The sequence below is a fragment of the Lepidochelys kempii genome, chromosome 9 (assembly GCF_965140265.1).
Source record: "Lepidochelys kempii isolate rLepKem1 chromosome 9, rLepKem1.hap2, whole genome shotgun sequence".
Classification (NCBI taxonomy): domain Eukaryota; kingdom Metazoa; phylum Chordata; order Testudines; family Cheloniidae; genus Lepidochelys; species Lepidochelys kempii.
This window is the reverse complement of record NC_133264.1, coordinates 71336657-71625014: the sequence shown is the minus strand read 5'-3', so window position 1 is coordinate 71625014 and position 288358 is coordinate 71336657.

Below are 288358 nucleotides of genomic sequence, written 5' to 3'. Positions count from 1 at the left end.
GGACAGATCCTGTCTCAATTCTTCATCAAAATCCCCATCTACTTTAATTGGCGTTCAGTTGATTAAAAGCAGAATAAAGTCCTCAGAATCTGACCAATAGTTTTAATTTAATTTTGACATGCACATTTTCTGTTAATATTTTAATTAGAACTGTTCAAGGTTAGTTTGAGCAAAGTTTGTGTTATTGGAAAGAAGAGGATACTCTCAGACTCAAAGTCAATATCCTGTTCAGGGACAAAATTTGCAGTAAAAAAGGATAAAATGTCTGGGGTTCAGTTTATGAAATATTGGCAGTGCAACCTGAAGGCTAGGATTATCAAATGAGCCTAAGGGACTTAACTCCTGTTCAGTGGGATTTAATTTCAATTGGATTTCAATTGGGGGGAGGGGTGGAAATCAATGGCTTGCTGAGTTTCATCTGTAACAATCCAGACAGATAAACGATTCCACAGGTACTTCTTGAATGTATGCGAACAAGGAGTAAACCACAGAACTATTTATAGAGATTTTCAAAGACAGGAGAAAATAAACACTGCTATCTCTGTGCATGCAAATCTCCCATTGGTTTCAGATGGCCAAAGCTCTACCAAAGTAAGGATTGTGGGATTGGAGCCTTAGCATTCTTTTCTCTTTCATACTTCTCCCCCCATAGTCCTAATTGTTTACATGTGAAAAGCTATAAAATAAGTCTGTGTAGGAAATTGTTGTTTCCTTTATAAATGTCTGACAGATCAGAAGGAGGTGCACTGTAATCTAATTTATAAGATCTCTCTCGTAAACATGGAAACTACACCATATTATCCTGTCTTTTTAGCTGTTACTTTATAAAACTCGTCAGTCCTGCGATTGAATGTGGATGGCATAAATTAATTCGTCCTAATGCAAAACAAACACTCATGAAAGTGTTCTGTAAAATTTATATTAGAAAAAAATGTTTAGTTTCAATTACAGATGTGAATTATTGGTATCGTCTAATTAAAAATCTTGTTAATCACTTAAATCGTTTGGATAACTGCACTGGAGATATGGATAAACGAAATCTACATTAACTCGACTTGGCTATCAAATGAATTTAATATGAGAAGAGCTTATTCTGCAGAAATGTGATTTTCATGAGTGACAACTACAAAGTCCTCATGATTCTGCTGATTCTCCCCCTGTAGAACCGATTCCAATTTACTAACTCTCCCTTCTGCTCTGAAAAGACAATAAGTATTGCTGTCAAGGTTCCTCCCCCACTCTGAACTCTAGGGTACAGATGTGGGGACCTGCATGAAAAACCTCCTAAGCTTATCTTTACCAGCTTAGGTCAAAACTTCCCCAAGGTACAAAATATTCCACCCGTTGTCCTTGGACTGGCCGCTACCACCACCAAACTAATACTGGTTACTGGGGAAGAGCTGTTTGGACGCGTCCTTCCCCCCAAAATACTTCCCAAAACCTTGCACCCCACTTCCTGGACAAGGTTTGGTAAAAAGCCTCACCAATTTGCCTAGGTGACTACAGACCCAGACCCTTGGATCTTAAGAACAATGAACAATCCTCCCAACACTTGCACCCCCCCTTTCCTGGGAAATGTTGGATAAAAAGCCTCACCAATTTGCATAGGTGACCACAGACCTAAACCCTTGGATCTGAGAACAATGAAAAAGCATTCAGTTTTCTTACAAGAAGACTTTTAATAAAAATAGAAGTAAATAGAAATAAAGAAATCCCCCCTGTAAAATCAGGATGGTAGATATCTAACAGGGTAATTAGATTCAAAAACATAGAGAACCCCGCTAGGCAAAACCTTAAGTTACAAAAAAGATACACAGACAGAAATAGTTATTCTATTCAGCACAATTCTTTTCTCAGCCATTTAAAGAAATCATAATCTAACACATACCTAGCTAGATTACTTACTAAAAGTTCTAAGACTCCATTCCTGGTCTATCCCCGGTAAAGACCAGCATATAGACAGACACACAGACCCTTTGTTTCTCTCCCTCCTCCCAGCTTTTGAAAGTATCTTGTCTCCTCATTGGTCATTTTGATCAGGTGCCAGCGAGGTTACCTTTAGCTTCTTAACCCTTTACAGGTGAGAGGAGCTTTCCCCTGGCCAGGAGGGATTTCAAAGGGGTTTACCCTTCCCTTTATATTTATGACAATTGCTTTTTCATTAATGACAATTGCTTTTTCACTTCACACCCAAAGGGAGAATTCTAGATCATTTTACAGTCAATTACTAAGCCTCCCAACCTTCCTATGACAAAGGTAATCATCATTAGGCCCATTTTATATGTAACCATTCTGGAAGATATTTCTGACACAAGCAAATAATAAATATTTATTCTGTCAAACTTCAACAATTTTAACAAACTTCTGAAGAATCACCCCCTCACTCAGAGAGACTTGTTGCAAAATGCTCAGTGGTCTTTCCCAGCTCAGAAAGTGGTTACGAACAAAAACGTCAAACTTGAATGTTTAAAATGAGCAAATTCCACATTTAAGCACTTAAATCAGTGGTCCATTCCCTGGAATGCCACACATTCTCAGCTCCCAGTAACTTCTGTGGAAATTGTAAGTGACAGGAACCTCTGAAAATAGGAATACAATTTATGTTTGGAAACTAAATATTGATTTAGTTGCCTAGCTATAGGCAAAGACGTTCGACAATTTTGGCCAGAGAGTTTTGTAATAAAAAAGACCAATTTTAAAATCCAAACTTAAAAACTGTATTATTATTAAAAGACTGAGCTTTGTTACAGTTTGTTGTTAAACATAATTGTGATAAGTGTATTGGTACTTTGTGAGGAATATCGATATCAGTAACTAGCATGACACATCTGTCCTCCGTACACAAGGATGGCAATTTCCCCTAGGGATATGGCCAGGTAGCAGAGGACATGAAGAAAGAGGCCCTTCCTAACATTCACCGAACAGCTTACTCTCAAGGGTTATTAATGCCAGAGATAGTCACCATAATAGTAGCAGTCCACTCTTAATCTTGTGGAGAGCACTCAAAAATAGAAGAGAAAACTAGACTGAGTCTCCTAAGAAGATCTGAAATTGCTAAATGTAAATTTTTTCTGTTCTGTTCCTATAATTTAAGAAGCAAGACATTAATTTAGGTTGTAGTGAAGCATAAGATTAGATGAGATTAAATCTGTATATAGCCTGTTTGTTGTTGTATAATACCTTTTTCTCTAATGCTCTGTTCCAACCAGTAAATATAGATTGTTTTAAGAAGGCTGTTGGTGACTATTGCTGATGACAGGTTCCTGAAGGGAGGGAACACATATACCAAAAACCCAGCTGGACCTGCATGGTGATAAGTGGTTGGTATACATGGGGCAATGTACTTTGGACCTGGACTAAGAGTAGAAGAAAAGCAAGATTCCATCATGAGATGGGTAAGGGCAAGAGGCGTAATATCTGAGAGTGAGAGCTCAGTGACTAGAAAGGGGGCAGAGGTGTAGCTAGCTCTATAATATTGACAATAATCACAATATGCCTTTGTATACACTACATATCAGTCATGTGCACAAAATGCTCACTGTTAAAAGAGGGGTGGGGGGAAAATATCTTAACTACTCTCTTTTACAGATTATAGTCATGGCTAGAGCTGACTGTGATAAAACCACATAGTGAAACAAGAGGGTAAAGACCAATTCCCATTTCCTCTGAAAGTTAATCTGGACTATAACAGATAAGTATAATCAACAAGGCATTTTAGTATATTATGTGACACAAATGCCACTCACCAAAAACTGGTCAGATCTGCAAAATCAACAACTTAATGGCAACCTCTGAAGAGCTCAAATACAAATGGAAGCAGCTTTGGAAACAGATGTGAATGGAATCTCATTAAACATGATTGCCAGGAATGCAAAAAGTAGATTACAATCTACAATAGCGTCTCCACTTGCTAATATAAAAGGTATTTTCACGCAGACATTTATGTTGACCCCAGTAAGTATGACTGCCTCAAATTACACTCAAGGAATTAATCATGTAAAACACTTGTCACACATTTCCAAAAGCCTTTCTTTTGAGAGACCTTACTTTGGGGTTTTTTTAAAAAAGTGCATCCTTGGGAGCAACTTTTGTTTAATTTCTCAATTTATAGTAGTTTAATATAATGACATATTGTACTCTATTCTAACTAATCACTCCTTTGTAAATTCTTAATGTTATAAAAGAACTGTTCACCTCCTCTTACACTGAGCAAGTATGGCTACATTTTTCCATCAGACATTCAGAATTAACAGCTATTGATTTAAAAAGGAGTAACCCACAGGCAGAATAACCCTCAGGCATATGAGTCAAGACTGCATCCACAGTAAGGGAGGAGGTGGGGAAGGGAGACCATGTTTCTAGGTTGATTTCTGTTGGTGTAAGGAACAGTTAAGTCAAATGCATTGAGGCACAATAAAATCTCCCTCAACAAGACCTAGTGCCAGCTAGAAATCAGTCTTTTCACTACTGGTACTTACAGACGGTTTGTTCCTTTTACAGTTGCAAATTGATAAACAAACACTGTGGTTCAGCACTGCAAGATTCTAGATGTCCACTTACATCAGGTGCAACTAATATTCATTTGAGAAGTAAATAAAATGCCCTTTAATCACCAGTTTAGGCCAGGTGAATAGGTTATGTGCTGATAATTTTTCATGTCCAGTCTAAGATGATACTTATCAGAGATCAGCGATTACAAAGGAGGGGGCGGACTGGTAATCCACCTAAATTTCACACACAGCATAATATCTTGAACTGGGTGACATTACAGCAGAATTTCCATTTGTGATGTTTGGTTTCTTGAAGAAAAATTGTAATGGGAATGTATCCCACTGACATGAATGATTCAGGAATCAATACAAAATTTACCATGGTTTAGTCCGTTACTATTCTTTTCAGCAGTCAGATTATGGATACAAACATTCACAATAAGGTGCATTAATTAATGGAACTGCATTATCTCCCATTATAAGTGGTGTGAATGTGTTTCAGATATCTGATCTGTCTTACTGATGTAAAACCAGAGGACTCAACCAACCTCTTTTGGGGGTACGCTGGTGTAACTGAGAATGGTGCAGCTTGTTACAAGACTCATTGCTTGCAGCCATATCACAATGCAGAGGGCCAGGCATTTCCCCCTTGAAATTCCAGCACAGTGGTTTTCAAGCTTTTTTCATTTGTGGACCCCTAAAAAATTTCAGATGGAGGTGTGGACACCTTTGGGAATCTTAGACATAGTCTGTGGGCTGCCAGGGATCTGCAGACCACAGGTTGAAAACCACTATTCTAGCATAATAGTTGCATCTGTTAACAAGAAGAAAGGGTGGGGAGGGGAATAGTCAGAGATCCCAACATATTCCTGATGACACCAACACTTAGGGTCTTGGGCTTCTGAAGAAGATGAAGGAATAAATTCATCCACGAGGAACAGGCTATGTAAATAGCTACTATTCTGGATCCTTCATTCACAGCTTTAAAAAAGCACTTTTGGTTTGGTGTTTTTGTTTCCATGGAGCTCTGGATGGTGTCAGTGATCACAGACTTATTTCTACTTTCCATGTCTACTTTCTCATTAGTGTGCATTGGATCACTAGGATAAGCACAATAATTTTTTTTTCATTTGTAAGGATTTTCCAAGTGTTTTTTTTTTTTTTTTTTTAGCAAGGAGTATGTTAATATTGGCAGAAATGTTTCTGCAACATGAATGAATTCCTTCCTGGATGGCTCAACCAGACGAAGAAGCCAAATCCACAAGTTTCTGATATGTAGATAGCTACATAACGTCAGCCCTATAGATCAGTAATTTCATTTTTTTCTGTATATGGTTACAAAGTAAAAGATAGGACTAACCACAGTTTCATTACAGTACCGTGTTAACATTAAGCTGTCAGTGACTTGTTATTGAAATTGTGACATTATAAATATTGTGGCCCTGGCCAAGGTGGGCTCAGAGCAAGATACAGGAGGAAAAAGGCAGCTTTGGACTCAGCCAAAGCTAGGAATAGGTCTTGTTCAGTCCCACAGGTAAATTAGAGGAGCCTCAGGGCTATTTTAACTTGTGCCCATTTGAAATTTCCTCCAGGGAGCCATTGCAGCAGCCAAGGATAGGCAGAATGTAGTATGCTTCAGCACATTACCTCCCATGCTCTCTACTCCAAGGGGAGGGCAGTTGGTTGTGGAAAAGGGCTTGAATTCACAGCTAATAACTTAGGCTACCTTTGGGGTTTTTTTGCACTGTCATAGTGGCACAAAGCAGCCTTCTCTGGGCCAAGGACGTGGCCCTGGAAGAGTAGATCAAAAGCTAACAAGAAACCATTAGGAAAACAGAAAATATATGTACTCTGAATTAAAAAAATACAGCCTACAGAAGTGGGTTAATTAAGACAAAGTGCATATTACTGTGCAAAATCTCTGTTTATATTTTCTTTATCAATTCCTTTTTCAGAAATATACATGGATATAATGATTTCTTCTTGATTTCTACATATTATAATAAATGTACTTCATGTTTATCTCCATGCAACTGTGCATTATTTTTGATTAACAAACAGAATAGGAAAGAAAACACATTTACTAAGACTATTCATTTATCTTATAAAAATGGCAATATAAAATGAATCAAACCCTCTTTGTAAATTAATCATTTTCTGTTTGGCTCAGAGCAGTATGCCACATTAGAAAAAGATGCTTAATATGCGGATGCTTTAGATAATACAAGTAAATCTCATCAATCCACGATGGAATAATTAAGGAAAATAGGTTAACTTAACCAGAATTAATTTATGATATATTTTCTGACTTTATTTTTGTTTTTTCATACAGTCTCTGGACTGCGTTGTACTTTTCCTAAAATAATTTGGGTCTAATATTCAGACACATTTCTCAAGTGTCCTATTTTCATGTGTTTCATGTAAATATTTCATCAACATGGTTTCTTTCAAACATCTAGTCAAATGGTGGCTGTAGTAAACTCCATACAAAGATCAAAATGGAAAAAAAAGATCAATATAATTATATAACTGGTCCCAGATGCACATATAAATACAGAAATATGGCTTTTTATATCACAATAGCATGGAATGTTCTTATTCCAACAATAGATTTTCTAATGAGTAAGCTTTCTCCAGCTGCCTGCTGTGAAACTCAGAAGCCATTTTCGTAATACATGATAATCTAGTTTGTGCATAACATTTGGAATAGAAAAATGGCAAACACTATCACAAAAATACCTTGCAATGATGAACAATAATAGTTCAAAAAAATCTCCTCCAGGTCCTCCTCTGATATACAAAACATGGATAACATCAAAATAGATATATGTTAGGTTCACACAACTTTATGTGACATGGCTGAGTCCATAAGCAGTGTTTTAACATTGATCTGTGAAACAGAACCTTAAAAATAGCAATTTTGTCAGGGTTCCTGAAAGAGCATTGAAGTATGTGGCTGCCTTTTTCTGACAGCAGTCTTATCTGAACAACTATATACTTCTAAGGAGCTAATTATAATTCCAGAAGAGTAGAGTAAGGCAGGGCAGAAAAGGTAAATTTGTAGTCTAATGAACATGATCTGTTCTTTAGGGCTACATGGCCAAGTCAGAGATATATGCATCATAAGTATGTGCTACTCAAAACAAAGGGTGCATATTGTCTCCACAATTATGTCCTTTTGAACTTTGTGATAAATGAAAGGGGGGAGCTCCCTTTTATGGACACCCAGCCTGCCAGTTACCTATAAAGTCCCTCTTGGTGGCTGTTTGCTTTACCTGTAAAGGGTTAAAGAGTCTCCCAGGTAAAGAAAAGGGAGTGGGCACCTGACCAAAAAAGCCAATGGGAAGGCTAGAGCTTGTTAAAATGGGAATAAAGCTTTCCCTTTGTCTTTGTTATTCTCTCTTGGCTGAAGAAACAGGGGCAGTGGGAATGTTGTGTAAAGTTTGAACCAGGTATGAAAAATTATCTTCCATACCGAGAAAGATTCACTGGGATAGGGAATGTTTAAATATATGCGATCAGGTTTATTTCTTTATTTTGACTTGTGGATTTCTTCTGTGCTAAACTCAGGTATTTTTGTTTTTCTTTTGTAATGTTAAACTGGAGCCATTGGCTCCGGGGAGCCATTTCTTGTGTTTAACCCCTTTTCAGTTGCTTTATAACATCTAGCAATAGCCTGATGTTCCAGATGTGTTTCCTTTCTTTTTTTAAAAATAAAATTGACCTTTTTTAAAAACCTGATTGGTTTTGTGTCTTAAAAGATTTGTGCATATGTTTTTCAATTAGCTGGTGGCAACAGCTGGATTTCCCTTTTGTTTGTTTTCTTCCTTGGCTTCCCCGAGGGAGAGGTGGAAAAGGTGAGGGGCCTCAGGGAAAACTTCCCAAGTGAGTTTTCCCAGGATTTGCAAGAGGCAGTTTTTTTCACTTGGGTGGTGGCAGCGTTTACCAAGCCAAGGTCAGAGAAAAGCTGTAAGTTCAATACAAGCCTGGAGTGGCATATATTAATGTTTAGAATCCTTGTGGACCCCCACCTTCCACACTCAAACTGCCAGAGTGGGGAATCAGCCTTGACTTCAGTGAAACTACTTATATGAGTAACTGCTCACCAGCGTGACTAAGTGTTGTACAATCAGGGGTTCTTTATTTGCAGGACATCAGGATCTACCTAAAGTTAGCCCATGCACTAACAGCACAGATAGAAAAAAAGGGAGAGTATAAAACTGCAAACCTAAAAACCCCATGCTAAGCCAAATAAGTATCACTGTAGATACTGAGTAAGGTCATATTATTACAGAAAGCCTGTATGGCCTATGAAGGCAATCACACCAGTATAAAGTATGATAAACATATGTTATCCCAAATACTGTTATAAAGCACTCAGTCTATATTTTTCAAATATTTCTGTACTTATTAATATTGGAGACCCAATTTCATTAAGTCAAATTGTAATGTTCCCACCTCTGAAGTAGGTCCTTGTCCTGAGGTGGGGGAGAAGAGGCCTGGACATTAAACTTTCTTCTTTATTATGTGGTAGGACAGTTGCAGCAGTGCTTTAAAATTAACCTCATAGTTGAGCTTCAGAGTTCACCATGTGCTTCTGAAGCCCCAAACCATGAAACATAATATCTCTAGTGGGGGTTAGAAACATGGGATTTCTATTGTGGATCCCAGCTCTACTGGGCTCTTCCATCTAGTTGTTGTCAAGAGTAATTAGAGCATAGAAGAGAACCTACTAGGAAAAGGGCATGCGTGCCTGGAGGGAGGAAAACCTGCACATGAAAAACATGTTGTTATCTTAATATATAGTAAAAAGTAGGGAGCTTCAAAAGGCCTGTCTGGGAAGGAGAGAGAGATTTTATCATGTGTTTGGAAAGACTTAACTCTGTCAAGGATTGTGGAAGGGAGGGCTATAAAAATCTAGAGATGCAAATAAACTTTGGATAGTAATCAAAATCCAAGCAAACTGTATCTAAGGGTTTATTGTCAATAATCAGGGCCTCTTATCCCATCCCATCCTGCTAATGGGATACCTTACAAATACAATAGCTGGAATAATTAACTAGCTTTAACAATGTATGCAAATCATAAGGCACATAAGTATACACCTCAGTATTAGTGGCATATTTAGATACATAGTTTGTCTTTGTCAGGATTCCCCTACAAAGACCTCTCTATCCTAGAGCCCAGTTTGTTTTGACCAAATAAGCATTCTGGCTTCCTTTATATAGAGAATGGTGTTCACAAGCCACAACAGTCACAATGACTCACCACAATGACTCATCAATTCCCTGTTAACAGGGGTGGGTCAACAGAAGGCTGCCATGCTGTTCCTTGTGTATGCTACCCAAGCTCCATATGTTAGAAGTCAAACTCTTCACCTGCAACCAGGATTCTCATTAGAGCATCATTTGTGGAGCTGTCATCTTATTGGGGAATTGAGACTGGCTGGGGAAGTTACTTTTCCTTCTGGTAGAATAAACCATCATGGCAGGCATCTTTTCCTGTATCCATAGCACCTGTGGTGCAATCCAAGCAGATATCACAAATCCAGCAGGGTTGAACTGCATCAGTATCTTGCATGGACAGCTCTAAGAAAAACCCAGGTGATTCAGGCAGTATTCCGAGTGATGGAGAAGATAACACTCTTCTCTTCAAGCTAGCACTGAACCAAACCTCCCACATCATTCACAGGGGTGGGAGGTCCTGTGTACCTGTGGTCATTAGTGATTTTTGAATAAATATTATTAAGGCTAAGAGGCCATTAACTAAGTTCTCATCTTCTCTTCTGAACTGTTCTGCAGTGTTGCTGTGTGCTATTAAACATCTGCTGAGTGTTACACTAGTAGAGGAGTAGTTGTATGATACTGAGGGATCATGTGACCACTTGATAGAGTTTGCATGAAAGTTTTAAATGTGTCAAGTGCTTTGGCATCCTTTGGGATGAAGAGTTCTAAAACTATGTAAGACCAATTTGCATATAAAAACATACTACTGTGACAAAGTTCCTCCTCTACCTTGGTGGGTCTTGCACTTATTGGTGGATTTGATCACCTTGGAGCTTCACAGCAGCCCTCAGTTTGGCCGTTTTCATGAACCCACAGTCCAGGTCAACTCCTCCTGTGTCTGAGCAAGAGTTGGGAGGTTTGGGGGGAACCCGGGCCTGCCCTCTACTCCGGGTTCCAGCCCAGGGCCCTGTGGAATGCAACTGTTTAGAGTGCCTCCTGGAACAGCTGTGCAACAGCTACAACTCCCTGGGCTACTTCCCCTTGGCCTCCTCCCAACATCTTCTTTATCCTCACCATAGGACCTTCCTCCTGGTGTCTGATAATTCTTTTACTCCTCAGTCCTCCAACAGTATGCGTTCTCACTCTCAGCTCCTAGCACCTCTTGCTCCCAGCTCCTTACCCACGCACCTCAAACTGAAGTGAGCTCCTTTTTAAACCCCGGTGCTCTGATTAGCCTGCCTTAGTTGATTCTAGCAGCTTCTTGATTGGCTGCAGGTGTTCTAATCAGCCTGTCTGTCTTAATTGTCTCCAGAAGGTTCCTGATTGTTCTGTAATCTTCCCTGTTACCTTACCCAGGGACAAGGGACCTACTTAACCTGGGGCTAATATATCTGCCTTCTATTACTCTCTGGTAGCCATCTGGCCTGACCCTGTCACACTACGATCCTGCAGCCCCCTTGATCCTTCCTTCTCCCTTAGAATCATGGACTCATTCCTTGTATGAACATCAGTTTACGCATTTCATGCACCAACTCCAGCTCTGAGTGACATTGCAACAAGTATCCTCCATTCTGCCATTTTCATTTTCCCTTTTAAACATCTACAGTCATTTTAATTATTCATTACTTTGATCACCATATTTTGGATCCCATCATGAATGAATGTCACCTTTGGAAGGATAAACTGTGAGTGACTGCCATTAGGTGCTCAAAAAGTCCTCATTCTGTCTGAATTTGCACCTGTCACTGGCTGCCAAACCTAATTTACTGCCAGCTTCTTGTCACAATTCTGCTTGATGCCAGATATCAAACAGACCCTTTAGATACTCACAGAACAGCACACTTACTACTTTAAGAGAGCATTCCTCCCTATCCCTGCACCGTCTGGCTTACGCTTGAGTAAGTCTGACATTTGTGTCTTCACATCAAATATAGAAAACTAATTCCCTAACTTGTTTTTAAACAGTTTGCTTGAAAAGCATTCTGTTTTTAAAAGCACTTTTTAAAAATGATCTGCAAACAGCAGAAGTCTAATTTTATCCTAACCTTGAACTCCTCTGCCAGAGTGTTCTATTGGTTTTGAATGTAGATTATTGACTGTGTTACGACAAAAAAAATTGTGCTCCTTTTGCTTTTACATTTAGACACGCCACAACCCCTGAAACATCCCACAAAAACAGTTTAAAAAAACATTTTTCACCAATATCCCTGATAGAAATACTCTAGTCAGTTCCTTTTAGAATAAATCAGTATGGCAGTTATACAAGGGGGTCTCTTTCTTTTCTCATAAAAAGTATTTATAAAATTTATTTTCCCTAATAATATTCCCACACAAATTCTTCCCATATACATCCTGTCCTAATTAGTATTCGAATAATACATCATCAAACTAAAAGCAGCATTGAATTTAGATTATTAAATGGTGTCCCTGGCAAATATCTAACAATGTTACAAGGAGCAACTATATACTGCATAAATATATAGACTCCCATTTACAGCCATAGAAATATGCACATAGAAGCCTGTTACAAAGACTTCAGAATCTATATCAGTTGAAATCCACCCAGCAGTCCCGTCCTCCCCCAAACAGAGGGGGACTGTTGCAGTTCTGCTTCAAAGATGAGGCAGAGCAGCATGCATTGCAGGGGACTCCTTAGCTGTATGTGCATCACAGAGTCAAGTTTCAGGATAATCCACTCTGTGGGAGTTTGCCTGGTGAAGAATGGGCTGTGGGCAGTCTTGAAGTGTGATGTAAGTAGGTCAGAAAACTACATAGCTGTCCTCGGTACAATCCACAAAACAATGGATTCTTCCAAACAGGCTGTGCAATACCACACACCCTAGTTTCTAGATGAGAGGGGATGATTCCCTATTCCCTACCCCTGCATTTATTTGAACTTTATATGGGAATGAGAATTTCACCTACTGTCGCCTTAATTTTTGGACTAATTTACACAGAAGCATACAAATGTCTCAAGTGTGTTTATCACAGCTTGTTGCGTACCATTATCTATTTTGTGCATTTTATCTTGCCTCAAACAGAAAATTAATGCCAGAGATGAGGGTATCTTGATACCTATGGGGGTGGAAATGTCTGAGAACTTAAAGCCAAACTCATCATGGATGAAATTCTACCCTGTGCAGAGGATCTATAAACCATGTCAGACTTGCATGATATAGTCTTGCAAAAACATTTTGTTTTGGTCAACATTTCTTAATTTCTTAATATCTTAATGAATTTTTTAAACATTTTTATTTTTATATTTATATTTAAATGTTATCTTATTTGGGGTTGTTTTTAAAAGTTTGGTGGGTTTTTTGATTCCTCCCATCCTCCCTTTCATGATTTTACTTTTCAGTGCACTGCACTGGAAGAGGGTGTGGAGGGAAAGGGGGGTCGAGAAAGAGAAAGTGAGAGAAAACAGGAAAAAAACCCCTGAAAAGTTAAATTTACAAATTTAAAGGATGCAATTTTCATTTATTTGAATTTCCAATTTCCTTTTAAAAATAATGAAAAGTTTGGGATAAAATTAAAAGTTTTAATTTCTTTTGAAATCTTTTAATGAAAATAGAATTCTGTTTTTCAGCATGTTCTATTGTTAACTTTTTTCAGACCATGACCCTTCCCCTCCAGGTAACTAGGAACACCCCTCTCTTTTAGCAATATAGAAAAGCCTGGTTGTTTGCAAACCCCTGACACCCTGTTGAGAATCCCTGGAGATTTAGCAGCACAGATAGCCAAGAATGCCCCAGATTTATTCCCACTTATGCCACTGATTGGCCTTAATAACAGTTTGCAGCTAACTAATGTTATGTTGTTAGCCTTCACAACACTTCTATGAAGTAGGAAATATCATACTGGTTTTTCAGACAGATAAAATGAGTACCAAGGTCACACCATACTCAGTGTCAGAAACAATAGAATCCCATGACCCTCCTTGCTTGGTGCAAAGTTGGGATTCTCAGTTGCTGCCTGGGGCGGTGATGTGCATGGGAAAGACAATTCTAGTAATAGACACATAGATCAGTAGTCAGACTTCACACCCATGGAGTTAGCATTCAAAGAAGAAACTCAGACAGGAAGTAGGTAAGGGGGAGGAGACAAAGGCCGTACTGCAGCAGCATGTAGCCCGATGTCTCATTGTGCATATACCTTTCCACAAATTACAGTTGTTACTGCATAAACTGTAAGGAATGAGTGGCTGATGAGCTCTTCTCTGGGTCTGTGGCTTCAAACAATGGGATAAGTGTGCTGAGGCATTGCTAGTATACCTTTTAGTCAGTCTAAGACTGAAGTTAATGCCAACCCAATTTCTCCCACCTTCTCTTTATCCCCTTGGCTGGCCTGGATCTGCTAAGCTGAAGCCCTCACATTATGAAAAGCTGGCGTTCAGGGGAAATATTGGCTCTCCTCTGGGCACTGTTGTTCTTTGCTCTTCCAAGCTGCAGGTGACACACTATATTAATAGTACTTACCTAATGTGTTACATTGTCAAAGCACTTACAAACATAACTAATAAATCCTCACAACCCCCATGTCAGGAAGATAATTAAGTTTTTATCCCCAAGGGCTGGGTAAATAAGCAAAATAGTTAACTGTTTGTAGCCATTTCACAGTCTAGATTTTTCTCCAGTCAGGAAAAGGCTTCAGAGCAAGAGTTACTGTTGTTAGAACTCCTTGACTCAGCATCTTGAAGTTATGTAACTACTGGTGTTGTGTTAACTTAAAGGACAAATTCACCCTTGCAGCAATCAAGTGCAGCTCCCATTGAAATGGGGGGGGGGAGGAGTTGTACCCATTTTCCCCAGAGCTGGATTTGGTCTTTTGGGCCCAATTCTTATTTCAGAAATATATGCCCATCTCCTGTTGACTTCAAAACTGTCTACTTTAGGTATTTACATGGCCCCTATGGCTGCAATATTGAGTGCCTCGAAGTCTTTAATGTACTTATCCCTACAATACCTCTGTGAGGTAGGGACATGCTATTAACCCCATTTTGCAGATGGAGAACCAAGACACAGATACTAAGAGCAGATCCTCAGTAAGTATAAACCTTTGAGAATCTGGGCCTGAGTGATTTGCTCAAGGTCGCACAGGAAGCCTGTGGTGGAGCATGGAATTGAACTCAGGTCTCCAACTCACACCCTAACCACTGGACCAGCCTTTCTCTCAAAACTGACTTTACTGGGAGCATGTTAAGGGCTGACCTAGCCACTTAGTCCCTGGTTTAGATATTAAGGGGGTGGTACTGAAAAGCTTGTCAGTTTTACCTTAGTTAAATAGAAACAGTTACCTCTTTCTTCTCTATATTTTCGGTAGGGAATACACTGTGTACTACAAATACTGAGGTTTAATAAACTGCTGAGCTCATTTAGTTATTTATGGTAGCTAGCAAGTTTTAAAGTACGTCCACTCTACAGTGGAAGTTTCAGTTTCTCTCAGCATCTACTTCACTATCTAAAAGTATATTTAGTAGAAATGTTCTTATGAAGAAATAAATACTAGAAAGAATCAGAAAGACAATATGTGAGATAAAATGAGCAACATTTCTTTTTAAAATGTTATTTTTTTTGTATCCCAACTGGTTTATCATAAACCCCCACAGGGGAGCTTGATTTTGGAAACCAAGTTCAATTTAGCCCTAATGGTTTGTAATGCAGCTGGAGCATTAAAATAGCTAACTCATTTCAAAATACAAAAATCAAAATTACAGCACAGAATCATAGAAGTTTAGGGTTGGAAGAGACCTCAGGAGGTCCTCTAGTCCAACCCCCTGCTCAAAGCAGGACCAACCCCAACTAAATCATCCCAGCCAGGACTTTGTCAAGCCGGACCTTAAAAAACATCTAAGGATAGAGATTCCTCCACCTCCCTAGGTAACCCATTCCAGTGCTTCACCACCCTCCTAGTGAAATAGTTTTCCCTAATATCCAACCTAGACCTCCCCTATTGCAACTTGAGACCACTGCTCCCTGTTCGGTCATCTGCCACCACTGAACAGCTTTGCTCCAAATCCCCTTCACTCTTCTCTTCTGCAGACTAAATAAACCCAGTTCCCTCAACCTCTCCTCATAAGTCATGTGTCCCAGCCCTCTGCTGGACTCTCACTCCAATTTGTCCACATCCATTCTGTAATGGGGGCCCCAAAACTGGACACAATACTCCAGATGTGGCCTCACCAGTGCCAAAGAGAGGGGAATAATCACTTTCCTCGATCTGCTGGCAGTGCTCCTAATAATGCAGCCCAATATGCCATTCGCCTTCTTGCCAACAAGGGCACACTGCTGACTCATATCCAGCTTCTTGTCCACTGTAATCCCCAGGTCCTTTTCTGCAGAACTGCCACTTAGCCAGTTGCTCTCCAGCCTGTAGTACTGCCTGTGACTCTTTGGTCCTAAGTGCAGGACTCTGCACTTGTCCTTGTTGAACCTCATCAGATTTCTTTTGGCCCAATCCTCCAATTTATCTAGGTCACTCTGGACCCTATCCATATCTACTTCTCCCCCCAGCTTAGTGTCATCCGCAAATTTGCTGAAGGTGCAATTCATCCCATTATCCAGATAATTAATGAAGAAGTTGAACAAAACTTGTCCTAAGACCAACCCCTGGGACACTCTGCTTGATACCAGCTGCCAACTAGACATTGATCTGTTGATCTCCACCCATTGAGCCCAACGATCTAGCCAGCTTTCTATTCACCTTATAGTCCATTCATCCAATCCATACTTGTTCTTTAACTTGCTGGCAAGAATTCTGTGGGAAACCATATCAAAAGCTTTGCTAAAGTCAAGCTATATCACATCCACCCCTTTCCTCATATCCACAAAGCCAGTTATCTCATCATAGAAGGCAATCGGGTTGGTCAGGCATGACTTGCCCTTGGTGAATCTATGTTGACTGTTCATCTTCCTCTCCTTCTAGTTTTTCAAAATGGATTCCTTGAGGGCCTGCTCCATGATTTTTCCACCAAAGTGAGGCTGACCGGTCTGTAGTTCTCTGGATTCTCCTTCTTCCCTTTTTAAAAGATGGACACTGTATTTTCCTTTTTCCAATAGTCTGAAAACTCATGGTGATTGGGGGAGGTCCCAAAAATAAACATGGAAATAACTTTTTAGTTAAAAATTGTAAATTCATAATTTTCATGTTTGAGGGTTGTTATTTAAAAAATAAATAAGCAAGTGGTTTGGAGGAACTGAACATATAACTGTTTCCAGAGAGAAAAATAATGAAATATACATACAGTATGTATTCCAATGATTTCCCTCAGTTACTTACATAAATTTTGGATCAGCTACCAGAACTGAACTGACACAGCTATATTGACCAGAAATATGAAGCTAATGCTCCATTATAACATTGATATTTCTCCTTAAAGAATTTTTCACTCAAACCTTCCAATGTGATATCTTTCCCATAAAATCAACAAGAGCTTGATTGACAGGAAATCACACTAGGCTTTGAATAGACTTTTACTCTGAAGATGATAACAGAGTTATCACACATCCATGTTTGTGAACAATCACTTTTAAATAATTGAAGTATGTTACTATATAAAAAGAAAAGCAACCGTTACAACTATTATGCTTATCAGTAACCCATTACATAAAAGGCACTGTGAGCAATCCATCCACAGTTACAGGTCCATGGTTTGTTTTTTATGTTTTGATGCAAGGACATTCAGAGCAGTTGTCATTGCCAGGGTAAATGAGATGATGGGCCAGATCCTGGCATCTGGCCAAACTGCATACAGTTTATGTGAGGAGGTGGTTGCAAAGTTAATCTCTGCACAGTCTGGACCCTGGGGCCCTTTTGTGTAGAGCCAATCTTCCAACACTATTTAGAGCAGCCACTGCTGCAAACAGTCCCAAGGAGATAGAACCATAGCCAGGAACGGATGTAGTGTGGAATTGGCTTTGCCTTCAGCAAGGAGGGGTGGGGGCAACAAGAGCCTTTGCTCCCCCAGGCAACTTCCCTTACACTTGGTCACTGCATCATGCCAGGGGATCGGGGCCATAATCCTTTTGACATAATGAGCCAGCTCCTCAACTGGTATAAATCACTGTCATTCCATTTAAATCTGCTACCAGAGGTGGATTTATCATGAAACAAACAGTTTAGTGGAATGGGGCCTCCAATGACAGGGAGGCCCCCAAAATGCAGGACAAATCTCATCTGACAACCTGCCCGAGTCCTGGCCGGCAGCTGCAGCAAGGCTCAGGTAGGCAGGCTGCCCGCATGCCATGGCCGGTGGCCTCATGCCGCCCCCAGAAGTGGCCAGCTGCTGGCAGCCCTGGCGGGGTGAGGCGGCTCCATGTGCTGCCCCCCTATTCCCAAGGGGCACGCAGAGATGTGCCAGCAGAAGTGCAGCAGGGCTAAGGTGGCTCCCTGCCCGTGCTGCCTCCCTCCCTCCACGCTGCTACTGGAAGCAGCTGGCATGTCCCTGTGACCCCTGGGGGGAGGCGTCTCCACACATTGCCCCTGCCCTGAGCGCCGACTCCACAGCTCCCATTGGTGCGCAGAGAGCCCCCTCCCCCCTGGCCTCGGAGCCGCTACAGAGCGGTGTCCTATTTGCTTTGGGAGCCATGCTGCCCAAGGTAAGCGACACCCACTGACCCCTCCCACACCTCAAGCCCCTGCCCAGCCCAGACCCCCTACCCAGCACCCAAACTCCCCCCCTCCCCCCAGAGCCCGACCCCCCACACCTCCTCCTTCACCCCAACCCCCTGCCCCAATCAAGGTACCTCACTTTATTTTCATTTACTTCCTATTACTTATAATACAGGAGGAGGAGGAAGAAAAAAAAGAATTAAAACTGGGCGGGGGCGGGGGGGGGATGTTATTTTTCTTGGCTGGGCCCTGAAAATGAAGCTGCGCACAGGGCCCCACTAACTCTAAATCCTCCACTGGGTGCTACACTGATTTACACTAGTATATCAATTTTTATTTTGTTGTCCATGCATTACTTTCTGCAGCTAGCACCATACAGACCTATCATGTACATCTGTGTTGCATTTTAGAACATACATTAGCTACAGAGAGCTAGCAAAGTCTGCAGACTAGATCTTGTATTGATATTGTTTCCAAGACACTTGAGAGAGCATAGATGAAAAGTAACACATGGTTCTTAGTGTTTGTACTGATGCAGTTGGATTGTCTACGTATAATCATTTACAATTCAACGAAGACATTCCTTTTAAACTGTACAGGCAGTAGTGATGGCAAATTACAGTCTGGCTTCTGAAAATATTTGTTCACCATATTACTAAGCCACCCCCACAATTCTGCTAATACACCTCAGTACTATCTAATAGCATTATTGCTATTTCAATTCTGACCTTCCTGTGAGCAGAACCTCTCAGTTGTGTCTAATAGTGTTATGCTTTTATGATGTAGTTGTCAGTCATGAAAATCATATCCATTTAAGTTTTGAGTCTCATACTAGCCCTAAATAGGGTACAAGTCCAGAGCACCTGAACAAAATTGTAGTAACTCCAAATTGTGCAGTGTTATATAAATCTCTAAGGCTCAGAAAGACCATTTTAATATGTACTCCCAGCGCTTCAAGATCCCGCCTTTCTATAGCACAGTGGTGTGCCTGATGCTTCTACAGGATTGAAAGGAGAGAAGGTTCCTCCCAGGCGGAGATCATTATCTAAAATCTGTAAGATAGCACAATGTACAACACCAGCCAAAGGAGGGAAAGAGGTCCAGCGGCCACTCAAGTGAAAGCTGCTAATTAGCAGATCCAACACATCCATCTCTTGGTCCAGGCAGTGCCAACATACCTGTCAGAATCAGGGCCACCAGATATGCCCCCTGTTACCACGCATTTATGTGGCAGGGGAAGTGTTCAATGACTAGCAGTTATCCTTCCTACCTGCCACACCATGCAGGCCCAAGAAGTGTGTCAATTCAATACATTGATAATGGGAACAGAACAAAATAGAGAACACTGACTAGGAAGTAAACAACTCCCCATACCTCTCTAGTGCCTGGCACCCAAAAATATTTAAAAAGACAGAGTAAAACTGATTAGCTAAGGGCTCAAGCCTCAGAACAACTGGTGGAAGTTCCTGGGTACAATTTTCAAAAGTATGGAAGTAATTTAGCGGTACCTCTACACTGCAATAAAAAACCTGTGCACTAAGTCACGGAGCCTGGGTCAATTGACTCAGGCTAGCAGGGTTGGGCTGCTGGGATATAAAATTGTGAGGGGAGCAGACATTCACACTCTGACTGGAGCCCTGGCTCCAAGATCCTCCCCTCTCACAGGGTCTCAGAGCGTGGGCTCCAGCCCAAGCCTAAACATCTACACTGCAGTTTTATATCCCTGCAGCCTGAGCCATGTGAGCCTGAGTCACCTGAGATGGGCCAACTGCAACAGTGCTCCCCGCACCCCTTTTCCCAGGTCTTTTATTGCAATGTAGACATACCCTACGAGTCTAAGTCACACTGACTTTAAATGACCCTTAGGTTCCTAAGTACTTAAGTCACTTTCAAAAATGGGGCTTAGGCTCCTAAATCATTTAGATACTTCTGAAAATTTTACCTCTTTACTTCCCATTTTGACTTGATCTAAGTGGCTTAGCAATGCAGAAAGTCCACAACAGGCTTACTTGCATTGGAGAAATATATAGGTAAATGGAGGGCTTTATTTTTCACTGTGTGGTATAAAATTAGCCAAAAGATAACATGTATAATTCTTGTATGCTGAAAAATATCCATATGCTGACAAAATCTATAAGTCTTTGTCCGTTTATTAATCTTGTGACCAGATGACATGCTTGGGGTTATTGAGCTTTTTATGCATGGCTTTTGCTAGAGAGGTTTGAGGCCAGGAAACATCTCCTTAGGTATTCCTAACATGAGCTCTAAAGCAAATAACCAGCTGCCTCAATCTAAGAAGTGACCTAATTTAAAGTCCCTCCTGTGATCCATTAATTAATTTATCATGTTGATTTATCCCATCCATTCCCTGCTTTGTCTATTCCCACTACCTCATAAGAAAATTAAAATTTCGTTTAATTATTAAAGACTAAAGAAGACATATGAAGTATTTTAATGTATTAAACAATTTTTCATGACTTTAAAATAGATTACTAGCATTCATGAAAATGACTTTGTAACTGAAATAGTATGCAACTTATGCCTCCAGTGTTCTAGAGATATCCACTCTGCGGGCCTGCTTGCCACCACCCTCATGCTAATTTACACCACTGTCCATGAGATCAAAATCAAGACTTATTTCTGTAACCAAGCCCTGAAAGTGCTAAACTGGTGACAATCTCAATGGGTGCATCTCAGGTTTTAACCAGGGCCCAATGCATGGTGGGACAGAATATTAGGGACATTTATTTCTTGCTGCACAAGGACAATAATACGTGTATTCACAATAATACTTTGAGTAAGCAAGCAACAATGTTTTATAAAGAGATGTTATGCTTTAGAATTCATTGTGGTCTGTTGCTTGTAACTGAACATATACAACATTTATACCAGTAAAGAACAGGTGTTCCAAATTTTATTCATTTAGAGCAAAGGTCTAAGGGGGCTTGAGGGTTCCAAGCACAAGCTGTTATGCTCAGGCTGATGGGGAAAGGACTGTCTGTTTGGGTTTCTTGTGAGGTACCAGAAGGTAGGGGATAATTTTTGAAGATAGCCCTCTGATCCACACGCAATTAATGCTGACTACCTCCAGACAATGAACACTAGCAGGGCCCTACTTACCTTAGCTGGCTGGATAGGCACCTACCTCACCCTCAGAAGGTCTCTCTGCTCTCAGGACTAAATAAAATCCTGTGAGGAAAGAAGAGCAGCTGATGAAACCCTATCTGATGATTTTAAAAAGGAAGGTGATGGAATATACCATTTTTAGAACAAGGAAGATTGGCTCTGGTCCCTTCTCACCTTCTGCAAATAATGTGTTAGGCCAGCCGCCCCTCCTCACAGCTGGTCTATCTTAGAACTAAGCTCTTGTGTAACACAGTTCCTTCCCTAGGGAGAGAGGAGCAGGAGGCCCAGAGCTGAAGCTGGAGGTTTTCCTCTTCCTTCAGTTGCCAATCACCAGCCCTGCTCTACACAGTGTTTCCAATGCTTGTGAATCTTAAGTCTGGTGATATTTAGTGTTTTCCTTAAAGCCACAGCAGCTCCTAGAATCAAGAGATTGCATGACAAATTCAGTTTTTCATTAAATCTCTAGCTCTTCTGGTTTCCGAGAAAAGCTTGAAACCATGGCAAAAGTGCAAGGCTTAGAAACCAGAAGGAAATTTACAAGAATTAAAATATATCAATTTAAAAAAAAGAAAAGATTTTTAAGTCAATTTCATGATTTTGGGAGCATGACATGATTTTGGAATTCATTCAAACTTGATACTCAAAGTGAAGCATTTAGCTTCATGCAAATTTAAACAAATTGAGGCTGCTACATTAACAAAGCCCTAGTTACAATTCCCAGGGTATTTCCTGATTCCCAGAAACTGTGCGTGAGAGTACTTGAGTTGCTCCCAGGACTCCTGTAATTTAAAAATAATATATAGCTATATGGGATTATTACACATTTGAGAATTTTAAAATGTCTGTAATTCAAACACACTGGACAGTATTCTTGATTTCTAGTAGTATATAGTTCATTGGAGATGAATAGGAGACAAAGGAGTTTTAAGGAGCAAGTACAATATCACAAAGCAGTCACCTCCAGCAGGAAGATTGTTCCAGTTCTGAATAAAACTATGCACCTGGGGAATGCTTGAAATCTCTAAAATAAGCTGCACATTTTAGGGGGAAATATGAGACTATTTGAACTTTTAGCTGAAAATAGGTGATAGGAATTGGATCCAAGCCTTAATGCATGGTTTTATCTATCATTCAATCTCAATATCCCACCAGTGTAATATAGTCTAATCTAAAACAGTGATGTTCAGCACTTACAAAGGTTAATTTGAACTGTTTTATGTGGCCCTACGTATAATAGATCATTTTTGCACATTAGCTTAGCTACCCTGTTCAACCTCATCTTTGAAGCTGTCAGATTCAAATTACAAATGTGCTGCACTATCCAACAATAATTTGAATGACTGGCAAACTATTCTAGCTTCCAATTGAAAACAGCGTGGATAGCTGAATACAGCTATGGGATCATTTTGAATAAAGATACTTCGTGAATGAAATCCCAGCCCTATTGAAGTCAATGGCAAAACTTCAGTTGACTTAAAAAAGGCCAGGATTTAATCCTAGGTGGGTATTTGAATACCTGCTACTGCCACTTCTAACTGTGGGTACTTTCAAACTGTTTTCTTTCAACATGAAGTCCCTGTATTAAATGGAAAGCATGATATTAATGAAGCAGGGCTGGGGGAATTTAGAAGGTAGAGCACTAAAATTAGCTAGCAAGAGGTTGTTGTGAAATATGACCTGGGGTGGAGGAAGATCCAGGGTTGGCAGGTTTGTGTGAAGTCCAGCATGACCTCATCACACTCCTTCTGGGTGTTTCCCAATGGAGTACTGGCCTATCTCCCTGCTGAGTGGCTTCATCTTTCATATGGGCCTTGCCTTGTAAGCGTCTCAACCTTCCACTGATGGAAAAAAAGGGAAACATCACTTTCTCTCCTCCTTTCCCCTGCCTCTGTTTCCTTTCTCTATCCTCCTGGTTGCTACCCACTCTCCCTGCTCCCTATTGAGAAAGGGGGTCTAAACTCTTCCCTTGCCTTCTCTGGATGCTGGCGAAACAAAGGTAGCTTTGCACTAATCTTTACTTACCCCGACGCATCTCTCTTGCTGTTCTCAGCCAACAGTGTTTACGGCAGTAGCAAAACCAGCCAGTGGTAGTACCACTGAAATACCTTATTGGATGGCTACAGGCAGCAGCCAAGACTCACAGACGCAGTCCTCTGTTACTGAAAGACTGAGGAAACAAAGAGATGAAGTGGATATGAAGGACAGTCCTCTGTTTTCTCCTCACCAACAGTACACTAAGCAGCAACAAAGGACTGAGGCTGCAGGCTTCTGAGAAGTAGCTCTGGATCTGGTCAGTTTTACTGCTACTTAAAATTAGAGACAGTTATGCAGTGAAACAGACAGGATACTTGCTATTTTCTTTTTGCTATTCTTGCTGGCACTTACCACTGGCCAAGGAAAGTCTGCTCTCATATCTCAGCTTGGCCCTACACACATCACATAATAGGGTGGAACTTGTGGGGGCAAGGACCCAATACAGACTTTATACCAATACTGCCTGATAGTGTATGTGTCTCTGTGTATAATTTATTACAAATATAGACAATCCTTTCTCTGCTGCTTCATCACTCCTTGTCTTTTCTCCACCAGCAAAAATTATCAAAGATTAACATTTCAAATACACATAACTTGAAGTTCACTGGACTTTTGAAATGATTAGCACAAGAGTTCTGGAGTCATAAGGTGGAATCTTGATGACCTAAAAACTGACCTATGAATTTGCACACATTTGTGGTGACTGTTTCTCCAGTTTCACCCAATGCTAATAAATATGAATTGATGTGCTACATCACTCAGTATGTCAAACCTGCCATCCCAACACTTTTCAAAATAAACCCACGAAATGGAAACTGCTGCCAAAGAAGAAATTATGCTAGACAGCAGACCCAGACAACTCATATATATAGAAAATAGATTTATTGATGTTTTAAGTATTGGTTTCAGGTAGTTCTTGATGGTATCTTGAGGATCTCACTGTATTCTACAAGGGATACTATACATTTATACCAATACCTAAAGTGCTGCAGTTCCAAAATCCAAAAATAAGTTATTTTTTAAAAAGGTAATAACTTTTACTGCTTTGGGATATTTTTAATGAGGTTTTGTGTAGCAGTCAATTTTATATGTTCTTTGCTTTTGCCTGTTTCCACATTCCAGTGAGAATGGCAAACTGAATAAAAGGATAAAAAGATAATTTCCCCAACATGGAATTCAAGGATAAGCCCTAATTATGGGAAACCATCTTAAAACTGCAGTGAGGACACCTAAACCCTAACCCATTTCAAAGCATGAGAAGACTGTTGAATATTCAGGTTTCATTTCAACCTTTATTAAAAACAGGATGTTGAGGACTTGCAGGCACTGTCTTGCTATGCACATACAACATTCTTCCATTTTTAGTATATTCTGTGAAAATGTGAACATGGGCCATTTTTAAAGTTGCTAAGAATATTTTATCCAGCTCTGATTTAAATAATGACTTATTGCAACATGTCAGCAGTACTCAAGTTTCCCTTTAAATACATGGTTGCAATTTGAAGTCATTGAGAATTGTACCCATGAATATGAGCGCAAAACTGGACCTTATACTTACACCATCAGCCAGATCTTCAGCTAGTATAAACCCAAGTAGATGCACTGAAGTCAATGGAGTTTTTGTCAGTTTATACTACCAGAGGATCTGGTCCATACATATGTGTGTGTGACTTGAATTGCTTTTCCACCCTTCCCCTTTTTACAGAAAGATTCTCTACCACTTCTTGAATTTCTGCACCTCACTGTATAAAACACCACTGCATTATGGTGGCAACACAAGTACTGTTCCTAATTTTGCACATCCAGCATTACTGACATGGAGGAGTAGGGACAGCTGTATCACTAGCAGAAGTAACTAATAATATGAGTCCTGTAATACCAGTTTTCAGTGTAATACTAGACTCACAGAGGAACACAATACAAGCACAAAAGAAGCAGATACAGTAGCATTCAGTGCTAGTAATGGAAGGGAATCGTAATTCTAGTTACTTGCTTCTTATTCAAATCTTGCCCATTCTACATAATATTGTGACTTTCATTACACTCTGGAGTGTGACAAACTTTTAAGACACAAGAAAGAAGCCCAACTTGGTTTCCCTTTCCCTCTCCCGCAGATTTTTTTTTCTAACTCTGTATACTGTACTGGGATTCCCCTCTGACATAGCTGAAGTTTCAAAGAGACGCTTGGGGGAATGGAAATTGAAACAAAGACTTCACAATTTGGTCTCATCTCAGTCCTTTTGATGCTCCACATGCTACAGTACATAGACAAATGTATTTAGATCATTCTTCAAATTTTGGTCTATTAATTGCTCTAGAAGTTTTTATTCTACTATTGCCTTAACTAAATTGTGATTTTTCCATGCATTTTCCTTCCCAGTAGGAGCACAGATACAATAAAAAAAAACAACAATTTATTAGAAAATGCACAAATATAGGTATTCTTCATCTGCAAGGTCTTTTTTCATCACAAATGTTTGCAATCATACAACTATGCAATAAGCGATAAAAAAGCAGCTTAGATTCAATATGAGTGGCGACAATGTACCAATTTTGGGGTGGGGGAAAAGGGAGATTTTTTTTTTTTACTAAATTGTCTTAAAGCAAAAACACTTAAAACTAAAAACGTTAAAAATATTTCTTCATCGTTTTGCACAGCAATGTGTAATGTAAAGTCATCTGATTAATTAAACAATGCCGTTTCTGTACATGTGAAACTCAGGCAGGACAACAAATATTGAACTGTTTGCCATATATTTATACTCTGAGTATGCAGAGAACTCAAGTCAAATTTGATTATTTATAAAGCTTGCATAACTATACTTTACCAAACACCACAAAGAAAATCAGAGAAGGATTATTCTTCTTCTGTTTAAAATGTGATTAACAGAGCCTTTTAAGGTCCTTATTCTAGGGTTTCAAGACATAAATGCAGTAGAAGTAAGTACATGTTTCTTATCCTATATTTAAAAATTTTCTGTTTACAGAGTGTTATATGTATAGTAACTTTGCAGTAAGAAAACCATATTGTAGTATCTAAAAATCTGACACGATACAGTAAACAAAATGTATCAGTCAAGATATTTGAGCTCTAGACTTCCATCTATAGCTTAAGGGTCACAGAAATGACTAAAACACAGCTGAAATCCACAGCAGCCCTCTAAGCACTTTTTTGCCATATTGTCAGATTTAAAATGGTTCCTTGATTGATGATACAATAGAGCTAGGTTGGGATGGAAAATAGCAGTGGCTGAGTTTAGTTACAACTCTTCATTGTGCTTTATCAGACATTTTCTTGATTCCTGAATTTTATCCCTCTCTTTCAAACCTAGGCATTATGTGTCTGGTGCTTGTCAATATACCATCATTTTAATTTAATTCCTCTTCATCTGAAAATATTCCAAATGTCTTTGTACAGTTTTGATGAAAACATTTAATTATGACAAGTGTTGTGTTTATTTTAATTTTTCTAATTGGCCCTAAGATTGCTGTAGTCACCACTGTTTTCCTGTTGCAAAAATGGTACTTATTCCTTAGAGTCTCTTGTGTCTTCCACACATACTAATCAGTACAATACAATGGCCAGTGAACTGTGCTTCTGTTGCCCTTGAATGTATATTACACAACATGACCCTCTTTGTATTTGAAAACAATAAGACTATATCAATGATGCAGTTTAGGTGTGCTAGGGAACCTAGCAGCCAATGGATTTCTATCAGAGCTGCAAGAAAATGTTCCCTAGGCACTCAGCCTATCTGGAATTCAAACCTCTATACATTCCACTGAAAAAGGCCCATATGATCATTAATTTCTGAGTTAGGTTCACAAAGAGCAAGCCTAAGAAATACCAACAATTGCACTGAGCCGCGAGAGGAATTTAAGTTCCTGTGACGACAAAAGCTAATAAAATATTTTGGCACAAATCAAAACCATAATGCAGCTTTCAAACTCATTATTATTTATTAAGGCTCCTTAGTATGCTTAGAATTGTGCATGGAGGATAAGAGGGTCAGTGCTAAGAAGGGATTTCAATAAAGGAAGCTGTTTATTTTGGTGTGAAATTCACCCTCTTTACAGAAAGACTGCATAAACATAAGTCCTACATAAGTCCAAGTGGAGAGATGTACTTCCAGAATGTATGATGGAAGGGGAGGATGGAAGTTGAAAGGTGGCACAAGTGGGACAGTAGAAGTGGGACAATGATACAGTAGAAGCTGTAAGAAGGATTGCTTGGAAAGAAATACGGAAAGAATGATAGCAAAACAAAGGTGGAGTTGTGCAGTCCTGAAGATGAGGGAAGATATATAACAGTCTGAAAACACAAAAAAACCTTTCTAGAATTTGAAAAAAAGATATACACCCTATGTATAAATCAGACATCATGCAGCATGTTGAACTCCCTTCCCCAGTCCTTGTGAGCAGACCAATAATTATTAATGACAAACATGCCACCATAAGTACCCCTGTTATGTTTATCATGCCATTTCATGAGACCTGTTACCTAAGTATTATGCACACATCAAAAAATTAAACAAAAAAAAGATAATGACAAGGATACTTTGCTGAGGGATCATAAACATAATTGTGCACCCAAAAGCTTCTTAAAAAGAAACATAATTGGTTATTAGAAGTACAAAAATGGAGAAAGATAACAGTCACTCATAATGAAAAATAATGGTAGGTAATAGAGAAAAGCAAAAATCAGAATTTCCATCCTATGTGAAATTCTAATGTTTCAATATTTGAGTTTATCCCTAATAGGAATGAAAAGATGAAATGTCAATCCCCAACCCCGAACTGAAATTTCCAAATAATTTCAATTGGAAAATGTCAGAACATTCCAAATGTTTTGACATTCCCAAATTGAATTGTTGTTAAACTGTATCTAAACATATATGCAGTGCAGTTGTAGTTGCAAGTTCTTCATCAGAAGCAAGCTCCCTACAGATAAGATAACTCAAAGTGGCACCAGACCTTGCTGGAACAACAGATGCAAAACCTCCAGACATATCCCCACTGCTACAATGATCAACGGCCAGGGCTGACAGGTTTGTAGAAATTTTGGTGGTGCCCAGAACCTGCCCCCCCCCAAACACTGCCCCCCACCTGCCTAAGGCTCTGGGAAGGAGTTTGGGTCAGGGGAAGAGGTCTGGGGTGCAGACCCTGGGCTGGGGCAGGGGATTGGGGTGCAGGGTGCAGGATGTTTGGGGGCAGCAGAGGGTGTGTGGGAAGGGGGTTGGGGTGCAGGCTCTGGGACAGAGTTTGGGTGCAGGCTCTGGGCTGGGGCAGGGGGTGGGTGTGCAGGAGGGGGTGAGGGGTGCAGACTCTGGGAGGGAGTTTGGGGGTGGGAGGGGGTGCAGAGGGAGGGGGTGCAGGGGTGAGGATGAGGGGTTTGGGGTGTGGGGTGAGGGCTGTGGGGTGGGGCTGCGGATGAGGGGTTCATGATGGGGGAAGAGGCTCAGGGCTGGGGCAGAGCATTAGGGTGCAGGGGGATGAGGGCTCTGGCTGGGGATGAGGGGTTTGGGAGGGGCTCAGGGCTGGGGCAGAAGGTAGGGGTGCGGGGGGCTGAGGGCTCTGTCTGGGGCTGGGGATGAGGGTTTGAGGTGTTGGAGAGACTCAGGGCTGGGGCAGAGGGTTGAGGTGCAGGGGGGTGAGGGCTCTGGCTGGGGCTGTGGGCTCTGGGGGAGGGCAGAGATGGGGATGAGATTGGGGTGCAGGCAGGCTGCCCTGAGGCTGGGGCCAGAGAGGAGGACTCCCCTCAGCCTTCTCCCTGCTCGCAGCATCAAGCTCTGGGGGAGCCCCCCCCCCCAGCAGCACATTCACGTCTCACCACTGTCACTGCACATGCTCCTAGGGCCCCTCTCAGATCTAGGAAGCCCACTTGCCTCCCCTGCGGTGTGGGCTGCCATCACAAGTGCGCCTCCTCCCCTCCTGCTGCCCCTCACTGTAGCCTCACTGGGAGTGGGGGGATGTGGCTGCCCCTTGCCCAGCATCCCATGTGCTGGTGGAGGGTCCCGCTGGAAAATGAAAGGGTCTGAGGGGGAAGGGCAGGCTCAGGGTCAGCCTGCCCTGGCAGTAGTGAATGGGGGGCACAAGGACCCTGCGGCAGCAGTTCATGCACAGAGCCAGCAGAGCGGAAGCAACATGGAGCTGCAGGGGAGAGGCAGGGATGCTCCAGGTGCGCAAGGGCAGCAAGTGGGGGCCGGGGGACACTCAGGGGAGGTGCAGGGGGGCAGCAGGCAGGGCTGGGGGAGAGACCTGGCCCCAAACATTGGTGGAGCCGGGCCACCAGGACCTGAATATTGCTGGAGCCTGGGCACCACAGGCCCATACAATTCACTGCCCCTGTCAACACCCCCCACAACACACCTTTCAAAATCCAAGGATCTTACACATGCCTATCACAACACGTGGTGTACCTCATCCAGTGCACTAAATGCCCCAGTAACAACTATCTGGGTGAAACAGTCATGATGCTCTCAGCTGAACTCACATAAGAACATGATAAAAGACAAAAACAGCCTATCACCTGTGAGTGAACATTTTTCACAAAGTGATCATTCACAAAGGCCGACCTATAAATCCTCATCTTCAAAGGAAACCTGGGAGCTTAAATTCATCACTCTGTTAGACACTAAAAATCATGGACTGAAGGGACACATTGGATTTATGGCTTATTGCAACAATCTGTAACCTGCTAACCCCCGCTTTTTGTCCTATAACTGCAGAGGTGTTAACAGGCCACTCTACCATGAATGGTCCTTTGGAAAATGTGTTAACTACTTATGCCAAACAATCTGTTCCAACTTGCATTTAGCTGTGATGCTTGGAATACCTTTCCCAGGCCTGAAGAAGAGCTCTGCCTAAGCTTGAAAACTTGTCTCCCTCACAAAAGGAAGTTGGTCAAGTAAAAGATATTACCGCACCCAACCAGTATCTAAATGTTTCATTATGAGTCTATCTGATGTGAAACCGCATCTACTTGTGGTGCTGAAGTGACTTGTGAGAACTGTAGTTTGGGTGCCTCCTGCCTTCATTCTCTCCTGTTGGAGAGGCTTCCTGCCCAGAGTATACCTCCCATGATGCACCCACAGTGATGTGACTCCTATGATTCACCATGTGGCTTGGTCAGAGGGGAGAATGTACTGCATCATGGGAAATACAGTCCAGCAAAGGAGCCCAATCCACAGGGCAGAAGAGATGAACGAGGCACCCAAACGACAACTGCCACGATGTGCTATGACATCATAGGCAAATGCAGTTTAATTTTGCACAGATTCAAAACAAAATGTTTAGGCTGAGTTCAACAAATCAAATTTTGTTTTGATTCAGATCAAACGCACCTGAAACAAGATATTTTGTTTCAGTTTTCCCAACAGGAAATAGAAATAAATGACAAAACAGCACGGCAGATTAGAGTTTGCAGAAACTATATTTTCCATTGAAAAAATCCTGGTCAAATCTATTAGATAATATTTGTGGAAACAAAAAATTAAACTAGCTAATGAGATTCACAAACTGCATGGGCTGGGAAGCTTTGGCCAGCCTTCTGCAACAGTTATCTTCCCAGTCTATCTAGTCTCTTAAAGGGGCGGACTGCTTCAGAGCCACGTGCTAAGGAGATCACACTGTACTTCAAGCTAAGACAGACAGCCACATAATGACTTTCTCACATGCAAATCCCAGAGCAGTCTTAAATGGTTTGGAGGTGACATGCACAGAAAGTTCATCAAACAAAATATTTAAGAAGTATAAAAGAATATCCAAACAAAAGTGCAGCAGCAATGAATTAAACAGCCAGAGTAGCTGAAAGAACAAACAAAACACAATTATCAATATTCCATAGAAAAAATAGGTAGCCCTAATTGCATGCTAGTGGAAAAATCATTGTTATAGAAAAAAATCTGGGAAGTACTATAGCTATATATATACTATACTATACTAACAATAGCAAAAGTAACATACAATAATTACAGAACTATTTGACGGGTTGTCCCTGTTTATTAAAGATATTGAAAGAGAGGTTTTCCAAAAACCTGTAGAGGTTGATTTAGGGATATGCAACACACCTATTTTGAAGGACTTAGGGTACTTGAATAAAAAACACTGTTAGAATAAATAATAGTACAATTCTTTTTGGCAGTGTTTGTCACAATGTGATTCTAGTTGACATATCATATTCTTCCCTATAAAACTAGGTGGGAAAGTAATAAATATAACTTTAAGAACATACCAGCATCTGATAAACTCCATTATCAAGTCTCAGCTATCAGTCCACCCAGAGATTCTTCATGTTCTTCTTAGTTTGCCAACGTCTGCTAATCCATAAATCAAATAGCACTCTCTTCAAGAAGTAAACAAATGTACTGTATTGTCTTCCCCATCCAGTTTTCAGTGTTTAGGGAAAGAACAGAACATTTTTTTCCTCAGGGAAAGAACACAACATAATTTCATCCTAAATTTCCAGCTGCCTTTTCCAAATCCATTTCTTTAAAAGTGGCACATAACCCACTAATGTTCTTTCCCCTTGGCATGATACACCTTTGACATCCCTGGCTGTGTGAGGTATCTATTGTTAGAGTTTGAAAGCTGAACAGGCCATCAACACAATACATATTGGTGTCAAAGTATTGATTTTTGGTTGAGGTACTGCATGCATTTGAAAACTCTAGACTGATACATTCTGGGAAGCTCTATGAAATGGATGCCTGAAGGATATAGGTTTACAGAAACTTTCCAAACTATACAGACCAACAAAACCTGAGACTACAACCATTTTGAGATTCCAGATCCTAGGCTATTCTTAATTAATTTCACTGTTCCTTTCAATCCTTTTTCTTTAAAATCTGCAAAAACAGGGCATCATGTACATTTTTGCTGACAGTTTAGGAAACTTCCTGTCTCTTCTGCTCTCTACAAAGTACTTTCCTGTGTGTTATCTCAGTGATTTTAAGACAAGGCTTTGCACAACCTTACATGATTCAATTCCTTGTCTTAGTTTCTTTCTTCTTGAACTAGGAGGGACATGCAGTTCTGCAAATATATTGTCCTTAGAGCCAAATTCTGAGCTCCTTTTTCAATAGATTCTAAGGCCAAGAAGGACCACTGTGATCATCTAGTCTGATCTCCTGTATAATCACAGGCCATAGAACTTCCCCAAAATAATTCCCAGAGCAGATCTTTTAGAAAAACATCCAAACACAATTTTAAAATCATCAGTGATGAAGAATCCATCGCAACCCTTCATGAACTGTTCCAATAGTTAATTATCCTCACTGTTAAAATGCACCTTATTTCCAGTTTGAATTTGTCTAGCTTCGTCTTCCAGCCATTAGATCATGTTATACCTTTATTTGCTAGACTGAAGAACCCATTATTAAATATTTGTTCCCCATACAGGTACTTAATCAAGTCACCCCTTAATCTTCTCTTTGTTAAAGATAAATAGATTGACCTCCTTCAGTCTGTCACTATAAGGTATGTTTTATAATCCTTTAATCATTCTTGTGGCTCCTCTCTGAACACTCTTCAATGTATCAACATCAATTTTGAATCATGAACACCAAGGCGGGACACAGTATTTCAGCTCCAGTCACACCAGTGCCAAATACAGAAGTAAAGTAACCTTTGTACTTCTACTCAAGATTTCCCTGTTTATGCATCCAAGGGTTGTGTTAGCTCTTTTGGCCACAGTGTCACACTAGGAGCTCATGTTTAGCTAATTATCACTAAGCCTTCCAAAGTCGCTGCTTCCCAGGATAGCGGTCTTCAGCCTACATTCTTTGTTCCTGGATGGATACCTTTACATTTAGTTACATTAAAACAAATAGTGTTTGCTTGTGCACAGCTTAACAAGCAAAATACACTTCACTCTGTGTCTGACTTCTTCATTGCTGACCACTTCCCCAGCTTTTGTGTCCTCCACAGGCTTTCGGAATGATGATTCTATGATTTCTTCCAGGTCACTTATAAAAATATTAAATATAATAAGGCCAACAACTGATCTCTGTGAGACCCCACTAGAAACACACCAATTGATGATGCTTCCCTGTTTACAATTAGTTATCCAACTTTTAATCCATTTAATGTGTGCCATGTTAACTTTATATCATTCTAGTTTTTTAATTAAAATGCCATGTGGTACCAAGTCAAATGCTTTACAGAAGTCAAAGGTAAAAAATGTTGATGTACTCAACGAAAAAATATCAAGTGAGTTTGACAAGATCAATTTTCCATAAACCCATGTTAATTGTCATTAGTTATATTATCTTCCTTTTAATCGAGTCCCATGTCAGCTGTTCCATTACCCTGCCCAAAATCAATGTCAGGCAGAGAGGCCCATAGTTATCTGGGTCAACCTATTTACCCTTTTTAAATATTAGCACATTATTAGCTTTCTTGCAGTCTTCTGGAATTTCCCTGGTGTTCCAAGACTTATTGAAAATCAGTATTAATGGTTCAGCAGGTTCCCCTGCCAGTTCTTTTTAGAGCTCTTGGATGCAAGTTATCTGGACCTGCTGATTAGACAAATGTCTAACTTTAGTAGCTGCTGTTTAACATCTTTCTGAGATACTAGTGGAATGGAAAAAGTGTTATCATATGATATTTCTACATCATCTGTTTTTCTCAAATACAGAACAGAAATATTCATTCAACACAACTGCCTTTTCTGCATTATTATTGGTAATTGTAACATTTTGATTAAGTAATGGACCAATACCTTGTTATGGTTCTTTTTATTTCTAATATACTTTAAAAAATCCTCCTTATTTTCTTTAACTCTACTAGTCATTGATTTCTCCTTGTGTCCCTTTGCGTCCCTTATCAATTTTCTATATTTCCTAGCTTCTGATTAATATTGATTACTATCAACTTCCCCTTTCTCCCATGTATATTATAGCTTCCTTAATTTACCCTCTAAACCAGGCCTTTAAAATAAAAAAAAAAGCCAATATGACCGTCTTCCTTGATTGTGGCTTTTTGGGCATCAGGTGTGGTGTTCTTAAACAATTCCCAATTATAATTTAAATTTTTCAGATTAAATTCTTCCTCCCAGCTGATCTGCCTCAGAATTGTTTTCAGCTTTGTGAAACTGGCCATATTAAAGTACCAAGAACAAGTATCGGTCATCTGGACTTTGTTCTGTTTCTCACAACGTAAATGTTATCAAGTCATTTTCATGGGTATCTAAGCTATCATTAATTTATAGTTCTGTTATGAGTTCCTCTAGATCTGTTAGGACAAGGTCTAATTAAAATAATCTGCCAGGTTGGCTTCAACACTTTTTGAGTTAGGAAATTGTCATCTATAATATTTAGAAATTCCAAGAATGTTTTACCAGTGGCAGCATCAGACCTCCTACATATGTCACACAAATTGAAGCCCCCCCATATCACACAGCTCTTCCCCCTACATATTATAGATAGGTTTGTATGATGTTCCCTAGTGTGTTTTGGTGGTCTATAGCAGTCACCAACTACTACCCCATACTGTGCTTTATCTGTTAGGACATTGATCCATAAGCATTCAAGATCATTTTCATATGAGTTATCCGTGATTCAGAAATGGATATTGCAATTTTTGACAGAATGCTACTCCTCTTCCCCTTTTGCCCACTCAATTTTCCTAAACAGGTTCTCACCATTCATTTTATTCCAGTCATGTAAATTATCCCACCAGGTTTCAGTAATATCAACTGGATCAAAACTATGCTAATAAATGAGCAATTGCAATTCTTGTTTGTTACTCAGGCTGCTAGCATTATTATATTGTCAATTAAAGAATTTCTTTTCTTCATGTACTTTCATCTCTTGATTGATTTTGTTTTCAACACTTTGATTTTGTGTTGCTCATATCTTCCCTGTTTTACCCTCCTCTTTTGTTATTCATTGAGCTCCTTCCTTATATTCTCGCCAGCCTGTCCCCAAGAAGATTGGCCTCCTTCTACTCAAGTGGAGGTGATCCAAATATACCTCCTCTCCCCAGAGAAGGTGGACCAATGTTCCACAAAACCAAAACCTTCCACACTACACCATTTACCTAGCCAGCAGTTCACTTTTAGAACCTTCCTCTTTTTGTCTTCCTTTGGTCGTGGGATAGGAAGGATCATAGAGAAAACTGTTTGGACATTCTTCTTTAGCATATTTCTGAGTTCCCTGAAGTAATCTATTATCTGGAAGATATCCTGCAATTCAGCATGACTAGTGCTGATATGAACCATCAGCAATGGATCATTTCCATCGACTTCAGAAGCCTTAGAGTAATATCTTATGTCTTGGCTCCAGGAAGGCAGCACACCATCCTGTTGTCTGCCTGTCACTTGCAGAATGTTCTTTCGATTCTTCTGAGTATTGAATCTCCAATGATCATCTATCTTCCTTGGGTGAACTCTTTGTGGACAAGCTTGATTTTCTTACATGTTGGTCTAACCTGTCAACCACAGGTGTATTCTGTATATCTCTCCATTCCCTTGGACCAGCTGGATTTTAGAGATATCTTCCACAGTTTCCATGCTGAAAACCTGGTATCAATTGGAAACTTCTAGCTGTGTGGAATTTCACCCTGTCCCCTTCTCACGGGTCGCCACAGCCTGCCCATCCTCATCTGTCTCCAGCTGTGTAGAATGCCATTATGCTCTCTTGCCTCCGTTGGTTATGAATTGTCAGGCCTCCTTCACTCAACCCATATTCAACCCAATTCACACTAACTTCAAGAGCAATCACTAAAATAAGATCAACATTTGACACTAACAGGATCCAAAGAAGGCTCTGTACAGTCCTGCTCAGCAGTGACAGTGTTTTGGTCCCTATGCAATACTTCAAAAGGTGAAAAATCAGGAGTATGTTTGTTACTATTTAAAAAAAAATCACCATCTCCCTATTGTTACCACACAGTGATATTTGAGAACATGTCTCAGATGCTAATGTGTGCTAATTGTGGCTAAATGGTGAATACTGGTTGGGGGTATGGAGGATCCACAAATCTCCAATGCAGATGGGAAAAAAGAAAAAAAAAAAAAAAGCTATTTCTCAACTGCCTTGTTACTTGCCAGTATTCTATCTGTGCTCCTCTGAAAGTCAGCATGTAGGAGGCCTCAACACAGTGGTGGCCCCAAATCATGGTGGGTATAACTCACTCTGCATTAGAACAGTGCTTTGGGCAGAGCCCAGCAGTGTCAGAACCAGGGAGCAGGTGAAAGCAGCTACAGCCACTTCTGTCTCCTGCCTCTTCCCCATGGCAGGGACCAGCAGTGGCAGAGCACACCCTCGGTCAAGGTTTTTTCAAGGATATTTCTCTTCTTACATTTAAAAGCACAGTGCGGTGACTTTGTTTTCTGTGCTGGCTAGAGGATCCATACACTTTCCCTTTAAACAATACACTATGAGCAGCAGAGGAGCCTCAGAATGAGAGGTATAAAGTGTGGAAACAGGAGATGTCAATGCCTCCAGTTGCCTCACCTCAGTGGGAGCTGCCATCTTCTTTCCTAAGCTTCCTGTCTCTCTCCCCCACTGGCACAACAGCAGCTGAATTGCCTCAAAATTGGGAGCATGAATTGTGGGAGCTTTCACAGCCGCTTATTCCCACCCATTCTGTCTGTGGGGCCACTGACGTCGCCTTGTAAATTAATAGGGAGAGGTGGTGGGCATCTAACATGGGGTAAAAAGCTCCACAATAAAAAGCTCCATTTCTACATCTTAAAAAGCTTCCCTGTTTTTAAGAAAAATTGCATTTCATCCAAATGACTACAAAATAAAGGAAGTAACCATAATCAGCAAAGTATTCCCTTGGGCTAATACTGGCTTCCAAATCTGGGAAATGTAGTCAGTAGCCTAAAATAATAGAAGCAGAAAAATCCCAAAACTGGTGATTCTGTGCGGAAGAATGAACGAAAGAAAGAATGAAAGAAAACATGTATACTACTGTATCAGGCAGCCTATGTTTACACACCGGAGCTTCTATTTGTGGCCTTCTCACACAATTATTTGCAATGAGTACTTTAATTGGAAATGCACCCCCACCCCAAATTGACCTCATTTTCAGAGAAGCTGAATATCCACAACTCCAACTCAATTCAAAGAGAATTAAGTGGGCTCAGCACCTTCAGAAATGCAGCCAGCATCGCACTGAAGGATAACAATGATGACTGTTTAAATAGTTTAACTGCATAAACAAGTAAAAATTTCATAAAATAAAAGCATTACTCTACTATAACTGAAATTAAAAAAAATTCTTCACTATCTTGTCACAGAAAAATTCAAAGATCTCTTGATAAGATCAAATTCAGAGTGGAAAAAAGGCATCATTTTTAATAGTGAGGGTAATTTTAGCCACTGGAACAATTAACCAAGGGTCATGGTCAATTTTTAAATGAAGATAACATGTCGTTCTAAAAGATCTGCCCCAGGAATTATTTTGGAGAAGTTCTCAGGCCTGTATTATATAGGAGCTCAGATTAGATGAACACAATGGTCCTTTCTCACCTTAGAATCTATGAATAGATGAGTGTCCACAAACTGAATTATAAATTGTGAATATTTGCAGATATTTGCATCAGAAATGTTAGCATGTTTTATCCCATCAGTGAACAGAAACAATGCCATACATGCTTCTCTGACTTCTCCCAACTAACTAACTTTGTAAGGAATCCCATGGATGTCAATGCTAAAATTCCTGTTGACTTCAATAAGAGCAGAATCAGGCCTGAAACAATTAAAACCAGTCTGATTTATGTAGACTTAAAGCAGGGCGGGCAAACTTTTTGGCCTGAGGACCACATCGGGTATCCAAAATTGTATGGAGGGCCGGTTATAGGAGGCTGCGTCTCCCCAAACAGCCAGGTGTGGCCCAGCCCCTATCCAACCCCCCCTGCTTCTCACCCCCTGACAGTCCCCCCAGGACTCCTGCCCCATCCACCACCCCCTGCTCCTTGCCCCCGGACCTCCCGTCCCTGACTGCCCCCCACCACCCCATCCAACCCCTCCTCTCCTTCCTGACTGCATTCCCGGGACCCCTGCCCCCATTCAACCCCCCTGTTTCCTGCCCTCTAACCACCCCTAACCACAGCCCGGCCCCTGATCACCCCCTCGAACTTCCATGCCCTCTATCCAACCCCCCGTGACCCCTTACCACGTTGCCTGGAGTACCAGTGGCTGGCAGCACTACAGCCGTGCCACCGCGCAGCACAGAGCACTGGGTCAGGCTGGGCTCTGCAGCTGCACTGCCCCAGGAGCTCGCAGCCCTGCTGCCCAGAGCATTGTGCTCAGCGCAGTGAGCTGAGGCTGCGTGGGAAGGGAAACAGCAGGGGAGGGGTCAGGTTGAGCCTCCTGGGCCAGGAGCTATGGGGCCGGGCTGGAGGGTCCTGCGGGCCGGATGTGGCCCGCGGGCTGTAGTTTGCCCACCTCTGACTTAAAGGGATATATTTTCCCGATATTTTCCTTATTTGTTATTCTTCTGAGGTTAAATAATGAAGAATGCGTAGGTAAGTCTTAAAAAAAACAACTTCTAAAGGAAGCTTATATATATATTTCAATAGTTTGTGAAGTTCTACATTATGTAAACTAATTCAGCACAAGAAAAAGACTGGATATAAAATAGCAGGGCACAGATTATCCAACAAGTTCATGGAGTATAATGGAGACAATTTTTTGTATTTCAGAAAGTAGAGAAAGTTACTAGGGAAGAGGTTGTTCTAAATTTGATTTTGACAAATAGAGAAGAACTTGTTGAGAATTTGAAAGTGGAAGGCAACTTGGGTATAATGGATTTCAAGAATGCAGATTTAGGGAATTGGTAGGTAAGCAAGCTGAAGAGGAGAAACAGTTCAAGTGAGCTGGCAGTTTTTCAAAGAGACATTATTAAGGGCACAAGAGCAAACTATCTCACTGTCTAGGAAAGATAGGAAGTATAGCAAGAGACCACTCTGGCTTAACCAGATCTTCAATGATATGAAACTCAAAAGAGTCCTACAAAAAGTGGAAACTAGGTCAAATTACAAAGGATGAATATAAACAAAGAACAGAAGTATGTGGGGAAAAAAATCAGGAAGGCCAAGGCACAAAACAAGATTATACTAGCTAGAGACATAAAGGATAACAAGAAAACATTCTACAAATACATTAGAAGCAAGAAGATGACTGAGGACAGGGTAGGACCATTACTCAATGAAGGGGGGAAAGTAATAACAGAAAATATGGAAATGACAGAAGTGCTAAATGACCTTTTTGTTTCAGTTTTCACCAGAAAGATTAGTAGAGATCGGATGTCTAACATAGTAAATGCAAGTGAAAATGAGGTAGGAGCAGAGGCTACAATGGAGAAAGAACAAGTTAAAAATTACTTAGGGCATGTCTACACTTGAAGTTACAGCACCGCTCAGAGAGCGCCAAAGGAAAACTGCTGTTGTGTGTTCACACTGACAGCTGCCTGTGCAATAGCATGTTCACACTTGCAGCACTTGTGGCGCTATTCGGAGTGGTGCACTCTGGGCAGCTATCCCACAGAGCACCTCTTCCTCTTTCACTGCTAAGACTTGAGGGAAGGCAGAAGGGGTCACAGGGCATCCTGGGTTCTGTCCAAATACCCCGTGATGCATTGCTTTGCATCCCAGCAATCCCTGTGCTTCCGTCCGCATTTGGTGCCATCTTTCAATGGTTTGTGTACTGCACGCCCTGCCCTGCCCTGCCTCTTTCTGGCTGCAGGAACGGATCCCGAGCTGTTAACCAGAATGCTGCTCACACTGACCAACATGTCATGAGTGGCAGTGGAGTTATTCCTTAAACTACAAAGGCAAGAGGAGTGTGATATTGATCTCACCACGCATACTAGCTATGACATAAGAATGCTTGTGGCATTCACAGAGGTGCTGACCACAGTGGAACGCAGCTTTTGGGCTTAGAAAACAAGCACTGAGTGGTGGGATCACATCGTGATGCATGTCTGGGATGACAAGCAGTGACTGAAGAGCTGTTGAATGAAGAAAACCACATTCATGGGACAGTGTGATGAGCTTGCCCTAGCCCTGTGGCGCAAGGACACGAGAAGGAGAACTGCCCTGTCACTGGAGAAGCGCGTGGCAATTTCACTGTGGAAGTTGGTTACTCCAGACTGCTACTGATCAGTCGCTAACCAGTCCGGAGTGGGAAAGTCAACCGTTGGAGTTGTGTTGATGGAAGTGTGCAGGGCCATTAATCATATTCCTGCTCTGAAAGACCATGACTCTGGGAAATGTGTGTGACATTGTGGAAGGCTTTGCACAAATGGGTTTCCCTAACTGTGGAGGGGCGCTAGGTGGCATGCACATTCCAATTCTGGCACCAGACCATCAAGCCACCGAGTACACTAATTGCAAGGGATATTTCTCAATGGTTCTCCAGGCACTTGTGGATCGCCATGGGCGTTTCACAGACATTAATGTAGGCTGATCTGGAAAGGTGAATGACACACGCATCTTTCAGAACACTGGCCTGTTCAAGAAGCTGAAAGCAGGAACTTTCTTCCCTGACCAGAAGATCACTGTAGAGGAACTCAAAATGTCCATTGTGATCCTGGGAGACCCCCCGCCTACCCCTTAATGCCATGGCTCATGAAGCCATACACGGGACAACTTGACAGCAGCAAGGAGCAGTTCAACAAAAGGCTGAGCAAGTGCAGAATGATTGTGGAGTGTGCATTTGGGTGTTTAAAAGCCTGCTGGTGATGCCTGTATGGGAAGCTGGACATGGCCGATGACAATATTCATATGCTTATAACCGCGTGCTGTACGCTCCATAATATTTGGGAAGGGAAGGGTGAAAGCTTCACTCAGGGCTGGACCGCAGCAGTTTAGCACCTGAAGGTTGAGTTTCAACAGCCAAAGACCAGGGCTATTAGAGGGGCACAACATGGGGCCATAAGGATCAGGGATACTTTGAGGCAGCAATTTGAAGCTGAAAGCCACTAATATTTGTTGCTATGCTTGGGATTGCAGTGCTTGTAATGCTAAGAGGTGATTGGTGCACATGATGCAAGAAGGAGCCTTAACATAATTGTATGTTGGTTTGCAGTGCTCTTTTTGTTTTCACTTAATAGAATAAAGATTGATTTCAAACAAACACAATTCTTTTATTGAAAGACAACAACCAGAGGAGAGTCAAACCAAAAAAATAATCAGCAGGGACGGGGGTGGAGGAATGGGAAAATGGAAGGTCTCAAGAGGAGGAGGGGTCCTGGGACAGCTACAGATTTGTGTATGTCCAGGGATCATACCCAACCTTCTCCTTTGTAGTAAGATGCAGCGGTGCTGTACTTCAGCAGAGCCAAACTGCAGAGGGATGGGTGCTGAGTGCAGTGGGTATTGGGAGTCCACACTGCTGGACTGTGAGGAGGGAGGGGTGGAATGCTGCAGGTAGAGAGGAGTGGAGCCAGGAGGTTGATAAGAGTGAGTGTGTGTGTGTGTGTGTTTGGGGGTGGGGGGAGGGCAGCATGGGAAAGAGTTTTGCAGCTGGAGTTTCCTGGAGATCTCTGAGGGAGATTCCATGAAGTGAGGGAGTTTATCAACAGCCTGTTCTGACACTCAAACTAGGCATGAGGTGGGAGACAAACCTGCTTTCTGCAACCCTCCTGCCCCCAACAACTCGCTTCAGCAATTCCCCAAATCAGATCCACTTACCAGAGGCCTCCTCTCCTCTTTGCATGTCACCAAGATCCGAGTGCTGTGACTGGCTAGGCTCCTCTGGGGTAGAAAAGAGCTTCTGACTGCATGCATCATCCTCTGCCTCTGGTTCCCCCACCCCCTCTTCACCCAAGATTGCCTCCTTCTGGCTCGGTCCACTCTCGACTGGCATGCGAGCCAACGAAGTATTCACAGAGGCCTTCACAGTGGCAGTGGGGTCATCACCGAATTTCACATCCAGCTCTTTGTAGAACCAGCAGCTCGTGGGCACAGCACCAGAGCAGCGGTTTGCCTCCCGTGCCTTGTGGTAGGTGTTCCGCAGCTTCTTCACTTTGACCCTGCACTGCAATGTATCCTGGTCATGGCCCCTTTCTATTATGCATCTAGAAATCTGTTCATAGTATCATAATTATAATGGCTGGAGCACAGCTGTGACTGCACTGCCTCCTCTTCCCAAATGCTGATGAGGTCCAGAAGCTTGGCATTGCTCCAAGTAGGGGATCGCCTGGTGCGTGGAGCAGACGTGGCCACATGGAAAGAGGCACTGAGACCACTGCATGCATCACCAAGCAAACAGGAAGGGGACTTTCAAATTTGCAAAGGAATTTACGGGGTGGGGCTGACAGTTGGTCACCTGAGGGCAGGGCAGTAGAGTTCAAACCAATGACCAGAGAGGTAAGAACAGGCATTGTGGGACACCTCCCAGAGGCAAATTGCAGCACTGTAATCACCACCGTGACTACGCTGGCAGCACAACGCTGTAACCCCGGCGCAGAAAGCTCTATGGCTCTCGTTAGGGTGCGTTTTTTAGAGCCCTGCATCTGCACAGTTTCTGCGCTCTAAGTTGCTTGGCAATATGTGCTCCTCGGGAGTTACAGCGCTCAAAGCTACAATGGCAAGCTTGTGCAAGTTTGGGAAGAAACAATCAGTTGCACACATACAAAATGGGAAATGACTGCCTAGGAAGGAGTACTGCAGAAAAGGCCTGGGGGTCACAGTGGATCACAATCTAAATACGAGTCAGTGTAACACTGTTGCAAAAAAAGCAAACATCATTCTGGGAAGTATTACCAGGAGTGTTGTAAGCAAGACACAAGAAGTAATTCTTCCGCTCTACTCCACACTGATTAGGCCTCAGATGAAGTATTGTGTCCAGTTCTCGGAGCTACATTTCAGGAAAGATGTGGACAAAGTGGAGAAAGTCCAGAGAAGAGCAACAAAAATTACTGAAGTTCTAGAAAACATGACCCATGAAGGAAAATTGGAAGGGAAAAAAAGGGTTGTTTTGTCTGGAGCATAGAAGACTGAGGGGGCGGGGGGCATGATAACAATTTTCAAGTACATAAAAGGTTGTTAGAAGGAGGAGGGAGAAAAAAATGTCGTCTTTAACCTCTGAAGATAGGACAAGAAGCAATGGGCTTAAATTGCAGCAAGGGCGGTTTTGGTTGGACATTAGGAAAAACATCCTAACTGTCAGGGTAGTCAAGCACCAGAATAAATTGCCTAGGAAGGCTGTGGAATCTCCATCAAAGCAGGTTAGACAAACACCTTGTCTCGGTAATACTTAGTCCTGCCTTCAGTGCAGGGGACTGGACTAAAAGACCTCTCAAAGTCCCTTTCAATCCTACAGTTCGTGATTCCATATGCTGATGCGAAATAAAGTAAAATAATCTATAAGGACGTATTACTTATTCTTGTTCTACCAGTAGAAGCAGTATTATTTTCCTCACCTCACTTTAGGTTTTTGAATTTGTATAGAATCATAAGCAACTACCTGATTCTACAAATATCTTGAGCACAACAGAGTAACACTAGATTGTGGTGGTTTTTGTTTTTTTGTTTCCTTTTTTCAGGCTACGGAGATCATCAGGTCATAATTTAGGTGACGAAGATCAGAAGTGACTTAGGTGTGGTGGTGGAGGGTGCAAATATAGGCCCAATCCTGCAAACACTTACACTCTTGAGGTCATTGTGACTTGTTTTGTGTAAAAAGTTACCCACATGCATAAGTATATTCAGGACTAGGTCCTTTATTATTATTTTTAATATAGTTCCAAATTATGATCGCCACTTTCTATTGCAATCTGCAGTGTTAATGAGTGTCCTCAACTTCCTTTGATTTTTATTCAAATTGAGGGTGCTCAACACCTTTCAGGATCCGTCTTAAATATATAGGCTTGATGGAATATTGCATGCAGAAATCATACAGACACCCAGTTCATGTATATAGGCTCAGAGGATTGTTTTATTGTACACTCTACATTAGCTCTAACAAATGACAGTAAGAACAATTTGGACCCTAGTTTATAGAAGGACTGCCCTGAACTTTTAAGTGGCGGGGAGGTGGTGTTTGGCTGACTGGCTGAGTGAAGGGAACAGTACTTTATGGCTGGGCGGGGGGGAGATTAAAACTGCTGCAAAAGAGGTCACCGACTCATCCCCTGGGAATGCGGGGTTTCAAAGGGTCAGCCCTGGGCCTGAATCTCCCTTTATACAGGGATTGAAGCTGAAGCAGGACCCACCCTCCCTCCCTTTTAGGTGGTAAAATACCAGGTTTGGTCAACACCTGGTGTGGGCATTATGCTAGCTGCCCCTTTTTTAGGGGGTCTGGGAAGCAATTTTTCCCTTAACAACATATTGGCTTGGGTGCAGCTGGTTTTTTTTTTGTTTTGTTTTGTTTTCCCCACAGTGGGTTCAGGAGGTGCTCTCTTCATGCATGGCATGACGGGTGACAGGCCCTATGTCGCAACTCATTATTTAAGTGTAGGGTGGATGTCCAGTGCAGGTAACTCATAGGAAAGATATACAGTGACTGGATAAATGGCTTGGAAAAGGACTTAAAAATAGGTGTTAATTAAAGGAACGAACAGGGGACAGTTGGGGACTCCTATGATTGGTATGGCAGGGAGCCAAACTCCCCTCCCCCATTCTTATAGCCCACCTTAACCCTCTTACGAGGGAGGATGGATGGTAAGGTCCTGGCAATGGATTTGTTGAAGGGACCTAGAGGGGAAAAGAGGGGGAGCTGGAGCATATGTGTATCATATATATATATGACCTCAGTTGCTCAAGTTTATCATGGACTCTCTATAGAGCTAATGAATTAGACAAAAAATATATAAAATATTTGTTCATGGTAGAAATGGTACATTCTATGTTTAATATTTTTCCAACAAAGCCATCCATTTTGCCCATCAAAAAAAATTCACATTGGTCTGGCTGAAGTTAAATAAAATACAGGATTAAGTATTTAAAAAATGAGTTCCTAAGACTTTAATTTGTATTAATGCTCCCTTTTTAAAAAATTTGACAGAATTCCATTCATAATGAAATGTTCAGAGGTAATTATTTCTTTCTTCTCTGTGAATTATGAGAATTATTTATATACTCAATCTTAATATCATAGCTTCATTGCCTAAAAGAAAAAATCCACAGGATATGAATCATTCAGAGAAAGAATTAAAATCTTTTCTTCTGTTTTAAATAAAAAAAAGATGAAAAGATTTCTAATGACATAAAATCCACATTGCTGCAGGCTCTGCTTGCAAATCAGAGCTATTGCTACGTTACTCAAAGCTACTGGTTAATACTTGTAGTCTCTTGCCTGTAAAGCTATAAACTGCAATGCTGTAATGATTAGTTAATGAAATAGTGGAGTGATAATGAGGCCATAGAAAATGTAAGTTAAATTATTAATTAAAAAAGGTAAAGAAAAAGTAATGAAAGTAGCAAGCTACATGGCCTTTTTTGTCAAAGTATGGTCAAAAGATAAAAACCCAGCAGCAGTTTACCACCTAGCCGTCAGCCTGCGGTCATGTTGTAATGAAACTCCTGACATTACAAATACATTCATTTGACAGTTGTTCTCGCTCATAAAATAATGGGTCATGCACAAAGCTTATTACAAATTGCAGATAAGCTGTAAAAGCCATAAAAATTTCTACTGACATTTATTACCAACAAGTAGCTTGAGGATGTTGATACATATTGATAACAGTCTGCTTTGTGACATTTTGAAAGTTTACTCATAATTCACTTGCACAACATGCAAAAAAAAAAAAAAAATTACCGTGTCTTCCAGTCATTAAGGCATATTGCAACAGGTAACCGCAGTTTTCAAAAACAGGGATTATTTTCTTTTTATCATTTTCTTTCTTATATAAAGAGATTTTTTTTTACCTCTGAAAGATACTATTATTCTGACAAGTAAACAATGCATAAGTGATCATGAGTAAACTGATTAACTGTAGCTATAATTGGAGCTGGCTGTATAAAAATACTTAATTCATAGAGATAAATACTATGAATATAAAGATATTACAGTTCCTTTAAAGCATGAGAGGAAAAATGTGTCTGTAATGCTGATAAAACCCACTTTATCTATGTCAGGGATTCTTAACTAGGCATCACTACCTACAACACCTATCATTTGTATTCAGGCTTCCAAATAAAGACTGTGTTCCAAACAAATTACTGTTTACAGTAAAGACTCACTACCTTCACTGGGAACAGAACATAGTCCTGTGATGATATTCTGTACAGCCTGAGCTCGATCCTAAGCTGGCGACAACCAACCAGCATTCTGTCTTGCCCTTTGTTACCCCAGGCACACCCCGTGGCAGGAGATCTGGGTTCCATTTCCAGCTCTTTCACTAATTTGCTGTGTAACCTTGGGCAAATCATTTCATCTTACTGTGTTTCTGTGCCCCCTCCCCTTTGTGTGCTCTGTTTACTTTGTAAGCTCTTTGGAAAAGGGACTGTTTTTATTATGTGTTTGTACAGCTCTTAGCACACCACGTTTATGGTCAATTAACTATTTCAATAACTATTTTGATAACATTTTAAATAAAAAGAAAATGTAGAAAAAGTATTGAAAAAAATAAAAATATATAACAACGAACAGACAAACCAGCTCCACTTCAAAAACTTTGAAATGAAAACAGCTTTGAAATGTCTCGTTCTTTTGTGAAAATAGGTTTGCAGTTTTTGGATAGTGCTCATGTTTAAGAACCTGAATTTTTTTTTTTTTGAAGTGCTGAGCACTCATCTCCCATTAACTTGAATGAAAGAATCATGGAGAACATAGAGCTCTATGTATTTATTATCATAATGCTGCAACTCACAGTTTTGCATTGCAGTGTTCAGTCTGAAAATTAGAAGAAACCTGTATGTGTGACATTCAGGCCTGTCATCTCAGGGCTAAACGAATTCAGCAGCACAACATGGCAATTTATTTATTATGTGCTAATGGCCTTTAAACAATTATAATCAATGGAATTATACCTGGGAGGAATTTGGGCCTGGAAGTGCAAAAGTTAAATTCTTCTCAGCATAAACAAACTGTGAAATATATTTGGAAATAAATGTTTAAATGGTTGGCAGTACAAACTTAATTTTCAGACACATTTCACATTTTATTCATGCTGGGAAATTATTTTTAATCCTCTAATTTTCAGAGAACTGGACTGAGCAAATGGGTTTATTTTCCTTTAAACAACATGAAATATACTGAATACAGATTTTTTCTGTCACAGATGAAACTGCTATATTTACAATAGGTCTCATTGTACTAATCCATTCATTGGTTTATGGTCTCCAGTTTCTCCAGGAAATGTCACAGATCTACAGGATGTCCTTGAGCATTATATTTTCCATTTGGATCTTTGATTTAGCTGATGAAAGATATATAAAACTACATTTACTCAGACAACTCCCTTAGTGGCTCTACATCCATAAAGTCCTAGAAATAAGTGTAAATAATTCCAGTGAGCATATTGTGTAAATTATGATAGCTTGCCTAAAAAGTCTCCTTTCAGATATTTGTCCCCAAACACCCATTGGTGGTCAAAACATTCCTGATTCTGGAGATCTATCAATACATGGATATGATGTACCACATTTGTTTCAAGTTAGAAGAACACTAATAAAACAAATCTTTGGGGTTACAGCTAGTGTAGTGGAGAGACATCATTCTGTATATCAATAGGCATTAGCTGAGCATATATTCTTAAAACTAGTGGTATTGAGGCCCATTTAATATATTTTCTAGCCGAACTTTTTTCTGCTTGCTTTAAAATAAAAAGAGAAAGACTTAAAAAAATTGAAGCATTTTTATGAGAAAGCGGTTTCTTCAATAATGTTGTTTACAAGCACCATTTTAAAAAGTTCTTCCAGTTAACAACATTTTGTTTCACATCAATTTTTATCAGTCAGATAATGTAAATGAAAAAGAGAACTCTACTGATTGGGATGATTTTTTTTCTGTCACTTATGCAGTTGATTGTATATTAATCATTAGTTAGAACCACTACTGCTCCTTAGTCTGTAGTATACTCGTTTTCAGAAGATTGACTCATTAAAACACTAAATCTGAAAATGATCATCACATGTAGAACCTGACATTAGTTGAATTTTACCCTATGAGGGATGTCTATTTTTAAAACATTTTTCCTGAGTTAAAAATCATCTGAACTAATTTCCCACCTTCCCCCCAAGGATTCATGTTTACTTATACAACTGGAAATATTCAAGACCTGTGGCTATATCACTGATATTTGAGCATAATCCACAGTAAAGTTCCAATTCAGCAAAATATTTAAACATAATAGTAATTCCATTGAAAGCAATGGAACTACTCATGCTTACTGTCACAATCTGGCACAGTCTGTTGTGTGCTGTATCCCATGTGCTCCTAAAACAACGAGATCTCAGCAGAGCTGGGTCACTATTCCTAACTCTGGGTCAATACAGCGCATTCCCAGATGCAGAGTTTGTATCTGCCCCTCTTCCTTAGCATGTGAGGCGCCACAGCCCAGCCACCTTAGACCCCAAAATCAGATCCAAGCTCAATACTATATGTGTTTCCTCAGAGCTCCACCTTGCAGTTGACAGTGAGCGTCCTTATTAACTATTCAGGGACAATGTGGCAGGAAAGTAAGGTGCACAAGCTTAGCAAAGGAATTTCTTAACCACAGTTACATTTACCCTTAAGAAAGCAGGAGAGAGTTACACATCTTTGCCAAAAAACAACAGTCCTGAGATGTAGCTCTCCTTAATCTGATCTCATCCCTTCTGTGAGCTTGAGGCCTGGTCAACATTTCAGGTGCCTCTCCTGCCTTCTCTCTCCAGTCTGGTCTTGTGGCTTCTGGCAGTGGAATGCCACCCCTCTCACAGGGTACCCTTCCTTAAATACCGTCTTGACTCCTGCTGGCCATGTGCCCAGGCTCTCACATAATGCAGCCACTTCCCACTTTATGCCCTAGATAAATCACTTTGGCCATCCTCACTCTACATTTCTCTAACTTTATAGTTGTCCTGCACTCTGAATGTGGTTAAGAACCCTCTCCATATGGGAAACCTGCTCATCCCTGCTTAGCTCATCAGTTTAAAATACAGTGTGGACTTTTAAACACGGGTTTGGAAACAACAGGTTCACATGCTTGAGTCCCAAAGCACCTGGCTTACAATGCAGCGTAGGTGTACTTGAAGAGTTTTCCTCTAAAGGAGCACACAAGTTCCATTATCAATTCCTCCTCAGGAGAGGTCTTATCTTCTCATTCAGCCCTCATTAAGTCCAGAGGCCCCAGAAGCCTCCTCTGAAAGAGCAATTCAAAAGAGAAAAGCCATGTGGATTTTTGGGGAACCTCCCTATAACCAAACAGATAGGGCAAACATTTATCCCAGTCATCTGAGGGCTGATCTACAAAAGTTTTCAGTATCCTTCTTAGTGTCCCACTGAACCTTTTCACCAGTCTCTTGGTTGGAGGGTGATGTGCACAGACTTAGAAGAAACTGGGTCTCTGGTCCACGAGGATCTTGCTGGGGAAACTTGCATTTTGTCAAATATGTTGTGAAAGTGTTCTTAAAATGAACAATATGTGCTGAGTCATCACCCGAGACTAGTATAACATGAAATATATGGCAGAATGTGGGTAAAACAGAGTCGGAGACATACAATTCTCCCCCAAGGAGAAATTTAATTAATGCATTGTTTTTTAATGAGTGTCATCAGCGTGGAAGCATGTCCTCTGGAACAGTAGCCGAAGAATGAAGGAGCATACGAATGTTTACCATATCTGGCATGTAAATAGTTTCTAATGTGAATGCCTGTTCTCACTTTCTGGTGACATTGTACATAAGAAGTGGGCAACATTATCTCCCATAAATATAAACAAACTTGTTTGTCATAGTGATTGGATGAACAAGAAGTAGGACTGAGTGGACTTGTAGGCTCTAAAGTTTTGCGTTGTTTTGTTTTTGAGTGCAGTTATGTAACAAAAAATATGACATTTGTAAGTTGCACTTTAATGATAAAGAGATTGCACTACAGTATTTGTATAAGGTGAATTGAAAAATACTATTTCTTTTGTTTTTTACAGTGCAAATATTTCTAATAAAAATAATATAAATTGAACAGCGTACACTTTGTGCTCTGGGTTGTAATAGAAATCAATATATTTGAAAATGTAGAAAAACATCCAAAATATTTAATAAATTTCAACTGGTATTCTAGAGTTTAACAGTGTGATTAAAACTGTGATGAATCGTGATTCATTTTTTAAATTGCGGTTAATTTTTTTTAGTTAATCATGTGAGTTAACTGCGATTAATCAACAGCTCTAATAAAATTATTTATAGATTTTTCAATGGCATTCATCACCTTAGTATCTGAGCATCTCTCAAATACTAACGATTTATCCTCATAACTCACTGGTGTTTCACAAGTTAATTAAAATAGCCAGAACCCGCAAAATGTAGGAAAATTGGTCCATACATTTCTGCTGTTATTTAATGAATATATGCCAATGCCTTTGTTTATAAATCAAAGTAGCCAAAGATAGCAACGCACAGAGGAAGAATGTATATTTTGTTTTCAAAATGTATTTGTATGCAGAAAAAAAAACTTTGAGTTCCTTAAATGCTGATGCAATGACTAGAGATAGTCAAAAACAGGACTATTTTCAGGAACATTTTAATGAAAAAATTGTCCGTTTTCTAACAAAAAAAATTGGAATTTGAGTTTTTTGAAAACTTGATTTTGAAATGCAGGCAACTTATCTGCTTTCTCTCTTACAGCAGGCTCAGCTAAAGTAAGAGAATACATATCCCATTCTTTGTTAGTTTTAAAGAACTATTGTTTTGTAATTAAGTAAAAGCCCAACAGCGTGGTCTTTTCTTATTTACAGCTAAAATTTCAGATAACAGAAAATTAACTACCATCATAATACATCTCAGATAAGTACACAAACCATTCTGATATTTTTTTTTAAGGAGGGTATTTGAAGGTTACTGCTCGTGCTGGAAACTGAAACCTTCTATTGACAAGCCAAATAGAAACCTATGCAAAATCTCTTGTAATGTCCTGCCAATTGTTTTAATTTGAAGTTTGGAAGGATTAGAGATAGTTCATTCTCTGCTCTAGCATGCTCTTGGGACAACTCTGCACAATATGCAAAAGCCATTTGAAATTGTTTCTGGCAATTGTATAATATTTACTATTGCCACCGAAGATTAACCTGAAACATCCAAATCATTTTATTTAGGAGTTCAGAAGGAACTGAAGATGAAAGGCCAATGTTAATTATTTTGATTACTGAGTTGTCTGTTTCAAAAAGTTAGCTGCCTAAGGTCATTTGAAAAATTTATACCACAGTCTGCCAGAAGACCATAATGGAAAAAAGAAGACAGGACAAGATTACCATTATCTGTAAACAACCACAGTACTGGCAGCCGTACCATTCACACTGTGATCCTGTCAGGAATTGTAAATTAGACAGTTTTGTGTGTGATAAGTACTTGGATGGGAGTCCTCCAAGGAACATATGGATTTTACAGGCAATAGTAATGAGATTAACCACTGACTCGGTATTGAATCAGAGCTCCTTCACTGGTGTACGGGGTGGGGGAATGGGATGCTATGCTGATTGCTTTGACATAAAACTGAGGCTCTAGGCCCCAAATACTTATGACGATTAAGTAACTAAGGGAACATTTCACAAGAGCAGAGATACAAATCCAGGGTGCTGTGCAAAATTTGATTCTGGTAATCGCATACTAACCATCTAAATTCCCTGTATAGATTCAACTGGGAAAATATTCTTTTACTCCTTCCTTAAACTGTGGTGTGTTGCTCCTGGATCCTGTTAAAACAACTGCTACATATCTTCCCAGAGGTAGCTTCACTTCAGTGATTGGTAAACTGAACATAAAATGGAGTTGAAACATCCCTCCTATTTAGCTACTCCCTTAAAGATGCAGGATTGTTCTCTACCATCAATTTTCTAATTCAACCAATTTGAAATGTCTTAACTTTCCCTGTCCGATAGGTCTAACAACCAGGAAGCTATCATGTATATATCTAAGTTGTGGGAAAGGGGCTTGTCTGCATTATACTGTACTTTGGCTATGCCCTCTGGGCTTTGGTTAAATGTCTGCTGAAGCAGAGGAATTGGTGGTGTCAGGCAGAGAATAAAGAAGTTGTCACCAGCTCATTGACAGTCTTCCTCACTGATGCTCCAAGTGAACCTCAACTGCAGCAAAGTCTGCATCAAGAGCTTCTAATAAAGGGCTCATTTCCCAGTAAAGAGCCTGGTCCACAGCCCACTGAAGTCAAAGAAAAGGCTCCTATTAACTTCAAGGAGCTTTGGAACAGACCCTGTCCCACTTAGAGGCATATCAATGTTTTTTTTTTGGCTGAGGTGGAGAAAGGATGCTCCTTTTTCATTTCCCAACACACAATTGCCACATTTTCCTTTTCTCTTTTCTAAATCACACTTTTTTCTTTTAGTTTTTATCTTCCCCTGATGCTCACTTGGGTCCAGTTAATGAGCCCCTGACTTATGCTGGTGGTCAGTTACAGATAAGATGAAGCCAATGGGGTTATTTATGTGAGTAACTACTCACCAATGTGAATAAGAAAATAAAGTCCAGAGGGTGAATTCAAGTATACATTGTCTCTTCTCCATATTCAAGGACTGACTTTGAACTTGGAAAGAAGATGCTTTCTACCATCTCCTCTTGGGTAGGAAGCTCCATCCCATCTGCCTCAGTTATTCATGCCTTCATCACCTCTTGTTTGGACTACAGCAATGAGATATACGTGGGCATCAAGCCTTCAGCACTTTCAAAACTCCAACTAGTTCAGAAAACGGCAGGGAGGTTCCTCAGCAACACAGGCTACCATGAGCATATCAAACCCATCTTCCACTCTCTACACTGACTTCCCATAGGATTTTTTAATCAAGTTCAAAGTCTTCAAAGAGATCCATGACCTAGACCCCAGGATACCTAAAAGACCCCGGATACCTAAAAGACCATGGTTGACAACTATGCTCCTCGGCACACCAGGGAACTCTCAACAATAAGAGTAAAGCTCATCTGTGGAGGACACAAACCTTCTCCTGTGGTGGTCTGAGATTGTGAAATGAATTCCCCCAGCAACAAAGGACCATCACAAATCTCATCACCTTCTGCTCCAAGCACAAGGCACATTTTTTTTACCTTGCCTTCTTTAGCATAAGCACAGAGCAAAAGATATATTTATATTTAAAAAGAGACATCCTACCAAAACCAGACACTTCACTGCCCATGCTTCTCCCTTTGGGGAGAGGATGAGAGCACAAACATGTGACAGGTATGACATTGCTTAATGCATTACTGGAAGGAACTCAGGTAATATGGTGAAAAGTGTGGTATAAAAACCCATGTAGAATAGAATAGAATAAAGGAAAATGGGTCTGGCAGGATCAGCAACTTACAAGCAAAATTGGTGAAAAAAAGTTTAATAATAACAAATAAAAATTAAAAAACCTGTAAAGGGCAGTCAGATTTGTGAGAGCTCTACACAACCTAATCAGAATGGTGACAACAGATTCCATTTTCTTTTCTGTCATGACACAATATGTAATTCTGCTAATGCTTAATTCCAGCTTGCTCTAACTAGAGGATGAGTAGTAGAACATTTTATCCATATGATGTGCAGCAGCACATTCTAGTGATTTTTATAACTTGCATGAAGTATGGATTCTACAAATTGCAGATGGTTTGTATATTGAACTTTTGGGGCCAAAGCTGGAAAAACTCCAAATGAAGTGAATGAGAGCAGCACCCGCATCTACTCATGCCAGAACTAAAGTAGGCCCTTTAACTTTAAACAAAAGGCACTGGGGACTTTACTGTTACAGCATGTTTTTCCTTATCTTCATTCCATGCAGCATATAGAAAAGGTCAAAATAAATTGCTTGGAGGCACATCACTAGCACAAATTGTTCGCCTCCTGTTGCCTTGACATCAAAGTGGTTTCTGAATTAGTCCACTTAACCATTGAACGCAATACCTGACTTTATAAGAAACCACACAATGGGATTATTGTCCCATCAATCAACACTGGATTGGCTCAATTACAACTTTTGCCTCCAAATTGTGCTGGTCTGTAATAATGGACATGAAGAATCATAAACTCTCCAAAGATATGGGCAAATTCAGTTCAAAAAGTTCTGCAGAAGGCTTCATTAGTCTGTTAGCATTCTATACAATGTATATGTTAGAAATTTTGAAACCGTGTCTATGTCTCATACAACTACAGTGACAAAAAAAAGAAACAATTTTTAAAGAGCTATTGCATTCAGTATTTAGAATTAAATTTACTTAGAGAGGACATAGAGCTGAGGAAATTAAAATGGCTGCTTAACACAATCATCACACAATACTCTGATTCCTGGTTGAAAAAGACATGTAGTGATGTGGAAGTAATGTACAATATTAATACCTGCAGCTCTGTAAAACAAAATATGTTGTATAAAAAGATCTCTGTTCATTTCCCTACATAATATCTTCAGGTTGAAAGTGAGGGGGCTTTCATTATTATTCTTTTGGTGATAAATTTGGAAACACAAACTACTGTAAAGAATTACACACTACTGATGAATGAAATGCTGCAGAGATGCTCCATTGCAATCTAATGGGAAAGGGACACACTGAATAGTAAGGACCCACATGATGACAAATATCTTAATTAACTAGATTCTACTATAATGGGGATGCAAATATTGCAGCACTATTACAAACTATTTTGTTTAATAATTGGATTAGAAATACAATTGTCCAGTAAATACACTATATAATATTTTAGAATTCAGGAGTCCAATCCTGCTCCCATTAAACTCCGATTGACTTTAATAGGAGCAGCATTCAGTCCCAGAAGATAAATTCTGATAGTGGATATTGTTTATACAAATAATATGCCTATTAACTACATTTTTTGTGTGTGGGGGGGAACATGGGAACCTACTCTATGCTTCTGCTTCAGCAAAAGAGTGGAACTTAATAACCTGTACCTCCCTTTACCTCCCCTTACCCCCCCAAAAAAAAAAACCACAAAGGTAGAAAGCAAACAACATTAAAGCTGCTGCATTTTAGGATCACATTTCCTTTGGGATTCCAAAATGCTCTTATGAGCCCATCTATTTCACCCAGACACATCCCTCATATCAAAATGCATTTATGCACCATATTAAATAGCTAAATTTCTGCACGCCTGTCCTCATGACTGGGTTTCACATAGCAAATAGGTATGCCCACAATATTTACAGACATATTTCCACAGGCCCAGCGAATAGCCACTAGTATAAAGTATTCCATTTCTACATGCACAGTATATATTAAGGAGAAATATTATCCAACTGTTTAAATTACATCTATGATGAGTGTACTTTGGAATCAAGGGCATGTTATCTTATAAGTTCCTCACAATTGGAAAGCATATGTTCTATGTTTTGCTGTATAATACTATCATATTTTAATAGAAAAGAGGCAGAAGAGTGGGAAAATACACATTATTCAATGATAGCTGCTAAGTTCAGGTCCACTAGGAAAGATCTAGTGTAATCATGAATATTTACTTAACTTGATCAATCACATATGCTAATAAATATTTAAGGGCTTGATCCAAAACCATTGGAGGCAATGGAAAGTTTTCCATTGACTTTGAATTATGCATTATAAGAAAAGGTGAAATAGAGAGGAAGTATAAGGCCTTATATATTTACTTATTTGTATTCTTATGTTCTAGTTGGAGGAGAGCCGTGTTACAGTATAAATACATGAAAAATTTGCATGAGTCTTTTTTTTTTTTTGGTGGGATGGTCATAGAAGTGGTTATGTGAATGCATGGAGGATGGAATTTAGAGTTTTAGCAAACTTTTTTTTAATTGATTTTTAGTCCTAGAAGCAGAATATGCTTGTCATGGAGTCCTGCACACCTGCTTCTTATGGGTCGTTTTTGTCCTTCAGGCACATTGCAGTTAGTGCTCCCTTGGGTTCTTTTACTCAATTACCATGACAAGATTGGTTCAAAACCTGTACCCTCTTTGTGGGGTCTGATTTATTAAGTCTTTCTACACAATATAACTGACATTAGTTGCCACAGTTAACACCTACTTTGGGTCCATATGAGAGTCCTGGTCAGCTTTCTTGCTACTGTTCAGGAGGCCTCCCACCTTCACCCTGGAGCCAGGTTGTACTTTAAACAATCACTCTTCTTTTGTAATAATAGAATATGGAGCTCTTTTCCCTGGAGCTGGGTTGTAACTTTGGCCAGCTGTAGTGTCTTAGCCAGCTTCTCCTTCAGCAGGCCCTTTTCTCCAATTAGTCCTCAGGCTCAGAGGGATCAGCAAGCTGTTTTACCTTGCTAGTGTCTGCCCTCCTGTGAGGGAGGACGCAGCATATAGACTAGTCCCTTCTCCAAGCTCATTACCAATTGGTCAAGTAGAGGGGAACCTTACCCCATCCATTCTACAAGGCTTTTGGGCCTGGCCCTTAAAGAAACGGTAACTGAATTTCTTCCAAACACCACTTATACTGGGATCACCACCTCTCTACCAATCTCTCTTATTTCTTAGGGCTTTATGTACATAAAAAATTCCCAAAATCTTAAAGGGCCATGCCAGATGATGTGGTAAAAGGATGGGCTGACCCCTAGGCACCAATAACGCATCACAATGGCACATTAGGATGGACATAACAACCATAGTTATTGAATACAGGTAACATCCTCTTAGCAATCAGATAATTAGTATTAGTGTTTAATTTAAGTTCTTACCTAATTAAAATATCACAATATTTTCAAAAACATAAGACTATATAAATTTTAACTTTACCATTACTCTTGATCTTGCCCCACTAATATTCTTGTAATAACTTTTATTGTGTGCTCATCATTACAGACTTCAATTATAAACATTCATTTACATAAAGAAAAAGAAAGCAGGATGGGTTGTGAGTTGTTGGGGGGTGGCGTAGGAAGCTAGGAGTTCAAAGAAGAGTATGATCAAAAATATATTCTCTGGATGGTAACAGTTGATTGAAGTATACCTCATCAGTTTTGCTCTTTTTCTGAGATTACAGGAGAGGGTGGGTTGGTTAAATTAAAGGATTATTTTTTAACAGGGCTTTAGCAGAATTGACAACCTAGAAAATCATAGTTCTGGTTTAAGAGTGCTCTGTGCAGCTCAGAGGCATGGGGATACAATAGGGGTGCTCTGCTAGGATCTGTTAAGGCAGGAATCATTGAGATGCAAGGATACTTTGCCATGTTCTTTCTCCCTGGCTATACCACCTGGGCTACAGGGAGGCAGAGTGCATACTAGACATTATAATAGCTCTTTATAACTCCATCAGCTATCTGCTGTGTAGTGATCCTCTCCAGCTGGTTAAGCCACATTCTCCAGTGCAGTCGTGCAAAGCTGCCCAGTTGTTTTTTTCATGCTGATGCTTTCCAGAGTTCTATACCTTAACAGTTTTATAAATAGGATTGCCATATTGGAAAAGAGCAGTGAAGAGAGCAGACAGGGGTCATAGTTCAGTATCCTGTGCTGAGAAAGACCAGGGTCAAGTGCTTTAGAGGAAGGTATAAGAACCCCAAAGTGGATAATTATGGAATAACTTGCCCATAGCAGAAGTTTCTTCCTAATCTTCTCACAGGTTGACTTGTATGTGAGGCAGGAGCATTCACATCCCTTTCTTTTGTATATACATCTATCCTATCTAATGTAAGTGTGAATGTTCTCACTGGGCCTGATCCAAAGCCCAGTGAAGTCAATAGGAGTCTCTCCACTAATTACAGAGGGGTTTGTAGATAAGGTCCATTATCCAGATAAGTGTCTAATTTGTTACGGAATCCTGCTAAGTTCTTGGTCTCAATAATATCTTGTGGCAATGACTTACAAAGATTAATTATGTATTGGTTTTAAATTTGGTACCTTTCTATTTTATTGACTATCCTCTTGTTCTGGGATTGAGAGAAAGGACAAATAGTAGCATCTAATTTACCCTCTAGGAATGATGGCTTATTTTGTATTCCTCTCTACATTAAACAGTCAATACTGTGGGGGAAAGAAATTATTGACAGCAATGTTGTCTGAAACAGTGACTTTCAGAAAAAATTAATTAGTGTTTTCTGGGAAGTGAATTTTAAACTTATAAAAGCAAATATTTGCATTAGAACCCTGTTTCTAAAAAAAACCACCAATGCTCTTCCATTCTGGGAACAGGAACAATATCATGTGACCTATGTGGCCAGTCAAAACTAACAGGCACAGAATTAGTTGAGAAAAATCAAGAATTTAATCAAGAATTACTTGAGAAAATGTTTCTGAGAAGAAGTTTAAATAAGGTATATATTAAAAAATTATGAGCTATTCACAAATGATTTACAAACAGAAAGAGGCTGAATTTTTCCACTAAAATATTTGCTCACTTCTGATTATGACATAAGCAATAGAAATGAACAGAGTAAGAAATAAGGGTCTCTCTCTGAAGGAGTGGGTATGCTGGTCGTTCAGTGTCCATTATCAGTCTAGTTATGTCTGGATTATAATCAGACTGATCTGCTGAAGAACAAAACTATAACATCACTGAGTACTGATACTAGTGCAATATCCTAACCTCTCTTTCTTCTCAAAACTAACATGATCTATGTTTTAGATCAATATTTTATTTTTTAAAATACTAACGGGTATCTGGAGATGTGACTTTTAAAGCTATTAATTAGATTTTTAACTTATGCTTATGCTAATATGAGGAAAAATTACTTCTACACTTGGATGTGGTGTTAATATCTGTGGCCCCTAAGGCCAACATACTGTTCCTAAGTCTAAGATAAATGTAGATATTTATTTACTTACTTTCTTTTGTAATTATTTAATCAGGAGGAATCTCTTTATCCTGACTGAGCAATTTCCTTATAGCTGCTAATTTTATCTTAGTCAGAAAGACACTTCATCACCTTTAAAAGCCATAACTGTCAAAATCATATTTATGGAGGAAAAAGTATTTTCTTTTCATACCGATGGACCTCAGCATTTCATTCCTAAACAGTTATCTAAATAGGTTAATATGCTATGGGTCTGATTCCCCACAGACTTTCATCCTGTGTAATCATTTATACATGTGCAAACTGAGTACAAAATACTACCAAATCCTACTGATGCATTCAGGGCCCTCGGATTTAAGAAAGTTAATGTCATTACCCTTCCATCAGTCATCTGGAATTTGGTCTCCAGCTTAAAATGAAATGACATAGTTCAGGCCTTTGGATAGCCCTTGGAATCATCTTACTGCCCCATTAAAAAAATATAAGGCAACTATCCTCTTTTATCTGCCCATTAGAGTTTATCTGCCTGTCTCTTTTCTGGAATTATAATATGTTCTTGTGAATTGTTTGCTTCATACCATGCAAAGTAAAGCAGCGCTGAGTGTTTCTTGGAGTAGTCCAAACATTCAGAATATTTATAATTCCAGAAAGAGAAAGACACGACGCAAGCCATTATCTATATATTGTTACCTACTTTCAGGCAGATAAATATATTGGAAATGAATTTTATTTTCTTTAAAAAATATTTTTTCTAATGCCCTGCTTCCTCTCTCTCCCTCCCCACTTGTGATAACAGAAGGTCCCTTTACACTTTGTTTCTCTGAAGTAGGCCTACTTTCAATGCCCTTTTCTCCAATGTGTATATAAATGTTCTTCAGCATGAAATGGTAGCAGATGTTCTGGGAAAATGAGGTGTTTACAGTCTTGGTGTAGCCTGTGCCATGACTGGTGGGATGTGTTTCACTGCTTTAATATATGATGTGACCTTGGAGTAGCTTACCGGTGACACTTACTGCAGAAATGCGATGATTCCAATTTTTCCTTGATTCTACTTTACAGTCCTACAGATATTAACTCACTGTCAACCAGAGCTAGACATTGTACCATATAGTTTAATCACAGAGCTGAATTGTATCGTTCTGTTCTAAAAAGGATTTGGGAAGCTGTGAGTTTCTCTTTGCAGAAATCTACTGGATGAATCCATCCACCAGATGAACGAGTTTGACTTTCCACAAAACTGGCTGAAATCCCTGGGGAAAAGAATTTCCAAATCTTAGTTCCTAGGGCCTCTGCCTAGAATGCCTCCACTCCCCAGAACTCCTTTCCTCCTCAGCAACATGGACCTGTAGAGAACTAATTTTAAGTATTATGCTCCATTAAGTGACTGAATAGGACTAACTGTCAATCTGTACTCGGGGTGTATATAAAGAAATAGTTATGATTGGTTCCCTTTCATTCGCTAGTCAGCAATTTTTTTATTTTGCTTTCTTGTATATAACAATATAACAATCTTAAAACATGCAAGTATTATGCTGTGGCAGGTAGTATTTTAGTTAAAGGAATGTTAAAAGGCCATAAACCTATAAGAGGAATTGTGAGTTAATAATGGGCTATATTAGGTTTCTCCTTGGAAGGATAAATAATTAAGATTCTCATTATGTAGTTAAATGATGCAACCCAGAAAGGGCTGGTGAACAATATATTGATGCATATATTATTTAAAGATACCTTATCTTCTTTGCAAGTTCACATATTTGCTTATACACCATTGTCATGACAGCCAGAAAACTCAAACTTATGCTGTACATCGTCCTTTCACTTCAGAGTTTCCAGTAGCAAACACACAGGGGTTTATACCTGGGATAATTGGGTAACCTTTGACCTTAAATCTCACAATCTTTTGAGAAGTGTAGTTGATTAATGGAGTTGCCATTTTATTGCACATATTTTGTTGATTCAATCAAACTGAAGAATATAGCTTTATCAAGAGAGGTCTTGCATTAAAAGGTGGTTATGAGCGCTGGAACACATATGAGAATGGGGCTATTTATGAATTGAGGGGAAGTATGAATTCTTTTAGCTATGGATTATGGATAATAACCATGGAGGCATCTTTTAATGGAGTTCAATTACTGCTAGAACAGACAAGAGCCTGGTTCAGCAGTAGCCCGAAATCGGAAGTATTATTCTTTCTTTGCTCTAAAGAATAACAAATAATTCTTGAAATTTGGTAGTACTAGTTTATTTTATTTATTTATTTATTGCCATTTCCTTTCTCTCTTTTAAAATATGTTCTGTTGCTGCTTAATGAGATACTGGATTATCTCACAGATGCATCTCTAATTCTTGGATCAGCAGCAAATTTGGCCACAGATGAATTTACACCACAGAAACACAACAAAGAAAGAGACATATTAACAAATGACAGCTCTTATGGAGCAATCATGACAGGCATAGACACAGAAGGGAGTACTTGCAGGAATACAAGGAAGTTCTGCTTAAAGACAGAGGAGAGTTGAACCTTTGTGGAACTGTCTTTTTTTCCCCCTCTACACACAACAGTTGGAAGTCATCAGTACTGGACAGATTAAGTAATGCAGTTAATGTATATAGTGTTTTTATTTCACTTTTCCTCTCCTGTAGGCTGCATCCTTGTAAACAGAATTAAACTACAGGACATAGTTTTACTTATTGAATGCATTATAGCTGAGGGTATCTTTTCAGAGGATCTTTTAGACACTTTCTACAGGGAATCTATATCTTATAGTCACAAATCTGTCTGACTCTATGAGCAAGGCAGAGAGTAGTATATATGAAATATAGACCTCAGATATAGTGAAACTCCCACTTATTCTAAAACAAGGGAAGGAGCTAGTACAACAGAAGTGAGGCTATAGATGTCACAGAGATTCAGGCTGAATCAGATGTATGACTATGTAATAGACACAGCATACAGTGATCTGAGAGAAAAATTTATTACATTTGTTTAGGAAAATAACGACTCATTGACATATGGTTAGTAAACATTTATGTAACCAATAGTTATATATGGGATTATGATGGACTAAAGTCAAAGCATATACTTTATGTTAAAGGGCAGTATAGAAACTGTATTCACAATAATTTGTTTGAGATTTCAGAAGTAAATCCTGTGGATTTAGTGAGACCTCAGGCAAGGAAATAAAAAGATAGGAGAAAGAAATTAAATGTACCCTACATTGATAGGCCACTGTCATAGCAATATGGAACAATGGGTGAAGCTAGCTCTGATCTGCTACAGCTGAAGGTCTGTCATCAGATTTGCAGTGATGGTATCAGTAAGCGTCATTGCGTTCTTTGACAGCAAAGTTCAAAGAAAGTGATAGGAAAGAGGGAGGGAAGAGAAAGAAGAAATACATATTTATACATATATATAAAATTGACACAAATAGTACAATGTGTAAATGGTAAAAATCTAAAAAGAAGCACAATTAAGAGAAGCCTAATTTACATTAGAAATTACATATAGAACACAGGAAACAATATGCCTTAGAAGTGCTATAGGCTTCACCTTCATATTGATACAAGAGACTCCTAAATCTTAAATCCTAAAAATTGAGAAACGGTATGTGGCTGATAAGACATATCAAAACTAAACAGATAGAAAATTCACTGCTGCAAGGAACAAAGAATAGATTTGAAAGAAGGGCGGGGGAAGGTGGGCAGGGGAAAGAGCACCTGAAACAGACAGCATCTATTTTTATTCTCTTTAAAATACATTTCTCTTTTATGTCTTTTTTTTAAAGGAGAAACATAATTTTCTCTTTCTCTGTCATTAGGCAAAATAAATAAATAAATAAATAAAAAACCAGAAATAAGTTCATGTCTTGTTTTAGCTTTTTTTCATTTATAATTACCCAAAAAACTAGAGAGGGACTGAGGGCTACAAAGGGTGGAATTGAAATCAGATTACTCACTTTTTTTTAAAAAAGGATAATAGGTTGATAAGAAAGGCAAAAGTTTTTTTTATTATCTGCCCCAATGATCTAATTGCATAATCTTTTAAATTCTTTAATTTTCATTGAAAAGAGAAGAAATTTACATTAATATTTTCTCAATAAATACAAACCACTAGAATATACCAGGAAAAAAGAAAGCTCTTGTAATTCAGACCCATAATTAAAACAGATCTAATTAAACCAACATTTAACGTTATTCAGACACACATGATTCAGAAAACACTTATTCCCTACAGTGCACTCCCACTTACAACAGTGGAAACTTGGCATGGGAAAGGAATGAAGAATATACATTAGAAAACCCAAAGTGCAAATCAAAGAGGAGAAGTTTAACCTTTCTTTTGAAAGCTGTGATTTCCTTGGAATTCTGAGACAAGTCTGTTTCATTTTCCGGGCTGAGGCATCAAATGCTGTTGTGATGTTTTGATAGAATTGCTTTAGTACTATAACATTATTATCCTACCAATGACATACACACAGCAATACACGGAGGGAAGGTGTTGGTCAGGGAACTATCAGATTAAAGATAAATAGAATATTTGAGTCCCTTTCCTAGCTGTGATATCTTTATTAGCTCTATTAATGACCAAAAAATCATAGTGGATGCTTGTGGCTTGAATTTTTGTGGCTAATTAGCAAGTAGTATTGTCATTAAGTAGCAAAATATTTCTGTGCTTAGTGGCAATTTACAGTCTGGCACATCTGTGCAGTGAGCTTCTCCCAAGTCTCAAGATGAAACACAGGAATAGATGGTTTTCTTTAAGGTGACTTTGACTTTTTCCATCTATTTCTGTGATAGAGAATGATGCCCTGAAAATTGTAGGAAACTAAACAGATTTCAGCTCTACAAGGATAACTGAAACAAAATGTTTAGTTCACAGAGTTACACAGACTTTTTTTAAAGACTTAACACACACTTAAATATAATACATAATGTGGCCTTTTTACCTTTTGTATCTGTCAGGAGTAAAGAGAGCTTTTAAGATGCAAAGATCGAGTCAGAATAGTATTTGAATTTATCCAGGGTTAGGGACTGGTCAGATACAGGTTTAGTTCAGTTCATTATACTTAGGCATATGGCACTTATTGTCCCATTTTTAAACTTTCATGAATAAGTCTTTCTTGACTGTTAATAGTAAAACTGTGTCCAATTAATAACAGATTCTTTAATACCATTGGAAGTGGAAAGTCCTAGAGAAACTCTTTTGCTATAATGACATTGATTCTAAAGGAAGGGATATGACTGACAACACTGCTCCCATCTGCTATATCCATCTGTCTGATCTGACACATATGCAGCATGCTGGTTTGGGATCCAATATGGAAATGGGGACACTAGTGGCTAAGTTAATTATGGTCATCTGTCCTATTTTCATATCAAGTGTCAGACTAAGTGATATAAGTTAAGGAGGACAAAGATTAAGAGCCAAATATCAGGCATAAGAAATGCTTACAGCAAAATCCTCTGTTGATGAAATGGCTTTTAGTAAAAATGAGCACTGTCACATTCTTTACACACATTGAGTTAGAGAGCAAAACACACTTTGCACATGGACATTTAAACTATGGAAGGAAAATGTGAAATATAGTAAGTCAAAATCTATATGTAATCCATTCAATTGTTAGAGGAAGAATTTTCATTCTTTAAAACATGGAATATAAGATTTCTTGATATTTTGAAGATAAATGTGTTATCAAAAAATGTTAACAGTAGCTAGCACCAAAAGAGATTCTTATTAGAGGGAAAGGTAGCAATATGCTCAGTAGTAGATCACTGTGAAATCTTTTGTGAACACTTGGCTTAAACAAGCACTGTTTATAAATATTAAGCCCAACCCTGTAAACCCTGACTTGCAAATAGTAATCCCCCACTGAAGTTTTAATGGCCATCAAACTGATCTACAATGTTCTATATCTTCTGTCTTTCTAGATACTTATATGGCCTCCATTACTGTCATATCTGAGAGCCTCCCAATCATTAATGAATGCATCTGTACAGTACATCTGAGATGGAAATGATACTAAATTTAGCTCTGCCTCACATTTCCTATTTGTAACAGGAGGAAAGTGAGTTGCTTAAGGTTGCATAGGATGTCAGTAGCAGAGCCCAGATTTCCTGAGTTGTATGTCACAATTTTAAATCACTGGCCCATTCTTCTGCCCTTTCTTTTCTAGATTAAAAAAATAGATCAGATCATAAATACACACAATGAATTAAATGGTGCAGCATATTTATTGTGTGGCAATTGAAGTCTTCTCTGTTCATGCATACAAAGGGACATATGCTGCCAACTTTACTAGACATAAGGGTGGCAAAAGACAGACCAAAATATTAGCCATTATAAAATATGAGAACAGGCTTCCGTTTAGGTGCTGATGCATACTGTAACACATGTACAGAGATGGGGACATGCATTAATATGTGCCTCACCTATGGATAGAATAATTTTAGCAGTGGTTTTAATTAATAAAACTAAACAAAAAGGTTTTTTAGGCAAAATTCTTTGGGAGCAGAGACAAGACTGGCCATCCCGGTGTTTCTACGCCTTTGCCCAGCTAGAGGAAGCCAGAAGGTAAGAGAGCCACGGCTTTGCTCCTACTGTGATTGCCATTTGCTGCACTCGGAAACTCTGGGGCGACAATGCATGATGTTCTTGCCTCCAGCTAATCGCTGCTGACATTTCCCAGAGACCCATTGGTGAGTCTGACATGGTGTCTATGTCTCCAACTTAGCTTTACTTTGGTTCATAAAAATATGGAAGTGAAAGAGTGGCTAACCCGTAAATCCTTCTTGAGAGCTGCTCCATTAGAGTGCAAACAAAACAAAATCAAATCCAGCCTGTGCACCTTTTACATATCACAAGGAAAATGGACTAAAAGCTCAACACACATTTGTATGTATGATTGTGCTTGTGAAATTGGCTTGAGTTCCCAAATATTTTATCATGGTAGCAGGATATAGAAAGAAAGCTTTTCACGGTACAAAAATTCAGCGTATTTGTTGGTGTCAGGGACTTTGTCCGAATCAATGGCCCTGAAAAGAATGGGAACATTCCAGAGCTACCTGTGAGGTATCAATAGAGTGGGTGATGAAAAGCAAGGATGCTTTCTGTGAAGTTGGCTTACTTGGCTTTACTGTTCACCATGGAGGAAGTTATGATGTCCAACAACATGTTATTTCACTGAGGCATCAGAGAAATGCCAGATGAGCCATCAGAGCAGAAACTGACAGATCTTTGAAGTGAAGCCCTATGGTTCAGGATACCGAGCAGGTGCATTTGTGATGTGCTGTCAGATTGTCTTTTCCATTTACTTATTGTAGATCAAAGCACTGACATGAGGGATGAAAAATTGCTGGCTCTGTAATATCAGCAGGATTCTTTGATCACAGACTACAACTTTTTTTTAATTTATTTCTTCATTATGCCTCAGTGCACTTTTGGGATCTAGAAAGTCTTTATTTGACTGCCCACTGAACTCCCTTCAAATAATATGGCATCCTTCTTCACAACTTGATTGGATTTTCTTTGGATACTACCATTGCTTCAGCGACTGGAAAAAATCAATTCTTTTTTTGTTTCATATGAAGGAAATAAATTCTAACTTTGCAAATACATGGTGTGTGATGAATCCTGTTCTCTCACTGCAGATTTCCAGTGTAGTGCATGGTGAGAAGTCAGACTTTTTAAATATTTTTGCAGTACATCTGTGTATCTTCAGTAGAGATCCAAATGGCAAACGCTCTTTCCACTTCTTACACTTCAACACCACAGATGATTTTTTATTAGAATACATTGACTCAGATTTTCAAAAGTGTATAGCACCCACAATTAATGTCTAAATGGGACCAGACTTCTACTGAAAAGGTGATGCAAGTTGCAGATGTTGAACCCTTCACAAACTTTAGCCCTTATGTCCAAGCAAATGAAGAATTAATAACATGATGCACACAGCACTGGTAATAACTCTTTCTTGCTTCTAACTGAAAATATTGTAAAACCCACTTGAGGTCAGATTTCCTCCTCTTCAGACTGAGGTTAAATTCTGGAGGGTCCTTCCGAAATCTTGTGATAGATACACATTTCTTTAGTGGTGACGACTCATATTTATAATCATTTTTGAAATAAATGAGTAAATATGAACAAAATATGTATGCCATTCCCCACTAAAAGAACTGCAGGGGGGAAAAAATCAGGAATTTTGCTAGAATTCACTTATAGCCCAAAAGGCATGAAATGCTCATATTCCAGTGTTTGTGTAATATGAGCAAACAGTCAATGAGAAAATAGGAGCTAATGTGTAACAGCCTTCTAACAATTTAACCTTTGTTAGATAAGATAGGGAATGATCTGGTATGCCTAATAAAGCTCATCAATGCCTATTGCAGGTGAGATCCACATTCAGAAGTCCTTTATGTAATGTACCAGGGAAACCCCTAACATTTAGGAGGTTTTATTGAATTCCAAATGGTGAGCTTATTCATGGTACAATTATTCAGACAGTTTGGGCCAGATCCTCAGTTAGAGCTTGTTTGACATGAATTTAACCTATCAATTGACACAAGCTATCCTCTAGCTCTGTAATTCTTGATATCAGGCTAGAAATCTTCTGAACTCGGGATCTCTCAGTAAGTTATTGATACTCATTGTTTATAGAGTCTGAAATACCCAGAGAATAAACTTTGTGGCAGTATCTTGTCATCTCCACTTCTGTTGATCAGACCACCCTGAAGTAGGTAGTGCTAGCCAAGGAAAAAGCATCGGAGATTCAGTGCAGGTAGCTTTCATCATTTGAAGGTAGTTGCCCTTCAAGAAAACTGAAGGGGAGGGGAGTGGCAGAAATGCTCCCTACTTTCCCACAGAGGTAATCCCCACTGAGGTATAAGAAGATATGACATTAGTGGGGAAACAATTATGGTGGCTATCTTCTATTTGATGAACTCAAAGAGGGCTGGCAGCTGACAAATCTTCTATTGTTTGTATAACCTGGAGAAGTTTTCATATTTCTGAGGTCTCTTTCCAAATGCCTGGCTAAGAGTTTTTGCCTGGATTTCCTAATATATGGCATAAACAGAGATTCACACTCTGATATTAGATTTAGATTTTGTCACACAGCATCACTTTTCTACACCACATCAGCAAACTTTGGAATGCAACTTTTTTTTCAACTTAAGTCTGTTTAATTTTAATCACTAATAGCAGCTTTCACCCCATCCTCACAACATAAGGCAACAGTGACAGATGTACAATAGAATCAGGGAAGTTTCATTTTGAATGTATTTATTTGAATCAGTTACACAGAATGAATCTGCTGTGATGCTCGATACTGTCCTTGCGCTTGTTTTATTTTCAGTAACAATGCCACATGCTGTGCTAAACATAAGAGTTGCCTGAATAGATGCTTGAAGTGCCTGTTCTCTTTGGTAGCAGCAGCAGAGGAAGGCTATTGGGCAAAATCCATATCCACAGTATGTAAGAATCTCCAGCTAGGGTATTTGTCCTCTGGCTCCTATCTGATATTCAAGTATTCCAGCAGTTCTTTTCATTATAAATGCCTCTGACTCAGTCTAGTAGAGCTACATTAGTTATGTAACAATATCTATGCTGTCCGTGCACTGAAAGGCAACCATCAAATATATCAGTGCAGCCTCTAGACAAGTTCAGAATAGAAAAGCCACAATCAACAGCACAGTCAAGCAGGACAGGGCCAAAAAACAGCAGTATGTGACAAAATTCAAGTGCTGCAAAACAAAATGTTGGTTCTACGGTATAACAGGATCACAATTCAAGATGATTTAGCAGCACAGACTAAGTGTCTAGGTGCAGGACAGAATAAGCATATCTGGCTAGCTAAACAGACTGCTTGGAAGAAGTCTCGGTATTAAAATGTAAACTGCATTTTCCCTTTCCTGCCTAACACTGAATGGGTGAAAATACATAGTTATGTCAACTTTCATTTCAGGGATAAAACAGATTGATGCAGCTGAGTGCTAAAACTTTTACTATCACTGGCTATGTTGGACACGATGTGGATTAAAACAGGACTTCATTCCCCAAGGTTATCAGTTTATTACCTTTCATGAACACCAAACTGACACAATTTTTTTAAATGATGCTTTCAGGCAAATCAAATAAACATTTCAGTCTTGATTTATTTTAAAATATTCTATCCAACAAGGTGTTTTTTTAATCATAGACATGTTTCCTTGAAAAAGAATTAAATCTGATTTTTTTCCTCCCAATCTCATCAAACTAGTTTTCAGTATCCCTGTAATCCCATTTATATCAGGTAACAGCCGATTCTGTCTATTGCTTCAGTACCTTATACTTCTGAGCCTTCTTCCCCGATTTCTGACTCAGGAGACTCATTTCACTAAGAAGCATTCAGACTAAGATGGCTTTGGCAGCTTCAGAACTAAAGAGATGCATGATAATGGTGGTGATCTTCACTGCTGATCAATAAAAGAACAAGCAGATCTTATTAATAACCTGTAGAATGTCCCCGTAAGAGTACTTCAAAAATAGGATCAAACTATATGTGGTTGTCAATGCCAGCACATATTTCACTCTGTCAAACATTTAACTGAGTTCAAGCATGTAGAAAGCATGAAAGTCCTATGTTAGCGATATTCTATTTTTAAAGTGGTTCAAATGTACATAGTGTATAGCAGTATACTAGTATATAGCAGGTTATATAGGTATTTGGCGTATGCCCTGTTAACATTTTTATATGAAGTATCTAAATTGTAATCAGAACTGAAAACAGGAAGCCACTTCAAGGTAATTGTCTTCCTTTCCCTTCTTTTCTCCATGTATGTTCTCTTCTCCATTACTTCTCTTGAACTGACTGTTCTACTATCAATTATTGCTTATTATTTAGTTGTATCATGACAACACCCAAACATCCCCATCAAGATTGGGGTTCTTTTGTGCTACAAACACATCACAAGACCATCTTTGCCCAAGGAGCTAATGTTCACTTGATTCTATGCCCTTTGACTTATTCCACACCTTTCTATTGTCCCCTCCCTCTGTCTTACTCTTCTCATGCTTAAAACAGGCTCAGTTTTTAACAAAAACAAACCCTTTTGTTAATATTATTCGGTGTCTGTACCTCTTCGGTTCTAAGCTCTGATCTTCACTGGAGTTGTAAAATGCTGTTATGGAGGTATTTCTGGCCCATCTCAAAGCAGAAAGTACCAGGAATCTTCTGAGAAAGTTAATTCTAATAATTTACAATTCTCCACGGTTTCAAAGATTGGGACAGTATGTCTGGATCACATGGGGAAAAGAAAAACCTTGACCCCTTTAAGGATTGCATCCCCCACTCTTGTTTCCACCTTTCCTCATAGGCATTCAGCCTCCTTCTGGGCTCCTTGTCTAACTGGTTGGACAGACAGGTGCAAAATAGGCCTAAAACCTTCCTGCTGCCTCAGACACCAATAGAGGCCCAGGTAAAAGTTGCCCTTCTATCCACATTTTGGGATTAGAGTAGAGCCAAGGACTTGGGCTGTGCCATGGACATCATGCCAGTCGCCTTTCCAGGATGGGAAGAGATTTTTTCCTGCACTGACAGATTGGCCTAGGCAGGTTGTTCAGCAGTCCAGAGATCCTATGGGCAGGTAAGTTGGTAAGTTCCCCAAACTCCCTAGCTTGGTGTCTTTCCCAGTTCTATGCACCTTGTAAAAATTTGTAAAAAATTTGTAAAAATCATGTTGTTGCATCTTGGCAGGTGCTCAGTGCAAAGTAAGCAATCAATGGAGTCTGGTTCCCCAACAAACCAGAATTGCAAGACAGTTAGAAAAAGCCATCTCCTAAAGAAGGTGAGGAAAGGGGTCAGGGCTCCTAATGTCTGGTACAGCAAGAAGATAATCCCCTTTCCCTAGTGCCCCCTTTATCCATCATCTCTTGCATTTTCATTGTTGTCTCTGTAGACTTATGCTGAAAGTATGCCTGGAAGCACCAATCTCTGGTGGCTAAGGCAAACAACACAAAACAACCCTTCCCCAAACTCCCTAGCTTGGTGTCTTTCCCAGTTCTGTGCACCTTTGGCACTGAGCCCAACCTTCTCAAACCCATTATATCCTCTCCTTTTCCCCATGTAGTCCTTCTTATGAATGCCTGTGCATTCATAAATTACACGAGTTACACTGTACCCCTGTGTGACATTGACATGAATGGTGACCATATAGATCATTGTGGCAACCAGGGTCCTATGGTTGCACCGGGTCTTGTACAGAGGAGGTCAAGTGGGGTGTCTATGGAAAGGCTATAGTTTTCTGGTTATGATTATGCTGCCTGTATGTGTGTATCATTTTTGTATTTGACATTATGAGTATTGGCTATGTACTTGTATCTCAATGTGTTTGATTTTAAGTAGCCTCACTGAAGCATTTGGTCAGCTTCTTGAGAAAGGACTATTCTCAGTAAATGCCCAGTCAAGAAACACTTAACTGACAATGGACTTTGGGAGATGCCAATCCACATCTGAGCTTTCCTGGGAATGTTCAAACTAACATTTGCAGGCGTTGGCCTGCAAAAAGCTGAATCATTCATGTGACTTGCCCAGGTGGCGACAAACTCCATCTTGTTGCTGTGATTTTGCACAGGAGAACAAAGGGGTTTCTGCCCACAAGAGAAAGAATATAAAAGGGCCTGGAAACCCTCCATTTTGTTTTCAGCTGGCTTAAGAGATGGCCTCTCCACCCCCAAGTGATGCCTGAAAGAAACTAGAACAAAAGACAGTAACTACGGGGGTGTGAGTGATTGCTGGACCGAGACTAGGAAGGAGACCAGTCTGTGAAAAAAGCTTACCAGGACATCTCTAAGGGTGAGATTTACCTGTATGCAGTTTCTTAATGTATAAGGCTTAGACTTGCATGTTTTGTTTCATTTTGCTTGGTAATTTACTTTGTTCTGTCTGTTATTACTTGGAACCACTTAAATCCTACGTTTTATACTTAATAAAATCACTTTTGCTTATTACTGAACCCAGAGTTAGTGACTAATACCTGGCAGACCAAACAGCTGTGCATCTCTCTCTGTCAGTGTTATAGAGGGCGGGTAATTTATGAGTTTACCCCATATAAGCTTTATATAGAGTAAAACAGATTTATTTGGGGTTTGGATCCCGTTGGGTGTCTGGGTGCTGGAGACAGGAGCACTTCTTAAGCTGTTTTCAGTTAAGTTTGCACCTTTGGGGGTGTGGGTCAGACCGTGGGTCAGTGTTGCAGCAGATTAGCATATCTGGCTCAACAAGACAGAGTTCTGGAGGCCCAAATTGGCTGAGAAAATGGGCTCAGAGGTAGTCTTAGCACATCAGGTGACAGTCCCAAGGGGATCTCAAACCTGTCACACCCTGGTTCATTTCAGAGCAGATAGCTCTCATGTGAACAGGCCATAGGACAACCCTGTGACCTGACATGCTAACGTTTAAAGTTCTTGAGAGTCAGCACCCCCTTGCAGTGAAAAGTGAAGGCATCACCACATTACTCAAGAGCTCAGCTGAAGTACAATAAAACAGTACTTATTTACATCACACCTGGGATCAAACATCCAGTTTGTTCAAAATTCTGACCAGATTCTAAAGACTTAAAATGATTTCACATTTTAAACTATAACACAATTTCATGGATAGTTTATAACCCCTTTACAAAACCATTTAATAAGATCAACAGAGACAAAAGGCTAAACCCTCGCCTCATTTATTCCATGCTATTGAAGTTAATACGGTTGCCTAAGCGTACATTTAGCCCCCAGCCTTTACCACAATGACACTAGCAATAGGTGTGGGATGTCAGATTATGATTCATTCAATGTAAGATTTAGAAAATGTAAAAGAGATACCAAACCATGGGAAAATATTTAAATTTCCATTTTAACCCAGATGGCAAACAACATAGAGAATGATAAAAATAAATCTCCTGATGCTCTGGGTAGCAGCACCCTGAGATGACTGCCAGCTGTTCAGCTATCAATATTTCCACTGGTTTCTATTGCAGTTTTATGCTCCTTTGAAATACTCATGGGCCTACTAAACCCATGGACCAAATGCTTTGTATCGCTGAGTAGGTGCTGGGGATCTCTATGGAGATATGTAATATGCCATCTATTTAACAGATACATTCATAAATACATAGTTTACACGCATTTTCCAAGTCTGCAACAGGAGCCGCAGAGTGACAAACAACTTTATAGTCATTTCATTAAGCTCTATGCTCTTTCCAGTTGCTAATCCATTGTGCAATTAACTCCATACGTTAATATGTTTAGCAATGGTTAGCTCATCTGAGCTGATCATTTGAAGGGTTAACAACAGTTTATCAATATGCCTGGGTTTTGTTCCTTCATCTTTAAAGATATTGCACTTTTAATTATTAATGGGATATGGAACCTTTAACCTTAACATTTGCACATTTTGCCTTTATACTTTATTAAAATGTGAAATATTTTATATCACCTGAGTTATCCATAGGTTCAGATTTTTACTATATGAGGTAACAACTGTTTTTGAATAATGTCATATTTTAACATCATCTTTGCTCTCTGTATTCATTTTTCCTCTATATTATTCATAAAGTCTATGGAATTACTTCTGGTAAGGGCTGGTCCTTCAGTCACTTCAGTAATGAGAAGTCTAAGGTCAATGAGTTTTGCATGTATGTGCCAGATATCCAGAGTACAACATAGAACTGTGGGACCACCGTGCCCCCTTACCTCTACTCCCTGTGCTGTCTCTTGCAATGCACCCCAGAAATATACTGTCTAACACTGCTCAAGACTCCTATTGAACAATGCAAGCTCATTAGTTTGCCACTTCATTAAAGGATAGTGGATATGCACCAGCCTTTGTAAGCTGAGGAGGTTCCCCAAGCACTTAAGACAAACTCACTGGTAAGGATAAAACATTAAACTAAGTTTATTAACTACAGAGAGATAGATTTTAAGTGATTATAAATGTTAGGCATAGAGGTCAAAGTTGGTTACATAAAAATAAAAATCACAGTCTAAATTCTAAACTTTAGCATACTAAGCAACTTTTGAATCCAGCAGTTTTTCTCACCCCATTACGAACTGTAAGCAGTTCACATTTCTTAACACACAGGCTGATTTCTTTTTTCAACCTGGGACCAATATCCCCAGTTCAAAATCTCTTCTTCCAAATGTTTGTTTTGCCTTCAGAGTAAGTGGAAGAGGAGAGAGGCCTTGGGCTGACACCACAGACTCCCATTTAATCCCCCAATCCATGTGCATGGAAAGATACTATCTCAAACATGGAGTCATGGATCACATGTTCTATGTCTCCTCCTGAAGCACTGGATTAAGCAATCCCCATTGTCTATATGCTTTGGGAGGTACCCGCTGGGAGAGTGGATTCTCCTTAATGGGCCATCAACACATGGCTGGCTAGTCCTAATATAAATCTGTCTTGCGGGGATCAGTTACTCCTCTGTTGCAATGGAAAGGCGAGTTGTTGGCGTCTCCCAGACTCAAAACACATTTCAGTAACAAACACATAGCAAAACTTCATCATTTCATATATAATGATAACACACATAGTTCAACAAGATAGTAATGTTCAACAGATCATGACTTCTCAAATGATACCTCACAAGGCACACTTTGTACAAAACATATCATAATCATGCTACAGTGGTGAATATGGCTTCGAGACAAAGCTTGATAAGTTTATGGAGATGATATGATGGGATAGCCTAATTCTGGCAATTAATTGATCTTCGACTACTTGTGGTAAATATGCCCAATGGCCTGTCATGGGATGTTAGATGGGGTGGGATCTGAGTTACTACAGAGAATTCTTTCCTGTGTGTCTGGCTAATGAGTCTTGCCCACATGCTCAGAGTTTAGCTGATCACCATATTTGGGGTCGGGAAGGAATTTTCCCCTAGGGCAGATTGGCAGAGGCCCTGGGGGTTTTTCGCCTTCCCCTACAGCATGGGGCATGGGTCACTTGCTGGAGGATTCTCTGCACCTTGAAGTCTTTAAACCATGATTTGAGGACTTCAATAGCTCAGACATAAGTTAGGGGTTTGTTACAGGGTTGGTGGGTGAGATTCCATGGCCTGCGTTGTGCAGGTCAGACTAGATGATCATAATGGTCCCTTCTGACCTTAAAGTCTATGAATCTATGATTCTGTGAGGGCTCTAGGGTGCTATTTTGAGGTACAGAATGTCACAATGTGAAAGGCTGCAGAAGAAAAAATAAACAAATAACATTACTTGAGTGAATACTGATCTACTGTGGGTGAATAACTGGCCTGACTGATTTCAATGAGATAAGGTTTTTATCCAATATATTTTATTAGGCTGGATTATGATCAGCCCTTATACTGACAGTGCAAAGCACACTAAGCTGCCCTGGGAGAAATGCACTTCCTGAGTCAGTCTTTCCAGGTTTTCTCCCCAAGGTTTAGTGCAGCTCTGCAGCATCCCATATGCAGGGTTTGGTGCAAACTGCACATGCTAGTCATTAAAAATGACAATACAAAGTGTTATTTTATCAAACACCATTGTAAGTGAGCAGTAACAAATGTATCACATTCCAATAGCTAAGATGAACTGAGCTACTAGTTGACATAGTAAACACTGCATACCTCTTTCAAAGCACGTTAGGGATCTGAACCTCTGCTCTCACTGAAAGCAGTGGGAGTTTTCCCACTGACTTCAATAGAATCAAGCATAGCCCTGTAATATATTTGCCAATACTATTGGCAAGAAATGGGATATCTTTAGATTTCAGGTGCTAGGTTCTGTCATTTATTCAAAAGTTGCTCTTTGATCATCAAGACTTAGGGAAGCAATTTTCTCCATCTGCAATATAGTCCTTACGGGATGAAGCTAATTGGAGAGGTGATCAAAAGTCACAGCTCCTTTGTATTAGTTATTAAAAAAAGATATATAACTGATGCCAAGGACATTTTATTTAAACAGCCAAAGGCAATTCAGTCATTCATCCAGGTATCCCATTATCCTTTCCGAGGAGGTGGCATCTAATTGAATTGTTTGAGTATATTTTTTTTGGCACCAGTAAATTTGCTTAGTATGATGGGTGCCATTCACTGCACACTAAGAGTAATTTAATTAACTTGGTGTGTTCCCAACTCCTGTTATCGACAGTACTACGGTATAAGAACATGAAAATAATATAATAGTAAATACAGGGCTGCAGTAAACATCAAGGAACAAATTTTGGTCAGAATTGGTCTGCAGGGAGCAGAGAAGAGCTAACCTGCTACTACATCTGACCGTACTAGCAGCTGCCCTCATGGGGGTATATCTGGGCAGAGAAAGCCAGGGCCATGCCCGCATGTGCTGGAAGAGATGTGCTGGGACAAGAGTGTCCAGGTACCCACTGTAGAATCCATCATGCTAGGTAAAAGAGTGGGCTCCAGTGTGGTAAACACAAAAGGGATTCTTTGCTGAGGCTCCAGGGGCACCTGCAGTTCTCCAGCTTATAGACTGATAAATCTCTCTAGAAATTTACCGAGGCATTTCTATATTATGTTGTAATAACTGGGCCTACAAATTTACCATAATTCTAAGCTCAATTGTAAAAAGTAGATAAAAGTTAATAAAATGTCAAAATAACCTACAACAACAACAAATGTTGATGCAAAATGGTATGAAATGCAGACAAAGATTTACTTAATAAAAAAATAGACCTAATGATATAATTCAAGAACTGTGTTATGATCATGCTTGATAAACAAGAGGAAAAGAAAATAAAAAATTGGCATGTCAGATATTAGGCCTAATTGGTGGACAAAATAATAATGTGATGGGCTACTTCACCTATCTCTTAATTTTGGAGTCCTTAAGAAAGATTCTTTGGAGAGAAAAAATGGCTATTGGAGTGACTTTCACCATCATGGTCGCCCAACAGATCATTGTTGTCCTTATCCTGAGAGATGTCCTGTGCGGATCAGGCCAGAGAAAGGTACCCAGAGGACACTGCCCCTCCACCGGTTCCAGCTAAATCCCAAACAGCAGTTGGAATGTGAGATTTCTCTCTCTCTCCCTTATGTCATTTTATTCCCCCAGCTTATTTCTTCTCTTTTCTGTCCCTCTCTTTTTTCCTTTCATTGAGAGGGGAGGGGGTTTCCCAACACTTTGGAGGATAGAGCTAAAATTCAGAAGGGTCTTGATAAACTGGAGAACTGGGCTACAGACAACAAAATGAAATTCCACAAAAAGAAATGTAAAGTGCTATACTTAGGGAAGAAATACCAAATGCACAAAAACAGAATGGGGGAAAACTGGTTTGGCAGCAGCACTGCTGAGAAGGATCTGGTAGTTATGGTGGATCTCAACCTCAACATGTGTTAGCAATGCAATGTTGTTGCAAAAAAAGCAAATGCAATTTTAAGTTGCATTAACAGAGGCATAGCATGCAAGTAACAGATAGTATCTCTGTACTCACCACTGGTTAGGCCTCCCCTGGAGTACCTGGTGTCCAATTTTGGTCACCAGTGTATAGAAAGGATCTAGAGAGGCGAGTGACAAAGATGATCAAAGGGATGGAATGAAGGTCATATGAACAAAGGCTGAAGGAACTGGTTATGTTTAGTTTGGAAAAGAGCAGATTAAGGCGGGAATTGCTAGTGGTCTTCAAATATTTGAAAGGCTGCCATAAAAAAGATGGAGAAAATGTTCTCTCTTGCCACAGAAGGCAGTAAAAGAGGCAATGGATTCAAACTACAGTATAGCAGATTTAGATTAAATCTCAGAAAAAACTCCCTAACTGTAAGAATAGTAGGACAATGGAACAGACTTCCTAGAGAGGTTGTGGAACATAAGAACGGCCATACTGGATCCGACCAATGGTTCATCTAGCCCAGTATCCTGTCGTCTGACAGTGGCTAGTGCCAGGTGTTTCAGAGGGAATGAACTGAACAGGTAATCCTCAAGTGATCCATCACTTGTCATCCACTCCAAGCTTCTGACAAACAGAGGCTAGGGACACTTCAGAGCATGGTTTTGCATCCCTGCCCATCCTGGCTAATAACCATTGATGGACCTATCCTCCAGGAACTTATCTAGTTCTTTTTTTAACCCTGTTATAGTCTTGGCCTTCACAACATCCTCTGGCAAAGAGTTCCACAGGTTGAGACTGTGCATGGTCTGAAGAAATATTTCTTATTGTTTGTTTTAAACCTGCTGCCTATTAAGCTCTTTCACTGGAAGTGTCCAAAAGGAGTCTGGATAATCATCTGTCTTGGATGGATGAGACACAACATATCCTGTGTCTTGGCAGGGAGTTAGACTAGATGACCCTTGTGGTACCTTCTAAACTGTGGTTCTATGATTCTATTATTCTAATAAGAATCTGCATATTTTGCATTACTTCTGTGAGTATGTGACCTGCAAGAGGCAACTAAAAGCAATGTCCTAAATAGCCCGATGATGGTACAAATTTGCCAGGTCTCAGAGTGGTTGATAAGATCATATGCTATGCACCTGTGTTTCTCCAGCAATGAGGATGCAAATGAAAGTTAACACTGAGACAGAAACTGCATTTTCTATTTTTTGCTGGGATTGGGGGGGCGGGGGGGGGGGGGGCGTTTCTTCCCTTTTGCATGTGTGTGTCTTATTTTGTCTTCTAGGAAAAGGGAACAGACTTTAAAAACAATGACAGCTTTAGCCCATCTTAACTAACTTCCCTTTTCCCCCAGAAGGGCAGTTCTTACCATCTTTGATATCATCCAAAAGACTGTCAAACAAGGTATTTTTCCCTTCTAAAAACTCTCTTCGGCTAACAAGAAAGGCAGCAAGGGATGTTGTTAAAATGAAATCCTTATTTAATACTTTACTTTTCAAATTTTAACTGATTTCCTGTATCTTCAATTAAAGGTTAAAAGATTAATTTGTAATGGTGTGTTTGCCCTGGTACTAAGCAGGGTGAGGTCTCTGCATACCAAACCCTGAACCTTGTTTAACTCTGTTTAATGTTGGACAGTGACTGGGTTATGTTAACACCTTTGACTCTGTGGTCCCTTTTGTTCCATCTAAATTAACAGGCCCCCATCACTAAAATATCCAAGTGCCTTGTAAACATGACTAAATTTCTCTCACAGAACCCCTGTGTGGTGGTGAAGTACTATTATTCTTATTTTACATATGAGGAACTGAGCCACAGAGAGACACAGTGACTCACCCAAGGACACACAGGAAGCCTGTGGCAATCAGAAATTGAACCCAGGTGTCCTGAGTCACAGTCCAGAGCAGCAACCAGGTAAGCCCTCTGGCAGGCCCGGCCAGTTTGTTTACCTGCTGCATCCGCAGGTTTGGCTGATTGCAGCTCTCACTGGCCACGGTTTGCCACTCCAGGACAGTGGGAGCTGTAGAAAGCAGTACAGGCCAAGGGATGGGCTGGCCGCTGCTTCCCGCAGCCCCCATTGGCCCAGAATGGCAAACAGAGGCCAGTGGGAGTCGCGATTGGCCAAACCAGAGGACGTGGCAGGTAAACATACCAGCCCAGCCCACCAGGGAGCTTACCCTGGCGGGCCATGTGCCAAAGGTTGCTGATCCCTAGTCCAGAGCCTTAACCAGAAAATTATCCTTCCTTTTCTATGAATTGTTAACTATACTACATCAAGTGCCCTCTCTCCAAAGTTCTGGGGGCAATATGCCTTCTAAAAGGTAACAGGTTATTTGTTTGTCAAAATACTCTGATATATTATTATACAACTATGGAGATGGTTTTATAAAAACACAACAAAACATGCCAGTTATGGGGACAAAGATTACATATCCCTTTTAAAAAACATGTTTTATGATGTGCTCAGCACAACATTCATACCTAATTCAATAATACATTCTTGAGACTAAATGTAAACAGTCGAATAAACAATACTAAATTTAGCAGATATTCAATTTCCTGAGTGTAACAGGTCACCAAACCTTATTTGAAAGGCATTATCAGTAACTCTCAAAAACAAGCTAGACGTTGTATAACTAAATTCAACACAAATAACACAGCTGTGAAGATACAATCAAAGATAAAAACCTGCAGAAATATGTGGATTATTATTGCAAATTTACATTTGTTTTTTCTTTTTACTGAAAGTAAAGGCAGTATTGTTCAGAGATATACAAAATGGCAAAATAATGTATGTTCTATGTGCTACATACTGTCTAGACCTGCTGAGACATTATTGTATTTAGAATTAAATTTAGTACTGAACACCATGGAGAAGGCTCTTGGGCATTTCAAGGAGGCATCTGTTAAAATTCTGCCTCTGAACTAGCTGGTGCAATTTCCCTGCTGCTGATGGAGTCATGACATCTAGACACTGATGAAGATTACAAGGGACTTGAGCAGGCCAAAGAATCTGGTCCTATATGTTAATTATATTTCTATGACTTGGACAAGATGGACAGAGACCCCTACACTCACAGCTTTGGTCTTACTCTTTTCCATCTGTACCCTTCTGCACCTCACTGGCTCACATGCACAGTAGTTGTATGGTATTATTACACAGGGAGAATACTGAAAATGTAAAAATGAGAGTGCAAGCTCTTTGTCTAGGAGACCTGTATTTTGCCTGCCTTTTCAAATATGATGTATCTCACTGTTACTGTAAGCCAGTGAAATGACTCAGCAGGCAAAATACAGTCATCACCAGCAAAGTCAGTCCCTCCAAGTGTTTAATACAAAAATGTAAAGTAACAGTACAATATAATCAGAAAGAGAGCAAAAACTTCTCATATTTGGAGAACTGGCTGTAGTGTCCAATCTTCCCAAAGGCATTATGTCCCTGCTGGTTCCCAGTGGACATATGTCCCAGAGTGGCCCCGCCCATGAAATGCTGTGAAAATGAATGGGGAAGCATATATGAAGTTATCCTGTTCTCCTTTTGCTTCTTGTCACAGTTGCTTAAGTTGCAGTAGCTGACTCTCCTGTGTCGCCTCCCTGTTGTACCTTAGCTTGATTATTTTTCTTAGGACCTTCTCTTTCTTCTTTGTAACCAAAGTATAACTGAGGTTGTTATTGTAATGCTCCTATTTGTCACTTTGATTGATCAGCTTTGCTGAGCTGCATAGAATTAGACTGGTTTTAACTGCACATTTACGATCCCCCTTCTCCAGCCAACTCTTTTGATGTTGGGAAAGAACCAGTAAAACCAACCCTTGTGAATATTAAGTGGTATAAATAACGCAGGCCTGAATTACTGTTTGCTACAAATAATAAGACCATGAGTCATAAATGGAAAAGTATGAAATTAAATAATACAAATTCAGACAAGTGATGTTAAGAAGCACTTTTCCAATTTAGGTAACATGAATATGAGTAATGGCTTATTTACCCACAAACATCCTTTTTTGCAGCCAGGGAAGACAAGCTGTATGAAGGAGTTTGATGATGTAATTGTGGTGCTAGTGGGGAAAATTAAATTAAGTCCCCAAAAGAAAATAGGAAACTATAAAAAGGGAATAATTCTGATTCACTAAATGGTCTTTACACTCTCCCTCATGAATTAGTTGATTGGTTTTTTTTATTAAGTCTTAAAATGACTTGATAGAAACTTGTATAAAGATTGGGGTCTTTTGGGGATGGTGGGGGACTGGAATTCATCTCACTTCATTTTAAGACATTTTCAGATATCCTATTCAATTCAATATGTGACAGAAGGACTGTATTTTATAGATTTCAGATCGTTTTGGGAATACATTGTGAGAAAGATATTCTCTGAGCTGATTACATTGTGTTGGCAGAAGCAGTAGATATCATATTATCTTGTTGTGTGGCATTCATTATTAACATCTCATTAGTGACACCTGGTTGGATTATCTCATCATGCAGCACTCAGTTCTAGACTTTTCACAGATGACATTTTGTTCCCATTATTATTATTGAGGCTGGAACAAGTTTTCCCAGAAAAACTTTACTACATTGATTGATTGAATTACAAAATTAGTGGATCAAGTGAAAATAGCAGATGTAATAGCTTTGATTTTAGGAAAGCATTTGATGCAGTGTCTCATGAAATCTTCCTTTCAAAATTAATCCAAATCAACTTGAATCTAAACCCTGTTGATTGGACTGTAACCTGGCTACTGGAGATGGAAAAACTTTTACTATAAACAAAGGGACCAGACTGGGTGGAGAAACTTCAAGGGCTACAGTGATTCTGTATTAGTCCAGTCTTATTACATATCTTCATTAGTGACCGGGAGGAAATGATAAACACAACATTAATGAAATTTGTGAAGGATACTCATTTGGGAAGAGCATGTAATGCCAACCTAAATAATACAAACAGATCCAGAAAGATCAGAAGTGTGAGAACCAAACAACAAAATGAGATTGAACTAAGAGAAATAGACGCTCATACATCAGTGGGAAAATAATACACATACATACTATGGGTGAGAAACCTGGGAAGCAATAATGCCAAAATAACCTAGGGATGATATTGAACAACAAATGATATAGCAGCAAAACCAGGTTAATGCAATTTTAGCTGCATATGCAGAGGGATCACATCATAGGACTGAAGGTAAAAGTGCTTCTGGAACAGCGAATTTACTGCCAGACTCCCAGATAAAAATGGAGGAAACTAAAAGAAGAACTACAAAATTGGCAAGGCACCTGGAAGAACAGACTTATGAGTTGCTAGGCCCCAACAGGTCACATTGACTTCAGCGGTAATAGGGAACACCTACCACCTCCGATAATATTGTCTGACTAAGGAAAAAGAGGAGACTAAAAATAAAGGAGAATATTATTTAGGATAGTAAAGTACTGTAAAACTTGGAATAGTTGTATAAAGTTAAGAAAAGGCAAACTTTTGCTGAATATAAACAACTTCCTGAAAATGAGACTGATTAACCTATGACATAAGCACTCAAATGAAAAGATGGAAGCTCTATAACTTAGCGCATTTAACACAAGAGTAGACAAAGCACTAGTAAAGGCTCTACATGAAACAAGTCTGCATTAGAAGATTGCATGGACTAGATAACTTGTTGGAAAGGACCTATCACCATGTTCTATGAACCATAAAGCCCTCTAATGCTATAATAATAACAAAGAAGTAATAGGCAAAAATCAACTGATCCTTTAATCAGCTACAGAAAACCCCCCAGAACCAAACAGAAAAGCTCTTGACAGAAACATTAGCATAAATGGAATGTTTGCTTTTTGGATTTTCACCAAAAAGCCCTCATATATATAATGAAGCAAAGCACTGTATGCTGTAGTAAATATTATCTCTGATGAAGTTGTTGCAATCGAGGCCTTTATGATTAAAGTTAGACTTTTGCAACAGCTGACATGGATATAGGTCACTTTTGGCATAGGTTCTTCCATTACTCATCTGCGGGATTTTGTGAGCGTGGCAATGGATTTGCTATAGTAGATGAAGAATAGCAAATGAAAGTCTTGCTAAACTCTATACTCTGAGAGGACCACAAAGAGCATGAATATCAGGCAACACAATGGATTGGACTAGGGTGCTCTCACAATGTGAATTTTAATTCTGCAAGCAATTTTGGGATTTCCCTCCCTACTGTTTTTTTAAACAATATTTTAAAAAAGAATCAAGCAGGTGTATTGGGTTTTGAAGACAGTCTGCAGTATTGCAGTCCCATCCTTGTCACAACACTTTATTGTATCTTGTTATCAAACATTTTGAGTACAAAACAATGCCAGGGACTTTTGATATTTACCATGACCAATTTGTGACTTCTGAATTACATTCTGAATTACATCCGATGAAGTGAGCCGTAGCTCACGAAAGCTCATGCTCAAATAAATTGGTTAGTCTCTAAGGTGCCATAAGTACTCCTTTTCTTTTTGCGAATACAGACTAACACGGCTGTTACTCTGATTCCTGGGGTGTGATTCTGCAACTTTTACTCATGCACATAATCCCCATTGAACTCAAATAGGTCATTTATTATATTTGTTATTTTTACTGCAGTAGTGCCTATGTGACCAGTTAAGTATCAGAGCCTTATTGGGCTTGTCACCATAGAGAGCTCACAATCCAATGTATGCCAAACAAACAAGAGAGAGATAAGGTAACCGTAAAATAAGCAAGCTGTTAAACAGAGGTCTTAACTCATGTCCTTTCTAGCTCTTGTCAACTGGCAGTACTTTATTGACCTTGTTGCAGGCAGTCACCATTATATTCCAATTTTACACCCACCTGTAAAGTCCTCCAACAGACAGAGAAGCTGAACACACACACAACATGAAAGAAAGGAGGAGGAGGAGTACAATGTTAAACTAATCAGAGCTCCAGCAATTTATAGATGGAAGGAAAGAAAAGAAAAGAATCCAAATATATGGTTTTTTTTAAAAGCACCAATATTGCAAATGTCAATTCAAAAGGTATCAAACTTGCAAAATAATGCATCTCTCAAGCAGTCTAGAAGCGAACCTAAAATTAAAAAAAAAATCAGGTGAAAATGTGTGCCTTTGCCTGACAATCAATCATTCTTTCCCATTTGTCTAGGCTTTGCTGCATTCAATATAAATTAATAAGGATACAAAAAATTCAGATCATCAGCACTCTCACAAATATAATGCATTATATCAAGAGTGGCTATCTCCAAATGACAGCAGAGTCAGAACATTATAGAGAGGTGGAGTCATACTGAAAATAAATTAATTTGAAAAGAAATGTCTTTAAATTGAAAGGGGTTGTTTTTAATAAGGAAAGAAGGCAGAAGATGGCTCCTGTTAGATTACTCACTTAAAAAGATTTAGGTGACAGACCATTATCTATAGAAAATATAGGAAAGTAAAGAGCTGAAAAAATCTGTCTGTAGAAAGTAGCCATCATAAACCTAAATTCAATCTCACACAGAACCCAAAACACTTCCTAGGATTCAGAAAGTTTTGGTAAAAGCTCTTCCCCCTGCAAAAATCCATCAGGATGATCCAGAACACTATATTTACTGTAGCAGGATGCAGAAGGGTTTGGTTTGTGTTGTAGACTGTTTTCCTTTCATTTTATCGGGGTATATTGACATATTATCATCGCCTTCACTTTCCATTACTTGCATTTAGCACTAGATACTATTTTATGTTATGAACTGATTTTAATCTCTGTTACCTCAATGTAAATCCAGAGTACGCTGTTGAAGTCAATGATGTTTCACCATGGATTGAGGTTAGAATCTAGCCCAATATGTTCACACACTATGGGATGAATTGTAATTTGTAGATTACAAGGCCAGAAAGGACCATTGTGATCATCTACTCTGACCACCCATAAAATATGGGCCACAGGATATTCCCAAATTAATTCCTGTTTGAACTAGAGTATATCTTTTAGAAAAACATCCAATCATGGATTAAAAATTTCCAGTGATGGAAAATCTACCATAATCCTTGTTAAATTGGTCTAATGGTTAAGTATCCTCACTATAAAAAAAACGCATTTCTAGTCTGCATTTTGGGCAGATTCAAATATCATACTATATAACTGAATTTATTTCCTTAACTTTTTTTTTTACATAAAAAACTCAATAAAAAGCTAATTAAATCAGAACTTTTAAAAAAAATCAGTATAATTTTGTTAGATGCCCTTAAAACCCAAGGTTTATTGATATGAACTTTAATATAATGATGGATCCTATTAGAGATCATATAATCTATGAATAACAATAGGTTCATTAGGGGACAAATTTTGGCCACCCCACTGTGAGTGAATAAGCACAGTGAGCCTTCAACCCCAGCATAGCCCTACAGTGGAGCTTTCTGTAGCAGTATCGACTGAAAAAAGAAAAGGAGGACTTGTGGCACCTCAGAGACTACCAAATTTATTTGAGCATAAGCTTTTGTGAGCTACAGCTCACTTCATTGGATGCATTCAGTGGAAAATACAGTGGGGAGATTTATACACACAGAGAACATGAAACAATGGGTGTTACCATACACACCAGAATGAGAGTGATCTGGTAAGGTGAGCTATTACCAGCAGGAGAGTCGGGGGACGGGGGGGATAGTAGTGATAATCAAGGTGGGCCATTTCCAGCAGTTGACAAGAACGTCTGAGGAACAGCCGGGGGGGGGGGGGAATAAACATGGGGAAATAGTTTTACTTTGTGTAATGACCCATCCACTCCCAGTCTCTATTCAAGCCTAAGTTAATTGTATCCAGTTTGCAAATTAATTCTAATTCAGCAGTCTCTCGTTGGAGTCTCTTTTTGAAGTCTTTTTGTTGAAGAATTGCCACTTTTAGGTCTGTAATTGAGTACCAAAGAGATTGAAGTGTTCTCCGACTGGTTTTTGAATGTTATAATTCTTGACATCTGATTTGTGTCCCTTTATTCTTTTACATAGAGACTGTCCAGTTTGACCAAAATACATGGCAGAGGGGCATTGCTGGCACATGATGGCATATATCACATTGGTAGATGTGCAGGTAAACAAGCCTCTGATAGTGTGGCTGATGTGATTAGGCCCTATGATGGTATCCCGTGAATAGATATGTGGACACAGTTGGCAACGGGCTTTGTTGTAAGGATAGGTTCCTGGGTTAGTGGTTCTGTTGTGTGGCGTGTGGTTGCTGGTGAGTATTTGCTTCAGGTTGGGGGGCTGTCTGTAAGCAAGGACTGGCCTGTCTCCCAAGATCTGTGAGAGTGATGGGTCGTCCTTCAGGATAGGTTGTAGATATATGATGATGCGTTGGAGAGGTTTTGAGTTCCCTAGTACACCCCCGGGGTACCTGTCTGCATTTGATGAGGACACAGTCAGCACTAGTTGTTAAGTGGACTGGAGTAGTTCAACATCTTGAATGCCAGCCTCAGGGTAGACTGTTAAGAAGCTGCACACAAATCCCAATGATTTGTTAGTTCTACACTTAGATTTCACCAATCAAGTATCATATGTGAACTCCTCAAGCACTGTAACAGCCTAACCATGGAGTCACAGACAGTCCCTTTGGGTGCTTCGATCTATCTTGCCACGTGAGCAAGCTTGCCTTTGTGGTAGATTGTCCCTTACACCAAAAAGCACAACATTCAGGTTACATCCAGTTATTTACCCCAGGTCAATTGCACCTTAGATCTTACACTAAAGACAATGATTGTAGCCAATCCTATAATAAACTATTTGAAGATTTACTAACTAGGAACAAGAAATGAGAGTTATTTACAAGGTTAAAGAAGGTAAACAAACACCAAAATGAGTTACAGGCTTAAGTTTTAAAAGTCAATAGAAGCTCTATAATAAGCAAGCGCTCTATGTCCTTTAGGGATAACCCAGGCCAAGTAACTGGGGATCCTTTGCTTAGAAATTTTATCCTCCCAAACTCCAAGCAGCATAGAGATACAGTTTCTTCTTGTTGGGGATCTTTATTCCTGTATCCCCAGTGTTCAAACTGATGAGATGAGTTCATACAGACATACACATTTCCACTTTATGCGGGGAAGGGAGGGATGCGATTAAAATCTTTGTTCTTTGATGTTTCACAATGGCTCATATGGTTTCAATGGGACTTCTTGGTGGGAAGGACCTAACACCTTCCATAGGAAGCCAGCATTTTGCAATAATTAGTGCTTCTTTCCTGTTTGATGACTTACATAATTATAGGCAACTACAAGGCGAACACTTAATATCACCTTATAAAATGGTGTACAGATATTATAAGTGAGGTTAATGCATGCAGCATTCAAACTTTTGTAAAGTTTAAAGACAACACATTCTAATAAACTTAACATCCATTTTATCCATACCACCACACAGGTGAGCCAGACTACTTCAGCCACAGATGCCAGCTTCCAGTTGTCCCGGGGGTGCTCAACCCCTGCTCAGACCCAGGCCCCACCCCCACTCCACCCCTCCCTCCACATCCCCACTCCCACCCCATCTCTTCCCGCCCCTGGCCTTGCCCCCATTCCACCCCATACCTCAATGCCCCACTCCCTCCCTGCCTCTTTCCCCCCTGCTCCACCCCCACCTCTTCCCACCCCCCGAGCACGCCTGTCCACACTTCTCTCACTCCCTCCTACACACCATAGAACAGTTCCGTGGCTTGCAGGAGGTGCTGGGAGGGAGGGAGAGAAGTTGGTCAGCAGCGCCAAGGGTGCTTGGTTACCGGTAGGCACTAAGCTAATTTTTTTCCATGGTTGCTGTTACTGAGCATGCATCCTTCAATGCTGGGGAAGCACTGTGGCTCTCAACCTTTCCAGACTCCTGTATCCCTTTCAGGAGTCTGATTTGTCTTGTGTACCACCAAGTTCACTTAAAAACTACTTGCTTACAAAATCAGACAAAAATGTTACAGTATACAATTGCTGAAAAAATTGCTTACTTTCTCATTTTACCACAATTATAAAATAAATCAATGGGAATATAAATATTGTACTTACATTTCAGTATATAATATATAGAGCAGTAGAAACAAGTCATTGTCCGTATGAAATTTTAGTTTGTACTGACTTTGCTAGTGCTTTTTATGTAGCCTGTTGTTAAACTAGGCAAATATCTAGAGGAGTTGATGTACCCCATGGTATGCGTGTCCCTGGTTGAGAACCACTGCTCTGGCACAATGCCTCCCTCTGCCAAGGTCCAAAGCCATCATTCATATCTAAAAGTCAATGAGTTTTGCATCTGGACCTAAACTTTCATGAGGTTTTGGGATGCTCTGAGATTTAGGGTTCTATTACTCCATCCCTCACTAATTCTGAGAATTACAATATTTCTCTTTCCTGTCCCTTTGCCATGACACCAGCTTTCCCTTCTCCATTTCAATATCTGTTTTACATGCAGTAACTCCTCACTTAACGTCATAGAATATCAAGGTTGGAAGGGACCTCAAGAGGTCATCTAGTCCAACCCCCTGCTCAAAGCAGGACCAATCCCCAATTTTTGCCCCAGATCCCTAAATGGCCTCCTCAAGGATTGAACTCACAACCCTGGGTTTAGCAGGACAATGCTCAAACCACTGAGCTATCCCTCCCCCCAAACGTCATCCCGGTTAATGTTGTTTCATTGTTATGTTGCTGATCAATTAGAAAACATGTTCATTTAAAGTTGCACAACGCTCCCTTATAACATTGTTTGGCAGCCGCTTCCTTTGTCCACTGCTTGCAGGAAGAGTAGCTCGTGGTGGGGGCTTGGAACCAGGGTGGTCCGGGAGCCCCACTATCAGATCCCCTAAGTTCCCCGTGCAGCAGGCACCCAGCAGGCTATCAAATGACAGGCAGTTCAGCTGTCCCTTCCCCCTGCTGTTATGTGCTGCTCCTGCCCTCTGCCTTGGAGCTGTTCCTGGAAGCCTCCTGCTTGCTATGCGGCAGTTGGGGGGAGGAGGGGGAAGAGGAGTGCTGATGTCATGGTTTCCACCTCTCCCCGCTCCTGTACCCCATCTCCATAGAGCTGCGGGAGGGAACAGACACAACAGGGCTCAGGATGGAGAGTGCTTGCTGGCAGCAGCTGCTGTCTCAACTTGCTGATATACTTAAAAAGGCAGTGAACTTAGAGTGGCGTCAGCATACTTAAAGGGGCAATGCACATCTCTCTCTCTCACACACACGCACCCCTCGGCACTTTGCAATGTGGAGGGAGTGGTGCACCCTAGTGGGATAGTGTGGGTTCATCATCACATTCAGTTTCCACAGGGAAAGTTTGTAGCCACTGCCATGCGTCTATTGTGTCTCCTCCCTCCATTTGTGCTGCCTTTTAGAGTGTGAGACTAAATTACCAACATGTTAACCCTTGAGGGCTCAGCCAAGTGTTAGTTCATCATTAAGAGTAAGGTATTCCCTCAGAAATATCCCACCCTCTGACTCCACCACTTCAACCAAGCTTCACAATCATCATTGCTATGTACAGTATTAAATTGTTTAAAACTTCTACTACATAATGTCTTTTGTCTGGCGAAAAAAAATTTCCCTGGAACCTAACCCCCCTATTTACATTAATTCTTATGGGGAAATTGGATTTGCTTAACACTGTTTTGCTTAAAGTAGCATTTTTCAGGACCATAACTACAACGTTAAGTAAGGAGTTATTGTGCTTTTATTTTAAGGGCCTGATTCTGTTCTCATTAAAAAGAATATAAATCAAGAGTACGCCCATTTAAGATAGTGGAGTTACACAGATCTAAAACCAGTATAGGACCAAAATCAGGCCCTTGAATCTTCTCTTTGTAAGTATTGGAATGTTCCATCACCCCTGAGGGAAGGTGGAGAATTCGATCTTACAGAAAAACCCAAATCTGCATATTTTGAGGGGAACCTATTTTCCCTTCCTTATGAAATAAGTACATATATACCTCAGTTTTAGGTGAGCAATTCTACCTCATCCTCACAGATGTGTATAATGTAGGAATATGAATATTTTGAGAGTCAGAAAATGTTTCATGTATGTGTTGGTACAAAGATCTGTACTTATGTATCACTAAGAGGGGTATCCGCAAAAAGAAAAGGAGGACTTGTGGCACCTTAGAGACTAACAAATTTATTTGAGCATAAGCTTTCATGAGCTACAGCTCACTTCATCGGATGCAAGTGTTTACACTCTTTACTCCTTCGTATCACTAAGTGCTAACCATGGAGTACTAACAAAGATGCTGTGAGGTTTAATGAATTAATGTGTATAAAATACTGGGAACCACAGAGGGCAGATGCTATGGAAGCATAAAGCGTCTTTTTATTGTGTTTTCTGTCTGTGTCTGCTTTGCTTCAGGGTGAACTGCTGTTTAATGACATCGGAATTAACAGAGGGGAAAAGGCTTCTTTAGGGTTCTGGCTCTAGCAGATTAAAGAGCAGAGAAAGACAGACAGAGAACAGGGTTCAACAATTTAACACAGAGTATTGCATGAAGCAAGAAGTGGAAAGAGAGAGAATATACAGTACCTGCCCTGTGCTAATAAGACCATGCAGTATATGTTCAGAAAGCCATATAGACACAAGGACCTGAATATGGACTTTTCTGTGTTTCTTTTTGAGGAATCTAAAATCTCTTGATTTCATAGCATATACAATATGGCTGCATTAAAAATGAGTGCTACCATGTACATATTTATAAACATATACACTAACAAGACAAGCTGATAAAACCTGCTGTGATTACAAGATCACAACATACATTCCGAGTCAAGTTCTGCTCCCAAATAACCACATAAAATCCCTAGTGACTTCAGTGGGAATTCCAGATGCATGCAGAATTTCACCATTTGCCTCTGGGGTCCATATGTTTAGAACCCCTGTTATCTTTGGGGTGGTGAGCACATCTTACAGTTGGTATTCAACCTGTCAAACATGTGAGTTAAATCATGACTAGAAACTCCCTTAGAAGGCAGTCATCTTTATTTAGCATGGCATCCTATACAGAGCCATACTGTGGTTTCTGCAGTTTTCATCCAGACTCAGGACAACATTCCACTGTAATTTCAAAGTGCTATTGCTAGTGGTTTTGTACAGGGTGTCCATATAGATCATAACTCACTGAGTTATTTTGCAGCATAGTATGTCCATTGCAACAGAATCCTAGTTACAAATATGTCTTCTTCCATACAAATATGTCTTTGGATTACAAACTGGCAAACCACTGTGGATGGGGGAGGATAAAATTAAAAACACGGTACACCATAATACAAATAACAATATTAACAATAACTCAAGTATCATCTATTGTAGTCAAATCTTCTCCATCTCACCTCAAAAATATAGATTTTTTTTCCCCATAAAACTTTTATAATCTCCCTCTTGGACTCCTGTTCCTACTGGCCATCACTTTAATGATATATAATAGTAACCTGTCTTGAGAGAGATGGATCTCTGATGATGTATAGCAGCATAATAGGTTCTCAGAACACAATGATGACATGTTGCAGCTATACATCATCAGAACAGCAGTCAGCAAGATCAGGAGTTCAGGGGATACACATAACCAGAGTACAACCATAAAGAAAAATGAAATACAAATCCAGGGCCATTTCAGGCAACTCTGCCAATCTGTGGCAGATCCTGGGGCCCTACTAAACGTTTACTGATCATGCTTCAGTGGCACATAGGAAGAAACATGCCCTGTTTAAGGCTGAGTGACAGGTCTCTGGTGATAAGAAGTTAGGCATCCTGGGAAATCAGAATATCTCCCTTAAATCACAGCCCTAATTACATTTCTTCTCCTCCTATTAAAAAGGAAACTTCTATTCACTATCTTCCATCGGAAATATCTGTATGAGTTCTTGACACATTTCCTATACCCTATCCAACTGAAATGGCATAAAAGTTTGGCAGTAAATGTAAAAGGGAAGAGCACTGGGATCTTGGGCCTTGCAAATCTGCTTGGACCAGACATGTACAGAACCCACATTTCCACATTTAATTGAAGGTTCCAAACGTGTGGCTTGAACATTTTTCTGTGTTAAAATTAACCATGTGTGCAAGTGTTTGCAGGTTCAGGGCCAAGATGACATGTGACATACAAAGAGTAGACAGAGAGAGAAATCAAATAGGTAGTTTGTTTCACACACACACAGACACACACTTGAAAATATATTTTATATATATAAGTAAATAGATTGTCAGCTAACCCCATCTGCCCCAGAAAGACAACATCATTAATCCACGTTAAGTGTAAGGCTAACCATGACATACAGAAGTTAAATGGTTTAGTCAGAATCACACAGTTATTCCAGGTTTGAAATGGAAATAAAACGCAGGAAGTTTTCCTCCTATATTTTGCCTTACCTAGTAGAAAGCATTAACATCTTCACAGAGTTTTGTCTTATTCCTGTTGCATGAACATTTCAGAGGAAACCAAAAGGGGAAGATGACTGTTACAATTTGTCTAAACTGAGTTTGCACTGGTTCCTCTAGAATTAAAACTGACATCATTGGGCAAAGCACCTGAGAATGTACGAGTGTGTCTTTTACTGAAAACTGTATGGATTTTTAAAAGTTTTGACCCAATACTGGAAATGAAAGCATCAGCTGGCATTCCCTTTTCTAAAGAGAGACATCAAAGTGTTCATTTATTCAGAACAAAAAGAAAAGGAGTACTTGTGGCACCTTAGAGACTAACCAATTTATTTGAGCATGAGCTTTCGTGAGCTACAGCCCACTTCATCGGATGCATACCGTGGAAACTGCAGCAGACTTTATATACACACAAAGAATATGAAACAATACCTCCTCCCACCCCACTGTCCTGCTGGTAATAGCTTATCTAAAGTGATCATCAGGTTGGGCCATTTCCAGCACAAATCCAGGTTTTCTCACCCTCCACCCCCCCACACAAATTCACTCTCCTGCTGGTGATAGCCCATCCAAAGTGACAACTCTTTACACAATGTGCATGATAATCAAGTTGGGCCATTTCCTGCACAAATCCAGGTTCTCTCACCCCCTCACCCCCCTCCCAAAAACCACACACACAAACTCACTATCCTGCTGGTAATAGCTCATCCAAAGTGACCACTCTCCCTACAATGTGCATGATAATCAAGGTGGGCCATTTCCAGCACAAATCCAGGTTCTCTCACACACCCCCCACCCCCATACACACACAAACTCACTCTCCTGCTGGTAATAGCTCATCCAAACTGACCACTCTTCAAGTTTAAATCCAAGTTAAACCAGAACATCTCTGGAGGGGGGGTAGGAAAAAACAATTATACCTTGCATAATGACTTAGCCACTCCCAGTCTCTATTTAAGCCTAAATTAATAGTATCCAATTTGCAAATGAATTCCAATTCAGCAGTTTCTCGCTGGAGTCTGGATTTGAAGTTTTTTTGTTTTAAGATAGCGACCTTCATGTCTGTGATTGCGTGACCAGAGAGATTGAAGTGTTCTCCGACTGGTTTATGAATGTTATAATTCTTGACATCCGATTTGTGTCCATTTATTCTTTTACGTAGAGACTGTCCAGTTTGACCAATGTACATGGCAGAGGGGCATTGCTGGCACATGATGGCATATATCACATTGGTGGACGTGCAGGTGAACGAGCCTCTGATAGTGTGGCTGATGTGATTAGGCCCTGTGATGGTGTCCCCTGAATAGATATGTGGGCACAATTGGCAACGGGCTTTGTTGCAAGGATAAGTTCCTGGGTTAGTGGTTCTGTTGTGTGGTATGTGGTTGTTGGTGAGTATTTGCTTCAGGTTGCGGGGCTGTCTGTAGGCAAGGACTGGCCTGTCTCCCAAGATTTGTGAAAGTGTTGGGTCATCCTTTAGGATAGGTTGTAGATCCTTAATAATGCGTTGGAGGGGTTTTAGTTGGGGGCTGAAGGTGACGGCTAGTGGCGTTCTGTTATTTTCTTTGTTAGGCCTGTCCTGTAGTAGGTAACTTCTGGGAACTCTTCTGGCTCTATCAATCTGTTTCTTTACTTCTGCAGGTGGGTATTGTAGTTGTAAGAAAGCTTGACAGAGATCTTGTAGGTGTTTGTCTCTGTCTGAGGGGTTGGAGCAAATGCGGTTGTATCGCAGAGCTTGGCTGTAGACGATGGATCGTGTGGTGTGGTCAGGGTGAAAGCTGGAGGCATGCAGGTAGGAATAGCGGTCAGTAGGTTTCTGGTATAGGGTGGTGTTTATGTGACCATTGTTTATTAGCACTGTAGTGTCCAGGAAGTGGAACTCTTCTGTGGACTGGACCAGGCTGAGGTTGGTGGTGGGATGGAAATTGTTGAAATCATGGTGGAATTCCTCAAGGGCTTCTTTTCCATGGGTCCAGATGATGAAGATGTCATCAATATAGCGCAAGTAGAGTAGGGGCTTTAGGGGACGAGAGCTGAGGAAGCGTTGTTCTAAATCAGCCATAAAAATGTTGGCATACTGTGGGGCCATGCGGGTACCCATAGCAGTGCCGCTGATCCGAAGGTATACATTGTCCCCAAATGTGAAATAGTTATGGGTAAGGACAAAGTCACAAAGTTCAGCCGCCAGGTTAGCCATGACATTATCGGGGATAGTGTTCCTGACGGCTTGTAGTCCATCTTTGTGTGGAATGTTGGTGTAGAGGGCTTCTACATCCATAGTGGCCAGGATGGTGTTATCAGGAAGATCACTGATGGATTGAAGTTTCCTCAGGAAGTCAGTGGTGTCTCAAAGGTAGCTGGGAGTGCTGGTAGCATAGGGCCTGAGGAGGGAGTCTACATAGCCAGACAATCCTGCTGTCAGGGTGCTAATGCCTGAGATGATGGGGCGCCCAGGATTTCCAGGTTTATGGATCTTGGGTAGTAGATAGAATATCCCAGGTCGGGGTTCCAGGGGTGTGTCTGTGCGGATTTGATCTTGCACATTGTGTAAGAGTTGTCACTTTGGATGGGCTATCACCAGCAGGAGAGTGAATTTGTGTGGGGGGGGTGGAGGGTGAGAAAACCTGGATTTGTGCTGGAAATGGCCCAACCTGATGATCATTTTAGATAAGCTATTACCAGCAGGACAGTGGGGTGGGAGGAGGTATTGTTTCATATTCTCTGTGTGTATATAAAGTCTGCTGCAGTTTCCACGGTATGCATCCGATGAAGTGGGCTGTAGCTCACGAAAGCTCATGCTCAAATAAATTGGTTAGTCTCTAAGGTGCCACAAGTACTTCTTTTCTTTTTGCGAATACAGACTAACATGGCTATTACTCTGAAACCTGTCATTTATTCAGAACGTTTGTCTACACTAAATGTTCAAAACATCTTCTACAGACAACACCCTTGGACCATCTAAACTTTTTCCTAAACAACTTTTATCATTGTATATGTCATTTAAAGGTTCAATATAGAAGGCCATATATTCCTTTGGGCCTGATCCTTCAGGTGCCTTAGAATCATAGAATATTAGGCTTAGAAGATACCTCAGGAGGTCATCTAGTCCAACCCCCTGCTCAAAGCAGGACCAACACCAACTAAATCATCCCAGCCAAGCCTTTGTCAAGCCAAGCCTTAAAAACCTCTAAGAATAGCAATTCCACCAACTCCCTAGGTAACCCATTCCAGTGCTTCACCACCCTCCTAGTGAAACAGTGTTTCCTAATATCCAACCTAGACCTCCTGCACTGCAACTTGAGACCATTGTTCCTTGTTCTGTCATGTCACCACTGAGAACAGAGGAGCTCCACCCTCTTTGGAACCCCCCTTCAGGTAGTTGAAGGCTACTATCAAATCCCCCCTCACTCTTCTCTTCTGCAGACTAAATAATCCCAGTTCCCTCAGCTGCTCCTTGTAAATCACGTGCCCCAGCTCCCTAATCATTTTCATTGCCCTCTGCTGGACTCTCTCCAATTTGTCCACATCCCTTCTGTAGTGTGGGGACCAAAACTGGACACAATACTCCAGGTGTGGTCTCACCAGTGGCAAATAGAGGGGAATAATCACTCCCTCAATCTGCTGGCAATGCTCCTACTAATACAACCCAATATGCCATAGGCCTTCTTTGGCAACGAGGACACACTGCTGACTCATATCCAGCTTCTCGTCCACTGTAATCCCCAGGTCCTTTTCTGCAGAACTGCTGCTTAGCCAGTCGGTCCCCAGCCTGTAGCAGTGCATGGGATTCTTCCTTCTTAAGTGCAAGACTCTGCACTTGTCCTTTTTGAAGATCATCAGATTTCTTTTGGCCCAATCCTCCAATTTGTCTAGGTCACTCTGGACACTATCCCTACCCGCCAGCATATCTACCTCTCCCCCCAGCTTAGTGTCATCTGCGAACTTGCTGAGGGTGCAATTAATCCCAGCCTTGCTGCATAAATTCCCATTAACTTCAGTATTTGTTGAGGCTACTTAGAAATGCGCAGGATATTACACTCAGACTATTTTTTTCAATATTAAAAAATATTTTCAGACTTGATTTCCAGTACTGTGATTCCCTTAAACTGTTCTCTTTATTGTTAAAACACAAGAGTTGACCTGCAGTTGAAAACAATGGTGTGAGGAATGGCACGTATCTTTGCCTTAGGGTATTTGTCTGTTTTATTTCTGTGGGGTCATTTATAAACATTTGTTTATTTCAGTTTCGTATTTTCCTATGAAAAGCACCTTAAGAAACTGATTATAACATAGGGTATGAGTATTTTGGCAAATATTGCTAAATCCAGGGCAGACAATTCAAATTCAACAAATATAAATATTATATACATGAATATGCGCGCCACAGGTTCACATTGTAAATCTTTGCATAGTGAGTTGTCTAGCATGACCAAATGTTCACTTGTTCATCTTACCCATGTAAGTTAATACAAATGAATTAAGAGACTTTATTGTAGATGCAATTGACTGCCTGAAGTTCTGAGAATGTGTCAGTTATTTGTTTATGATGGCTATTATTTTGATTTAACTTATTTTGTGTGATATCCCTTTGTTCCCTGGACCCTGCCAATGGCTTGATTTTACAATACAACCAGACCAGCAATGATGGACACTTACTGCTTTGTTTATGTCCAGTCCATCCACTGAAGAAAGATGAAAAAAGGAAAAGAAAAACTCAAGAATACCTTTCAATGTCATGACTCTGAGCTTAACATCTTAATATAAATTGTCACCATATTTCAGAGAAACCCATCAACCTCTATTAAATTCAAGTTTGAGTGTAACTTGGTTGTGTAGGGTTTTTTCCACCCTCTGATCCAGCAATAAATGTTTACAACTTCTCTCTCTGTTTTATAGTTTGTTCAAGTGGTTTTTATGAGCAGATTCAACTGGCAACATTTTTTACTTTTGAAATCAATCTGCTGCTTCCTTCTTCCCCACCTCCCTCCAAGTGGAACTTCTTGTGGAGTATGATGCCACACAGATGGAATAAGGGAATATATATGGCTCCTTTACATATGTGGTTTGTCCAGGCTTATGTCCTTTATTGTCCTGTCTGCGTTTGTAGGGTATGAGGAGGGGTGTTTTTCTGTAGGGTGGCTTATTTGGGGGAAGGGGAAGACTTGGTATTTTTTCATTTCTTTGTAATTGAATTTGATATTTTAAATGTTCATTGAGTGGTAAAGCACTTTCAGTCTAAGACTCCTGTCTGATAAAGTACTCTGTCCAGGGAGCCCCTTACTCCTGTGGGAAGTCCCACTGAAGACAATGTGTTACAGACTAACACGGCTGCTACTCTGAAACCTGAAGACAATGGGGTATCCTTGCAGAATCATAGCTCTGGAAGACAAGTGGCATACAAAGGTTCCGAGATGCGAGAAGGCTACGATCAAGTACATAAAATGTGTGTTTGCACATTATATATATATATATATATATATAGCTATACTCTATATAGTATATACTATAGGATGGGTTTCAGAGTAACAGCCGTGTTAGTCTGTATTCGCAAAAAGAAAAGGAGTACTTGTGGCACCTTAGAGACTAACCAATTTATTTGAGCATAAGCTTTCGTGAGCTACAGCTCACTTCATCGGATGCATACCGTGGAAACTGCAGACGACCTTATATATACACAGAGAATATGAAACAATACCTCCACAATTGTACCACATACAATTGCCATGTGCCAGCAATGCCCCTCTGCCATGTACATTGGGCAAACTGGACAGTCTCTACGTAAAAGAATAAATGGACATAAATCAGATGTCAAGAATTATAACATTCATAAATCAGTCGGAGAACACTTCAATCTCTCTGGTCACGCAATCACAGACATGAAGGTCGCTATCTTAAAACAAAAAAACTTCAAATCCAGACTCCAGCGAGAAACTGCTGAATTGGAATTCATTTGCAAATTGGATACTATTAATTTAGGCTTAAATAGAGACTGGGAGTGGCTAAGTCATTATGCAAGGTAGCCTGTTTCCCCTTGTTTTTTCCTACCCCCCCCCCCAGAGATGTTCTGGTTTAACTTGGATTTAAACTTGTAGAGTGGTCAGTTTGGATGAGCTATTACCAGCAGGAGAGTGAGTTTGTGTGTGTATGGGGGTGGGGAGGATGTGAGAAAACCTGGATTTGTGCAGGAAATAGCCCAACTTGTTTGTCATGCACATTGTGTAAAGAGTTGTCACTTTGGATGGGCTATCACCAGCAGGAGAGTGAATTTGTGTGGGGGGGTGGAGGGTGAGAAAACCTGGATTTGTGCTGGAAATGGCCCAACCTGATGATCACTTTAGATAAGCTATTACCAGCAGGACAGTGGGGTGGGAGGAGGTATTGTTTCATATTCTCTGTGTGTATATAAAGTCTGCTGCAGTTTCCACGGTATGCATCCGATGAAGTGAGCTGTAGCTCACGAAAGCTTATGCTCAAATAAATTGGTTAGTCTCTAAGGTGCCACAAGTACTCCTTTTCTTTTTATAGGATGGGTGTATATTATATATCAGGGCCATCAATTAATCACAGTTAACACATGCGATTAGCTCAAAACAAAATTAACCCTTTTTAAAAAAAAAACATATTTTAATTGCACCCTAGGGCACTGTGCTCAGGAGGGCACCACTATGCATCTCCAGGGGGAGGGTACCCCTCCCCCTGCCACCTTTTGTTGCTCCTGCCTCCCTCTGCCATGGAGGTGCCCTTGGCCACGCTGCTCTGGACTAGGAGCCTGCCTCCTGTCTGCTGCACAGAGCGGGGGAGGAGGCATGCTGATGTTGTGGTGTCCCCCCATCCATATATCCAGTCACTGCTGAGATGGGATTAGGGAACAGCGGGAGGCTGTCTGCTGCTGGCTCAGGAGCAGGGCTAGCCTTAGGGGTAGGGCAGGCCGGGCAACTGCCCAGGGCACAGTGCTCAGGGGGGGTTGCCCCTCCTCTACTCATTGCTCTGCTGCCATCTGCAGCCAACGCCACTGCTCCTACATCCCAACCCCTTCTTCTGCCTTGGTGCTGCCCCTGGTCAAGTTGCTCGTGACCAGGAACCTCCTGTGTCATAAACATACAATTAAGGTTAGCCTAGAATTCCTCCTTACCTGTAAGGGGTTAAGAAGCTCAGATAACCGGGTTAGCACCTGACCAACAGGACCAACAGGGGAAAGAAGACAGTTTCAAATCTTGTGGGCAGGGGGCTGTGGGCTTTGGCCTGTAGGGGAATGATAGTTCCTTGACCCACCTGGTGTCCAAGGTAAGTCACTCTGTTTAGGCTAAGAAGTATCAAATAGGCCTAAACAGTTAGTCCTGCCTCCTTTATGTGCTCGAAGACCTTCTGGAGATGCTCCAGATGTTCTGCCCATGAGTCAGAAAATATGGCCACATCATCAAGATAAGCAACTGCAGATTCTCCCAATCCTGCTAGGAGACTATCTACAAGTTTCTAGAATGTGGCGGGTGCATTCCGCAGCCCAAAAGGGAGAACATTAAATTCATACAGCCCTACATGGGTGATGAAGGCTGATCTTTCCTTGGCGGATTCATCTAGCAGTACTTGCCAGTATCCCTTGGTTAAGTCTAAGGTAGAGATGAACTGGGCATGTCCCAGTTGCTCCAATAGCTCATCTGTGCGAGGCATTGGATAGTTGTCTGGGCAAGTCACAGCATTTAGCTTACGGTAGTCCACGCAGATGGTACCACCAGATGGTATTTCCCCATCTGTTTTGGGGACTAGAACCACTGGAGATGCCCAGGCTCTGTTAGAGGGGCAGATTACACCCATCTGTAGCATGTCCTGGATCTCCCGTTCTATAGCAGTTTTGGCATGAGGAGCTACCCGGTAAGATTGGGATCTAATTGGGCGAGCATTACCTGTGTGAATGGAGTGGTATGTCCATTCGGTCCGTCCTGGGGTGGCTGAGAACATCGGTGTGAAGCTGGCTCACAGCTCCTGGATCTGCTGTCGTTGCATACGTCCAAGGGTCATGGAGAGTTTCACCTCTTCCATACCACTGTCACTTTTTCCTTCATAGTAGACACCTTCAGGACACTCAGCCTCATTTCCTCTGTGGGCCGTAAACTGACAAACTTTTAATTCTCTAGAATAAAAGGGCTTTAGAGAATTAACATGGTACACCTTAGGCTTTAGGTGGGGGATGCTATGAGACAGTTAACAGCTCCCAGGGGCTCTTGGGCCGTGAATGGCGCTTCCCACGACGATTCCATCTTATGGGCCTGGAGCGCCTTCAAGACCATAACCTGGTCCCCGAAACTTCTTTGGTGGAGTTTAGCTCTCCAAGATTTTGATTTCGACATGCAACACATCACAGGAGCTTCTAACAAAGTGGCTGATGCACTCTCCCATGAAAGTTTCCCAGAATCAACTGGTTAAAATCATCCTTAAAATGTGGAAAACATAGTTAGTTTTTATGTAATCAGTAGTATATCTAGGGGGGCATGTGTCTTATTAATTCTGTTTCCTCCTAGAACTCCAGGAAGAAGTTACAGCCAGTGTGGAGCAGGCTGTCCAGCACGGTCTATGATTGGGGGGAAGGGGGTGTCATAAACATACATACAGCTAAGGGTAGTCTAGAATTCCTCCTTAGCTGTAAGGGGTTAAGAAGCTCAGATAACCGGTTAGCACCTGACCAACAGGACCAATGGGGAAAGAAGATACTTTCAAATCTTGGGTGGGGGTGGGAGGAAGGGTTTATTTTTTTTTTTTTGTGCTCTTTGTTTGTGTGTGTGTTGTCCCTTGGGACTGAGGAGTCAGACAGAAATCCACCTTCTCCAACCCATCCTAATCCAAGTCTCCAATATTGCAACTAGTATAGGTAAGTCAGGCAAGGCAAATTAGTTTATCTTTTGTTTTGCTTGTGAATTTTCCCTGTGCTAAGTGGGAGGTTTATTCCTATTTTCTGTAACTTCAAGATTTTGCCCAGAGGGGGAATCCTCTGTGTTTTGAATCTGATTACCCTGTAAAGTATTTACCATCCTGATTTTACAGAGGTGATTCTTTTACCTTTCTTTTAAATAAAATCCTTCTTGTTAAGAACCTGACTGATTTTTCCACTGTTCCAAGACCCAGGGGTTTGGGTCTTTGATCATTTTGTAACCAATTGGTTAGGATATTATTCTCAAGCCTGCCCAGGAAAGCGCGTGTAAGGGCTTGGGGGGGATTTCTAGGGGAAGAGGAACTCCAAGTGGACCTTTTCCCTGGTTCTTTGTTAAATCACTTGGTGGTGGCAGTGTTACTTAAACCCAAGGTACAAGGAAGAATTTGTGCTTGGGGAGTTTTTAACCTAAGCTGGTAGAAATAAGCTCAGGGGGTCTTTCATGCAGGTCCCCACGTCTGTACCCTAGAGTTCAGGATGGGGATGGAACCCTGACATCCTGTCTGCTGTGCAAAGAGTGGGAGGTGGGGGCTGATGTCAGGCTGTCCCCATCCCCACACCCTTGTACCCAGTCTCTGCTGAACTGGGGTGCGGGGACAGGGTGCTTGTCTGTGCTGTTGCCTCTGGGTCAAGAGTGGGAATTGCTGGTGGCTGCTGCTGTCTGAACAAGCTTTAAGACTACTGAGTGCTCTACTTAAAGAGACAGCATACTGACATACTCCCCCAACACACCCACAGACTTCCCCCAACGGCAACGGGCTTTGCTGCAAGGATAGGTTCCTGGGTTTGAACATTCAAAAACCAGTCGGAGAACACTTCACTAACCCAGGAACCTATCCTTGCAACAAAGCCCGTTGCCAACTGTGTCCACATATCTATTCAGGGGACATCATCATAGGGCCGAATCACATCAGCCACACTATCAGAGGCTCATTCACCTGCACATCTACCAATGTGATATATGCCATCATGTGCCAGCAATGCCCCTCTGCCATGTACATTGGTCAAGCTGGACAGTATCTACGTAAAAGAATAAATGGACACAAATCAGTCATCAAGAATTATAACATTCAAAACCCAGTCAGAGAACACTTCAGTCTCCCTGGTCACTCGATTACAGACCTAAAAGTGGCAATTCTTCAACAAAAAGACTTCAAAAAACAGACTCCAAGGAGAAACTGATGAACTGGAATTAATTTGCAAACTGGATACCATTAACTTAGGCTTGAATAAAGACTGGGAGTGGATGGGTTATTACACAAAGTAAACCGATTTCCCCATGTTTATTTCCCCTCCTCCCCCACCCCATACTGTTCCTCAGACGTTCTTGTCAACTGCTGGAAATGGCCCACCTTGATTATCACTACAAAAGTTTTCCCCCCTCCCACCCGCTCTCCCGTTTGTAATAGCTCACCTTACCTAATCACTCTCATTACAGTGTGCAAGGTAACACCCATTGTTTCATGTTCTCTGTGTATATAAATCTCCCCACTGTATTTTCCACTGCATGCATCCGATGAAGCGAGCTGGAGCTCACAAAAGCTTATGCTCAAATAAATCTGTTAGTCTCTAAGGTGCCACAAGTACTCCTTTTCTTTTTGCGGATACAGACTAACATGGCTGCTACTCTGAAACTACGATTGTGACTTTTTAATCTTGTGATTAATGTTTTAATCATTTGACAGCCCTAACATACATGTACACACACAACATATATGTATATATTTCACACAGTATCTGAATGGTTGCTGTGCTGATATTTTTAAACGAAGATTTCATTCTCAAAAGTATTTTAAACTTTCCCACAGCCCTTTAAAGTTCAGACTCCATGTCACAGATGTGTATTGTTTCACAGAGATGCAGACAGTCAGACCTTTGTTTCCCATAAAAAAAACATCCACACACACACCCCCTCACCCACCCACCCCTTAGGCCAAAATTGCCCAGCTTTGCACCAGGACCTGTAAATAGTATGAAGGACAATGCTTACAGCAGTTTGGTGTCTGATCGAAATTAGTGGGATTTTTTTAATAGCAAGAGCTATTCCTAGTCACATTTGCCAGATCAGGTCTTTGGATGCCTAAAATTAGACTTTACCTATAATATGGCGATACCAATGCAATAATCTGATTTTGTGCCCATGCTGAGTCCCACTGATTACAATGAAACTCCGTGCAGCTGTAACACTCCTCCTACATAGTCCAGATTGTAGGAACAGAGCTGGTCTAATTTTCAAAGAGATGAGCACCCACAGTTCCGACTGAAGACAATGGCTGCAGGCTCAGAAAATCTAGCCACTTATTGACAAGTCTATACTTTGATGTAGGTGCCCAACATCATGTACCTATCTAATACCATCATATTTTTAAAAAAAATGTATTCCCTTTAGGTCAGATTGAGTTCATGAGCTTATGTTTGTTTAAAATGTTGTGATGAAAAGATAAGACAGTTTCAAATTAAATACTAAGGGTCAGACAGAGAAGAGCAACCTTTTAATTATTGGAATATTGCTTTTGGTCCTCATCCTTTGAAATATTTTGATTTATGCACAGTAAACGTAACAGCAGCCAGCGTATTTTCAGTCATCTCATGGATTTATCTCTATATAAATAGAGAGCGCTCTCTCTCTCGTGTGCACGCCCATTCCTCTATTTATAAATAAATACATATGCTTATAAATTCGTTCATTAACAAGCTTATATTTTAGGGTACATATATTTTACAGTTTTACACCTGTCTGAATAAATTTTCTCCAAAATGTTAACAGAGAGCACTAAAATATACAGATTCAAAAGTATCGTCAGTCATGGTTAACATCACATATTACAATTCATGGAAATCCTGATCTGCTTGTAAAATATCCACAAGCAGGAACAATGTGTTACATTTGCTGGATAACTTATTTGTTGAAAATTATTCCCTCTATTCTAGTGTAAATATTTACTTCCTCTTCTTGTAGTCTGTTCAGGTCTATTGCCATTGCAAATTACATATAGCCAAGCCATGCTACAGTGTAACTAAATTCCATTCAGTTATGCCCCCTCATATTGTACATGCTGTTGTGAAACTATTTCAAATGTACATTGACAATATGCATTAAATTACATTTGGATCACTCACAGCTGAAGAATATTGCCCATACTACAATTCTGAGAGGGACAACACGACATGAATGTGTACATTTGATTGCTACATTGGTTAGTAAATGCAAAATGCCACAAATCTATGAGATGGACCTGACTGCTGAATTTTGCATTTGGCTCACCTAATTGACTGAAATCACAGTTAACTAAACATCTTATCAGTGTTTATCTCAGAAATGCTTGAAATATGAATTCCTGAAAGATGCTTTTGATACTCTTTGCTGTTTCAGACAGAAATAGCTACGTAACAGTTGCCTATGTTTCAAATGTTTCTATTTCTCAGGTTAGTCTATTGCAAACATTCCAGAGATGTCCACCCCCTCCAAAGAGAACTAGGGGAATTATTTATTGTGAACAAAGGGTCTGATGCACCACTGAATGGTTGCAGTGTTACACCAGTACAACTTCATGGACTACACTGGAGTAGCAGTAAAGGCTGGTGTAATTTGTGGTGAATCATAGCTAACAAATTTTGGTTTAATTCTCAAACTAAATTATTATTATTTCAATATTTGACCAACTCCTTAGAAGGTTGAAGAATATTTGTTGAATAATTTATCTGATGTATTTTTTTCTATTAATCATTGAATAAATTATTGGTAAAGAATTGTTTTCGTTTTCCCTCAGCTGTACTCTCCACCTAACTTATGGAGGTCATCAGTGTCTCTGGGCAGCTATGTTTTTATTTTTTTTAGCCAAGTCCTCTTCTAGCCCTTGAAATGGAAATACAATCCCACTGTTAGGTGCTAAATATTGAACAAAAAGAAAGGTTTGTGTTGAAATGAAAGCTGGACAAAATTTTATATTGTTCCCTCTCCAAATGCCATGACACCTTATTCCTGTATAGTATTACTTTCCAGTTGAATGGATTTTGATAACAAATAGTACTAAGAAATACGGTTCTGCTATTTGAAGTCCAAAGGGAAGGTTTATGTGAAAGAATCAAATATTTTTAATCCCGCATAAGTAAGTTATTAGTTTTTGCTAATATGGTCTTCTTACGGTTTCATCATGGGCTGAAAAATTTTCATTTTAATTCATGTTGATACATAGAAGAAGACCAAAAAATAAACAGACCAAGATCAAATTTAGTAGAAGATGCTTCTTATCCATGTGTTCTTTTCAGTTCAGTGAACAATGTTTTTCACTATTATTTTTCTCCCCACATGTTGCTCTCATCCCTATACTTCCGACATAAGGTACTGTAATATTGAATCCTTCTTCATGCACAGGAAACTAAACTTGTCAGTGCCAGAAGACATACAACTACTCTTAACAAGTAGAAAAGCGAGCCCTACCTTTCGACCATGGTCACAGAGAAGTTATGTGGGTGCAATCAAAATATAATCTGTCCATCCATCTTGAACTGGACCTGATAGGCATTCTAATATATTCTCCTGACAGCACCAAGCACTGGATTTTTTTTTTCAGATTTTGAACTGAAATTTTTCTGACATATATATTAAAAAAAATCGCACCACTGAGCACAATACTGATGCAGAAATATACATCTGAATTGTAGTAAAATTCTACCTTATTTTATTAACAGCACATATTAAGTGCAATTTTCATGAAATATTACTTATGTGGAGACAGATATTTAAATGGGCCAGGGAACAAGGTATTTAAACTCTATATCCCCATGCAGTATTTGTTCTGTTTTTTTCCTCCATGTTTGCCAGTCCCTAAACTATACCTAAGCTTATGTGCATACTGTACACTGCAACAACCAATGGCTGTTGCTCTAAGGCATTGCAATGCAAACATAAACAATACAGAAAATAAATAATAGTCCATGGTGTTGTCATGCCCACCTGTATTTATTTATTTAAGTATTGCAGGAGAGCTCAGAGGCTGCAGAGGTACATCTACACTGCAGAAGGGAGCAAGTCTTTCAGATTAGGTAGATAGCTCAAGTAGAGCTAGAGTGAGTCTAACACAGGAAAAATAGTACCATGGACATTGCAGCATTGGCAGCTGGTGGGGTTAGTTGCCCAAGTCCAAGCCTACCTGACCCCTGGTCAAGTCACCACCTGTGTCACAATATCCACACTGCTATTTGTAGTACACAAGCTCGACTTGGACTACCCAGGCCGGAATTCTCACTCCCAGCTGCAGTGTAGACATACCCAGCAAGGATAAGGCCCCATAGAAGTAGGTTCTGTGAAACACACAGCAGGACACATTCTACCTCAAAGGCCACACAAACAAAATTTTGTAGAGATTGATTAAATAGGGCTTTGCTAAAGACTGGATTTGACTGAGGGGAGGGATGACAGTTTGTGTGCAGGAAGTGAGAGTCATCAAAGGAAGTCTGGAGCAGAGAATTGGTTACAGAACAAAGGAAACTGTAATCAGCACATTAGAGAGAGGTGAAGCAGTAAGGGCATGAAATGAGAGCAAAGTCTGAAAATGGAGTGTGAATTATTGAGTTTCATGTGGAAAGAGAGATGAAGACAAGTAAAGGGATTCAAGGAAGGGATAATATGGTCAGGTCTGCAGAGAGGATGGTGAACCTATAGGAATAGTAAGGTATCTCTTTGTGAACTTCCCAGTGGGACTCACTGTGTTCTGTTTTAGAAGACTTCAGAAACCCATCAAAGCAGCAGTATGTACTGTAGCTAGGCCTTGTGTGTTTGTGTTTATTTAGTAAATATAGTCATTTGGGATCCTGGTCTCTTCATATTACTTTTGTTGTATAAAGACACTAGGCACAGCAGATGGTAATTTTAGCAGTCACATTTTGAGCAGAGAAGAAGGAGGAAGACATGAAATACAGGGAGATCAGTGGAAAGCAGGCTATAGAGTGAAGGCCCCCACTGAGCTGGAGTGCGTGAAGGTGCGTCCCATCAAGGAGCCGGAGCGCCTGAAGGCCCCCACCGCCAAAGACCCGGTGCGCCGCCAGGTGAGTAAAAATTAAAAAAGGCATCTATAAGTTAAAAAGGTGCCACTTGTGCTCAGAGGGGAAGCGGCCGCTCCCCCCGCTTCCTCCCTGGCTACACTACTGATAGTAGTTGAAGCGGGAGGTAAGTAAGGCACAGTCTAGGATTTTCAGCAGCACAACTAGGATTTAAACCACTCCATTTGATTTTGGAGGCAAATCCTGTCTCTTGCAGCAAACTCTACAAGAAGGACTTGGCGCAGAGAACCTTACCCAGCTGGATGGACAGATATTCTCCCACCCCAACACAACAGGAAGTAGCAGTAGCAGAGCAGTTACAACAGCAGGGCTTGCCGTAGTCTCTGCTATGGCAATGCCATCCCCTCATATGTGGGGAAATGGCAGACAGGCCCTTGGAGTAATGTCTCCACTAACCCCATCCCTGTTTCTCACAGGGCTGCTGCCCACATCTTGCCCCAGACATGCCCTCATCCTCAGTGAATGGAAGGTGCTTCCAAAAACCGGGTTCTGCCTTGAGCAGGTGTTTCCCATCCTGCAATTTGAGCCTTAGTTATTTCTCAGAGGATGCACCACCCATACTTTGGGGAAGGGATTGTTTGACAGCATTTTATGAATCACCTACATTACCAAAAACATCATTTGAATTTTGAGTGTCTCCAAAGTCTCAAGGGATATTTTGCAAAAAGACAGCATAAACTATCTAACAATCTCTCAGAACTGTCATGACATTATAGCTCTGCCACCTTCTTGTGTTCCCTTCTTTTCAGGCCTGTAACAGCTTCAAACAGTTAAATCTCCTTAATTGTACAGCTGTTGAAGGTAATTTAGCTATTTACTGCCCTTTCCAGAGGCTTTGGCCAGTGTTTTATTGAATTTTCCTGATTAACATTTGTTTTATGACTGCTGTAAAATAGTCATATATAATCAGGAAAAAGTTGTAAAATAATGATTCAAGACTTCTGTCTCCCAGCCCTGTTACACTGAAAGTGACTCTCTTCGATAGAGAAATCTCCCTGAACCTTAATCTTTCTATAATATCTTTAGGATTTCCCCTGTAATTTTGCACTGCAAGAAAATAATGTGAAAATATTGTCTGTCAAGCAATGCAATAAAAACTAAGTGGCATTTTAAATTGTGTATACACAATATTACAGCTTACTTGATGGAGAGTTAAGAAATATAAAATTGGTGATTAGGGAGCTCAATATAAATATCCATGTCTCTGGAGGTGGGAAAAGGGAATCCTTTGAAGTCTATGCTCTATATCACTGAAGCCGTCATTCCTGGAAAACTAGAACCACAACTATTGCTTATAATTTAATGCTCAGAAGAAGTGATAAGCCCTGGTTCTAATGAGGAATTGTTTTTCAGCAACCCAAACAGTACATTTTTATTGATACATAAATCTGTTGCCGTTATGTTAAAAAATTGCGTTTGACAGAATCTGCAAAATATATCTTATGAAAAGCCATTCCACAAGCAAAATCTTGTAAAGAGATTTTATGTGAAAGACAATTATATAAAAAGAGGCGTGATCGAAAACCAGGATTTTACCATAAACGTCTTTAAAAAAAATATGTATAGTGTTGAAAACTTTAGCTACTACAGACTCCAGAACAACCATATTCAGTCACTGTGCATCTAAAACCGGTGGCCCAGATACCTTCTGGGGGCAATTCAAGGAATTGGGCTGCAAAGAAACTGGTTTGGGGTTCCTAATCCTGGGACCAATTTTAGGCTGGCCCCAGAACCAATTTAGTTTAATAAGCTCTTGGAGCTGTTCTGCCAGCCAGAAGAATGCTCAGTTGGAGGAAGCCTGGGGTTAATGGTTCACTAGCACTGCCAACGTAGTGCAAAAGAGCTGAAATGAAGAAGTCCAGTGTCTATAAACCACATCCTGCTTGCTTTATTCACACATCACCCCATTGTAGTCAAAGGAAGAAGATTCTTCTGACCTAATCCCTCTGAACTATTTGTATCATTAAGTCACAACCCTCCATTGGGATGGCACAGCAAGGCTCAAAGGCACAAGGTCACCACAAGGGTGGTTCTGGGCCTCTGCAAGGAATAGTGAGGAAAGAGAGCTGATCCTCAGGGAAAAGGGACCAGTTTCCCCCCCTCCAACAGAGAACAGGACAGAGTTTTCCTCTCCCCACCCCAATTCACTTCCACAGGAAAACCCACAGTTGGGTTGATCTAACACATGTCCTGGATTAATAAATACATTCTACAATTACAATAATGGTCCAATTCTCAGTGGAATTATCCCTGACTTGCCCAGATGTAACTGTGATCAGAATCCAGCCTTAACAAACCATTAATTTCTACAAACAACATCAATCACATTTTTATGCAGTGCAGGATTCCTAAAGAAAAGGATTCCACTTCCAGAAGCTTTATAGATACATAGCCATTTTATGGATTACAGAAAATATAAATACCTTTCATGTGCTTTCCCTACTTCCTTTCTTTTACCTGCTGGAATCTAGACCCTAAATTAAAAATCTGTGTCTCTTGGAGGAAGTTTCCTCTTTCCATCTCTCTTCTCCACCCCCAGCCACCTTACCTTGTTTCAAGATTACTACCTCCTGATGCAAGGAGCCATTTATTTAGAATAGATGAAGGGAAATTCAAAATGGGGGATAGGGTTTATATATGGTAAGCCCTGCCTACAGGAAGAATCGTGCCAATTAGAGTCAGGTTTGGGACTAGAGAGAGAGAGAGACAGAGACTATGACTGTGTATATATTTGATTTTTGTAGCAGGCATTAGGGTTGTCTCTGGAGGATACTAGGGAGACTTGTTTGAGTAAAGCTACAGAAGGAAAATAACATTTCACATGTGTATATTTATTTTGTTTTAAAACTTTGTCTTATCTATGTATTGTATTTATTCACTTGCTATATATGAAAAGCATAAACATAACCTTCCTCAAAATATGGATTTTGGAGCTCTGTTTACAAGTTTCCAATCCTTATTACTGTTCAAAGTTGTGACATAAGGAGGTAGATCCTCTACTGACATAAATGGGTGCAGTTCCATTAGAGTTGAGCACAGCTTATTCACAAAAAAAATGCAATTTTACTTGACTTGAAATAATTCACAAATTTGCCATATATTTTTGGCCAAAGTTGGAGGGGAAGGGACTAGATTCAGAAGGGGACTTAAGTACCATGCCTAAAACAACTGAAGAAGGAGCCTCACTTATAATCTGTAGCCCAGTAGTGACAACACTCACCTGGGATGTGAGTATCTTGGAGTCACTTCCCCCTCTGCCTGACAAAGAGAAGGATAATCTTAGGGCAGGGTTTTCTTAATCACTCCTGTTGAAGCTGTTCCACTGTGTATAACTAATTAAATAATCATTTGAGCAGGTACAGGAACCTGGGTCTTCGGGGTATATGCTCTAACCACCAGGCTATACAGTCATTCTCCTACTTCTTTTCTGGCCCAGTGGCTATTAATGTATTTTATACAAAGTGGAACAGCTCCAACAGGAGAAACTGTTCGACACCTAACCCAGACTACCCTTTAGCCTGATGCTTAGGCCATTTACCTTGCAGGTAGAAGGTGAGCCAACTTCAAGTCCCTCCACCAATGATTGTTTATCCTGGGGTTCTCAAACTTGGGGGGGGTCACAACCGCTCAGGGGATAATAGGTTATTACCTGGGGGTTTCGAGCTATTAGCCCTGCACCTGGCAGGGCTCAGGCTGTCAGCCCTGTACCCACATTAAATTAAATTTTAAATCCCCATTTTGAATTTATAACAGGGTCTCACTCAGAGGCTTGCTGTATGAAAGGGGTCTCAAATACAAAAAGTTTGAGAACCAGTGGAACAGCTTCAATGACAGAGCTTCAGGGAGACCCATCCCAGTGGTTCAGGCACGCTAGAAGACCAAAGTGCAAATGACTGCTCTATATTGGGGGGCAGGGGGAACTGAACTTAGGTCTCCTATATCCCCAGGCAGTGGTTTTACCAGTGGGATAAAGGTTAGAAAGAAACCTGGCTGAATTTTTTTAAGCAGATATAAAATTTTCTAAAAAATGTGCTTTTGAGTAAACAAAACTCTAAGTTTTGGCCAAAACATACTTTTCAGAATAGAGCTGAGATGTCATTCAAAAAAAATGGCCAGAGGAGGACATGGTGGTGCTTTCCTTAAAAGCTATGGCCCAGTGGTTAGTGCACCCACCTAGAGCATGAGAGGCTCACAGTCACAATTATTCATAATGAGGAGTCACGGTTCTCTTTCTATGAAGTGCCACTATAGCTATGCCTACACTATCAGCTAAGGGTGTGAGGCCCCTGCTCATGCACACAGAGTTGCACTAGCTGTCGCTGAGCTAGCATGAGTATAAATAGCAGCACAGCCACAGTAGCCTGGTAGTAGCTACAGAGGCACAGCTGAGCTGTGCTGTGCACATACTCACTGGTTTCTTGCAGGTTTGTACTCAGCCCAGCTCTGCCACTGATTGAGCTCTGCAGCAGGATAGCTACAGGTTAGGGAACTCTCCTAAGAGGGTGGAGACTTATGTTCAGATCCCTTCTTTACATCAGGCAGAAGGGGGAAAGTGAACCTGGGGTTTCCCACATCCCATGTGAGTAGGCTACCCACTGAGCTAAAGGTCAGAGAGAACACAGCAGCACTCTCTCCTCCAGCTATTTTGTGACTCTAGCCTTTTAATAGGAATCCAAAAATCCATTTTAGTTTGAATGAAATGTTTCATTTCACCCTCACTATTTTTTTTAAAAAATTGCTAATATTTTTTCTCAATTTTTGGATTTGGTTTGAGATTATTTTTTTCCCCCAAAACTCCCCAAAACCAAATAATCAGTTATCTCCCAGCTCCAATTATGAGGGAGACAGCAGTAGCTCCTTCTCTGGCCATTTTGTGAATCTAGCCCTTCATTTCCTTTTCTTTTTATTTTTAAAATGTCCAAAAAAACCTAAAACAAAACATTTTGGTTGACCCAAAACGAAGTTTTTGTTTACTTTTTTGATTTGCTTAATTTTTTTTCCAGAATTTTTGCCTTTTGTTTGACCCAAATTTATTTTACCCTGCCACTGCCCCACCCTGATTTTTTGGGGATTGCTGGTGAACCAAAATATCAGTTACACAGCTCTAAATTCTATTAAAGTCAAGGTACCCATAACTATACCAATTCACACCTGTTGTGGCTCTGGCCCTGTAGGTGCTTTATTTTCTTATTTCACAATGAGTATGGGGAAAATTCATGTTCTTACACTAAAATCTAAAAGTATAATAGTCAGATTCCAATATCATGTTACACTGGCAAAAATAAACATAAGCAGCATTTGCTTGAAGTTATACTGTTCCAGTAGGATCAGAATTAGTTATCTACACAATAACTAAAGCATCCTAAAACAGAATGAGCTACTTATTATGGAATTATAAAATGCCTGTCACTTTAGTTTGCAGGCCCAAAGAACCTTGCTCCTTCAATGCCATGCACAATTATTGTGCAAGAAAAAATCTGCCAAATCTCATCCCTTTTGAGCATCAGTTCCTTGTTCTTTTTTTGGTACTTCTGAATTTAGTCCCTGTCAAAAATTAGGATATGCACAGGGTCTCAAAAATGTGAAGGGAAGGGGGAAATCAAAGCTCTAAATCAGACTTTTGCAAAGAGGTTTTATTTAGATTCAATTTTGTTCAAAGGTTCAGCTCACTTCTAATTTGCACATCCCTACTTTTGTTGAGAAATCAGGCTGGAAGGGAGAGAAATCTCACATTCCTGGCTAGGTCAGAAGACCCACAGGACTTTCATCTCAATGTTTCTTTGATAAGAATGTCCTTAATAGTTATGGAAGAAAATTTTTTTTCATACCATCCCTAGCTCATATTTTTATCCTCCACTTTCTGCCTAGGACAAGGATATGTTTGCTATGGCTAGGGTAGTTAAAGAAGTGTAATGGAATCAAACTCTTACTATTGCAGGTGTCAGCTGATCACTCAGAGAAGTTGTAATTATGTGCTGTTTAAGTCTGTTAATTTACTTGTGTAATTTTTCTCCCTTCTTTATAGTTCTGCTAATGTTGTCATATGATTGTAGCAAAGTTGTTGAGCCGGTTGAATTTGTCAGTCTGTTCCTAATCTTTTCTGACACTGTGCTTAGAAATTTAATGAGACAATACCCAATTTAACAAATGATGGCTCTGCTGCTTGCTCTCCGTTGTTGCAAAGAGTTCTTTTTCTGAATCATTTTGCTTAAAATGTCATGTGTTTAAGCTAGTGTGACCAGCGTCCTTTCTCCAAGTGCTATTTCTCTGCATGACATTGGGGAAGGTACGAGAGGATGTTCTCTATACTCTGCATATTGTGATTGCAAAATAGTAACTAAATGGCCAAAGGGGGAAAAAAAAAAAAGATATTTTGCTGGAGAAACTGGCTTTCACATTCTCAGCGTTAGAAACAGCCTCGTAATAGTGGGCCAGGAAAAACTCAGGGCAAGGTCTGGAGGCTCTCTGAGGTAGGGTACCCCTCTTTATGGGGCTCTCAGTTTGGGGAAGTTGCTCCCCCTAGATCAAACAGATTAGCCCCCAAAATCTGGAGATCTCTGGGCTCTGCAATGCTTCCTGCTCTCACTGGCTCCCTAAGTACATAGCTTCACATGCACCTTGCTGCCAGGAGCTCCTATCTGTCCACTGACCCTAGAAGTGCCCTGAGATCCATAGATTCCAGGGCCAGAAGGAACCATTGTGATAATCTAATTTGACCTCAAGTATAGCATAGGTCATAGATCTTCTCCAAAATAATTTTAGAAAAACATCTAATCTTGATTTTAAAATAGTTCCACCATAACTTTTGGTAAATTGTTCCATTGATTAACTACCCTAATTTGTCTACTTTCAACTTTCATCCATTGGATCATGTTCTACCTGTCTACTGTAAAATCTCATTAATTCTCCCTGGACTTGGTGCATCCATACAGAGAGCCACCTCCTCCCTTCCACCAGGCATCAGAGCAACTGTCTCTCATTAGGTGATCTAACCACTGCTGTGCACACTCCTTTCACTCTCTGATGGGGGTAGAGGCCATGGAGCAGAAGATATTGTCTTTTCTGAAGATCTTTCTGCCATTTTGCCTGGAGTCCACGAAACTAAGGTTGATTAGCACCTGGCACTGCACCTCCTGCAACAGGCCACATGCCTGAAATTACTGCCAACCTCAAGTGGTGGTGATTACTAAAAAGGCTTCTTCAGTTTTGAGGAGAGGGTATAATGATACTTAATATAGTATTTTGTGTTCACTCCCTTTCGGTGAAATTTGAGTAATGTTTGTGTAAATATTGCCCCTTGGAAGTATGCAGCCATGAAGATGATATGACCCTTCCTGGGAAGCATGCAGGAAGTTTCTACCCTTTTGTGATATTTCTAAGGCAATAAACAACAGTGGATGGAGGCCTAGAGAAGTGAATGCTGCGCCACCCTATCCCAGGATTCAACACATATTCCCTGAAATAATCGTGGTTTGTTGACACTGCCCTCCTCCTACCTTTCTCAACCCTCTTTTGTCAAAACGACCACTTCTGGGACTGCTAGACTAAAACAGAGTCTGCACCAGAGAAGCATGATGTTGGTCCCTTCAGAAACATGAAAGGGTTTGGGAGGAAAGGTTACTAGAGCTCTCTTTCTTCCTCTTTGTGAGCTCCCACAACACCTTACAAAATCTGCTCTGTATGTGCACAACCATGGGCATTTAAAAAATCATATCAATATACATTCATCGGTAGTAACTATTGAAATTAAAGCTCACCTTTCAGAGAAGAGTCATGCTTCTTTCATATTACTGTTACTGAATGTGCCCCTCCCCCAGATCCCAACCATACTACAGGCGATTTTTTTTGTACTACTCTTTCTGCAACTTCAGACATGAATCACTATTTTCTTTACAAGACATCTGAATAATAATGAAACGCTTAGCCTTGCCCAAATAAAGACAATAGATAGCAATGAGGAGAACATCATAGGGTGATCACCTGAGAGTCTTTTCCAGCCTCAGTAACTGACCACTACAATTCCAGGCATTCCTAGTCACCACTATGTTTCTTATAGCCCTTGAGCAGACCACAACCTGGAATGTTATTTATTTACAGTCTGTAGCCAGCTTCCCCCACTTGCTTCTGGGGAGGGGTACTGTATTACCAGTAACCAGCGCTGCCTACTTCCAGGCACCCATCCTTCCTGGATGCTTGTATAAGTCCCAGCTGCTGGGGGAGGGAGTGGTTACTCCCACCCAATTAGCTCCACAGCTGTATCTCTGTTCAGTTAATTGCCACCCTCTGCCAATTGCCTGTCTTTCAATCAGATCCCAATTAATGCATAGGGGTGGAGATTTGAGTGACAGGGTGCTGAGTCAACTCTTGATTCAGCATGGCCGGTTATAGGAAAGCTTTCATGGGAACAGAACGGAGGCTTTGAAGGCAAAAGACAGAAATGCCACTCATAGGAGTACCCATGTCTTTATTTGGTCCTTGACACATCAGGAAACATACAAAGTTACTATTCCTGAAAAGAAATGTTCCCTTCTGTTGTCCAAATAAGATTATTAATCTTTCACAGTAATGAGGGTTTGATGAGGGTAACTATTAACAATACGAAGAAGTTTGGATATGAATCAGCATGAGTGAAGTAACCAATACTGTAAAACAATTAGACATTTATACAAATTATTTCCCTCAGAAAAGACTATCTCATATATAGGGAGATTTCTTAATACTTCAGTTTTACCGTGGAGCATGTACTGTCTTTAATTAAGATGTCTTTAAAGTATTCTCACTTACTACATTTTTTTCTTCATTACCATTCTGATTTTTCATCCATTTCCAATTTTCTCCCTATATCTAGCATCTTTACAGACAATTAGTGTAATATTTGATTTTAAAAAAATCAAACATCTAAGACCTCTATAGCTTCAGGAGCAACTTTTATAGTTAATAGTTGAAATCAAGGACATATTTTCATAAATATACCCTCTTTGTTCACAGAATTTAGTGTAAACAGCTGTTGCCCAATGTATTAAGGCACCAGTCCTGCAAAGCACTTAAATGTGTGCATAACATTGCTAATGTGAGTAGTACAACTGAAGTCAGTGTCTAAATACCAAATAAATAAATGTCTAACTAGTGTAAGCAGCAATCCTGTTTGCATAAACATCTTCTGCTATTAACCTATATATGGTTGCATGCACAAAACTGTGTGCAAAACATTAATGGCAGGGGGGTGGTCTTTTAGAAAATTTGGCTCAAGATATTTAATGTTTACAAAATATTAATTTTAATGTGTACATAGTAATATTATATTTCTGGTGTTCTGAGAAAGATAATCTTCAGATTTTGAAAGCAGCATAGTGACTGATAGCAATGGGAAGTGTATTAGATAATGTTTAACTGTTCAGAATTAAAGACTACACTGTTAGAAAAGAAAAATACTGCAAATGTTTGGGCCCAATCAGTTGAATAATAAAACAGGGTTGACAAGATAATGGATGGGAAAGAAGAAATCCCTCCTACTGACAATGAAATTGCCAACAGTTTCAGAATGTTACCTGAAACTTTACACACTGACCTTAGCTGTTGACAAAAGCTGAAATAGACGCTTATATTCGTTAGATGTCTTTGCCATTACCTAGACCCAAATGACATTTAGATGGGTTAATAGTAGCACAGGAATTGGTCCAGGAAGACATTACTGCACTCCTGTACTGAAAGGCCTTTTGGGCAGACAATATATTATTGAGCACTACAGGATACCTTTGCTCTGGTGCTAAAAGAGTATTGAAAGTTAATTTGGAAATGGGGTGATTTCTTTCCCCAAGATAATGAATTACAAAAGAGAAAGAGACAATGGATATAAGTGCAACAGATATGGCAATTTCCTGCAACATCTTGAAAAAACTATTGTGAATTAAGATAAACATTACTGAATTAAGTATAAGTTTAGTAGTTGTTCACTGTTTTAAAAATGCAAATTTTTATCTATTATTGCGGGATTATATGGAACTTATTTAAGGAGGAGACAGGACTAATGTAAACCCTTTAAAGAGTTATGAGCTGCACATGACTCTTTTAAAACAATTGGCCAGACAAGACTGAACTTTGAGTTGAGTTGGTTTCCTAGGAAATACTTGGGAATGCTCTGGGAATACTTCGCCTCCGGACCATCCTTCTGATGCTTCACCTTAAGAAGAAACCTATTGTCTGGGTAATTATCAGTTCATGGTTTCTGCAGATCCCAGAACTGGATGAAGGAGTGACTCACAGGTTTGCTTGTTCTGAGCTAACAGCTGTGATGAACTTGTGACCACAGCAAAACACCTTTGGTGGGGTTTCAACAACTGTTCACTTGACAGAGGCCTTGTTGGAATTGGGATGATCTCTGGTAAACTTATTAGTGTTCAGGCAGGTTCTTTTATTTTGTTACCATTTTCTATGTAATGCTTTAACCTTAAGAAGAAATGTACTTGCTTAACAAGAGATATATGGTAACTTATATCAGTGGCAAATTACACTGTTTATAGCAGGCATTTTCAAACTGGGGGTTGGGACCCCTCAGGTGGTTGTGAGGTTGTTATTGGGGGGGGGGGTCACGAGCTGTCAGCCTCCACCCCAAACCCGGCTTTTCCTCCAGCATTTATAATGGTGTTTGTGTAATAGTTTACACAAAAACTATTTTTTGATTTATTAGAGGGGTCACACTCAGAGGCTTGCTATGTGAAAGGGGTCACAAGTACAAAAGTTTGAGAACCATTGGTTCATAGTATCTGAGCAGACGGCAAAGCAGGCCTGCCTAGGCAGTCTGACATTGCTGGGGGTGGGTGCCATAACATTTAACATTGATTACAGACAGATTTAAAAACAACCATGGTATAATTATATTTCTTGGCGCTTCAAGTAACATTCAAAGGGTCCTACAGCAGGATACACTTTGTTTGGGTCAATCTCTATATCTTTTAAACTATTTTATGAGGTGATGTCTGAGAAAGTTCCCATTTCAGTAGATAAAGTCAGACAAAAATGGGGGCGGGAAGGTGAGACACTAAATAAAAGAGCCTTGCATTTCAAAGATATGTAACAGGGGGCTTGGAGGACCAGGCAGCCTACTGGTTGGAGCACTTGATATCCAGCTTCCTGGTTGGTCAAGGTGCCTCAGTCTTTAAGGCTGGGGAGAGGTAAGGGACCCAGGCCCTCCTATTCCACCGGGTCCCAGTCCAGGGCCCGGTATAAATCAACCCCTGAGTAGGGGAGCTCCCAGAAGGGAGTCTACATCCATTGCCTTGGGCTACTTCCTACTGCTCTCCCTTTAGTTTGGGGTGTGTCCCCTATAGTCCAAGTTGTAGCAGCAACTTATCTCTAGTAGTGCCCCCTCATGGGTCCTAGATAGCATCTTCTTCTGGTCCCAGGTTCCTCCAGGCAGGACAGCGATAAGGTTGGTGGGTTCAGAACCCAACAAGGTCTCTGCACTTTGGTCGCCCAGTTCTGCATAGACCTTGTCCTCAGTCTCCTCTGGCCAATGAGACAGTGCTTGTTCCCTGGTGGCTGCCTTGGCTGGCAGGGTAATGATCCTTCCCCTCCGGTAGGAAGGCAGCTAGCTTCTACGTCTTTTCCAGTCAGCCACAAACTGACCCAGGTCTTCCCTTTTCTCTTCTCCAGGCCTGGCACTGTCTGCAGGTATAAGGGATGGGGCTAACTAGGCCCAAAATCTCTCTTTAACCCCTTCCATGTTGGTGGGTGGTTTCTCTGCTTCATCACAGACCGGTTAAAAGAATTAGCATGAGTGGGATACATTGAACTGGCTATTTGCACTAGATGTTGTTAAGGTTATGAAAGGAATGGTTACATGGTATTAGTGAAGGAAAGAACTTGCAGTTCAAGAATAGGTCCATATGAAGAAGGGAGTAGGGTGGATAATATAGAAATACCTCATTTAAAACTATGTTAAATAATAGCTTAATTAAGTATACAAGTGTTATGGCCAGTTGTGATTAGGCTGAAAAGGTGGGTGGTGCCTGCACCAGAAAGATGTACATCACATACCATGCTTTAAAATATCACCAACTTTTCACCTTTGATAACCTGATTCCATTTTGGCCTTGAGTTGCACCAATCTAGCAATGTGTAGCTTACAGTATACCACCTTTTACATTACTTTTGACTGTAGTTCTCAGTTTAACTCTAGTATTATACACTAACCATCATGAGAACCACCATTATACTAAAAAAACTCAAATGATTAGGAACCCAAAACTCTAGATTTTGTACAGCCCCACATATACTGTCAGTGCTCTAATAATAGCAAAAGACTTAAGGACAGAAAAGCTTGGGAAGGTTAGTTAATTAAATTAATTAAACAGTACATTGACGAGACCTAGATCCTGATTCTTATAGACTTAAAGTTACTCAAGCACACATTTCAGGATCAGGTCTCTCTAGGTTATGGAGGACATCTTTCTTCTGACAGTGAATTCTTCTTGCTAAATACATACAGTTATTGTTGATAATTATTATTTTTGCATAAATAACTTTATTTGCGACTTGACTAGTGAAACTCTATATAGCTGGACCATCTGGAGACCCAAACTAAAATTGGATTCCAGAGTTATGCTCCCAGGAATTTGTTCCAGATGGGGTGCATAAAATCAGACCACTTCAGGCTAATCTGTGAGGAAGCAGACAACTTGAAACAGAACATTTGGTAGAAGTGTTTTATAATTTGTAATTTTTTGAATACTGTATTTCAATGCATAAAGAACTATGTGTGTGGATTTGAAGTCTGGGTTGGATTTCTGCTATTAAAAATCTGTAATGTAAAACAAGAATTTAATGTGAAGTGGACTGATTTAGTTCAGTTATGTTATTGGCAACCTTTATGACAGTGAGCTAAGTGAAACAGTTTTCATTTCCTCCTTTTGCCTGGTTCTGAATGGTTAAAATATTTTTCATTTTATAAATATGATAAAAGTCTGAATAAGACGTTAATTATGCAGCGTTGCAGCAAAAAACTACCTCATTATTTCCCTGTATGCTCCCATACTCAATATTCATTCCCTGTCTAAGATGAAAGGTGTATAGGTCCCTTGTCCCCTTAATCAGCATTGTTTTACAGAAACTAAATAATATGTTCATTTCATGTTCTTAAGTTCATTTCATTTTCTTTGGAAGGCATGCTCCCTGCTGGAACTGTGAGACATACAGAGGGAATGTTCTCACTGTACCATCCCATAGTATGCCTGGATAATGCAAAGGGGGCCATGGCAGGGGCCAAATTATCTTTGGCTTTATAACATCATTCTAAAATAGTGGCCAAAAATTCAAACTTGGTGGTAAAGTTATGCTTTTTACCCATATTTAGACTAAAAAAAAAAAATCCTGTTTTTTAGCCGTGTTGAACACCTACAGGTCCCCTTGAAGCCAATGCAGATTTGTCTGAGTAAGAGCTAAACTGATGAAGGAAGGGTCTTAGAATTCAGCCCTCTGTTATGGAGGTATCTTAGCAGACCCATAGCTTATGGCTATATTGAGACTAGCACTAAACACACTAATTCTTCGGAGGACAATTCAATTTTCCATACCTTGGGTCAAAGATTACATTTGGCAAAAGGAACAATTTAAAATGAGCCCTTATTGAAAGTTTAATCTCCTGAGAGCCTCACAATTTTTGCACTCCTGAAGCTGAAAAAAACTACAGTCACTACAAACTGCAAACTTCACGCATACATGTTTTTTCATAACCTCCCAAAGTCATGAAATGTTATGTTAAATGCTAAAAAGAAAAAGTTATTCCCCTTATCGAATACAACTTAATCTACCTCTGCGAAGAGCAGCTGACAAAACTGCCCAGATCCACGAGCTACTTCTTTTCATGAGGGCTGTCAAGCCCAAGTCCCTAGCTCTACTCCTACACTAGTCACCTTCCCTATCTCTAGGAAGGTAGATAAGCAATCTAGGCATGTTGTTCGATATCTTGTTTTCCTCTAGCTGAGGTCAGAATTCTGGCTGTGTGAAACTGGATTGTGGTTGATTATGTGTTACAAGTGAGAGGATATCTTTCACTATTAATGCATTTTAGTTGAGGTTGGGTGGAGGTGAATGTCCATTTAACTGGTGATTTCCCTGTGTTGATAGGAAGTAAAACTGAGGATAGTTAACAGAAAGTATATTGCAGATTGCAACATGTTATTGCAGGGGTTCTCAAACTGGGGGTCAGGACCCCTGAGGGGGTCATGAGGTTATTACATGGGGGGTCGCAAGCTGTCAACCTCCACCCCAAATCTCGCTTTGCCTCCAGCATTTACAATCGTGTTAAATATATAAAAATTGTTTTTAATTTATAAGGGGCTGTGGCCGCATTTAGAGACTTGCTATGTGAAAGGGGTCACCAGTACAAAAGTTTGAGAGCCACTATGTTATTTAATGTTTTGGGTTCCATCCTCCCCCAAACACTATGCCATGATTATGCCTATCTCAGAAACAAAGTAATGTGGCATGGATACAGTACAAAGTGGAAAACAGCATCCCATGCCGATAGCTACACTTTCAATACTTTAGGTTTGGTCTGTTGAAATATTAGTATCCTATTTCTGTCTACTACCGTGACTGACAACTTACCAAAGCTGTAATTAAGTCCCAGCAGTATAGCCTGGAAGGGGTCACTTCCAGCTCTAAGACTAGAGGAGGAACAAACTAGCCTTTCCTGTGCTATAGTGCCACTCTCAATGCACAAAAGCAGACGGCATTTACTGAAATAGTGGCTAGAAAAATATTGACAATTCAAAGCAAGTGAAGGCCTGTGTATGTATTCAAGTACCACTAACGTTACCTATAAATAAAGGCTATTAAGTTATATAAAGTCATGTATCCCCTTTCCTGTGTCAGGAAACTTACACCTCATCTTTATACAAGCTTTTAATTCCCAGTCACATGGTGGGTCAACAGAAGAGTCCTGCCACATTGTTCATACATAGACACATAATCACAGAGAAACATGTGACTTCTCTAATTCAAAGCAATTTCTATTATGTGCTGTTTTCTCTACTTCCAATTCTTTATTTGGTTCAGATAAGCATTAGATGCTATGGTACCAAAGGCATTAGGTGAAAGTGACATTTCCAGGAATCTGAATGACTCAACATGAGAACAAATGTTGCAGGAAGAATGCAGATACCCACAACAAGCAAAAGTTCAGAGGGACCCAGACTCTTTCTAATCCATTTAGCAATTTACAGTACAAGCTAAAGTATGCATTCAGGTCTCTCCTGAAAACCCAGAACTGACCTGTTAGCTAAATCCCTGTTCTCGTCAAAAGGATCTCAGAAAAGGTGTGAATTATATACTATTTAATTCTCAAGTCTGCCTTCTGACTGTAGGAAAAAGGTTGATCATGAGCGGTTCCTCGACATCCTTCTGTCGTTAAACTTCTGAATTGTCAAAGTAGTGTAAAAGTAGATGTAAAACTACTAATTATGCACTCGCTGTAATAAAACTATACAATTGACAATCTTCATCTGGGATGGGTTGCTATACTGACGGTATCTACTCCCAGCAGGAAAATGTGCTGTATGTCAAGGACATAATGATTTACAGAACTGCTAAAGATAACTTTTCTTTCGTGTCTTCATGGGCTATAATCCACATGGAGGAGTTAGCGAAATAAGACTCATCTACAAGCATATATTATAAATAATTCTTTATAATATATGCCTTCCTGTAGCATACAAATCCTCTGACTTCCATGAACAGCTTACTGAATGGTGAGTTGTATATGACTTTCAGAGATAATTTCTGTGATTGCTAGTCTGCATCATAATCATATACCGGAACTCAAGGTCCATCTATTACCTCTGCATTCTGGCAATCCTACATCACAGGGTGTCATAACAGTGTACAGGATGCATGAGACTGAGAATGAGAACATTTAATCAACTTATTTTCATCTTCTGCACAAAGCATTCAGTCTTATATAGTCAGAATAGAGCTAAGTGGCTGGTTTACTAAAGCATTACAAGAACATTCATAATTTCAAAATATAGTTTTAACGCCACTATTATGTCTTCTCCATTGCTCTTTCCTGTCTTCCTTTTCTTGGGCAACTCTTTTTCTCTCTTAGCTTTGTGTTAATAGCATCTCTATTCCTTTCTTGAAATATACTGATGCTTTTAAAAGGCTTTGTTTTCATGGAAACGTTTGCCTTATAATTCTTTCTGATTGTGTAAAAAGGGAATGTTTGCCTTAGCACTCTTTACTGCTAATTTCCTTTAAATTTATGGTTTTGTTTAAAAAGCTGGATAGGAGAGAGAGGAAACATAAAAGAGAGTAAAAAATTGAACAAGAGCATCAGAAAACAAATGAGTCAACCACTTGCCACTGCGGTATGTTAGTATCTTTTGGACTGCTTATGGCCCTAATTCAGAAAAGCATCCCTCTTCAGATCAGTGCTTAACTTCAGGTATGTGCGTAAAGCCCACAGAAGTGAGCGTGATTTCAGCACCTAATGATGCCTAAAGCTACAAAGCACGTGCTTAAGAGCTTTTTTGTAGCTCAGTGCCAATATCTGGAGTTTGGTATGTTAAGATGAGGGTAATCAAATTTCATGCTTTAGGATGTAAACAGATTACCAAAGAAGTCAAGAAGAATTTCCCCATTACATATTTGGCTAAGGGTATTGTGTGAGAAGAGGGAGTTGCTTCTTTTTATTGTGAGATTAAATGGCTTTGGAGAAGAACTCTGTTACTCACTACAGTCCCAACAACAGCCCCATGCATCCAGCTTATTATTGGTAGGTCATTCTGTCCTGAGCAACCTCATTCTGGCAGCAAGAGGCCAATGGTATTCTTGAAAGGATTAAAAGGAAATCAAAACCCACTCATCTAGTTTGATCGATGTTATGGCTTGGATAGATGTTAGTACACAGTGCAAAGTAACCAGTTTAGGATTTCTCTTTCGCTCGCTGTTTCTCCTCTCCGCCCCCTGGTCCTTCCCATATCAAATGAAAAGCAGTTTTAAGTTTAAAGTTCCCATTTGTTGCTTCCCTTTGTTTTCTACTCTTTAACCACTTTTAAATTCAACAAATTACATATACCTTCCATTTCATGATTCTGCATTCTTGACATTCACTTTGAAACGTTTGCTATGGCAGTGGTCTCTTCAAAGAATGTCAATGTGTTTAAAGCAGTGGTTTTGGTGGACCATGGGTTGAAAACCACTATTCTATGTTAACAACCACCTTTTGTGGAGCTCCTTCAACATAGTCTGTGGCCCCCCAGGTGTCCGTGGACCATCAGTTGAAAACCACAGATTTAAAGCATGATTACTATTTCAAAAGCACATGCTCGCTGTTGATCAAGCTGTGCTTTTCAAAAGGTTTCTTAGTTGATGTCTTAGAATGGCTTATAAGATTTCTCTTGTGACTAATGTCAAAATGATTGAGCTGTAACCATAACCAGATGCTTTTGTTGAATATACCGTAGTAAAATGTAACACAAAGAAAGAAAGGACTTCTGTTTGTTTTCCAGAGGTCTTTTTTATATTATGAATTAACTTGAAAAAAAAACCCACATCCCTCTTTATTAATTAGGACTGAAATGGTAATGCTATTTGTTCAAATTATTTGAAACCGTACTTAAAGTTTATAGTGTTACTGATAAGAGTAAGTATAAAAGCTCAGCAATATTTGCCTTACATTTTAAAGTGAACTGCCTCCTCAAAATGATCACTGCTAATAATATTTATGGGAGTTCCTTCTTGTCTCTTCATTAATTTTTGCTTTTCTTTTGCTAGAGAAATGTGAGTTGGGGTGGTTGTTTTACTTTTATAAGTGTGTCTGCATTTCAACTACAGATTTGAAGCCTCTAACCTTTTAATTCCACTCGAGCTAATGAAAGCTGACCTTGTCAAGCAGCTCACACCTCAAGAAAACCATTCTCAGTTATGTTAGGGCACCAATCTCTCAGAGCAAAGGTTCATAGAATACCACAGTTGGAAGTGACCTCAGGAGGTCATCTAGTCCAACCCCCTGCTCAAAGCAGGACCAATCCCCAGTTTTTGCCCTGATCCCTAAATGATCCCCTCAAGGATTGAACTCACAACCCTGGATTTAGCAGCTCAATGTTCAAACCACTGAGCTGTCCCTCCCCTCTAAAGCCAGTGGATCCAGCCAACAGAGACATCCTTATGGGTATGGCAATTCTCCAGTAGGGGAGGGCCACTGCAGCTGTTCCTGTGGAACAATCTTCCCAGCCTTTGGACATATCAGGGAATCCATGCAACCTAACAATCCCTGGCAGTAGGAACACCCAATTTGGGGTTTTGGCAACAGACAGTTCCAATTTACGTTGGGCCCCCAATCTGCACACGGTTGCCCCATGACTGGAAGAAGGGATGTGTGCAAACATTTCCTTTGTGCCCTTCCCCCACCATTATGTCTCAATCTCCTTCAAAGCAACTGAGAATATGGTCCTGTGTAGGTGGGAAAGCTGGCTAATTAATAAATGAAATCTTTTTTCTTCCATGGGAAATGAAACATTTCTGGGACATATTGAAACCCGCTGCACATTTCTGACCAGCTAGGCCAAATCCTGCTCTCTCTGGTGGCATGGAAAGCCAGGTGTGCAAAGGTACCTGGGCAGTTCTACTGTACGAAGGAGCAAGGAGATTGGAGCCCAGCCATAATGTGCCCCCCCCACAAGCAGTATGGTGCCCACTCCAACACAGATTATCACTGGCTGAAATACCCAGATTTTTTTTTCCTGTAGGAAATTTTGAAAATGTTTCACAGGAAATAAGGAACAACAATGTGGTTTTTTTTTTCAATAAAAAAAGAACATCGATTCACCCCGCCCCATTTTCAAAAAGGTGTTTAAAATAAAAAAAAAAAAGTTGGGTTTCACTAAGATTTTAAAAAAAATTCAAAAAGATAAAACAATATTTGGTTTTAGTTTTCTATTAAAAATCCCAGAACATTTCAACCAAAACTGGAATTTTCCTAATTTTTTTTAAAATGCCATTTTTCTTTAAAAGAAAAAAAAGTGTTGACACCAATCTTTTGGTCAGCTCTAGTGCAGACTATTTCTAGAGCTAACAGACATGGGACAATAGAGAGCATGGCAAGGGCCAATCCTAGGAAGAGATGGTGAGCATATAGTATATGCAACTATGGAGGATCCACTAGCCATTCCAGTACACGGAATAAAGACATTGGATCTTCAGATGCTAGAGCAACTCTTTGGGATGTGAATCAGCTTTGTGATCATTCTGTGGCCTGGAGAGAACAATCCTTCTACATCTCATTGAACCATGATGCAAGCATTACTTTTATTATTAATATTTATATTTGTATATGACCCTTATTTTTATGGACATTCACGATGAGAAAATTAAATTCTTCTCAGGCACTTGATCCAGTGATTACAGAATGTACCCACTGGCACATCTTTGGGTGTGAAGCTTGAGTTCTGAGTCCAAGAATGGAATGCAGGGGCAAGAAAAGAAAGAAAAGAAAAGAAAAAGGTGTAAGAGTATTGTAGTGTATAGTCTTCATGAGAGAAGAGGACAACTTTGAAAGCAGAAATTGACTACAAATTGTATGATTTATCCTTGCAAGTATTATGAAAAGCAGGTTCTGATACAGCTCTATTATTTTAAAGAGTAATTTGGGGCAGAAAAAATGACTTAATTTTTTCTTTTCTGTATTAGGTGGGGAATCTGTTTAATTTTGAGCATTTCTTGCCCCCCACTACATATCAGCATAAGTACCGTTTAAATGCCTCTTATTAATAGCTGGAAACAAATCAATATATATAGCCTGAGTGTAAACACCCCTACTGCTGAAAGCTATTTCGGTCGGATCTAATGGTGACCCTGAGAAATGGAGGTATTTATGCCAAAAAAAAAGAAGAGTATGAAATATTTCTAGGATTGTTACAATCGAGAAAAATAATATAAATATGATTACATTGCCTAAATCAGATAAAACCTACCAAATCTGCTTTTTGCAAAAAATAAAAACAGAACAAACCCCACAAAACTATTTAGTTTCTGAAATAGACATCAAAGGAATTTCAATAATATTATATTTATTGTTAGGGGATACTAGCAAAGCTTTTTCCCACTGCTGTAATATTTTCTTAATAAAAAGCATTATGTCAAACCAAGTAAGCTTGGCTCATTTAAAGTTCCCACTTGGGACTGATACATTTTGAATGTTTCTGATTACCTAAAGGAATCATATTCCAGTTTGAGATCGCACTGTGGTTTTATTTTTCATACTACTCAGTTATTTTCTGATCCTCTAACCTCATTATGATATTCTTTGTCCCTGCTATTCAATTCTGTTGTTCAATAATAAAACTCCATGTACAACAATAAAACAAATCTAGTTCATGTATAGTATCTGCAACTAACAACTTCACAAAACATTTTAAAAATGTGATTTCTTTTCTGTTATATTTCAGTAATCTTGGAACTCTTAGTTTTGTCGAATATTACCACCCCATATCCAACACTATGGATTTACCTACAATGAACTAAAAAAATTAAAATCCATTATTTGCACATCCACTATAGGACAATATAATAGCTTTCCTACTGTGTTTGTGTTTTCTTTTATAATGTATCCATTTAAATGCAGATGGCCCAAGACAATGAAACTTTCTTCCTCAATGTGATTCGCCTATATAGTAATTCTGGAATGGTAAAGACATTGTAATATGTGCCTCTCATTGGGTCAATAGGATTCAAACAGTTTCACATTTATGATCTGGGTTTTTTCATACCTTTTTCAGATTATAATTAGTAGTTGTAGGGCTTTCATATGATGTATAAAAACAGATATGAGTACAATAATTAATGAAAAGTTTGCAAATAGTTGGTAGTTAAATGAAGTCCAGTGCAGAATGACAAAAAATAGACTGGATTTGGTTGAATTACTGTACTGATGCTGGATAGAGTGTGATTTGGACTAGGGCACCTCATAAAGGGACAAGAGAGAGAAAGCACCAGCCTTACTTGCAAGTAGGTAAAAATAAGCAGGTCTATTTGCCTGCTTACTTACAGTAAGTGGGTGGGCAGGGATTGGATGAGGGGCAGATGCCTGTCCTCCTCCCCTTCTTACTTGCTGACTAGAGTAGCTGAGACAGTAGAGGGTGGATATCGACCAGAATCAGAGAAGAAATTATGGCTCAGAGATATCTCTGAGTCACAGTGCAACCAGCACTATTTTTGGACTTGGCTGTTTAGGTATCCCTCCTTGCGCAAAGGTAGACAAAAATACAAGCTGGGGAATAGCAAGTACTGGGTCTACATTTTAGGCTAAGTACTACCCTTACTCTGGTAGTAACCCATTGGAAATAATGGGACTACTTGTGACTGCTCTAAATCCCACTGGAGTCAATGGAGTCTGTCTCTGATTGCAGTGCACTTTGTATCAGACCATTACAGAGTAAGATAATACTCATTATGAGTAAGGGAGACAAGCCCAGCCCTGCGGGGACAGGCGCTGAGTGCTGGCCAGGTTCACTCTCCAACCCCATCTAAAAATTCATGTTGTACACTACCTTTGTCAGCTATACAATATGCTTGAAAAGGCACCACGCAAACACCTAAAGGCCTCCAGGGGAGAAGAGCATTGCTGCCCCCTACCCACCTCCCTCAGTGCTGTCCTTGGAGAACAGAGTCTCTATCCAGCAGTAGCAAAGTTGCTGTTAAGCATGTTGCGTGCATGTTGAGTTACTGGTTCATGATTCTTGGGAATGTCTACACCGCAAAGAAGGCCCATGAAATCAGGCAAAGTTGTGTGACCAGATTTGTGTAGGAGGTATTATCTCTTAAGGAAAGCCTCAATGAAGGCAAGATTGTGTAGAATCCATATTCCAATATTAGAAAGAGAAAACAGCCAACGTTTACATAAAGTCTATTGGATCCCACCATAGTGTCTATCAAATTTACATTCTGTAATGATAGTGTGAATGCTTTACCGTTCATTTTTCCTCACATTAGGAACCCCATTTTAGATGACAGCTTAGTTTACTGTGTTGATGTTTTCAGAAAGGAAGAGATATAACTCTTGCATTATCATGTAATTAAATTCTTGACCCTTGGGATACAATGTCAGTAATACAGATCTTGCATTTATATGAAGCTTTTCATCCCAAAACACTTCACTAACTGTATTTATGGATCAGTTGTCTAACCACTGAAACACAGCCAGAAAGAAACAGAGCTGCAGTTACATAGTTTAGGATAAAAGGGTAGGATTTCATTCTGTCTACCTATTTTTTCCCCTCTTACTGGAGAAAGTGATTTGGGTGGATTTTGACCAGGACATCAGCGTTAACACCTCTCCCTTATGAAAAGTATCACTGCATTTTTAATGACAACTAGTCAGGAACTTGGCTTTACATTTCATCCAAGAGATGGCACCTTACCGTAACACATTGCTCTCTAATGCCATCCTGGTTCATCAGTTCATATACTGATTCAGAGGAGAAAGTGACATCTAATGAATCACTAGTGCCACTTCCCACAACACCTGAGGTTTCCCTGGAGGTCTTTCATCCAAGTATTGACCTGACCTAATCTTACTTAGCTTATGAGATCTGACAAGATCACAACCCAAGGTAGCATGGATGCTGGCCATGCCAACAAATCTCATTTGAACTAGAATTTTAATGAGAAAAATAGAATTTTGTCTATAGATGGTATTCCTGGTGATAAGTAAAGAAAGCAGTCATACATTTCATTTTGATATTTTTTAAACAAAACACATTTTGCTCTTTCTTCCCCTTTCTACACATTCTGTATATTCTAAAAACTGGTTTACACGTGTCTTTCAAAGTAACTTTCCATTGGGATTTATTATAAGTTTTGTTTAATTTAAACCTTTTAATATTATCCAATTTATTGAACTATTTTGCACTACTGCTTTTTAACCCACATATTATATTGAATTTGATTTTCCCTCTCACACCAAAATTTTATACCTTTGGAACTATATTGACTTCAGTGGAAGTACTCTGATTTGTACTAGGGAGAATAAGGTCTACTGCCTATAATGTTTATGGATAAACAGATAATCTTTCAACATCTCTATTAGCTATTTAAGTCATATGTTGAATCCACTGGCCTGCAAAGGATATAATTAAATATCGTAACTCAAAGGCAAAACTATGCTATATCCAGTTTTACCATTGTTCTCTATTTATCCCAAATGTGTGTGTGGGGGGGGAAGGGCTGGGAGAAACCCTCTTTTATTAGACAAGAAAATTCATTATAGATGGGTAATTGAATCCTGATTTACAGCTCTGCAAATTTATCCTTAACATTTTGACCAAAATATTATGCTAACATAATCTGCAGTATATCATATGTCCACCAATTCATCAGAGACAGCTATTTCCTTTCATAAGAAGTTTTATGATTAAAGTTATATTCCCAGAGAAATAAACAAATATATTGGAGAAGAGATGATGTTTTAAATATACACTTTCACATGAGGGTCATCAAATAATTACTTCTATTGTGTTTATTAATTGTTTCCATTAGTTAACTACTTGTCCAATCTCAGTTTCACAAACTAGGGCTTTTTCCAAATCCAGAAGAAGACAGAGCTGGACTGATTCACTCTCATCTTTCTCTCTTTTCAAAGAAAAAAGTTACATCAGGTTGATTTTCCGATTCCCTAGAAATAAAGAGGATAATCCCTAATGAAATGTGACCACCTTAAATTAGACAAAAATAATGTTTCTCCATTTTTTGCCCAGTTTGTGAAACAGACATTAAATGGGTTAGCATAGCCTCTCAGACCATGTGCAGAGTCCATTTCAGGAGTGTACAGAAATCCTATTCTCTGCTCCATGCACATGCAGAGATAGATGGAATCATTTACTTATGACAAACACGCAGCACGGAAACTGTCTGACATAGTTTAAGCTTCATTAGCAGCAGTGATAATTTTTCAAAGCACAACTCATGCTTTATTTCTTGCCAAAGAGAAATTAGCCTAGCTTTAGAAAGTAACACTACCTTCCTGTTCAGGAGTATCTATGTGACCTTAAAAGCCTCTCAATGCCTGCTGGCAGAGGGCTCATTATACTGTAACTCATATCAGGCCTACACACTCACTGCCCCCAAAACATTGTTGTCATAATAGGTGTTCAGAAAGTATCTTGTAAAATGGCATATGTAAACTGGTGACACACTGGTCAGGTATATCATTTTGTTATGTATGTATGGGTTCGGTTTAAAGAGTTATGTATGTGTATGCTGGAAATATGTTTTTAAAATATGTTTTGGAGGCAGTGAATACCTCAAGCCTGCACCAGAAAAAGGAATATGGAATTACCTGTCTGGATTACAGTCAGAGGTCAATGAAAATACATTTACATATCAGGTAAACAAACCAACCAAGCTAACAAATGGTGGAGGAAACAATTTCGTGAGCACACTGTGGGACAGAGTCTGCACCCCCAGTAAGTTTTCCTAGGTCTTGAGGCAGAGACAATGGACTTCAGAAGATATAATGGGAGCAAAAAGACATTCTAGTGATCTGTCACTTACGGGACCTGGAGAACGGCACCCTCTGAGCCTGTGAACAGTGGATCCTCTTGGCCTGAAGAGCAGGAGCTGCTTATCATCTGCTGTAAGTGAGAAACTCTTTAGGCAAAAAGAAAAGGAGTACTTGTGGCACCTTAGAGACTAACCAATTTATTTGAGCATAAACTTTCGTGAGGTACAGCTCACTTCATCAGATGCATACTTTTCTTTTTGCGAATACAGACTAACACGGCTGTTACTCTGAAACCTGTCTTTAGGCAAAGATATAGGTTGCTAGAATTAAGTTTAAGGTACTAGAAAAACTGTTGTTTTTTTTTAGTTTGTAACACTTTTCTAGCTCTTTTATTCTTGCCTGGTATCACTTAAATCTATGTTCTTTATTAATAAACTTTTTATTGTTTTATTTAAAAAAATCTCTCACTGCTGTTACATTGAATAAAGTGTGAATCCTCATTTAAACCAACTGACTGGTGTGTATATTGTCTCTTTGGAGGCAATTAACTTAATTTCTGAGTGGCCAGTGGACACTACAGAGAGACATCTCTGGGAAACTCAGGAATTGGGTTCACTGATTGTTAACCTTTCCTTGCAGATATGAGAGGCAGAGTCTCAAAGAGTTGGCTGGTGAAACGGACAGTCTAATCTCCAGCAATGCTCACTCTTGCTAAGGCAGTGGTTTACAGTTCTGGTCTGCCTCAGGAGAAACTTGTGGTCTACATTACGTACCTTACAGTGTAGCCCACTTTCATATACACATATTGTGCATATGCTGTAATGGATAGGAGCTGCCCTTACAGAAATACATACTTCCTGAGAACTTTATTTTCAATATGATAAGTGCATTTTTAGGTATTTTTTTGTTTAAGACTTAATTCTGACACTTTTACTCATGCTGAGTAGTACCTTTGTCTGCAAGTAGTCTGACTGATTTCATTAATTCAGATAATCCCTCCCAGTTCAACTCATTGTAGGTCTCCCAGGTTGTAGGGGCTATAACCAACATGAATTGTGCCCACTTCTCCAGACTCCCTGAAGGCTCCACCATTAGGGTGACCAGATGTCCTGATTTTATAGGGACAATCCCGATTTTTGGGTCTTTTTCTTATATAGGCTCCTATTTCCCCCCACCCCCGTCCCAATTTTTCACATTTGCTGTCTGGTCACCCTATCCACCATAGATCTAGTATCTAGTCTGGGAGAAGGCTGATGGAAAGAGTAGGCAGTTCAGGGGCAGTGTTAAGAGGCATACACACAGTCCCTTCTCCAGCCCCACACAGATTTCTCCAGAAAGGAGAAAGCCAAAAGCCATGTTAATTTTCCCAGTGATCCCAGATGTAGCTGCAATCCGGGGAAACAAAACTCTACTGGATGCGTGTGGAGGCAAAGGGTTTCCACCTGGATGGCCTCATAGAGGACCCTCCAGGTTTGTGGGGAGGGCCCCACATCCTCTTTTGCAGTTGGGAGTTCAGCCCCCTCTGACAGATAAATCAGGGGGATCTCTAAGTCAGGCTCCTTGTGGGGATTTTCATTCCCAGAGCTCTGTCTTCCTGGTTTTACTGCAACAAGGGGTGATTTGAGCCTAAGTATATCACAGCATAGATAAAGGTGGCAGAATAAGGCCCTCCATGAGAGCCGTCTGTATGCTCACTCCAAGGCAGAAGGAAACATAACCAATGCTCCAAGGCACTAATGATCTGAATTAGATAGACAATATGGCTGAGACATGCAATACACTAGTTGACCAAGTGAGGTCACATCTCGGTGTGGTGAGGATAACCATTATTTTACTGGGCTGATAGGCTACATGGGAGAAATGATTTTATGTACAGGCTGTCATCTTAATTCTGACTACTCAGAGCTTAGCAGATAAACAACCGTTCGGTAACAGCCTTAATAGCCTACAGGGAGCTGGAAGAATGGCTAGTGCATAAAACTGAAAGATGGTTTAAATAAATAAAGTGGGATCTAAAACTACCTTTGCTTATTCTGTGTAGTGGATATTAACATTCTGATGAATCATTTTCATAACACATAATAAGGAAAGAAAATGTCATAAAAATAAATACCTTCACAAATTATCCCATTCTCATTATAGGTTTCAGACAGTAATTTCACAAGCTTCTAAGGGATTAGGAATGCTGTCTGTATTTTGCTCTTCTCTCAGATGTCAATTTTACTGCACATGATCTATGTGTTGATGACTCTCTATTCAGGGGTGAGGTGGAGAAACCTAGAAACAAAAAACTACAAGTCAGTGCTTGGAGATTCCCCAGTTTGACTGTTAGATAACGTCAATGTGCACCTGTGAAGTAGAGCTGATAAACTACCATATTTGGGACATACAACCCCCAAGCTAGCATGGAACACAAAGCCATACCATCCTCCCATGGACACATAGTATATGCACATTGTCCACACCCTATTGAATTGCATTGCTAATTAATCAAGTTTGCATGCTCTGAATACAAACTGTGAATTAAATACACAAGAAGTGGATTGTAAAACTCCTCCAGAGCTGACTATCTTTAAAGGGAAACACAAGTCCTACTTGAGGGGTCAAACTCTGGCTTGCCCTGCACAAGTGTGCAAGGGCAGTGATGGCACATAAGAATCTGTGCAGGGACCTATCATAATCCCTGTGCAGAGCAGAAGGGTTTTTTAGTCTAGTGTCATTATAATGGTGCTAGACTTCCCATTAAGCAGGTTCATGGCTCCACACCATCCACATGAGCCAGCATAACTGAAATGGCGTGGTGAGTGGGAGCATATTCTGCACCCTATAAAGAGATACACTTACAGAGACATTCTGGTTGAGTCAGATAGAATGCTGCTGGGGATCTCTCTGCTCATGTACAATCCCTCCTTACCCACCCAAGGCCAGCTGCGGCTTAATACCTACAATATAGCCTTGTGCATATGAACACTGTCCTAATTATTTAATAATACCATTTTTCAAATCACATTCTCTAACTTTTTAAGTAATACCTTGCAAATGATAATGGTTTGAAACTTCAGCAAGGTGTACAGAATCCAGTGTGGATTGGTTCACAATGATTTGGAAGTCAACCCCATGCTATTTATGATCTTATATATTTAGTCTTCTCTTTTTATGTGTTGGAAAATGTCAAGATAGAAGAATATGGGAAGACAATTTTTACTGTAACCATAATATCCAGGGTTCCATTTCAGCCTATTTCAGTTTTAGAGGCTGGTGGAAATTAAAGGCAGTGCAGGACACATGCAAGTTGGAGAGGTTCAATTACCCCCCTACACTGAAAAGGCTTAATGTTCATTACAGTCAAGTACAAACATAGTGAGGGCATCATACTGAGCAAGAAATTGACTTTTGAGCTAGTGCTAATGGTTAATGTACTTTTCTCTCACAGTGGGAACTTTATATATATATACATATATATTTACACCTCTCCAGGCCTTCCCATCACACTGTTTGGAGGAGAAGAATGTTTTCAGAGACCATAAATTATGGTGATAAATGTGAGCCAGATATCTCAGTACGTCAGTGTGACCTGTTTCCAGGAGTGATACAATGTTCACAGAGAATACTTAGTCTTAATACCATCATGATCTCTGATTTCTCCTAATTTATTGTAAAACCCAAAATGTGGTAGTGACAGCTGTAGGTTAGATAGGGCCAGAATCACACTGCTAACACAGAGTCACAGGGTGTTTAGTATATTTTAGACTTTCATCCCTGGGAGATTTGTAGTATGGTATGTTGTCAGAGAGTGTTCAGTGGTTCCACGGCCAAAGGGTACAGGCAAAGAGCAGCTCTGAAAGATGCTAGTTTCTGCAAAAATGCTTCATAGGTATGATCTCAGATGTTACCCATTCATATATGAGCACATCTAAAACTTTGTAAAGGGTAATGTTTAAGCTGAAATGTTCAATTGCAAAAAAATATATATATATACACCTGAGTTAAGACTATATCCAATGTATAATTTCTACCAAAAAAAACTTAATTGCATTGGAAACTGAAGCCAAATTCAAAAAGATAGCTTCCTCTGCTCTACTCTAGACTTAACATATTCAGTGGTCACTCTCTACTGGTCACCATACAGTCTAAGGGGAGCGCAGATAGAGGTGTTAACATACAATGAATTGAGAATATTCTACTGTATTTAGACTGACATTTTGTCAGCCAAAACCCCTGTGAAGCCCTGATTCTCATCTCAGTTATGCTAGTGTGAATTAGGAGTAACTGCACTGGTGTTAGTGGAATTACAGCAATATAAAATCAGATCAGAATCACGTCTTAAAAATATGCAGATAACATCTTTACTTTCTGCAGTCTCTGTGCTTACTTAAAGAAGATTGGTTTTCTTAAAAAAAAGAAAAAGTAGATGAAAATGATCAAAGCAATCACCCTAGTCCATGTCTAGAATATAAGAACATGAATACCAGACAGACATGCACAATTAAATAATAGGTTTCACAGACCATTCTGAAAATGTATCTTTCAGCACCTTTCAGCCAGTAGAAATGTAAGAGGCCCACAACATAGAAATGTTATTAAAAACTTTAAGTCAAACATAGCAAAACAAAATCTTGTTGGAACCCCCTCCCCCCCCCCAACCCAAATAGGGTGATACTATTAGTTGAAGTTTTCAGCCTATACTCATGTTTTGTTTTGTTTTTATTTAAAATTGACTTCTTGTAGATGGAAACTACTCAGTAAGTGGCTGAGAAAAATATTTTGCTGATAGTAAATTCAGTGGGAATGCTGTGGATAAGCTTCTTTTGTCAAGGTTTAAACATTTATTTTGTATTTGTAAGTTGAGGTTTCTTCTTTTTATTTCCCTGTACTCTCTATGGGTGAGCAGCATGTGTGGGTGCAAGGATCTTCCCTTCCCTTTGTGTGACCTAAAGGCAAGGCAGAATTACAATCCTTGCATTCAAGGGAGCAAATGGACTGATCCCTACTCTTCCAGGGGAACTTTGTGCCTCAAGGGGGTCGGGAGGAGGCAAAGGCATAACTTCAGTGCAGTCAGACTGGTGAAAAAACAGTGTGGGGTCAGTGGCTGGCCTTAGTCTATGTAGCTTTTGACTGTGTCTGAGTCTTGAACAAAAGACTCCTAACTTCTATGGGTTAACTTAACTTCTTGAAGAGCTGGAAACAAAATACTAGTTTAAGAACTGTGTTTCTCTCTTTCTACTTCTGGTTCATGCTTTGAAAATTTTGTTTAATTGATTGGGGTTTTGCAATCTTCCAGTGGTGAAAAATGGCAAGTGTTCAAAGTAGAAATTCAATTTACATTTGCTCCTAGAAGGACACAGACCACAATATGAAGTGGATCTCTGCAGACATATTTCAAGAATAACACCCCACCTCCAAAAATTTTGCCACTTTGGAAGTTGCATGAAGCCATTTCCTGCTTACTTTGGTTTTACTATTGTTATTTCTATTTACTTATTTTAAATCTATTTGTACTAGTGGCTGGATTTTTCTCATAATTGCTGTACAAGCCACTTACCATTTTCATTTATAATTGATCAATATGCTTACTATAAAAGTCTTTATAGCATGCTGCACTTAAATTTTAAACTCTTTCAGGGCTTATTTCTCTGACTGCGAAATTAGCATTATTGTTAGGTTTTGGTATTCGTATTAGTGATTTGTGTCATACAGAGCAGTAGTACAGGGGAACAGGTGCAGTATAAATCAATGTAGAATTATATTTGCCTGTTGATGCAAATGACTTCAAATTTGCATTAGTGTCAGTTCTCAACTAACCCGCTGTGCAGCAATGGAAGACTCATCGCTTTGTATGGATTGTCAGCCTGCTTGTGTCTGTCCTGGGCCCACACCTTCTTTCACTGAAATCACTGGAAAAAAAGCTCCCTTTGACTTAAGTGAGAGCAGCACCAGCCCTTCTGTGGCTAAAAGGAGAGTTTCAGTTTCTAGTACTGTCAATCTGGCGCTTTGTCTGAGCAACCGATAAAGGGCCAGATTGTGTCTGGCCTCATGAAGGTGCATAAAGGGGACACAGGACCCACTTACAATATAGACTTGGTGGGCGAAATCTGGGCCCAACCGAAGGCAATGAAAGTTTCACCATTGGCTTCAGCGGGTCAGGAGTTTAACTGCTGTGACAGCACTGCCAGGGGAGTGACGGCCACTGGCACTGCCAGAGGTGCTAGACTTCCTGAAAAGGGTGGGAGAGAATGTCCTCTCCTGGAGCTGCAGGGGTAGAGAGAAGCACGTGTGACACTCTCTCCCAGGCTGGCAGACCTGCCACTTCAGAGCAGATCTTTCCACACACCTTCTAGCTGAGGCTGTTGTCACATTTAAATGAAAAATGTGTGTGCTACATTTGTGTTTAGGCACATGGGAAAAGTTTCACTTCAGTAAATCTTCACTTTGGTTACCTTTCGATTCTGAAGTGATAAAAGACCAACTGGGGATTACTCTTTTCTTCAGTTAAATAAGTATAGTGGTTGCTTGAGGACGAAAGGTTTTTCTTACACAGTAAGCTCAAGTTCCAGTCAGGATTCCACTGAAATAGCTATTTCATGATTTTGTTGTTTGCTTTTTAAAGGATCCTGACTATTGCTTTAATAATCTTCAAAAGTAATTGAAATGCATCGTTACTATGTAAAACCTGTAAACAATAAACAGTAAACAAGAAAGGACAGGTCAGTATTTGAACATGCAAATACAGTTAAAAATAAGGAAAGGTATTTAAACTGGAAACTGCTGATGGCCTCTTGTTTGCATGTGACAGTGCATATGTTTTATCCTTTTGTTTTCATGTAGCCTATTGTTAAGTCCATGCTTCTGCTGCATAATGAAGACACATAATTCTTGTGCTTATTTTCAACATGATCAAGACCTGTAAAGCAAGTATTGACTGGTTGTGTCAACACTGAGCATTGACCTTTATTTGTAACAGGGCCAGCTGCTAGAAAAGATCTTTAATTTCATTGACTTATTAAATTAAATTAATTTTAACTGAAATAATAATGGGTGAATCAGCATATGCTGCAAAATTTTAGGAGATCTAGGAGAACTGTAGACAATTACAGTTTGGAACTGTTTATTTGAATTAAATGTCAACATTTCTGCATTGGTTTCAGTTACCAAAAAGTGAACTTTTTTCCAAACAATAGGTCAAATTTACTGGTTAGGTAAAGAATGTACATGTTGCATATTGGCTGTCAGTGATCAAGTAGTGAAAAATTCTTACACCATTTAAGCATTTAGGGGGCATACAATAGGAAAGAGAAACAGTAGACAAGCAACTAAGAGGCATGTGTAAGATAAGGTCACTGGGATTCTTTTTTTCCCCCAAACCTGTTTTACTGTGTTATCACAGTTCAAAGCAAGTATATCTGTATTCCCCTTGATGGCCCACCAAAGACTCCCACTCTACACTCCCAGCTCCTCAACCATCAACTCCCTTGGACAAAGACCTCTCTCTCTCCGACCATGGTTTTTCCAGAATGCAGAATTCCCTGCCTATACTGTGATGTTTGCAGCAAGCCAGGCTGCCTAAACAGACCATCATCTGCACTCTACTTTCTCTTCAAAGGTATGAACAACATAATTACCATCTATAAGTGACTACACAGTCCTTTCTAAGCAAGCACATTTTTAAGATGAAAACATTACAAAAAAACTTAAAGAATAAAAGTTCCTATACACATGATAAAGCTTACCAGAGGTCAAGAATGAGTCTTGCAGAGACACAATGGGCCAAAGTATTTCCAACCCTTCCCAGGAAGGACTGCTCTCCCGCACCCCTACCCTTCACCCCTGGACAAAAGGTCCTGAACATTTGTGGGATCAGAAAGAAGGCCCTGAGTCAGTTTAAACTCTGACTGTTTATCCAAAACTCCGTCTTTTGCCTGTTGGTCTCCAGATAATGCAGTTTGAATTAATATAGGTGAGCCTCTCAGTGTGGTGGTCCCTCTCTGGAGATGTTACAATCTTGGTGGATTTGACTTATCACCTCCACTGTTCCTCGCTCCTGAAGGAGCATGGAATTACATACAGTCCCTGGCTCACATTGATACATAAACTTAAAACAGGATGTTGTCCCAAAGATATTGCAGGAAATTGTCATAAGGGCGTCAGGACTAGGCCCAACATTTGTAAATTCACTCCCTTTTTCTGCAGTGCTTTTCAAGCCTAATTGTTAAATAATAGAAACAGGTAAAGAAGTGGAGTTTGTCTCCAGCAGGATTTCTGGTTGGGTGCCTTAACATATGTTTGGTGTACACTTAAAACATAGATTGCCATAGCTAGGTCAGGGCAGGGGTGTAAAATAACGACACTCTTGACTAACATAGTTATGATGACAAAAGCCTCAGGGTGGATGCACCCATGGCACTGAAGAGGACTTCTGATAACATAGCTAGCATCATCTGGGGAGGTTGAAAAACTCTGCTGTGGTAGTCTGTGTCTCCAGTAAAGGTTATGGCAAAATAGCTATGCCGCCATAAGACATATGCCCAATATATTTAGGAGACATTTATCTTCTACCATTTTGCAGATTAACTAATATTAGAAGCTTTCTGGAGGGAATGGGAAAGAAAGGCTGGGGAAGGAAGATGAATAAGAAAGAAAATAGAACTAAATATAGTAGTTTTAATACTTAACTTTTCATAAAAATAAAAATAAAAAAGCTAAATCAATTCCACTTGCAAAAATTCCCTGATTTCAGGTGGTGGATATTCAGCAGATACTAGAAGGATGATTGTTGCCAACACAAGATACACTTGGCTTTCTTTAAGAACGCTAGAATGTGCTACTGAGTTACACATCCTTTCCAAAAACCTTAGTTTTCAACACCAGTTTCACGCAGTGTATACAAATGGTGTCTACATTTTGTTGAAGGTATAATAAAACCAATTTGGGGTCATTTATATATGTAGCCCACTTGGGATCATTCCTCGTCCTGTGAGAGACAGAGCCTTTTCAGTGCTGAACTAAGAAGCAAAGACCTGTGTACAAGTACAAAGTATCTGCGGAAAGTGGAAACATATGCTCTTTGCAAGCCTGTTGCTCCTCCTCTGAAGGAAGCAGTTGAAGGGGTGAGTGAGAGAAGGAAACACATAGCAAAACAGATTTGGATTTTGGAGGGAGCAAAGAGCTCTCTGAAGCTTCTTGCTTTCATCCTGCTTCTCTTCCAGCCAGCATGCTATCCCCAAGAAGGGGAGAGCAAAGAAAGAAAAGATTATAAATGCTCCCACAGCACCAACCACCTTTGGAAATCGCTAGCTGATCTACTGTTCCATCCATGGAAATTTGGCCTGACCTCTTCGGAAGAAATGTCAGTGCTTAGACACTCAGAGCTATTAAGTGTTGTGGGAAGATATCAGCTCACAGCAGGGTTTGAGTTGCCATTCTTCCTAAATCACTTAGATGATCCCCACATGTTCTGTAGCTGCTTTTGTCAGTATCCAAGGACATGACCCTGAAACCATGTGTCTACAGAGCCCTGAGCAGATGGAGAGCCTGGCCAACGGGACCTTACTGTGTAGAGGACCCTGTCAAACAGCCTGAAACTCTATTTAGGAATTCTGTGTTGGACAGCATTTATAAAAATCTGAGAGCTTGCTATTTCCATTTCATATGGAAATCTCACATTGTTTAAAGATGCTTCCCATGTCAACTGACTACATGTGTCTGCCAGAACTGAACACGGAGAAAAGCAGGGTTCTAAGAACCCTTAGCTGTACTTGCATTTTCAAGCATGATTACAAGGGTAGCCTTCTTAGGCCTCAGGGATCTGAGTGAATAGACCTCCAAAAATGTACTCTCAGTTTTACTGTTTGCTTGGTAAGATTGATTCTCTGCTTGCTTTACACAACCTTTGTCTCCTTTTGTTCTAATCTTCATTCCTCCTGCCCCCACAAACACACACGCTGCCTTGTGCTAGGAATTCTTACTATGCAGTATGTATGCTGACTGATTCATTAAGTTCTTAGAGCTATATTGTGTATTAGAAGTCTTCCTGGAGGAAGAGTGACACCCATTGGTATGTGTCCCCATGAGAGCTAGAGACATTATCCAATAATACCAGGTCCTGGTTATATTGAATCCCATTGACAGAGACAGACAGTGCCTGAAGTCACTACCATTCTAACTTAAGAATCCTGCCCCTCAGACACCAGCTACTACTGCTTAGTGCAACGGTTCTCAAACTGTTCTCAAAGCCAGAATCAAAGCCCGAGCCCAGCCGCCCGGGGTTGAAGCCTGAGGGCTTCAGCCCTGGGTGGTGGGGCTCAGGTCACAGCCCCCCTGCCTGGGGCTGAAGCGCTTGGGCTTTGGCTTCCCACACCCAGGGCAGTGGGACTTGGGCTTTTGCCCCCACCACCCAGGGCAGTGGGGCTCGGGCAGGCTCAGGCTTCTGGCCCACCTCCTGGGGTCCTGTAGTAATTTTTCTTGTCAGAAGGGGGTCATGGTGCAATGCAGTTTGAGAACCCCTGGCTTCATGGGCGAGGGGTGACATACAGATTCAAGATTGTGGCACAGCAGAAGTGAGAATGCAGTAAATGCTCTAAGGAGTACCTAAAAATTTAATCTACATTAGATGCAGGAAATGCAGTTCATCATACATTATAGATGGAGATATGGCAAAATCTTAGAGCTCATTTTTTAAAACTGTCATATAGCAAAATGCTTGATTTGCAGGCACTCATTACTTCAGTGTGACAACATAGTTCAGATCAAACTCACCAAATAACTGCAGAAATAACTAGATTAAAAAAGTTAATTTTTTTTCTCTTTTACCATAATTTTTTATACCGCTAGGCATATCATAACTCAGGGAACTGTATGATACAAAACACTAATGCTACTTCAGCTAGGAGGTTTAAAGAAAAGAAAACCCTTCTTGACAGAGTCTAATGGAGCCTCTTGGTTGACGCAGACCTGGCTGACCTGAAGAAGGGGCAAAACTCTATCTAGCTGATAGGAACCCACTGGCTTGAGTCAAACCAGGAGAAGAAACTGGGTTGTTGGCGTGAACCTGACCAGTGGTAATGAAGCTATGGGGAGCATTTGGTTGGAGGGAGTTAGTGGCTAGAGATTTGTCTGCCCTGGGAAATCTGGCTAATAGGCTGGAAGAACTCTGACTTGGCCCATAGGGGACTAAGGTAATAAAGAGTACAAAGAAGTAAAAGAGAGACAGGTAAAGAAGAAGACTGGAGGGCTTAAATGTGATTTGAGTGATACATGGGCTTATCCTAGACCTCTGCACAGAGGTGGACTTCACTTCTAGAGAAAATAGCATTCAAGTATAGGATTTGATAAAAATGTATTTAAAAACCTATTTGTCTGCCTTGGAGTGGAACAGAGACTACATAAATAGCTGCAGTATATTGCAAACATCAGGTACGTAAAACACTAACCTTGAAAATGTCTTTCTGAAACAATAATAAACCTCTTCATACTTTAGAAATATTGTTAATGTAAGATCTTTGAATCCAATAATGTATATACCCCTTAATATAAGGTAGAGAGAGATACAGTTGTATTGTTTGGTACAGATACACTAGAATGTGCTGATCCATTGTCATTCATTTTCATGATTTTACAGTTTTATATTTTTGACATCTTTGTAATAGCATGGCAGTGAGGGTACCCATTTCCATGAAGGTAAAAAAAAATCCATGAAAATGACTATTTACAAGAAAAGGGTATAACCTCAAAATTTTCTCAGTATAGGTTCATTTGGGGAAAAGTTCAGAAATGATTAGATGTGTCTGCAAACCTCATTCTAATTATCCAAAATATTTTTGACCCCACCATGCTCTTTTTATATAACCACAAATCTTCCACTAGGTCCAACTCTGTCTGTGGGGTTTTTGGATGGCGTGAGTGGCTTGCTCTGACTCCCTAGAGAATATCATTTCTTTCCATGGCTCTCTTCTCCAAACCAGTTTTTTTTTCCATTTGTTCCCGAGGTCAAGCTTTCTCTCCTACCACTACATGGCAGGTTGGTTCAGGATGGAGATCTCGTCCCTTCTCTATCTGGCTTCCATAGAGGATGCGGCATAGCCCCTTCCAACCCACCTTTTTGGTTGCAGAGGGAGGAGAATTCACTCTGTACCATGCCATGAGATTGTTCCTTCCATGATCAATACCACGACCCATTATTCAGCCATTAAAACTCTAACACAAATTTGGGGGCTCTTGAATAGTTTGGGGAATATTCACAGTGCATCACCACTGCACACAAATAAATCACACAGGTATTTCTGAGACTGATATATTCAGAAAATTCCCTGTGCTTAATTGCCCTCAGACTCTCCCTTTAGGTTTGTAGCAGGACACTGGGCTTCAACATAAAAAATTTACCCCCATTTTACCAACTGCTACTTTTCTGTCAGACAACTCTTTCTCAATTAATTCTTTCATGAATATATGCACTAATATTTAAATGGTGGTACTTAAAGCTAAGTGCCATATAAGCATTATCAGTGTACTGTCATTTATTCTCATTGCTACAACAGAATGCAGAAGAGGTGAATTATATTTGCCTTTTCCCAGAAAATTAGCATACAGGCAAGATTGAAATTGAGGTGGGGAAGTCAAATATGGACATTATGATGAGAGCACCAGAGAGATTTGGTATTTTAATAGAGAGTTTCTGTATTTGCAACGTGAAAATTTCCATTATTATTTTAAGGTACGAGTTTTCTATAACTGTACCCATTTCATAGTTATCTGTTTTAACTAGTAACAAGTAATTCAAGTGATTTTAACTGTGAACAGAGATGGTAGGCCACATATTAACATTTTGCCAAAAGAGGCAGAGATGGTCTCTTCTGACTATAACAGTACCGTCTGCGTAGTGAACACCCTCTCCTGACTAGCAGTGTGTCTGCAGACCCTCCCCACATCTCTGTCTTATTCTCTCTTCAGGACCCTTTAAGAACTCGCAGAGGCTTTCTCTGGTTACCAGTGCCCCTGCCTGGACTCCTTTAATACCAGAACCATTTTACAGCAACCCACAGTCCCAAACTAAAGTCCATACTTTGCTCTGGAATTTTCTCTCACCCCCTCTAAGGCTCTTCTCTCCCACTCTGACCTGCCATCCAATCCTCACAGCTCTACCTTCTTTATAGGGAATTGCCTAAATTTCCCTCAGCTGTGACTCATTCCATAATCAGGTTTGCCTTAGCGGGAAGGCTCTCCAGCCGAGGGGGCAAGCCACTCTGTTACATGCACAGACTGCAGGCTTATTACCCTTCACAATACCAGGACACTGAAGTCAATACTAGTTCTACTTCAGTCGGAATTTCAAGGTCTGATTCAAACACATTAAAAAAAATTCACAAGCACTGTCCTTGAGGTGCTGTGAAATTCTTCCTTCACTCATCTTCACTCACTCATACAATCAAACTGATTTTATAAAAAGCAAACTGCCATCTGATAATGTCCACAGGATTCTCTGTTTAACACAGCAAACTAAGCTTTTCACACACAATGTCTTTCTTCTATTGACTTTCAGTTTAGGAAGAGAGACAAGAGAAGAATGCTCCTATGTCCTCTTTTATTTAGCTTTGGAACCTGGATTGTGGCAATAACTTTACATCCCGCTCTTCCCTGACACGAAGTAGTTTCTTCTGAACATGTGTTTGACTGTGCCAACAACAACCTTGTCTCCCACCTTTCCAAGATCCAATTCCCAGGCTTCAGCAGACAATTATTTTTTTCAGGCAATGAGTTATATTCTGAAAAAACCTGAAAGACTAGCCCCAGTAGACCTACCTCAACTATCACCCAAAGTCTTTGCATTTGAAGTAACCAAGCAACTTACTTTCCAGGTCATAGTAATACTTTGCAATTTCAAGAAGAGTGAACACCTTAACTTTGACACATTGTGCCTTTAAGAAACTAATTACAGATATGAAAATAGGAAGCACTGGTGATGCCTTTTATGAGATGGGTCATGATCCTAAATATAAATGTTGTTCCATGTATCCGTCCTGTTCTTAGAGTACTGCAGCACTGATTCTGTACAAGGATAAGCATTAATATACTTTGAAAGAGCCTGTTTTAAGAAAACCCAGGAACTTGTATAAATTAGAGCAGAAGAGACAATGTCAGAACAGGGTTCAACCTCTTCCTAGTATAATTAGATGTTTGACTTCTTATAAAAGTGCCAGCTTCATTCTGAAGAACAGGGGGTCTGTAGAATACAGACCCTTCAGGTACTTGTCTCTCTTCTGTTGCTGACTGGAGAGTGTTGAGAGAGATCTCACTTACAGTATTTTTAAATCAGAGTCTTCAAGCAGTTCAGATCTGAAGGAAAATTTTCAACTGTGAATGAAACTGACACTTAGCTAAAGAAAAAGACAAAGTATTTAAGAGGTGTTTGAGTAGCAGACATTTAAATAAAGCCAAAATGGTCAGAGGGGGAGAAGAGGTTCAATTCTAGAGAACAGGAAAGCCATTGTTCTCCCTCTCATCTTGAAAATGAACCTTTGGTACTGTACCAAGGTAAAAGGTAACCATGTGGCCCCAGGGGATAAACCAGGGAATGCTGATGAGGGATAAACCAGGGAACTGAGGAAATATGAACTGGGACTTTGGAAAAAGGGTGCCAGTTCAGTGACCATTGGAATCTATGGGCACTGGACCTGGGCCAGAGGGCACCAGTAAAGCAAGGGCAGGTCTGGGACAGAGTGCACCATTAAAACATGGAGCCAGCCATTACAGCATGAAAATATTTTATTAAAAATACACTGACATATAAATATATTGATTGAGTAACCTCTTCCTAACAAACTTAAACTACCTTTTTTTCCCCTACTATAAGAGAAAAAAAAATGGTCGACGGTTCACATTTGGCAAGCAAATGTGAGGACAAATGTGAAATTACCTTCCTAATTTTCTGTAATCTGCTATTCTCTATCCCTCTCCATCTCTCATTTGAAACTCTTCTCAAGAAAAATCTATGGTGAGATTCTGTACTGTGCTTCTCAGAGGTGCAGCACAGAACTAGCAGCCTCAGGGGATGTGGCTTTAAAATGGACCGATGTGCCCTCCTGATCCTGAGATGCTCTGGAAGATGGAGGTGGCTCCCAGGGTAAAACAGATAACCATACAGGCTGCAGCATTGCCTGAAATTTCTCTAGTGCTTCCTGCAGCCATGTCACTGACACACTTATCATCTGCCCAGTTCCTCCCCTGAAAACATATGCTGGGCCTATTGAGGGACTCCTTGGGGTTTATGACGGTCTTCCACAGTGCTTTTGCCACAGGAATCCTCCCCTGATAAATGGGGGGGGGGGGTCTTATATTTTTGTTACTTCAACCCCACCACTCCGACATAAAGGGACCAGAATAGGGCTGAGGCAGTTACCCCCAGTATGTAATTATTCTTGAATATTCTGAAAAGAGTCTTTCCCTTATTTAATTTTTTTCCAACACCTCCTTCTCATCTAAGGATTAAATGAAAATTGTGATAGCAGTAACATAAAAAAAAAAGAGAGAGGACATGACAGATTCTGAAGCTTCCTTGTAGTTACAAATCAGACCTTTCCTCAAAGCTGTCCTACATACTACACTCAGCACTTCCCTGCTAGGAGACTTTGTTTCACAGCTAGACAATGTTAGGGGGCTTATTCCTTCACCCACTTACTTCCCTGGTCCTTCTCGCATGAACAGAGAGCAACAATACCTGAAGTCCAAAGGTGCAAACAATTCGATGTTTATTGGGGTGAACTTCCAGCAAGCATGATTCCAGTTTCCTTCCTTAGTATCCTCCTTCCCAGCTCTGACACCACAGAGCCTTACACCTGTGTCCCTGTTCCCATTCCTGCCCTTAGCAAAACATGATTCCAATTTCCCCACCCCCATTCCCTGGTCCCATTTCCCCCTTTAGCAAAACATGATTCCAATTTCCTTACCCACATTCCCTGTTCCCATTTTCCCCACACACCCCCACCCACACACCCATCCCCACTTCCTGATTGACTGCAGGCTATATAGTAAAACTTGAGTTCTGCTTTGCTATACCTTAACCAATCATTTTCCTGAAATTTAACTAACCAATCCTAACATATTGTAACATGATTATGTAACCAATTTTATCCCACCACCTTAATTAGTTTACACCCAGCAAAATTAATTATACAGCAGACAGGAACAATCACAGAACCAGGCAGAGATTATACAGACAAACAATAGCAAAGTGGGAACTATAATGACAAAACAATACAGAAGTGAGGATTTCACATCCCAGTATTGATAAGTGAGTTCTTGCCAGACAGGATGCTATCAAACTAAGTTTCCTTTTACATCTTCTAGGCACTTCCCTTTCTCTGGAGGAGATAGGAATACAATCCTGTCCTGATACAATGCCTAACAGTCCAATAGCACCTGATTTCAATGGGACTAGTTTGGAATGTGAGGATGTGACTGTTCGCTTCCTAGCTTATGGCTGCCTCTGCTGCTTAGCCAAAGGTCTTAGCCTAAGCACAGGGCCTCAGACTGTCACAGTAAGAGAAGGCCCTTACACCGGCAGACAGTGATTTTGATTCTTTCTTTTATACCTCTATAACTAGCCAAGTGATAAGAATACACCTAAATTCTTAGAGTATAGGCCTTTACAGACAGGCCTGAATATCTATATCCTAACAGACAACTATGTTTTAATGAGCACTGTTATCACTGGATGCACGTGAGCCCTCCAATATCCCTCACACCCACCTCAGATAAAGCCAAATTACAGAATGTAACCTAACATTGACTGAATAAAACTGAAATGCCATTGGGCAAATTGGTGAATTAACCTTCTCAGTTGGTACTGTCTGACTAATGCTAAATAATGGGGAAATATAAAAGATTTTTAGGACTGCCAACTAGACCATATTCAGCTAACCTCAGACTTGATAGCCAGCTGCAGGTCTTAACATTCTCCAGAATCTTTGTTCCATGTACCTTTTGTCCTGTGAGAAAATTGCTTCCTTCTGGATATAAGCCAGTAGCTGAGAAGCCCTGAATATCCCAATCATTGCCTACTACTAAACTTGTCTGTTAAGCTTGAATTCTGACAATCCTTATATAACTTTATTTTTAGGATGCTTTTACTAATAACCATCACCCTTGTCCAAAAAGTATCTTTATGACATTAGAAATATCTTAATCCCCCTGCAGTAACAGAATGAAAGAGAGAAATTGCCAGAGCTATCATTATCGGGAAGAAATAACATTATATAAAATGGACTTTTTCTGCCTAACCTGAAAACCACTCACAGGATATATTTACTGAAGCATAGTCTTCATCACTGGCTTGAATAAGTACAGATGTAATACGCAGATACAGCTTATTTCTATCTCTCTTTTAGCTTCTTCTGTCTCATGTTTATTTCCAGCATTCCTTGAAGTGAATTGCTTTTATACAATTACTGTTAAAAATGTAGTAACACAGGATTACCTAAATTTGGTAGACTTCCTTGTATTAATCTGATATGCCTAATGTACAGTAACCGTGTTTACTGAACCACTCATCTGTAACACAAGAAATGTGGATCCTTATTTTGTCCTTCAGTATATTGTTGCATTTCAGTGTAACTTATTTTTTTACGGTAGGAAACCTTGTTTTACAAATAAATTCTACAAGCTCAACATATTTCATTGAGATTAGAGATTTCATTAGAGATTTTGGAATCTCTAAATGACTAGCTAAGCCTGAACCGTCTCTGCATAGCCATCCTTAATCATAATCAGAAGCTAAAAAATGGTGAAGTTCTATTAGCTCTAACCATACTGCAGTAGAGGGTCCAGATGTGCTGCCAATGGAATCAATAGGGACAGGATCTGGCCCATAGTCTCTAGTTCAATAAATGTTGGCCTTGGTTCTGCAGCTCTTAGGAACAATTCCATTAGCTGCAGGATCAGGCTCTTATTGGTGCCACACTTCTTGTTCACTCACTGCATGTAGGATATTTAAAGTCACTGCAGGCAAGACATATGTCATTAAAGAGTTTTCCTGCTAGCAAATCTGCATGTGTGATTCTCATTGTACAGTTTAACTGATCTCACTAATATTTAAGTCAGGATCCACACATCTGCAAGAACAGTAATGGTGTTGTTATAAATGGACACCTTTCCTTTCTCACTATGATGAGCCATGTAGGAGAGGCTGCTTCATGAATTATTTACCTTTTAGCATTGTAGCAGTCTCTTTTAAATCGGATGCTAAATCTTGAATGAATATTGATCGTAACTTAATATCATCCATTATAAACAGAGCTTTTTATTCATTCAGAACAACAGCTTATTACAATCCCGGGGCAGGGGGGAGGGGGAATGAACACTTAATTAGCCTTGGTAATCTTTCATGGTCGTTTTGCAGGGACAGAGGATGACAAGAATTTGTATTTGGCTATCTAGTATCGCTTTTAATATTAAAATATCATATCAGATCTGCTGTTCTCCAAGCCTATATCCAAGATAAAAGGATTACATGCCTTTATATAAAGCCATTATTTTACATTTATAGCAGTACACGAGAGAAAGCAAAATTGTTCTTGCTGGAAGATAAAGTTGCTAAATTATTGATGCTAGCTGTCTAATTTGTATCATTTTATAAACTGTATCCTCTTATGCCTTGTTAGCTAATACCAGTTCAAACACATTAGAGTTCATGATGTTCGCTTTGTTAGTACCACTGAAATATGAATAACAAATATATCAAAATAGCCTTTGTGAAATGCTTCTACAGTGCCCAAGATTTTTCTTCACCTCTGAATGAAAGAGCCTCATTTACAGTTAGTGAGTCGATATGATAAATCTTATTCCATTTGCAGATCATGTCTAACAAAACCAGTCTGCACAAAACTCTTGAAATCCTTTTGAAATACATATCAAACAGCTATTTTCTGACTGCAGCAGAGAGAATAAGACAATGAGACTGTAAAATAGCCTTTGGTCTAACAATAGTTCTGTAGAGAAAAATTGCAACTTTAGGGCTCAGTTCGGTAAAATTTTACATTATATATGATGCTTCTACATCAAAACCCACACAAGGCTGAGAGCCTGACATTTTGCTTTAGTTTAATTGGGCCCGTAAAGAGAATATATCTAATTTAATTACAGTTTATAAAAATTTGAACAAACAAAATAAGAACACTGTGTTATATCTTCAGGTATAATGCAGTATAAAGAAATTTAGGTCAGAGAGTCTTACTAATGGAACCCTAAAGTATGCATGTCTCTTTTCTTTATTGACTCCTCAGGCCAAGTAACAAAGGGAGGAGAAAGGAAGTTCAGTTAGCCCTGGTCTACACTACGAGTTTAGGTCGAATTTAGCAGCATAGATCGATTTAACCCTGCACACGTCCACACAGCAAAGCCATTTTTGTTGAGTTAAAGGGCTCTTAAAATCAATTTCTGTACTCCTCCTCAACGAGGGGATTAGTGCTGACATCGACATTGCCGGGTCGAATTTGGGGTAGTGTGGGCACAATTTGACGGTGTTGGCCTCCAGGAGCTATCCCACAGTGCTCCATTGTGACCACTCTGGACAGCACTTTCAACCCAGATGCACTAGCCAGGTACACAGGAAACTTTTGAATTTCATTTCCTTTTTGGCCAGGGTGGCATGACCATGCAGAGCTCATCAGCAGAGGTGACCATACAGTGCCAGAATCTCAAAAGAGCTCCAGCATGGATTGAAAAGCAGGTACTGGATCTAATCGCTGTACGGGGAGACGAATCCATGCTATCTGAACTCCATTCCAAAAGACGAAATGCCAAAATAGTTGAAAAAAATCTCCAAGGGCATGAAGGACAGAGGCTATAACAGGGGCCCGCAGCAGTGCCGTGTGAAAATTAAGGACCTCAGGCAAGGCTACCAAAAAACCAAACAGGCAAACAGCCGCTCCGGGTCAGAACCCCAGACATGTCGCTTCTATGATGAGATGCATGCAATTCTAGGTGGTGCCCCTACCACTACCCCACCCCTGTATGTGGACTCCTTTAAGGGGGAGTCTCACAACAGGGATGAGGATTTTGGGGACAAGGAAGATGATGATGATGAGGAGGATGAAACCGTTCTTCCTGACAGCCAGGAACTGTTTATCACCCTGGAGCCAATACCCTCCCAAGGCGGGCTCCCGGACCTTGAAGGCAGAGAGGGCACCTCTGTTGAGTGTATCTTCGTAAATATAATACATGGTTTGAAAGCAAGCGGATTTAATGATTATTTTTTCCCTGAAGACTTGGGATGCATTTGTGACCAGTACAGCTACTGGAAATGTCTGTTAACGTGTCTGGGGATGGAGCAGAAATCCTCCAGGGACATCTCAATGAAGCTCTCCTGGATGCACTCCCAAAGCCTTTGCAAAAGGTTTCTGGGGAGGGCAGCCTTATTCTGTCCTCCATGGTAGGACACTTTACCACACCAGGCCAGTAGCACGTAGTTTGGAATCATTGCATAACAAAGCATAGCAGTGTATGATCCCGGTGTTTGCTGGCATTCAAGCAACATCTGTTCTTTATCTCTCTGTGTTATCCTCAGGAGAGTGATATAATTCATGGTCACCTGGTTGAAATAGGGGAATTTTATTAAGGGGACATGTTTGCCTGTGGCTGAAAAGAAATAATCCCCGCTTTTAGCCACATGGGGGTGGGGGGGGTAGTTCATGCTGAGCTGTTCACGTTTGGCTGGCAGGGATCTTCCCTGATACTAGTCACGCGGTGGGAGGAGGGGTGAAGTGATCATCCCAGAGAATTGGGGGGTGGGGTTTAGTTGGGTTTGTGCTGCACATTAACCCGAAAACCGCAGCCCCTCCTTTTAAATGGCCAATCCAACAGGTGCTTGGTACGGGAAAGGAGGGTGCTGCTGTTTGAAACCATTCACCATGAAAGAATCTACCCGTTGTTCTCTAAAATGTCTTTTAAAATACTACTCTCCCTTTTTTCCCTCCCGCAGCTGAATTTCAACGCTTCCCCTATCATCTCCGTCCCAGAGGCTAGTGCAGATAAGAAGGTGAAAAAAATGCACTTGCGATGAAATGTTCTCCGAGCTCATGCAGTCCTCCCACACTGAAAGAGCTCAGCAGAATGTGTGGAGGCAGACAATTGCAGAGTCCAGGAAAGCAGAAAATGAACATGAGGAGAGGTGGCAGGAGCAAGAGGTGGCAGCAGCGTTATGAGAGGAGGCAAGAGGCACTGCTGAGGCTACTGGAGGATCAAACTGATATGCTTCGGCGTATGGTTGCGCTGCAGGAAAGGCAGCTGGAGCACAGACCACCACTGCAGCTGCTGTGTAACCGCCCTCCCTCCTCTGCAAGTTCCATAGCCTCCTCACCCAGAGGCCCAAGAACATGGGGGAGTTCCAGGCACCAAACCTCTCCACCCCAGAGGACTGTCCAAGCAACAGAAGGCTGGCATTCAATAAGTTGTGAAGTGCAGTTTGGCCTGGTCCTCCCCTCCTGCCCCACGCCACTCGCTTGTGAACGTTGAGGGCTGCTGCCATCTTGGTATTCTTGTGCTTCAGGGCAGGGGAAAGCAAGTCACAAAGTTCAGTGAAAGTGTCCTTATGCATGCGGAAGTTTCGCAGTCACTGGGAATCATCCCAGACCTGCAACACTATGCAATCCCACTAGTTTGTGCTTGTTTCCCGGGCCCAGAATCGGTGTTCCATGGCATGAGCCTGTACCATTGCCACCAGGATGTCCAAATTGCCGGGGCCCATACTTTCAGAGAAGTCTGTGTCCATGTCCTTATCACTCTCGTCACCATGCTGCCGTCGCCTCCTCGCCTGCTTTTGCAGGTTCTGGTTCTGCGCATGCTGCAGGATAATGTGCGAGGTGTTTACATAGCTTATAACTGCCGCAGTGATCTGAGAGGGCTCCATGCTTGCCATGGTATGGCGTCTGTAGGAGAGCAGGAAAACAGAGTTGCAGCGGAAGTGGTGGCTGACGAGGTGGCCTGCAAGTTAGATTCACGAGAGCAGGATAGCAGAGCTGCAGCGGAAGTGGTGGTTCGATGATGATGGTTAGCAGTCCTACTGCACTGGCTGCTGAAAGCAGTATGGCGTCTGCACGGAAAAAAGGCGCGAAACCATTATCTGCCCTTGCTTTCACGAAGGGAGGGGCGACTGACGACATGTACCCCAAACCACCCGCGACAATGTTTTTGCCCATCAGGCATTGGGACCTTAACCTAGAATTCCCGGCAGAGACTGTGGGAACTGTGGGATAGCTACCTGGGAGTTGATGCTAGCCACAGTACTGTGGATGCACTCCACCAACTTAATGTGCTTAGTGGGGACACACACAATCGACTCTATAAAATCGTTTCCTAAAAAATCGACTTCTATAAATTCGACCTAATTTTGTAGTGTAGACATAGTCCTTCTCTAAGGGTAACAGTGAGCTGGTAACTTGAGAAATAGGGTGATATGCCAGCAGCATAAGGATTTTATCTGTGTTGGGTGGTGGGCATGAAGAGGTATAGGGAGGTAGGAAGCACAACGTTTCCTGAAATGAAGAGACCGGTTTGGGAATAGTAAACACAGACTGGTTTATGTACGGTGTGCTGGGTAATAACATGAGAGAACTCATGCTTGTTAAACTAAACAGGCTCTTTATTAAGGGAAGAGTTTACAGAGGTGCTGCAACTGCAGGTAGCATTCCAGCCATTAGCAAACAGAATAACTTCCTGGTGTCTCCTCCCAACTTTTCTCTCCTGCAACTTGTGCTCTTCACTCCAAGACCCATGCAGGCTGCTACACAGCGGGAATTCTTCATTTGGGATGTGCACATACACACTTTGTTACTCTCTGAATCACTAGCTCTGAGGCTGAGTAACACAGCTTGTACTGCATAGCTACCAACACAGGGCCTGTGTAAACCTGGGCCTCAAATATGGAATGGATTGCTGACTACAGGAATGGGGGTCCTTACAGGGAGATGTGGCTCCTGCTAGTGGTCGGTGAGGAGAAAACATCATGCCTTCGGGATGGAAGTTCTTGTCCTGAAGGCTGTAGGAAGAAAAATAATCTTGCTGTGTGTTTGTGCCTGTTCATAATAGAAATATCCAGCTAGACCAAAAAAGATTCATTAATGTAGCACCCCCCCATACCCACCCAAAAAACACTGTTGGGGGGAGGAGGAGGTTGTTATGCAGGGACAGGTCGGAGATACAGCTAGCTACAAAGGAAACTAAGGTTTATATGGAATGGTTTATAAATCCAATTCTCTCTCAAGGTTTTGCAGTTTCAAGAAGAACTGAGTGAATACCATAATAAATACCATAAAAAACACAGGAGTTCTGGTGAGAGTCTAAAGTCTCTTTACTGGTCCCAGACACTTCTCCGTTTATGAAATGCTATCACTTAATTGCATTGGTTTGTGGTTGTTAGTTGTTGAGTGGGGTCACAGTATGGAAAAGTTTGAGAACCACTAAAGTAAACTGAATATCTGTTCTTAGTTTTAAACTCATTCTCTTTGGCCAGCTCCGCTCCTCCTGTGGTCACCTTCACGAGACATTGTGTATTCACATTTAACTAGCACAGATGTTTGCAGAAAGTTAATTTTACGTTTGCATGCGCAAATATTCTCAGAAAATGAACTTAAATTTATTTTCTATTCACACTAAAACCCTGATTTACAACAGTAGTTCTCATCTAATAATGGGACAGAAAAAATACTATGGCATGCTCTATCTACCTACGTTTCCTACATGCTAATATGTCACCATTACCTTACTATCTAAAGGCCTCAAAAATTTTTAAAGTGTATTTATCTTCATGGTGCACCTGTTAAGTAGAAAAGTCGAAACAAAATTCAATGGGAGTTAGGTACTTAAATACCTTTGATGATGTGGGACTTATTGACTTTCCCAATGTCACACAAGAAGTCTATGGAAAACCAGAGAATTGGACCTTGATTTTAAGCAACATAGCCTGGATTTTGAAAACCAAGCGACAGATTAAACAAAATTTGAAGACAGTTTTGTTGAATAATTTTGAATAATGATGAACATAGATGAGGCAATCTCTTTATGGGTATTTCCCATAGTGAAGCAAACATGTTGACTAAATTGTCTGTTACAAATTATTTGCTCTGATCTAGTTTTGAGTTAAGTCCCTGAGGACTTGAGTTAAGTTTGAATAAAAGTTTGTTACAGGGTTTTGCTGCCTGTGTTACACAGTACGGATCTTGCCTAGTTACAGTTATGTTATATTAATCCTGCAAACAATCCTGCATGAAAGAGCCATGCTGTAGTGGGTGGGATAGCATTTGGAGAAATGCACACAGAGAATTGCACCTGCTGCTTCAACTTCTATTTCTTCTTACTTTGAAAAGTCTGAGTTTTCTTTACAGTTATATATTCTATATCAAGAAAGCAACACATATCATACTAAATACACAGTCCTTTGGACATTTTCAGTAGCTTATAGTCACACTGTGTCCTTTATCTTAGTTAAACACAAAACTGGAATCCAATTCTGAGCAGTTTGTAGCAGGGTTGCAAGGATTTTCTTGTCCATGAAAAAATCTCCATGTTTGCTTATAAATTCTTTATATCTTAACTCAGACTAAGCAGTATAAATGAAATAAGAAATCAGGCTGAATTTATACAACTAATTACTTGTACCTGTCTGCAAACAACATGCAAAACAACTCAAAATCCTCCCATAAATTAGATGGCATTAAACAGAAATTAATTAACACAAAGGTGAGAAGAAGTGGGCCCTTTCTTCAGTTGCTATTGCCTCCCCCAGTACACAGGCAGTCCTCAGATTTACAGATGTCTGATTACCAAAATGTTCTGAAATGCTGCTACTGCTAATTTTAGCAACAATCCAACCTCCTAATTAAAAAAAGATCTTTGTATGAGCAAAGTTTTATTACATTTCTAATAAATACAGCAATGGAATATTGTCATATGAACAAGTATACAATAACTAGATGGCAATATATTGGCATGGAAATACATCTTTCATATTTGAGTGATTTTTCTTGACAAGACTAGACGAGATATCAGAGTTTCTTTCTGCAATAGAAATATAATACAGGAAAGAAGAAAAGGAGGGCAGGGGAAGGAAGAGAGTGAGCTCAAGGTAGCATATATTTTTTTAGATTAAGCTTTGCTCTGCTGAACCTTATCTGACTGAAAAATAGTATGTCGTGTGTGTGTGTGTGTGTGTGTGTAAGAATCTGAATTGGTTAAAAGTAGAGCTAGTTGGAACCCAGAATGCCCCTTCTGCTGGTAATTCTGATTTTTTTTGTTAAATGTCATTTCACTTCAAAACCAAAACCTGCAATTTCAGTATTTCTCATGAATTTGGGGTGGGGGAGGTCCAAAACTTTCATTTTTGAAAATCAAATAACACTCTGTATTTTTTAAAAATGAAGTCCATAAGGCTTCCCAAGCCACCTGGATCTCCCTAAGTTTCTTCTGCCCACTTGTGGGTTACCTAGAAGCCAGGAGCCTGGAATCCCTGATAGCTCTGGCTCAAACTGGGGTTTCTACAGCTGGTAGGCTCCGCACTATGGAACAGGAAGCCTAGAAGCCCTGAGAGTCACAAAAGTTGGGGGTTCCCAGGACTTCTAGGTTCATGACTCTCTAGGTTTCATACTAGAAATCTGCCTGGTTTCCATCAAAAGATTCGATGAAGCCAACGCATTCCCTGAAAACATTTTTATTTCAATAAATAGGCATTTTCCAACCAAAAAATGTTTCACTGTAAAATTTCCAGCCAGTAGTAGTTAAAATCTATACTGCAAGATATTCCTTTAAATAACATTAAAATTACTGACACATTCCAAGGGCAGAATTTGGCCTTGTACATTCAAGACAAATCCAAGCATCAATCAATAAAGGCAAAGAAGGTTTTAAAATGATGTTGTGTTGTGCACAAGAAACTTTGGGGATGTGTATCCCTCTTTGAACTCACTGCATAAACCTTTATCTCAGATTGAATTGCACCCATTAAAACTGTGCATTAATAATATTAACATGGCACAGTGTTTCATGAGCACTTAGCTGCGTTCTTACTAAGATATACAAAATGAGTAACAATTAATATTTGCTCATATTTTACATTGATTAATCAATGTTCTTTGAGGCTCTAGGAAGCACTAATGGTTGCTTGAAGTTTTAATTGAGAACATCAAGCAGTCAATCATCTGAAGGGGTAGTTTGGGACACTCCTTTAGAGAAGGAAGAGTAACAGATGGGTAAAATGGATCTGAGAGACTGATAAATGAATATTGGACCTGTCTGGCCTCTTTGTTTGGGCAGTGTCTTTAGGTATCTCAAAGCTCTGATTTGCTTGCATAGTGGTCACCATCAATTTTATCTTTTAACGGACCGTTAAAACTAACTAACTAAAACAGCCCCCGGGATGAAATACATTAGACAATAGGCTGAGAATACCCAAATAACAGATCCAAAACATCAGTGTCATGGGATATTTTTTTTTTAATCTGTAATTTAATTCTGCTGCTTTTTACATGTATGTTTGTTTAGACTGGTTTTCTAGTAGTTGAATAGTCGGTTTTGGTAATAGAATTATTTGAATGTGGTGAGCCTCCTCTAATTCAGTGGGTTGACCAGATTCCTGAGCTTATGCAAATAGCATTTCTGTGCTACATGTGTATTCAAATGAAAGCCTATACTTAAAAATAAAAGTCCCTGAGTATATATGTATATATAAAGCAAGGAAAATTTACTTTAAAAAAAAGTCAATTCAAATGAATTAATACACTTGAACTATTGGAATTCATAGACTTTAAGAATCATAGACTTTAAGGTCAGAAGGGACCATTATCATCATCATCTAGTCTGACCTCCTGAACAACGCAGGCAAAGAATCCCACCCACCTACTCCTGTAACAAACCCCTAACCTATGTCTGAGCTATTGAAGTCCTCAAATCACAATTTAAAAGACTTCAAGGTGGGTAACAAGAATTCTGATGGGTAACAATGATTAGCCAAGTACTATAATTAATTATTTGTACTAGTTATGGAAACAGCTTATTCAGAAATACTCACATTTTCCTACACCTTTTGGCTGGCTCATTCAAAGTTTAGGATATTCCCTTCATGATTTCAATGGAATAAGTGTTTCCTTATTTGCTGTTTTAAAATCTTCTCAAATTTCATTGCAGAGTTAAACAGCTCCTGAATTTAACCTGTAGCAGCACTTCAGTTGAGGGCCAGATGATTAGTTATTACCTCACCCACTTTATCTTTCTAAAGTAACATCTTATACTGGACCAAATTCTGTTGATGAGATCAGGGTGCTGGAACAGTTTGTATAGTGGGGGTGCTGAGATCCATTGAACTAAACTGTAAACCCTGTATCAAATGGAAACCACTTCAAGTCAGGGGGTGCAGCAGCACCCTTAGTTCCAGCACCTATGGGTGAGATAGATAAATTTTTGAGCCGCAGAGAACTCTTCTTCGGGTCTGGAAAAGGACCTCGCAGCATCACAGCAAAATGCAAGGTAGAACAGATTGTCAGCAATTTTAGTTGTTACTTTGTGAAGTACTTTGAGATCTAGCCACATAAAAGATGCCATATTAACATAAGATCACTATGATGACATTCAGAATGCTCAAAGTAATTGTTACCTTAAAGTTTCTATGATAAAACTGGCAAGTGAGATCCTCAGGATTTAGAATCGGTATCCACCTTCTTGTATGTGCCATGAATTGGCTTGCTATGTTATCATGTCAGTCCCAGAGGCATTGCTTTTGTCAGAATTTAGGAATTTCTAATAAGTGTGAACCATAAGAAAACCATTAAACCATTACTCCTAGAAAACAGGTTCTGGTAGAGGTTGTGATTTCATATAATCTAGGCATTCGAATATAGTTAAGTATTTGGTAAACAGTCCGTTAAACCAGATGAGAGAAGAAAATGTTCTAGGGGGTAAAGAATCCGTATCAGGTAGTTATCTGAGGGCTACACCATGATAAGATGTACTCTAGTTGCTCAGTGATTGCACAAATAAAACTTTGCACGTTTTTGCTGCCGCTAGCATTTTATTTTAATCCCAGTAAGAACAAATACAGAAAAGGCAACGAAAAAATAAACTTAGCCAGAGGCTTAGCAACAACCTATTACTCCAGTGGGTCTCTGTTTCTCAACTTGTTTAGCCAGACAGTGCCTAGAAAGCACTGTGTGTAAAGTAGCCAAACTTAAAATGTTGCTAAGCAGAGAATAGTAGTTAAAATAAGGGGAAGTACTATTGCTAATTACCCATTCCCATGAATCCCTTTAGATTCAACATGACACCTCTGCCAACTCCATTGCCATTAATGGTTTTACCGAGGTGCGTAACTGATTGAGTTTCACCTACAAGCAGGGCTGGATTACCCAATAGGCAGACTAAGCACGTGCTTAGGACACCAGCAAAGCAGGGGGCACCAAAAAAAAAAGAGATTTTTTTTGAAAAAATTGAAATTTGATATTTCAAAAAAAAGCATCTAAGTAGTTATCATGGGAAAAATCAGAACTTTGTTAAACTTCCTTACACTCCACTACACACTCTTCCCCCATTTTTCTGTTCTCTTGTTATTACTTATCCCCACCTAAATCAGAGGGGTGTCCTACTAACGCAGATCAAAATAATGCGAGGAAATCAGATCCTGTCATGTATTGCAATAAATTTATGTTTTATTATTGATATAATCTTCTGAGTTATACGTACTTGATTCATATTTTTTCTTTCATATATATATATTACATAAAGACAGTGTATGTTGTGTATTTTTTTTAAGTTCAGATAACTGAGATAAGGGGCAGGATGAAACGTAACCAACTGAGTGGAGCACAGAAACGTAAACTGGAGGAAGAAAAGAAATAAAAAACTAGTGAAATTTTCCAAAATCTTCCACAGCTGACATTTTTCAAAGCGAATCCATCAGAAGCAACATCTTCTCTCAGTAGCACAGACATCGTTCCAAAACCTGTAGTGTTTCAGAGACTGACCCTTCTTCTACTGGTGAAACAAACACCATTCCAGAACATGTGGATGTGTCAGAGACTGTAACTGATAATCCTACTCCTGGTGGTAAAACAGACATTGTTCTAGAAGGTGTGGATGTGTCAGAGACTGAACCTGCTCATGCTGTAAATAATAGGAGAAAAGTTCCTGGTATGTGGGTTGATTTCAGTACTGACGATGTAGCTTACTGGATAGATTGTGGACCAAATGACTGTCAACACCACACTGGGCCATTTGAGAAATCACGTCGGACTTTTACCAATGGCAAACAAACAAGATATTGTCCACAAAAAATATTTTTTATCGTGAAAGCGAATGGTGAGAAATACACTCGAGAATGGCTGTATTCACCATCAGCAGGGTCTGTGTACTGTTTTGTTTGCAAACTTTTTGCATATAAACCTTCAACAACCCTGATTGCTGCAGATGGATTTAGTGACTGGCGGAATACTGTTTTAATTGAACAACATGAAAATAGCAGTACTCAAAGAGATTCAATGTTGACATATTTAAATCGAAGACAGGGCATTGGATTGACACAAAAATTGGAAGAACAAATTAAAGGGGAGCATGTCATAGCTGTTATTCAAACATTAGCTGAACGTGGTCTGACTTTCTGGGGATCAAATGACACATTTGGATAATTGCAGAATGGAAATTTCTTAGGATTGTTGGAGCTTGTTGCTCAGTTTGACCCATTTTTAGCAGGCCATATCTCAAAATATGGGAATGCTGGCAAAGGTGACCCATCATAGTTATCCAAGACAATATGTGATAAGCTCATTGGTCTAATGAGTGACAAAGTTCGTTCAGCTATTGTGAATGAAATAAGTACTGCTGGCTGCTTCAGTTTATCTGTCGACTCTACACCTGATCTTTCACATATTGATCAATTGAGTATTGTACTAAGATATGTGTCTCCCACAGATGGAAAACCAGTTGACGATTTATAACATTCCTCAATTTGAAAAGCCACACTGGTGAAGAAATGGCAAATCAAGTACTGCATTAATCTGTGCCAAGTTTGCAAAATAGATTTCTCAAAGTGCAGAGGTCAATCTTATGACAATGCTACCAACATGTCAGGGCGTTATCAAGGAATGCAGAAGAAGCTTTTAGAACAGAACAAATATGCTATATTCATACCATGTGCTACACACTCTCAATCTTGTTGGCTGCAGTGCTGTTGATTGTTGTCCGGTGGTAGTAAGTTTTTTCTCAACAGTCCAGTTACTTTATACATTTTTATCTGCCTCAACACACTGATGGGCAGTTCTTAAAACATATTTGGGCAATGATCGTGTGTTGAAATCTCTTTCTAATACTTGCTGGGAGGCACATGCAGCAGCAACAAGTGCAATTCTTGAGTCCTACTCAAAGATTGTGGATGCATTAGAAAGTATAGCTGAAGACCAATCACAAAAGGGAGAAACTATACGAGAGGCAGAAAACATTGCAAACAAGATGCAAGAGCTAGAGTTTGTATTCATGTTGATCAAGTGGAATGAAATTTTAGAACACTTACCACACAAGTCAAGAAAAAGAATTGGATTTGAAAACATGTGCAGACATCTGTCAATCATTAGCAGACAACTTGAGGAATGATTTCGAAAGATTTGAAGGCATATCAAAAGAGATCTTGCCTGATACTAACTACAAAGAAGCCCAGTCCCCCAAGCGAATCAGGAAAAAAACAAACAAACGATAGCAGTGCAACAGAAACAGCATTGAATCCTAGAGACAAATTTCACGTATCTACTTACTACGCTATAATTGATACACTTGACACTCATATGAAGAGGTGAAGTGTACAAAGTAGTATCAAGTAGATTTTCTTTTCTAAACAATATGGACTTATCTGATGAACAATATTCACAAGGTTTCCAAAAGCTAGTTGAGTCATACCCTGTTGACTTGAACATGAATCTCTGTGGAGAAGTACGGCAGTTGCACTGTTATATGCATGCAAACTTTAATGAAACAGGAAAAATGAAATTCAGTCACATTGATCTTCATGACACAATATTGAAAGATGGAATACAATGTGTATTTCCAAATGTAGAGATCTCACTACATATTTTTCTATCGTTGATGATTACTAACGGCTCTGCAGAACGCTCTTTTTCTCAGCTGAAAAGAATAAAAAACCCTCAGAGAACAACAATGTGTCAGGACAGACTTGATTCACTTTCCCTATTGTGTATGGAAGCGGACATGCTTCATCAAGTCAGCTTTGATGAACTTATCCAGAATTTTGCAATCAGAAAATCTAGAAAGAAGCTATTTTAATTTCAGCATACATGTGAGCTTTGTGTAATTTCAAAAAATAAAAAAAATATTTTATGGTATAGTATTGTTTTTATTTTGAATTACATATGGGGGGGCACCATAATCTCTTCAGTGCTTAGGCCCTCTAAAGGTCTTAATCTGGCCGTGCCTACAAGGTCAATGAACTACACTGCTGATGCACTAGAAGGAACAGAATTTACTTCACTGTCTTTTTTATGTTGGCTCTGCAAGCTAACAGGATGAAAATGTAATAAAAATGGTACTTTTGCCAGTGACTTAAGTAAAAATTACTCTGAGCACACCCAAGAAGCAGATCTGTTCAGTAGTATGACACTGATTTTAAATAATCTCATTTCAAAAGAGAACTACACTTTAAAAAAAATTGGGTCTATAGCAGGATTTCCAACCCCCAAACAGTCACATGGAACTTCAAGCTCAGTTGCAAAGAACCTCTTTTATTGTGCCTCAGACAGTGTTACTCACCTATTCACTGTGCTTCATCAATCTTCCTTTGCAGTAGCCACCACCTGCCACCTTCAGGCCAACTAGTAAATACTCTCTCTCTCTGTCTCTTTAGCAGCACACACACTATCATAGTGCTCTCACTTTGCCAGAACTCTTCTTAGGCCTCCAATGAAGGAGGAAAAGTCAAGAAAGTCATCTAAAGTAGCACATTACTAACAGGTCTGTAGGAAAATGCCTACATATCACAAGAAGCACTGCAATAGATTGGCAAACTAAGTATTTTTGCATAAACCCATAGCTTTCCAGAAATGGAACAGCAGAGGGGTTATTGCCCACAGTAGAGGTAGATCAAAGGAGCGTGTGGTGGAAAGCTTTTAAACAGCAGTAATGTAACATTTCAGTTTAGTAGGTACTGTTTATAGTTCACCTTCCAGAGCACAAAACTCACCTCGTTTTTTTTTAAAGAAATATACATTTACATAATATACTTTCAAAACCAGTTAGTATATTTGTATACTATCTACTTGTATCTAATCAACTTTCCTATTCATTTCCTCTAAAACATCATTTATTTAACAAAAGACGCTTGCATAATGATCTAGATTTAATATTTGAGGTTGACACATCTTCTTACTATATCATGCAACATAATATTCTCTTTATCACCTATTCTCTTTATTAAGTTTCCCCATCAAGCTCACTGCAGTTTTGTCTTATGCAAAAAAATCAACGCTATGAATCACAATGCATTTTGAAAAACTTTTACAGTGATCACAACAAAAAGAAAGATCAATGGGCAGTCTCACAGATTACTGCTTCATCGCTTCAAAGGGTGTGCAAACTAAGTCTGCAAAAATCTAAACTTCTCAAGCACCAGGGGATCATGTTAAACAAAACAAATCAGTTCCTCCAGGGTTTGGCAGTGATTAGCACAGATGGCATAAGTTCTTTCTCGGTGGATTATATCCGAAGTTTGATGGTGTTTCTTAGAAGTAAAGAGCAGCAATGGGCCTGAGAAGCAAAGTTCAGATGCCAATTTGGCTCCAAAATCCTTTCCCTCAAAAGTTGGATGCTGGATTTCTGTTTGGTCTCATTTCAAGAGATAAAAAAGCAACATGAATTCTCACTTTTGGGCACACACACACACACAAAACACCACACCCAAGAAGTGAACAGCATTTCTGATGTATTCACTTTGGAAGAGTTCTGAGACAGGCTGACAAGCAAAAGTCACGTGTCTCAGATTACACCAGTATGACTCTCTCCAGTGCAGAAACTGAAGAACCAAAGTGTGAGTTGATAACAAGAGACTAAAACAACCCTGAAAATAATAGAAAAAGTGTGTTAAAATGGCCCATAAGTCAGTGTTATTGTACTGTTGCTCAGAATCTGTTCAATAGAAGGGGAATTAGCATGAATAAAAGAAAGAATTGTTAGATAGATAACAGAGCCTGTAGGAGACATTAGTGTGCAGATATGTTAGTACAAGTTTCTCTTTTTGAAATTCTGTATGATTTATTCAAAACACAGCACTACGTCTAAACTCTGATTCCGAATATCAGGTTATATGAGTTTGGATAATGGAAGTCTGGCTAATTGGAGTGTCAATGTAATTCAATTAGATAAACATTTGCATTTCCCCCAACATCAAGACTCTATATATTAGACGATAGAAACTCACAATTCATGGCAGAAGTTTATTGACTGAGGAGTTTAATTAGCCCTCTCTAGAGGAGGAGACTTTTGGGAGTTGCTTTACTGCTCAAGTGGTGGTACATTAAGTCTGGAGGTGCTAGCAGAGTTTTCTGGGCAGTGGGATATGCTATGCTGTCACAACAAGCTTGCCTAGCACTTTCTTCAAGTTCTAGTCATCTCCCTGTCGTGTGCAAATGAGTGACTTACATCCGTAAAGGGCAGCCATAATTTGCCCCACTGCCATTACTCATCAGGAATATAGACATCACTCTGACAGGACTGATGATAACTATATATATTTGGGACTTCTCCATGCCATTAGTTTGTGTACTTCTCTCAGTATATCCTCTACTCCTCTTCTTTCCATCCTGAATCATTTAATCTTATCAAACTTCTGCAGAAGATTGTATAGGGCCCAATTTGTTATGTGTACACAAATCTGGCAAATATACATGTGACAGATCTGGTAATTTTCAACAATATCTTTTGGAGATCTTACTGTATTAAGTTTATGTATCAAGGTGGGCCAGGGATTGTATGTAATTTCATGAGGTAGGGTGGCCACAGCTCATCCAGGAAATAGGAACAGAGGGGTGATGAGGTAAATTCTTTCAGATTGCAACACCTCCAGAGAAGTACCACCACCTTGAGAGGCTTGCATATATTAAAGCTTGCTCTACACTACAGACTTACATCAGTAGAACAGTGTTGCTCGGGGGGAAGTCTTCTCTTGTCAACATAGCTACCACCACTCAGGGCGGTGGAGTATGCCTGCAGAATAAGCTTTCCCATTTGGCATAGGTAGCATCTTCACAAAGCGCTCAATGCAGCTGCGCTCCTACAACTGATCCCACAAATGGACAGGAACTTCTGTCCAAGGAGGTGGGTCACAATCTTTTCTGGGAAGGGTTGGAAGGACTTTGGCCTACTGATGTCTCATAAGACTTATGGATAATTTCTGGTAAGCTTTTAGCATGTGTATAGGTTCTTTTGTTGTTTTATTAGGTTTCCTGTAACACTTTGACCTTAAGAATAAATGTGCTTGCTTATAACAAGTGTTGTGGTAACTTAAAACTGTTGGCAATTATGTTGTTCATCGCCTGCAAAGAGAAAGCAAAGCACAGATGCTGGTCCGCTTAGCCAGTCAGGCTCACTGGGGACATTGCAGTATAGGCAAGGAACTGTGCAGCCTGGAAAAACACCACTCAGAAGGGAGAGAGACAAGGGTCTTTGCCAAAGAGAAGTTATGGCTGAAGAAGCCTTCATGACTGTTCTCAGTGGTAGCAGATGACAGAACAAGGAGTAATGGTCTCAATTTGCAGTGGGGGAGGTTTAGGTTGGATATTAGGAAAAAAACTTTTTCACTAGGAGGGTGGTGAAACACTGGAATGCGTTGCCTAGGGAGGTGGTGGAATCTCCTTCCTTAGAAGTTTTTAAGGTCAGGCTTGACAAAGCCCTGGCTGGCATGATTTAGTTGGGGATTGGTCCTGCTTTGAGCAGGGGGTTGGACTAGATGACCTCCTGAGGTCCCTTCCAACCCTGATATTCTATGAACCACAGAGTGAGAAATACAGGTGCCATTGTCTGGAACTGTGGCATCTTACTTAGGAGAATTGTTCTGTAGCTTTCACTGGACTGTTCATGCAAGTGAGGGCTGCAGGATCATGGCCTTTAAAAGATGGGGAAATACCACTGTCATTTATAAGTGGGCCTGTCTCCTACAATTTTTATGAAAAATGGAACTAGATTATATCCAGACCTGGATGGGTGCATGAGGATTAGGGAAAGGAAGGAAGGAATATTTCCTGAATACATGGCAGTTGCAGGAACTTTACCAGCTGTATAAGCAGGTGACTAATATGCACCGAACAATATAACAGGTGAATAATCACAACAGTCAGCCAACATGTTATTGATTGAATATTTTTTTCTTAAGATCTCTAGTTTTAACTTTACCCAAAATTGTAATTAATAAGTATTAACCCAAGTGTACAAAAAAAATATGCAGAGAAGAAACAGGCTATTATAGGACAAGGGGAAAAGCACCATTCAGTTCTTAGTCTTTATTTTCCTTTTTATATACCAGACCAAAGCAATGGAATATATTCAGTGGAGAGGGCACAGCAAACATAAAATATCCTGAACATGAAAAAAGGCCATTTAACCTAAAGAGGATTGGCCCTCATAATACATATGTTCCCTCAGGACAGCATCTAATTGCTTCCTGAATGACTGCAATGTCTCATTCCAATATCTTTGCCCAGTAGGCCATTTTAACCATATATTATGGTCTGAGTGAAAAAGGCTTGCCCTTATGTGGTCTGAAATTGTTTTTCCTTTCACTTCATTTTATGCTCTTAGCCTTATTATCTTTGTTGTGCTTACAACAGTAACATTGATTTTATAGATACCATTTAAGATTTAATAAACTTCAGTTAGATTACCTTATCTTTTAATTTTCTACCCTGTCTAGCTGAAAATGTCTGTTGTCTCTTCCCTTTCACCCCCAATTTTACCTAACACTTTGAATAATAAAACATACTGTTATACTCCTGTATCCTGCTATGTCTTCACTATGCCATTTTCAAGGGCTACACATGTTCTGCCAGAATAATAATACAACATAATAATATTTGGTTATTAATTATGAGTCTGCATGGTATGTACTTTTATGTCAAATGTCATAATATTCTGTCTGCAATTATTCTTTCAAATTAAAATGTAGTCCTAAAATCTCCTCTCACATATGTGTGTATTGGCAGAAACTGGGAAATCTGTGCATCTGAAGGGCTAACTTTAGTTGGCTAAACTGTAGTTCTGTGTGGTTGTGGCAGCCTCAGAAGGGTGCATTATTATGTCATACCTGTGAACAAAGATTTTCCCTTTCCCCCACCCCCATGAAATGTTACTAGGTTGCAGGAAGTAGCTGGAAGATATTATTCATATTCTCTGTCTCCAAGGTAAATAAGTAGGTATTAGCTGAGTGCATCACATACTTTAATGTATTTAACTTCACTACACCCTGTGAGCGAGGGAAGTGCTATTATCCCCATTTTACAGATAATCTCTGTGTGCCTCATCTCACTAAGGGACATGCCCAAGGTCACAAAGGACAGGAAATCTATGGCAGAACAGGGGATTTTGTCTGAGGCTAATGCTGAATCATCCTTCCTATTATATCAGCTCCTCTGATTAAGAGAATATAACTGTCACTTGCCACTGAAGTTCATAATGTGGAGATTTAGTTAAACCCACAGTTGCTGTGCAAGATGTGCAAGTAAGGGACATAGGCAAGAGGTTTTCCATCCGTGTTTGGTGTGGCAAGTATGACCATTTCCTTTGATTGTGGTCCTAGCTACTTATCCATGCCTTTATCACCGCAAGGATAGACATGGCAATACATTTGACAGAAGTTAACATCTTTTAGCCATTCAGAAATTGAAGCTGGGGCATAAGTCAGTGGCCCATTTGCCAAGCGGAGCTTCCCAGCAGGAAAACATGATGCCAGTGCTCCAGCAGGTTTATTGACTACTGATGAATTTCTGGGTAGAATTCCACCTCTTTAGCTACAAACACCTCCATGCTTTACACTCTGGTTTCCTAAGACACAGCATCTCTCCTAGAACCATAATGCCATAGTTCAGATCAGTGGTTTTAAAGGGAGGTATCTGCTGACAGTGGAGCCTTCATGAAGGCTCTGGAATTGCTCCCCCCTTGGCTCTCCAGAGCCTGAGATTTATTCATCTTCTGGTCAGACAATAAAGCTCATCTCATCACTGATGGAATGAGAAGCCAACCAATTGTTACATAGGGCAGGGTCATTCATTGTAATTTTTGTCAGGCTACTCAGTCCTCAGGATTAATGGGGGGTGGATCTTATGAATCAACACAATAAAATATATTTAAAAAATCATATATTTTTTACTTCTAGAGGTAATTGGTATCAGATGATCATCACTGAAATACATAAAAGAAATATTTTTAGTACCTCTAAGTTACAGAATACCTGTGCTTCTTCTATTCTTTCAATATTACATTTGATACATATAAAATTTGGCCTAAGAGATTTTATATATGATGGTATGACCAAAAGAATCATGAAATAAGTGAGACAAAATAAAAGGATTCAAAGGTGGGAGAAAAATCTGAGACCATAAGGGAAGTGTCAATAATACAGTTAACTCCAAATACATTCATGTATCTGTATATACTTTTCATTAAGTTCAGTAGGTGGTAGTTCTCTTTATGTAATGCATCAATCCTCTGCACTCTTCTTTGCAATTTTTCTATCTCTGCCTTAAACTGTGGTTTTGGTGTACATCTTTGAAACAATTGCTGCATTTTAACAAGTGTGTGTTGCGGAGTAATTGCTGTGTACAGTTAATTAGTAAATGGCTTTCAGATCCTTCTGGGTGAAAAGTTCTATACAGAGGAAGTAAAAGATGAAATTCCTGCCTGGTATATGTGGGCACAATCTAGCTGACATCACTAAATTTGTGCTGGATACACTAGGTCAGAATTTGGCCCAAGAGTTTTAAGTAGCTCAGATAAGTATCTAAGAACTTCAGATATCCTGGAGAAACCCAGTAGATAATAAATTAATGAGTTGTGGGATATACATTCTCTCTCTAAACTCCTGGATCCTGTAGTCCTGAAAGTATTTTAAAAACAAACAACAAACAACAACAACAACAACAAAAGAGATGGCTACTTCATAGTATCGCATGTATACATAGGTAAACTGGGTACACTTAACCAACCTAGTCGGGTGTTTCAAGCCATTCTATTGCTAGACAGTAGGGAAAATATCCATTCAAACGACCAAATAATTACTGTATTTCTTCATTTAATTAACTGGATTTGTCTAAATCATTTTCTACATCTCTAAACTTTGTCACTACAAATCCCAACCAATTATATCCCTGTTTTTCTGTTGAAAACCCAGGAAATATTCCCAGCAACCATTTGGACTAAAAACTACTGAAGTACTGAATTTTAATCTTAACAGGGTTTTTTTTTTTTAAATTGTCAAACTGTGTAAGAAAATTTAGCAATGTAATTAAATCCAAATTATCCAATTTCATGCCTAGAAATACTATGAAGTTGAATTGTTTCCTAATCTGCTTTGAAATACTGTTTTGATATTCAAATAACTACTAGAGAAAAAATGTGGATGTTTACTTAGATATCAAGTGGACTTCTGCTGAAACATCAGAATTCACAGTTATCTAGTTATTATGGATCTGGTGGCTTACAATACTCAGCATTTTGTGAATAGTTTGCACATTTGGAAGTATTGCTCGGTTAACGGTACCACACTTTAAGGGGTACCATATGAAAATATTTAAAATTCATTGTTACACCTGTTGACTTGTCCTGCAAAAATTCCCCTGGGAAGGAATGAGAAAGTGATAAACTTCACAGTAGCCATTTTTTTCAAAAAATTATTTTATTATTTTAGTTTGTAAAAATAGACCTTTGTGTTATTGCTATAGTATCTTTAAGTTTGAGAATACTGTTCATGCCTAGTTAAGACCAAAGAAATTCAAATTAGAAATAAGGCACACATTTTAAACATTAAGGTTGATTAACCATTGGAACAAGCTACCAAGAGACATTGTGAACTTTCCATCTTGTAATATCTGCTAATCAAGACTGGATGCCTTTCTGGAATTTGTGCTTTAGCAAACACAAGTTAGTTGACTCAATATAGAGGCAACTTTGCAAAATTCCATGGCATGCGTTATATAGGAAGTCAGACGAGATGATCCAATGGCCAGTCACTTTTGGCTTTAAAAATATACAAATTGTTTAATGAGTTCAGTTTGAGTGTCACAGGTAAATAAAATCACACACTACCTTCATAGCCATAAACAATTTGGCTCATGTTAATTTGCTATCAGTACTAAATTATGTAATGTATTTATTGAGGCAAACTAGCTTACTGAAGCCAATGGATGTTGAGTTTGCTCAGCAGAAAGCACTCCATTTCTTGAAGGACCAGATTCAAGTAGTTTAATAGTTTGCATAAGCTTCAGATAAGTGTCCAAACTGCCAATAATTTGTCTGAACCAAACCAAAACTCTGAACCACTAAGATCAATCATCTAAAAAAAATTGTTTTCCAAACTTTCTTTACACAAAAGCATAATAAATTAAGATTATTAATTTATAAATGGGATGCAGGAGCTTTGAACTTGGGTTAATTTATTAGACAAGTAACCTGATACTGATTTAAGGGTAGTTTTACCTCTAGTGTCATCAATAACTGGTGGAATTCTTCTACTTTTTCCTGCACACAGAACACTTGAGCATGTAACCATCCATTGTCAAATGCTACCATTTTTCAAAGTATAACCCATTTATCTGTGTTAGCAACATCAATTGAAGATGACAATTAAAGAGCAAGATCCATCATCTTGGTAAACAAATGTTGGTAAACAAACATTACCCGTGATGGAGATTATCTTCCATACTTGTCTGACAAGACTTGAAACTTGAGATGACAGAAAAGTGCCTTGTCAGACTTTAGTGCCTATTAAAGATTTATGGAAAGAATCCAGCCAACTCAAGAAAAAAAATACACCCTGAAAGGGGAACTGAAGACTACGTTTTCAGATGTGATATATATTAAGAAAGCAAACATTTCTGTCTGAATGGCTTTCTGCTTTTCATTTTCCAGCTTAGAAGGCTTATTTGAATTCTGTTTATCCTAAGAGTCCCCATGTAGAACAGTAAGATATAAATTTTAAATTTTCTTATGTTGGCCTTTAATAATCATACCACAAACCATTTAATAGCAGAGACCTACCTATTTCAATGGGAGTATTGAGGGAGAGAGAGGGTGCAGGCGGGAAAGAATACCTATATACTAATGCTTTCAAGGTCAATGAAGTTACAAGGTTAATCACAGAATAATTAGGTCAATAAAGAGCAGTTAGGCATAAGCCTGCATTTGCACGCTAAACTCCTGCTGGTTTCATTGGAAGGTTTCAGCGTCCAAGAGCTAGGCAGATAACTTTCCTTATATTTTTGTTTTTCACTTCTAAGTCCATGACTAGCTGAATTTGAACCATTTGCAACTTACACAGAGTAGCCCCATACATATATGGTAATTGACTATGAGCCCAATTCTGCAGTCCTCCTGTTGGCTACTCCTAATTCTGCAACCCTCCCACCAAGAGGATTTGATGTTTGAGCACGGCCTGCAGATTCATGTTGTGTGGCAGGTCTCAAGGCCCCTCATGTTTCTGTGAACGCAGGGGACACAATTCTGACTTTACTTACACAAATTTACAGTTATGGTCATTGAAGTTGCACAACAGAGTTACTCCTGATTTACACCACCATGAGAACCTAATTGGAAACAATGGGACAGATGCTCCCTAGTGATTGGGCTGCTTTGCCCACATAGTCAGTACAATGAAGCCCAAAAACCAGCATAACAAATCACAGGTGGATGGAAAGGAGGTGTGGCCAGGGCTTCCAACAATCCTTGGATTCTGTCTTGACCAGGTGAAACACTGCAGCCAATGTAATTTAAAACAGGCTCAGACAGCTCTCACCTCTGTCATGGGGGACACAGACAGCCCAGCACAGAGAAAGCACAAAAGTGACTTAAAATCACTTTTGCACCACTCATTCAGACCAGTGGCCACAGTACTCCTTGGCCACAACAAAGGATACGAGGGCCAGATTTTTTTAGAGTATGTAGATAGCTGTCTAGTGAGCTTTTTCAAAGTGCCTAGGAGCCTGTCTGTACCTTTAGGCACCAAATTACCATTAAAATATGTCTCATAGCTAATACATTTTAAGTGTACACATTAATCCACATATTACTTAAGAGTTAGGTCGATAAATAAAATTTTGAAGAGCAAAAAGAAAAAAAGTCAGCAAACCTTGAGTGAGCATGAATACAATGTACATGCCTTGAACTCCAGCCATAAATGGAAGTGTGAGGGTGAAGGTCAAAGAACACTGACTCTTTCCAGTGCACCATAATTACAAAAGCAACTATCCTGATTCATTCTGAAAGCACAGCGTTCAGCATTCCGTACATTTCATCTTGCTTACCTGCACTGGAGGGTTTAATGGTTTTACATGACCTATGTCTCAACAAAAAAGCAACTTCAGAGAACATAAACAAGTGAAGATCTACAATATATTGTTTTGTACAAGATAGATGTCACAGAATTTAACAGAATTACAGTACTGCAGAGACCAAGACAATGTATTCAAATATACTGTAGGTTATGTTACGTAAATTGGATTTAAATTCTCCTGTGATTAAAGTGTCCCTACTTAATGAATAACAGGTGCTCTAAATTAATCTGTATTGATTAGATTTCAGCAGTAAAAAAAAAAAGCTTTTAATTTAGATTATCATCATGACATCTCAACTGAAACAATTGCAAGGTGAAGACAGACAGATGAGGTCAGCAAATATTACTGTTCTCCAATGTCAAACTGAAATAAGTAAGTCTTGCAAAAACCTAACGTGTCAACTCTATTGTTTTTTCTGACAGCTCTCGAAATTTCTTGGTCTCCGGGTCCATATAAATACTGTCCCATTTTTCAGTTCCGTCATCCAATGACACAGTCCACCCTTTCTTTCTTGAAATTTGTCATTAATGAGACTGTTCTTTCTTTAGGTTTGCCCTATTAAGGTCAAATCTTGGAACCAACGGACAGTCCAAATAGCCCAAAGCAAATTCCTCACTACTGGCTCTCCACAGAGGCTACTAAGCCTTAAGACTGCATTAACAACTGAAAGCTGTGTACTACCCCTCGTGGGGGAGATTTGTGCCACCTGGCTTAACCTCCCCCTCATCACCACCTCTGCACACTGAATATCAGGAACTACTGCTGAGCAAAGTGCCCCTGCATGCGGAGAGAGCAGACTTTATGTGTGGGGTTCTTAAATCTTGCCCCCTCTCTTCAGAATAACCCCTCTTTACTGATTGCTTTTTGAAGTTGTGGAGGTTTTGGTTTGTTCTCGTGCCACTCTCTGTCTTCTAAAGCATGTATCTGCCCAAGCTTTGCAAGCCACCTTTTATTTTATAGTTCATCTCTTTGGGGCTTGCTAACTTATCTCCTTTGGCTGTCATAGCAGAAGAATGCAGTATTGTTGTAACTGTGTTAGTCCCAGAATATTAGAGAGATAAGGCAGGTGAGGTCATATCTTTTATTGGACCAGCTTCTGGTGGTGAGAGAGACAAGCTTTCAAGCTTACAGAGAGCTCTTCTTCAGGTCTGGGAGTCAGATGTCAGATACGTCCTCTGGTAACTCGCTTTCATAATGATGTTTCAATCTGAATCCTGACCACATGCAAAAGCCCTTGGAAAAAGTATCCAGCAAAAACTAAACTTGAAGGAGATACGTTTTATTTTTAAGATGTGAATTAAGCCTGTTTTAGTAATAGTTCTTGGAAAAGTAAATAGGGACTCTGGAAATTGAAAACATTTTGATTGTGCCATGACACAAAGCTAACCAATGGCTACTAGCATTTCTGAATACAGTTTTTTCCCCGATAGCTATACCAAGAGACTTTGGCCTTATCATTCAGCTGACTCACATGTAGTCCAATCAATTTAAAATGGGCTGCCTGCATGAGTAAAGTGAGCAGAATTTGGTAATTGTTTCATAGACATTTTAATCTGCAGCAGGATTGTTTTACACTGCTGAACTTTAACACAGCTTCTTTGTGGACTATATTGTCCTATTTTTATAGTCTCATTCATAAGCTTTTGTTTATAGATTATGTAACTTTTTTACATTAAAAATATGTATGCCTTTTTCCTTAACACTTGCAGCATATAGCATGCTTTGAAGCATGTTTTCTAAGTATTCTCTTCCTTTCATATTAAAAAGGAACTATATAAAATCATTAGAACTGCAGAAATCTTTATTGCTTTTTCCTTGGTATTTTGTAGGCTATAATTCTCTGTATTAGACACTGAGCTTTAGTTTATGACTGAGGCTTTAATAATTGTCAGTTTCTTTTTTCTCTTTTGTTTCCATACTGAGGCTTTTTAAAACACTGAATTCTTATAAAATCTCCTTCTTGATTAATCTAACATTAATTCCAAGGCACATAAAATCATGTCAAGCCCTTTTTCTATTTTCAGCTATATACAAGAATATAAATTCTACATGTCATTTTCCTACCATCCAGAGCAATATACCACAATCTAACAATGTATGATACCATGGAAATGATAATGTGTTAACTCTGAGTATATTCATTAAGTGCCTCATTTTGATAATGTATTATATGTGGCCAGTTATATTTGGCTGGAAATCAAGCAATCTTTATATTGCAGGATTGGCTGGAAATAAATGATCAAATCTTGCCTGCCTACACAAACAAATAGTTTAGGTAAGCCTCTTCCAAGGAAGATGAGAAGACCCAGGGTGAAAATCCGGGACTCATTAGGTACATCCACACTGCAGAGACCCATGGTATGGCTGCAGCTGGCCTGAGTCAGCTGATCCAGCTGGAGGGCTTTATTACAGCATAGACATACCCTTTGAAGTCAATGGGAGTCTTGTTAGTGACTTCTGTGGAGCCATGATTTTTCCCCAGTCTGACTCAAGCACATGGTTTTGGAAAAGGTATGAAAGTACTCTGGAAAACTTGCAGATATAACACAAATAAGAGGCATTTAGAGACATGGGTAGTGAACGATTGCAGATAAGGATTTTCTGTATGTACACTGCTGGATGGAAAATAAGAATTTTCTAACATTAGGTAATTCTTATTACCTAATGCCCGGTGAACTTTTCTTCCAGTTGAATTTTCTGCCGAAAAAGCAGATACTGAAAAAAAACCCCAACCAACTCATCACTTTAGTTTCCCACTGTCCCGGAAGTATTTAACACAGTACATGGGTTGGATTATTTTTTGTAAATTTGAACTTATTTACCTAGGATTTCTCAACTCCACACAGCACTTTTTTTTTTTTTTTCAGTTTTCCAGGTGGGGATACAATGACAAAATAAGAATGTTCAAAACTGTTTTTTAGGTGGAGAATAAGTGTTATGTTATCCATGACAATGGTTTTCATATTTAGCTTATCAAACTCACTTTCTCTGCAGACATAATGTTGACGTGTCTCTTTTGTGAATGCTTGTAATCATTCCCCACCCCCACCCCATTGTCTTGGTATCAGCATGTTTTGGTTTCTTCTTTTAAACCTCATCACTGGCTATCAAATGCTTATATTGCACGATAAGTTTGTATATCTTTTTGCAGAAAGAGAAAGACATAATCCCTACATCATAAACTTAGAAGGCGAGTGCCTGATCCTGAAACATTTAAACCCACGAGTTGTCCCCGAATCTAGCCTTTTTGCATTGTGTGCGCACAAAACTTGTCTTTCCTTCCTGCTATGGAGCTATATTTATGTACAGGACCTTGTACATTCAGTCAATAAGTAAGCAGTAATTGGAATAATGTGAGGCCTCATTCTGGTCTGATTAATATTAGTTTTACATCAGATTTACTTCATTGACAAAAATGTCAAACCAAAGTCAGGCCCTGATTTAATACAGCAATAGTACTTGCTAGTCTTTCAGTGCATTCAGGAGTTTTGCCTGGTTTGCAGCAGAATAAATGAAAGGAGAATCAGGCAACAACTGTTTTTGACATGTCTTATTTATTTTAAAGAAAATATTTGTCGTTTTTTCAGGTGAACTTTCTGCCACATGTTCATGGGGGTTCTTACACATATTACTAAAATAAGCTAGCACAAAAGAAAAGTTATATTCAGTAGTGAGGGAAGTCCATTTTAATAATTGCTTTAACCAGGAATAACCACCATTAGCCCCCCAGTGATATCAAGACCCATGAATCAATCCGCAAAGAAATACCATGTAACTTCCTCTTTAAAAATTGCTAGTACTGAAAGCACAAAGCCAGAAGGTAAATTCAGATAACATACACCATTGGTAATTTTACATGAAACATTTCTGTAATGTATGTGATACCCATTGTTTCTCCAGGACTATTGCATTGTGTGTTCTGATTTAGTGTATCTACTTTATCTTTTCCAAGCTACAGTATAATCAGATAATTATGTGTTGTATCTGCCTGGTTCCTTGAATGGCTTTACTGACATTTCTGTATCAAAAATGATCCTATAAATGATCCTTAAACATGAGGTCAGACTAGCTCTAAATTGTTAGGTTTCTGCACAGTTTCTCTCCCCTTTCTTTTATGGTGTTAGATTTATTTACAGTAACACACATATTCAGTAAACAGACAAGCAAGAGCTACAGTATTTTACACCAACATAGCTTCATTGACCTCAGTGAAGTAACATCCGAGACCAACATTAGGACCTTATTATTAAATTGACAGCAGTAGTCCTGCCTGTATTGCTCAGTTTATTCAGAAATTACTCCTGATTTTCACCAGAGCAAGTGCAAGGAGAATTAAACCCAAAGTGTTTTTGAAATATCTTTTTTTTGAATTACTCTCAAAATGAATCAGCTTGCTGTGTGTTCAAGAAATGTGGGTCCTTACAACTCATGGGGTGAAATCCAGGCTCTGTTGAAGTCAGTTGCAAAACTCCTATTAACTTCAATGGGACTTCAGTCATATGGTGCTATATAGTAGGAACGGGACTACACCTAGGATCTCCAGCCCACATATAGGGATTCTAAGCCAGGACCCATAATAGAGCAATAATCTGTATTTCCAAAAAAATGAAGAATTTACACTTTTCTCCTTGTCTAGGTTTTTTCTTTTCCTCCCTTCTTCTCTCTTATCCCAATACACTTGCTTATTCCATCATTCATCCTTTCATGTTCCTTCACTTGCCCTATCTTTTTTCATCCCTCCTTTTACCTGCTTCTCCATTTTCACGTATCCTTAACATGCTCTGACCCATCTTTCTTCTTTTCCCAATATTTCTTTTTTCCCTCCTTTGGGTATCATCTCTTCACGACTTGAATATATTGGCTTTAAGAACATTTATGCACAAAGGCTAGTGGGTGCTGAAAAACATGAAGTTATATCTGAAGAATCTACAATGTTATCATTTCTGTAATTGTTAAGTGGGCCTTCTAATTACCTACAGGAAGTGTTTTTTTTCTGGCAATACCTGTAGGTATATGAGGGTGGGGCTTATTTCTTCCCCAAAATTAAACTTGACTTAATTATTTTTAAAGAATACCACTTCTAATTCCACATGCCTACAGCCTGACAAGGATTCAGCTCTCCCCCACGCCACACACACTGACCCCCTCTGTCCTCTAGCCAGCCTATGTGATATCTAGGTAGGGGGCAGAGCCCCTACCCCAGGACCACAAAAGGCCCACCCCCTTAGGTCAGGAAAGGGGACACATAGCCCATTTGCCTTCCACAGAGACTGGCAGTTTGGTGAGGTGCTGGCTGAGTAAATTGGTTTTCCTGGAGTGTTTCAGTGGGAAGATCCCAGGAACTCCTTTCTCATAGAATCATAGAATATCAGGGTTGGAAGGGACCTCAGGAGGTCATCTAGTCCAACCCCCTGCTCAAAAGCAGGACCCATCCCCAATTAAATCATCCCAGCCAGGGCTTTGTCAAGCCTGACCTTAAAAACTTCTAAGGAAGGAGATTCCACCACCTCCCTAGGCAACACATTCCAGTGTTTCACCACCCTCCTATTGAAAAAGTTTTTCCTAATATCCAACCTAAACCTCCCCCACTGCAACTTGAGACCATTACTCCTTGTCCTGTCCTCTTCCACCAGTGAGAATAGTCTAGAACCATCCTCTCTGGAACCACCTCTCAGGTAGTTGAAAGCAGCTATCAAATACCCCCTCATTCTTCTCTTCTACAGACTAAACAATCCCAGTTCCCTCAGGCTCTCCTCATAAGTCATGTGTTCCAAACCCCTAATCATTTTTGTTGCCCTTCGCTGGACTCTTTCCAATTTATCCACATCCTTCTTGTAGTGTGGGGCCCAAAACTGGACACAGTACTCCAGATGAAGCGTCAATGTCGAATAGAGGGGGACGATCACGTCCCTCGATCTGCTCGCTATGCCCCTACTTATACATCCCAAAATGCCATTGGCCTTCTTGGCAACAAGGGCACACTGCTGACTCATATCCAGCTTCTCGTCCACTGTCACCCCTAGGTCCTTTTCCGCAGAACTGCTGCCTAGCCATTCGGTCCCTAGTCTGTAGCGGTGCATTGGGTTCTTCCGTCCTAAGTGCAGGGCCCTGCACTTATCCTTATTGAACCTCATCAGATTTCTTTTGGCCCAATCCTCCAATTTGTCTAGGTCCTTCTGTATCCTATCCCTGCCCTCCAGCGTATCCACCACTCCTCCCAGTTTAGTATCATCCGCAAATTTGCTGAGAGTGCAATCCACACCATCCTCCAGATCATTTATGAAGATATTGAACAAAACCGGCCCCAGGACCGACCCCTGGGACACTCCACTTGACACCGGCTGCCAACTAGACATGGAGCCATTGATCACTACCCGTTGAGCCCGACAATCTAGCCAACTTTCTACCCACCTTATAGTGCATTTATCCAGACCGTACTTCTTTAACTTGCTGACAAGAATACTGTGGGAGACAGTGTCAAAAGCTTTGCTAAAGTCAAGATACAATACATCCACTGCTTTCCCTTCATCCACAGAACCAGTAATCTCATCATAGAAGGCGATTAGATTAGTCAGGCATGACCTTCCCTTGGTGAATCCATGCTGACCAGAAATCCAGTGTTCCTGATCACTTTCCTCTCATGTAAGTGCTTCAGGATTGATTCTTTGAGGACCTGCTCCTCCCATCCAATCAAGCTAGGTGCTGACCATACCATTAATCACTCCTTCAGTGCTAATAATCCATCTGATCTACCCCACTCCACACACACACTGTTAGATTAAGATAGAAAAGGCGGAAAGGACATTCACGCTCTCCTGCTGCCACAAAGTTTTTGTAGGCATTCTGGGACACAGACAAGAGACATTTGTTGATTTTCTCTAATCCTTGCTCCTCAGTGCACACACAAGATTAATACAAGCTCCCTATTTGCCCCAGACTACAGGCCCCCAGTTTAGGAGGTTAGAGGAGAAAAAATGATGCTCCTTACCAGTTTTCATCCAGGGGAAGAAGTGGGTGTAGCTGCAGACTCAGCGGAACAGGATGTAACTAGTGGTTGAAGCCATGTGTCCAGGCTTGAGTGGGCTGGACATTTTAGCTGGCTGGGTAGCTATTGTTACATTTGGGTCCATCAGTCAGGCCAAAGATGGCTTACAGGTGGGCAAAACAATTTCAGCCACCCCTTTGCCAAAAAGGCTATGCTGATCCCAACCTTCCATTTGTTTACATTTACTTACTGAATGGAGATCTAGATTTTGTGCCCTAGCTTCTGAGATGCTTTTTCTCCTGGGAGTTGGGGGGCAGAGGAGACTCATATGGGCAATTCAATTCAGCTGCTTCTTTTTAATCCCTCCAGGCTCCTGGCTGGCCAGGTTTTCATCATAGATAGATGGCCAGAACTCCTTGCCTGACCTATCACAGCCTGACTTTGTGATAGGTTGTGCCATTGGTCACGCCTCAGGGCTGAAAGGTGGGGCGGGGGGAAGCTGCCCCCCACCTTTAGCTAAACTGATGGAGAAAGAAGAGCCTGCTCAGGTTCTCCTCCTGCTGCAGTAAAGGTTTTCAGGCACTGGGCAAGTAGCTGGTCCTTTTCCTTGTGCCATGCAAAATTCAGAAATATTGAAAGCATTTTTAAATGCAACTCCAGCAACTTTCTTCCAGTTATATTAAACAAATCCATTGTGTGCTCACTGAAGTGATAGAAGAAGAGCCTAAAAACAAACCAAGTCATGACCACTGGTAAAGTGGTTACTGGCAGTACAAAACTTTTTTTTTATTGACATAGCTTTTGTCAGTCGCTCTTGATTTCCATTTAATACTGTAAACAGGTGTTAAGAAGTTTGTCAGATGTTGTATAAATGTAATATCAAAACAGGTAATGCAAAAAAAGGTCTTTGGACAGTTTTTAAACCAGACAATGGCCATTTTAAATGTAATCACTTGGCAGACATAAAATCCATGTATTATAATGGTTTAAGTCTATAACTTGTCATGCATTTTCATTTAATACATTAAATTCCAGGTCAGTTGCCTAAATCCTTCATAACTAGAAAATACCCAATTTGTTCACATGCCAAGAGAAAATGAGTAATTATAAAATCACTAGCTAATAGTCCTTGCTTAAGCTGCGAGAACCGTTGTATTTAGGTACCACTTCTTCTCCCAACAATATGTTATGTTGATATTGATACATAAATTCACTGAAATTCACTTACGTTTTTAATAGCAGAAAAAATACTAAGAAATTATGAAACAGACAGGACTCTTAATTATGTGGCCATTTTATATCAGAATATACATTTGATCCCACAATTTTGAAAAAAAGCAATAATTTACTGAAATATAAGTCATCAATGACACTAATGAGCACTGGGAGATGGAGTGGAAAGGCTTTCAGTGTGTCCCATTATTTAGTAAGATAATTACCAGCACAGCTCTAGCATGGCATTTTATTACAGAAATACATAAGATCTCATCTTATCGCAAGCAGGTGCTGCAATGAAGCAAAGTAAGATCATTTTTATGAGATTCTTCTTGCCCAGAGAAGATTGCAGGTTTATCTTATTCCACCTAAAGCAACTTAGTTTTAAGGGCACCTGCTTTGAGTAAAGGGGTCAGCAATGTACAATATGGACTATCACTCCTATTAATGTTAAAGTAAGTAATCTGCAGGCACTGAAAAGAGAACAGATATTCCCCCCCACACACACACACACTGAATAAAGTTTCTCAGCCACTCTTTTGCTAAATGAAACTTGCAATATACAAGTGACATAACTGCTTAATATAAATGAAACATGCCAAATTATTTTCTGTAAACTTAGCACTTCTACTATTATTTTGATTCACTATGAAGGTTTAATCATCAATAAATACTGTAGTAAGCTTTGTGGTATAACTTGTTACAATGTAAATTAGCATTTAATATTAAGTGCTTCAAAGAACAGATATTCCCTCCCACCAATCTCTTTGAAAGCCCCTGCATTAAATTGAATTACTCCAGATTTACACTGCTGTAACAAGCAAAATCTTCCCTAATATTTGCTAATTTTATATTTCAAAGAATATATCCAAGACTAACAGGGAAAAAAATTGATTTTTTTCCCTTTACTTTTTATATTCTGTCAAGGAACATACATTTTAACTGGTTTTAAAAAGTTATTTGAGGGGGATGAACATGTGGCCAGCAAAACTTTACACTTCAGTTTGTAACTTCCAACAAGAGAATGATAATGTTTCAAATGATGATACATTTAAAGCGTAAATATTTGAACACAGACATAAATCATGCAGCTTTCATTAAAACAGTAATTCTTCTTTTTGATACACATGATGCATATAACAAAATTCTCCATTAAAAAAAAAACAGAACATTGAATATGTTGGCACAGCTTCATCCATACAAAATTAGCACATGACTGGCCCCTTATGATGTAAAATGAGGTTAGGTAAACACAACCAATTATTATTGCCACAAAATAAAAGGAGATAACTCTGGTGACTAATTTGCAGTGCATAACATACTGATGCCTTTATTTTTTTGCTTAGAAAAGCCCCCAAGCTGATATTTGTTAGAAATATATTGTATTAGTTCTTTGGAATGATTGTGAACAGTTGTGACAGAGTTTGCTATTCAAGCTGTGTTGGTTAGTTGTGGTCATTCAGTTAACACACCTGGTATTGTTTCAGCTCCATGAGGATGCAAGCATCTTGCTTAACTAGTCATTTATGGGAATTTAGAATTTGGTTTCTCCACATGCCTACACACGTAACTTTGAAGTTTGATTTCTAACAATTCATTTTCAACAACTACAATTCCAGTACAAAACTATTCATGGAAAAGTGAACACTTCAAGAGTGGGATAATGGTTGAAGCTATTTCATTTGAAATTTTGAATGGACATTTGTGGAAAGTTTTTTTACAGTGCTTGCTCAATGTACCCAAACCCTTAATTTGTTCCTCACTTAACACATTAAATAGTAACAATCCAAATAATTAAAATCTCCATGGCTTCCAATATATGCATAAACAAAAAAAGGAAAAAATTTATGCTGAATCACAACTGTTCCCATGATGCAAATGCAGGCCTACCTTTGCTGTGATCCACATTTTCAAGTAATGTGTAAAGTTGTACGTGAGAATTACCACACTGAAATACTGCCTTTTGGTTGAAAGGAATGGGGCCAATCTAGTTCAGCTATACAAAGGCATATAGATCATAAGGCATTTGTTAGGTTTTGCAGATGTATTAACAGATGGATATCAGAAGAGTGAATGCCTGGCATAAAGATGTCAGAGATTATCTTTCCTAATTAGCCACTTTCATCCATTGCCAGACTTCAAAACTTCAAGGTCACCATCAGTTGATTCACAAACAGAACCCTGTCCTTGTACATACACTCATGATGGATGAGCACTTGATATGAATGGTTTTGGCTGGAATTATATAGACAATGCAGGTGATACCTGCAACAAGTTATTTCTTCTGTGATAGTATAATATAAACTGAGGGTGTCAGCCAGCTGACAATTTCTTCCAAGGAGGAAGGAGTTGCATTAGTTGTCCCTTTGAATTATTGGTGGTCTTCACTAACATTACTGCACTGCCAGGTTGGATAACTAGTGCAGTCACCTATCAGGTAGCATGTCAACAATTGATACTGAAGGGCCATAGAATATCATGGGCAAACCCAAAGAACTTTAGAGTATGTGAGGCTCAGATTCATTGGTGTGCTTGTGACAGTTTCCTCCTTCACTATTTTCCTTTATTCTTTGGAGTTTGAGATTTGTTACACTAAACCTATGGAAATTAGCTAGATGGAAAAAAGTGAAATACAGAATTGAAAACTGAAATTTAGAGCATGGCTAATATCATTTGGCTGATTTTGCTGCAAACCTATTGGGAGAAAAAGGCAAAGTTCTGCAGTTTCTAAGTAGTAGCTTCATGAGACTGTAGCAATCCATGGTTCTCTGTTACTGTGCATAGTGAATGTTAGATTTTAGAGAGCCTAAAGTTACTCTTTTTATGTGGAGACTGAGGCAGATGTCATGAAGCAAGAATGATAATGTTGACTTTTCAGACTTTGGGTAAAGCTGACTAATAATCTCACAACAATCGAGCTAAACCAGAATATCCATTGACATCATAAAAGTATCTTCATCCTTATACTTTTAATTTCCCCAACATCTCCTTGTGCTGCAGCTTTTTGCCTTTTCTTCAACCAAGAAGGCTTGTGTTTCTAATACTTGCAGGGTTTTTCAGGTTTTACTAACTGGATGGGGAATGGTTTTCTTGAAATCTACAAGTTTTCCTATCCGGAAAAGTTTAAAAAAAAAAAAAACTTGGAAAATTTTCATCAACCAAAAATGGATTGAGTTCATTGAAACTGGCTTTGATAATTTCAAAAATGTCTCATTTTCAATTTGGACATTTTTAATTTTTACTTTTACCTTAAGTTAATTTACTTTTTTTTTTTTGAGAAAGTTGTTTTGATCTGAAAACTCCCTTTTTCCTTTGAGAAAGTCTAAATGGGATGTGTAAAGACTATCAAAAATTTTACAAAGAATTTTCTTCCAAAATGGTAAATTTGTCAAAACCACCTTTTCCCATTTGCTTTGATAAATGAGCATTTCCAATAGGGGAATTGGGGGGAGACTATTGTTGAAAAATTCCTGACCTGCTCTAGGTTTTACCTGCTTTATATTCCTTCCGTCATCACACCACAGACTGAATCCTTCTAGCCTTGGAGAACTGAATCAGACTCCTTCTGCAAGTTCCCCAAGCTGTTCCTTTATCTCAGTCAATTTTTAGATAAAGAATAAACTCTGTATTTACACAATATCGAATCAGTATTTTGGAACATATTACTTCTGTTCCATAAACAATTGCTTTGGGAATAGAGCCCAAAAATGATTCTAGCAGCCACCTCAGTCTTTGGTTAGTGTAGAAAAAAAACACACCTTTAACTATTATGACAGTATAAATTTAGAATGCTGTGCCATTTAAAAGCCTGAAACTATTACAACTGAAGAGGAATTCTGCTATTTATTTGCAGTTAATGTTTTGCTTCACACTTTATTGCACACTAACTGTCTTCCCGCCATATCCATTAAGCCTGTTGTGAGCCATAGAGAAAATACCAATTTTGGTCATGGGGGACTAACATAATCTGAAATTTTACATTGATTGGATTGCTTCATATCCTGTGTGGTCATTCATTCTTAACCGTGCTTCTTAGAGTACCAACTAGTAATAATGACTTTATACTAATAAAGTTTCTAATGGCAACCCACATTAGGAAAGTCTCCAAATTATCCAGCTCCAGTAATGCTACAAATTTTCTCGAATGCATTAACCATTTAAATCTTCAAAACAGGTTAAAAACTGAATGACAAGTGCTGCGATTCTTCTCTATTGTTCATAGATATACTGTAGTATTATAAATGTTCGGCGTTTTCTAACACATCTGGAGGGAGCATAAAGCATTAGGGTTCTAATTTAGTCATGTTGTTGCAAATTATGGAGCATAATTTGTTAAACAAATTGCACATAATTCATCTAATTACTAAACTATTTAACCCTCATTTTCTTATTGAGGGTTTGCATTCTCCGCTTGCTGTTTTGCGCAGGATATCAAAATAAAACAATGCAAAAACAGAAAGTGAACTTGGAGGGGAGGAATTCATGGTTTGGGGTTTTTTTGGGGGGGTGGGTGGGGAGGGTGATTGAGAATGTAAATGGCAATATATACCAAGTATATACAAAAGATATAAGCAGTCATGATTTCCTTGTATTGTAATATAGATCATATGACAGGAAGTAACAGAAATGTGATAAGCTACTCGGGTTAGCAAGAATATTTTAAGAATTATTAATGTTTACATTTCTTAAATACAAAATGTGTACCATTCCCCCCTTCCTTCAATAAAAGTTTGCCATCAAAGCAGAGGCCCACCTGCTGCTCACATATTGTCATTTTATGGGCCCATCCATTAGCAAGCTCTCCAGCTGTGGCTCATTTCAGAGTTCTCCCCCACACACATCAACTAAATTAGTGTGTAAATCGGACTAATAAAACACACTTCAACAGGTTAGATTAATTCAATAAGTACTGAGGGCTACTGTAGGGAGTTTCTGGCTCTATGAATGTATCTGACCAGACTCCAGCACTAGGGGCTGTGGCATGTCACCATGACTCAGGGGGCTAGAGCTGAGAATACCAGATTCATGACTAACTGCTGAGAAAGGGCAGACTCACCCTGAAATTGGTGGTTATTCTTCCACAAGTTATACCATGCCAGTAACAAAAGTAAACTTCTAGATCATCACACTGGTTAACAAGTAGTCAGAAATGCAGTCTCCTTAGGCATTCCAGTACTCATTTCACCACCCAGACAATAGCCTTTATGATGAGTGGTTATTTAAAAACATCTAACAAAGGGCTCTTCTAATCCCAAGAGATCAGCAACACAGTCAGGTCAGCATAGAACTCAGATTTTAGCCAATAATGCTGTTGCCAATCCTTTAATATCTAAGGATTTATTTTCAGAGAAGAGAAAGAAGAGAGAGAGTTAAAATGGTTAAGAAAAATCAAATGCACAGAATAATTGCAGAGTTCTTCCTCCAGGTTTGAAGCAGTGATAGGATAAACTGCTGGCTTGCAAGTCTCTCATTGGAATGTTCTCAGTCCATTGGTTGGAATGCTTCTTTTAGTCTAAGTCCAAAGATCAGAGCAGGAAAGAGGCAAAATGGAGATGCTTTCATGGTCCTTTATACCTTCTCACATGTGAAGGGAGCACTCTCAGAATTAGTTTGTGGAAAATTACAGGCACAAGATGAAGTCCAGGGTCACATGAGCTGGTCACATGCCCTTGTATGATTTGATGATTCACAGGAGCGGCCATTACCCATTCTTTGGCTAAAGCATCCACAGGAAGGCTCACTGGCTAGGGACAAGCTTTTTCTATGGCCCATTGTGAGGTAAGTATTCATTGATTAGGTCATCAACTTGACTAGTCCATTCACAATATGTTGTCTCGTTTCAATGTTGATTTTACCTGGTGGGTGTTACTAAGGAATACAGTACATATGTAGGATGCCATTACATAGTCAATATTTATAACTTCAGTTACAGAAATTATACATGAATAGGATAATCATATTAGCAAACAACTTTTCTATTGACTCCTTACATGACATAATTGCAACAAATCTTATACAAGTGACTAAAAGAGGCAATGTTATTGATGGCCATATTTCAATCATATACAGTGTCACAAGGCACAGTTAGGAACAGAGGAGATAAAATTAATCTTTTGTCACTGTCCATTTATGACCTCCTGCAGTCACAAATGAATTAAGGCATAAGCACTGTAGGCCCATTCCTTAAGCTGCTGCTCTTGGAATCACACAAGGTCAGAATCTGTTGCTGTGGTCAGAGCCTGCATCAATAGCTTTAAGAGGTCTATCCCATTCACCCTAACACTGAAACCTGCTACTGCACAGGTCTGAAGCCATATGGAGATGGCACATAGGGTGTACCTAGGGGTCCAAATTACTATAATGTGGCCTCTCCCACATGTTCCTATTCTGACAGGACATAATTCCTGAGTAGAAATCCAGTTTGGATGGTCCAGCCACTGAGATTAATGGAACCTGTTAGGCTTCAGAGGACTCTGAGGTAATATACTGTTTTGCTTACAGACTACAATAGATCAATGACCTGGTGGGATATTATAATAGTCTTTTGTCCACAACCATTGAAATATACCTTCTTTTACAGTTCTGCTAGGGATTTGGGCTTGGATGAAAGCTAGCTGGCAGATGCTCAATCTAGGCAAACTGGAGACAAAGCTGACAGGCTGGAGGAAGCAAGCAGAAGAGGTGGCAAAAATTACTATGGCATCTTTGACAGATGGAGCACAACAGCCATTAGCAACACAAGTACACAATCTGGGGAGAGGGGTGTCAGGCCTAGGACTGCTGAGGTAGCAACTATGACTAAAAGTATTCTTTTCAATCTGTATTTTTGAGATGGTGGCTATTGCTTGGGATGCAGACCTCACTATAGTTGTCATGTCCAAGAGAGACTGCTCCAAGTGAGCTGAAAGTCTTGAGGCTTTTTGGAAACCAAAGACTTTGCCAGCACACTTATTGAGTGGGGCATCAGAGTCAAAGCATCTGACAGCAGTACACTGAGCTGTACACCAGCTGTGTGTAAATTTCCAGCTAGATTTAAAATGGCTGGGGTTAGCCTATGAAGATCTAATGGTTTAGATCTGGGTTACCTAAAAAACCTCCTCTCTCCCCCTGCAGTATTGGCACAGTTGAGATCAGTGGAGATTCTCTAGGTGGAGCTCTTCATTACAGAACGAGAGGGAGCTGGATTCCAGAATCTGTGATTTGTGCCCCACCATACTCATTGGTCAGAACCTGAATTTGTTACTCCCTGGGATAAGCTACAAAAGCCAAGTCAAAGGAATTAATTCCTCTTTAATCATTGTTCTTATTCACCCATGGCCAATGGCTAGCTACAGTTATATGGAAAGCTAGGACAGTTTATACAATGGCTGAACAATACCTACAATGTGAATTTTAAACATTTGCCCAGAGACTTATAATGGGTGACTATAGATGAAGTATAGATCAAAATAAATAAAAAAATGCATGGCTTTTTCCTTGCTGAAGAGACAGCCTGGACCTATGAAAATAACTTTTCAGAGACACCTTGCAGTACCTGAAATACTAACACTATTCCATTTCTAGCACAATAGTACATGTTGACATTGGGTCAGCCTATGTTTTTTTGTGCATGTTAAAGAATGGGATTGTGAATGTGCCTTTAAACACCGGATACACACTTTTATAAATCATAATGAAATCTGAGAGGGAAAAGCATTGACTAGTTCAACTACTCCACACCCTGAGAGTCATTCACCTCCTCTCTTCCCAAAATAAACATCGCTTTACATCTAGCACACATTCTTCATTTTGCTTGGATACACTCACGTACAGTTTAAACTCACTATAATTTTTTTATTATCCAATAAACCAACAGCCTCTCTATGCAGTCAGTCATTGCAATGCCCTCTGCACAATTTGAGAACATCTTGGTCTCCACTTAAATATTTCTCCAAAGTTAACACCATAAATCCAGTGGACTATGTCTTTAGTCAGCTTCCCCAATTGGTCTTCCCTGGAATTGCTCCTGCTAATAGGACTGAGATGCTTCAAAGATTGCATATTTATAAACTCTCATGCATCACCACTCTAACTTTTCTCATCTTGTGGTCTACATAATGTTATAAACACCAGGAGTCAGGATTAACAGAAAGTGAAACTAATTACACTTTTCACCTGAAGATCTCTGTATTCACAAACATGAAAGATTCAGAGCATTAAAGTTGCTTCATGAGGGCAGACCCCAGCATGCCCGTGGAACTACAGTGAATTCCTTAAGGTTCTGCAAAGCCACATGGGGGAGAGAGTGGAATAACAGCTTGAGGGATTTGGAGCCTACCTTAGTTAATTTTCATATCCTCTGTGAGGTAAACATTATAGCATTGAAGAGTAGGATTGATTGAGGTCCAGAGAAATTATGGGACTTGCCCAGGCTGAAGGCCTGGAAATCTGGAGATCCTATGCAAAAAGAGACTAATATGTTGCATTATTAATCTAAAATTAGGAGCCACACTGAATTCCCAAGTCCAACCGGAGAAGCTTGATTTTTTTGTATTTAGATTTGCAACAAATAAAATGTAAGCAGTTTGCCAGTGACGTAGGGACACCTGTGCTGTCACTATCCATGTTTAACCATATTTGTATTTGCATGATTCTTACAGTTGTCTACAAGTTAAACGTTCAGTAATGTATTTACTACTTTCGGCTTGGAATATCTTCCTGTTTGTAAACTAGGCGATTCTGGGGAAAACTTGACTTCTGTTAAAGGGATCATTCTGAACCCAAACACAAGTGTTACACATTTGGAATCTTATCCTAAGTGATAATTCCAGACCCTCATTACAAGAATAAGGCTGAGGCTTTTATTGCCATGGACTCAAGTGGGAAGTACCAGAAATCTTGAGCCGAGCATGATTCAGCCCAATTCTAGACTAGTGCAGTGTGGAAAGGCATTGAACCCAGCCTGTGGGAGGGTTAATTTTCATAAAGGAGTTTGCTGTCTTTTTTCTAGAATGATTATACTCCTAAAATCAACTAGTCCACTGTATACTATGCTCTGTCCTTATTGGAGGAAGTCCTGATTGGAAGGGGGTGGGGGGGAGGGCAGGAAGAGGGGGAAAGGAAGGGAAGGTGGGGGTTCCCCTGAAGCACAAAACATTTATAATAAATTCTCAAGTCATTTCATGTTTATTTTTAATAAGATCTCTATTATCAACTTTGTATACCATGTTTCATAAGCCAGATTGTTTGCAGAAGAAATTCAATTTAATAATGGAAGTACCTCAGCAGCTATCTTGCACTTACAAAAAAAGTTAATTAACTTATTAATGGGCTAACTTCTGCAGTCACTGAATTCAGTGACACTCAGCCCTAACAACTATTTTTAAGGAAGACATCAGACCCTTTGTTATTTTAAACTTTCTTCTTGAGCATGTTTTCATGGCATACCTCCAGCATCTTTGGCTCTTGGACTACCATACTAAGGTCATTTATTTGGCCTGAGGCTCTTGACACTCCCTATTCAATGCACCACAAGAACAACTTGAGCAGAAATATTGAAATATTTAGTGATTCTTTAAAACACTTCCAGAATTTTCCAGTGTTTTGGTCCCACTTGAATCCTTATGATTGTTTTCAACATCTTTAAAAAAAAAATCCGTGCTGAAGTTTGGGCTTGATTCATCATTGACAAAATTTGTTCCAGTTTGCTATCCTTCCCTGGAAATTGAGAGAAACCATACAGAACTTATTTTTCCTCTCCCAATAGTTATGAATTCACTCTATCATATTTAGGCAATCAGAAATTCTCACCTCTGTAAAGGTGGTGACTATCACATCGTACACCCGTTTCTCCATGCATGTTATTATTCTGCATATTCCTTTACATGATCAGAATGATGTAGTTTAAGCTCAGCTGCTCCCCTAAAAACAAATAGTAGTTACGAAGGCTAAAACCACATACAGCTCTCTGAAAAAAAATGCAGTTTTAAAGTTGGAATTGAATTAATGTATATTATCCTACTGACAAATCATTTAATTGAGGCTAGGTAAATATGTAACATGTATATTTCAGCAGGTATGCAATTTAACAAGCAAATATTGCCATTGCAAGTGACTACTGACCCTAACAGCACCCCAGTGCAAGAGGGAAGTGGACTCACTGGTATCTGGTCACAAATTTCAGCTGGCCTGACAAGTTCAGTGTATCACGACTCACCAATATTATAATTTATAACTAAAAGGTGTCATGTAAGATATCAGTAGAAAGCTAATAGCATACTGATCATTAATATTATTTCATGATGTATGTATAGAGGACAAATTTAATATATATATATATATATATATATATATGGGGAATTATGTTCTTAAACTGGGTCTTCCAGGCAGGGCTGAATTTATCTCACTCCAGCCAAATAAATGTGGTTCTGCCATCTCGGAGGTACTGCCAAGGTACATTGAGACAATGGGAATGAAGTTTACATAAAAGATAAAAAGCACTGTCAAGGCAACAAGGGCAGCAGCAGGAGGAGGAGATTGCAGGGAACAGATTGATGTGCATTTTAGCAAACACCAGCAAGGGAAGAAACCAGCATGAAATTTCCTTCACCAGGAGACTTCATGTTGACCTTCCTGAAGACTGAATGAACTTTACTGGAGGAGGAAGGTTATTTTTCAGAAGAATCCATTTCAGAGCATCACTGGACTATAAAAGAGAAGATCGAAGAACTCAAGTTCTCTTTCCATGAAGGTAAAGGAGCCAAGCACTGGGGACTTTGTGGAAGATCCTGACCAGAGGGGTCATCAGCCATCGAGCTGGATGGTAATGTGATAAGAATCTGACCTTGAACCAAGACTGTCATTCTGTTAAGGTTTAGGCTTTAGCAACTGTTTTTCACATATTTGCTTGTAACCGTTTCTTACCTTATCCTTTATACTTCATCTCACTTAAAATCCTAAAATCCTACCTGATGCTAATAAACTTGTTCTACTTTTAATCTAAACCAAACTAGTGCTCTGTTTGAGTTAGAGCGATAAGCTGTGCATTTTGCCTTAGAGGAACAAACAAACTGTGCTATTCCTCTGAATGGTTCAGGAGAGGACTGGCCATTGCAAAGCACACAGTTTTCAGAAAATTCAGGTCCAGGGGGGAATTGGGGTCAACTTGCCAGGTATAACCAATGCTGGTGTATAACAGAGTGGGGCTGGAATGTAACAAGCAGGCTGCTGGAAGCAGAGTTGCTGGTTCACAGCTGCTTAACACTGAAACTCAGCTCATGCTAGTTTGCTGGCTGCAAGTATCCAGGCTGTAAATCACAGCAGCAGCGTATTCAAGGCACCCAGCAGTTACAGGGAAGATGCTGACAATCCCACACCAGGTTGGACTGCATCCTAGAACATGACACTAATGCACTGATTCCCCATCATTTTGGATACGTGAATCACAGTTAGACTTGTACCAGTCCCAGACTCATCCCATTTAGCCAGATACCTCTCCCACATCCTGCTTTAGGGCTCCTTTGTTCAAAATATGCAAAAGACTGTGTTGGGGCAATTCAGAATAAAAACACCCCTGCAAGAGCTCTGAGTCATTGTTCCTCTGATTGGCACAACCATTGCCAGTGCACAGGCGTACAAAGTAGCTTCCTTTGGGTCTTCAGCCATTGGGCTGTATGTGAGGGCCATAGGAGTTACCTCTTCTGCACCCTCTTTTGAATTAGCAGTGCTAACCCCACACAATTCTGGTGCTTAGGGGAGCTACTAGCCTGCGGGAACAAGGTTGCTCTGCACTGTCCTCTGCCTCTTGCACACATCAAGAGGTTCAGGCACAAGTGGCCCTTAATGATGAATTCAGCAACCTACTGGGTCAAATGAGTAGAATTCTTCCTGCCTCACATTCAATTGCGCAAATTAGAAATAGGGGAAAACTGCATCTTTAGATTTTTATTGGCTTTAGCTGTGTTTATGTGGCTATTGGGTATCCATTTTGCAAACTTTCATACAATTAGGTTTTATTATTCACAGATGCTCTTAGAACATGAATTTGAAATGGGCACTCTAATGCTTGCAGGAAATAAATTCCAAATCCAAGCGCATTAGCACCAGTAGCCAGATAAGATTTATGTTATCTCCAACCCAGTAAAAGACTCATGTGACCTAAATCACAACTGAACAATGTAGCTGGACTTGCTTTTTTGTACAGTGCCTTGTATAATGAAGTCCTGATCTGGATGAAGTGTCAATATACAACATATGTACATACAGTATAAATAGAATATTGAATTCTTGTCTTGGAATGACAACAAACAAAAATCATTAAAGTATTCACTGAATGTTCTGAACAACAATTAAACTCGAGGCCTGGACAATGCATGAAACATATAAAGTGTTAGGTAGATTTGCTGTAAGTTATTTGCTTGGCTGTAATACAGACTCTAACCTGCAGTGGAGGCGAGGGCTCTCCAGATCTCACAGGATCTGAAAAGGTGATGGAGTTCTAGTCGGAGTTAGCATGGTCATAACTGGATGCATGTACAAGGCACAGCGGCTGGACATTAATTTCATAATTAAGGCTTCAAGATGGGAGGCTTTGGAATGCAGACCACCAGAAGAAGGGAGGACCATTATCAAATTATCAGTGGCAAATTTCTGAAGCACCAGTACTGATAGGTGACCCATAGCTGGGGACCCAAAAGCACAGGCATTGAATTTAAGTTTAATATAGGCTATGTAGTTACATTGCTTTAGTACTTTGAATTAAGAAGCAATAATCTTGCAGTGAGAACCATATAGGCACTTCCCTTTGCTCATGAGGAATGCTGCTGACTTTACTGGGGCACTGTGCAGGCCAAGGGGGTCATCTCTGTTGTTCTCAGTAAAGGGCTGGAAATGCATTACAACAGGGATTGTTTCTTCTATGTGTGTACAGTGTCTAGTGCAATGGGGCTCTAAACTACGTGGGCACTAAACTCCAGACTATTCTGTAAGACAAATAACAAAACATTATTCTGAAAGGTGATAACGGATCCCAAGACAATCACAGGTCTCATTATAGCTAGTGGTTGGCCAGATACCTTCCTTTAGGCTACACCGAAGACTTAATCTAGTCCCTTAATATGTTAAAAACAGCAGGGTTTGTGTGGGGCTATCTGTCAAGGCACTAAGGGTATGTCTACACTACGAAATTAGGTCGAATTTATAGAAGTCGTTTTTTTTGAAATCGGTTTTATATATTCGAGTGTGTGTGTCCCCACAGAAAATGCTCTAAGTGCATTAAGTGCAGTAACTAGGCGGAGCGCTTCCACAGTACCGAGGCAAGCGTCGACTTCCAGAGCGTTGCACTGTGGGTAACTATCCCACAGTTCCCGCAGTCTCCGCTGCCCATTGGAATTCTGGGTTGATATCCCAATGCCTGATGGGGCTAAAACATTGTCGCGGGTGGTTCTGGGTACATATCGTCAGGACCCCGTTCCCACCCTCCCTCCCCCCGTGAAAGCAAGGGCAGACAATCATTTCGCGCCTTTTTTGTCCGCTGCCAGCCAAAGATGTAAAGGATAGATGGAGTGGGTCAGAACAAGAAATAGACCAGATTTGTTTTGTACTCATTTTCCTCCTCCCCTGTCTAGATCACACTGCAGTCAGTCACAGAGAAGGCGCAGCGAGGTTAATCTAGCCATGTATCAATCAGAGGCCAGGCTAACCTCCTTGTTCCAATAACAACGATAACTTTGGTGCACCATTTCTTATTGGAACCCTCCGTGCAGTCCTGCCTGAAATACTCCTTGATGTACAGGCACACCCTTTGTTGATTTTAGCTCCCTGAAGCCAACCCTGTAAGCCGTGTCGTCAGTCGCCCCTCCCTCCGTCAGAGCAACGGCAGACAATCGTTCCGCGCCTTTTTTCTGTGCGGACGCCATACCAAGGCAAGCATGGAGGCCGCTGAGCTCATTTTGGCAATTAGGAGCACATCAACCACCACACGCATTATCCAGCAGTATATGCAGCACCAGAACATGGCAACGCGATACCGGGCGAGGAGGCGACGTCAGCGCGGTCCCGTGAGTGATCAGGACATGGACACAGATTTCTCTGAAAGCATGGGCCCTGCCAATGCATGCATCATGGTGCTAATGGGGCAGGTTCATGCTGTGGAACGCCGATTCTGGGCTCGGGAAACAAGCACAGACTGGTGGGACCGCATAGTGTTGCAGGTCTGGGACGATTCCCAGTGGCTGCGAAACTTTCGCATGCGTAAGGGCACTTTCATGGAACTTTGTGACTTGCTTTCCCCTGCCCTGAAGCGCATGAATACCAGGATGAGAGCAGCCCTCACAGTTGAGAAGCGAGTGGCGATAGCCCTGTGGAAGCTTGCAACGCCAGACAGCTACCGGTCAGTTGGGAATCAATTTGGAGTGGGCAAATCTACTGTGGGGGCTGCTGTGATGCAAGTAGCTCACGCAATCAAAGATCTGCTGATATCAAGGGTAGTGACCCTGGGAAATGTGCAGGTCATAGTGGATGGCTTTGCTGCAATGGGATTCCCTAACTGTGGTGGGGCTATAGACGGAACCCATATCCCTATCTTGGCACCAGAGCACCAAGCCGGCGAGTACATAAACCGCAAGGGGTACTTTTCGATAGTGCTGCAAGCTCTGGTGGATCACAAGGGACGTTTCACCAACATCAACGTGGGATGGCCGGGAAAGGTGCATGATGCTCGCATCTTCAGGAACTCTGGTCTGTTTCAAAAGCTGCAGGAAGGGACTTTCTTCCCAGACCAGAAAATAACTGTTGGGGATGTTGAAATGCCTATATGTATCCTTGGGGACCCAGCCTACCCCTTAATGCCATGGCTCATGAAGCCGTACACAGGCAGCCTGGACAGTGGTCAGGAGCTGTTCAACTACAGGCTGAGCAAGTGCAGAATGGTGGTAGAATGTGCATTTGGACATTTAAAGGCGCGCTGGCGCAGTTTACTGACTCGCTTAGACCTCAGCGAAACCAATATTCCCACTGTTATTACTGCTTGCTGTGTGCTCCACAATATCTGTGAGAGTAAGGGGGAGACGTTTATGGCGGGGTGGGAGATTGAGGCAAATCGCCTGGCTGCTGGTTACGCGCAGCCAGACACCAGGGCGGTTAGAAGAGCTCAGGAGGGCGCGGTACGCATCAGAGAAGCTTTGAAAACCAGTTTCATGACTGGCCAGGCTACGGTGTGAAAGTTCTGTTTGTTTCTCCTTGATGAAACCCCCCGCCCCTTGGTTCACTCTACTTCCCTGTAAGCTAACCACCCTCCCCTCCTCCCTTTAATCACCGCTTGCAGAGGCAATAAAGTCATTGCTGCTTCACAGTCATGCATTCGTTATTCATTCATCACACAAATAGGGAGATGACTACCAAGGTATCCCAGGAGGGGTGGTGGAGGAGGGAAGGAAAATGCCACACAGCACTTTAAGCACAGCACTTTAAAAGTTTACAACTTTAAAATTTATTGAATGACAGCCTTCTTTTTTTTGGGCAATCCTCTGTTGTGGAGTGGCTGGTTGGCCGGAGGCCCCCCCACCGCGTTCTTGGCCGTCTGGGTGTGGAGGCTATGGAACTTGGGGAGGAGGGCGGTTGGTTACAGAGGGGCAGCAGTGGCAGTCTGTGCTCCAGCTGCCTTTGCTGCAGCTCAACCATACACTGGAGCATTCTGGTTTGGTCCTGCAGCAGCCTCAGCATTGAATCCTGCCTCCTCTCATCACGCTGCCGCCACATTTGAGCTTCAGCCCTGTCTTCAGCCCGCCACTTACTCTCTTCAGCCCGCCACTTACTCTCTTCAGCCCGCCACCTCTCCTCCCGGTCATTTTGTGCTTTCCTGCACTCTGACATTATTTGCCTCCATGCATTCGTCTGTGCTCTGTCAGTGTGGGAGGACAGCATGAGCTCGGAGAACATTTCATCGCGAGTGCGTTTTTTTTTCTTTCTAAGCTTCACTAGCCTCTGGGAAGGAGAAGATCCTGTGATCATTGAAACACATGCAGCTGGTGGAGAAAAAAAAAAGGGACAGCGGTATTTAAAAAGACACATTGTATAAAACAGTCGCTACACTCTTTCAGGGTAAACCTTGCTGTTAACATTACATACATAGCACATGTGCTTTCGTTTCAAGGTCACATTTTGCCTCCTCCCACCGCGTGACTACCCCCTCAACCTTCCCCCCTCCCTGTGGTTAACAGCGGGGAACATTTCTGTTCAGCCACAGGCAAACAGCCCAGCAGGAATGGGCTATACTGAGTGTCCCTGAAGAAAAGCACCCTATTTCAACCAGGTGACCATGAATGATATCTCACTCTCCTGAGGATAACACCGAGAGAGAAAGAACGGATTTTGGTTGAATGCCAGCAAACATACACTGCAATGCTTTGTTCTACAGTGATTCCCGAGTATGTGTTACTGGCCTGGAGTGATAAAGTGTCCTACCATGAAGGACGAAATAAGGCTGCCCTCCCCAGAAACCTTTTGCAAAGGCTTTAGGACTACATCTAGGAGAACCGCAAATGCCAGGGCAAAGTAATCCTTTCACATGCTTGCTTTTAAACCATGTATAGCATTTTAAAAGGTACACTCACCAGAGGTCCCTTCTCCGCCTGCTGGGTCCAGGAGGCAGCCTTGGGTGGGTTCGGGGGGTACTGGCTCCAGGTCTAGGGTGAGAAACAGTTCCTGGCTGTCGGTTTCTCCGCTTGCTTGCTGTGAGCTATCTACAACCTCCTCCTCCTCATCATCTTCTTCGTCCCCAAAACCTGCTTCCGTATTGCCTCCATCTCCATTGAAGGAGTCAAACAACACGGCTGGGGTAGTGGTGGCTGAACCCCCTAAAATGGCATGCAGCTCATCATAGAAGCGGCATGTTTGGGGCTCTGACCCAGAGCAGCTGTTCGCCTCTCTGGTTTTCTGGTAGGCTTGCCTCAGCTCCTTCAGTTTCACGCGGCACTGCTTCGGGTCCCTGTTATGGCCTCTGTCCTTCATGCCCTGGGAGATTTTCACAAAGGTTTTGGCATTTCGAAAACTGGAACGGAGTTCTGATAGCACGGATTCCTCTCCCCAAACAGCGATCAGATCCCGTACCTCCCGTTCGGTCCATGCTGGAGCTCTTTTGCGATTCTGGGACTCCATCATGGTCACCTGTGCTGATGAGCTCTGCATGGTCACCTGCAGCTTGCCACGCTGGCCAAACAGGAAATGAGATTCAAAAGTTCGCGGTTCTTTTCCTGTCTACCTGGCCAGTGCATCTGAGTTGAGAGTGCTGTCCAGAGCGGTCAGAATGGAGCACTCTGGGATAGCTCCCGGAGGCCAATACCATCGAATTGTGTCCACAGTACCCCAAATTCGAGCTGGGAACGTCGATTTAAGCGCTAATCCACTTGTCAGGGGTGGAGTAAGGAAATCGATTTTAAGAGCCCTTTAAGTCGAAATAAAGGGCTTCACTGTGTGGACGGGTGCAGGTTTAAATCGATTTAACATTGCTAAATTCGACCTAAAGTCCTAGTGTAGACCAGGGCTAAGCCACATGGCAGGTCAGAGCTAAGTTATGAGGTTTTCCCCTGGTTGCAAATACAGGGGCTAAGATACTGGTTGCAGGGGGCCAGAGAGAGCTAGAGAAAGTTGTGAGTGTGACCCTAAGAGGAAGCAGAGGGATGGGCCCTATTGGACCCGCTGAAGAGACAGACTTGGGAATTTCTAACACTACTTCTACACTTAAAATGCTGCATCGGTGCATCTGTAATGCTTTAATGAAGATGATGCTCTAATCCAATGGGACAGAGTTCTCTCATTATTTTAATTAATCCACCTCCATGAGAGGTAATAGCTATGTCAGCAGGCAAAGCTCTCCCACCAACATAGCACTGTCTGCATCAGTGCTTAGGTCAGTATAACTACGTGACACAGGGGTGTGGATTATTCACACCCCTGAGCAATGTATGCATTCCGAAGTAATTCTATAGTGTAAACCAGTGCTCAGTAAGGAACCTGTCTACTGTCCTTGGTTTCTATTTTGTTCAGAGAAATAGCATTTCGCATACACTTTTTTGTAAATAGGATTATATCAAGAATATATCTGAGTCATTTTACAGATGTCATCCTAATAGGATGGACTTAGCCAAAATCCCAGGGCCTTGCAAACTACTCAGGTAGTATGGGCAAGAAAGGTAGCAATAAAGTTTATACCGTCAGTATAGATCTTAAGAAACATGAAATAAACTACTATTTGACTAATATAAAGGATAAAAAGGATTAACATTGTGTACCTTCTCCAAATGCTATTGTTGCTAGTAAAATTGTGAACATTTACTTTGCATTTCTGAAGACAACAAATACTTAAAGTGACCAGTCAGATAGGGATTTTCAAAGTTTCTATTTTCATGTGTCAATGCTTATTTTTCCTGGTATAGTTGGCTGACTAAGTGTGTTTTCTTAGAGAAAATGAGTTTCCTTAAAGAGCTGCTGACTCATTATTGAAAACCTTTGAAAAACATATTTAGAGCTATTTCTGGGGACAGCATATATCACATACTAATCTTCATTACTCATGCTTCATTTTTAATTCATAAGGGCATCTGCATGAAGGCACAGACTCTCCAAATGTTGTGGCCCAAAATTAGCATTATACATTATAAACATTCATGTAGAAATTCCTTCTCCAGCCACCTTCTTCATCTAACACCTGTTTAAAAATGCCTAAGGAAAAGCATATCTATAAATGGCTTTTACGACGCTGACATAGTTAGAAGATCCAAATGGAAATTGAATGGTGCACCTGCACCAACAAAATTGATACAGGATATAAAAGTCATTTTACTTTTATAAAGTAAGTGTTTCTGGAAAGGAAAGCATTTGACTATTACAAACAAGAAGAGCCTACTCATTAAGACTGATTGACTTGGCTCAGCCCAACTTTCTAATCTTCTAAATCCCACATAGGTCCTAACTGTGCATAGGAATCTTATGATTCACTGGCAGCCAGTACATCCCTCAGCCCGCCACTTCCCGCAACCCCCATTGGCCAGACACAGCGAACCGCGGCCAGTGGGAGCCACGATCGGCCGAACCTGCGGACGCGGCCGGTAAACAAACCGTCCCGTCCCGTCAGGGGCTTTCCCTGAACAAGCGGCGTCCCAAGTTTGGGAAACACTGTATTAAGGTGAAACAAACTTCTCTGAACTCTTGCATAGTTGTCATGCTTATATTAGGGGCCTCCACAGCAGTGGTTAGTTGGGAACCCCAACCCTCTCTTTCCTGTGGGTTCCAGCCTAGGGATCCTGCAGTGATCAGGCAAGGTATGTCTATTCAGACTTGGCCCCTACTACCTCCCAGGGCTTCTGCCTAACACAGCCTATCAGCTGGACTTTCATACAGCACCATTTTGGGCCCACTGTGTTCTTCTCAGACTCCTTTCACAACCCAGGCTCACAGGGCTCCCTGCAGTCCTCCAAGAAATCCTAACTGAAAACATAAACAGATACAAACTTTAACCTTCTTTAGACTTGACCTTTTGTCCCTCTTAAGTTTCCCCTGTGCTCTGTTCCCTATTGAAAACTTCCCTGGAGGTCTGGGTCCTGCCCCTTTTGTCAGGACTCATTACTGGAGCTTGCTCTGCCCCAGTAGTTTCTCCATCTCTCTCCTGGCCTCTTACTGGAGTAGTCTGCTTGGAATAGTGTCCTAGAGCCAATTCTTTCCCAACACTTCTCTTTTAGACCTACTACTCTTTCTACTACCAAGAAAGTAACTACAGAGTTCTTTCCATCTCTGTCCTACAGCCCCTTTCCACTCGATACTTCCTCTCTTAATAGCAGCACCAGCTCCACCCTTACATGTGACTCATATTTAATTGGGCCTGGCCCACCCTCTAGGTGCATCCAGGAGCACTAATTAAGCCTTTAAGTTCCCATTAACCCTTTCAGTGTTAGTGTTGAGGTTGCACACCTTCCATGGTCAATTGGAAAAAACAAACAAACAATAAGTAAGGTACTTTGTGATTCACTTGTGTGAAAGGTACTTTGTGATTGCTAGATCACATGCTAGGTCAGCATGATAGTGATCATGCAAAACAAGCAAAATGAAGCCAAATAGGCTGAAGTCAATTAAGATGTACAAATCTACACCAGCAGAGAATTTAACCTTTGGTTCTAAGAAGAATGATTTTCAAGCTCATTAGCCACCTCGCTACTACTTTCTTAATGTGCCAGGTACTTCAGGCAAAACACACAGAGTTTTGTCTAATTACCAAGCACATCATGATATTCTAAGTTTGCTGCATGTGGTGGATATTCAGGGACTGAAAGGGACAACCAGCAGTGAAACAGTTAAAGTCTGACATTTTGATATCACACAGTGCCAAGGTTCCTTCCCCACTTTGAACTCTGGGGTACAACCGTGGGGACCCACACGAAAGATGCCCTAAGCTTATTTCTACCAGCTTAGGTTAAAAACTTCTCCAAGGCACAATATCTTTGCCCTTGGACTAGGGTATGCTGCCACCACCAGGCGCTTTAACAAAGAACATGGAAAAGAAACACTTGGAGTTCCTCTTCCCCCAGCAATCCCCCCAAGCCCTTACACCTCCTTTCCTGGGGAGGCTTGAGAACAAACAAGTTGAGCACAGAACAGCTTGGGTTTCTTAGGACCCTAAAAACCCAATCAGATTCTTAAAAAAAAACCTGAACTTGATTAGAAGAACAAAGCAGAGATAAAAGAAACACTCTGTAAGATTAGAATGGAAGATAATCTCACAGGCAGTCCGATTCAAAACTTAGAGAATCCCTCAAGGAAAACCTTAAGTTACAAAAAGACACAAAAAACAGGAATACACATTCCCTCCAGCACAGCGAATTTACAAGCCAAAACAAAGAAAACCTAATGCGTTTTCTAGCTAGATTACTTACTAACTTTACAGGAGTTGGAGGGCTTGCACCCTTGATCTGTTCCCACCAAAGGTATCACACAGACAGACAAAAGTCTGTCCCCCCTCCAGATTTGAAAGTATCTTGTCCCCTCATTGGTCATTTTGGGTCAGGTACCAGCGAGGTTACCTTAGCTTCTTAACCCTTTACAGGTGAAAGGATTTTGCCTCTGACCAGGAGGGATTTATAGCACTGTATACAGGAAGGTGGTTACCCTTCCCTTTATATTTATTGCACACGGTGTTCAGTATATTACCAGATAAAATGAAACAATGTTGTGTAATGTGTTATTAAACTCAATTCTAAGTGATCATTTTAAAAACTAAATAAACTCATACACCATGTTCAGAAGTTGCTAACACATGGCAACATTATTATCAACTAGTAAACTGGAATAATACAATACCACCTACATAAATGTTTTTAATGACAAGACTAACAATGGTGATTTCACAATTAACAAATTATTACAGCTCTACATTGTTAATCTTGTTGCTCACAATCATTCCTAGCCTCCTACATGAAAATTAGAAACAAATATTTTCCAGAGGTGCTAATACACCTACTGTAGCGGGGATGGACACCCGCTCAGGCCCAGAGGGGTTTAAGATAGCCCTGGGAGAGGGCTGGGGCATGGGAAGGGCTGGGCTGATTAGCAGAGCCGCTGCAGCTGGGGCCATGCCCTAAACAGGGCCAGCGGGCCTTATAAAAGCCAGGGAAGCCAGGAGCAGAAAAGCACTCTCTCTAGCTCTGAGAGGAAGGGACCTGGCTGTAGAGACCTGAATAGAGGACCCAGTTGGGAGCAGGGCTGGGGAGTTCTGGCCTAGGAAAGACCCAGGCTGCAGGCCTGGGGGTTGCAAGGCAGCAGGTCTAAACCCAACCTTGCTGTTGATGAGTGGCTCATACTGCAGTCTGCTTCAGGGCATGGGGGCTAGCTGGTGACTGGCAGGAGCCTATGACTGAGGTGAGGTAGGGATAGTGGGTGGGGGCTTCCCCTGAGAGCGGGAGACCCAGAGCTGTGGGGTGCTGCCAGGGGGCAGCACCCAGGGAAAGGGGCACCGGGGTCCTGGGAGCTAGCAGCAAGGCAAGACATTCGCCTGAAGAAAGTGCTCCAGATGCTGGAAAACTAATTCCTTGAGATGACCAGCAGGAGGTGCTGCTGGGTGAGTTTGCATCCCGTTACAAAATGGTGGAAAATGTGGGCATAGGCGGTCTGCCCCCAATACAAGGGGAAAGGGCATGGACAGCAGGACTATTGCCTGACAGGAGTGACCTGGGGGTGATGGATCCTGGGTACACAGGGGTCTTCTATGGGGAGACCCTGGATGCAATCCCTGGTTGGGCCCTGGGGGTTACCTGGAGGAAGGAGGCTGACCACCTGCAGGGAATCCAGGGGGCCAATAGGACACATGGGAGGTGCAGTGGGCACTCTATGAGAGCATAGGCCAGCTGGTGGAGGAGCAGCGGGCCCTGACAAAGATCCTCTGGCAGGAGTTGCGGAGGAAATGGTGGAGAGTGGCAGAACAACTGATGTGTTGTGCCTGCAGAAGGCAGGGACATTTCAAAAGGGATTGTCCTTACTGGGACATGGGCAGGGCACCTTGCCTGGAAGGAGAGATGGGGACAATTCCTGTGGACAGTCCACTGGGTGAGGGAACCTGGGTGGCTGCCGACCTGTTGGGCCTGTGAGCAGAAGGGCCATTTGTGGTGGGCATGCCCAGGCCAGAGGGACAAGGAAAGGTCCAGGGCAGCGAGGAGTTGGAGGGCCTGTTGGGGCTGCTGGGCTCTGGGCCACATAAGGAGGCCCTGTCCCCTTAGGGGAACTGAGGAGAAGCTGGAGGAGGTGCCTGTGGGCCCGGAAGAACCAAAACTGAAGGAGAAGACAACCCGGATAGAGGGAACCCTGCAGGAGGTGGGACCCCAGACAGTCAAAGGACCAGTTGCTGAGGATGAGACCCAGACCATGTGGGCCCATGCTGCTCTCATGACAGTGCAGAAAGGGGGCAATTTTTCTGCTTTCAGAACTTTTTTTCTTCCAGAAATCAACATCTGGCCCTTTATTTTGTTGCCTTAATAAAATCCATTTACACACAAATAAAATGTATCCAGGCAAATGGCAAGTTTAAATATCAATTATGTAACTGACAGCTTTACATTTCTAATAAAACATACGACATCAACCAAAGTAACCATTTCTGTATATGAATGAATGGTTTTAATGGAGCATTCAAGTTATACCAGTTTTCATTTTTCTTAATACATGAACCAGTCCACTCCACCCATTTACAATTGAATAGAAAGTCCATCTTAGTGCCAATATGACTACTATGTGTCTAATGTGTTGCCTGATCTTTATGTATGTATTATATTGATCATTTAAGAATCCCCAATTATCACTTTGAGGGTTGTCAGGTTCTTGTCCCAAGATTAGGCTTAATAGTATTCAAATTATTACACACTTTGGAACCCCAATGTACACAGCTGGAACACTCACCCTATTTACTTGTATTTATATATAAATATAGTTTAATACATTTAGCATAGGCACAAACACCCCAACTCACTAAAGTAGGCAGAGATACTACAGAATGTGCATCTGCACATTCATATATTCACACCATCTCCTGTATAACTTGAAATGTTAATCATCATCCTCATCACCATCACCTTCCCCATCTTCACCTGTGACCATCATTCTGGCTCCTCCCCAGGACTACATCTCTCTCTCCTGTTGCCCCTAGGCTGGGATGTCACTTTTATAATATGTTACGCTGACACCACTATGATTGATGCACATTCAGTAGGGGATTTTTCCCCCTTTTCCTTATTTGTATTTCTTCACCCTACTAATGTTGGAGTGTCTTTTCTATAGGTTAGTATATCAATGATCTCACTTAGTATCATATACATCCATTCATTACCATGACCCTTTTGTGATTAGGTCTCTTATTTCTGTGTTAACCAGTTCGGCTCTTTCCAAGAGTTGTGGTGTACTGTTAAGTTTATGGTATGAACTTAGGAAAGCCCCTAGGCCAACCTGCTTTAGCGTATACTCTATATTAAAGGTCGCAGCCATACATGGACCTTATGCTTTAGTTCATCACCATCTATCTAGGTTAAAGGTCCCAAACATATGCATGCTAACTTTGCCTTAGTTCACCGTACAGGATGTGGCCTGTAGGTCCCTTATGTTCCAGCCAAAAATACTCTAATATAGACCTATTATAATAAACTAATCAAACCCATAAGAAACTTTTAAAAATTTAGGCTATCCTGCTTGCTTGCCTATATATCTCATGTACCTGTTATGTATGTCAGTTCATTGCCAGGACACTTCTGTGGTTGAATTATTTACCTGTGGTCAGAATTTCCCCTTAAACTCTATTTTCAGCTCCCCAAATACTTAGGGTTTTCCATTGAGCTGTTTGTGCAAAGTCTCTAGGCCTCAAGCCTTATGCTAATTTACTGAAGCTAATATCTTATAGGATACAGGTCTGTAGGTTTCTCGCATTACTGCTGAATATAATGCAAAGCAGTCAATATAGCCCACTGGGCTACAAATGCACAATATGTAGTCTATCTCCACATTGCTAAAGCATGCCAGAGTCCAGCTGAATTAATTGCTTAAAACTTGACACCCCCCCCAAAATAAGGTTAAAATGAATATCTGGTTTTGGGCTTTGCAGTTAGAAGGCTGCCATAGACACTGAAGCACAGCAATTGGAGGATTTTCTGTTTAATTTCCTTACCTTTAAAGTAGCATTTTTAGACCTGCTTCAAAATAAGTGGATGAGGTTTTGAGGGAAAAAAAAATTCTTTACTTTTGTTAAGTTTAAATCAAGGACACAGCTAATATTTAGATCTTTCAGATAGTCTGTAGGGTCATTAAGTGGCTAATTACAAGACTGGTTTGCCGAAGGCATGCTTGACTGACGACATACTTGTTGGCTGGGAGAAAAAGACTGACTTTTTGTAACATTATCGTCCTAGCATAATAAGCCCAGAAACAGGCAGTTTTTGCAGCTTGGCTGCTATGTGGTCTCCAACTGTTGCACAAGTACTAAATCCCCCAGATCCAACAATTTTACCAGAACACAAGGCCCATTGTACCCAAGATTTGGGACCCTAGCATATGATACAAAGCCCACTGAAATCCGTGAAAAGACTCCCACTGCACCAGTCATCTAATTTTTTTGTAAAAGCATGTACAATTCTTGTACTAAGATGCTAGATCTACAGTGGTGACATGGGCTCAATGGTGCAATGTCTAATATTTAGGCACCCTGCCACCCAGTGGAATTTACATCCCCAGGTTAGGCACCCTGGCTCCCTACACAATCTATAGGGAGAGTTAGGCACCTAAAAATGGGATTTCAAAAAGCCAGCACGCTGAGTGGGCAGCTGCCTTCGCTAACCAGTAGGAAATTCCAAAGAGATTTATGGGCTAAGCCGTAGCCTTCAGAGGGAATTAATTATCTAGTGCGGAGCTGGAGGGAGGTGCCTCCCTCCACTCAAGATTCACAGCAATAAACTCCCTCCTCAGGTCGGGGGTTAAGTCAGGTCTGGCCCCTCTCATGAAATAGTAGTATTGGTACTACCTTCTTATACCCAATAGTCCAATGGTTAGCGCTCTCCCCAAGGCTGTGGGAAATTTGGGTTCATATCTCCACTTTGCCTGATTTGGAGCAAGGACTTTAACCCAAGCCTCCCACCTGTCAAGTGCATGCCCCAACCCCAGGACTATAGGTGTATCCTGAAGTAGGGCTCTCTTGGTCTCTACTGTTGAAGCTGTTTCCCTCTGTATAAAATACTTAAATATCCACTGGGTCACAGAGAGGGTAAGAATTACTCTACACAGCCCAGTGATTAGGGTACGAGGTTCCAGTCTCACTGCCAATAAATCTTTAGGTGCCTACAGGCTTAGGTGGCAATTGATCAGGAAATTTTGAGGTTCTTAACTTTGGATTTAAGCACCTAAAGTAGTAGTTAGATCCTTTGTAGATCTAGCCCTGTGTGCTCATGCTGAGAGCCTCATCTGACCTTCACCAAGCTTGTTTCTTGCCATTCAGAAGTCAAATCCTAATTCTGTTCCTTGATTCCAAAAACCTTAAACACCCCTACAGACACACACACACCTCTCAAGAGGAGAGTGCTGCTCAGCCCATCTGTGTTGTACCTGTTGTGTGCCTCTAGACCAGGGGTGGCTAAACTTTTTGGCCAAAGGGCCACATCTGGGAATAGAAATTGTATGGTGGGCCATGAATGCTCACAAAATTGGGATTAGGGTGCAGGGGGGTGCGGGCTCTGGTTGGGGGGGTGAAGGGTCCAGGGTGGGGCCAGAAATGACTAGTTCAGCGTGCATAAGGAGGCTCCAGGTTGGGGCAAGGGAATAGGGGGTGAGGGCTGAGGGGTTTGGGGTGTAGAAGGGTGCTCCAGGGTGGGATTGAGGAGTTCAGAGGGTTGGAGGGGGATCAGGGCTCAGGCAGGGGTTTGTGGCACGGGGAAAGGCTCAGGGATGCAGGCTCCAGGTGGTGCTTACCTCAAGCGGCTCCCGGAAGTAGCAGCCATGTCCCCAATCCAGCTCCTACATGGAGTCGCAGCCAGGCAGCTTTGCACATTGCCCTGTCTGCAGGCACCAACCCTGCAGCTCCCATTGGCCACAGTTCCTGGATAATGGGAGCTGTGGGAGTGGTGCTTCGGGTGGGGGCAGCGTGCGGTGCAGAGCCCCCTGGCTGCCTCTAAACATAGGAGCCAAAGCGGGGCCATGACACTGCTTCTGGAAGTAGTGTGGAGCGGTCCCTGACCCTGCTCCCCAGTTGGAGCTGCGGAGTGGGGCCATGCTTCTGGGAGCCATGTAGAGCGGCCCCAGACCCCACTCCCTGACTGGTGCTCTAAGACCAGCTTAAAACGGCTGGTGGACCAGATCCAGCTGACATGCTGTAGTTTGCCTACCCCTGATCTAGACAGGACTTCATTTTCCAGAGGTTCCAATTCAGAACACATCACCCAAATTAAACAGTGAACTAAATAACAGTATAAATAATATATGGCACATTAAGTGCACTCTACCCAGTTCTTGGATATGTGAATCTTGTAAAGTCTGTTTCTGCATTTTGCATACAAATGTGCATTAGCAGATTTTACATGATACATGGGGATGTCTTCCTGCTGACATTTCTAAAAGCCAGATTGAACCCAAAGTGATGAAATAAGTTTCTTATTTTGGGGAGAAGGAAAAAAAGGAGAGTCTTGTAAGTTAGTTTGATTAGGATCACTTCTGTCCCTAGCAACAATGACTAACCACCTCATTATGAAAAAAATTAGATCATACAAATTGTCATGTATAGATTAATTTTCATCTCAATCTGATATTCCCTGTGCTCAGAAAATATCTTCCTTTGAAACATGATTCTAAAGTCAAAGCCTGTGACAGGGTGGAAAAGCCAAAAGCTATATTTTTTTTAAGTGCACAACAGTTTACTTCCAGGATAAGAGCTAAGAATGACTTCTTTGCAGTAGTTACGTTAATTCTTATCTGTCAAGAGAGCTATCTTCTTTCTCTCTCTTTTTTTAAAATACCTTTCAGTGAAAAATGACAGAGCAAGAGAAAGCAAATTTGTCTTCATTTTATGTGAACTGTATGCTGCTGTGTTCTGGATGCTGTATAGACATTAAACAACAGCAGCACACTTGCTACAACTTCCAAAAGGCTTTACTGACTTCCCTTTACTTTTAAAATTCTTATGTATGTATAAGATACTGAGCATACAGTATCTGAGGGATGCCATTGTCAGGTAGGAGAACAATAAAGCAGAAGGAAATATATCGCTGACAGTTGAACCAACTGGAAGACATACAAGTAGTGCCAAGCTAGACACTATCCTACCTCTGGAAGACTAAACAGTCATGTAAGTGTAAAGGACTACTCGGTGACCAGGTTTGTCTGTGGTTTGATTAGTGATTTCTTGTTAACTGGAGGGGTCAGTCTTGATTTTAACCTAATATATCTAAGGGCTGTATGTCTCTCAGCCCGCGCCACTTCCCACAGCCCCCATTGGCTGAGCACAGCGAACCACGGCAAATGGGTGCCGTGATTGGCTGAATCTGCGGACGCGGCAGGTAAACAAACCAGCCGGGCCCGTCAGCAGCTTTCCCTGAACAAGCAGCATCCCAAACACCGTCATAGATGATTGGCTGAACTAAGGAGGAAAAACAGATTCTTCTATGGAGAGAGTATGGCTATAGATTGTCTAATCCATTTTTATGCCATTGTTAGTGTGCTTACCACATGGAATACGGAGTAACTTCCACAATCGCAGAGCTACACATTTTTTTTTGTCTTCATAATCAGCAATCACACCTCTTGCTTGGCTCTGAAAGAAAACAGTGCATCTAAGAGACAGGCATTTCAATCAGACTGGGGAGCTGAAGGAGAAGGTGGGTGATGTAATATCTTTTATTGGATTAACTTCCATTGATGAAAGACACAAGCTTTTGAGCTACTTAAAACTCTTGTTCACAAAAGATGAACATAGCTTCCATGTCACCATGTTTATCTGTAGTGTCCACAGGTTTGGCCGATTGCAGATCCCACTGCCCGTGTTTCGCCGTTCCACGCCAATGGCGGCTGCAGGAAGCTGCGGCCAGCACATCCTTTGGCCTGTGCAGCTTTCCGCGGCCCCGATTCACCTGGAACAGCGAACCGAGGCCAGTGGGAGCTGCATGTATACAAACCATCCCCGACCACCAGCAGATTTCCCTGATGGGCCACGTGCCAAAGGTTGCCGATCCCTGACTTAGGCTATGGTCACATCTTTCACTTTGTAAGGAATGGATGATCCAAACAAGGCAAACATAAACAAGTAGCAGTGTTATTTATTGGCTTCCTTTTCTTAGGGTTAGATATAAGATATGGAAACACAGAGTAACCAGGTTCCCCTGAGCCCATGTCCTTAATGGAATCTTTTGCAGTTCAAAATTTAAGTAAGAGGAATATCAAGCAAGGTCTCTTCAGCATAGGTGCCATCTGTAGACTTTCTTCTGTCTCACAGCATTTCCTGCTTTCTCAGACAGAGCTGAAGAAGCAAAAGGGGGGAAAAAAAGACCTAATTAAATAAGTAAAACTAAAATTATGTCCTCTAAAAGGACAAATCAATTCTATAATAATGCAAGGGATTCCAATTCTAACTGGATAGAGTTTACATTATCTGATGGGAGTTATGTTGTGCTATAGGGAAGGATGCCATTTTCCACTTACAGAGGAAGTATTTCCCCCTCCCCTTTTAAGGATCTGACACATTTGCAATGGAGGGTGGTATTCTCCCATATTCACCTGTTCCTATACATGGTTATGCCATCCAAGCAAGACTTCAGCAGAGAAACTGGCAAAATTAGGATAAGGTATAATATTCTGAAGGAAAATACATGGTGACCCTAAAAGACATTTCGCAGTTTCATTGATTGCATAAATGGATTGGAGAGATTTGATTACAAAGCAAAATACCCATTTAGCAATCAAACTGTCACTAGGAAATGAAACTGGAAGTCAGCTTACCCCTTTGGGAGTCATAAGCACAGCAAGTTCAAACCATGAATAAATGTGCTGATTCTGCTGGAGAAATGTGATATTATAATAAGCAATATTAATTCCTACTTACACATGTATAGAGGTGGGTCTGTCTATGTGCTGCTGTGTTTTCCTACATGTAGATTTACTGTTAATGAATGGTCTAACAAATTTTCTATTACTAATCTTGTAATGTTTGTTTGGTGGAAAATCTAAAAGACCTTTATATTTCACTACATTTACTGTGTAGCTCTGAATATCCATCTTCCCCCCCCCCCAACAATGAAAGTTCCTTTTAAAAAAAATGGAGGAAAAAATGATTTCTCATAATTGCTTCTCTGGTTGGAGGATAACATAGGGATGGTAATATATGTGCTAGAAGGAAAAAGATACTGGTGTTCTGTCCTTTGGTCAGCATTTTAGGTGAGTAACTCCCCTTGGCTGCATATTTCTTCAGAGTAAATTTTCAAAGGGTTCCTCAATATTTTAACCGCCTTGTTGTGTTAAAGAGACTTGCTGGATTAGGAGAGTTTGCAGAGCTCTCTAAATTACTTTGGTGTTAAATCATGTCTCTTACAGGATTTAAGAAATGCTCCATCTGTGCATTTTTTTTTTTTTTTTGCGCATGTGAGCGTTCTTAATGCCTCAGGTCCTTGGGGACTTTACAAAATATACAAATGGTGACTTCTGCTGATGTAATAGAAAGGTGTCTGAAGTGTTCATATTTTCTCAGTGTGGTCACCAGAGACATGCTCCTTAGATGTGGTGAGATTTCCTGACTCCCATATCAAGAGCACTTTAGAAAACTTCTCTTTCCTAAGGAAAAAAGGGGGGTGGTGGGAAGCTCTTTAATTCTCAGGTTATTGATATGGGAAGATCACCTATCTGGGTTTCAGTTTGAGGCACAGCAATGACAAATTTGACATCAGAACCAATGTTCAAACCTCTAGCATGGTACAGAGGAGAAGGGAAGAGACAGCATATATAAATGTGAAATGGGGCTGGTCTAGTATTAAGGAATGAACTCCTGTATAATCTAAGAATGATCTCCAACTATGCCACTTTCCATTTCAAAAGCAAGCTTTGCTTCTTTCACCTTTCTTCAAAAAGAAAAGCAGATAGTAAAGCAGACTTAAAATAGATCAGCTCCCATATTTTCCTCCTGGTGAGAGGAAGAAAGGGAGAATCACAATTGCTAGTCAACATTGCTGAATGCATGTGTGCCAGGCACTCCTATCGGTAAGGGAGCAGCAGCAGAACCTGAATAAATTAGAAGCAGAGCCACATGGAGTCTGAAGAATGAAGAGCCTGGAGTAATCAGCTTCTTACTCAGAGTGCCCATCAGCACCACGTGGAAGCCTATGGAATCATAGGTTCTCAGTCAGCATATAGGCAAAGTGTATTGAGAGTGATTGGAAACACCTATAGATAAGGCACCAGAATGCTAATTTCAGTTTATAGCGGTAACTGGCAATATTAGCTAATCTTACTATGAAACAGCGACAGTAGCATCACTTGGACAAAACAAACTCAATTCCAGGTCTTTCTAGATTACTAAGGAAAGAAATATAGCACATATAAAGCACCTCACACGTGATCTAAACTAGCTTTTCTCTACATAATACCATGATCTCACTTTGTCCCTGGGCTAGAAGCAAGTGCTGTGTGTCAACCCACTAGGGAGATGGAAAACTTTCATTTCCAGTGGTACTTAAGCTCCTGTTTCTAGTGCTGTCTGGTCATGGAATATCATACCTTCAACCTGTCACTTACACAGAACTAAATACTGATCATACTGAGCTCCAGGGCAGTGTAATTATTGTGCGTGCCGTGCGAAGGGCAGAGGGGAATTCCAGGCTTGGGGGGGGGGGAGAAAACATTTGAGGCAGATTTAAAAAGAAACCCAGGCTGCCTGAAGCTTAATGGTTTGGAAGGTTAAAATGACAACTCCGGTGACATACCCAATTGCCTCCCACATCACCTGCTGCCTCGCCCCCAAGGACTAGAAGTGGAGTTTTGATCAGCACTCAAGCTGGAGCATCCATGATTGAAAAGGATGGGAAGATTCTGCTAAGGCATTTTGCAAGAAGGCCCTTCATCTTGGGAATTCAATCATTGTCTAACCTAGTCCAGACAAGCCAGAAGTTGCCTGAAAATAAGCCAAGTGGTAAGTTCCATCTATCTTCTCCATCATTTGGATGATTGAGAAGCAAGGAGTAGTTTGGATTTTTGGAGTGTGTGCATTTATATGCTTTTATATTAAATTACATGGTCAGTTGATTTTCTTACATGGGCTGGGTTTTTGTAACAGGATTAGCTGCCTCCCAGGCAGCACCTCATGGCCACAGGGTAGCTCTGCATCACCTTGCCTCTGTTTCCCCTCTTCCAAGCATCTCAAAGAACTCCACACACAAATGGCTTTCATAAGTCCAACAGCAAACAAGCCCTCCTTAGGGTGTGGTTCATTAACATAAGTTTCCAAAATAAATACCACAGTCTTCCACTGCAGATTTTAATCTGGGCATACCCCTTTTTGCCTGAGAGATTCTCTGTTACAACTCTGTGAGCTACTGGAGAAGAGGTAATGCCTAGCCTACCTTCTTTGCCTTCTCCCCAAAAAGAAAACAAAACTTACAGTCAGGGTTTTCTACCCAGCCATGGCTCTCTTCCTCAGGGACCACTGCAGGAGACACTCTTTTTCTCTCTTCCTGCAGCTTCACACTGTGAATCCTTTTTGTCTGTTTTCCTAGACCTTCAAAGGCCTGGTTTAATCACAAGATTGTAACTTAATTCCTTTCTTCCCTCTGGGGAGGCAAATCAGCTGCACCACAAGTGGGCTGGGATGTACCTTCCTTTGAAAGGGTCAGCCACCCTGTGACAGGATTGTGTTAATATTTGCATGAATTTCACATTTTACAACGGAGTTAAAAATCCCACAACTTTAGGGTAGATACAACATAAATGCATTAAATTAAAGAAATAAAGGCTTGAGGCTACTTCCAAAAAAATGAATCTTTCTGAAGGAAGCATACAGTTTACTAATAGTGGGATATTCTTAAATAAGGCTTTATCTCCAAACAAAATTATCCCAGTTACCCCACAGAAAATACTTAGACACTGATTTTTTTAAAATATAAACCCCATGAATTTTTTAAACCATTGCCATATACTGTAGTCTTCAAATGTATAAGATGTTGTCTGTCTGTCCCTCTTTACTAGGAGTTAAAAAAAAATCACTTTGTACTGCCCCTATTGTAAAAGTAGATAACTGATTTTTAAAGAGAGCCCTGTAATGAAGTCCTTGCTTAGAAGCATCATATCTCCAAATGCAGCTGAGAGTAGATGATAAAAGCATAGAGTACAGAAAAGATGGTACAAATCATTAAAGACATCTGTTCAGGTATTACCTGCAGTGATAAAGGATTATTTTAGTAGCCAAGCTCATGCAGTTTCAGCTAAGACACATCAAATCATCTTCACAAAGTTCTGCAGCAGATGAAAGAGGAAACTTGAAACAATCCCTGCATATTTTTGCTAAAGGTGATGAATCAGAGTTCAGTGACATTGGAGGGATTGAAGGAAGAGAAGGCACAGTAACTCCTCTCGTTTGGTAAAGGAAATCAGCATCTAGTTTTGTACATGACCGGAACAGTGCTAGCATAAAAATGGGGGATAGGACAAAACGGAAAACAATAGGGCATACTCTCAGTTACTAGAGGAGAGAGAGGGAGAACAATTCAAAAACATTTCAGCATTGTGGGCAATAATTGATCTTTGACAAACACTGAATGATGGTGCTGAAATTCAGCTGAGATGCTGTTTGTTACCTAAATGACACATCAGTCCATTTTACCTGTCTGCAAATCCTAGGGTTTCCTTGTGCTCTGAATGGCCTTGCTCTGGGCAGGGTGAAAGACAGCAGGGTGTACACTGGAGCAAGAAACCCATTCTCTGGGTCACAGGCTACAGTTGGAGGCTGCTGGTGAATGGGGATTCAATTAAATGGTGGCTGTGAAAAGAGGCAGAAGACAAAAGTAGTAGGGGAAGGAAGGGAATGGACAAGTTCCAGGAAGAGGAAAGGGGATGAGGATGGAGTGGAAAGGATCTCAGTTAGAAAATGTGGAGGGAAATAGAAGACGAGAGAGAATAACAAAAAGAAGAGAAATGGACGGAGAGAGGAAAATATAGTAATAAGAGAAAGGAATGAAAAGAGCAAAAGGAGATAAACTTTACATCTGTGTCTAAAATTATGTTATTTATTCACTGTCCTCTGCTATTTTCTGGCTGATAAGCAGGAGCTGAAAGGATGGGAAATTGGGGGCGGGGGGGAGAGGGGGTGAATGTGGACTGGCATTAGTGGAGCATTTGTTTTAGAACTGAGCCCCTCTAATTGTCAGTCACCCTGCACAAACATATGCTAATGACTGAAAAGCTTCTCAGAGATGAAATTTGGCAAGAGAAAAATAGCAGGGACAATACCTAATAGAATGAGGCCAGAAACACAGAGAAATATTTAACTTGATAAGAGCTATGTAATTTAGAAGGAAGGAGAGATGTGAGTCTATAGGCCACACAGAGACATTGAATGCTGGCTTCTGCTCATCTGTGTAAGTTGTCTTCCTCTACATACAGGGCTCCTAGCAACTTAAACACCTTCAGAAATCTCCTGGCAATCTTCTATTGAGTGACATGAATCAACACCACAAGAATACCAAATGGCATGATGATCTAAGGAATTAAATGCCAGCTAGTACCTCAAGCTGTTGCAGATGAAAACCAGGCTTACGAAGCTATGGGCTGACGTTTAGCCTAAAAAGAAAAGAATTCCAGAAGGATTTCTAACATCCCTCCATTTCTGTGTCTCCAGCAGAGAAGAGAAAATATTTGTGGGGTTTTTCCTCCTTTGCTTATGTACTTTGTTCACCACAACCATTTGATTTCTAAAGATTATCTATAAACTCTGTTTCAGACATGACCTTATTTTTTATTGTATGTCTAGATAGGGTAGTGACTGATATTTTACCATCCCATATTGGTTTCTTTCATTTGCAGAAATACTGAACTCTGAAAAGCAGTACTTATTGGAAGGTTGTCACAGCTCAGCAGATAGATAGAGATAGGGAAGAGTTATGGAAAAGAGATTACGCATTTGTTGTGGGTATTTACTCTCAGTACTTACCAGCCCTAAGAGCCTAAGAGGGGGACAGCGTGAGAACCCAGGCTCCAACCAGAGCCAGAACAACTCCACTGCAATTTTACAGCCCCACAGCCTGAGCCCTGTGAGCCCGAGTCAGCGGAGCCAGATCGGTCACAGGTGTGCTGCGTATCTTTTATTGCAAAGTAGACATACCCTTAGGACAGTAGTTCCTAAACTTGTTCTACTGCTTGTGCGGGGAAAGCCCCTGGCAGGCCGGGCCGGTTTGTTTACCTGCTGCGTCCGCAGGTTCGGCGGATCACAGCTCCCAGGGGCCGTGGTTCACTGTTCCGGGCCAATGGGAGCTGCTGGACGAGGTGTGGGCCGAGGGATGTTATTAGGTCTGCTCTCTGGTGGGATAACTCTCACACATCTTTCAAGATGGCCAGATGAACATTTGTGTGATGTATCTGCATCAATATTAGAAACACGAACATGTTTATGATCAACTCCATGAATGGTTGCAGAAAGTGAATAAAAGCAAATGCCGTTGAAAGATGTGCATGGTTTTATATGAACATATGTTTGTAAATAGGGTTTTTTGGGTTTTTTTGCAGCATTTACCCAGTTATAGATGCAGGCTTCTTTCAAACTTCTTGTTAGAGAGCTGTGATGCTACTTATTTGGAAGAGAATCAGGAACTCTTGTGCTCAGAACCTAACGGGGGCGCCAGTTGTTATATATATTGTGAACAAACAGTAGTATTTACATTTTTTGTACAAATGGTTAAACAGCATATTTTCTTCCTTTGAAATCCTACCAAATCCTATGTCATAATTTTCATACTTGCAATCCCTTTGTTGTTATTGTGGTGGGCAGTATGCATAGTACTTCCAAAAACATATGATGTACAGCACACACCCTGTTCTCAGAGATGAATCTGAACCAAAGGCCCAGATTCTAACATCCTTAAACTTTGGGAATGTTCATATCTGAACTTCATAGCTGCCTCTCTATTTATACTGGGTTCATTCAATCCCCTCCATCCCAAAACTGTGTAACACTGAACTTTGGGAAAGTCTGGATCTGAATGTTGATCCAGATTTATCTCTTGGTCTCATTTTACCAGTAGTAATACAGGAGGTAAGTTAGAACTCCCCCTTTCCCACTTACAACACAACCAAACCTTGGAATAGCTTTTATAATTAATGTATGTGTGTCACGGTTCCTCCCCCACTCTGAACTCTAGGGTACAGATGTGGGGACCTGCATGAAAAACCTCCTAAGCTTATCTTTACCAGCTTAGGTCAAAACTTCCCCAAGGTACAAAATATTACATCCGTTATCCTTGGACTGGCCGCTACCACCACCAAACTAATACTGGTTACTGGGGAAGAGCTGTTTGGACGCGTCCTTCCCCCCAAAATACTTCCCAAAACCTTGCACCCCACTTCCTGGACAAGGTTTGGTAAAAAGCCTCACCAATTTGCCTAGGTGACTACAGACCCAGACCCTTGGATCTTAAGAACAATGAACAATCCTCCCAACACTTGCACCCCCCCTTTCCTGGGAAATGTTGGATAAAAAGCCTCACCAATTTGCATAGGTGACCACAGACCCAAACCCTTGGATCTGAGAACAATGAAAAAGCATTCAGTGTTTTACAAGAAGACTTTTAATAAAAAATAGAAGTAAATAGAAATAAAGAAATCCCCCCTGTAAAATCAGGATGGTAGATATCTTACAGGGTAATTAGATTCAAAAACATAGAGAACCCCTCTAGGCAAAACCTTAAGTTACAAAAAAGATACACAGACAGAAATAGTTATTCTATTCAGCACAATTCTTTTCTCAGCCATTTAAAGAAATCATAATCTAACACATACCTAGCTAGATTACTTACTAAAAGTTCTAAGACTCCATTCCTGTTCTGTCCCCGGCCAAGACGACTACAGACAGACACAGACCCTTTGTTTCTCTCCCTCCTCCCAGCTTTTGAAAGTATCTTGTCTCCTCATTGGTCATTTTGGTCAGGTGCCAGCGAGGTTACCGTTAGCTTCTTAACCCTTTACAGGTGAGAGGAGCTTTCCCCTGGCCAGGAGGGATTTCAAAGGGGTTTACCCTTCCCTTTATATTTATGACAATGTGCTACAGATAAGTCTTAATTATTAGATATAACATGTCCAGAGCAGAGTAGAATTCTTGACCTAGAAGCTTTGATTGACCTAAATCATCCTCAGACACACAAAGCCAGTGCATTAAACTATAATCCCTTAACATCTTCCTAACTCCACTGCCAAAGTATTATGCTACGGAAAGCATGTCCTCTGCAGTACTCCCTCTGTGTGGGCCACTGAGCAAGAATCCCAAGGTCACTTATTAGACCTCCCAAGTGTGGGAACAAACTGTACTTCTAGCAGAGTAAATGAACCAGCTCACCCTTCAGTTTAAAGGAACACCATTTTAAGCTGGTAATATATTTCAGCTCTTTAAAACCTAATAAAAATATAGCACACGTCATTTATTATCTGTCGCTTCAATATAAGTAATGCTTATAAAAAGTCAAACTTAAAAAACTCTACAAAAAGCCTTCTTCCCATCTCAGACAACCTCATTTTATATAATTTAAATGACATAGCCAAAGGAATTCAATGCTGAATATTTGGGATGCTTAGATCAAAACCAATCGTGCAATGAAACTCAGAGCAAATGATCAGCCCCCACACCACCCCAAACATCAACTTTGCCTGCCAATACTTTTCAATACTGATTTACAAACCACTTTATACTCCACTCATACTCCTTTTTGATGTGTGTCTATTGGCAGACATTACACAATCATAAATCCAAGGTGTAGAAGCAGAATTAGGGAGGTATTAAAACCATTTCCTGACAGTGGCTATAGAAACACCAGCACTAAAGACTGGTTATGTCTTGGTTATTCCCAGGGCATTGCCCCCATTTCTTTCAGATGCAGTCCTTACACCTGTCACCTGAGAGTTTTGCCACCTCAAGATGAGACTACTGCAGTGCACTCTAAGGTGGAAGTACAACTTACATTGTATATTGATCCGGAAGAATTTTGTTATGCACAGCTTTCTCAGAGCACATGATACCAGTCCTTTGGATCAGCAACTTATTATGAACTGAGTTGAAGTTAAGGTGTTGTTAAGGTGGAGCTGTGAAGCTCCAGTTGGCCTGGGCCCTAGTTAACTGACAGGCATTCCACCTCATATGCCTCCTCTCTCCCCATAATACACTGTCAGTGCAGGCATATGAGGTGGAATCACACTTTTGTAAAAAAGAAAATGGACTGGTGGCAAGGCATTTGCTGTGAGGGCTCTTCAGTGTCGGATCTTGGTCGCCTACTAGCACTGTGGTTTGAAATGGTCTTGGTTATGGGTTGTGTTTGTGGGTTTTTGTTTTACTTTTCAGGGCATGCATCAGGGAACTTTTGCTTTCCCCAAGATGATAGTCTAGGGGAAAAGGGGGCTCTGGTGGGAGATGATAAAGATTGACAGCATGTTTTTATGCGCTGCTTTATGATTGATATTTATTATTGTGCAAAGGCAGAGTAGTCTATTTATCTAGTTGTATTCTTAAAATGTCCCAACAGGCACTTAGAGTAAAATTTGGGTGCTCCTGTTTATGGAAAATGTGTATGCATTGAATTTATTTTTTTTTAATGAAAAACTATGTGCCCTGCACTACACAGAACATGGCTGAATTCACATTTGGCTGTGTGAATTGAGTCATGGGTGACACAGTTGTTGGATCCACAATGTCCACAACTCAGGGGGTGCATCTTTGGAGGGCAGCTACTACTGTCCTACGGCTGCAGCAGTGGCTGTTTAGCAGCTTGTAGTATTATAAAGTGCTCTCTCACTGTGTGGATGACACCCAAAACCAGACACAGAAAGTGAGCATTTCTAGGATTTGCTCACACAGTAAATGAGGAAATTTTGCAATACCGGACAGAGCAAAGCTGGGAAGGAGCATATTCTAAAGTAACAAGGATGTTAATTCATTTTTGCACACACAGAAGACTCCACCCTTACCCTTGAAGTAACTGCTGTAACAGTTTGTCTTCAAATGCTCTGTAGGCTTTTTTCTTGAATGGGAAGATTCAACAGTGTGAGGCAATATCTCCTTTGGAAAGGAAGGCAGCCACAGATATTAGACAGTGTGTCCTAAAGGGATAGGTTTCATTGCTTGAGAATAAATATTTTTAGTCCTCCAGAAAAAGATCATACTACTAGGGGCTGAACATAGGGGCTATGCTGGAGTTTTATGCCTTTCTTTAAACTTTGCATTTTGAAATACTGTCTAGTACAGCACATCTAGGCAGAAATGCTGTTATCTCAGATGGCACACAAATGGAGGGATGGAGACAAGATGTTGACTCAGAGCTTTTCAGTATCTTATGCATGAAACTGTATCATCCTCAAAATAACAGTATTTTTACCATAACTTCACATTTTATTCAGGTGTTTTTCCCCCCTGGGTTTCAGCTAAAAAAACCCCTCTTGATTTCAGAATTAATTAACATATGGGGTATATTCAAATGAATCAGTGGGTACTTTTACATCGCTCTTGCCCTAATTTATATTATCCCTTCTGGAGCCTAAAAGTTCATTTTCATTTCTATTTAACAAAAGAGTATTCTTATTTTAATGGACGATTCAACTTGACAAGTGAGGTACCTTATTCTGAATGCACATCTGTGCTGAGAGGCTGGCATTGCATTGGTTCTGGGAGATGAATTACCAGCTTTCATACATGACAGCTAGTTTAATGCATAGTAAAACAACTACTGTGACTATTCATTCTGTTGCTAAGTGTAACAGTAAAAATTCTCTATGACATCAGCATACCAGAGAAATATGCCTTTGTCTTGATAGATGCCCATAATGCATTAAAAAGAAATCTCTGAATCCTATCTGTCAGTTTTCAGAGAACAACTAAACTCATATGGTTTATTGCAATTTATTTTATTGTTATCATGTTCAATCTTATTAATGCTCATGTAATACTGTTACATATTTATTATTTTTCATGCTTTAAGAGCCCATTTAACTTTTGAATGAACAGAAGAACACTTAGAGGTGCAGTCACTGATGACAGAATATTGTTAAAAAGCTATCATATCTTAAAACCCATCTGGTACTATCATGGGAGCAATGTGTTACAAGCTAATAAAATGACTACAGAGATAGGAAAAAAAACAGCAAAAAAGATTTAAAAATGCAACTTCCCTTATTTGTTTTTATAGACGGGAGATTAAACTATTTTACATTGTGCAAAACAGATTTTTTTAAATAAATATCTGTACAAAAATTATCCTCATTTCAAAATTTAACTGTCATCCAGTTTCATATTAGTCCAAAATCATTTCACTTCCCCATGAATAATACTGTACCAGAAATTATACAGTATGGAAATCCTTCAACAATGTAAGTGACACTTTTAGCATAAAGAAAAGGAGTACTTGTGGCACTTAGAGAATCACCAATTTATTTGAGCATGAGCTTTCGTGAGCTACAGCTCACTTCATCGGATGCATACCGTGGAAACTGCAGAAGACATTATATACACAGAGAACATGAAACAATACCTCCTCCCACCCCACTCTCCTGCTGGTAATAGCTTATCTAAAGTGATCATCAAGTTGGGCCATTTCCACCACAAATCCAGGTTTTCTCACCCTCCACCCCTCCACACACAAACTCACTCTCCTGCTGGTAATAGCCCATCCAAAGTGACCACTCTCTTTAAAATGTGTATGATAATCAAGGTGGGCCATTTCCAGCACAAATCCAAGTTTTCTCACCCTCCCTCCCCACCCCCGTCCAAAAACCACACACACAAACTCACTCTCCTGCTGGTAATAGCTTATCCAAAGTGACCACTCTCCTCACAATGTGTATGAAAATCAAGGTGGGCCATTTCCAGCACAAATACTCTGAAACTTTTAGCATACACTTTTACATTGCTGAGATTTAATTTAGGCCTTGCATTAAAAAATGAAAGCAATATTGTGCTAGTCATATTATCGGGGAAATGAATACTTAAAATTTTCTGATCAGTTCTTCTTTTTCAAAATGTCTTAATCTTGGATTATGTGTTAGTTACTTGAAGGTTTGTGACTATTCCACACACGCACACACTGTCCCCGTCTGCTGCATTAAAGAAAAATTGCATTGCATCAGAGTAATAGTTTTAGCATGTTTACTCTGCCGTTGACTGATGTGAATGTGAATCCCAGCCCCTCTCATAAATGATGGGGGAAATATTCATCTTGCTCTTAGTTTTATCAACCATGAATGCTTATTTTCTTTAGTTTGGATGATTAGCAATCCTTGGCAGAACAGAGGGTAAAATTCCAATCCAATACGGCTTTGTTTTCATTGCATATATTTGTGTAGTTTATATTTAATTGAAGAATCTCAGTGCATGTGTATGAATGACTTTTGGATCCCTCGTGTCTCAATCAGTGCAGAACAGACACACACACTGCAGGTGGGCTTCCTCGTGCTGTTATGCTGATGTATCTTCACTCTTAATATTAAACGACCACCTGAGCTGAATGTGATAGACATTTTATCTGAGTGTTTATTCAGTCTTTGGCCTTTTCTGAGGCAGCACCGTCAATTTTTCAACAGATCTGCTGCATGTAATTCAACAAGAATCAAGATTTCAGAATGCAAATTTTACTTTGGATTCCTGTAATTATCCATTTCCCCCTCTGCACTAATCAAGGTTAGATTCAAACCAGACTCACAAGGAAAAAAAAAATACTCTAAGCATCAAACACATAACCCAGAAGTCCTATGGTGTTGATGTTAACTACTGTGAAACATGGCTGGTAAAAGATAATAAACGTGTTTATATATTTTGTGTGCAACTTATCGCTTAAAAAAAGTTATTACCAAATGCACTACACCTTTCCTGTATTCTCCCTCAGAGTAGAGATGACTGGGAAAGGAGATTCATTAATATACACATTAACATTAATGGGCAGCAAATGCAATCATTAGTGTCATGGCTCAGGTGTTTTGAGACTGCAGCTGTAGGATCAAATCATATCTCACTAATGTAGATTGTAATGAAGTCCCTACAGCAGATTTTCCTATTATTTGGGTGTTAAAGTAGTTTTACCACAGATCCTTTGGAGGACATAGAGAATGATAAACTAACTTTTTAAAAATCAATAATCAGGCTGTCATAATCAGTCTGTCTTCTCCGAGTTACATTTTCCAGTTCTGGTAGAGTAGATAGCACCATACAGTCTTTGCTTTAGAATAAATGTGTTTGACATAAGTATTATCTTCTTAGGAGTTCCTGAGATGCCCACAGGAGATGTTTTAACAGTGGGTCCAAAAGCAATAATGAAAATGACACATTATTATTAGGTTACAAATAAAATAATGTTCAGTTGACAGATTTTTAATAAAACTTCCCACAACTCTGAATTTGACATTGATGTGGAATCTCAGATATTTTTCCTAGAGAGGGGATGTATAAAAATCCCAGACTCACTTTAATTTGCCTTTTGTTTGGTTCCGTATATGCTTTGTGTTTTCTATTTATCTGAACAAGAACACAGATTGACATATTACAAATGAGTAAATGATTTCAATGGAGCTCCATCCATTTACACCAGCTGAGAGTCTGGCTATTTATGTTCCATCTGCTCTAAAGCTCCCAGCAATAACCAATACACAGTTAGCTATGGTTGTCTCTCTCATATGTCATGTCTATAATTGAAATTTTACACCAGTGCTTCTACCAGTAGGGATTTCACGTGAAAATGGTTAATTTCCCAAATTAGTAATTTGTCATGCCCCCTCTTACTAAATGTAGTGATTCTGGTTAGAGTTTTAGAGGACTGATGATTTAAATGTAGATAAGCATTTGCTTCAATAAGTTTACCAAGACAGAAAAGAAAGAAAGAACCCTCATCTGAATGCAGAGTTGACCCAAGAGAACTCATTTTGTTTAATGCTTATTGTTTTCCTGTTATTGTGGCTACATGTAATACTAAATGCTCAGTGCTACAAGCCATCTTAATCATTTGTAACAATTCAGTCCTCAGGTGGTATAGATGTTTATGCCATACCCCACTTTGCTGGGTATTATTCTGCCAAATTATGTGAGGAGTGTCCCTCCTAACATTCCTTATCGTGTTAATACTTTACCAGCAACTCCAAAGTAAGCTAAAAACATTGAAATTGTTATATTTGACCTGGCAGGTTAGGAAACCCTCGGGTCAAGAGGAGGGACTGAAGGGCCAAAATCCATTTGTTGTGGATGTAAAATCTTAACGACAGTTTCTGCAAAGAACTTTTCATATAGGCCCAAATAAGAACAAGCTAACAACAACAACAACAAAACCTGAAAAAAAAAACCCAATACATAGCTAGAAGAAAGTTGGGGTCAACAGGTAACCTTGTGTGTTTCAAGTCAGCGAGCAGAGTCAGCATAACTCCAATGTAATTGGACATCCTTATTGTGAGTTATACACACATAAAGTGCTGAAAAAGGCCTTATGGTTACTCCCTAATGCAGGGAGGAGATAGTGGTACAAGACCCTTCCGATCCCCAACAGAGTTCGGGAAAAGGCCTAATATAATTAACATGAGTTATAACACCCTCCCCTCACAGATGTATGCTAATCCTAGCCCACAGAAATGCAAGTGTAAACTTACAAACAATTGTTATTGTTAAGTACTAATTATTGCTTTTTTTGCTTTTAATCTCCAGGAATTTACCTCTGGGTCAACTGAGAGAGCTGCTACCTCATTCCCCTCAACCCCAAAATTAAAATTTAACCTATGTACTTTACCCCCAAACTATGTCTATTAATTACCTGTGTGTCAGCAATATGTTAATTCGGGCCAGGGGTGGAGCCATTATATAATCTTTTAAACCATTGGCCTATTTTGTTTATCTTGTCTTGCTGCTAAAACATATCCAGGGGCTTGGAAAAACCCATCCCTGTCACTTCTCTCTGCCCAATGAGCACCCTATATAATCTATTGTAATTAATTGTTCTGCAGTGCCTCTAAGGGTATGTCTACACTACAGAATAAGGTCGAATTTATAGAAGTCGTTTTTTTAGAAATCGGTTTTATATATTCGAGTGTGTGTGTCCCCACAGAAAATGCTCTAAGTGCATTAAGTGCATTAACTTGGCGGAGTGCTTCCACAGTACCGAGGCTAGCATCGACTTCCGGAGCGTTGCACTGTGGGTGGCTATCCCATAGTTCCCGCAGTCTTCGCTGCCCATTGGAATTCTGGGTTGAGATCCCAATGCCTGATGGGGCTAAAACATTGTCGCGGGTGGTTCTGGGTACATATCGTCAGGCCCCCCTTCCCTCCCTCCCTCTCTCCGTGAAAGGAAGGGCAGACAATCATTTTGCGCCTTTTTTCCTGAATTACCTGTGCAGACGCCATACCACGGCAAGCATGGAGCCTGCTCAGGTAACCGTCACCGTATATCTCCTGGGTGCTGGCAGACGCGGTACGGCATTGCTACACAGTAGCAGCAACCCATTGCCTTCTGGCAGCAGACGGTGCAATACGACTGGTAGCCGTCCTCGTCATGTCCGAGGTGCTCCTGGCCACGTCGGCTGGGAGCGCCTGGGCAGACATGGGCACAGGGACTAAATTTGGAGTGACTTGACCAGGTCATTCTCTTTAGTCCTGCAGTCAGTCCTATTGAACCGTCTTATGGTGAGCAGGCAGGCGATACGGATTTCTAGCAGTCGTACTGTACCATCTTCTGCTGGGCAGGCAAGAGATCAGGATGGCTAGCAGTCGTACTGTACAATCTTCTGCCGAGCAGCCATGAGATGTGGATGGCATGCAGTCCTTCTGCACCGTCTGCTGCCAGCCAAAGATGTAAAAGATAGATGGAGTGGATCAAAACAAGAAATAGACCAGACTTGTTTTGTACTCATTTGCTTCCCACCCTCCCCTGTCTAGGGGACTCATTCCTCTAGGTCACACTGCAGTCACTCACAGAGAAGGTGCAGTGAGGTAAATCTAGCCATGTATCAATCAGAGGCCAGACTAACCTCCTTGTTCCAATAAGAACAATAACTTAGGTGCACCATTTCTTATTGGAATCCTCCGTGAAGTCCTGCCTGAAATACTCCTTGATGTAAAGCCACCCCCTTTGTTGATTTTAGCTCCCTGAAGCCAACCCTGTAAGCCGTGTCCTCAGTCGCCCCTCCCTGCGTCAGAGCAACGGCAAACAATCGTGCATCTGAGTTGAGAGTGCTGTCCAGAGCGGTCACAATGGAGCACTCTGGGATATCTCCCGGAGGCCAATACCGTCAAATTGTGTCCACAGTACCCCAAATTCGAGCCAGCAAGGCCGATTTAAGCGCTAATCCACTTGTCAAAGGTGGAGTAAGGAAATCGATTTTAAGAGCCCTTTAAGTTGAAATAAAGGGCTTCATCGTGTGGACGGGTGCAGGTTTACATCGATTTAATGCTGTTAAATTCGACCTAAAGTCCTAGTGTAGACCAGGGCTAAGCCTAATAAGCAAAGTGACACTCCACCAGAGCTGTGCGTAATAAACTCCTGTGCTTAACTCTACACGGTGTGGATTATTTTTCCTTCAGCTTCGGAACAGAAAGAACATTCTTTTTCTCTCCAATCACACAGTCCACTATTTGGGCTGAGCACTGGCTCCTCGGATCTAGTCCTGTAATCAATGAAACTGCAACCATTGAATAATTTCTCTCTCTCTCTGTGCTTCTTGCCTTCTGAAGCAAATATATTAAATATAGAACAGTTTCTCTGATTGGTAATTGGTTAGACAAGAGATTTTCCTGATACTACAGATGCAAAATATTTCATATATTATCATTCACAAGACAGTGTGGTAGGTAGGAATGGTTGCGTATAGGCAAATGTATTGAATTGTTTATAAAATTCATCCTGTCAGCTGTAATCTATTTTATTTTTTTTTACATTCAATGCAGTTTGTATTATTTTTAATGTTGCCCACTCTGTGCATAGCATTTGGATCCTAAATTTCTATCACTTGGAAGTAGATATTGCAGCTACATTTCAATTAGCAATTTCATTCCCACAACAAATAAAATAGTGCGGCATTTCTTAGAAATTTCCCCTCAACTCTAGAGCCACTTTACAAGATTAGACTTCCAACCCCAAACCTTCAAATGCCATGAGTCCTGATCCCAAAATCATGAGATAGTTTTAAAATAGTAAATGTAGGGTTCTTTTATTTGCCTTCTAGTTTCTGACCCTTTAGGATGTTCTTTGTTCATATTTTCAAGCTTTTCTCCACAACCATAGGGGCTAGTAACTTACTTTTTAAAAATAAAAGCAGAGATTCTCATGCAATCTTCTGAATTCAGCAGCAGAATCAATAGGCTTATGGTAAAATGATGAGAGCTGGCAACTCTGCAGGGCCTGTCTTATGTGTTTTCTGTGAAGCATGTAGCACATTGATGGGTGCTATGCAGTATTAATAACGTCAGTAATAAGACAGAGAAAATATAACTACTTTTCCTCATTTTTGCATGAAGACACAAATATTAAGTCTCCCCCCGCCCAATCCAATGGCAACAGCCACTACTGCTGAATATTTTTCGTTGTCATTGACTCCATAAATCTTGGAAGCATGCTTTACCTCAGACTTGGGCTTGTGATAGCAGTGATTATGAGGATGGCTTTTTCCAAACTGTAGTTGTGCATCTTTGCATGCTCCAGAAAAATCACCAATCCCATGATTCTACCCAGGGCCTTACTGGTCTGAGGGCAATAGCTTTCTTCCAAACTAGACTTCTCTCCAGTATTGTGTCTCACTGTCTGTTGGGGTTACAGACCCTTTTCACATGGTCTAGCACATTTGCTCAACACACCTATAAAATAGAGAAGGGAGGCAACTGGCTGAGGGAAACAATTAGAACAGTACATTTCCCAACACAACTCTTTAAGGCTTGTAAACAATTATTGCAGACAGACAGTAATATTCAAATATACATGCAATTACTGACATGAGAAGAGTTCCAATCTGTGATAGAGTATTTTTTTACCAGCTGAATTCTTCCTTTTCAATCTTATTCCAAAAGTCAATGTGTTCTTGGCTGATGATTCCAATCTGATTTGAGAGAAAACTTGCTTCCTGTATTTAAAAATAATCTCAGTGGAGTTTCACTTGATGTGGTGCGAAAATTTATATCAAATTGCCTGAGCACCCATGAAGCTGAAGTGATCTAATTTCCACATCTTGTTCTACAGAATTATATATTATCATCCCATCCCTTAGGGATTAACTTGATCACAATTTTGTAACTTGCATATATAAAGTTAGCATACCAAAGATTCACCCACAATGTGAAAATATTACATGCCTTTGGATTTTTCTTTTTAATACAGGGTGTCTTAATGAATAACTGGTCACCTGTTTCCAGTTCTTTAGCTGTTGGTGATTCTGTAAATTTAGGGGTTTGAGGTAAAATACTATGTGCTGTCAGAGGAGTTATATGTCAGATTTTCAAAAGGTACTTGTGTACCCGGAAGTTCTTTAGAATTGCTTCAGAAATAATGTGCTCAATCCTGCAAGGTGCTGCAAACCCGCAACTCCCAATGTCTTCAGTTGAAAATAAGAAGTTTGATGACCTGATATTGAGCCTGATCTTTCCATTTGTTTTATGTGAGCTTTGGTCTGGGCCCATTACAATTGTGTCCAGATATATTAACCACAAATAATATGTCAAAAGTTCATAAATTCAGTATTTTCTTTTATATGGGAGGAAAAGAAGGGCTTTCTCACTGGTCATTCAGATATACATGAGATATCAGAAATGTTTAGAAACAAACAAAAATCAGTTTCATAACTAGGATAGGATAGAGTGGGGCAAATTTTTTTCAGTCAACACTTTTTTTTTTCTATAACGAAAAAATTGAAGATTTAGGTTGACTGAAACATTTAGTGAATTTCTGTGAAATTCACTGAATTCTTTCATTTAGCTTTGACTTTTGAAACTTTTTTTTCAATTCTAAATAACTTTTATTTTGAAAATTAGTTCATTTTCATTAAATAACATTAATGCCCACCTCATATCATAGGTTAAACATATCATGTCAAGTTGAACAAAATATTTTGTTCGACCCAGTAGAATTTTTTTCAACTTTTTTAGTTCAACCACTAAACCAAAAAAAAAAAAAGTTATTCGCACAGTTCTACAGGAGGGGCATGACACAAAATCCACTGAAGTCAGTTTGAAAACTGCCACTGGCTTTCAATAATTATTATAATTTATTATTTGTATTACCATAGCAACTAGGAGCCCTAGTCATGAATCAGACTGATAAGATTGCACATCTCCTCAATCTCGAACCATCTCTCACATACAGGCGCAGTGCATTTGCATGTTGGTGAGCAGACAGATACTGTATTTTCAGAGGTTTTGATCTGTTATCGCTTAAACTACAGAAGTGAGAGCACTGCAGCATCTTTAGCTGGACATAGAAACCTTTAACATTAGATATCCCAGTGTATTGTGATAATAATGCAAATATTTAGACCCATGAAAAAAAAAAACCCAGCAGATTAAATTATTTTTCTGGCAACTGACAAATCCATAAAAAAGCCCAGCCCTGTTGATCAAATACCAGGTAGGTGGCAACACTACCACAGATTGTCCATGGTCACTTTGGTCCTTGACATAAGTTAGAGCAGCCTCAGTTTTCTGGCAGCTGACAATCTGTTAGTGACCCTTTTCGGGCTATTATGTATTGGGGGTTGCTGGTGCACTTCAGCCATTCCCCTTTTCCCCTCTGACATGCTCTCCCATGTGGGGTCTGCGCTCAGCAGGTTGTCCCACCACAAAACAGAAATCCCAGCTGCTCCATTAGACCAGGTTTGCATTCCTTTTATGCTGTAGAGAAGTGCAAATTGGACTCAGGGGCTAAAGATCTTGCCCAGGATCCAGAAAAGTATTCAAGATTGTAGCAGTGAAAGATAAATTGTTACATTTTTAAACTCACAGTTTGGCTTATTATAAAGTAGTTCTACTCTGATGGGAAAATCCTCTGGACCTAAGTACTATGAGCCTCATTATGCGACCCTTACATTGGAAAGCAGTTACTCAAACCAGTAATCCTGATTAAATGAATGAAATCCCAAATGTGAATAAGGGTTGAACAATGGAATCCCATACGTACTGGAACTATGTCCATGAGTGACACCGGAGAAAGATAGTATCTTGTACCACTGCCTTCCAACCTCTCTGACAGAAACTTATCTTGTGGGATATGTACTAACAAGTGATCTGCACTTAGTGCCTCAGGAAGGCTAACGGAACCTCAGGTCACTGTCAATATGCTATGGGAGTGTGGGATGGTGAATTCCTTCCTGAGCTCTAATTTTGTGATGTAACCTTTATATTATTGATGGGTTGCTATTGCCAATGGTATCTTAAGCCATAGTAACCAGGGTCAAAGGTTCATACTCCCTAAGGGTTACAGTGTTAGCATAAACAGACTGAGAACTGCCATTAGATATGTCATTAGATCTGGAGATTCTAGGAGCACAGAAGGAAAAATGGCAGTGACCATAAAAAAATTCAGAAGTCATCAATCTTCCCTTTATTAAAAACCTTACGAGACAGATAATCAATGCAACTGTTAGAGACACATAAATGAAGGTGGACTTGCACCATAAGCTGTCCAGCATCTATGATTTCATACTCACAAACACCTACAAGATCTTTATCAAGCATTCTTAAAACTACAATACCCACCTGGGGAAGTGAGGAAACAGATTGACAGGGCAAGACAGGTACCCAGAAGTCACCTACTACAGGACAGGCCCAACAAGGAAAATAACGGAACACCACTGGCTCCCAGCTACAACCTCTCCAGCACATCATCAGTGATCTACAACCTATCCTGGAAAACAAACCCTCAGTCTCACAGACCTTGGGAGGCAGGGCCTTGTATTGCAGCCTTACTTTGCTTATTTACCTAATGCACACTTATCACTTATAAATGCTTCTCAACCTCATACCCCTATAATACTAACTTACTTATTTCCATACCTACAACTTAAATCTATTCATCACACATATGAATTAACCACAACAATAGATAACACAATTCAATGATTATATATTGTGATTAGCAACAGTAAACAGTTTAATCAGGGTCATTTAAACAACAATCACTGTAGTAAAGCTTCCAGTACCACTTAGAGCACATTTGTCCAAGCAGTTATTCATATTTTAATCATATCATGCAGGATTCTGCTGCTGCCTCTGGGCCAGAGAAAGTGCTGATATTTAACTGAGGCTGCTGGTGCATAAACAAAGATTATAGAACATCTTGTCATATCACAAACAACCAGCCATTCATTACAGGAAGAATGAAATATTTGTCTGATCTAAACCACCAAAATTCATAGGAAATATGTTTTAAAATGTTTTTAAATAAGTGATTTAAAGAAGGATTCAATATTTGCATCAAGAGGGATAGTTCTTCATTTAACACCAGTATTATCAATTCTCAGGCTCCAGGGTATAAACTGGTCACCAGCTGCAGTCAGGGAGGAATTTTACCTTCATGGTGTAAAAGTTGAACAGGTGCATTTTAAAGAGTTTTTCTTATTTTTTATGTTATTATTATTATTCTCCTCCACTTACTTCTGAAGCATCATGTAGAAACTGTTGCTCGGGGTAGGACACTAGACTTGAGAGATCATTAGTTTTATTATAATTTTTAATGCTTTATTTTTTTCTCTCTATGAAGGAAATATATATTTAATCATTAATTGCCCAGTACTTTAGTCTACTCCACTGGTTTGGCTATAGATAGCTATCTTTAATTTTTCTTACCAACTACTCGAAGCATGATTAGGGAAAAAAAAACATTCTAAGCTAATTGTTATAATCATAGAACCATAGATATCAGGGTTGGAAGGGACTTCAGGAGGTCATCTAGTCCAACCCCCTTCTCAAAGCAGGACCAATCCCCAACTAAATCATCCCAGCCAGGGCTTTGTCAAGCCTGACCTTGAAAACCTCTAAGGAAGGAGATTCCACCACCTCCCTAGGTAACCCATTCCCATTCTTCACCAACCCCTGCTCAAAGCAGGACCAATCCCCAACTAAATCATCCCAGCCAGGGCTTTGTCAAGCCTGACCCTGAAAACCTCTAAGGAAGGAGATTCCACCACCTCTCTAGGTAACCCATTCCAGTTCTTCACCACCCTCCTAGTGAAAAAGTTTTTCCTAATATCCAACCTAAACCTCCCCCACTGCAAGTAATTCAGAAAATCATCCGATTTTCCATTAATTAAAAACAAGTATGTGCTTTAATAAAGCACTGACTTTTAGAAATGGCCAATTTTTAAGCACAAAAAGCATATATGAAAAAAATATATACACAACTTTTAACTATGTGAATGATACCAAAGTCACTAAGGGCTACATTCTTCTGTTGATCTGCAAGCAAACTTCCATTTTGAATGGGACTGTGGGTAGTATATGTTACTAAATGTAATATGCATATGATAATGACTCCAAAATTGTATATGAAATGTGGGTACAGAAGTTTTCCTTTAACAAGACAGTGCCAGTAAAGTATATATTAGAAATATTGGGTTAGTCACCAACATAGTTTATGACTATGCAACTACCATTGATATCAGTATGCATGTGGATGTAACTAAGTTAGAAAGAAGAAAACAACCCAATTCTTTCCATGCCTGTGGTTTGCTTATGCTTCCACTCATGGCAATGGCAAACTGACTGATTTCACTTGTAACAGGCTTGGGCTCCCAGTGCCGGGCCACAATATTTTGAAATTTGTACATTAAATAGTACTTCAGTAAACAACTCTTTTCTGATCTGTGTCCTTTGAATATCTTTAGCTTGACCTCTCATCAAACACAAGTGTCAGATTTGCTTTAATGGGCATGCTAATGTTTTTGTTTTGAGCGATATTTAATTATTATACAAGTCAGATGAAATCTAAAAGTAACATTTATTTGAGACATTTAATTTAAAGTCTCACACAAATCCTTTTAATTTGAATAGATTCTGCATACCAAAGCAGATTGAGGAGCATAGGACTGAATATTTATCTATTTTCTTTACAGATTTTGTTTCAAGGAACTGCCATTTTCCTTACTTGCATTGGTACAATGAAACTACAAACTATAATCCATTGGAATTCTATCCATTGTTGCCTCTTCCAATTTATCTTTTGAAATTTTAAGTAAAGATGTTGTGATTATCTGGTTGGTGTTATTAATTACACACTGAATGGCAGGCTGCATGCATTTGAGAAAAAATAAAACTCCTACCAGGTTTCCATGCAAGCACATTCTTTAGCGTGTACAGCTTTGGCTTTTCACCAGCCAATGACATTCACCTCTGTTAAGGGAAAAGCAATTCTTAAACAGTGTATGCAATGAATAAAAATAATTTATCAAAGGAAGAGTCTATTTTAACAGCAGGATATGAAATAGAAATTTGCCTTTGAACATCAAAGATTCTGAAGCTGACCAGCCAGCCTCACTGTTACCAATCACCCCTTGCCCAGGTAAACTCAAGCCTTTTTTTAAATTCTGAGCCACAGGAGTGAAATTGCTCATTTGTCAAAATGTTACACTGAGAAAGAAAGGACAAATACAAATATGGAAAAAAATGGAAGAAATGGACCAAGCTGAACAAATTAGCACAGAAACACTAGTAATTTAACTCAGATCACATTAAATCTGGAACCAGAATGACCTCACAGTTGCTGTATTCTGCAGCACAAATACTGAAGGGGCTGATTCTGCTGCCCCTGAAGTCGGCTTAGGCCTGGTGTACGCTTAAAAGCTATAGTCACATTGCTATGTTAGTCATGGGTGTGAAAACACCCCTACCCCATCCTGCCATGACCAATGTAGCTATCTTCCTTCAGAGAGATGGTGTTTCTATCCCGACAGAAAAAAAACCCTTCTGTCAGCATAGGCTGTGTCTACACTATGTGACAATGCTGGCATACCTATGCTGGTATAGTCTCCAGAGTGTAGACTTATCCACAGAGAAGGAGAATCTTGTGGTGAAAGCATGTTCCTGGCTCTGCCACAGACATCCTCTGTGACTTGGGCAAATCCTTTAATCTGTGTGTCTTAGTTCCCTATCTGTGAAATGGGGATAATAGAACTTCCTTTGTCCCTTCCTCTGACTGTCTAGATGTAAGCTCTTTGGGGCATGGACTGTCTCATAATATATATTTATACAGTGCCTACTACAATGGTGTCCCAGGCTCAGTGAGGTTTTAGGCATTAATATAAAACAAATCTGAAATAATAATATGTTTTGTCCTTGACTTCAGTCAGAGCATAATTGGGCCTATATTAAATATGTGTCCTACTACAATATATACTTACAGTTAAATACTTGATATAGAACAGGGTCATTAAATTGAATACCAAGAAACCAGATTATTGTGATAGCAGCATAATGGCTGTGAAAGAATAAAAGTTAAATAATTCACAAACTGTGAAGCATTAATGTGCTGGATATTTTTTTTTTTAAAAAATCATTAAAATATACGATTACATATCTAAGAATATAAGAATGGGCATACTGGATCAGACCAATGGTCCATCTTCTCAGTATCCTGTCTTCCGACAGTGGTGAATGCCAGATGCTTCAGAGGGAATGAACAGAACAGGTAATCATCAAGTGATCCATTCCCTTCTGCCCATTCCCAGCTTCTGGCAAACAGAGGCTAGGAACACCATCCCTGCCCATCTTCACTACTAACCATAGATAGACCTATCCTCCATGAACATATCTAGTTCTTTTTTTAATCCTCTTAGTGGCTTGGCCTTCATAACATCCTCTAGCAAGGAGTTTCACAGGTTGACTGTGCACTATGTGAAGAAATACTTCCTTTTGTTCGTTTTAAAACTGCTGCCTCTTAATTTCATTTGGTGATCCCTAGTTCTTGTATTATGAGAAAGAGTAAACACTAATTTACTTTCTCCAAACCAGTCATGATTTTATAGACTTCTATCATATCCCCCCTTATTATACCCCCCCTTCATCATCTCTTTTCCAAGCTGAAAAGTCCCAGTCTTATTAATCTCTCCTCACACGGAAGCTGTTCTATACCCCTAATAATTTTTGTTGTCCTTCCCTGTACCTATTCCAATTCCAATCAAAGGTACTAAACTCATTCAGAAAAATAATCTCTCTCTATTGCTATTTATCTGTCTATTTACATGTCATGCTGATCACTATGATATCAGTGAATCATAAACTTTAGCAATGGAAATGACTTTTTGGGTCATCTACAGCAACTCAGCTCCCTGCTGATGTAGGTTCTTTCCAAGTGGTTCTTTTAATTGTATTTTATCCAGTCCTCCTATATGTTCCAATCACTGGCATTTCCACCAATTTCCTTGAAAGACGACTGCATGGCTCGGCAGACCTCTGAGCTCACTGTCAGGAATGTTAGAGAGACAAGGTGAGTGAGGGAATATCTTTTATTGGACCAACTTCTGTTGGTGAGAGAGACAAGCTTTCTAGGTACACAGAGCTCTTCCTCGGAACCTATGTCAGGAATGTATAATATATATTTCCACAAGTCTGACACATAGACTAAAGGCTAAATCTACCCCACCCACAGTGTCTAGCTAGATTGAGAGATGAGGAGGGAGGGAAAGGGCTAGATTAATCTCCAACACAATCCCTCCAGAGGAACAAGGGCAGTAGGAACTGCATAGCAGCAGATCCTCTGGTGCCATCCCCTCTCTTTGCCTGTCCATGCCTGCTTATTCCTGTATGCTGCCCTTCAGAGAAGCCACAAGGAGCTGGAATCTGAACTGTGCAATAAGTAGTGATCCCTGCCTGGTTCTCAGGAAAGCAGCCCTATGTTTCTGTACAGAACAACATGAGTTCCACTCCAGGCAGCCTCTGTGACTACAGGGTTGGAGGACTTTACAGGACTGATCAAAATAGAGCAGAAAAATGTTAAAACATTTATTCAGTAAAATACATATTAACTGAGGTAAAGAACAGTGCCAGGAAAAAGTCTAAATGTGTACTAGGGCAGATCAGACCATCTGTGATCCAGACCATCTGTTTGAATCAGCTCTTTGTTAAATAACAATAATGATTATATTTACACCTTTCTTAACTGAACATTTTGGGTAATCCAGAGTCTGGTCTATGTGGCTTGTCTGGGCATTGAGCAAATATGGATAGCCCTACCCCTATGGCTAAAGTAACCACTATGTGTCATCATGTGGCTCACGCTCACTTGGAGGAGAAGATCGGAGAATCCATCATCCAGTCCATATCATCCCTGGCCCATATGGGCCCTGCCCCTCTTGTCCTCTGTGTGCTGCCCATCAGGGTATTCTGTACAGCAGAACTGGTGTGTAACCACGGGATGCCCATCTCATCTCCACAAAAATCTATCGAAGCGGATAGTTTTCCACTTTGTGTGGGCAATATGCTAAACAGTAGATGGTTACTACCAAACCCAATAACAAGTTAATGTCCTGAAAGGGTTGTACGCTAATGGCACAAATGAAAATAAATAGGACAAAACATGCACTAAAGGTGTCGTGCATTTGGAGCTAGTTTGGTTTTCTACAAAGTTGATGGAGTAGTTTGGACCAAGTTAATGTAAAAGATTATTTGACAACCTTTTTCCATGAAAATATTATTTAAAAAAATTATATTAAATACAGAATAGTTTATTTAATTAATACTATTCTTCCAGAGTGAGCTGAAATTCAGGGCTAAGGATGAAATTGCTCTGGATTCTATTGGGGTGTTTGTGCCACAATTTAATGTAACTGTTGTTTATGGCAATGAATTAGTCACAATAGGGTTCATAGGCTTCACAATGTGCATGGTCGGGTCAAAAATACTTGTTCACCATGTGCCCTTTTGTGCATTTTTGTAGTGCGTTAGCTTGGTTCCAGACAGGGGGAAGGTGTGGCAGCTTGCCAATTTTATAAGGCAGTTCTTTAGTAAAGGTCAGCCTAATGCTAATCAGTATTTATTTTAATCTCTTCATTGAAAATAAAATAAAATAAATACAAAATTAAAACCAAGGGAGGATGTAGTCTTCTGTTAAGCACCCATTAAAAGTATAACAAATAATTAAATACAAACAATTAAGCTTAAATACTGTTAGGGATGTGACAAAGAAATGAGGAAATATAAAATAAAGGCTAAAGTGCCTTCCTTTGCTCATACAAATGAGAAAAGCAAAAATGCTGGAGTGAGTCAATAGCTAATTTCTGTGGTCACCTAAGCAAGCCCAACAAAGTAGCCCAAGTATTGAATATTCTGGCCTGGTTTTTCAATCTGGACAAATTATGTTCAGTGTAGGTCTGGTGAGGAGCAAAGATGGTTTTGTGCCAGCTTTGAACTCTCCAGAAGCTGAGGCTTTATAAATTGTGCCCAGAATCTCTCATCCCTTTTGCCTGGAGATGCCCCTACTCTAGGGCTGTGAGAAGGGTAGCACAGAGCCACTACATTGGCTCATCACCACCCAGGGATTCCTCCAATGCCGGGGAACCATTACATAGCAGGGCCTATATGGCCTCTTGGCATCGAAGCTTTGTAGTGGACCAGAGAATCTAGTCATTTGAGTTTAATCAGTTTCTATTCCAACTGCAATGTTTAAGCATAGGTTTTTATGTATTTAATTTCCTTTTGCTAACTCCAGCCTTGACAATCCTCAAAGTCTGTGACCTCCTTATCAGCACATATACAAATATTAAAAAAAAAAACACCTGATTTATATTTTAATAACATGTGATAACACTAAATCATGTGTCATGTGGACAACTGGAAGAAACACTTCTTTATCTCTTTTGCTGAGTGGTTTCTGAGTTAGAAATTTGAAAAGGTAGGTGCTGAAAAAAGGACACAATAAAGGTTCACAATATTGATGAACCTGATAAAAGAAACAAGCTATTTTATTTCTTTCCAAGCAAAAATCCAACAATTCTTCCCCCTGTCTCCCCTCCATGGTTTCCCACACCCCCATCCACTCCTCTAGATGCACACACACACACTTTTGTCTTAGACTCTAAGGACCTGATCATCCTAACACTTACATATCTGAATAATTTTAATCACAGGAGTAGCCCCATTTAATTGAGTGGGACTAATCAATGAGCTAAGTTACACATGTGTCCAAGTGGTTTTCTCAGAGCTGGTTGAAACTTTCCACATTTCATTATTTTCTGTAAAGTTTTGGTTGAAAACATTAATTGTGACAAAAAATAGGAAGAAATATTTTACCAAAGACTTTATAATTTTTTAAAACAAGCTATAGTTTTCAGGATCGGACCCTTACTTTTCTAAACTGTATTTTCATGCACTATTTAGTGTTATTGCATGCATTATCGTTACACTTATTGCTATAGTATCTGAGAGCCTATTACATGGATTGGAAATAAAACAGAGTTCCAACAGGGTACAACACTCTCTGTTTCTCCTGAAGTCACTCCACTCCACCCACAGTTCTCTATATGAAGATGACAGAAACAAAACAAATCCCACATGACAGATGTTGGTAATGTCACTTAACGGAGTACTGGGAGGGTATTACAGTGACAAGGTGGTGTCCTTTATAGAACAGGAGAGACACATTCTGACACAGAAATTCTGTTCACTTCCACAGGATGAAGTAAGGTGAGATGGGGAGTATGGTGAATAGCATTTGTAAAGGTAACACATTTTATACACCGTATTTAACATTGTGTGTGTGTGTGTGTGTGTGTGTGTATACACACAGAGTTTATTTATGATGATAGAAAATAGAATGGTTTACAAGAATGAAAAGAAGAAATATTTTATAGCTAGCTTTGAATATGTGGTTTAGGATAAATATAACCTGCACTCCTCTGTGATGTGGTCAGCCAAGGAAATATTTATTTAGCTGTTTCCATAAAATGTCCATTATTTTTATCCAGTACATTGGAGCCTAATTTATAGGTCTGTACATTTTTGGATCGGGTTTTCTCTCTGCCTGTTTCCAAGTGAACTGTGGCCACAGCTACACCAGAGAGATCTCTGAGAATCTTTACTACCTCACTTTATAGCCTGCTGTATTGAGCTTATAACATTTTTTGAGCTCTTCTGATAACAAAACTATTTTTCCAGGGGGAAAGCATTCCCCCAAACAATCCTAATGTAGTCATGTTGAAAACAGCTATCAACAGTGGCCATTTACCACTCTCCACAGAGCACAGATGAGGTAAGAATTTGAGCTCCATTGTCCTAAGCACTGAGAGAGCTGAGATAATTCCTAAAACTGAGTCTTCCACAGCACTTGTGGCCAATGGAGTTATGGCTATTTCCAATAGCTGAGTTTATAGACGTATAATGCTTTGACCTGTGATCATTTTGGCCAATCAATTGCTTTATTTCAAAGAGTGTTTTTTAAGACAATCAGCTATGAATCTGATCCAAGTCATTCTTAATTATTAGTCTCTTCTTTAAAACCATTTCAGTGTTTCAAAATACCATGTCTGTGTCTAAAATTCATTATGTTTAATGATTTTGACTCTTTTTTGACAGAGCAGAGAAATAAGGATCAATTAACTAAATATAAAAAGAGCCTAGTTATTAATTTTACACAAATTGTGAACTTGAATTGAAATGGAATAAGTATTTAGTTTGGTGTCAGGCTCCCAGGGAATGGATAGTAACGTGGTTTCCCAAAGGTTGTGTGAATTGTTGCTGCTAAGCATGCCAGTAAAATTACGTGGGCCTTAGATGAGGCTGCTGCTACTGGTTATGCAGCTATCCCATTAGAATTGGCCCTTAATTTCCTCTTCTACAGAGTACATTTGTCCGATTTGTACAAACCTTCCTTTTGTTGAATCACACTCGTGTATCCCGCTCCCATGGCAGGACAACAAGAATATGTTTTATAAAATAGTAAATGTAACAAAGAACATACATTCTTATTATGAACCATCTTTAGCCACATATTAACATCATTGCTCCTCAGACTCATATAATTCCCCTGTCAGACGCTCCACAAGCTGAAATAAGCATGGGACAAAGCAGGCTGACTGAAGTCATTTCCCCATTCCCCTGCTCCCATTACACAAATCAGATACAAAGAATACCTTCAAAATCTTCAATAATTTTTCTGTATTCATAAAGACCAAATTAAAGGAAAATAGAAATGTGTCAAACCCCAGCAATCACACTCTTTTGTTTTATTTTCTTATAACCTAACAATCTAAGGGGAGAGGGTTTGGTGCTTTTTTTTCCTTTTAATTAGTTTTTAATCTTTAAAATTGATCATGGGTTGAGATCCACCCTGGGAAGCTTCTGCTGAGAGTTAATATTGCTTCTGAATTATAAACAGCGAGTTACAGTGGAAGTTTGCAGACAATCCTGACTGCACTGGTAGCAACACCACTGCAATATTAGAGTTTTGCAGCAAGCAGTTGGAAAGCACAGGCAGAATCTACCCTGAGCTGGTTTTCTGACCTAGCATAATAATTAAAATTGCATTTTTAAAACCCTAAAGTGAGACCATTCTTTCTGAGATTATAAAATGATAGCAATCTGTCTACTCTATTACCCCTCTCCTATTTCTCCAAAGATTTTTTCATGTTGTTGTTTTTATTCCATCTTCTCTTCTTGATAAGTGTTGTCCTGACCTTTTGGTCTGTAAAATAAAAAAAATATATAGTCATTTCCCTTTTTATTAAAAGATTGATTGCAGAAGGCCTGGGACCACAATGAAAAGAAAGGAAAAGAGGTTTATCAAGGAGAAAATAATCTGTGCTCCTGACACAGCAAGCTTGTTGGACAGCCAATGATATTTTGCTTTCATGCCTACTAGTAGCTGCAGCATATTCTTGCTTTCAGATGCAACAAAAGTAAAAAATGTTGCAAATAAACCAAAGGAAAATAAATAAATAAATGAAGCTTTCCCTAAATGAGGCTATAGAGTGTTACAGAACAGTATAATACATGCATTTTAATGGAAAGCTTTCAATAATGCTATTCAGACTTGAATATACAGCTGGAGCAGGTCCATTGGTTTTTCATTTCAGATAAAGGTTATAGGTAGCTGCTGTATTTCTACATGAGAAAATAGAAAGAAGTGCCTTGCTCCGTAGAAGTATTGAGAGTAATAAATCTGAGGCTGGCTGTCGCCTGGCCAGCAATAGGAACACACACAAATTTATAAGAGGTTTATTGAAGAAGAAGCCCATTGGAAGGCGCCAGGCTTCCTAAATTCTTTCACAGCACAGGCCATATCTATGGCTGGGTCCAAAATTTTCCAGCAAAACCTCGGATAGAAAATTAGATTATCAAGTTAACAAAGACGTGCATGGAAAGTCTCTGCTGACCTCAAATTTCTTTCATTTTTCATCAGCCAGAAAACAGATATTTTCCCCCAAAACTGAAAATCAGCTGTTATTTTGGTTTTGAACAAAAAGTCAATTTTTTTTCATGGAAAAAACGTTCTTGCCAGCTCAAGCCATATCTTAAGAGAGATTGTCTCATAGGACACCTCTCTTGCCCCTCAGCATCATGTGAATCATCTTGCCTCCGCTGGTGATTATCTAGCTATGATGATACCTCAGTATCAATTACAAAAGTTACTTATATGGAAAATTAAAATTAGAAAAATATTTAAACTATTTTAACTCTCTGATGCAATTTATCAAATGGAAATCAGGACACCTCTTGCAAACACACTGGGTCAGATTTTCAGGTGTAGCGTGGTCACTTTGCATCACACCACTGGTGTAAACTTGCCCTTAGCCAGTGTAACTGCTAAGATAAATCTAACATAAGGGTTTTTATGCCATTCCTCTTCTCTTCTTCCCGTAAATCAGGAAAAATTGTCATGACTACAGGGAAGTGGCTGAGATTCTCCTGCACACAGATATCTGGCTATTCTTTTGGCCCATTGGAGCAGTTTCACACTAGCATAAGTTAGAACTGTCTTGGACTGTTCTAAACTGGGGCTGTGGGACAGGCCCTGCATAGAGCTACCCCAAATGGTTTTATGCCAGTATGCCCCTATTAAAGATGGGAAACTAAGACACAGAGAGGTTATGAGACTTGCTCAAGATCATGCAGTCAGTGGCAAAGTGAGGAACACAAGCAGCTCTCGATTCCCATTCCCATGTTCTGTCCACTAAACCTTTCTAAATAAAGAAGTAAAATAATAAAATAATACATTAAAAAACTAATCTGCATTGATTTGTCATTGACTTCAATTGAAATGTGATCTGGTCCTTTGATTATTAAATTGCTCATACAGGGAAATGGAAAACCTATCTAAATTTTCCCATGAGAATCTTGAATTTGATTTTGAAATGAATTTACAGTGTTCCCTTTTGTCCTTTCTTCTACTTAAGCTGATCTATGCCCTGTAGGAAAAACCCATCACTCTCACATAATTGTTTGATACATTTGCCCTCCTTTGTTTTTACCATGGAAAGTGGACAACAGTTCCCCTTACTTGCAAAAGCATAGGACATAGGCATGTGGGAAGTGCTACAACACCCCCACGTTTTAGCCCAGGCTCCGCTGCCGGCTCCCCGGGTCCCAGCTGCCGACCCCCCAGATCCCGAATTAAACTTTCCTCTTTTCAACTTAAAAGGAAAGTGTTAAAGACTTATAACAAATAAAATATCTCAGAAAACAAATTGCATCATCATCACAGTCCCCCAAACTCCTAGCCCAATTAGTTGTTACTACATTAAAAATTATGATCATCAGTTTTTGAGGATCAAAGCATTTGAGCAGCACACTATAAGGCCATGCCTCTATTTTACATTGTTACACTCCCACTTCTGAAGGTCTCTGTGATGTTATATATTTGACAGTAATCATAAATAAAATGAGAAGAAAGGAAAATGGTCCATAATGTAACTATCTTTAGTTTAATTCTTCTCATTAATCTACCTTATTGGTTGTGGCATGCGCTTGTTCTACCCAGTGAAGGTTTAATAGCCCTGTTTCTCTTACCGTCATCCATACGCAGGCCTGTCGATCAATGACAATTATTACTTAATGAACATGTAATGATGGGTAGGCCCAGAGAGAAGGGAACAAATAAATCACTCATTATAGTCTTGATTACAAGCTAGCAGTGTCTCTTGTCAGAGTGATATGCTCTGCAGTTTTGTTTAGCCAATATCTTCAGCAGTAATCATCTTGATCAGGTGCTTGGGAGTGCTGGAAATCTTCAATAAACTAAACTGATTCTACATCTGAAGGAGATACAGAAAAAAGGATTTTCACCTTCACACAAGCAGTCTCCTGGGATCTTCGAGAAAAGGACAGGCAAACTGTTTATCCACTCCACTTTCATGTTTCTAAAACTCTCTGTTTTGAAAAAATCTGAGAAAAAAGTTTAACCATTTTTTCCAGTTTAAATGATAACATCATTTCCAGAAATGTTGCCTTGCAGCCCACAGTGACTATACATTATTTTAAATAAACACTGAACTTTCATGAAAAACAGCACAGACCAGAAAACTGATCTCCTTTGTTTATTCATGGAATAAAGACAGTAGCAAGGCAAACTTCACCACAGCCATCCGATCCATATACTGAAACCTTGACACGAAGGGACCATGTCTAGTAGTTGGCAAGTAGTCTGGGATGACTGGCAATAAGGATAGTACTGAGTGCCAACAAAATGGGTCTCAATCCTTCAATGAGCACCATGCAGGGATCTGCTTTTCTGATGTTTATTCCTGCTTCCTAGGAACTGGAGTGAGAAAAACAAACACCCTGTATCTTTGTAGCGATCACCTGCAAGTGACCGTCTGCCCTGCATAGACTTTTCTAATATATTTGCTAATTAGACATCTGTGTCTGCAAGGCCCTTTCAAATTCAGCCGCCTGCCACCCACACACACAGAGAATTCCAGATTCAGTCTGAAATATTACAGTGAGAAAACAAAACAAAAAAAAAATACCATAAAAAGCAGGTATTTCATTAAAAAAACAAAACAAACATCACAACACGAACTGTCCTGAAAACATTACAATTACCTAGGAACTAGAGCAGGGCAATAACCCGATTTTGAGTTTTGCAGGAAATCCTGCAATTTCAAAATTTGTTTTTGTTACAAATCAAAACAAAAACAAAGAATTATGAAATTTCCAGAAAAGCAATTTTTGAACACCCCCCCCCAAAAAAAAACAACCAAAAACACATTGTTTTGGATCAATCAAAATATTTTGATTTGGACTTTTTGAATGGTATTACATAATACAAATGAATATTAAAAACTGAAATAAAAAGTCATTTCAAAATGACAAATGGAAACATTCTATTCCAATATCAAAAGAGAATGTCATCATCAAAACACTTTGTCTATTTTTTTTTTCAAAACAAAATTTCATAGAATCAACAAATTCTCTTGGAAAGTTTGTATTTTGACGATATGACAGTTTTTGATGAGAAACTGGTCCATCAAAAAAATGTCAACTAGCACTACAATTAGTTCTGACTTCAGAAGTAATACTGACTTCAAGTAATTTTCATTGCATGTTGCATAATGGGTTTTGTTTGGTTTGTTGCTTGGTTGGTTTCAGGTTGTTTTTGTTGTTTTTTTTTAATCAAAAGCATAAGGAAGCTTAATCCCCTTTAATATCATTGTTTAGCAACACTTTATGAAAAGAATATGTGAAGCAGGAGAAGAACTGATAGCTAACTATTGACTCAGAATTAACCAGCTGCACATGCTCATCGTAGAAAGGCAACCTCAGGAGAAGGGAACCATTTCCCATGCAAAGTCTCTTAGAAAGGAAGGTCTCTTGTTTATTTTCAATCTTGAAATTATTTTACTTTCAATAAAAGTTTAGAGAACATTTCTGACAATATGCAAAGTTTCCTTCTAATCCTGTGCACCATTTGCCTAGCACAAAGGGCCATGCTAGACATTCAAATAACAGGTTATCTGGAAAGTGTTAAGAAAACACCTTTGTGTTTTCAAAAATATCATTAAAGAAATGGCTTCTTTGAAAAAACAACCCCACAGATTTCAAAAGGTTTTTAGCTCTAAAAAAAAAGAAAAAAGAACTGTTTCAAGTTGATACAGGTAACCCGTCTAGGGCAAAATCATGTTGAAAGAGAATTTAAATACTTAATTGTAATTCCTATCAACAGAGAAACTCATAATTATCCTTATCTCCTATAGTAGCTTGTCAGACATGAAAAAGGCTTATTGCTGAAATACAGTCTGTATCTAGGTAAAAATCATCAGTAGAAATGTATTATAATTACAAAAAGAAAAGGAGTACTTGTGGCACCTTAGAGACTAACCAATTTATTTGAGCATAAGCTTTCGTGAGCTACAGCTCACTTCATCGGTATGCATACCGATGAAGTGAGCTGTAGCTCACGAAAGCTTATGCTCAAATAAATTGGTTAGTCTCTAAGGTGCCACAAGTACTCCTTTTCTTTTTGCGAATACAGACTAACACGGCTGTTACTCTGAAACCTGTCATTATAATTACATTTCTCAATATCTGCATCTCAGTATTTCTTTCCCCCTCACTCATTCCCTTGCCCTATACTGCATTTTTGAAAAGATTGGCTTCTAGATTAGTTTGCCTATCAATAGAGAACAGGAGGATGGGGGTGGGAGAAAGAGTTTCTAGGACTTCACTTCCAGGAAAGAGTAGTTCAAACTAAGAAATGGACATAGGGACATTTTTAATCCAGCCTGTTCTACACTGTTGGAAAGTCAAAATAAAAGTCTGTGCATTGCATCTGGATTTTCCCCCCCTAAGATGGCGGGTTTTGTTTAAAATTCCAAGTGAATAATAAATGCTGAGGGAAGAGAACAGCCAATTTTACCTCCAGTTCAGGGAGGAAGATCTCCCACAACAGTCCTCCCACTGCAGTAGCACTGGCCACAACCTCCATAGAGGTGAGGGGCCAAAAAGATAGGGCCAACTAATAAAAAGGAACAAATCAAAAACTGTGAAGGCAGTTATTAGCACAATGATGTCATTCTTTACCTTGAGAACGTACAAGCATCGGCCGAAGCAGTGCAAACTTTGCACATGCTGCTCCATGTGTGTGGCTCATCCTAACTGGGAGAAACCAACCTTAGATTTTGCAGTCCTTGACCTAGTTACTGAAATTGCAAATGAGTCGGGGACTTGGTGCTAAATGTAGATGGCTTTGTTGTCTGTTTGTAAAAAGGACACCTAAATGTTAGGAAGTATGTGAAGAGACCACCAGATCATTTCACATAGATTAATGAACAGTAACCTGATTGCTAAAGAATTCATTCCATGTACATTTTATTTTTATGGTTTTCCCAGTTGTTCTTTTTTAAAACAAGCAAACAAAGCCAGGCCCCATGAAGGTGACTAAATGCTCTGATGACAATGCGAAAATGTGCAAAAAATTATTCCTGAAGATAATGTGCCCCACACTCTATAATAAACAGAAATAATAAAATTTAAACCAACTTGATAATCATAATGCCTCAAAAAGTAAAGCACTAAAACAAAACTGTTGCCCAACATTCCCCTCTCAGAGCATCTTGCTTGATTTTGACTCTGATATCCTGCCCTGAATACATGTACACAACTCCTGCTGACATTAATCTGTGCAGCTCTGAGAGATAAGTGTTTGTTACTGCTAATCTTATGTTTTAAGACGTGACTACAATCCAGATGATAGAAGTCTCTGGGTTTCCAAATTGTCATTTTCATTTCATTTTTTTGGTAAAAATTATTTGTTACCTCCCTCTATCAATGGTAATAAAATATTATTCAGAATTATGGTGAGATTACTAAATTGTCGTGCAGGAATAAACTCATTGCCCTTTCTACAGAAGTTTTAGTTTTGTGGAAAGAAGAAAGTAAGGGACAGCTAGAGCAACACAGAAAAACTAACATGCACACTCACATTATGATACATGCAATGTAACCTCTATACATATATCTTTGATTGTGTTTCATTTACTATTCACAGGCTTCTCCAATTGATATCACGAACGACAATAGAGTCTGGGGAAAAATGTGAAAGCAACACCCAAAAGCACACTGTATCAGATGGGGATAGAAGAGGCAAGACATATCTTCAACATGACCAGAGTGGTATAGATCTACCCCATTTCCTGCCCATGCTCACTGAAGAGAATTTGAGCAGCAGGACTAAGGGATGGGGATTTGTGATTAAGAGCATTACTACTTGGTGTTGGAGTATGAAGCTCTAGTATAAGAGTCATTTTCTGACTAGGTCCTGATATTGTCCCCAAAGAATTACTGAAACTTAATATATGTACCTTGGGGTCGTACATGGATCCTTTCCCCTACTGCATTCACCATTACCCCAGTTACAGTCTTCTGAGCCCAGCAACTGCTCAGGATCAGCATCCCTGAGGGACATGTAGTCCAGTCAGCTAGCCCCACCTGATAGAGGAGAGTGGGCACATACTTCACCTGAACTACAATTACCCTGTGGCACCACGGCTTCTCAGGAAGACAGTGAACCAAGCAGAAATGAAACATTTCAACTCAGGCAAGATATTTTCCCCCTGACTAGCTCCCAAGTAAACACAAAATGCAGCTAATTCTTCTGCAAAATTGAATCAAAGTAAATCGCTTCTGATAACTTCCCACACCACATAGCTAATCAAAGAATCAGAACTAAACTCAAGTGTGTTTGGTGACCTGCACAATCAACCAACTCAGCCAGAAAGCGTAAAAAGTAACACAAAAACTTTGTCACAATATTTCCACTGCCATCCTTGTTGCCAAAACAAATAAACCAACAAACAACTAAATGCTTGAAATTTTATCTGAACATTTGGAATTTTTAATAAAATTGCTTTTGCTCTGTGGACATTTCACTAAGTCAGAATGTCTCTCAAGCCAGCAGAATCTTTCAAAAGTGAACACACACACACACACACACACACACATTATAATATTTGCTCCTCTCATTTAAACTAGTGTAGGGCCACAGTAACTCCACTAAAGATAAAATTGTAGTTATTCTTGTTGAAAAGTGGAGAGAGAGGAGAATTAAGCCCGTAACGTATCCAAGCAGATTTGCATTGTGGCATCCTTCTGAGTTTTGCCAGTCTACTGGATCGAACTTTGATCTCACTCATGTTTGGGTTAATCAGCAGTAACTTCCTAGAAGTCAACAAAATTATGCCAGTGTAAAAATGGTTCAAATGAGAGGAGATTCAGGCACACTTTAGTTCTTTGTTTTTGCTTCAGTTTTATTATTTGAAAACTTTAAGCAACAGTTAGATTTTCTTTTCTTCACAGCCATCAGCTCAGCAATGATGATGGGACCAAATTAATTCTTTCCAGCACTCTCTGTTTTGTGCCAGATTCACAGCTTCATTCATTTTTAAACCTTAATATCTAACAATAAGCATAAAATATATCAGAAACACAGACCTTAAATGATTTTCTTTTGAAGTAGTATTTCCCGCAGCAGCTGTAAATTATCATCCTGTTTTTAGGATATATAAGTAGAAGAAATAAGTGTCAGATTCCAACTCTGTGAAAACTAGAATGCTGAGCTGCATGTTTTATACTCCAAAATTTGCAGCAGAGAGGCCTTGAGATGGTAGCGTATTTTGGGCAGGAGTGCTGGAACTGTTTGTACTGTGCGATTGCTGAGAGCCTTTAAACCTAATGGTAAACCTCATATATAATGGAAACCACTTCAAGCCAGGGGGTGTGGTAGCACTCCAACACACTGAGTTCAAGCATCTATGATTTTGGGTGGGTTTCATAATGCCAACAAGTGACGTGTATATTACACCATACATTTCAAGGTTTTATGCAAGAATTTTTTCACATTTTCTACAGTAATTAACAGGACAGTTTCTTGGAAATTACCATTTTGAAATATGAATACATGAATAGACACAGTGCTCTCATTTTCCAATGCCACTTTAGGTACATGCAAATTTAAAGTGGGGACATACCATATAGCATTAGTAATAAAAGTACACTTCTATTTGGCCAACTGCAGTAGATAGTGAGGTACTGTGGTCTACTGAGGTTAGAGCAAGAAATTGGAGTGAGGAAATTTGGATTCAGCTTCTGCTCTTCAATCTGACACTGACTTATTTGTGCATATAATTAAATGGTATTGTTTCTTAACATCTCCATCAGCAAAATGGAGATGACGATGTTCACTTTTGGCAGCCCACTAGGTTATAATTTGTGAACATCTATGAGTGTGCTTTGAGATTCTTGGATGAAAGTTGCCATGAAAATGTAAGGAAGCTTCTTGATGCAGACTATAATTTGAAATTCCACCCTGCTGAACTAATCCAGAGGTGGGGATCGAGAATGCATACAGCCACGCAGAGATATTCACACTCTGGCATTCAGATCCCAGAGTTATTGGTGAATCAATCAATAAATAGAATAGACCAGAATAGACTAGAAAAATTACTTCATATAAGATGGTGTTGAAAGTTCAGCATATTGGTAGGACTCATCCCTTGCTGGGTCTTTCGTAGTATTATTTGAAATACTTTCTCATTTTAACATTTATTTATTCATTCATTTTTTGTGGGTAAAAAGAAAACGAAGAGAGATATGTGAGTACATTTTGTAGTACTGCGTGAAGGTTTTCACTTTACAGTTAATTTTGTTTCTTCTGTCACTATATCATCTGCCCAGCTTTAGGGTGGAGTTTGATTTTGGATTGATATTGTTTCTGATTCTATTTATGGCTGCTTTTTTTGCTGGCTCCCCTTTTCAAATGTATCCCAGCTCTAAGATTATTTTCCCATAACAAAATACTACCCACAAGGAGAGTTTAGCTTGATGATTGTATTTCCATGGAGCCCAGCTAACATCCTAAAATCCATAAAACTACATTAGCTTTACAAAAGTTTTACACTTTGTTACACTGAAAAACACAAATGTTAGAATGTCAGAAGATAAACAATTGAAGGATCCATTAAGGGATGAAATTTAAGAAGAAAAAGAATTAAGGATTTAAAGTGGAGAGGAAAACTTGGACATTTGGCTATCTTCATTGTGAACAATCCTATTAAACCCACTTGGGCTACACACCTGGGCAATGTCAATAAGATTTGGTCATACTATAAAAGACATCTGACACCTAGTCCCAAAAGGCTACTCCTTAGCTGTACAATAGATTAAAGTGGCAGCGGATCGTAAACTCAATTCCCTTCCCTTTGTTGTTGTTATATAGCAGTCCATTAATATTATTTTAATGACATTTTCTTTGGAAAATTTAAAGACTGTTGTTGAAAGTCTTTGGGAAGTCTGAAACAATAACAAATACAGGTGTAAAATATTCATGCTTTGTGATTTGCTTGGGGGCATTTTCAAATACAGAACTCATAAGTACCTGACATCATTCATCTGACCTTGAATCAAGAGAAAAGAGCATTATTTCTTTTTAAAGTTTAAACTGGATATTTGCAATAAGTTTTGTTAACTAGTAATAGTGAACTGATTTGCCTTTTATTTTGTAAAAAGTGTTTGCTGAATAGAGAATGAAAAACTGAAGCTATAATTAAAATAATTCAGCCTTACCTTGTCTGTCTTGGGGACTCATAAAACCAGATTATTCATTACTATTAATTAATTATTATTATTATTATTTAGCACCCAAATACTGACATTCCTGTGCTTGCTCTGCAGACTTTACAGTTCTTTAAAGGCTTGATCTTGGAGATACACATGTAAGTAACCATACTCATTTAGGAGGAGCCCCACTGAACTCTGCACAGTCCTAAGAAGAGAATTCTGCCAACTGTTATTTATGTGAGCAGTCCCATTGATTTCAGTGGAATTACTCATGTGAGTAAGGACTACTCATACCAATGAGGGGTGCAGGATCAGACTTTAAGAGGGTCAGGAACTTGATGAGGTCATACCCCTACCCATCTTCCACGAGGCCAGCAGAGTTAGCTAAATGCAGGGAGAGTTGCATGCTGACTATTCTCTCAAGTGATGGTGGACATATCCCTGCCGGAGCTTCCACAAGCATCATCCGGAGCAGTTCAACATTCGCCAGCAGCATACAAGGTGGTGTGTGAGAATGTCACTCTGACCTTTACAAATAGTAATAATTTAATTTATAAATTTCCCTCTTCTAGTCAAGAAACCAAGGGTGCTGTACAACCTGATTAAACCAGATTAGATGCCTTTGAGACACAGTAAGTCAGAGGATAGCAGAAAAAAACCCCGCCTAAGTAGAAAGGAGCATTTGAAGACCTTTGATGATTTTCAGTTAAACAAATATTTTATATACATAATATCACCTTCCATTTACATTTTTCATTGACTCTAATTAAAGTTGCCTGGCTTCCTGATTTATGCAAATTCTATGAGATCTGAAAATATCAGTCATGTTTCCTCTTGATGTAAATCTACCTCATGACATAAAGCTCTCCTGGCTTTACAAAATAAATAAATACATCTTGAAATAGTCATACTACCAGAGCTGCTATCAGATTAAGATAGGGCACTAAAAATACCAGCCAATTACATGTGCCACAATGCACTCTAGCAGATAAATCCTCAGTATTATTGTGTTCCTTTTCTATTAAATGTAAAAATATTAGTTGTAATTTGACACAGTGTATATCAAGAAAGGGAGGTTTGATGTTAGAATGCCACTTGGAGAGCAAATAGACTGCAATGTAACATTCAGTTAGCTTGCTTTTGTTAGGATGAATAACACATTTATAAAGATGTATGTATTGAAATGTGAAACAGGGAAATGTAAAACCAAAGTCCTGACTTGTCTGAATGTACTGTGACATTTCTGTCCGTGTAAGTATGTGAACTCCTATGCTAACCAAATTCCAGTGTGGGTAATTAAATACTGCATAATTAAAAACTTTCCCCTGTAGTTTCAACTGGCTAATATATTCTTCTTCACTTCTTGGTCTACAGTGCTTTGTAATGTTGCTGGGCACTATGTAACAGTTGTCACATCTCAGCTCAAAGTTGGCTCATTTCAGTAGTAAGAGAAACAATTCCTACAATATAAAGCTTGGACTAGATTCAGTGCATAGGTGACAGTGGCAGAATGGGCCCCGGAGGAGGGAAGCTTGCCCTGATGATGAGTCACAACATTGCAACATACCCTCACCCCTGGGAAAACTTAGAGCTGACCTCATAGCTCAGAAAATGGCACAGGAGGCCCATAGCAATCATGTGGGTGAATTAAATCTATAAGCTATCCTCTAAATCTATAAAGTGTTTTGAGTGCCCTTGTAGGTCTGGGTGACAGTAGAATTTGCTCTGGCCTTGTATGTGCATGGAAAAGGCTGGTGGAGCTACAGAGTTGCAACATCAACAATCTTTCCATTCCTCTTCCTGGCCTTGTCAATGTTCCGTTCCTAGCTCTCGCCCTACCATTCTAGAATTAGTAATACATTAATAAAGCAGCGTGTAAAATATGGGGATCCTGGTGGGGAGCATGATGAATGATCTAATAGATGGTGCCAAAAATGCTTTGCTTTGTTTTCTTTCCATTTAACAATAAATAATAGAAAGAAGTGCCTATCCCATGTTCTAGGGGCCTTTTGAAAATATATTTATGCCACAGTACAAGACACAATACAGATTTATCATCCTATAAAGCAAAATAATCAGGAAATCAAATGACCTTAAAAATATACAGTCCACCACAAACGCCTCTCTTCCTAAAGCCTTGACTAAGTAAATAAGCCCTGAAGGCCAAATGGCCCAAGCTGCTTTGGACTAAGAGGGGAGCATGCTTAAAAGTTGAGAATTCTTCATGGAGGCCACCCTGCTGAAAGTTTTGTTACTCTTGGGCTTCAGCTTGAAGACTTCATTTATCGCAGCTGTATCATTGTCTGGGTACACCGCAAGGAGGACAGGAGACTTGTTATGGGTTTTAATCAGGCCGCAACTTTATTATATAGATGTCTGGGACTACCCGGCAGATAAAGTGTACAGTGCATGCAAATCCACGCTTATTCAAATCAATTCTCCGGGGCTTCCACCAGCCCCTCTTTGTTTCCATCCAGGTCCCCCAGCTGACCCCTGGCTTGGACCTTACCGTCCACCACCCTTGTAAGAGGGTGAAGGAGGGCTATGAGAATGGAGGGGGTTGGCTCCGTGCTGTACCAATCATAGGAGTCCCCAACTCCCTCACCCGTTCTGTTCCTTTATCCAGTACCTCCTTTTAAGTCCTTTACCAGGCCATTTATCTGGTCACTGGCTGCCTTCCCTATGGAGTCCCTGAACAGAACATCTGCCACATGGAGGCACCAGCAATTTGCTTGACTGCCTCCCCTCCAACCCTGTCAGGTTTCCAGACATCTCCATCTGGCCTCTTGCCTAGCAGCTCGACTGGGGAGAAAGAACCCATTGTCCCATGTGTGATCGTCAAGGGGCACCAGCAGCTGCATTGTCCTTGACCCCGAACTACAACAACTGCCCTCCACAGAGGGCCGCATAGACGACCCATTCTCTGGATGCTGACTCCTTAAAAGAAAGACTCCTTAAAAGAAAACAAAACTCCTTACAAGACTCCTTAAAAGAAAACAAAATAAACAACTTGTAAGCTGGAAACAAAAATCTCCCTTCGGCCGACCACATTACATTCCGAGGTTCCAGAGAGCCAGCAGCATCTGCTCGGGTTCACTGCTAGTCCCTGGTGCAAGCTCACAAAATCTGTGAAACTGGAAACAAGACAAGGCATCTGCTATGCCATTATCCATGCCCAGCACATGCTTGGAAGAAACACCCTTACCGACTTCATAACCCTGTGCAATCTGGAAGTTTGGCAATTGATAACCTGTACCACTGCCATGTTGTCACACCAGACGCATGCCCTTTTATTAGCCAGCTCCGATCCCCAAATCAGCACTGCAACTAAAATGGGGGAAAATTCCAAGAAGGTCATGTCATGCTCAACCCCGTTTTGTGTCCCGGTGACGGACTATTCTTGTGCACACCCTTTGCCATGATAAAACCCCCAAAACCTGTGTCCCCTGCTGCAACTGAGTGGATTTTTAATCCCTTTTGTAATAATCATTCTTCCCTCCACAATGATACCCCATTAAATCAACTCAGAAAAACTTTCCCACACCCTGAAGTCTTCCTTCATCTCTCTAGTGACTCATATGTAATGGTGTGGCCTGGCTATGTTGGCCGTTGCCCCGGCCAACTGGGCAAAGTTGCCCACCCCGGGGCAACAACACTGCAAGCAAAGTTCAGGTGCCCCGGAATAGATTGCAGTTCCTGCAGCCTGAGTTTTTTAGCCTCCAGTGCTCTCTGGAGCAACCCCGATAGCTCCTGAAGCTTATCCTGAGGGAGCTGAGACACGCCTTCCCTGGTGTCCAGCTCAATGCCCAGGTAGATCAATGTAGTGAAAGGGCCTTCTGTTTTCTCCTCCATTAGGGGTACCCCAACTTTTTAGCCAGGGCCTGAAATGTGTCCAACAGGTGAACACACTCATTTGACTTGACTCGCCCTGTGAACAAAAAATCATCCAAATAATGCACCACTTGATTTAGTTCCACTGACCGCACCACTGCCCAGTGCAACCCTGTACTGAAGTTCTCAAAAGCTGCACAAGATACTGAACAGCCCACGGGCATACCCTTGTCGAAATAAAATTGCCCCTCAAAACAGAAACCCAACAGGTCAAAGTCCAGTGGGTGCACCGGCTTGATATCACATTTAGCCATTAGCACCCCAGGGCCACATGCCCTAACAATATGAACGGCTTCATCAATGGAGGAATAGCGTACGGAACATAGTGCCGGGTCTGTTCCATCATTAACAGAGCCACCTTGCAGGTATGACAGGTGATGAATTAATTGGTATGTCCCTGGGGTCTTCTTGAGACCAACCCCCAGGAGGGAAACTGTCAAATGTGCTATAGGCAATTGATTAAATGGCCCAGCTATCCTGCCCTTCTTTAATTCTTGTGCAATCTTTTTTTTTTTGAACAATCCCATCCCAGCTACTGACTTTAAATTTTTTGACATCAAATGAATTCTATTTCCCACAAAAGGAATCTGAAATCCTGTTGTAAACCCCTCCCACAAATATGCCTCATCTGCCCTGTTAGGGTAATCCCATAGGAGAACCCTTAACACATCCGACCTAACTGGCATTGGGGCCCATGCCCATTGCACCACCCTCCCCAGCTTGTGCTCTGTGTCCCAGACCCTGTTCCACCCACACCAAACCTGCGGTTGGCTCTTGCACCACCCCCACTCCTGTTTCCTCCCTGTGATCTTTCCTTCCTGCTCTAGTAAGAACAGGCTGAATGGGTCCCAAAACATGTCTCGCAAACATGCCTGTATCTACAGGGGTTGTGAAAACAACCACCGTCATTAAATGCCCAGCGAATACTATTGCATGCCTGGGGCCTCTCCTGAGCTTGCTGCAGTATGAACAAATCACTGTCTGTGTGAACTCCTGGCACCCTTGGTGTCATCCACTCCAACCACAGTGTGGGATGAGGTGTGTCCTACCTTATCCCATTTTGTGTTGCTGCCCTTAATCAAAACTGCTCATCATAATTAAACCAGGACATATTGTGTGCCCGTCTAATAGTAACCACATATTTAACCACGGCAGGGCTCCTCTCTGCGTAGGCCTGTACTACAGCACCCGCATAGATGAGGAAGGCAGCCTCCCAATTTTCCCATGTTCTTGGCACCCTTGGCCTCTTGGGCAGCTCACTGTTTTGCTTGCCTTGCCGATGTTTGCTGTCTGTCAACACCTCCCTGTGCAATAGGGATAATATATCCAGGTATTCGCCTCTGAGGATTTTAACTTTAGTTGTACTGAGTAGATGAACTCCCATCAGGTCAGCCACCCCGGCACAACCATACTCAGGACTGCATGGAGGGAGTTCCGCAGAGCCCTGCTCCCCCATAGACCTCCCAGGAGTCTCTACTCTGTCCCATGAGGTTACATGCCCTGATGGCCGATGAATCCCCATGTGCCCAGAGGGTTCGTTCCCAACACGGGCACCGCTACCCTTATCGGGGGCCTGCCCCTGTCCTGCTGCCCAAACTTGAGCTCATGCTGGGCCTACCCTGTCACCCTATGAAGACCCCTCACCTCTAGCTGCCTGAAGCTGCTGCAGTAAATGCAAATTAGCTTGCAGCAGCTGTGTAATACCATCAGTGCCCCCACTGAAGGTGCCACCCCTAGGTGGGTCTGCCCAGGTTTCTGGACCTCCCACTCCTGGGCACAGAGTATTTACTACCCAAATAGGCTCACTCCTGTCCCCCTCAGGTGAACTCACCGAGGGACTGGTTGAGCACGGTCCCTGCACCTCGCTGTGGCCCCTGCAATTGCCACCCCTTGCCAGGCTGGAAGGCCAGATACCACCTCTGCCACCCAGCCCCTCAACCTCTGTGTGGTTTAGATCGCACTCACCCCTCAGATCAGCATTACTCCCATCACTTGTGTTCAGTGGAGGAGAACATCCTGGTTCTGGGTGACCTTGTGCCCTTTGGAAGCACTGTAATGCTGTGGAGAAAACCTCAGAATCAACTTCACTGACCACTTGCTGCGCAGCTCTGCTGACTACCCCATTTACCCACACAGCCTGCCCACCTGCATGCGTGGACGCTTCCCCTCGGCCATTTCCCTCCCTCACTCCATGAGGCTGCCCTGGGTTATTAAACACACCACCCTGGGCATTAGCAACCTCCATACTGGTGAGCACCTCCTGCCCCTGCTGCAATACTGTCTCCCTTGGGTCCCCTTCCAGTCCTCGGGCTCCATTGGGGATGCCCTGTGCTGCAGCTGCTGCCTCTGCTTGTCCCCTTCCCAGCAAAGGTACAGACACCTGAACAGCAACCTGCTCACAGCCAGAAAGAATTGCAGACTGATAGCCCATACGTCCTCTTGCAGCACAGCTGGTACATGAAACCATTAAATTCCTTTGCCTCCCTTTCCCCCGCCCCCCCCACCTCTCCCAATGCAGGTGGATTGTTTCGGATGCTGACTCGCATCGCTTGCCAATTCACCCTCGCCAGTTACAGCTTCCAGCCTGCCTATGGGTGGAAGTACCTGGGGCAGGGGGATGATAGTTCCCCTTCTTTCCACTCTCCCTTTTCTGCATGAGTCTGAAGCCACGCTGTCTTGTGACTGCAGTAGACACCGAGCAGCGGCTTCACTTGCTAAATCATGCCCCCTGTGTCCTACTTGTAATTTGCCTCTGCCTGCCCTTCCCTGCCTCTGGGGCCAGGGGGGTAACAGTCCCCTGTTTTCCCGAGCTCACCTTTCTCTGTGCCCCTGGAGCCATGCTGCTTCACAATCCTGTTTGCTGCCTCCGTGGAGCCAGCCTGCTTCACAAGTGGGACCACAGTGCATACGTGTGGGTGAACCTATAATATCGGCACTGGCCAATAAAACTTGATCAGAGGAAGAAGGATTAGGAGCATCATTCATTCATTCAAATTATTTATTATTTGCATTATGTAAGCACTCTAGCATGTTCTCAAACTACACCAATTATCAGGCATCAAACTTCTTTTTTTTCTTTCCCCTTTCATTTGTTGACCAAAACCCCCAAATTAAAAATCATATACACAATAACCACTTACACATAATCACACAATAACCACTTGCGTATTCTCAGAAAATTCTTCAAGCACAATCATTTGAGATTGTTTTTTGTTTGTTTGTTGTTTTTGTGTTTTTTGATGTTTGGAAGTGAAAAACAATGAAGGCCCTGAAATTTCATGGAAAAGTAAGCTGTAAAGGTCACTATGGCCAAAACTGAAGGCAATGATAATTTTGCTTTTGATTTCAATGAAAACATATTCACTCATAATAAAATGGAGACAAAACATTTCCGCACTTTCCTGCAGTTCCCTATTGTGTATTTTAATGCTGGTCAGAAAAAAATGGACAGAACCATTTTCTATCAGAAACTGAAACATTAAAATAGAAAGATTTAGTAGGGAAAAATATTAAAAAAGGTCTGACAATGCTGACACATTCTGTTTTGACAGATTTTGAACTGAAACGTTTAGATTTTTCATTTTGAAATGACTGGTTTTGGATTTTTTTCAAGTTTTGCATTATATTTGAGTAGAATATGAAAAGTCAAATTCAAAATGTTTCAAGCAATCTGAATATTGTTCTAGAATTTTCTTACGCTGAGAATTTTGAAATGTTTGGGTTTTGTTCTTATTCAAAATAAAACCGAATTTCCGTGTAGTACTTATATTTTCCCTAAATCTCCATCTGTAGTCTCATTGAATATGCCACTAAGTTTTGTCCAAATAAAGCTCATACATTAATATTCAGTTCATCAAATGAATTATGTGATAGAGAGAAAAACATATACGAACACCTGGGTGAAATTCTGAATCCAGTGAAGTCAATGGCAAATCTCCTGTTGACTTCACTGGGCAAAGGGTTCACCACTGATTCTCAGTTCCCATGCCATTTATATTCTCCTATATTTCAGACATATGAATATCATGTAACACTTAAACTATAAACTGATAAGATGAGCAAATGTATTTATCTACATATTTTGAATCTTTTTCTGTTTCAGGCTTCTTTACCTAAAACTTTGCTGTGTACTTTCCATGTTTTATATATTCATATAGCATCTGGCACAATGGGATCATCACATGAATTGAGCCTTTAGGTTCTATTGTAACACAAATGATAAATAATAAAACTAGTTTTACGGAATCTCTCTCTCTAATGCCTCTCTATTCCATGTGGAACATAGTGCCTTCGCTATCTGACTTCACTATCACTTCACTGACTTCTATCTTTGCCAGTCTCCTGCTGTAGTCTTAGCTTCCTCCCATGTCATTTTGATATCTTTCAATTCTTAGTCTATTGTGCATTTCCAGGTTACCCTTTGTCTACCTATTCATCTCTTGCCCTGGGGCAAGTTACTGTCTTTGGTCAAATTATATTTCTTTTATTCTGGTGTAACTGAAAGGAGAATCAGGCCTATAATGTTAACTTTGTATGAATACTAGATCAATATTGCACAGTTTCTTAATTTACAATCAGCTCTATTGTTTCAGAAGCTACCTATTTATATGCAATGAATCTAGCCACGTGCTCTTGTATTAAATCTTTTGTAGTGGATTATGTTTTTTTTAGTTATGATGCAACCAGCACGTAACACAAATCATTCTCAAACCTCAGCCCACTTGAAGGGCTTAGTTTTTACAATTTGCTATGGTTAGCATCTTGTGCTAGTGTAATTTTTGTAACAATATTAGTGTAAAACAATTTGTGTTACTCCTACTCAGTTGATGGTTGTGACAGTTTTTGAATACATTGAGGTGTTTTTTTGTTGTTTTGTTTTTGTCTGTTTTAAGGTTGGCATGTGTATGTCTCTGAAGACCTTAGTGAGAGGAAACCTATGAAGAGTTTTGATTTTAGTTCTGAAAGGCATTCATTTTGTCATTCTTTTTTCTTGTAGGAGTGAACCCCATAGACGAGGTCCAGTCTCTCTCAAAGTTCTGTTTCCCTCATTCTATTGTTTCCTTCTATGGGTTGACTGCTTCATTGTTTCTGCGGAATGTATCTGTCTTTGGAGATCATGGTCAGAGTGGCATGATTGTTGAAAATCCAAATCCAAATTTTCAGCCAGAATCTGCAGAGCCAACATGGAAAAAGTATTTTTCTGTTTATATTCAATATATACAATTATGCTAAACTGGATAATACACCTTTTCAGTGTAAGCTAACTTAATATTTAGAAGTTCTGTTAGTACCATCTGAATAACATATGCCTTACTTTTAAAACTCCAAATGAGAAATCTCTGCATTGTGCTCTTTGATTAACATATTAGTTCATTGCTCAGGTGGTTAAATAAATAAGTATGAAAATACATCAAGAAGTCAAATAGTAATGAGAATAGTTACAAAAATATATTGCCCTTTGAAGTCCATCCACCCTAAGCAGCTATACCAGCAATGCTGATATTGCACTGTTACAGTGATATACAAAATAATATTGCCACTAAGCCTGTCTCTATAAAAACCTTGCACTGCACAAGCAGAATGTCAAAATTTCCATTCACATTTTTAACACTACAGCTATTTTCTGTTCAGACTGTAATTACTTAGATGAAAATTAGTATCATAAAGCTCCACATTTATCATTTCATGGTCTTCTTCACATTTTTGATCCAGCATTTATGAGCTTGCATTCAGCCAGGAGTTTATTATTATCCATTTATAAGCAGCCAACAAAATAGTAAATTATGTATTTGAAAGCCCTGCTGGCTGACATTTTTAAAGTTCACTGGACTTTTTTTTTTTTTTTTTACATAGTAGAAATTTGCTGCAAGCACTCAAGGTCTGAAATCTGATTCCCATTGAGATGTCATTGAGCAGTAAGTGCAACGAGTTTTCATTAATATTTCATTGCCTAAATGTTTCATATTTTGACAATGGCATCTTGTAGTCATTTGTCCTATATCTAAAGAGCAACTTGTAATCAGATATGTGTATTAGACTTGATTGTCTGTTACTGTCTGTTTGTAACACAGAGAATATTGCTAAGTAACACATTAATTGTTTATCCTCATTCCTTACAGCAGGATAAAGGCCTACACATATAGACTCATGAAGAAACATAAAAGTTCACATTATGCTTAAAACTGTTAGCCCAATTATATGAATTCATAACTTTCATTTCTATTAAATAGGGGTACAAAAGAGTAATTGTGGTGTCACCACTTACATAGCCTTTCTCGCCTTCTATGCACTTTACAAATGTTAACTAATTAATAGTCACAATACTCCTGTGAGATAGGTAAGTATTTCCATCCCAGCTTGACAGATGAGGGAGTTAGGACAACATATTTCATGAACAACTCCAACATGGCTGAGGGAGTCTGTGTGAGAGGTAGGGCTAGATCAGTACACCATTCACTATCCTTATGTGATGTAAAATGCATTTCAAGTAGGAAACTTTTCAGTCATAAAGATACTTTAATGGTTACACTATACTAATTTACTCTGTGGACATTAGTTTTCTTTGGAATGCTTACAGTTTGACTCGGGGTGTTTTATGAACATATACATCACTTTCAGTGCCACAGTGAAAGTGGGCCTTCAAGAAATCAGACATGCACGATGCCATGAATTAACAAGAGATTTTCATCCAATTCACAAAGCTGATCAGGTTCTCCTAGGCACCAGTTAAGGAAAGCACTTAAGTACCTGCTTAAAATTAAGCAGGTGCTTGAATGCTACCCTGATTAAAAATGCTTTCCTGAATCCAGGCCTGAGGTTCACTGGCTTGCACATGTTTTTGAAGGCTTTGGCTCTTGCAACCTCACAGCTTTTTCTTATACACTCACAGAACATTAACCCTTTGAATTATATACAAGCGTACGGAGGATGGGGAATTAGGGGACTTTCGCTGAGAATTTTTAAGTATTCCCATTTTCTGATAGCCTGCAAAACTCCAGTTTGTGATGGGTAATTTTCGTTTTTTATTTCAATCAAAAGGCACTGAAAAAGGGTCTTTTTTTTAAGCTTTTTACCAGGTCATTTTCTGCATTAGCCAGCAATGCCCAGAAAAGATTTCTCAAAAGGTGCCAAACTCTTTGAACTGCTGAGTACACAGCAGGTGGTTAAAGGGATGCTATGCTTCTTTTATTGGTAACTTATATTCATTTGATAAGCTCTGTACAAAACAGGAGTAAGCAGGTCCAAACTGCCTATTTTAACAATTTCTAATATCAGCCGTTAGAGGTTCTGTATAAGACTTTTCTTGGGAAAGGGCTATAGCCAATCAATGATACAGTCAGATCTAGGCCACCTTCACAATTAGTAGAAAAAACCTCTGAAAGTACTGTGGCATTTTAGTGTAGCAAAACCACACTTTTGCTATTCCAGTGTTATCATGCAACTCGAATATAATACTTGTGGGACCTGTTTATTAAATTTGTCCCTCATAAACTCTGACCTTTAAAGGCTATTAAAAACACAGAAATACTAATGTGGTAAACCACTCCAGATTTATCTTGGGTCTGATCTCTTGATCTGATCTCGTGAGAAATGTTTTATGTATGTAGCAGAAGTGTTACTACATTTCTTTCAGTCTTTTTAGAAGAAACATAAATGTAGCTGAATATTCATAGAGCGTTTTAAGTATACTTGTAGAAGAGAGTATTATGTGGGACTTACCTAATTTCTGGTCAAGTTCTCAACATTGGGAGACCAGAGAACACAATTTAGCTTTTAAAATAGCTTCCAAATCTGTTAAAGAAAAAATGATGCCATATAATAAGTCATTGTTCATTTATACTGCAGCAATTATACAAGGAGCCACTTAATTAACATTTCAAACTTTGAACTTCTAACCTCAATTATCTTTAGGTTTATTGATCTATCAAACATGATAGGTGTAGCTGGCAATAATATCAATTGATAATGTTGCCTAACACTTTCTATTATATGGCCCTCTTTTCAGTCGCCTGTAATTTCACCAAATTTTAACTTACGAGAAATCAGATATTAGGAATGGCAATATACAAAAACCTGTAGGAGAACACTTCAACCTCCCTGGACACACAATAGCAGATTTCAAGGTAGCCATCCTGTAGCAAAAAAAAAAAAAAAAAAAAAACCTTCAGGACCAGACTTCAAAGAGAAACTGCTGAGCTTCAGTTCATTTGCAAATTTGACACCATCAGCTCAGGATTAAACAAAAACTGTGAATGGCTAGCCAGCTACAAAAGCAGTTTCTCCTCCCTTGGTGTTCACACCACAACTGCTAGAAGAGGGCCTCTCTGATTGAATTAACCTCTTATCCCTAGCCTGATTCTTGCTTGCATATTTATACCTGCCTCTGGAAATTTCCATTACATGCATCTGACCAAGTGGGTATTCACCCACGAAAGCTCATGCTCCAATATGTCTGTTAGTCTATAAGGTGCCACAGGACTCTTTGCAACTTATGAGAAGAAATTTTCCATGATGAGTCTCTCTTTTAAATTGTAAAGTTTCAACAAAATGGCTCAGCTGCTTTCAGGAATGAAGTTGGTGGGAAATAGGTTGCTCTGCCAATGTCTTTTCTTTTTACTTAGTGCACTTCACTGAAGACCTCCACGGCCTTCACACTTTGGTGCATCGCTTGATATCTGGCAGAGAAGCTCCTGTGGCACAGGAGAGATACCTTTTGCTGTTTCTATGATTATCCACCTATATTTGGCCAAGTTATAAGCCCATGAAAATCATCGTTTGCACCTGTTCATCATAGTTTTTTAGAGGCTTGTTACTAAAATCTCCAAACATTCAGTTTGCACTGAGCACGATTCAGCCTCATGGAGTTTCAGTATTCAATCACAGTGGTCATACTTCCACATCACTGAGTATGCTCATAGACAAAAGTTTTTTTTCTCCTGCTAATAATAGCTCATCTTAACTAATTAGCCTCTCACAGTTTGTATGGCAACTTCCACCTTCTCTGTATGTGTGTATATATCTATATCTATCTCTTCTTACTATATGTTCCATTCTATGCATCCGATGAAGTGGGCTGTAGCCCACAAAAGCTTATGCTCTAATACATTTGTTAGTCTCTAAGGTACCACAAGTACTTCTGTTCTTTTTATAGATACATTGTGTATGCCAGGGAGACAGACAGACAGATTGGCCTGGTATGGATCAGAAAAAAAAAACACATTTTGTATGAGTTTTAGAAAACCATTAGCACTCGCAAATAATTCCCCAGTCCCCCTAGCTCTACCTTCTACACCACAATAACTGTGCTAACTGTTACATAATTTCCTGAGCGGAGATTTGTGTTTTGTTTTTAACTGTAGCCATAGAAAATGAAGATTTTTTTAAGGTTAAACTGTAAAATGGGAAACACAATTAGTCACTTTTACACTCCTTGCTTATCACCCAAAGTAGTTTGAACACTGCATAAAAATCTGAGATTTTCACTGATGCACAGTACAAACATTTTTGCATGTTTTTAAATTGTCATTAACAGTACTTTTGTAGAGAATCAAACAGTTTAAAAGGTTTTCTGATACAAGTAGTTTTGCCATAAAGAAAACATATTTTTGGCAACAATGGGAGGAAATCGTACCAACCACTCAAGAAGGATCAGATGGAAAGGAAGGGGTGAGGATAAGGAAGCGTGGGGATGTATCATTTCAGTGTATACACACAAAATTTTCATTAGCGCATCTCTCCAGAAGTCTCTCACCTCTTCCTCTCATAAATCAGCACATGTGCACAGCACACACTGGGGAAAAACCAAAGAGGAACAGTTCTAGGGCAAGTGAATATAGTAGAAATTTTGCTCTTACTAATTTGTTTTGTGCAGTTCGAATGTATGGAGGATTCTTTAGTCACTTCATCCATCACAGACAGATATCAAAGAGACAGAAGACAAAATGGTATTTTCCTAGGCAACCATGGGTGTTATCCATATACACACCATGTGTGGTGTGGTGAGTTCCTTCAAATATGCGGGTAACGTTGCTTTACCATTCCAGGTTATTCTCACTACTGCTACTAATGTTCAGAACCTTCCCATTCCCACTGCTAATTCTCACAGGGGCTAATTTTTAATCATGCCTTAACCCAGGGGCCCATTAGGTGCCTGCACATAAATGCAGGCTCACCTCCCTGCCCCCTCCAGGGAAGGAAACTGCAAACAGCAAATATAGTTCAGCTGCCTAGTCTGTGAGTACACCTGTAGAGGGGTCTAAATGACAATTTGCTCCAACAATGAACTAGGCTCACAAACTTATTTTCATGTATTAGCCATTCATATTCAACAATTTTAATCTAAATTGGTTTAATTCCTACATAACAAGGAAGTAAAGCTATATACCATGGTATAAATCATAGATTGCATAGGGCATTTATCTTCTCTTTTAAAGACCTTTTGTAGGTTGGGAATTGAAGAAGAGGTAAGAAATGAATGCGATTTGTTCAGATGAGTGGGAGGAAAAACTATTTTCATTTCAAAGAGCAGCAGTACTGAGAAGGTGGAGGAGGTTTGCAATCGCCCTCACTAGCAGTGTAGTCAGTTGATCCTCAACCAGGGTTTGGCCATAATCTTGTGGAGTCCCTTGCCCCTGCCTCCCCCATGGAAGCTCCACTCCTGGGCAGTCTCACTGTTTCTGGAGGGAGCTCAGATCACTCCCACAGTCTCTTCTAGTTCAATCACAGTTCCCTTGCCTGTAGTTCCTGCCACTGGTCACTGGAAGGGGGCAGCTCTCCAGAACCCCTTGAGTATATCAAGCTCACAGTGTCGGTCTGCCCCGATCAGAAGGTGGGGAGATAAGAAAGGCTGGCCACTGCCTCAGGCTGGACTCCCCTTGCTACTGGAGCTCACCAGCAATTCCTCACACCCTTTCTACTCCAGGGCAAACTCCCACCCATACACTTTTTCTGTGGCCAATTTCACCTTTTGAATCTCCCTTTCTCCAAGTGAAGCATGTTCTGCAGGTGTGCCTAACCGGCACTACCTGAAGGTAGGAATGCTCACTACCCTTTTTATCAGCAGGGTGGGGGCATGTCCCATCACAAGCAGCAGAGATGGCAAAATGCGGTGGCACTTCATGGCCAACGATTTGCCTGCTCATCTTACTGTCAGTCTGGAATGCAGAGGTACAGTGAGAAGGAATGACTGGCTTGGAAGGTGTGTGTTTTCTGGCACTACACCAAAGATAGCATCAAGAAGTGTATAATCTTTTGTAAGCTGCCCGGACTACCCATCAGGGAACAAAGGCAGGAAGTGGAGTAGGCAGGGATCAGCAGATATGCCAGAAGAGAAAGGAGAGTTGCAGTATCAGACAGCAGTGAGAGAGAAGTGGGGCAATGGCACCTCTTCTACAATTGCATTAACTGCTTCTGTATTTCTCTCCTGTGACTGGGCAAGGCCCTCTCCAGGCCCTGACTTCCTGCTTTTTTGCAGACAAATTGTGCAAGTGAGACTGATTTCTCTTCTAAATTAGAGCTGTGCACATGCAGACACCCACAATCGTTTAATGAGAATTGTGATGAGAGGAAACTGAATATAAGAATTGCTAGACAGTCACTATATCTGGCTCACACATCTCTCTCACACACACTTTCTGTGTCAGGAAGAAAATCAGGAATTCATGCAAAGCCAACTATAATGCTATTTCTCGTTCAAAAGACACCAAAAATATTTAAGTGTTTTTGGAGTGTTTTCCCTGCTGTTTTCTTGCTCTTTCAGAAGAGGTCTCTTTTCCCCTGCCCACCCTCAACCTGAGACAATAAAATGCACAATGGCTTCTTAAGGGCAGCCAAACCCTTTTTATAGCTTAGGACATCTGATCAGAGGCTACCACTCACTGAGCGTTGAGTTATGATTAGTCTCTAATATTATGTCACATCCATGAATATACATTTTGTAATTTTTCTCCTGTCCAGTCTCTTGGATGTTGCACTTTAGTTTTGATTGTTACTACTTATTCACTAAGGAAACTTGAATCCCATTGAGAGCTTATTTAGGTTGTGCTGCCACCCTTAGCTTCAGAACATTAAAACTTCACAAACGCTCCTTTTGAAGTTTGATACATGTTTCTTTGGCATTTCCCTCTCAGAAACTCACTAGATTATAACACCACCTAGCAAGGCAGAAGTAAAGAGAATGAATTACAGCAGGAAGGCTTTCAGACGTGAAGGAGCAAAAGAGCATCGCTTTGTTCAGGTTTCTTCAGTAGTATAGACTGTAATTCAGCAGAGCTCATCTCAGAGTGTTAAACATTTTTCTCTAATGGGAATCTAGCGCTCATGAAACAAGCCTAATTAGCCACCCTAGAGACTAAAGAATTCTATCTAGACCAGGGGCCGGCAACCTTCGGCATGCGGCCCATTAGGGTAATCCACTGGTGGGCTGCGAGACATTTTGTTTACGTTGACCGTCCATAGGCACAGTCCCCTGCAGCTCTCAGATTTGCCATTCCCAGCCAATGAGAGCTGCAGGAAGCTTTTCAAAAACTTTCCTTTTGGGATAAATCTTCATTTGCTTGATTTTTCTTTTTAAATCTGGTCAGTCATTTTTGAGTAAGGTGAATATATTTTCTGCATTTAACAATATTATTCCACTTTTTCCCCATACCACTGACAATCAGAACTTTTTACTCTGCATATGGCTATGGAAAGATCTGCATATGGAAAGATCACTTTTGTAAGTATGAAAAAGAAAATTAATAAAATAATAATAATAATAATAATAATTAATACATAATGTTACAAGGGATTTAAAATTGGCTTCAGTGCATGTGCAGCTCAAAATTACCACTTAGGTTTTGGTTGTGCAGCCTACTGTAGGACTATGGAGTTGCATAAAACAAAACTATGCATATTGAAAGGTCAAACTAGGGGTTAAGAATGAGAATGGCATTACTCTTCTTCCATTTATTATCAGAAAATTCAGGGCTGTAGTAGGAAAAGCCAGAATCTCGTCTTCATTTCTCTTTGATAAAGCAAATCCAAATTTCACAGATTCTATTCAGAAGACAACTGTGGGGCCAAGAACTCCTGCAACTTCCTCTTCCATCATCAATACATGGGGAAAATACTCTGAAAATATTTTCTTTATCAACAGGATTGGATGCATGCACCCTGGCTTTGAATATGTACCTTTCAATATCCTTCAAATAGCATGGCAGAAATGGCAAGGAAGAATACTGAATGGATTAGATGGTGGTGATAGGAGTGTCAGGGAGGACAAATGGAAACTGATCAAAATGGGAAATAAAGACCTAAATCAGTTTTAGCTATATATAGGGATAAAGAAAAGGACAGATCTTTGGGCTTGTCTACACTGACAAGTTTTGTCATTGAAACTAATGTTGACAAGGAAAAATGGACAAAAGCAAAGTTGCCAAAGTGTGTCTACATTTGTTCCCTCTGTCAACAGATCGTGTCCACATTTGGGGCACCTTTGTTGACAGTGAGAGCAATGGATTGCGGGTATGTATCCCACAGTGCCTGGCAACACCATCTGTCACTAGGTATTGTGCGAATGCGGAAATGGAGTGCGGCGCATCCTGGGATGTGCAAAATGTAACCGTCAAGCACTGCTTAGTGTCCCAGGGGTTTCTGGCTTCCTTTCATGCCACTTTTCCAATGGTCATTCCTTTGTAGTGTGTGCCAGCATCTGCAGTGAGAGATGCACTGTTTGCTGTCGTGAGCACATCGCGCATGGCAGCACAGTTACTTGCAGACTTACTCACAAAGTTAGCAGAGGATGAATTGCGGGCACCCGAGTGTGATATGGACGGCAGCAACTTAGCAGTGCTTGGTGCATTCACAGAGCAGCTGTATATGGTAGACCGTCACTTTTGGGATAAGGAAACAAGCACTGATTGGTGGGATCGCACTGTCATGCAGATGTGGGATGATGACCAGTGGTTACAGAACTTTCTTGGAACCTTCCTGGAGCTCCAGGAACCTTCCTGGAGCTATGTGTTGAGCTGTCCCCCGACCTGCGACGCAAGGACACCAGATTGAGAGCTGCCCTTTGGGTAGAGAAGTGTGTTGTGATCACTGTGTGGAAGCTGGCGAATCCAGACTGCTACTGGTCAGTTGCAAATCAATTTGGAGTAGGAATGTCCACTTTTGGGGATGTATTACTCCAAGTGTGCAGGGCAATATATCACATCCTGCTGCATAGGACTGTGACTCTGGAAATGTGCATGAAACAGTGGATGACTTTGCAGAGATGGGTTTCCCTAACTGTGGCAGGGCGATTGATGGCGCACACATTCCAATTTTAGCACCAGACCACCTTGTCTCTGAACACATCATGAGGAAGTGATACTTCTCCATGGTGTTGCGGTGCTTGTGGATCACCGGGGGCGTTTCACGGACGTCAGTGCAGACGCACGCATCTTCAGGAACAGTGGCCTGTACAGAGAGCTGCAGGTGGGGACTTCCTTTCCAGACCACAAGTTCACAGTGGGGGATGTGGAAATGCCCATAGTAATCCTGGGAGACCCGGCTTACTCCTTACAGCCCTGGCTCATGAAACCTGACACAGGGCACCTAGACAGCAGGAAGGAGCATTTTAACAACAGGCTGAGCAGGTGCCGCATTGGCTGTTTGAAAGCTCGCTGGAGGTGTCTCAGTGGCAGGCTAGACCTTACCGAGGATAATATTCCTGTGGTCATAGCCGCGCCCTGCACTTTGCATAATCTGCGTGATATCGAAGGGTGAAATGTTTGCTCAGGTGTGGAGCACTGAGGCAGAGTGTTTGGCTGCACAGTTTGAACAGCCAGATGCTAGGGCTGTCAGAGGAGCCCAGAGGGCTGCTATTAACATCAGAGAGGCTTTGAGGAACCACTTTGACAATGAGGGGCAGTAACACATGTCTGCTTTGGAGTTGCTTCCCTGGTGCATCCATGCACAATTTTGGGGCCCAAGATCCCTGCAACACAGTGCTTTAGAAGACAGTTCCCGAGAGTGAATTGATTGCTATACACTTTTGTAGAATACAGAATATAAAGGCTGTACCATTAAATACCTGAGCTTTTATTTATTGTTAAAAAGAGTAAAACCTCACAATGGTGTGTAGCTCCAGCGATCATTGTGCAAGCTATGAGAGGGGGTGGAGTGATGGGGAGGCTCAGGAGGGCTGTGAAGTGAAAAGGAAGGTCTGGGCATAGAGGTGGGTGGGGTTGGCAAAGAACTGTGCATCTGTACGTGCTGCAGTGGAGGTCGACCCCGGATCTGCTCGGTCTGCAGCTGTGTCAAAGACCTGAGCAGCTCCGTCTGATCCTCCATCACTTTTATCAGCCGCTCTGTCGCTTGCCTAGCAAATGCTGCATTCTCTTTTCTGTCCTGCCTTTCGGCTTCCCAGCACTCTTTGCATTCCCTGATCTGTCTCTCATCACACTGCAGCACCTCCCGGAACATCTCCTCTTTGCTGCGCCTCGGGTTTTTTCTTTTTTGCCAAAGCTGGCCCATGGGGGTGCGTAATGGGTTCTTCAAGGTCTGTGCTGAACAGATGACGGATTGTTACATTCCAGCAAATGATTGAAACATTTTAGTAACAAGGGCCTTTTGCTCGTAAAAATCACTTCCTCTCTGAGACTCTAGGCAGGCCCACAGCTCCACAAGCACCCCGATCGTGGTGAGTGTCGGGAGTGGGGGGAAGGTGGTTGTGCATATGGACAAAAAGGTCATGGCTTGCAGGGCAGCTTTGCCGGAAACTCATTCTAAAACTATCACAGACTTTTCACAAGCAGCAAACCTGCTGGCTGACATCTCGCTGCTGCGGGTGACCAGAGAAACCAGGACACAACTGCTGAATGTTTGCGGCTTTCACTCCAGTCTATATGCAGCTCAGCTATGTTCCACTTTGGTCCCAGCTCCAGTGATTGCTAAATGGCATGGTACAGTTTCCTACAATGAGGGAACTAACAAGGCTGAAATCCCTTGAAATCTGCAGCAGACGATTAACAAGTACCTCTTGGAAACTTTCCAGAGCCTCTCTCTGGAGGATTCCCTGCAGGTCTCGATGTCCATCGACACCCTGCTTGGCCATGCAGATTAGCTACACAGGGCAATGTCCAGCTCACAGAAAACACTACCTGCCTCCCACTTTTCAATTCCCTACGTAAGCCACAGCAATTTACCCGGTGTCTCATCTGCTTCCTGCTCCTTGTTGAGCACTTCTGGAGTGAAGAAAAGTTCCTGGCTGCCTGCCCCACCGGGTGACCTCGCTGGGAGCACAACATCCTCTTCTAGCTCGTCTTCTTCATCCAGAATTTCAGCCTGCGGGTTATTCCCTCTTTCTGCTGCTTGGGGGCTATCAGCGATGGAGGTGGGGTCACCACTGAAGATAGCATTCAGCTCCTTATAGAAGTGGCAGGTCTTAGGTGCACCACCGGTGTGATGGTTTGCCTCCCGTGCCTTATGGTATGCCTGCCTCAACTCCTTTATCTTCACTCTGCACTGCTGCATGTCCTGATCTTAGCCCTTTTCGCACAAGCCTCGAGAAATTTGCCCATGTGTGTCCCAATTCCTAAGGGTAACACAGCTGCGACTGAACAGACTCCTCTCCCCATATATTGATCAGATACAACAACTCAGCACTGGTCCAAGCGGGAGCCATACTGACCTGGGAAGCTCCTCTGGGAAGCCAGCAAGCAGGAAATGAGATTTAAAATTTGTGGGGCTTGCAAGGGGGAGGGGCAGAGCGGCAGCATGGGAATTGTGGGATACTTTCTGGAGGCCAATAAAATAAAATAAAAACCCTGTGGTGTCTACACTGTATGTTTGTTGACAATAAACAAAGGGGAAAAAACAAAAGTTTCTCGCAGGGGTGGAAGATTTTTGTCACGAAAACTAGGCTTGTTTGTTTTTTCAAAAAATGTCACATTGCAGTGTGTATGCTATTGCTCTGTTGTTGCCAAAAGCCAATTTTTGGTGACAAAACTTGCCAGTGTAGACAAGCCCTTAGACAGCATGAGGAAGGAGCAGCAGTAGGTCCTGGACCTGAGAGATAACAAAAATGGGCGGAGTGACAGAGCAAGGGCACAAAGCAAATAGATAATACTGAATGAGATTGGTCAGAAGCTGAAGAGGGGGAATTCAGACACTGGGAAACAAAAGCGAGACTGATGTTGGTTGAAGAGAATGTCAAGTGAGGGCTATTTAGGTGGGAGAGTTGATTTATGTTTGAACATAAAGTTAGGAGGTAATGGTGAGGAGATGGGCGACCAAAGGAGTAGATGAGTTTCAACAGGGAAACTGAAGTCACCACGGATGATGAAGAGCCATTGTGATAAAAGGAGTAGAGGGAGGCAGATAACAAAATCAGAGGTAGTTGACTAGGTAAGGGCTCATGAGTGGAGAGCATCTTTTCCCCCCATCACAATATTTTTGATTGTAAAGAATTAAAACAAGGCAAATTGGATTAGCTTTTGTCCTCTTAGCTGTTCATTATTCTGTAATCCAATTTTTGAGTTTTAAATCTATGCAACCTTTAAAAATGCTATTGTTTGTGTATAGTATATTTACATTCATGGGGCTAGAAAAATGTCAGTGGCGGAAAAGCCAGTATTGACACATTTTCATTATTTCAATTTATTTAGTGTTTCTCTGTGTATAAATTGTAAAAAAACAATAAAATAAGAGACTTTTAAATTTTTTAACACAGATGTTGAATTATTTATGCCATGTGACATAGAAGTTACAATGGTTAATTCACTTTTTATTATAATAGAGTAGAAATATTATACTGTCAATCTAGCAGGATTTTTCAGATCAGTGAGGGGAGAGTATTGCTATACCTTTAAAAGGGAACTCATTTCTTTTTTAAACAAAATGTGTTGATAAATCGTTTAGGAGTGCTAAATTAATGCTATAAATTTAAAAACTTTGAACTTGCAAATATATATTCTTTAAATCAAAACTGTTGAAAAATCATCGCCTCCCTTAGCCTATCATGATTTCAGCCTTCATTTTACCAGCAATATTTGGATGACACATCACTAGAGTTGAGTAATTCTCAACGAATAACTTATTCAACCAATTTGGTTTCTTTTTTTTCCCTGTGACATATCCATGAATAAATAGGTCACGATTTTCTTCAATTTATTCATGATTCAAAGTTATTTAACAATCCCCCACCTATCCACTACCCCTTGAATTTAGTTTTCTCTGTGGTTCAAAGTTACTTGTATGGATATTCTAGATTCTGACATTTGGAAGACTTGAAGTCCAGGGATTGTTAATGTAATAATATTTCCACTCCCCTATTGCATGGGTGTGTCTCTTCTGAAGAAATTGGATATGAATGTATATGAAAAGCTAATTTAGAGAGTTTACTATAAAATTCACTCTGTGTGCCCTGGCACCAGTAAAACTAGGTTACAATCTTCACAGAAAGCAAACCCCACATGGGGCAGGAACACAGTCAAAGTAAATTCATTTAAAAATTCAAATAAATATTCATGGCACATCTTTTGCAGTATTCGCTCAGTTTAACCTTTAGAAAACTAGCCAGCTCCCAGGCAAGTACAACACTGGGACTGGCTCATTTCCATGGTTTTGGTAAGGCCACCTGGGATTCTTTGATCCTTTGGAGGTGGGGCTAGATCAGGGTTTTTACCTGCCTGGAGTCTGGCCCTCTTTCATTTGCCGCATGCCTGAAAACATCTTTGCTCCATGCTGGCTGGCCCACTCAGTGCAAGACTCCTTCCCCTGTTGCTAGGTCCCACTATATCTCTAGCAACCAGCATGGGGGACGGGGTCGTCTAAAGAAAATGTCTGCAGAAGGGGCCAGTATGAAGTTGTAACGAAAAGCAGGCTGTCTCCTGAAATCAGATGTGCAGAAAAATTAAAGTTGGCCAAATATTAGGGCTGAACATGCCCTCTTCAAACAGACAGAACAAGGTGTTGGAAAGGACTGGAGGGCTCGTTTTGAAGGCTGAGGTGGGATAGTGCTGTGGGGAGAGCCCTGAGGATGAGGATACCCTCAGCACATTCAGTACCTTTAGTGCGCCCACACAAGCAACTCCGTCATTTTGTTAATGAAGAGTAAATGGTCATTTAACATATAGGCACCAGTTTTCTAGCTTGTATGCACACTAAGTGTCTCATCTGCATAGCCTTATGCAGGCGGTGGTGTGGAGCTGCACAATTCTGAATGGAGCTCTGGGAGGCATTGTATGCTCCCCTCTGCATCTGGCCACCTCTGCTGATTGGCTGCCAGGGAAAAAGGACGCAGCCATAGTCCAGCCTCCTCTGCACCCCATCCTGGAACGTGTGCCCCCTGCAGGTACAAGTTTCTTCATTATTTCTGACCAAATGCAGCATTCAAGGACTACAATAGGGCTGGCTCCTATGTGGCTGAGATACAAGGGGTTGAAGGACTTCTTGTGAGTTTCTCATTCCTCTAAACATTTAAACATAATTATTGGCTAAACATTTAAGCCAATAATTATGTACTGCAGGCAGCAGTGATGCTTAAGGCTACTTTGTATTAATACATTTGAAGCATATTGTTTCCTAATCTACTTCGAAGAAATGTTTAGGGATTTTATTAACATAAAACAAGATAGTGAGAGCAAATTTGATACCAATTAACATACTAATTAAACGTCACTTAGTAGCTTTAGCAATTACTTGATATTTAATTAACCAGTTAAATACCTTGGGATATACAGATTATTGTTCATGTAATCAAAGGGCAATTCTTTTGACCCTGTGGGTATATACTGCATGACAAGACAATCTGTAGATAACAGAAATTCCTTTATGCAGTGCAACCCTGGGTGTGTTGAGCAGCAATGTACTCAAGAGATTAATTTACTAATACAGCCATGCTAGATGCCAGTTTAAAAGCTTAAACAATACCTCAAGTGATTAGAAATCAATGTGTGTGCAACTTACATACTGCAATTTATTTTTAATTTAAGCTGTATTGGAAATTCATGCTGCAAACTTCTCTTTGTTTAGCATTTGTGTAATCTGGATCCACAATCAGCTACTTTTACACTTAGAATCAGTTGAATGAACACTGGAGTCATGAATTAGTAACTTTGAATTTTTTAGGAAAATGTTGGTTAGCAAAAGTAAATGGAGCCTTGAGCAATTCTGCTAGGTGGAATGAATTCTTACATGAGAGATGGTGCATTCAGGGGATGAGCGCATCACTAAAAGAAGGGTTGACATTTTCAAAAGGGAGAATTATTGGTGAAACATTTCTGCAGTGCATTAGGGGGAAATATGCTTTTCTTTACTCACCATGCTGGCGTGTTGTCTTATTCTACTCCTTTGTTAGTTAACAAACCTCATGTGCGGCCAGAATGTGGAAGAATCTTACTTTTTTCTTGTCTAAAAGGCAAGGATTATTTTCTGTATCCGAATGACACACCTGTTGAATTACAAACAAAGGGAATGGAGATAATGCTGAACAGAATTTGAGTATTTACAGCTTTAAAAGGATCTGCTTGTATCTTAAAGTGCATGAAGTCAAGTAACCTCATTCCTCGTTTACCAAGGCAGAATTCTCAGGCTGGATGTTGCTTTAATGCAGTTTCTTAAAAGAGGTAGAGATAGGAGCAGTATTTAGAGTAATTAGCAATCCTTTCAGTGACTCTTGAGCCCACAGCACATTTTAGGAAAATAGTGTGTGGTGCCATTAGGCAGTATAAGCGATGTTTAATTAACCTGTGAGCTAGAAAGAACTATACTTCTATATGCAGTGGCCTAAGCAAAGAATTTTTCTCACGGTGATCCTGAAAGGCACTGTACTTAGAGGACTTAGGCACAGAATGGCAGTCTCATAGAATTTCAGGCTGGGGACTTGCTGGTTTATTTAACTGCATTTCAACAGAATGTAGGGGGGAACTGCCACTGACGAAACAGGGAATAAGCAAGGTGTGGTACATGGGTCTATCCCATACCACCATAAAAATGACCACTTTACTACATTTCTCCCCTCTTAATTGGCAACCCAGATGCAGTCTTTTAAGTAATAGAGGTTCTGCTCTCACACACTTGGTAGCACCTCTTCTCAGCACCTGGGTTGCCTCTGGGGGCAAAGACTCACTTCCTCCAGACTTCTGGTCCAGCAGTTCTGTAGATGTCCCAGTGTCTATACTATTATGTTCACCACTTTTACAAAACTATGATACATTTTGTACTAAGTATGCCATGTGAGGTACCATTTGAAATATCATAATCTGCTGAACATTATTGTCCTGGTGAAATATGCGTATCAATACTATATGTGAAGTTATAAAATCTTTAATGTATCATTGTTATAACATACTCCAAGGTTAAGACAAGGAGGTCCAGACCAGTTTTTCAGAGACAAAGACACACCAGCCAGGTGCTAAAGAGCTATCGTCAGGTTAAGCAGACATTCTTTAGCAAGAGGAAGAAAGAAACAAGAAATGTACATTTCATCACAGAGACCATTCAACCCTAACATCCACAAGAGACTATTTGTTGCCTATACCCCAATTGAGGGTAATCCTCAAAGAGGGGAGAGTGGTATAAATATGAGAGACAGTGTCCTCCACCTCCTCTTCTCCTCCCATCTCTCTGGGCATGACATCAACAACTCTCAAAGAACTGAACTAAGGGGGAGTGGAAAGGAGAACGAGCCTGTGAAATTTACAAGAGAGTACGGTGAGATGAAACATTTGCTTTTTAAGTTCACCTAGCTTGTTAACTTAGGTATTTGTTTGTGTATTACTCTTACTTTCTTTTATAACCAATCCTTAATTTTATGCATCATCACTTGTAATCACTTAAAAATCTACCTTTCTGCAATTAATAAACTTATGCCATTGTTTTATCTTAACCAGTGTGTTGGAATTAAAGTGGGTGGGAAACTCCATTTGGGATAACAAAGCTGATGCATACATAATTTTCCTTTGATGAAATGACAGACTTTCTATGAGCTTGTATTGTTGAGTAGTGTGCTGGACAGTACAAACCCCACATTTCTGGGGGAACAAGGCTGGGACTAAGAATTTGTGAGTATTGCCTTGTATGTAATTAATGAGTGACTGACCAGAGTGCTCATGTGTTTAGCTGGGAGTGAATTTGCATGCTGGAGGCTGTGTGAGCAGGCCAGGAGTGGCTGTTCTGAGAGTACATCAGTGTAAGAGGCACCCCAGGATAGAGAGTTAAGGAGACACAGCTGTTCAACAGTCCTGATTGTACCCTGGGTAATGCCAAACTGAGACTCAGGCATTCCCACCAAAACTATGTCCTAAACTCCTCGGATGGTCATCACTCAAGGACAAAGGCTTTAGTGTTCACACCTTACTACAGAAGCAGACATGATCCTGATGTTGTCTTATGACTCAACCATGATTTAAACAGACTTTAAAAGACAAGAATCCAATTTGCTCTGAATAGTACCTGGAATCCATGTTGGCTGCTGAGTATCAAAACTTTAAGTATCTTTTGGCCCAGCTATCTGTCGTCAGCAGAATATTCATGGTTTTGTTTTTGAAGAGCTTGCTTTCTTAACACTTCCTTCTTCATCCTAGGATGGATTAAGTCCAAATGAGTTCTCACCATCACAGTTTGAGGAGCTGTTCTGTATTGCAAAACAAATCAAGTCAGCATTGTTGTCAAGATCTCATTAATCATCTTCATTCCTCTTTAAAAGTTCTAACAGCGCTTTCTGTTAGGCCACATTAGGCTGGATGATATGGGGACGTCTGAATATGCATAATTCCATCCTTCCTCGGAAAGACTTTAAACTCGGTGCTCATAAAAATCTGGTCTATTGTCCGTGACAAGTGCTACTGTTAATCCATATGTGGCAAAGGTCCATCTGAGCTTTTCACAAACAGTAGCAGAGGGTGTTGAGGTCATCACATGGACTTCTAACCATTTTGAATGTGCATCACTATGCTTAAAAACATTTTCCCCACATATAGGACTGCAAAGTCTATATGTACACAGAGCAATGAGTGTCAAGGCCATTCCCAAAGTGAAGGGTTGCTAGTGCATAGTGTCCGTGGGTGTGCTTGACATGGAGGTCATTCCTTTACTACTTTTGCCAGATCCACATCCATGTTTGACCTACATACATAGCTCCAAGGCAAAGATTTCATGCAAGGAATTGCAGGATGTGCTTCTTGTAAATCTCTAAGGACTTGATCTTGTCCCGGGGGGGGAGAGAAGGGGAATGATGATTCTTCTGCCCCACAATAGATATCCATTATCTATTCTTGGTCTGTGCTCCTGGCCCTAAACAGGCAGAACTCTTCCCCCGTCACTGATTTGGCCAGCCCTGTAGTATATGCTGCTTCACCCATAGGATAGGATCCTGTCTAGTCCATTTCTTTACCTGGGAAGCCTTTACCTGGTGTCTGGTCAAGGTATTCCAAGTGTAACTATCTCTCCTGAAAGCTTCATAAACTAGATTGTTTTGGTGTTGGTAATCAGTTTATAGATTACTGCTTCTAAGTGGCTAATGTCAAAACCCAACAGCGTTGCCCAGCAGCTGCCAGACCAGCATGCCTTTGCTTTCATTGAAGAGTCCAGTAAGTGGTTTGCGACCTGTCAGTTGTAAAAGCCTTCCCAAACAGGCTTTGACAGAATATTTTTATTCCCAAAATTATAGACTTTTTTTTTCTAATTTCAGATTTAGGCAGTGATCTGGAAATTTATCCACATGGACTTTCTTTGGCATTCACCATGTTACATTATAAAACTCCCTCAAACCCAAATGACAAAGCATCACATGACACAGCATCACATAACAGCATTCTTTGCCGAGATAAAAATGAACAAGTTGCTCTAAGGACTTAAGAAGCTTTTTAGATTCCTGGAAAGCTCTCTCCTGTCTCTTTCTCCAAATGTAGGGAGTCTCCTTTCTCAGGAATTGATGCAAGGACTCTAAAGGGGCTGAAACATTTGGGAGGAATCTCTGATAATAATTTAACACACCTAAATATGCTTGCAGCTAAATTATGTTCTGAGGGGCTGAGGCTGTTCAACTGCTGTGACCTTGTCTGCCACAGGGTGCCGCCCCCCTCCTTGTCTATCCTATAGCCCGAGGGCACAACTTCTGATCTCATAAACATCTATTCACTTTGTTTTAAGTCAAGTCCCATTGCTTCCAATCTTTCTCCGGTGGTGCCAGTTGTCCAGTGTCATCCCTGTGATCAGGATGTTGTTAATCCTGAATATAACACATGGGATACAAATTTTCCACAGTTCTCGGGAAAAATCCAGGTACTGACAATATTCCATATGGCAAGCTATGTATGGTGTAAGCCCTTGTGAGTGTTTATAGTGTTAAATTTCTTGCAGTCTCCCTCCGTCTTCATCTGCTAGTATACCTGCAACATGTCCAGCTTACTAAATTTGAGACCTCCCCCTGCCAGTTAGTGCTGCCAGCATGTCCTCTGTCTGCAGAATGGGGTAACTGTCTAACTTTGTGATTTGATTCACCACAGGTTTATAATCTCTGCAGATGGGATGGCCTTGTCTAACCACGGGCACTACAGGTATGGTCCATTCAGAAAAAAAACCCTGGTAAAATGATGCTCTCCCTTTTCAGCCTGTCTCACTCAGTCTTGCTCTTATCTGAGCGTATAAGTAACTGGTCTAGCCATAAGGTATTTTGGCTTGCCCCATCCTGAGTATAAATCCTGGTTGACACACCATCTAAGGTTCCTAACCCTTCTTTAACAATGGCTGAGTGAGTGTTCCGGATTTACTGGAGCGCTGACTTTTGATCGGGTCTAATTTGAAAATTTCTCTGAATTCAGTTTTAGTTCTTGCAACCAATCTCTGCCTTGCCGATTTTTCCTTTGTCTTTCGAACATTAGGACTCATAATTTTTTCTTTTGGCTTTTATATTTTACAGAGACTAGCACAGGACCTACCACCGGGATGGGTTCTCCTCTGCTTTCTTCCTTTTCCTCTGGTCATTTGAGGTGCTATTTGATAGTCAACTTGGAATTTTCTGGTTAAGTGTCCCATAGTGAGGCATTTATGACACTGGCCCATTTTTAATTTGAAAATACATACTGATACAAAATGATCTCCTCCACAGCAGAAACACATCTCTGGATCCTGAGTCCCTTCCAGTTTGCTGTGCATTTATTACTGAGCCAGTTCAGTGGTGCTGTAACTAGGGGTGCTGCCCCACCCCATGGCTTGAAGGAGTAATAAAGAACACCAAATACATGGTTTCCAAGGTTTCCTTCATCAGCACCCCCACTATAAAAATTGTTCCAGGGCCCTGGAGTCAGTTTGATTGTCCCGGCATTCTAAGTATAAATCTTGCAAGTTTCTCACTGCTGTTTCCTTTGCTGTTGCTAATTCTACTGCTTTGGGCCATGTTAAATTGCCTTTTTCCAGCAATCGTATTTTGAATTATCTCATTATGAAACCATAAACCAAGATGTCCCACAGCACATCCTCTAGAACATTTCCAGATGAGAAATATTTAGTTAATCGTTTTAGCTCTGCCTCATACACAGTTACAGTTTTACCTTGCCCCCTCATCCTGCTGTAAAACATGAAACATTCCACTCTGTTTGACTTGTGTGTATACTTCTCTGTTAAAATGTTCTGCTGGTCTTCTAAATTTTTATCTCCTGGTTTCCGAGGTTGTAACAAACTCATTAACAGGGAGCAGATTTTACTGCCCCAGATACTGAGGAAAATTGCTTTCTGTTTGTCTTAATCTATAATTTAATTTGCAAGGAAATAGTGGCCCAGTCTTTCAAAATATTGCTACAAGTCCTCATTTTCTGCATTAAACTCTTCAGTTCTGCTATAAATTGCCATTCTTCTGTTTTCCTTCTCACCAGTTTTGTAAAGGGACCACTAAGTGTAACATAAAATAAATCTACTCACAGGACTCTAGTCTGGGAACTTCCTGCTTTATTTAACTGCATCACAACAGTGTGCATGTAGGAGAGCTCCACTGACTAATCAGACAAGAAAGGAGGGTGGAGAATGGCCCCTTTTCAAAATACTCTGGGTAACACAGTTAATCCTATCATGACCACTTTACTACATCTATAATGTCCAGCAGCTCCTGAACCCCTATTGCTACAGCTAGCTCTCTGCAAATGGGTTCTTTGGGCATATAGAATTGGCAGTCTGTACCCTTTCCCATTATGGAGGACTGTGGAGAGATACTAAAAGCAAAGTCAGGAACTTTTGTACATTTCATTTTGTATATTTCATTTAGTGAATTCTCAATATCAAGCGGAGTGCCCCAAGGGTCGGTCCTGGGCCTGGTTTTGTTCAATATCTTCATTAATGATCTTGGGGGTGGCATGGATTGCACCCTCGGCAAGTTTGCAGATGACACTAAAGTGGGAGGAGTGGTAGATACGCTGGAGGGTAGGGATGGGATACAGAGGGACCTAGACAAATTGGAGGATTGGGCCAAAAGAAATCTGATGAGATTCAACAAGGACAAGTGCGTGTCCTGCACTTAGAACGGAAGAATCCCATGCACTGCTACAGACTGGGGACGTCCCCTTTTAAATGCATAATCAGCAAATTTTTGTTTTGTTTTATTTAGTTTCTCTTAAAAAACAATAAATAAGGATAATAAATCATTTTTATGATTTCATATTATTTATCACAGTAATTTTCTCTATTATCCTAGCAAGTAAACTATTTTTCCTGACAGGTTTCAGAGTAGCAGCCGTGTTAGTCTGTATTCGCAAAAAGAAAAGGAGTACTCCTGACACCTTAGAGACTAACAAATTTATTTGAGCTTAAGCTTTCGTGAGCTGCAGCTCACTTCATCAGATGCGATGAAGTGAGCTGCAGCTCACGAAAGTTTATGCTCAAATAAATTTGTTAGTCTCTAAGGTGCCACAAGTACTCCTTTTCTTTTTATTTTTACTGACATGCTTATCAGTTGTCCCAGGGGGAAAACAAACAAACAAACAAAAACTTAAATGAACACGGGGTCCTAAGAACATTTTGCCTGGTTACAGAGGCTCAAGTAAAGAAGCCCTTAATCAAAATAAGAAACACTTGCAAAAGGATTAATTTTTGGATCAGAACACACAGCCAATTAGATGGCTTTTCATCCCAGCTGAGAGGAATAATTGGAAAATCATTGTTTACACAAAAATCATTATCTTCTTGTGATCTGCCTTTCTTTCATGAAGCCTTGTATCTTCATCAATCAGTTACAATCTTGGAGATTAGGTGACTCAATAAATACTGGATTAAAGGTCATCCATTATTACAGACAGAATTTAATAGTAAGATCTACATAAATTCCGCAGCAAGCATAGGCTTTATGCTTTTGGCTTTATCCTATATCTTCAGCACACTTAAAAATCAAAGTTTGGGACAGTCATTGTGTTCCTTGAGGTGCAACAGTACGAAAAAAATCGATAGCAGAAGCCTGAATAAATAGCAATGCATTAGGAAATTATGGTAGTTCTGAAATTACAGATTGAATGTTATTGTATCAAAAAGAGAAAATTTAGTTTGATTGGATATCTGTAAAACCTTCCTAGGGGAAATTAAACCTGATCATCTCAAGGTGTTTCATCCATTTGGTACTCTTCATTACAGTCTGCAGAATATCAGCTACCATTTAATGTAAAGACTGGAAAAGTTTAATTAATATAAGTACTCTAAACTGTTTACTTTATATAGCCCTGGATATAAAACAAAAACATGGTTAAAGGAAAAGTCACAATACTTGAAACAGAGATATCCTCAATATACCCTCAAAGACTTTTCTGTTCATGGGTGAGCTGCATAATGAGCACCAATTCTCCAAAACAATTACCTACTGTAGTAATATCATAGAGCGCTTCACTAGGCTCTGCATTGCCACATGTAGAAGGACTGACAATTTTAATTCAGTGCTTCTTATACAAAATATTCAGTATACCAGGTAATTGGGAGACATCCTTGAGTAGATCAGCACAAATACATTGACACATAAAGCAAAGCTGGCAATCTGTGGCTGCTCATGGGCCTAGCAAAAGACTTGAAGAGAACATTTTTTTTTTCTGTAGTACTGAAGAGATGAATATGGAGATAGGCCTAAGACACAGAAGTTTGATTCAGATTTTAACCCTCTCCCCCAAGCTAAAAAGAGGGGCCAGCTTTGAAATTCAGATCCTAAAAACCTACCCCGAAAGTTTGGGTTTTGGTTGCTGCTCAACTTTAGGTGAAGAACAGAACTGGGTTTTTTGTTATGCCTTTCACTTTGTGTGTGTCAACAGCAGAAAGAGAAATTGATGGTGAAGTGATAAAGGGTCAGAGTCTAAATTATGTTCAGTACATGATGCGCAAAGCTGACTGAGCTGCGGGTGCCAAAGGAACCATTTATGTATCTCTAATCTTATGGACAATAATTATGGCCGATGGAAGAACAGAGAAAGGTCCAGGAGAAATGGCAGAGGGACACGCCAAAGAACCTGTAGGAGGAAGGATTATGAAACAACTAGGTAAACTAAACTATGCCTGCTGATTATGACTGCAAGGGAGAAGGGTGAGATTATATAAGCACCACTATACCTGTTACAGTCCCTGTGTCTATGCAACTGGGAGCTGTAGCTGCAGGGAAGATAACTAGGAACACACATGACCTACAGGAAGACAAATACCTCTTTGGCAGGACCACAGACAGGAGAAACCCAGGGTCAGGGAAGCCCCGGTGTGGGTCCTTCCATGGTATCCATGGTAAGCAGGAAGAGGAGTGTCCTCTCCCTTTGCAGCTAGCTGTAGCTGTAAAGGCCTCAGGTGGTTATTATAGAGTGGTCTGAGTTGATTTGTTCTGTTTTTTTTTTTTTTTTTTTTTGCAGTTTGTGTTTTGGAAATAAAGCTAGCCCTGAAAAAAGGAGTTATGAAAGCTGGTGGTTTGGTCTTTATTTTTCAGTCCTTTACTGTGCATTGGGCCACAGCACAAATACCCAATTGACTGGTTGTGCTGGCTTTGCAGCCTCTTTTTTCTGTATTGTACGGGAGAACTGGGTCCAAATTCTACATTGAAAATGTACCATGAACCCCTCCCGCCCCCGCAAAAAGTAGCATCCTCAACATATAGGTATAATATATTTGAAAAAAAAATAAAACCTCCTATTTTCTCTTACACTATCTCTAATATATCCCAGCAAATGTATTAGCATGCTGTGTGTGACCGGGGTCCTAGTGGAGGCCAGCTGTGGTCACTCAATTAGGGTGAACTGCAAAGAATGGGGCAGACAGTCCCCATAAAGCTGGTGGATATTCCAATATTTAGATTTACCAAGCCAGCATAAAATATCTTCTTTATTACCTTACTAGTTACTCAGAAATTCAAACAACACAGCTCCCTTAAAGTGATCCAGCCTCAGGCCTCCATCCAGGTGCCCATGTCAAATATGATGAAAAATTCTGTTAATCTTATTTCATCATATAAAAGAAAAGGATCAGACACATTACCTCCCAGATTATTAAATATTCCAGATCTTACTCAAATACATGCTACAGCCAGTTCTTATTAACTAAACTAAAATTTATTAAAAAAACAAAAGAGAGAGAGTATGGTTAAAAGATCAATATACATACAGACATGAGTTCAATTCACTGAGGTTCAGATTCATAGCAGGGATGGTGAGCTTTGTAGTTGCAAAGAGTTCTTTCAGAAATAGTTCATAGGTTATAGTCCAAATCTCATATTTAGGGTGTACCAGCATAATTGGGACTTCAGTCTAGCAATTCAAACATCCCTTGATGAAGCCTAAGCAGATCTGAGATGAGAGAATCAGGACCCAAGAATCTTTTATACAATTTCATGTCTTTTGACAAGTTGGAATTCCTCATGGAACAAAAGGTAATTAGGATGACTTTGAAGGAGGTCCATCACCAGTATGTAACTATAGGAATTAACATAAGGTCATGTGCTTGTTCCTCCACCATTCACTGTACATTTCAAAGCGAGATGAATATGGAGATATCCTGTGTTTACAATTCATTTACATGATAGGATGTTCTTTTGACCTCTAAATTATCAGAATACAGCATAGACAGGGAATGTTTATTACATTGTCCACCCTACTCATACATATGTAAATACACAAAACCACAAACATTATCTGCCCACATGTCTTCTGAAGGTTATTTATTTTTCAGGATGTTTAACCTTTCTAGCCATGTGTCACACTGTGTCACTTAATAAACTGGCTATCTGTGCAGGCATGACCTTCTAATGTAACCGGACTTGAAGTTTCTCTCGCAGTGATGTGCTGAGTGTACTCAAATGTAACAAGCACTATGGGGTACAGTATGCAATGGAAAACTCTGAGTTTTCTTTTCACAGACCATCCATAAGGCTGCTAAGAAAGAATATTTTGTGCACTCTATACCCTAACTGCTCTATGGGAGAACGTCAGACTTTCTCATATGTAAAATAAGAACATAAGACAGGCCATACTGGGTCAGACCAAAGGTCCATCTAGCCCAGTATCCTGTCTTCCGACAGTGGCCAATGCCAGGTGCCCCAGAGGAATGAACAGAACAGGTAATCACCAAATGATCCATCTCCTGTCGCCCATTCCCAGCTTCTGCTAAACAGAGGCTAGGGACACCATAAAATATTATTACTGGTTAAGTCAAAGGTGATGGTGACACATTAGAGTCCTTAATTTTGAAACAGGAAGTCCTGATTTGAATCTCAAATTATTATTATGCAACCAGACATGGAGAACAACGGAAGGAAAACTTCTAATTCAGATGAAATAATAACCTCCCTTCTCAAAATCTATAATGTACAAGCTCTGGACCAAATTCCATACTTATGCAGTGAAAGAAAAGTGGCCTGATTTTTCAAAGGCGTTGAGCAATCCCAAGTCCTAGTGGCAGCTGGAGGGGCTCAGCACTGGTGAAAATCAAGCCACTATTCTTTGGGTGCATAACTGTGGACATCCAATGTAAAAAAAGCTAACCAAAAGATTTTGGTTCCTTACTTCTGTGAGCTCAGAACCCTACTGATATTTCTGGGGTTTACTCCTGAATTTGCTCATGACTGCCTAATATCATAGAATCATAGAAAAGCAGGGTTGCAAGGGACCTCAGGAGGTCATCTAGTCCAACCCCCTGCTCAAAGCAGGACCAATCCCCAATTTTGCCTAAGATCCCTAAATGGCCCTCCTCAAGGATTGAACTCACAACCCTTGGTTTAGCAGGCCAATGCTCAAATCACGGGGCTACCCCTCCTCTAATACAATACAGGCATTTATAATATGGCATTTGGAACCGTAACTGTGATGCCAATTAAGGAAAGCATTTCAGCATGTACTTAAATCCATCCTTATTCAGCAAAGCAGCTAAGCATATGTTTAACTGTTGCTGCTGAATCTGGGTCCATGATTCTTTTGACAATGGCTAGGCTGCTAGTGTGATGCAAAGCATAACCTATTATGCTGCTTAATATTGTCTCATTGTTTTCTGTATTCCTCTGTGTTGTCTCTATTCTTAGATTGTATGCTTTTGGGGGCAGTGATTGTCTTTTTGTCTAGCAATATTATATAAAATATAGCTCCCTTAGAGAGACAATGAAGAGTATTTCTGCACTGCAACGTATGCTCAGGGTTAGTAGAACTTAAGTTAGCAGTCCCTGAGTTTGTTAAACTAAGGCTGGAGCATCTACATTCATTTGTAACCCCAGGTTAGGAATTGTTGAACCTTGGGTCCTGATTGGGGGCACACTTTGCTGCTGGATTTCTGCCTGCATTATTTTTACTCTTGCAAGGGTTTTTTGTTTGGTTGGGTTGAGTTTTGTTGTTGTTGTTGGGTTTTTTTGGGTTTGGTTTGTTTTTTTTAGGGGGAGAGAAGTGTTCATTTAGCCTAAGATTAGAGACTATTTGTTAGATGTATCTGGGTCTTATGCTCCCCCTCTTAACCCCCGCCCAAAAGTCTTCCGTTTGCTAACTCCTGACTAGGAGCTAACTTTTAAACCCATGTTACCTTGAGTTATCCCCATCCACTTGTCAACAGATCCTAAATGGACTAGGGTTCAAAGGATGACAGGCTAGTACCTGGCATATTTTCAAATAAAATTTTGTGATCAACAGTAATTAGTCTTTTTACATTAGATGTATTAACACCCTTCATCTAAAAGACTCACTAGTAAAGAATTCTAATTTAAATGATCTGTTTTAAATACGCCAGTATTGTGCAGGTCCTAAAGTTATGTGGACTATGGGTGTAACTTCGCTGAGATTCTCTAGGGACTTGGTACTCAATAATTTTTTCAACTGAGGGCTAAATTATAGCACTGGGGAACCATCAAGGTCCATCTTAGTCACTAGGAATATCTGGATGGTTAATTTTTCCTCTCTTCCTGGTTCTCCTCTTTTTGTGTGTGTGTCTAGTCTTCTGTTCTGTGTTCTAATAGGAGTTGGGTTTTTCTTCCATTCCATATGGGTTCTAGGAGGGATGGAGGTTCTTCTCCATATTCTATGTGCTTAGGATGAAGGAGGCCCTTCCCACCTAGTCCAAGTTGCTAAGAGAGTGTATGCTGACATCCTGTTTTTGGATAGGAGATTGTTTCAGTGCTTCCTCCTGACTGCACTGAGTTTCTTCTTCTGTACTCCCAAATTCTTGGAGGTGGAGGCCCGAGGCATAGAGTCTACACAACTCTCTTAACAAAAGAGGTGGCACCTCCGGAAGAAGCTTTCTGTATGTTGGCAGGTTAGTGCAGAGAAGCCTGGATTAGTTCTATACATTCTACACAAGGTGGATGAAGAAATATTGAATTTTGCTCATCTTAGACTGTCATCATCCACCTTTCAATAGCACTACATTCTATTAAAATAATATAATGCTCCCCTCATAGAAAATCCACAACCAAAATACAATAGGAAGCATTCGTTGATTAAGTGATTTTTTTTTTTAAATCTAAAGGTAATTTTACATTCACATACAATATCTGCTTTTTTTCTGGGAACAGTATATTATCAGGTAGTCCTACAAGTAGAGTTTTATTATCTGCATTGTCTCCATTTTCCAGGAGAAAAATTGTATTTATTTTTAGTTAGAATATCCACTCATTAGCAGGGGTGCTGGAACAATTTTTAAAG